Source organism: Solea senegalensis, linkage group LG14, assembly GCF_019176455.1.
Source record: "Solea senegalensis isolate Sse05_10M linkage group LG14, IFAPA_SoseM_1, whole genome shotgun sequence".
Taxonomy (NCBI): Eukaryota; Metazoa; Chordata; class Actinopteri; order Pleuronectiformes; family Soleidae; genus Solea; species Solea senegalensis.
Genome location: NC_058034.1, coordinates 6,275,811 through 6,524,663, shown reverse-complemented (window position 1 = coordinate 6,524,663; position 248,853 = coordinate 6,275,811). Strand labels below are relative to the sequence as shown.

The window sequence follows — 248,853 nt, the reverse complement described above, 5'->3', positions numbered from 1 at the left end:
CAGTATGATGCACATTCTGCACTTCAGGCTCATTTCTTATAGACTGTTATATTTGATTCAGAGATGGTTGTGCATTTTTATTTTATTTTAAATGGCATCTTTTGCCAGGTGTAGTGGTTAGTACTCTTGCATTTGCAGCAAGAAGACCCGGGTTAGAGCCCCGGTTGGAACAAGGGCCTTTCTGCATGGAGTTCACATGACCCTCCTGTATTCAATTGGGATAGGATAAAGTAGTAGGAGATGGATGGATGGATCTTTTGCTGGGTTTTTATGACACACAATATTGATTATGACTTTTTTGCATCTTACACCTGGTAAATACTATCAAGTAATACGATTAGCAGCACAAAAACTGGAGGCACGACACGACAGCAGTCTCAATTTAAACAGAAAAACACCATTTAATGCTCTTGGTTTGCAAAAAGCACTAGGCAACAAAAGAGGTCATAAGGCTACTAGTAAGTGATCTTAAATATAAACAAGGACACTTACTGGCCGGCAGACAAGACCAACTGGCGACAGACACGGGAAACACACAGGCTAAATACACAGGTGGACGGATAACGATAAACAGGTGAAACACATCAGGTAATCACAGAGGAGGTAAACTCAACAGGAAGTAGACACTGAAACGAGAGGCAATGGTGGTTATTTCAAAATAAAACAGGAAACAGAACACAAGACTACTAAGGATGTTACAAATACTCCATATTACAAAAAACTAACACTAAAACTGAACTAAAACAAAGCATTTACAAAAATAAAAACTGGCAAACCCACTCTAAAAACTAATTAAAACTCATTTTAAAAACCAAAATTCAAAACTAATGAAAAATCCAAAACTATTATAACCTTGCCGACCACATGTACAGTGTATGTGCACAGACATGCACACATGTTCATGCACCATAACCCGTGACATATTTGACTTGATTTCCCATCATCCCTGCAGCAGCTCCAGATTCCTGCTCTGCCCTTCTTGCCCTCTGGATGTGTAGAAGCGTCTTGACCCGATCATGGTCACTAACAATAGATCTGTTATAAGTGGATGTCTACAGGTAGGTGAGATGGCTGCAGGAAGCAGTGGAGCTTGAACAACACTAATTTTCTCCTTCCAGGTGCTTGCGAGACAGGAGGCAATGCAAGGCAGGTTTCGTTTAAAAAACAAAACAAGTAAATTAACAGGATTAAAATGTCAAGTACATTGAATATAAGATATTCAATGTGGTGTCATTGTCACTGTTCACCAGTGTGAACGATGCTGTTATATAAAGACGCCACACGCTGAATGGATATATAATACAGAGTCTGTTTGCACATTACTTTCATCTGTGCAAACACTTTCCACCTCAATCATCTTTAAAGTGACGTGAACAACACACGTGTGAAACAGTGAATAACCTCTGATGTGAGGGTGAGAATCTGGGAATTAAGAAAACATCAGAATTATCAGGAATGTTTGATGTGCTGTATTTTTCTTTTATAATTCCGATTGTTCAGCTGTTTGTTTTAATGTTCCTCTGTGTGAATGTGTGTGAAAGGACTTGAAGGGGTTAATTACTATGAAACTGTAGTGTACAGTGTGACTGAAGGAGAAACACTGAAGAGGTTGTTTGTATCTAAAACTAAAGACATAGAACTTTTACCATTTGCTTTATGGTAAAGGAAAAACAAGCATTAACTTGAATTGGGGTTGCATTTATCCACTAAGTCTTTAATTACTCCTCCAGGCTTTGCTCCAGGCTCCAAATTGAACAGAAAGATCAAACAAACCGTTTACACTGTAAAGAAAACAGATCTTGAAGATACAGCTTTAATGATATCATAAAGCAATGACATTTTTAACACGTAAACTAATAGATTACTGTCAAAAAGTGGCCTCGAATCCCACAATTCCTCCCACGTCATTGGTGATGTTAAGAAATTCAGTTTTAAAATCAGTGAGCTGGGAGGAAATTTAGGGATTTGGACTTCTTGACACAGTCTTGCTCTGACAAGACTGTGACTTACTTCAGAGAGCACATTCCTTCTCTTAGGGCTGCAGGACAAAAACAGAGGCTAAATTTACAGCTATGGGACTCAGCATATGTTTCTAAATTGTAATATCTGCATGCCATCTCATCTTTTTGCTCCCCTCTGACGTGCCCACATAGGAGTGTATACTGTGTGTGTTTTCCCAATCTGTTAAGAAAAAACAACAGTGTTCACCTTGAATTTCTCTCCTGCGTCAAAGTCGTGTAAAATGTGCCACTGAATAGAAGCACTGTCCCTCAGTCTCTGCTTCATATTAAGTGCAGAAGTGCTCAAACGTATCTTCTGCCACAACAAGTGGAAAGGCTTAAAGCTTCAAAGAGTCACATTCTGTCCGTGTGGAGTGTGAAACACTGAGTCGGGATGGCTTTTTGTATGAAGGGGGTGAGAGGTGCTCGATGCTGTCGTGTTCCTTCCACTGTCTGACGCATGTCCTTATTTTTTTCATTGTACCTGGTGCCAATTCTTTTGCGTAGAGAACAGTGTGTTCCCTTCAAGAACAGAGACACACATTCTCCATTATTGCCCGCAGCAGTTTGGCCCGTTTAGCTCTTTTTCTTACGCCGTGCTGTCCTAATGTCCCAGTCATCCATGCAACACACATATCATGTTCCCGAGAGCCAGTCTGAGTCCTCGGCTATGTACTTCAACCTTGAAACGTATAAGTTTTAATATCATTATCTTTATAATAGGAACTTCCGCTGATGCAGAGAATGATTCATAATTCTCACACATGCTCTTCCTTCCTCACATGCCCTCACAAACACTGAAGAGAGAGAGGGGTGACCTCGAGATTTGCCTCTGTCTGCTTCTGAATCAGACAGAGAATCAGTATCCGGCAGGATTTTTCTTTTTCTTTGTGTGATGTCAGCGAGGGTCGATGCACAACTGCAGAGCAAGCACGAGACTCTGTGTGGGTGTGTATGTGTGCGTGTGAATGCGTGTGCAAGAGGAGGATCTCTTTGCACATGTACACAGTGTAGGAAGATACCACCTCGCTGTTTATGGACATGGTCAAATTTAGCACAATGAAAAACTTGCAATATGGGGACCCCCCCTGCGACACTCATGTGGAGGATAAAGTGGTAGAAAATGGTTGGATACAAACATCACACAGATAATGTTCAGAGAAAATACTACTAAGTGAGGAGAGCTGAACCAATTAACTTCCTCCTCCATATTTTATGTTAGTTTATGTGAAAGAAAGAAGAATATTTTTCTGTTACATGAACAAAACTTCAAAGTGAAACAGAGCAGGTCAATCACAGGGCTGTGGGTGATTAACTCTGTATCTCGACATCAAAGTCCAGACTCTCGTGTTCATCAGCGAGTGGACGTGTGCAGGTTCTTCCCCAAAAGTCCCCCCCCCACCACAAAAAAAAGGCCACTAATCCAGCAAAGGATTAACGCGGCCTGAGCCTTTAGAAGAGGCACAAAAACTGAAAGAGCAAAGAAATATGACAGTTTCACACCAGGGCATCTCACTGATGAAAATGTTTTGTTGGTTTTCTCAGTTTCCAGCAGGACGAGCTGTCGTTCACCTGAATTAACACGGACTCACAGGATCGTTGTTGTTTTCTCTGCTTAAATGTTCTCGTCCATCTGTCTGCAACATGTTGATTTGTGGTCCCAGGTGTCTAATCCACCTGAGTCCAGGTTTATTCATCCAGTGAGAGGTAGTGACAGGACTAAGCCTGTTTGTCAGTTTGGGTGCAAAACTTTATTTACACATGAGGACAGCTGATTGACAGAGAGACTGCCTCAGGGGAACACCAAGGATGACACACACACATGTGGATAACTGTCAGTGATAATGTTGACAATGGTTTGTGTAAACATCATTAATATTTGGGAGCCAATTTTCTATTTATAAAGACTGTTCATCTCTTTTTTTACGGGATAAATTAGTAAACTTGCAAACTGGAATCTTTAAATAATTTCAAATGGAGGATATATCACTCTAGAACCTTTTTCTTTTCATAAGTTTTTATCCTGATTTACAGAGGTGGAAAGAGTACTGAGTACCACTGTTTTCTTCAAGACAATTAAAAGTACTGGTCAGAGTAAAAGTTGCTTGGTTTTTTAACAAGGTCTTGTGTCGTGCAAAAAGAACAAGGGGACACAAATCCCACATGAGTAGTTTTTAATTAAAGGCGAACCTTTACAAATTAAAGTGCTGACAACATATAATATGCAAACACATAATGTGTCAGTCAAAATGGGTCAAAGGTCACAAATGTCACTCACTCAGGGACCTTAATTAACGCCAATTCACCTGTCCTCGTCATTCATTCACCTGTCCTCATCATTCACTGCCAAAGTTTTTTTTACTCATCAACGTATGATTTAAAACGTAGCGAGGTACAGTACTTCCAAAGAAAACATACTTTAGTAAAAGTAAAATTACACATTTGACTTACAAAAATGACAAGGACACAAAAAAACCTACTGAATTACAGTACTGCGAGTAAATTGAATTCATTACTTTCCACCTCTGCTGATTTGTTTGAATACAATATGACTATTGTAACCAAAGCAGGAAGCTTGGAAATTATTGTTTATTAAGACGTTTAAAGGCATGTTGTAAAGGAGATTAGTTCACGCTCCTTTATTGTCTGCAGAATTGACGGAATAAAATGAATTCACTTCATCTTCATATTTTGACACATGCAGCACAACCTGGGTCAGGCTGCACATGCACAGAACTGTCGTTTTTATGGTCTGTTATTACTTGTGACTGTGATTGTGTCCCGCTGGGGAACATGTGAAGAGGCCAGAGAAACAGCTGCTGTGGTGAGAGTCACATCAGAAAAAAAACACGTCCATAACTCATGCATCATTACACAGTACACACAGTACCACAATGCATGCAAATACAACACTTTCATAATTAACAGAATGTGAAGCAGGACCTGGCAACGCCTGCATTTTAGCCGCGCATCTACAAATCCGGGCTCGGGCCAACAATGAAGCTGCCTGCTCACATTAAACCCTCACAGCTCTGCAGTTCAACCGCCCGGACTGAGAGACGTGGCCCTGGGGAAACGTCTAAATTGTTGACAGTGACCCAAACGCATGAATGTGGAGCTGTGAATCCCATCTGTCTGTGTGCCTTCATCAAATTCCCTGTGATTTGATCTCATTAAAACTCCCCGTGTGATTTTAAAATTAGAAACTACATCATGAACAAATGTTTATGTGTTTGTTGCAACAGATTCCTGATCAGTGACGATCAGGCTGAAGCCGTAATGATGTGTACGTCACTTTCAATTTGACCCTCGATGTATGTCTAATGCTTTGATGTAGTTAAATTTACATTATTGTGTTTTGGTTAGATATTTGTTTTAATCTTGCTTTTATTGGTGTCTTACGTTGTTTTTTTTCTTCCAGTATATTTTGTTGACTTAACTTCCTTCTATGCAGGTATTTTTTTATTCATTTTCATTCATTTATTATTATTATTATTATTACTGTTATTATTATTTTTATCATTATCATTATAATATCAGCTACACCTGTTTTGTTCAGTATAGTCTGTCACTCTCTGTCTTGTTTATTTCTTGTGTTCATCCATGTTCATTGTTTTGACCTTTTGTTTTTGTAGCCCATGTGTTGCTTAACACAATTTGCATTTTTCTTGAGCTGAAACAATTAATCGATTAATCGATTACTAAATTAATCGACTATTATTTTGATAATCGATTAATTGGTTTAAAGCTTTAGTTGCAGCTCTAGATTGTTCTACCTGCACTGTCTCACGAGTCATCTTCCTCCACTTAGGTCCAGCTTGACTCGAGCAACCTTTTAAAAAAAACATCCATCTCACACAAAATGCAACCTCCCAAAAATGACTATTAAACATACAATTATATTTTTTTAAAGCAACAGTGGGTTTTTATTTTCAGAACTTTTAACACTAAACAAACCCAGGGAAAACAAACAAACAAACAAACGAAATGTGCCAATCTCAGCTGACATAGGGCGATAGGCGGGGTACACCCTGGACATGTTGCCAGTCCATCACAGAGACACATAGAGACAAACAACCATTCACGCTCACACACACACACACCTACAGTCAATTCAGACTGTCCAATTTACCTAATCCCCAAATCTGCATGTTTTTGGACTGAGGGAGGAAACCAGAGAACCTGGAGAAAAACCACACACACGCAGGAAGAACATGCAAACTCAAGTTGTAACATATTGGTAATTAAAGGACCAGTGTGTAGGATTTAGTGGCATCCAGTGGTGAAGGTGTGTATTGCAACCAAGTGAATTCCTTTGCCTTGAATATGAGAAACTGCACCTGGAGCCAGTGTTTGGGTCAAGGTCATTTCAAGCTCATTTGAAGGGCTGCCGGTGATAATAATATTACAAAAACACAATATTGTGTTAAATCACACTTGATAATTGCCCTTAGATCCCACACACTGGACTGCTCATGGGTAATTTGGCCCTAATGTTCTGCGAAATACAACTATTTTCTCCATCAAAGAAAATAAACTGATCTCTCTCCCCTATTTTGTCAAAGTTGCACCATATACGTTTTTCACTCACAGGTTACTGCACGTGAGCAGCAAACACAAATTCTCAGTCAGTGAAAAGAGGATAATCCCAGAGTTTAAAGTCTTATGTCAAATACAAGTCTGTGGTCACGTGTACGTCACACTCATATCCTCTATTATGAGTGTGACACCTTCAGGCCTCCCACCCTCCTGTCTCACCACCATACCGCCATTCATGCAGAAACCAGTGGAAAGTGGAAACCGGGCTTTTTTCTTTCTCTTTTTTACACCACAGATCAGCTGTGGAATGTAAACAAGAGCATCAAGATTTTAATGTTTTACATCATGGTTGTTAAGAAGTCAGCTAACTGACTTGAAATCACTGAGGAGGAGGAGGACGACGACGACGACGAGGAGGTGTGGTGATTGGGGGCTATTGTCATTCAGAACCAGTGGCATAGCACACACAACCCCACTGACACCACCCCCCCTGCCCCGCCCCCTCCACCGCTGTTGACATTCAGAAATATGCGAATGCTTCGACATGTTAGAAGGTTCACATTTCAATGAGAAAAAAACAAGCCCTCTTTCATTGTGTGAGCTTGTGCCAGCAGGTCAATGCAATTTCCATTGGTCGCTGGAAATGCAAATGTTCTTGTGGAATATAAACAAATTGAAAGTTGAAGGGATCTATTAAAAGATGTGTGAACTGATCTGTTTTTCACCTGTTTTTTTTTTTACGCTTCTGCTTCTGTGAAATCACGCAAGCGAGACAAAAAAAAAACAAAGAAAAAAGATCGAGGGACCAAAACAGAAATGTTACTGTGTACTTTGAAGTAGACAGTTTTTCAGGTGCATTGAAACTTGCTTTGAAGAAACATAATCAAACATGATCACAAAAATCTAAGAAACAGAAACCAGTGTTAAGTGTGATTGGCCTGGAATAAACACCTTTTCAAATAATCATTACAGGCAATGACGATGATAAGCATCTGTCATGGAACTGATGAACACATGACCATAGCACAAGAGGTTTTTTGCCCCAGGGGAGGATTCTACACTGCCCCAGTTTTTCTCTGATATTCTAAATGGCCTTCCTTTGTGGGAGGAGGCCTGAGGGCTCATCTCAGCTTTACTGCAGCCACCTCGGGAAATCAACCCTCACCTCTGTGTCAAAAAGGACATCCTTCTGAGAACACACTCCTCCTCCTCCTCCTCCTCCTCCTCCTGCAGATTTCACCTGACCCTCGCTCCCCACCTCCACTCTCCTCCCTGCCAGCCCCCCAGTCAACTCCACATTCCTGTTGTTTGCATTGAATACCCCAAACTGACAATTGTCCACACCCCAGTTGAAGGATTTATCCCCTTGTTTTACCCACTATAACCATCTATTGTCACCTCTGTGTGAGTAACACTCTGATCCTGAGTCAGGCCTTGTTCTGCTCTGTTTTAGCCAAACACGTCAAAGCTATTTTAATTCACCTCCAGTTCTGCCTTAGGGGAAATAAAGGACACACAGCAGGAGTTAAGCTGACTGAAGACTGTCAGTGCATCTACAAGAAAAGATCATTATTTTGTTAGTCAAAAACTAAACTAAAGAAGAATTAAACAACAGTCAGTCAGTTCACATGCATGTTAAAAGTCTGATTTTAGTCAGACTAAGACGTCAGTCTGATTCATACTTTAGAACCACAGCAAGATCCATCTCACTGTCTGCTGTTTGATTGTCTGTGACGTTAATGGTCAACAGGAAACTGTTTCAATACACACTAGCTTATAGAGAGATACCGACAGAGGCATGGTGTCCATCGCACGTATACTCTGCATTGCCTGACTCAGTCGGACTAGAGCTTTAGCTCGATTAAACTGTGCATGTAAATATACTGAGTGAGAAAACATTCAGGCAACATTCAGGAGAGATTTTAGGCCCTGTCAGCTTAAAGAAGTGTATTTTTTTATTTTCAAATGAATGGATTCCCCTCTAGTTCTTGTATACTGAGACAAGGAAAGTAGTGCAACAGAACTGCGGATATCACGAGAAGTTTATTTACACCACCATTGTGGCAGGAAAAGCTTCTGTAAAGCTGTCAGAGTTCACAGAACACTGTCCACCCGCTTCACCTTTTAGCTGACAAAAACAAAAGGTTGCCTGATATCATTGCCTGTCATATATGTGGCTGCTTACATATGTCTATGGGTTTTAACAGTGTGTTTTGAGCTACTGGAGCTCTGTTGAGAGGCGTAGTTCTGTGCATGGGAAGGTCCTGACTATTTCAGGTATTACACATGTTGCTTTCCACATTTCTGAATCACTTAAAAAAAAAAAAAAATACTTTGACTTTAAGCACGAGTCATTCACCACTGAGTGAATACTGCATTGTGATGAACAATAAAACACCCACGCGACCCAACTCTTTTTACGCCTCATCAGTAACCTTCTCACCTCGCTGTTCAAGGAGGGAATGACGTGATGTGATGATTTTTAGATTTCTTTTTTTACAAATATGCAGCAGCGTGGGCCTGAAGAGTAATACATAACTCATCTACTTCATTGACATATTTTTTTTCATAGTTTCTGATACAAAACTCCAAATGGTTGCCTCTTGCTACACATTAGCCCCTTATCCAACATTTACAGGAACTTTTATTAAAGAGTTCCCAGTAATCTGTGTGATTTGTGTTAAAACTTCTCGTCACAATCACAGTGTTCTCAAACACTCAAATGATTGTATTTCACTGTAATAGTTTTAAAGAAACTCACAGAATCAGGGAGACGTGTCTTAGAATCAGCTACATGAAAGATAAAAAGATAAAAGGTACATACAACTATTAGATGTTACAGAATAAATTTGTGATAAGTGCAATGACACGAAGAACCAGTAGAGTGGAAATTACTGATTTATGTTCAATGAACAAATGATCTTTGTTTTACGTGTATTGTCATAAAAGCTATTGTAAAAAAAAAAAGAAGTGTTAATTGTTTTGAAAAATGTGCAGTTTTGTTGCTTAGTGTATTTAAAAGGTGACATCAACATTCTATAAACACCACTTATGAAACGGTCTCAACCACAGGGAAAACAATTAACACGTCATTAAATCTGCTCTGTATTTACTCATCTATTCTGCTGTGTGTGTACCTACAGTGTTTACTCACACAGGTCGTGTGTGTCTGCGTACACACCTAGCAACTGTCTGCTCAAGCTCCAGCACTAATTTCATATTTCAGCACAGTCGCCTGTCATCAGCGCTCTTATCAAATAAATACATACCAGACCATAATCATAATCACGGGCGACACGGCTGCCAAAATACCTCGGTGCACATGAGCACAAATGAAAGATGGAGAGAGGGAGGGAGGTGATGTGGGTGAATGTGACAGAGCAGGGAAGGAAAAAGTGGGACAGAGAAATGATGCAGGTTACGAGAGCAGCTGCAGTCACAGGCCTGGCACGTGAACGGTGAACAAACGCAGCTCGTGGATAACTGTCGGAAATATGAGGTTGTTATCTCAGATGATGATGATGATGGCTGGTGTCTCTCACAGCTCACAGCGTGAATGCTGAATGACTTCTTGTTAGGTATGTCTGTGATGGTGATACAACATCAGCCCCCCTGTGTGGCACAGAGGCATGTCTGAACAGGCCACCAGCTGCAAGTCCACAATCATAGAAACAGGTTTATTGCCAAGTAAGTGATAAACATACGAGGAATTTGTTTTGGTGCGCGAGACAACACAATATAACATGACGACAACAAAAAATATAGAGAGAAATTAAATATTCAGATAAAGAGCAAACGGAATGCATCTACAGCCCACATAATAACACACATTTTGTTTGTTTACTGTATAATTGGCCTTTTCCCTTAATAACATTAAAAGGAAAAACAACTCTAAAAACTTTTTTTTAATTATTTTATTATTTTATAAGCTTATCTATCTATCTATCTATCTATCTATCTATCTATCTATCTGTTCCATTCCAACAGAAAGCATGTCTCTTTTCCTTCCCCCTCGGTCTGAAGTCTCACCTGCTGCAGCAGCAGCTGCTGCATTTCTTTGACTTATTTATTTATATTTTTTTCCCACCGGTGTGTCCACGTGTAGGCGGAGAGAGGCGGGGTGTGGCGTGTTGGGAGCAGGAGGAGCAGGAGGAGGAGGCGGCGCTGAGTGAGATGAGCCCTCCTCTCCCGGACTATAAAGCCAGCGCACTCCTCTGAACACGAGCAGCACACTTCACTTACACACTAGTGCTGAATATATTCACATCGACGAAACCAAGGACTAAACGTGGATTAACTGCGCCGGTTTTTATCAGAATCATCTCTTTTTCTTCTTCGGACTGAATTGACAAGAAGACAGAAAATGCGTCTCATCCACAACATGACGACCATCGCGGAGTGTCCCGCACCTGAATACTCGGTCACCAATCGAAGCATCAAAATAGCTGTGATAGGAGGCAGCGGCGTTGGCAAAACCGGTAAGAAAACATCGATGCAGTTGATGAAACACGTGCTAAAAGCATTTCTTCGGTGTAATGTTGTGTGTGTGTGTCACACAGTCTAATCGTGTGTTGTTTTTATTCCAGCGCTCGTGGTGAGATTCTTGACGCGGCGGTTCATCGGAGACTATGAGAGAAATGCTGGTGAGTTCACGGACTGTGGGATATTTGAGTGAAATGGGCTCAAACACAATGTTAATATACTCTTTGAAATCTACAAGTGTTTAATATTTAGTGTTTTCCTCTGTTTGTGTTTGTAGGAAACCTCTATTCCAGAGAAGTCCAGGTGGACGGAGAGCAGGTGACCATCCAGGTTCAGGACACTCCTGGTGCAGAGGTGAGCTCCCTTCTTCTTCTTCTTCTTCTCACCACAGGTTATTCCTCTCTGACTGTAGATGATCCGGTAAAAATATAATCTCATCAAACTGTCAGGAACCGTGACCGTCACTTGTTGTATAAGTCAGACATTTTACAATGCAGTGCAATATGGCAATATTACAATACTTTAATAATCAGTTTTAGGCATTTAATACATAGTAGTGGATTACACTTCTTAGTACCAACCTATTATAAATAACATGGTATTATTGTAATATTATAATCTCCTTATTACCAGACTATGGAACTTGCATGATAAATAAGATGGTATTATTACAAAAGGATTACCACCCACTTTGTTACTGTATTGTAAAATCCCCAATCTTTAAAGTGAAGAGCCCATCAGTTTTGCCATCTAATCTCCCATTTAGGCTAATGGATGTCTGAGGCCAGAGTAAATGATACACACAGACTCCTGAATCACCCACACCTCTCTGCTCTGCAGGAGTAACTCTATCACTCTTGTCTGCCTCAGTCAGCATTCCAGTCATTACAGCATATCAGTTGCACAAAGTCAGAGAACGTTTAATCTGTTCTCAGCTCAGAAGAAAAATGTTAATCTGACTGTGTTTTAATCAGTCTTCATCTTTTCTCTCTTTTTGTCCCAGATGACAGATAATGGCATCAGTCTACCCGAACACGTGACCTGCTCTATCCAGTGGGCTGACGCCGTCGTGCTTGTATACTCGGTCACTGATCGGTGCAGCTTTGACCAGATTGAGCAGCTGCACCAGCTGGTTGCACGTGCGAGCGGTGCCAATATGCCCCCCGTGATCCTGCTGGCCAATAAGTCAGACATGGTGCACCTGAGGCGGGTCGACTCCCAGCAGGGCCCTCTGCTCGCGACCACTCTGGGCTGCTCTTTCTACGAAGTGTCAGCCAGCGAGGACTACAGCCAGGTGCATGGTGCTTTCCACAGACTGTGCTGCCAGCTATCCAAACAGCCACCTCCAGTCTCCAGCCCCTCAAACACCTCCACCAGCACCACCACGGAGAAGAGGCGCTCGCCACTCATCCCCAGACCAAAATCTCCCAATATGCAAGACCTGAAGCGGCGTTTCAAGCAAGTGCTGTCTGCAAAAGTCAGGACTGTTACGTCAGTGTGAGCTCCAGACGTTCGACGTGGCCCAGAGTGGCCACAGAAAGAAAGCTTTGAAGGGGGAAGAGAAAAGACAGCAGACAAAGTCTGTGCTTCTCCACTACTCTGTTCCAGTCTGGCAGACAAAGGCAGGGCTGAGGTTGAACAGTGGAAAGTTCTGGACAGTGACAGACGTGATCACGTCGTGGTGAGCAAGTGTTCTGCAGATACCGTGTATGAAGAGAAGCTGTGAGGAGGTTCATCGTCCACCGTGGACGAGAACATTCGAACACCGGCACAGAGCAGCTGAGCGAGGCTGACGGAAGCCCAGACTCTTTCATACTAAACCAAAAACTGTAAATCATGATCTCCTGGCAACAGCAGCTCTGAAGGACTTTACTGCTTATTTTTAGCTGCAGAATCTTTTTTCTGAATTCAGTGCCATTTCATTGTCCTGTCAATGGTGTTATACAAGCATTCACAGCTTTTTGCAGCTGTGAGTGTGTGTTTGTGGTGTGTTGTAGTGGATCAGCCAATCAAGTATGTAGCATGTCATTATCACTGAGGCACTTTAACAAAGACGGAATGGTCCAAAAGGGCTGTTATTTGTTTGTTACAAATTCACATTTTTGTTCACAATAAATGATGATGAATTTTACTTTGTCTCTGGGTTTTTATGTGTGTATACATATACAACAACCAGCCACTTTATTAGGTACACCTGTTCAACCACATGTTAACCCTTTACACGGCATCAACCTCATGCATTGAGACAACCTGCTCATATTCAAACAGAGCATCAGAAAGGTGCTTTAAATTAATTTGAACGTGGCATGGTTGATGATGCCAGACAGGCCAGTGCATTTCAGAAACTGCATCTACTGGGATTTTTACACACGACCATCTCTATTGTTTACAGAGAAAATTCCCTCCCTGTTGTCAGAGACTGACGAGATTGCTTGGAGATGACACAAAAGCAACAGCAACTTAAATAGCCACTGGTTACAACTGATCTCTGAACACAGTTTGTTGAACAGAGAAGCAGATGGACTCTCGTGCCTCTCTTGCAACTTTATGAGACGGCTGAAAAGTGTGTTTTTTTTTAATATTCATTTCTTTATAGACTTATATTTATTATGTTTTTACAAAAACTCACATCTAAAGCCTGTCCTTGGCTTTTCCTACTGCGAGGGGGATGACGCACACAGACAAAGGTTGCCTGGCCCACAAATAAAGCAATTCTGATAAAAAGCTTTGGCGACAGCAGCAGCAGTGAATATCACTGGAGACGACGGAGACGCGTCTGATTCTAAAGCCAAAATAACAGAAACCAGAAAATCAGTTTGACAGAAAAAGCTCAGAGCTGGAGGAGTTCATGTTAGTTTTCTTAGAGATGACCTTGAATTAAAAGAGACTCTTCTGAGAATTGCGAGCTCCGAGAAGACGACTTAATTACATTAAGCACTGATCTCAATTAAATCTGTATTTGAGTACGTTAGAGGTCTATTTATTTACAGTTGACAATTTAATAAGTGAGTCCCGAGTATCACGAAAGCTTTAGTGCACCACAGAAAACAAGGTTTCCTGGACAACTTTACTCCTCGCCCCCCCTGCGCTTCACAGAGCGTTGGAGAACACGAGAAGTGTTAAGACAACGCTGAGCAAATGATCAGGCTCACAGCAGACTGTGTGAAACGACTTGTCAATTACTCACCACGTCGGTGAGAGCGGACACTGACAGAGAGTGTGTATTCTCGCCACCTTCCTCTGTTCACACTTCCACCTGTAATGAGTTCACACACACACACACGTCTGCTTTTACCGCAGCCTGTTTGAAATGACAAACAACAGATACTGAAAGAAAGAAAACCCAGGTGTATTAGTCATTATTGAGTTATATTATTTATTATTCATGTATCTAAATCATAATGTTGTCATTTTACACCGGGTGCTTCGAAAGATGTGACGTTGTTCTGTCACCTACATGAACATATCATTTATTTACCATTTCCAAGAAAGATAAAGCCAACCCAGTGTTTCCCAGTCCTCCTGCCCTGCATGTTTTAAACACACCTGATTCAAATGAAGGCTCGTTATCAGGCTTTTAAGAGAGCCTGCTAACGAGCCCTTCATTTGAATCAGGTGTGTTGAAGCCGGGCAACATTTAAAACATGAACAGGATCTCTCACAGTTCTGTCTTGAATTCAAAAGGACCAGAGCGTAAAGAATTAGTGACATCAAATGGTAATTAACCAGGATTCTCCCACTCGCCTTTTCCTTTGCCAAATGCATCGAGGACCTACAATGGCCTTCATCTAATAGAAAAAGATGTTCTCTTTTGTCTGAATAGTAATCTTGCGCTTCAGAAAGCGAAACACGTGCAGTGTGAGATGGCAGCCTCTGTAAAGCAAGAGATTTGTCTAGAGTACATGGAAAAGGCTTCAAATGCCAAATGATTTTTACATTTTTAAGTGATTATAGAAACATACTGTTGGGCAGTATATTAAAATTCCTAAATGTTACACACTGGATCTTTTACTATCTTAACAAACAAAGCAGGAATGTAGCTTGTGTTCCTTGATTTCTTCCATTTACAGCCTTTGTTTGCAGTGCAGGAGTCATTTCACTGATGATTGTCCTTTATACGCCAATATCAGGCGTAAGTCTTTTGGTGGTGAAGAGCAACTCTGGAACATCTGTCGGCCTCAGCAATCTGGTCGACAGAACCAGCACCTGGAGTGAGAAACAACACGGTCATTTAGGTTGAAATTAAGGTTGGTTTAGGATTCTCATTAGCTGGTGTGGAGGAGCATCTAGGTGTAATAAGTTTTTGCTGGTGATATTCAAACAAATGTTGTGAGCATGAAGCTCTCATAGAGGACTTGGTCATGTCAGAGGACATGTTGTCTTAGTTGTCTTTCAAACCTGTTCCAATTCAGAGTTGTATGTTACAATGTTATACTTAACCTGAGTTTGATTCCTTTTCACACTGCAGTCTAGCCTCTCAACGCTACATTGTTGTAATTAGTGTTGTGAATGGTCAGAATGTTGTGGGAAATTTTCCGTTCCCTGGATGGTGATATACCAGTGAGAGAGCAACTAGGCTATGCAGAGAAAACAATGCCTTATATCTGATGATGATGATGATGATAAGAAGACGCACGGCTGCTGCATCCGGACACCTGCGAGTAGAAGACATGTGGAGGCATATAACGACCTAATCACCGGACAGATTGTATTCCGAAGACGCATCAGGTAAGCTGCTTGGTTTTATAGCCCATTTATAAGCCTAGACTCTTTTCAATGTGTAGCCTGATCTCTGTTTACCAAAGTTGTGTCTGGCAGTGGCACTGTTGCAACAGCGCTGTTGGTCGTACCGGTCTGTGGGTAAATGCAGCTGAATAAATTGTGTACACAGACTGCAATTGCTAAGCTCATATTAGAACTGAGCTCAGGGAGAATTGCCCCTGGTTTCGGAACAGCAAGGTAGGTATGAAAACACTCATTGATACCATAAACTTATCATAGATGTGGATACTGAGGAGTGAGAAGCAGGCTCACTTTTCCATAGACTTCCGTTCAAACAGCTGAGTCGCCCCCTAGTTGCTATTCAGTGTATTGCTCCTTCACTAAACACTAGGTACAAATTTGTTCTTTGAGGCTTTATTCAGGCATAATATGGATATGGATGTTATTAATTGCTTAATAACTGATGATTTGACAGTTTTTATTTTAGTCTTTAATACGTCACACATTAACACTTCAGCAGTGCGTTTAGTGTGTTTTAAGTCATGCCCTGAATTCAGAAAGGCTGCATGTGTGAATGCAAGTGTTCACTATGGAGATTGTCTCTGGTATAACAGTTAATGTCTGCGTGACTTCATGTGATAAACGTAGCAGGAGAAACTCCAGAGACTCTGTCCAGAGACTGCCCCACCTAAAATGTCTGGCTTCTGTAAAGAACGACCTACAGATGCTTATTAAGTCGCGTAAATATAACACTACAGTTACTACATGTGAGGGATTCATTGTAACAACTGGGAAGTCAAGTTGTGCAAAGAAGGAAAACAAATCCAAAGGGGGTGAAGACTGAAGCTTCAATTTTTCTTATGTGTTGATACACAGATTTTTGAACACACACACACACACACAGTATGTGGATGCAGATGCAGGTTCAGCTGCAGTTTCTGTGGTTTTATGAGGATTGTTAGCAGCAGACTGAGCTGACTTGCACACTTTTGCCGTGCTTTCTCATCAGAACTGGAACTACGGCTCTCTTGTTTTTGTATAACAGAGCAGCTCTGTTCCTCTGCTGCAGTGTTGCTTTAACTCCAGGTCAGTACCTAAAATTGGCCCCAGGCCTGTCTGTAGAGTCTGTTTCTGAGGAATTTTGTCCAAAAAATTAAAGAAGAAAAACTTTGCTGTGTTTGCAGTGGAGGGTCGCATTAAGAAGATGACACAGAACTAGATACCTAGATATCTCTTGTCCACAGTATGTTGTGTATGTGGTAAGGTGAGAGTGTGTATCTTAAGATTAGTATGTGCAGGCCAGTGGGTTATTATATAATCTCATCTGTATCTAGTTTTGCTGATTACAGATGGAAGGCTTTGTTCCTTACAAAGCCTTTCATTGCCTGCTGCCTTTTTCCCTCAAAGCCTGTTGTTAGGACAAACTCACATTATACAGCCTGATCTCCCTCGTTGCCCTCTTCTCACTCCACTGACACAGAGAAAATGCATTCATCTGCATGTGTTTAGGTGCCACAGTAGACTGCATATGTAATCAGCACTTAAACTGCTCAAACCACGGTCAGGCAAACACAACAACTCGTGGTGTATGTAATTAATATAAGTGTAGAAATGAGATCTACACCTGGTCTGACTGATATCTGATCAGTGAAAGTAGGTCACTGTGCATGTTCATTCTTTGCCAGGTAATAAATGGGTCCTCGTGTCACCTCAATGTGCCACAAACTCAGTAGAAGATATCAGTACAAATGCAGATATATATCTCTAAATGATGAGAGAGATGAGAGATATTTCTCATTGTTATTATTATGTAATTATTCAAATTTATGTATGATGTAAAAATGAGAAGAAATAAACAGAAGTTTAATGGACCTGGTTGTTAACCCTTAGTACTCATGCAGCTTCTTATATGTTGTTGAGTCAAAGTTATGATTAATTTTATATCACATTTTTAGTAGTGATATAAAGTAGCAATAGTTGTGCAGAAGCGTTTTTCTTTGGTTTTTGTCCATAAAAAAGAGCCAAATTTCACAAATTCAGTCCGATTTTAAACATGTTTAGTACTTTTTGCTCAGGTGTGTTTATATAGTGGGTGAAGATATTTTTCCCCCATCAGATTGCCTAGGTTGTGCTGAAAAAAAGGATATAAGAAACTCTATATTGCACATTCGTATACCCTCTGTATATACTGTGCGTTTAAACATAGTAATGGAAATGCTCTGTGTAAAGTGGTTCCTGCTCACCTGAGTCCCAGGCTTGAGTGCGGAGACAGTCTCTTTGATGAGACGAAGCTCAGAGGGTGTGACGCCTCCAACCACAAGGAGCAGGAGCACAGAGTTGTCGCTGGGATGTGGACGACTCACCTGGAATTAAAATGGGACATTGTGGTTGGTCAGTACTTTTTTTTAGGCCCTCTTAGGTTGCTGAAAATAACAACCATAAGGCTCACACAGTAGAAAACCTTTTTTTTTGTCCAGGGAGCACTTCACCATTTCCTCTCATTATTACTACCTGTGGTCATCTCTGTGTTTTGTTGTTGAGTCACTGCACAGCTGGACTCCTGTGATATTACCAGGACATAGGTCAACTCAGCACAATGCCTTCTCACGCTAGTGTTATGATGGCTGACACGTGGACATGTAAGCAGACACACGCCCCTCGTACGACACATGCAGACTGGCAGAACAACTCCTGCGTCGTTACCTTCACACAGACTCGGAAATTTCCTCGTGCAACACAAACAATTCTCAGCTGTCTATTGGAGATAAATTTTAACAGCAGGGTTAATGGCTTAGTGCCATTTGTTGCGAGCTGCAGACAAAACCTGTCCATGCTAAGCAAGGAAGGAAAGCTATAGGGAGGCAGACCCGAGGTGAGAGTGGCTGTACACGTGAAGCACCAGACGGCAGGGGGTAAAGCCTGCGGCAGTTCAACATGTGTTCCATGATAAAAATGTGTGAACAAATGCTTTCTAGTGTATTTACTCTTCCTTTGATTTGATTGGCATAATTTAAAGAAGATTCTCTGGCACGTGACATCACAGATATATAATCCACCATCTGTGTTTTGCTTGTATCCAATGAAGTGTCTGCACCATGTGTACTGCCATGGGTTGTGCAGGGAGGGAGGAGCTTATGGAAGTGTGTCTGCATGGGGAAGTGTGAGCTGAAATGTGCCTTCGAGTGGGAGGGGGAGGAGTAAACGTTCAGCATTATTCTATATTCATGAGGAGGAGAGGAAAAATTTTCCTCACTGAAATGTGTTTGTGTTTTGGACACACACTACACCCGCTGTTGTCAATGCAAGACATCAGACCACTTTTATTGAGCCTTTTTATTCTGCTTTTTAAAGGCTTACAACAAACATTTTGAGATTAAAAGAATTGCAACAATTGAGCACTGATTGGTGTGACAAAAAACCCTGAAACTACAGCAAATATGAGGCCGCATTCACAACGGATTGGAAGCGTTCACTTCAGACATGTAGTTGATGCAATCTGCCCGTGATCAGATCACTGAGGGCGGATGTTAATACCAGGTCTGAATGGGGTTGTAACAGCTAATTTATTTCGCCTATATAAATGTAAGGAGATGCAACTTTTTCAAATGTTTAAATGTTGACTACATACTTCTTAGCTCTTCTACGTCAGCATGGTCACTAAACAAAACACACACTAGAGGGCACTGCAGAGTTCAGAGCATGTGACAACCAAAACAGAGTTGTTGTTTTTTTGTTATTGTAGAGTTTCTTACCAGGTGCCTCCTCAAAATGTTCTGCCATTGTTGAAAATATCTTCCCAGTGTTCTAATATTGTCTCACTTAAAATTGTACATATGTCAACATATCCTACCTTTTACATAAAATCACTCAAGAGAAGGGGATGCTCTGGTTAATGGGCTTGCAAGAAGGTCACATGACTAAAGCCACTGTAACACTAAAATGAGAATTATTTGTGAACCTGAGAGGAGGCGCTAAAGACTAAAGGTAATTTGCACCATTTTGACTGTTGTTCTGCCCTATATCGTTCCCCTGTGCATAATTTATGATCAAACCTTTGTCAAAGCTGGGGAACAGGCAACTCCTGCCAGAAGATCTCCTGCAGGCATCCTGACTTCTGCGAAAGACTGACAGCTGTTGGTGGACCTCAAGCAACAGCTGAAGTTTCCCAGCCACATCACAGAGTCCACCAAACAAGCTGTGCTACTGGAGTTGACTGTTCCTTGGGAAGACAACTTGGATTAAGCCTTTAAAAGGAAGCCCTCCAATTATGCAGGACTAGTCAGCAACTGCCAGCAGGCTGGATGGATTGTGAGATGCCTCCCAGTGGAGGTCGGATGCAGAGGCTTTGCAGCCCATTCTCTGGCCAGAGCCTTCAGTATTTTAGGCATCGAGGGAGCGAGAAAGAGGAAAGCAATCCGCAGTACCACCGAAGTGGCAGAGAGGGCCTCAAGATGGCTGTGGCTTAAAAGAGGAGAGCCATGGAGCCACTGAAGTCCCAGTACAAGGTGGCAGGAGAAGAGGAACACATTGGCCTGGCCCAGTTAATGTGCATCCTCTGGAAGAAGATCATAGTTCTCTGTCGGGCAGAGTGGCACCGGAGGCGTCGGCGTGAGAGGGCACGAAAACGAGCCTTTATTGCCAACCCCATTAAGTTCACCAAGGACCTCCTGGGTCAGAAGCGCAGTGGGAAACTCGCCTGCTCGCTGGAAAACATAGACCATCATCTTAAGCAGACATACAGAGACCCCAGAAGAGAGCAAGAGTTGGGAGAGTGTAACATCCTCGTAGACCCCCCTGACCCTGGATTGCAGTTCGATATGTCGGAGCTGCAGCTCAAGGAAGTCAGAGAGGGTGTCCACAAAGCAAGGGCTAGCTCTGCTCCGGGACCAAGTGGCACTTCATACAAAGTGTACAAGAAATGTCCCAAACTCCTACTGCGTCTGTGGAAAATCCTGCAAGTGTTCTGGAGAAAGGGGAAGATCCCAGATAATTGGTGAGTGGCTGAAGGAGTCTGAATCCCAAAGGAGGAAAACTCCACTGAGTTAGATCAGTTCCGCATCATCTTCCTGCTGTGTGTTGAGGCAAAGGTCTTCTTCAGTGCCATTTCCAAACGGCTGTGTACGTACCTGATCAAGAACACCTACATCGACACATCAGTACAGAAGGGTGGCATCTCAGGAATGCCAGGCTGTGTGGAGCACATCAGTGTGGTGACACAGCTAATCGGGGAGGCCAGAGAGAATAAAGGCAACCTGTCGGTGTTATGGCTGGACCTGGCAAATGCATTTGGCTCAATCCCACACAAGCTAGTCCAGCTAACTCTGTTAAAACATCATGTTCCCAGCAGGTGTAGAGACCTCATCGTTACTACAACAATTTCAGCATGAGAGTCTCTTCAGGAGCAACTACTTCAAGCTGGCATAAGGTGGAGATCGGCATAATTACAGGGTGCACCATCTCTGTGACTCTGTTCTCCCTAACCATGAACATGCTCACCAAGTCTGTGGAGCCAGAGTGTAGAGGGACTCAAATGAAGTCTGGACATCGGCAAGCACCCATCAGGGCATTCATGGATGACCTCAGTCACGACTGATTCAGTCCCAGGCTGCTGGTGGAGAGCCTAAGCAGCATCACACTGTACGGTCGCAACAACAAGCTGCAACTGCCCTTCAAATCCTTGGAAGAGGAATTCAAGGTATCAAGGGCAAGAGAGGTGATGCAGTACAGGGACTCAAATGACCCAAAGGTGGCCAACGCTGGAATCGAGGTAAGGACTGGCAGGAAGTGGAGGGCAGAGGACGCTATCCAAGAGGCAGAGGCAAGGTTTCATCACAGGAGCCTGGTGGGTGTGGTCACACGAGGCCGAGCTGGGCTTGGATCCTTTCCAATTCCCTAATTGAACACCAAGGGGAAGGAGAGTCAGCGCCTTGTTCAAGAGGAGGTGAGAGCAGCAGTGGAGGAGTCAAGATCCTGCAAGGCAGTGGGGATGAAACAACAGGGAGCCTGTATTAGATGGGAGAACGTGGTTAGAGGAGAGTAACTTCGACCGAGCTCTGGAAAGCCGAGCCTCACCACATTAAGTTCCTCATCCAGGCAGTGTACAACGTGCTTCCTAGCCTGTCCAACCTGCACAAATGGGGCATAGCAGAAACACCGGCATGCCCCCTGTGTTCCAAGCAGGGAACCTTAGAGCACATCCTCAGCTGCTGCACTAGGGCATTTGGAGATGGTCGGTACAGATGGAAGCATGATCAAGTCCTCAAGATCATTGCTGAAGCCATCAGTGCTGGACTTGTGTGGGCAAAACAGTTCCGACCCTCCAAGAGGTCAGTCACCTTTGTCAAAGCTGGGGAACAGGCAACTCCTGCCAGAAGATCTCCTGCAGGCATCCTGACTTCTGCGAAAGACTGGCAGCTGTTGGTGGACCTTGAGCAACAGCTGAAGTTTCCCAGCCACATCGCAGTCACCACCCTGTGACCAGACATCGTCCTCGTGTCTGCGTCCACCAAAAAGCTGTGCTACTGGAGTTGACTGTTCCTTGGGAAGACAACTTGGATGAAGCCTTTGAAAGGAAGCCCTCCAAGTATGCAGGACTAGTCAGCGACTGCCAGCAGGCTGGATGGAGTGCAAGATGCCTCCCGGTGGAGGTCGGATGCAGAGGCTTTGCAGCCAGTTCTCAGACCAGAGCCTTCAGTATTTTAGGTATAGAGGGAGCGAGAAAGAGGAAAGCCATCCAGCGTACCACCAAAGCGGCAGAGAGGGTCTCAAGATGGCTGTGGCTTAAAAGGGGAGAGCCATGGAGGCATGTTTGTTGAGCCATCTGGACACAAGCTGGGGAGGGTGTATGATGCTGTAAGACCCGAAACGCCCGATGATTTCAGGAACATCACTGAAGAGGCATCAGTAGATGTATGTACACAGGAGTCAGAAGAAGAAAACAACATGTTACGTTTGTTACTAGTTTGTATCCTTTCATTAAGTCCCAATCAATCTTTCAACTGACCTGTTAACCACTGTGAAAAGGGTATAACAGAGCCTTCCATTGAACAGCTACTTGTTCTGTGTAGTTGTATGTATTCTGTTCTAGTGCCACAGGAAGAAGAAGGCACTGCTCCGAATATTAATTGCATACCAAAATAGTTTTTCATGGTTGAAGATGATTCAGATGCTCATGACCCACTCAGAGCATAACTGAGTGGGCCCGTAACCCACCAGTGGAAGCTACTGCACTCAAGTATTCATCAAGTCTTATAGAGGATCGTCAGATGGACTTTTAGAACAGATTATTTTTTCCATTCTTTTTTCCTCAAACAGCAGAGGTTATTTTTATAGATTTTCTGAGGAAAGACAGTTTTATAACAATGCAATTGCTTTAAGTCATCTGCAAAGTAATATGCAACACTGCAAAATGAGATATGCTGGGACTTTAAACACATACTTGCTGGTGTTTGTTAGATAGAGAAGATGTGATTGACTTTTGAAGGAGCTAGGGCCTGGATCTTCTGCTACTAAACTTAGCACAGCAGACACGCATTACATTTGAACACAGACAGATAAAGATGAAATGTAAAGCTACAGTGCTTTAAATGTGTCATAATTCTGACTGAGCCCAGTGAGTAGTGATGTATACATATATATGAACATAAACACTAAAGTATATGCTTGTTCTGTGGTTAAAAATACAATTTTTACTGTGTGTGTGTGTGTGTGTGTGTGTGTGTGGGGGGGCAAAAGGGTGTGTGCTGCTATAAAATGCTTCAACTTTTGGTTTATAGGTTTGTCTGACTTTGTGATTCTCGAGCCAAGTCTCTTAATTTGTGTAAACCCAGGAGACGTCCAGAGTAATGTTTTCTTCTATTTGACTAAAATATTAATACAAACCAGGAATTCTGACCCTTTCATTCCCCCATGATACATTCACAACTTTGCATGAAAGAATACGTTAAATAATTGAAAGAAAGAAACTTGGGTGGTCTTGTTAATAACAAAAGGTTCACATCCAGTGTTTCTGCTCCTGTTGAACCTGGGCTTAATCTTCAGATCCAGAATCAAACTAGGCTAATGCTGTGTCATAGTTACAGAAGAACTAACATTCTGTAAGATTAGTAATTTAGTTTTGCAAATTAGCAAATTTGAAACACCGAATCCATCCGTCCTGTTAACCATCCATTTTCTACCACTTTATCCTCCACATGAGAGTCACTGGGGGAGCTGTGCCAATCTCAGCTGACATAGGGCGATAGGCGGGGTACACTCTGGCCAGTTTGCCAGTCCCTCACAGGGCCACAAATAGAGACAAACAATCATTCACTCTCACACCTACGGCCAATTTAGGATGTCCAAAAATTGGCCATAGGGTGTCCAATTTACCTAATCCCCATATTGCATGTTTTTGGACTGTGGGAAGAAGCCAGTAAACCCGGAGAAAACCCATGCACTGTCCCTCAAACTTGATCATTTCTAATACTGTCCATTCTGGTCACTCACAACAAAAATCTCTGCATCTTCAGCTCTGCCACCTCCAGCTCTGCCTCCTGTCTTAAAACCATATATCATTGCAGGTCTCACTACAAATACTTATGCTTAGTCACATACTTAGCACAGTATATGAGTTACATTTTAATTATTTGCATAGAATATAGAACAATGATGAAATAGCTTTCTGTGCGATTTGCTAAGTGCATCGTTTCAAATTGGGGTTTTGATTTGAAACCACTTAACATTTCAGCCTTAGTCTGTGTATTTTAAGTAATTCCTTACCTTCATGAACATACTGAAGCCGGTCTTTAACAGGTCTGTAAGACCTCCGGACATATGCTCGATGTCAGGGCATTCAATTCTGTCGGGGTGAAAGACTTCCTCCAGGATTTGGCGCAGGAAAGGACGATAAGTTGCCTGCGAAACACAAAAAGCACAAAACAAACTTGAATGTAATGTTTAGTTAGTGCTCAAAATATCCGCAGGACACATCAGGACACATCAGGGAGCTGATCTGTTTTTAGATATGGAGCTTCTACAGAATAATGAATGCAAAAAGATTGTTCAGAGAGTGTTTTCCAGTAAGTGTTCTGTTCTTCTGCCTCTGCAGATACACTGGATGCATAAACAGACCAAAACAAAACACACTACTGATGAATGAGTCATTTCAGAATGAGGAGTTACAACACTACAGCAATCAGAACAAAATATGCACCGATGAATGTGGCTAAATTTAGTACTTGGTCAATTACGATCAGGTACAAAAGGGAATAAATCTAATTCAGACTCAACACCCCTCTAGTCTTTGAAAGTGTTGTTCCAGTGCTGCTAAAATTATAATCCACACTAGCCTCATGCTATATTTATATTCATTAAAAACATACCATTTATTTGTATAGCTTTTCTTATCCATATCCATGCTCAAATTTCTCTTCAATACAAACACACTGATATCATCATATGACCGTTCCCTGCGTCTTGCTTATGCCTCAAGAATCATGAGCTGACAGGCTTTCACAATCACAGCAATCTGTGATTTCTATCTGCTCAGTTTAAGCAGAAAAGTCAGTGCATGTTTAACGTCCTTGTGTGAGGTGAACTGTGAAATCTCCAACAAAGCCTCAAACATGTATTTCAATGTTGTTAATTTATGAAAGAGTGTAATCCAGCTCTTTCTCTCCTTCTACCCAGAACATAGTGTACCATTTATAGCCTTCAAAGTCAGGTCAAGGGTTCAAGACAGATTTTCTTTTTAAGGGAGTGAATTCTTCCGTCCCAGATAAGTCTTGACAGAGATTTATTTAACTTCTCTGAATAACAAAGGTCCTAAAATAGACAGGCAATATCTTCCCATACTGGAGCAATGCATATCTTTCCTCATTTTACAGCAGACACCGATTTAATAATTAGTTTGCTGGCATAGGTTACTGAAGTCATATACAAAAACATTTGCTTTGGCAAAGAACATCTGAAAACTATATCTACTAAACTCTTGATTTGAGCATTAAATATACACCTACACATTCAATGTTACCTAGATACTAATGCATCCAGGTGTCTCTGCCCACAGACGTCCTCTCACTCCATGATTGTCGGCATTACCGTGGCACAGAAAACTCACAGACTCCCGTTCCTCCCACTCTAGTCCACAAGGAAATTAGGGGGAAAATCTGCTTTACAGTTTTATAAATAGCTAATTATATAAACTAACATTTGCCTCCACCAACATGACTCTGCTATATGGGTCAGCGCTAGCAGTAAACACATTAATGATTCACTTCTAAATAACATGCTCATGCACACAAACAACACGCAGCGTTGCAGGCATGAACGACAAACACAGCCCACGGTCACGCACACGTTCCATTTTCATCTGCTTGTCAGAAAGCTTTCCAAACGCCCGCACGATACAAACAGTGCTAGAATTAGTCATATGGTAATACACTAAAAATAAAATTCAACCTCCTAATGGTTATATGATTTGAGCAAAAAAAAAACAAAACAGTCACAACCAAGAGGTAAACTAGATAGTCACAAGAGTTCTAAGGTGACCCCCAAAATGTAAAACACCTGTTAACAGGCAGTCAAGTCAGAATTAGGAACACTGTAAGCACGTAAGGGAACTACAGTAGTAATTTGCATAGCAGAGAGAATATCAGTTCTCTGCAAAAAAATGCACATTAATGTGCGCTTTCATCCACTGCTGTTAAGCACATATTATTCAGTTAGTTTCCTAGAGATAAGAAGTAAGTAGTGCAAATTTTCTGTCTTTCCATTCAGGTTTTCTGAAAACAGGCTGATGGAAAACCTTCCTATTGATGCAGTTTTCACCTTGGTGAATGAACGATGAATGAAAGATGCTTGGACAACTGCCAGTGGTTCTCATACAAGCGCCTACGCTTCACTTAGGTCAATACACTGCAACTGTAACATGCTCCATCACTCAGACTTCATTGATGGTTGTTTTTCCAAGGAAATCTTTCAGTCTTCAGTTGCTCACAGCATGACGTGCGCAGGAAATGTGAAAATTGATGGCAGCATGAGACCGTTCGGAAAAGACAACTGTGAGATGGACACAAAAAACCCACACTCAACTCACACACACTTACATGTTATTACCCCAGCATAACATGTGGTCCCATTGACCCACTGCAGTGCTGATTATTCCAGAATGTGTGTGAATCAAGAGGTCGTGAACCATGTCAAAATCTCCTCAAGACATCTTGACCGACACATATCGGCTTCTGCGGTGGAGCGGAGACGTGTTGAGACGGGCTGATGGATTTCTAATATTCCCCAAGAACAGCCAATAATTGGCAGCGATCCTGCTGTTTATCATTTTATAGGACGTCATTTTCATAATTCATCAGGAACAGGGACATTCAGTTCTGTCCGAACAGAAAATCACACTGATGCTCTCATGCACGCGCCAAAAGTCTATTGACACGTTTTGGCAAAGATGACATCATGTTGTGGGGTTAATAAAAAGCCATTCTTTGGATTACAACTATTTTATAATTATAAAAAGCCTTTATACACATGCATAAGCATATGATTTTGTAAAGAAATGTTAACAATGTCCAAGTTTTGTGTTTGCAAACCTGTAAACTATTGAAGAATTGCATGGGGAATTTGTACATGTGTAAAACATGACGTGAAGATCTCAGTGTAATGGCTTTACTGAAAGATGTTATGTAAGACATAATGTTTAAAAAGATAAAAGAAGAAGACAGACGTAGAAGATCCTTCTGTGCTATAGCTTTTCTTCAAAACCATCTGTACTGCCAAAAGCATTTTATTTACCTTATTTATATGGCAAAGAAAATCATCAATAGCAATTGCCTTGCCATCGGCTAACCTTTGTGTTTCCGGGTTCTTATTCTCTGATGAATGGGACTCAGTCTATGTGAAGGACAGTGGCCATGTATCTGCTTCTGTTGACTATCATTGAGACGCCTTTTCATAAGGACATTTCACACAGAGACGCCTTTCTTGGTTCCATAAGTTCCAATATACAGCACATACAGAGAGTTTATGCAGAGCGATTGTGGGATATATTTTTTGGGTCCCCAAACAAATTTGTAGAATTTTCCCAACCTATTAATTAAGATTTATGTCTATATGTTTGCATGTAAACAAAATGAATGGTACACACAGTAACTTGCACATGCTGAAGCAAACAGGAAGTTGATTCTTTCCTCCGCAGTCGTTTGCTTAGTTTCACAGAGAATGAGAAACAACGATGGCGCAAAGAAAGGACAAGGATTTCATTTATCGAACCGTAGATGAGGAAAGCATGGGTCAAGGAGCTTTTACTTCCACAGCTGATAGTTGAGTTGCAGCTGATGAGAACCAGTGATTGCAAGTAACAGTGTTATTGTTTCCAAAGGTCTCTGTTTTTACCCGTTCATGAAACACAGCCTGAGGTCAGCAGCGTTTTTAAACTTCTCAATTTTTGGGGCTCTGAAATGCTGGAGCAACATGAACGACGGGTGTATGAGGAGCAACAGTTACATGTTTTTAAAACATGCGGTGTAGTATGGATGTAGCCTGGTCTCACCTGGTGAACTCCATCGCTGGCCGTATAGACGGAGCGCAGCTGCTTGAGGTGATCTCTGGTGTGGCTTAAACCTTGGAGGGTCTTGAACATGTCCTCCATTGCAGAGTGGGCTCGCTCTATGGTCAGCTCCTCTGGATTTGCACAACCTGACAACACACATATACATGGACCCTGAGTGAATGGAATAAACATCCATAAAATCACATGCATGTAAAGACATAAGAGACGAAACTCTTTCAGCAGTTATTATGACCACAGTTTGCACAATACATTCACATAAAAATCCTGCCTGAGGAAGGCTATTCTTGCTGTAAATTGCACCATGTTGCATTTTGCAGGTAATTTTCTCAGCTGGGTATTCACTGAAGCCAATTATCCAGGCAAACACACAGGGGCGAGAGAAAAAGAGTGCCATTATTCGAGCAGAAACACTGCCGTCTAATGAAAAGCTAATGTTCCATCCTATCTAAAGAAGCGAGAACCTTAACAGAAGGTGGGGGCTGCAGGAAGAAAAGCATGAATATGAAAATAAGGAGGGTTATTGAAGATGAGAGTCAAACAGGCAGTTTACAGTGCTGTTGGCAAAGTAGGTCATCTGGTACCAGCACCTTTTCCCTGTGTCTCTCTTCTGTTAACAAGAAGGTCAGCCACATTAAAGCAGCTATAAAGTGAAGAACAGCATCAGCACAGCAGGGAAGGAGAACATTGATGAGCCCTTCATTAATGCGGTACAAACATCCGTCATGACCGACTTTGACATTGACTGGAACTTTAAGCTCCCACTTCCTCTCTCTCAGTCAGAGACTGTGAACTGGATGCTGGTTTAAGAAGATTAAGCTGCAGGAGCAACTTCCTGCACTTTTCTCCTTCTCAGGGTATGTCGGACTGGACTGCATCAATGAAGGGGTGATCATGATTACAATTCTTCGCCCGAATTATATATAAAACTGAGCTGAACTTCCATATTAACATGAAAATTAGAAAAACAAACAACAACAAGAAATGTGTAACAATGTAACAATCTATTCATTATCTAAGGCGTATGCTTTTGAGTGTCATGGGAAGAGCTGCTGACCTTGAGTGAACTGCATTGTACACCAAGGACAGGTTGCATAACCAACATACAAAGGCTTAGAGGCAATTTAGAGTCTCACATTAACATGATAAATAATAAACATCAAATCTACATGTCTTTGTCTGTGGGCTTAAGGCTCCTGGCCACACCAGGATCTAAACCAGGATCTGAACCAGGATCCCTCTTCATGTGAAGTAAAAACATGGTGGTCCATAATGGCTGCCTCCATAAACTAATTCTAATTCTTGGGTAATGAAAAACAACAATTCATGCAAAAGGTGCACTTGTATTATCTTCTATTTCTGCCAAATATAATAATATAATTTCACCTAGATTTTACACATGTGACCATTAAAAAAGTAAAAACCCAAAACTAAGTCCCAGTACAATCTTTCTACACTACAGACTGTGGAAAACTATACTAAAGTAGGACATTTCCACTATTAAAAGTACTAGATCCCACATTCTTAGTGCTTTGGTACAACAGAAAGGCTTACTTCAAGATTACATAACAACATATGAGCTTTTAAAAGATAAGATCTAACATTCTCAGGACATGTGGTAAAAACTATCCTTTACACACACTGTGCTTGTAACCAACCTACTGTAAAATGATGGACTCTCAGTGGGCAGTTATGTCACACAAAACACTGTCCCCTCAGGACTGTGATGACAGGGTAGGATTGAAAACCGACCCACATAAGTTTATCAGGCAAATTGTAGAAGCCAAGGTATATTTTAATGGCAGCAGTGAGTTATCATACACTGAACAACTATGACCCAGGTCTGGGTCTCTTTTATTTATTCACGTCTAGCGCTTTTTCCTTCACCTATAGATGATATCAAATCCAGCACAGCATAGCTTTGTTTTGAGTTCCTGTCTGAAGGAATGTAAAGTGTTTGGCTCAGTGGTTTTCTCTCCTGTGCTGCCTTGGCTGAGAGATAAACGCTTTCTGCAGGGTGAGCATGAAGACTCAGTCAGATGCAGGTGTTATCTTTCTCGGCAGCTGCAGAGGAGTAAGGCGTTCTATAAAACAAACTGCTGCTGATGCTTGTCTCTGTTTTTTTTTTTCTATGGAATCTATGGGACAAATAAATATAAAATACAACATGTATATGAGCAGTAAATTCAGTCAAAGGAACTGATAGTAGTTACTGGTCACATCCTTCTGCGGAGAATGCCAGGAGTAAGGTACAGAAAGATCTGTTTGACCGTTTGCGTTTCTGCCATGTGAGAGCTGGTTGATTTGTGGCCAAAGCATACAGTGAAAGTCCCCGGGTCTGGTTCTGCCGTGGCACGCTGACGGATGTGGGCCCCCGCCCTCCCTCCAGACAACGTGTGGTTTAGATGTTGATGGTAGTACTACAGATCGTGAGCAGGAGCAGCACCGGGTGGATGATGCTGATCTGGGAGTGTCTGTATCTACCTTGGCTGTGAGGATGAACACCTGTGTCTGATTTCATCTCGCGAAACGCTGCCTCGCCACCGTATTGGCACTGCACCACATTTATCACACCATCTGATAAAAGAAAATGAATGGTGACCTCAGGTATCTTCTAATCAAATGCATACAAACATGCTAACGTCACAACCACTTTGTTGTCCATATGATTATTACACCTTTCATAAAACGGATCGGAAACGCTGAGGATTTAAACAGCTCTGTATACTGAGAGCAAAAACACATTTACTTCCCTGAAACACTCTCTTCAACAGCCACCAACTTGCACAGAAAATTAGAAAGCAATACCCGAGACTGACTCAGTGCTGCGTTGCTAAGTGATAGAAAAAGGAGAGCGTAAACACACAGAAGAGAGGGAAGGTAGTTTGAACAGGAAACGGCTGATTGTAGGTTTTCTTAATTAGATCTAACAAAGCCGGAGGTGAGCAATAATTACGCGTGACGCAAAAAAATAGAGCCAACCAACCAGAGGCACAGAGTAATGCATTACTAATAAATGGAGCTGGGAAAATGAAACAATTGCAGTGAGTGAAGAGACACAATCAAAGACCAACGAAGAAACCTGTGACGTTTATGACAAAGAATTGTCAGGTTGACACTGATTTTGGGATATGGCAGCAGTATTGTAATTCACTGGTTATTATGCTGAATGAACTACTGTCCCAACCTTAATCAGGTGACAAACTAAATCTATCACGTGAGAATTAAAAGATTTAAAAGGAAAAAAAGATTGGTGGACGTTATCATTTTCATTTTCCAATATCTCTCAAACAAGAGTAATTGGGGCATCTGGTGGGGTTAAGGCAGCATGGCAGAGATGAAAGGGAGGATCTGTTTGTGACAATGACTCAAAAAAGTCCACGGTCACATGGAGAGGAAATGTGTCTTCCAAAGTTTTTAATGGAAGAGGAATATGACTCATATCATGCTGTGGCTAAACACACTATTACTGTTCATTATGTTGCTTAAATGATAACTGATGATGTATTAACATTCTGGAGCTGCAACTGTTGACAAACAAAACACAATAATATCTGTTGAGAATGCAATACTACATGCCCACACACAATCATGCAGTAAAAGTAATGTTCATTTACACAATCACTGTTCTTTGTAAAGTTAAAAACGACAACATTGTCTCATCTAAAGAACACAGTGAAATAGTGTCTGTTCCCTCAACAACCCTCACAACACTGCAACAACTCACCAGCCATGCCTGACCCCGCAATCAAAACTAATCGCTTTGTACTTATCAGTGGAATGTAGACAACAAGACTACGTATAAATATCCTGCTTATTTTGAAACCTGATCAAAATGCTATTCTGGTCTGAGAAAAGAATGAGAGTACGTGATTTTTAGAGGGAGAAGGCGGGCAGACGGTGGGACACGGAGAGAGGCGCGCAGCATCAGATGCTTTAATCCTCTGAGGAATGCCAGGGAGGAAACCGTCTTTGCGACTTCAAGATGAACCAAGACACACAGAAGCTAAATGCCTGTAATGTGTCCTCGCTCCGTCCCCATGGTGACCATATGATCTCTAGGTGGGGAGGAAGTGTACATCTGTACTGAGGAAATACATTCTGATGAGTTATAATGATTTAGCTTCAGCTCTTATGTTGAGTCTGCAGAGCCCAAAACAAACAACAACAAAACAACAAAATGAATGCGGTGTTAAGACGTTTCCTTTTAGATTAAATGCGTCAGAGCAGGATTCACTGTTACAGTTTTGGTAACAAAACCATTTGTTGGTTCAGCATTCATGTATGCCCCGCCCTCCTGAGAAGAAATGATTAGTCAGTCGTTTGTTATTATTTTTCACAGAAAAATCGCAGAACCACAAAGACCACTACAGTGCTACAGTGAATCTCATTAAATTGTAATCTTATATAACTACAGACTGAAATTAGAGTCAAGTTTCCAAGTATGAACTGTATCTGTACTCCGAAAAGAAAATCTGTCAAAGAACATTCGATTTATTTTACAATAACGTGTTAAAGGTCCAGTGCATAACATCGGCAGAAATTGAATGTCCGACACATAAGTACCCTAGATGAAGATCATAGATTCAGTATCCCCGATTGGTGTGTGTGCAAATATAAAACTAATTTCTTACACACTGGACCTTTAGTTGGGCACATCAAACTTAACAGCTGCCTTAAGCTGTTGCAGGACGTCATATAAAAGATTCAGTCTAAGCCCAAATGATGGAAACCCATGTGGGAGACATGATGGTAATGTGGCATTTCTGCTTGATTCATTACAGTATAACAAGGGTTAACTAATACTCAACGGCAGGCAGTGGTCAGTGGTCACCTTGCTGTGTCAGCGCGCTAGAAGTAGTCTGGATTGCGGTGGTAAACTTAATCCTCTTCAGTGAGGCCCAGTTGAGTGAAAACACAAGACCTGGTAATCTGGGCTGCTTCATAGTCTGTTTAGGAAGTGCTGAACAATCTTGCTAATGCCGAATTACACACACACATACACACACGTGCACGCACACACTCTTTCCTCAGTGTTATGAGACCTCACTGAGCCTCAGAAGTGCACTCAATGTGTGTGCAAGTAGATGTGTGTGTGGCTCTCCAGTGAATTACGAGAACATGTTAACTTAAAAGGCCTTTACTTGCAAACACACTCAGGCACACACGCCACAGCATGCCAGCATCCAAAGCATCAGTCCTCCACTGACTGTGATTAATGACACACTGAAGAGGGCGCGTCTCAGCTCTGCCACTGGTTACTGGAGGCCACTGGCAGCATAACTGTGGAGAACAGAGAGTTTCTCCTGACTGCTTTGATGTCAGATGGAAGAGCATATGGGCCACTCGGCGGCCTAGCAACCAAATTGTCAGATTTGATGGTGTCTGCAAACAGACGGGAGATCAAACAGAAGGTATGTAGGACTCACCCACTGAGAGGGAAACACCTTGTCACTACCAGAGGTTTCTGCCTGCGTGTGTGGGTATAATAAATGGCAAGAACGAGAGTAAACACATGTTTTGCCATGAATAGATCAGAGACCCTACATGTGCGTGTGATAAATGTGGGGACAGCGGCTTAAATCACAGGGTACAGATCTGCTCAATTAAAGTGTGGCAGCCACTAATTTACCCATCTGACTTAGGGGCTTTCAAAGCAGATTAGGCACACACACGCATTCATGCTTAATGATTTGTGAGAAACGCGCACAAACAATGAGTGCCACTGAATTGTAATACACATGCCCGATCTTACGAAATGTGATGCCATCGTCTCTGCTCAGTCTCTACTGAGCGCCCATTGACGTGTTGGATTTGAAATGAGGTGCGTGCAGGAACATTACCGGTGCCTTGCTATCTTTAGGAAGTGGAAAGCGAGTGCATGATTGAACAACAAAATACAGGACTGAAGTCAGTTTTGGGAAAGTTATCAAGATGGAGATAATAGTGTACGTACACTATTACACACAAAATGCTCTGCTTGCACGCTTTCACAATTCACAGATCTGTTTCCTCTGCGAATCATAAACCTCTGCAAGGCTCCCTGGCTTTCGATGGGAATGAGTGATGAGTTTATTGTAAGTTACATCTAAAACAGTGATTCTCAGTCCTGGGGACCCACTGCCCTGGATGTGTTATAACTTTCCTTGCTCCAACACACCTGATTCAAATGGGTTTTCCTATGAAAGTAAGTGCTCATTAAAAAGTCAAATTTGTCCCCTTTTTTTGACCCAGACAATATCTGATTCACAATCCCTTATTAACTGCCCAACGGAAAACTTTCATCAGAGTAAAAGCAGCTCAAGCGTCTCGATCCTAACTCGAGGTTCACTCTTTGATACTGTTCCTCATGATTTGTGTTCACGTAGCTGTCGCCTGATCTTAACTAGACAATCAGACTTGCTGAACTTTTAACTTTGATCCTTTGTAATTACAGTGCTGTGTGTCTGCGTGTGTCATGACCAGTGTGGTTACAGTGATTTAAGCCTGGTTTCGCAGCAGACCGGTGAAATGTGGCACAGAGCAGAAAATGCCACAGACTATAGACAAAGACAAAATTGCAACTCTGCACGCAATGCAACACGAGTCCCTTCCCTCTTAGTGTGTGTGTGTGTGTGTGTGAGAAAGAGCATGTGTTTGAAGAACAGTGTGTAGTATGGTGTGATATTAACAAACCCACGTCTCCACATCACATTAACTGAGGCTGTCTGGCTGCCTGGATGCAGAATATGTTAGGCCTCCCACCTCTAAAATGTCTCAGCGGTTACATAACAACACAGAGTGGTGCACTTTCACGTGTCTATAGAAAAAGATTGGTTGTATACAAAAACAAATCAAATGTTGCAATCACACCCAGTGGTTGCTGCTCTCCTTCAGTGGCCCAAACGTTTTGCAGTCAAAGGTGGGGTGGGAAATTATTTTCCGGGGCATCTTCCGGGATGAAGATCAGCACCTCTAAGTCTGAGGTCATGGCGCTTAGCAGGAAACCGGTGGATTGCCTTCTCTGGGTAGGGAATGACTCCTTGCCCCAGGTGAAGGAGTTCAAGTATCTCGGAGTCTTGTTCACGAGTGAGGGGACGAGGGAGCGGGAGATGGGCCGGAGAATCGGAGCGGCTGGTGCGGTCCTGCATTCGCTTTACAGCACGGTTGTGATGAAAAGAGAGCTGAGCTGGAAGGCAAAGCTCTCAACCTACCAATCAATCTTCGTTCCTACCCTCACCTATGGTCATGAAGGTTGGGTCATGATTGAAAGAACGAGATCGCGGGTACAAGCGGCTGAAATGGGAATCCTCATGAGAGTGGCTGGCTTTTCCCTCAGAGATAGGGTGAGAAGCTCGGTCGTCCGGGGGGAGCTCGGAGTAGAACCGCTGCTCCTTGAAAGGAGCCAGTTGAGGTGGTTCGGGCATCTGGTGAGGATGCCTCCTGGATGCCTCCCAAGGGAGGTGTATCAGGCATGTCCAGCTCGGAAGAGGCCTCGGGGTAGACTTAGGACAAGGTGGAGAGATTACATCTCCACTCTGGCCTGGGAACGCCTCAGGATCCCTCAGTCGGAGCTGGTCAATGTGGCTCGGGAAAGGGAAGTTTGGGGTTCCTTGATGAAACTGCTGCCCCCGCAACCCGGCTCCGGATAAGCGGAGGACGATGATGATGACCCTGATTGTAACCAATTAATTAATGTATTCACAGAAATAAAAAATCACCCGTGGAGTGGACAGGCCTATAAAAACACCATCCAATCATAATGAACAGCCCGAATTAATAAATTGGATAGTGATGCATCAATCAAACAGACACCTGCCCCCCGCTCTCCACCGTGCACATACTCTTCGTACACTGCAGAAGACAACACCAGAGCTTGTACTAGCTTGCTAAATCCAACAAGACAGTTGCAGCAACGTAAGGTGCCAACAACAGTTGGTTGTGTTGGTTGCAAAAGAAAGACGTTTTTTGGGAAAGCTACTGCCGAGGAAAAGGCTGATACAGAGTGGCGACAGAAAGGGCTGTTTCTGTTCTACTGTTCATCACGTAACCCTAACCCCAAAAAAGTTAGCGTCACCAAAACATACCGAAAGTCACTGATGCTGTGCAGTGCTCCTGAGTCTGTGTGAATCTGTGTTTGTCGCCCATTCCTGTGCTCTGGAGGCGTAGCTTCAGAGGCCTGAAGAACGGGGCTTGGACTTTTGAATTCAAAATGTAGCCTGCTCTATCTGTTCTCCAACCCTACATTTAAGTACATTGAAAATGTATGCTGGTTCACTGATTTATTCAACAGTGGTGTGTTCTATATTTTCTCCTCCAGAATCGTGATATGTCCAGTAGTTTACCGATCCTCTTGAAATACAATACTTGTAGAATCTTAATAAATCAGTATTGCGATACAAATCGTACGAAAAGTATTGTGATACAATCGAATTGTGAAAAAAGCATATCGGCCTAGCCCTAAATTGCATGTTTCTTTCTCCTTCTTTCTTCAAATCTCATCCTTTATATATTTGGACACTATGAAAATCTAATAAGTAACTCTAGAAACTTGAACATCAAGTGTGCATTCATTTCTGTTGTTTTTAGGTCACGCATGTAATGTATGTAGAAGCAAATAATCTGCAGTGGAAGACACTTCACGGTCAGTAGAACATTCCAGAACATCATAATACTGAACAAAATCTGGGTCATGCTATTTCTAGATTCCATAGCAAAACCATATGTGTCAATTCCCCAACTTGCAAAATCACATGTTGCTATCCCTGAATGTATCCCCTGGAATGTACAGTATGTTCTATTATGACTGTCCTTAAGCTCTGTATTTTATCTGCAATAACTCTTAAGGGAAAAGTTTGACCCCTTAGCTGAATGAGGCTGATGAGAGCATGGGGAGTAAGAAAAATCTTGACATTAAAAACAAACTGACGAGCTGAAAGGTGAGAAGTACAGTAGAATGGAAGTGGCAGTGTTGGCCAATTCTCTCAGCGTATTTCACTAGATGCAACTTTTTATTTGTATTTTATATGAATATTTTACCCACTGTTCGTACTAGTAATTAAACCGATGCCCATTCGAAAAACACACTGTGCCAGACGTTGTGTGGCACTGATGGGAGTAATGTCCTCTTTATTTACAAACTCAAAAGGCGCTTTCCTGTGTTAACTTTTCTACAGAACATAAGATGGTATGACATACTTTGTCTAACAGAATGTACTCTGTCTGACTGCAATGTTTGCAATATTCTCAGCACTGTCTACAGCACATGCAGCACATAACTGAACTCAGCAGACAGAGGGGAGGAGCTATGTCTTGTTGTAAGTTGTGAAGTACATGAAAAATGCATATGAAAATGTATTGTACACAGCTCAAAGAAATCCTGTATTTGTTGCACTCTAAAAACACAGATTAGTTTTTTTTTTTTTTTTATGTTTTAGCCTATTTACTATGTCATAATCAGGAAATAGCCAGCTAAAATCATAAACTGTTAAAACATGTTTCATACTTAAGGGACTTAGACTTGAAATCACACAAGTAAATCTCTGAAAAGAGAATTTTCTCCTGCAGACTTAGGGTGTCTGAGTTCGTAAAGCGTGTCACAAGGTGCTTATCTGATCAAGTCCGCGGGGGTTTATGCTGCTGTGGGTGAGAGTGTGGTTGACTTGGCAACTCAATACCTTTACCCTGCAGGCTGAAAAGGCTGCTAGTGTGCACAGTATAGTACCATGTGCGGTACCACGTGTACACGCATGTATGCAGAGGCTCATCGTAGCCTACAATGATGCAATGAGGTTGCTGCTTCAGGTTCCCAGATGGCATAGTGCCAGTCAACTGTTTGTGTCCCTGGGTGTTCCTGAATGTAAAGCTCTCCAAAGACATCTGATGTACAACTCTATGTGTTGCTTAGATGACTCAGAAAACTGCATCATAGAGGCTTTAACCAGCCCGAGGTAGAGCTGCTATCCATACTCATCCAGGCTCAGAAGGTTGTACGAATGTTGTCTAAATTCATTGCCGTGGTTGTACTATTGTATATTTTCTATGGACCTCCTGTGAGTCCGCAATGAAGATTACATTTTAGATTTCAAAGAAATCATAGTCATCTAGATGTTACGTAAAAAGAAGCAAATATAAAACTCTTATGCAAGTATGAAATGATTATGTAATGCATTTGAACATTCAATAGGCATCTTCTGTCTGAGAAATGTTTGAAGAAGTCGAAATACGTCTGTTGCCAGAGCAAGGACATTGCCATTGTGAGAGAAACAGCGCTGGGAGGGCAGACATGTTTCTTCAATGCAGCATTGTTATCTATCATTGACTATTTTTAAACTATGTAAAAATCCAAACACACACACAAATGACCACATATTCAGAAGACATAAAACTTCCATTTCCAGTGGGTCAGTCAATGGACCCAGCTGAACCCGCAGAGCGTTGCTACATATTTAGTACCTGCATGTATGTGAGGGAATGTCATTAGCACTATGATGACTGAGTGTGCATACTTTCTAAGCCAGGACAGAGGGAGAGATTTTTTAATTTGTTGAAAAATGCTGTTTTCGCACGCACACATGCGCATGATTAATTGGTGTGCACACTCGCAACACAAAAGTGAACGTGTGCGTATGCGAGTAACCGAGCTGCTAAAGAAAACTTTTCATCACTCCTCAATTCAAGGCCATTCCTGAGTCCGAGCGTCAGTGGCTGCAGACATCAGGCCATTCCACAGAAAACAAGTGCTCACAGTGCTTCCTTTTTCTGAACTCGCAGCAGGAGCTGGCAACACCTGAGCTCCTCTAGCTGCTGACAGAGACCTCCACTGTAGCCCTGTGATGAGTGGAGAGTGGACATCGCATTTAAACTATTTACTGGGTTGCAAGTGTGCCTTCAGATAATCATGCTGAGACGACCAGCTCCCTCTTCTTTACATGTGGGCCTGAACACAAGTGGAGACGGTCTAATATGAGCAAAAGTGGGACTATTCTGCCCTCTAGAGGGCTACAGTGACAGTGCAGAGAGTGAGTTACACACAGCAGAAGGCAGCTTGTTTATTGACAGGATATGGCTGAAAGTACAGAACAGTGTCTACTTTTGCTGCAGGAATGCAGCTCCTTCAAACTTTACTAGAGTATATATGTTATAGGGAAACCTTTATTAGAGTAGAGGGTATTCCTTTGAGGCTAGTAAAGGTGTTTTCCACTCACAGAGAGCCCTCTGTTGGTCATAGGCAGAACAGCACAGTTCTATAATTACCTGAGTAAAATGCAGACTTAAATGTGTGCAGGGTCCATTACTCATACGGACATGAGAAAGTAATAAATAAAGTCCACTGCTGGTGTAACAATGCCCTTTTAGAGGTTTCTTACATGAATAAGAGCTTAAATCAATTGTGTACTAATGCATCCACTGAACTCAACAACAGTGTGGAAAGAGTAGCTTGTTTTTGAGGTGATGAAGCAGCTATCATAATTTGGAGTCTGCTATTAAAATGAACCCACTCATACTTGACTAGACAATCTTCCATTCATCCATTATCAACATGCAAACTCCATGCAGAAAGGTCCTTATTCCAACCAAGGCTTGAACCCGGGTCTTCTTGCTGCAAAGAATGCTAACCACTACCATCAACCGACAATCTTAAAATACTAAATTAGAAAACTCAAACACTAAGCTTGTTATCAACCCTGGACATTTGAGGTACAAACAATAGTTGCAGCATTTCTTTGAGTTGCTGCATTTAAGCGACCAGAATCACTGCTCTCTTAGTAAATGCTATGGGATTTTCCTCACTGCTCATCTAAAGACTGATCCTACAAAACTGCATGGTGTTCTTGTTCCTAGAATTATTTACTTATCTTATCTTTTTTTTTTTTAAGGTATTACATTTGATTCTGGAGTTCATGTTTACACTTGTTAAGAAGCATATGTTAAAATACATTGACAGTATATGACAGTACATTTGGTCACCAATTCTATAGATGGGGTCGAGATGTAGGACATAAAGCGAAAGCTGCAAATTACCTGTCACTACTGGAGAAAACATCACCATGTGGCTAGTTACTACCTAAACAAATAGCAACATTCAATGCTGCAATTTTACAGTGATATTATGTTGTATAGAACGTACTTATGTGAGAGTTAGTTTAAGCATAACTGTTTAAGTTCTCTACGTAGATATACAGCTGCGTATCCCTGGCAACACACATTACTGCACGAAACAATACATAACATATACAGTCACTCATTACAAATGATTATCAGTCTATATCAGAGTTGCCGTTATATCAAACCTTTGTCCCTGGACCAGTGTGACTTGAGCAAGCCAACACATCTACAAGGTCATAAAACCTAGAGAAAAGGGAGGTTAGAAACGAGGTTAAATATGAGTAAACAAAGACTTTCTCCCTGAGGGTGAGATCTGCACCTGGACTTCTCATTACTGCTCAGCACCAAACAGCACATGTGGCCCAGAGGAAACAAACTCACAGCACTGCTGATCTCCGACACTGAAGCAAACACACACACGCACTCATGTTCTGGGAACAAAGTAATGGCTAATAAGGATTCAATGGACCACCACTGCAGTTTTCATGAGCATCCATTGTTGGATTACCTTCTGTGTTAGGTGATGAAAAAAAAAAAAAGTCTGCACACAGCTGCTCACGTTTACACACACTGACACAGAAACACACAGACTGATGGTTGTTTGGTGTGATCCCAATGCAGTGAATCAGTGCAATATCACACGGGCTCCATCTCCTCACAGGGAGGGACCAGGATTTATCTATGACTCACTAACACTTTGATCCTCTTAAGTTTCACTTCTCCTTTACTCCGACTGTCACGTTCATCTCCTGCTATCAGCACAGATATAAATGAGTTGCCTTTTGTGTTGTGGCAGTATATGCTCTCATTTCAAACGACCTATGCTATGACCATTATAAAGCCACAAGACAAATGGGATCGCACTCTTTCTGCATGCGTTTCTCTAGGTCTCCTCCATTTCAGTGCCCCTCAGGTCTTCACCTGGGGCCCAGCAAGACCGATGTAGCTCTGCCCTACACTGTTGGAAGCGAGACATTAATCAAAGGTGGACTAGAAGGAGAAGAGGGGCAGGAGGAGATGAGGGTGGCAGGTGTGTCCACCAAGATTTCTCTCACACCTCCCTTTCCTGTTCTCACAGTCTTAGACTTAGACTTCCCTTTATTGTCATTGCACAGAAAACACAGCAGTGAAAACTGGCAACGAAATTACGTTGCTTGGCAAGCAGATAAAAAACCAACACACAGCAACACAGTCTAACCCTCAACGCCTCTCCCTTGTTCTCAATAAGAATGGTACTCTAGACACATGTACAAGCATTCATAAGAGCCCAACGCCATGCCAAACATGAATTAGACAGAAAGTGTAATAAGTTGTGTATGAATAAGAGTCACTGTTGGAGTAAAGTCCGATGGGGGAGGGGAGGGGGGAGGAGTAGGTCTTATTTTGACAGGTCCCAATGTCCTGCAGGAAAATGCCCTCTGTTCTGTTTGTTTTTCGAGCAGAAACATCTGCACATCTGTGGTGTTCTTAACCCAGCAACATGCTGGGTTCGAGTTACAAGCTGCAGCGGAGCACAGGAACGCATAAACACATGTGCAGCGTCAAAGATGCACAAACACACGCACAGACACACACACACACACAGACACAGACGCACTCCAGGCAGGAAAGAAACATGAATGTAAGGATAACGCAAGTCTGAAGATGATGCATTTTTCCATTGCTTCACACATTTAGTATAAGTCGGAGGTAATAATGTAAAATGCACATGTTTTATATTCAGGTGGAAAATGAAAATTCCACAAAAACTTCAAAGGCAGCTTGTGGAATGTCGCCTAAAGTCAGGCTGTTGGGACACAACAGCGACTGTGAGTCTGCTCTTGAAGTCTCCAGCATGGATAACTCCACTGTCTTCTGTATGCGAAGAACTGTGTGCGCTGTATTACCGAACTTCATAATCCTAGCCCCAAAAAACAACTCTCCATTGTGTAAGTGCTAAAATATTTCACTTGGCAACAAGACCTGATCTTTGACAAAGGCGGAAACCAATTATTGCTCTGGGAAACGCTGCTGAAACAACAGCAGTGGGAAATGTGTTGTAATATATACTGTATTTCTTTATATCATAGATTTGTGCAGCCTATTCAGCTGCACACCATTTATACTGATGTTGTTTTCAACATGGCCACAAGGGTGCACTGTTACACTGCTCTCTGACTCGTGAAGTCTACCACACACACTCTCACAGACATAAACACACACATACATCAGCCCCCACTCTACAAAACACTGCTGCCACGACTGAGCTGTTTTCTCTTGCTCTCCTGAGGGAGATCAGCGTCACTTTTTTTTTTTTCTTCTTTTACTGCATCCAGCTTTTCCATCTCAGATAATACAGAGGGCTTGTGGTCCAGATGTGAGGCACTAACGCTAAACCTGCTAAAAACACAGTCACTTTCCCTCCTCTCTGATGTCAGTGTGTGTTTTCCTGACCATTTTAACCTCGACTACTACTACTCCTCTCTTTTTGGTGGAGCCCATTTGCCATCTTTTGAAAATAATCACAAGTATTGCAAGAACCACAAAAACAAAAATGAAACTTTCTGTGGAGCAAAGTAAAGATACTGTATGTATTTAAATTTCACATGTTTAACATTTTCCTGACAGTGTACAGCCTGCCGGAAATTATTATTATCATTAGAAGAAGAAAAGTCGGAATAGAGGAAATGTGGAAAAAGAACAGGAGAGGATTTCTGGCTCAGACCAGTCATTTCAATTCATCACAGCTAGTGTTTAACTTTGTTCTGTTCTTGAGCTGCCCAAAAACATTTCAGCTTAAGTGTAGAGCGCAGTGGCACAGTCTCCTGCTTCTTGTCCTTTATTATTCTGGACTTTTCTTTCAACTTACATTGGTCAAATACTTAGGTGTGACATGTAAGATGGATAATATACACAACCTTTTCCCAAGTCACAGCAGGGAGGCGCTTTACCTCGCACAGTAATTGTGACCTTGAGGCTGGTAATAATGGTTGAAAACAGAGGTCTGACCTGCTATGGAACAGCATGTGCAGCACTAACAGACGAGTATACTGGACACAGGCGACACAAACACGGCCCTCTAAAATAAAGACAAGGCAAAAGGATTCTTTGAAGAAAGCAATAATAAACAGAGGCTTCATGCCTCATGCTTTTGATCCAGATGCATGTTAAGCATATCTAAATATTTCAATTTTTGGTGCTTCCATTAACAACACAAGCAAGAACATAAACCTCCAATGGCCATCAGATCAGATGAAACAGAAGGGGGTCTAGTTGTCAGTATCAGAATCATAAAGTCATGTAGAGTGTAAGCATGTGATCTGAAGATGTTTTTTATTTTAACAATAAAGCCTGAATGAACCCATCTACCATGGTAATGTCTGGTTGGTTTGTAATGTTTTTTGTTATGTTGTTGTGGACAATGTCTTGTGATTGTACTTTCCCTCCAGGGACAAATAAACTGCACATATCTGTCATAGTGAATACACATTTCACCCTCTGCAGTAGAGCAGGGAAATGCTGAGAGAATGTATGCAAGTGCTCGTGTAGCACGTTTGAACAAATAAAGGATGGAACATGTATTGTGCCCAGTAGCAGGTGGTGTTATGCAAAGAAACGAATGCAACATGGAGGAAGACTGCCAGCAAGCAAACATTGACGTAAATACTGTACGATATTTTAAATATTTGCTTTGAAAATGTTTTCTTGTGAGGAATGAAATGCATTTAGCATGTTAAACAGGCTCCTGGTAGTTTCTACGCAGGCAGCTAAGGCTCAAAGAAGTAATTCATAGTCGCTTATGAAAGTGTGTATTTTCTTTTTGACCTAATACCTCCACTGCTGAGGTTACACTTTTTGTCCGTCAAAACATCTTTCTCCATGATATTTTGTGGTGCGGTGGGCATGACCCAAGGAAGAACCCATTAAATGTGGGAGTATGGATATAACTGAGGGCTAGATGTTTGTTGTCTTTATCTATAACATTATGAGATCAAAATTGAGCTGTAAGTGTTGGTGTACGTGAGCTTGAAGCATTTTTTTTCTTCTTAGTTTTTATACAAACAACAAACCAGACATAATGTTCTTTTATTACCTTTGGGAAGAGTCATTACCTTTGGCTTTTCACTCACTTCTCTTATCTAACATCATCATAATCCTAGAGATGTGATTGAAATATTGCTGCAAATTCTATAACTCAACATAAGGTTGAGCAGAGGGTTGCAGTCATTCAGAAAAGGACTGATGCCATCCCCTGGAGGAAACCAGAATTATTAGGGGCTTTATATAGTTTATGTCTGATGATACTCGTGTTAAATAGGAACCTATTAATGTCTGCATGGCGTCATTTTTAAAGATTTATTTTGTCCCCATGTAATAAAAATGTGTTTAAGCAGTTTGGTTGACATATTAAATCTGCCAACACAATAAATATTCCAATGAACTGAAGAACAATGTTAGAACAACCAGACAGACACATTATAACATAACTACCACACCGAGAGAAACATACTTGATTTATGAAACACTGCAAACCATGTAACGTCCAACGGCATAAAAAGCTCCGCAAGTGTGTGTCAGATCAGTGAGTTAAAGTGCTTTTACATGAGAGTAGATTCTCACTAACGCCAACTAGGGAAGCATGATAATGGGATAATACGCATGTCAGCACTGATGGCAGCCTTCAGTGTAGCCCTGGATGCTCTGACTCGACAGCATTATGGATGAAGCGTTGGTGGAATGGCACGGCTCCTGGCCAGCCTCACTGCTGGGCTCATCATTAATGAACTGTGACACGAGGGTGCTGTAAATCCCGGCAGAGGATGCAACTCCATCACCCAGTCAGATTGGGACAGATTAAGAATAAAGGAGAGGACAGTGGATGTAACTCCTTGGAGTTTGTGAAATGTGCATCGTCTATAGTATAGTCAGCACAGAAGCATATTATTGCTAAAAAAAGAAGAAAATGGATAAAAATAATAACTGCAATGCACTTGTTTGATTCATAAATTGCTAGAAGGGGATTGTTAAGCTACTTGGTTTCATATTCTTAACACTTCTCCACAGATAATGCATAATTAATTTTCTATTTGTTTTACATGCACGCAGCCTCGAGTGCTGTTCTAAAACAAATCTCCAGAAGGAATATTTCCAAATACCAACTCATGATGTTTGAAAATGATTATCGTGGGAGAAGTGGGGAACACAAACACACAAACCAAGATATTCACACAGTTCTTTCAGAACAGGAGGAGCTTCCAAGGGGTCACGGCTCAGATCAGATCATTTTAAAATAACATTTCTTCTCCATCCTTAAAATCACAAAGACAATACACGTGATTTGAACTGTGCAGTATTTCCACAGCCATTTTGTGGCCCATTTCTTCATTTTAAGTTGCAGGAGAAGGTTTTCTGTAAACGTACACCTCAGTGAATAAGCACTTCCTGTTTCAGTCAGAGTTGGGGTTCACGCAGGGGGGTAAGTCCCATTCTTTCTTTCTTTCTTTCTTTCTTTTTGCAGGATATTCACTTGATCTCTGACACATGCAGCAAAAATGTCACATATTTATCAAATTATAGAAAGACTCTATATTACGGACTTTATTGGAGTATGTGTCAAATGAATAGCCTATTTTACTACTACAACAAAAAGACTGGGTTACTAGTAAATCAACTAGTCTAAACAAAGGATTTTAGATTCATAGAAAGGAAAACACTCCGGAGATGGAGAAAGAAAAAGAAAACAATGTGGAAAGGAGGACAGGGCTGTATATTCATATTCACTGTGTGTGAGTATAAAAGTTTATACAAAGTATTGTGAGGATACAACGTGCACACACACACATACACACGTGTGCACACAAAAACACAACTATTAGACAGAAGACGAAAGAAGGACCGATAGAGAAGTGGGTGGTGCAAGTGATGAAAAGACATGATTAACCTTTGATTACTTGACTCTGTATTGTGTGTGTGTGTGTGTGTGTGTCTGAGCAAGTGTGTGTGATGAGAAGTAGAGAGGGAGAGAGTGTGTGTGTGTTTGTTGAATGATAACTGTGCTATGTGCTCTGCTGTTCCCACAGGAGATAGACAGATAATGTTGATGCAGCTAAGAATCTCTGATAGCAGCTGCAGGGACGGAGCGGGAGGAAGAAGAGGAAGAAGACGATGTTGGTTGGTCATGTTTTGCTGGGCGAGTGTGTGTGCATTTGTTGGCCCGCGTTAGTTAGAGGTGTTTGTGTTGCTTGTAGCACTCCTGGTCTGAGTTACACGCTGCGGATGATGTTGGACCTCCGAAACCAAGCTGATCTGGTACAAAGCATGGTGATGTATCACCCTTGTATATGAAATCCTGCACTGACTGGAATGATGCAGGGTCCCTCTTGTTGCACTTCAAAATAAATCATGAGGACGGTATGTTGGTAAGTTAGACAGCATTTCCAAATCACGTGTTAAATATTAACATATTTTTCAATCCCCAAAAATGTTAATTCATCCCATTTATCTACCGTTCTTCTTAACGCATTGCAGAATGATCATATACCGCCCCCATGCCTGACGTAAGTATGTCAAAATGCATGTGAGCGATGAAGGTAAACAAGAGAGGAAATCCATTGTGGGAAAGCAGAAAAGAGGGATTATAGTTTCCATACATGCTGGACAATGAGTTGTGTATTTGTTCACGCTCGACTGCTTATTGACTCTGCAAAGCAGAGCGAGGAAAACACACACGTGATTGTGAGAGAGAGTTGCGGGTTTCACTTGATACCTGAAGCCAAATAAACAAGTCAAACCTGCTCGATCTGAACCCAGAGTAATAAACCCCACTGTTATCTGAGATGCTCGGTGTGTTTACAGGCTCATCAGTCAACACACCACAAAGAAATACACGTACCCGCACTTTGACATCTCAACATGGCCGCTCTCGCAGTAACCTTTTCGCTCTAATAATGTCGCACGACTTCAGACTATTATGGTGCAGAGTGTTTTTTTAGACTTGCTATGGTGTAAAAGGCGAGGACACATTTGAATTCCAGTATGACACGACTTGTTTTCAATCAAGAAGATGTCTTAGATGGTCACAAGTCTTTATGAAGGGTAAAGGAGGGGTGGGACACAACACAGAGCAGAGATTGAAGCCACATGTTGAGCGCAGCACACATCTCACACACACACACGCATACTAACTCCCTCACTCACTCACTCGCGCATGTGCACACACACACACACACACAGAGTGATTGATTCATCTGGAATGTTCAAAAACACAAAACTATGCAGTAAAGCCAGAGCACATGACATACTGTATAGCACTTTTAAAAGTTTCATTTCTTTCCCTCGATCAGTTTCTTTCACTCTAACACTCAACATGACTCCAGAATTCAGACACACACCATTGTGCTGTGGGATGACTCACATCTTCTCCACACAGGAGAGTGATGAGGTGTTGAGAGGGGCTTTGCTCCCAAACTGAAGCTCAGGAGAACAAAGAGAACACGGTCTTTGTCTCTGAGTCCCAGTTCTACAAGGGCACACTGTGGCACCAGCATCAAAGCTGCATGATTTCCCCAAATGACAACTGCTTTCAGAGAGGAGCAATTTTCTGATGCTGCAGTAAAGGGACAGTAGCACACAGCAGGGCAGTTGTGTTGTGTAATTGTGAAGTTCTACAGTGATGGAGAAGAGGAGGCTGAAGAACAGTTTCCAAAACAGATCTCTTGGGTGGTGAGAGGACTCATGGAAACTACAAATTTGAGCACACTTGTAAAAAGACGAAATGTTTTCATTTCTCAGGTAGAGAAATGAAAATTGTTGAGGGACTTTTACTCACCTTGTCACAGGCTGCAATGGGCAACATGGGAACTAAAAATAAAGGGCAGTGCTGGTAAAAAGAAACTGCTGCAGAAGACTGAAAAGTTGCAATTTCTTTAGAAGAATGTAGTTCCAATAAAACTGTTGTTTTTGTCCAGTAATGTGGACACTCAGTTTACATGTGTTTACACTCAGCTCTGTGCACTGCATGTGAGCTGTATCGCAAAACATCCTGAGGCTAACAGTGGCTCGTAAATGTCCAAGTCAGACGGAAAAACCTAAAAATAAAGGACATCGGTGTTATCTTAAAAATCATGCTATTTTATTAAATGTTTTTGGCCTGCGCTTTCCTTACAAGGCATTATAGAAGCTAAAAGTAGCTCCAGGGTGTGCGAGACTCTCGAACCTGCCCACAGTCAATGAGCTGCTACAGGTAATGGGCCTCATCATGTCGACCATTTGTAAAATGTATTCAGGCGATGAACTATAAGCTATAAAGATGAAATCAGATCATTAACATGACAATAGTGCCATGGAACGCTCCACACTGTTAACCTGGAACACTAACGAAGCACTAATGAAGTTATGATTTCATGTTAATCTACGCTTATGCTGGTGGAAGTAGATTAGGGCGAAACCAAATCTACTCTTCCAAGTTAAATAGAATGCTGTAATTGGGCTTTTAAATGAATCACAAGTGAGTGTAAAATATAATGCAATAAACCGATCAGAGTTCCAATTTACCATCTGCATGTGTAACATATACAGGCGTACATTGTAGACCTGCTTGAGCAGGTAAATGTTACTACCTTGATAATGAGCCTTTGAAATACTGCAACCAAAGATTACAAACCAGGAAATGTGCTTTCAAACTACGGTAGGGTAAAGGAAGGACTTTCTTGCTTTTGACTTACAGCTTGTATTTTCAACTGGTGAAGGCTTTGCAATCAGCTTCTAATAGCAGCAGCAGCAGCAGCAGCAGAATGTATTTTCTTGCTTGTAGTGTGGCATTCTTTCAATCTTGATTTCTGCCAATTTCTCCTACACTTATAAATTATAAACGTTTTAGTTTATTCTCAGGTTTCATCAAAATACATATTAAGGATTTCAGACTAATAAAAGCTGGAGAAGATATAGATGTGTTCAAAACTAACAATAATGTTGTCGGGGTCATGTGGTGTAAAACAAAGGCCACCACCCTGCTAATTTGTCAGTCAAATTCTGTGATCTTTAGCATTTTGAATGGAATGATGTGACTGAAATCTTATACATTTGCAAGTTTCCAATGAGTTTAACTCCATTTTACTCCATGTGTATGTAATGCCGAAGAATGTCTTGAACTCGCGTTTTTTTACTGCAGCCACTTTAGACATGAAATAGGAGCATAAATACATGTGTTTTAAATTTCACTCCAGGTTCTAAAGAGCCAGAGTCCTGCTTTTGTTCGAGTATAAGAGGAGCTCACACTAAATACTGTTATTCTTATACTGCATAGATATTTTGTGCATGTTGTGGACAAAGAGAAATCATTATATTATATGAAAATGATTATAAACGGCCATTATAACATTGCTAAACAACAAATCTAATGGTGGCCTATGACATTGTGAACTAACCCTTTAGCCGTGGTCAGAATGAATGGAATACACAGCTATCATGCTCTGGCAGTAGTGAGTTAGAGGGGAGTGAAGTATAAGGGAAAGTTGTCATTGCCAGATAGAGAACGGGGGTAAGATAAGGTGGCGAGTCCCACAGACACAGAGGAAGCCTCCTATCACAGGAAGCTCCTTCTACAAAATGTCAGATCCTCCTAATCGCTGCCGGTCTTCCTGTTTCAGTCCCTCAGAACTGGACTACATCACACTAGCACTCCAAATGTTACTCACAACCAATCAGCATCATACATATACTTAACCATCCAGGCGGCCATCCTACACAAACATCCCATCCTGGTGGGGCTGAGGCTCACATCAAAGAGGATTATAGGGTGGATGAGGCCAGTGCTATGGTGACTGCCAGCAGACATACCACTTATTATTTCTGACCTCGACATGTTGACACCACCCATGGATTATGGGAACAACATCTCACAAGTATTTGTCTGCTTTTCTCTTTCACTTTCACGCGCACACAAATATGTAACCTGTTCGGTGTCCAATCACAACAGTCCGCTTGGCTTCCGAGTCGCTTATAACTGAATAATGCGTGTGTGTGTGTGTGTGTATCATGTTCATGGCCTGAGGGTGGACAGTGTACCCGCATTAACCTCTGCTGAAGAGACGTACCGCTCACAAAAGTAGGTTAGCAAAACACTAATAACACCGTGCACCCCTAATAACACACACTCTTCATACACGCCAGCCCTATACAAACACACAAACTTCATAATCCTGTCATTCTACATACACAATGGGCTAATCCTCTCCCACACATCTCAACTGGTAGCTGTCATTGGATGGATTGAGAACAGTGTCTCACAACTGAAAACACATCAAGTTTAAAATGTTGGAATAAAATGTTGGAAAAAAAATGTTTAAATGTGTGTCTGTGTGTGTGTAGCCCCAGGATGGCTGCTCCAAACTGAGAGACAGATGTTTGCATTTATGTGTGTGTGAGTCCATTATTCAGTCCAATCCGAAATGAGACGGCCAAACCTGACACAGCAATAGTATAAAATACACATCAGTGGATCAAATACAGGAATACATCTCTATAAGCCAATTTGATTTTTACGATTATTATAATATAAACAAGTTATCTACTTGAACCTTAATTCTCATGGTCTTTAATAAGAGCTATTACCTCTATCTCTCTATCTCTATCTGCTGCTTGAATCAGACATATTATACATGTTGTTAACTATTTACTGTTAATAAGTGAGTATTACATTGCTGTATGTACACTTCTATGTCCAGCAATATGCATGGAGAAAGTGGAGACATGGCAAGAGAGAACAGGAAAAGGAGAAAATTAATATCCCATACTGGATATAACACATTGCTTTCACTAGATTTTCTTAGGATTTGCTATCGCTACAAACTGGAGAAGGAAATTAAAGTGCGGTCAAAAATAGAGAGTGCTTTCAGTGTGTAGAACTGAGTTCTGTGTTGGGTCAGGGACTTAGAGAAGGAGCCGGTGTATAGAGGAGAGCATACAATAAAGGGGTGGGGGTGTTGTTTTGGCCTTTAGGCATGGGGCAACAGTTACAAGGGAGGTGTGTATGTGTGTGTGTTTGTTTTCAAGAGTTTACCCTGGTTTCACTGCAGCAATTCTCGCAAGAGACAGTCATTATCACCGCCCACACTGTGTGGATGGTGGTGATAACCGCACTGACGGTCTTCTTCTCCAAAATGTGTCTCTCCTGAGAGGCCGCAGAGAAAACGTGAACCAGTCCATTCATCCTTCCATCTTTCCATTCATGCCTGCACCATCAGAGATGCAAGAGACAAGAAGTAAAGTTGAATGTGATAGTGCTGAGCTCAGAGACACTGTGCAGAAAGCAAGCAGCCGTTTGCATCACAGAACAGGGCAGCGTGTGGATGAATGCAAGTACTGTATGAGAGGCAGCCTGAGACGCCATGAAGAAACAGACAGAACCCAGAGAAGATAAGGTGATGCAGAGGCAGACATCAGAAAAAGTGATGGAGGAATAGCTTCCATCAATGTACGACACTCTGAGTCAGAGTCAGAGTCAGTGAGTCATCTGGTAATCACTACCATGGACACCACAGCCAACGATGTGCCAAAAAAGAGCTACAAAGGAGGAGGGGGTGGCCTCATATATTACATATTTGCATGTTCATTTGCATGTCCTTTATGAAATCTTTCCATGCATACTTTTTATTTAAGCAGGAAGTGGCTTGAGATAGAGATCTCTTGTACGAGGGAGACCTGGCAAAGACAACTGTCTCGTTACAGTTCAGTTTATCAAGGTTTTTTGTGTTTTTCTATGTCTAAGGGCCCCACATTTCAACTTCATGTCTGCTAATTGTGTATTTGAAAGTGACACTAACCCGATTCTTATTCTGTTACAACAATTAGCCGTAGCAGCGAGTATTAAGAAGAAGGTTTGGCTGATGAGACAAAACAGCGTGTCAGAAGTATTAAAAGTCTGCACTGGATCCATGTTTATTTGTGCTTTGATCAGCTATTTAGAGATTTAATCATAGTTTCTTTTATGTTTAGGCAAATCCTTGTACAGCTGCTTTGTGTTAAGAAAAACTCAAACACTGAAGAGTTCAGGCGGCTTGTTTTGACAAACTTCCTCTGTTATACATAAGAGATGGTTTTGTAATAAAAAGGCACATTCATATTTCTCCAAGCTTCGTACTGAAGAAGAACTGTTTTGGCTCATGTTAATAATACACCAATATAAGAGAGACTTAACAAGGACATCTGATGATATGACAAACCTAACTGCAGTCTAAAAAGATATTTGGAGGAAGAAAATGCAAATATATTGCAAACTATTGCAAAAAAATGTATATTATGTTTTCAGGCCAAAACATACTTTTTTCTTTTTCATACTAGCTTAAGTGACTTTTCTGTAAGTGATTTAGGTTTCTACGTAAGCATCTCACCAAAACTAGGATACATGAGCTGCACACGCATGAGTCAAGAACCATCACGCATGTACGGTAAATGAATCTGCGGAAAAAAGACCGCTTAGTCAATGTTCCACCATTGAGCGCTGGAGAGGAGGCACGCAGCCTGTTTGGTGTTTAAGACAGACTCAGCAGGAACACAAGGCAGGAGGGTTGAGTCCAAACATTCTCCCTGACAGCCCCACCAGTTTGAAGGCCTGTGTCTGGTCAGTGTGGAGGTCAGCTGAGTAGGGGGAACAAGGAGATAAGCCTATCTACCCACAGAGACAACAGAAAGTGACCAGACACCAGCTCACATGTAAAGAAAGAGTCCTTTCTCCTCATTTCTTGGTATCTCCATTCCATCTACAGGCTGAACCTGCAGCTCTCCATAGGGACACTTTGATCACACAGACTGTTACTTTCTTGTGATTTAGGACCACCTAAAGATATTCAGAGTGGAGTATGACATGCATAGTGTGTAACACAAAAGAACAGAAAGGGGGGAGGGAGGGAGTGGGGGAGCAGAGCAAAAATGTGTATTTCTGAGATTCACTGCTATGAGGGGATGTAAGAGGAGAGGGACTATTAAAAAAAAGAAATGAAGGAGAAATGAAGGAGGAGGCCGGGGAGTAAGGGGGCGTTCCCACTGGCTCAGGGCTTGATTAACACCAGGCCTCCTGACAGGAAATGACCCGGCCAGCTCATAGCGCCAGGAGAGCTTCCATCTGGTGTCGAGGCCATGGAGAAATTCTCCACCCAGGAGAACTGGGAACCAAAAATGAGAACTTAGAACTGAATGAACACTTCATTTTCAGGACCCAAGGATTAGTCCCAGTGGTTTATCAGGACTCATGCCATCATTCTGTTATGAATGAGGCCAAAAGCAGTGATGAGATGCAGCATTTTCACTCCGGGCCTTGAAAATCACAACCACATCACAGACTTTTACTGATGGCTGAAGTAAGCGTAAGGTTTGAAATGGGCATTCAGTGAGGAGTGTGAAGCGAGCGTCGGTCAGAGAGGTACTCAGACTTTAGGAAATGTATCAAGCTGAGGATGGGGGGTGGAGAGCGTTTGGGGAGGGGACAGTTTGGGGAGGAAAGCGGGTACATTAGGACAGGTCATTTTTCACTGCTGACTGGAATCCTAAATGTAAACAAGGTCTTCCGCACCAAAAGATAAAACACAGATATACTGTAAAAACCAAGCGGGTCTGGTAAAAAACAGACTCACGCAAAGCACACTTTATATACACACTTATTTATGATTTTTTTTATGCGTCAGGCCATTTGTTAGTACAGTCATCAGACCCTGAGGCAAACATCTACAACAAGAATCGCTGGCAAAAACCTGCTGTTAAATTATTCTCACATGGGTGACAGGAAATTTCTTTTGGGTCACCAAAATAAAAGATTTATTAAATGACACATGCACAAAATGAAGTTTCAATTCATTAACAAAAGTGCTATCTATTTGAAAGGGCAATTTTCTCTAGTCTAAATAATATCAGATGTTACAGTCAAAATAGTCAGAAACATATGCACAGCTTTGCATGAGACAATTTTTTATTGTGAATTGGGTCACAATATTTTGTCATCTTTAAAAAGTTTGGGAAACACTGGTCTAAGTCAAACACAGACTTTAATGTAGAAACTTTCTATGCCAATAAAGGGATGTTTTCCCGAAAGGAGCCAGAGGAGTTTCCAGGGCAGAAGAAGGGAGAGGCGAGCAGGAAGTGTGTGCTGACTGGACTCCTCTGTGACCTTCTGTCAAAAGGGTCCCTGGCTGACCCGTGCCTGCATTGACGCGTGTGCAAGGGCCAGGGGCCATGGTCTCAGTCAGAGTCCCTCTGGAGCCAGCCCGTGTGTGCGTCTGGTATATATTTCTGCTTTTAGCTTTGTTGAGTGTGTATGTGTAAGTACTTGCAAGTCTGTGTGGAATCATGATAGTGTTCTTTTCATTATACAAGCTCAATTCCCAATGGAGATATAAGTGCTTACAAGCCTTTTATGATGTGCATTTCCTGTCATAAATAAGAAGCAGAGGAATTCTCTGCTGAGCGCTAACACACTCCATAAAGCAAGCAGAGGTGTAAACTACACCCTGGACCAAATGAAATCTACCCGACGAACCACTGCTACCGGTGACTGCACTGCTCTGCTTCTGAATGACAATACAACAGGTACCTTAAATGTGTTACTACATACAGTATTTCAGCGTATTTAAGTCAAGAGTCAAGAATTTACACCACATTTACAACGTAACAAAACGATAAAGTATTAAACTATCAAGTGCATTAAGTACAAAAATAGTAAGGGTTAGATTTGTGATGCACGGTAAAAATCTTGTCTACATTCAACTAAAGTGCATGTGTGGTGCAAAATGAAATAATATCCCAATTTCTGGAAATTATTTTGGATAGAACTGCATAAATCTACTTCATAAATGCACAGAGATGAGAACAAAAGGGACAAAAACAGAGGGGAAATCAGTTCAGGCAGATGTTGAGCAGAAAAATCGACCAACATTATCCTCGCCAGGCGTAGTGTTGACAGTGAGTGGAGCCTGAGATCACTTTGACCCCACCATCTGTCACTAACCAGCTTACAACAAAAGTACATTGGATGTTTGGGGCTAATAAAAGAAAATGTCAAATGTGTGTGGAAAAAAAAAGATGGAAGATGAAAGTTTGTGTTCTGTCTAAACAGAGGATCACATCTATATCATCATAGTTGTGATCCTCCAAGCCCCACGTTACACTAAAATTCAGAAACAGAAAAAAAGAATGCTTCAGTTGAAGTCTTTATCACGGCATTAACACATCTGAGATGGAGGTTTCTACCTGTACAGCTCCCCCTCACTTGTCATTCCTATCAGGGCTGTTGCTATGTTGCTATTCTATTTGTGTCTACACTCAGCAGCCATGCACACCAACTGCTTGTTAACACAAATATCTAATCAGCCAATCACATGGCAGCAACTCAAAGCATTTAGACATGAAGACATGGTCAAGACAACCTGCTGAAGATTAAGGAAGCAAAGTGATTTAAGTGAACATGGCGATTGTTGTCTGAGAATTTCAGGAACTGCTGATCACTGACAATTTTTAAACAAAACTTTTCTAGAGTTTCGAGAATCTGAAAAAAGAAAATATAAGAGAATTGTCTGGCTCATACATGCTGAGAAAGAAGACACCGATTGTCACTTAGGTGGTTTTCACACCTCGTAGTCTCTTTGCTTTCACACTTCACTTTAGTGAAACAAACCGAACCTTTTGAATAAAACATTCCCCTCCTCGCCTGAGGCAGGAGAAGACAAGACAAACAATGAACAAGAAAACTCGCTCATCTGTTGGTGCAGGGGCAACTTCTGTTTCTGCCACATAAGCACAAAACATGGTGCTGCATCAATGTTTTGGTTGTGTTGTGCCCACAATGCCCCGCGTTGTAGTCCGCTTCCTGTGTTTGGTTCACTTGAGGCGAACTGCTTCTTTGGCATCACACTGCACCCTTGCACCCTTGATTAGGTGTTCTACTAAAGCGAGGGTGTTAATACTGCCTCTGTGTTAACTGCTATAACACAGTTCATTTCATACAAATAATCACAGCCCGTAACAAAGAAGATAATGGGATAGATACAGGCAAATATTGGCAACATTTCAAGACCCAACAATCTGCAGGCAGTGAATCGGGGGGGTCTGATCGCAACTCTGTGTGTGGCCGTGGCTGTTAACCAGGGCTGTCGAGCCTGGCAGTGAGAATCTGATGAGCCCCTGTTAATTAAAGCCTGAGCTCCATGTCATCAGCTTATCTGATGTAGTGAACTGGAGAGTGCAATGCCACTGGCTGCGCTGTCCACCCAAGGGTCTATGGTGTTCACCTCATGTATGCATGTGTATGTGTCCAAGTGTATTTGTGTAACATAGGAGGAAGTAAAGAAAGAGCACCAATTAAAAATAATTGGGACTAATTTCGTCAACACAGAGCAACAGGGGAAATATATTTAATCAGGCATAATCATTAGACTAACATATGCTCCACTTCCCCCGTGCAACCAGCTCCGTGCTTAAGGGCCACAGAGAGAGAAGAAGAGGAAGGAATACAGAAAGGCAAGGCCAGAAAATGGGAAAGAGAGAGAAATGGAAAAGAACATTTAAAAAAACAAAGAGTAGAAAAAGTTGGAGAAGTCGGCTGGTGGCTAGAGTTATGTGTGATCCCTTTCATGTCCCTCATCTGGCCCGTAATGCTGTGCCAACCCAAACAATGACATTGGGGAGGTCCAACCCTCCCTCTGCTTCCCCCTCCTTGCCCCGTGCACACCCCACTGACAGGATGAATAACAAAGCCAATGTGTGTCTGAGGCAGAAAAGGAGAGAAGGACATGATATGAATGAAACCACTTCAATTCCAGTTCAAATCTTATTTTGCTAAATATTCTATGGACTTCTGACACAATCCTGTGTCATAGATGCTGGTAAATCACAAGTTTCATCACTGGGGAATTCACAATCTTACTACTGGAGCCGTACGCCCACTCACTGACAAGTACAGACAAGCTATGATCCATCATACTGAGCAAGCTAGACGTCCTAGAGTGAAGAATTAGGCATATTCTGGCTGGCCGGCTTTCTTTTTCGTGTTTCCGTACCTCAATCATGGTAGAAGAGGTGAAAAAAATTTGGAAAGGGGGAGAAAGTTTGACTCTGCAGCAGCAGAAAAAAAGAAAAGAATCCATGAAGGCGTCTGGGACACTTTCATTTTTGCTTTCTGACCAAAAACAAAGTAGATTTTCCCACAACTGAATTAGGAATTAACAGTAACTGCTTTGAGCTATTTACAACCTGCACACATAACACAAACCACCCTTTTACACCACTAACTGGCAGCTGCCAATCAGACTCCGGGTTTCAGGAGATAAGCTGGTTCCTTACCCAATCCCATTATTTGTTCTCCACCCGCTGTGTTGCTCTCAACCAATACGGTTCTTTCCACATGTGGTGTTGGCTGTGGAGCATTTGGTTTAAGAGCTCATTTCACAGTCTACAATAAGTAGAGCCATTTTCTTGGATAAATACTGTACGGGCCTTTAATCAAAGCCATACCCCGAAAACAATGCAAACACATGTACGGATATATGTTTCACAAGCAGAGACACAATGATTAAAAATGAAATAGTAACTCTTTCTTGACTCGACAATGAAAAACCGTTGAACACTTTATATTGTGAGTTTTTAAACTGCTCTGCTGTTCTTCTCCCTGGTGTGAAGGTAAAAGATGAAGACTTGGACATATCCTATTACTGTTCCGATGTAGCCTTCACTGGCAATGCATCAGCGCTACTAAAAAATATTGTCTGTGGATTAAAAGTCTGATAGATTTCTCTGTGCTGTAAAACTCTACTCATAAATATGATAAGTCACATCTTACTTTTTCCAACATAACCATGTGCCACGGCGATGCAACAAAAACGTAATACGCACCAGTATTTGCTACATATTACAGCCTGCTTTGTTGTTTGAACAAAGCACTTGTCTGAGTTCATTTATGGGAGTGTTACACTAAAGAAAACTATGGTTCACTAGACAGGAAATATGGAATAACAAATAAATTCACCATGTTAAGTCTGAGGAACACGATTTCCTGAAGGCGCTCTTTAATCAAGTTCCCATAAAAAGATACTTTTGTTTCACAGACCTGTGCGGCATCCAGCACTTAACTCATTTGTCCTCATTTCTTCTTCTTTCTGGCATGATTATTGTGTGTGTGTGTGTGTTATTGTTTTTGTAAATTTGTAAAAACGCTGTTCTCATGGCGGCCAGGTTTCATTTAACACCTGGTTTCAATTTGAGTCCTTTGACTGGCGAGAATGTCACAATCGATGTTGTGCTCTGAAAGCATACAGTGTGTGTGTGTGTGTGTGTGTGTGTGAGACAGAGAGAGAGAGAGACTACGTATCGTGTCACGTTACTCCAGTCGAGTACTTCGCTGGCTGCCATAAAAACCCTCACACAGGCAGTCGAGTGTGAACATACACACATTTAAATTTAAAAGAAAGGTGCACACACTGCTGACTGGGTAAAACACACACTCGCGCACACACTCGCGCTTACATACAGTGCACACACATAGACACACTGTTTTTGCTGTCTAAAACACACCTGGCACACAATGACAGGGTAATTTCCAATGATGTGTTTATAACAGAGAGTCGGGTTTTTAACATGATCCACATCTCTCGACCAGTGCCTGCCAAGAGGCCCCTCATATTCAAACTGCACTTAGCCAAGTAGAGCAGGAAGAGAGTGAGACAGAGTATGAGCTGGAAGAGAGAGAAAAGGGAGTAAAAAGAACAGGAGGGATCAACAACCTCTAATAGTGCTTTACATGGATTTACCAACCTCACATACAGTATACTACTGAAATGACCCTGCGCATGATAAGCACAAGTCTATTATTTCAGGGTGTGTGCTTCAGTATGGAGCGGGCAAAAACTAAAAGTAGCTCTAATTATGAACTATGTGGCAGGGGAGGAGACTGTGTGTGTAAAGGCTCAAGGTTAAAGACGCCATTACTCCTGGAGGTAAAGACAGCTGTGGTGTGGAGGTAGACGGTTCATTTATCTTAGGAGTTGGCCCTGATCTGCTCTACCACACAGCTACCAGCTCAGCTAGACCAGAGGAACCAAAGAAACCAGGAAACACACACATGCACGCACACACACACACACACGCGCGCGCGCCCGCACTGGTAGCAACGCAATACAAACAGTAAATGTTTTTCATCTCTATGGATGTCAGATATAACTGTAGAAATTAAAGTAAAGGGTCACGTCTCTCACACACTATTTTTCTCTTGCACTCATCCAGCTCAGACATTCCCACACTTGACAGTTTGAGTAGCAGTTTGCAAAACTGACCAGAAAATGAAATGTGTGTGTGGGAGGATGTGGATGAAAAGTGTGATACAAAGAGAGCAGAGAAAAGATGGGGTGTGAAGACTTTGATAAAAATCCTCCCATTAACAGCACTGGAATCAGAGAGAGGAATTAAACAATCTCCTGTTCCCACTGTTGTACTCAAATTTTTCAAGACCACCAGATTTGGCAAAGTGCGGATGCTCCTAGAAATAACCATGAAGTGATTGCACTGATTCTCTCACCGGTGAGTTTCTGAAGCAAGGGGCTGAGCTCTGTCTCTCGCGTGATGACCAGGGTAAGTGCTCCAATTAGGTCCCTTTCCAGCTTCTCGAGCTCCTCCTCCTCTGTGTTCTGGTCTGCAGACAGTGCCTCATCAGCCAGGGAGTACAGGTAAACCAAGAGGAGGATGAGCTCGTCAGGCCCACACTCATCTTTCCTGGACCTTGACCCTGAGGATGAGCTGTCGTCACCTCCATGGGGCTTCATCAAGGGCAGCAGCTGCCTCAGCACAGTGGGGAAATCAGAATCTCCAAGAGCCTGTGACACAGACACGGAACAAAACGCATCAGTATTTGCACCAGTTTGTTGGAAGACAGCACATTTATACCTTGCATAGAGCTACATGCACAGGAGTAATAATATTGATACCCTCATCATGTCTGTACAGTGCACAGCACCCAGTTAGCTTAGCATAAACACTAAAATAAGTTTACCTGATGATGGCAAACAGAATATAACATGTTACTCTTGCCTTTGCAGCAAGAAGACCTGTGTTTGTGACCCAGTTGGAATAAGGGCCTTTCTCCATGGAGTTAGCATGTTCTCCCTGTGTGTGTGTGTGTGTAGGTTTTTTTCCGGGTTCTCCGGTTTCCTCAAACATGCAGATTTGGGGATTAGGCAAATTTGTCTGTATGTGGCCCTGTGATGGACTGACACCAGGGTGTACCCCACCTTTCGCACTATGTCAGCTGGGATTGGCACCAGCAACCCTCATGTGGAGGATAAAGCGATGATGAAGATGAATGATGGATGAATGGATGTTAGTGGGTAAGATTAGCGCAAAGTTAAGCAAAGTCAGGTCAGCTTTTTACTCCTGTTTCCAGTCACCGTGATCTTCCTCTTCTCTGGTGTTTCATGGCAGTTGCTGGCACTCTCCATTTGTATTTAATCATAATTAGTCTTTAATTTGTCTTCTTCCGCTTTGGTGATTTTCAATCGACTGATCTATCTTTGGGAAGATATTTTCCAAAATAAGACATTTTTTGAAAACCACAAAAGGAAAAATGAGGTGTATGCTGCATCATGATGCAAAGCATATTAACATCATTTGATGTCACCTAATCACTAGTTTACATGCTTATTAGCTGGTTTCCTTGATTCTCTTGTAAAAATAGTGCATGAGCTTAAATTACAAGCACAGTATGGGTGAGTTCATCTTTCCATTCGCCAATTTTACAGCTTTGGAAGACGCTGAGCTAAAGCTTAATTTTGCTCCATTCTTTTGTTGGCTTTCGTATGGGTACTTAACTGTTTCTGTCCTACTTTCTCACAATCACACACAATCTCATCCAACATGCTGTGGATGACAGGGCCATTTACAGAACACTGGTCACTCTGACAAAAAGGGTGAGCTCATAGGCCAATAAAACAAGGGTGTGGAGCTGATCTGTCTGATGAACAGCATGGAAATCAAATGAAAAATACAGCTGAAATGGAGGCAACGGGGTCATGGAGGGGAGTGAGAGGGAAAAATAATGCAGGGCGAAAAAGACACAAAGATATTGCAAAGAGAATTAGGTTGACATGATAGTATAAAGGGGGTTGGCTGTTGACAATGGACGGTATGTTTGTGTCAGATGGAGCTACAAATGCCCCATGGATATATTTCATTTTAACGAGGGACTCTTCTGGAAAGAGCTTTGTGTTCCTCCCACCAAGACAAACAGGCTCTGAGAATAAGGGGCTTTGGACCTTGTGGTGGGCCCACTGGGGGGATCCTGTGTCTGACCTAGAAGATCTCTTGAGTGAGCCAATACAATCATACCCAATGATGGTGAGCCAAAGCCACAGAATTATCTCTTTGTCTTTCATATAGCGGCAAAGTAGGGGTCTGAGTTTCCCCCGTTGATTGCGCTCAGTGACTCTGCCGATATGAAGTGTGACATGAACAGAAATTGTTGAAGGCATTAATCAAACCTCCTAATGTGTTAGGTATCAGATGAACACACTATTTAGCTGCGCTGTTCACTTAAACATGGTCTCCTCCCTGCCTCAGACCCCAGCCAAACACTCATCCCCCCCGGGGGACATTCACACACAATCTCGCCACACATTTTTCTTCTTTAACATTGTGAAATCAAATACCTCTCCAAGCTGCACTCATTCACACTGCCAAACAATGTTTGGGACCACTCTCTCGCTCACGTCGTTCATGGACAACAATGAGGAGACGACAAAGACAATTACGTGTTCCTTGTTTACTATTAGTCTACTACACTTCCGTTTGTATATAAAATCCAGGAGGACGTTCACATGATCCAACACATTCTTAAAGGAGTTTGTACATGTCAACAAATGACATTTTCATTTCATTGCTGCTGCATCATAGGTTTGGCATCACCAGCTTTCAGTTCAAATAGGAGGAGCTGACATAGAAGCCAATGGCCTCCACATCATTTATCAAGAGGTACTTTATGCAAACCTGATGAAATGCTACGTGCTTCTAACCGAAGGCTTTTTGACTGCCATTCTTTAATTGGTAAAAGGTTGGCCAATATGGCTGCTGGATAGTAAAAAGTTGTAGGTTTTGAAGTATTACCATTTAAATCAGATTTAAGAGTATCCCTTATTTCAAACTTAGTTGCAAAGCAATGTCCATCTGTGATGAAGGTCATGATTTGTGAGTATTTCAAGCAAAAACACACAATAATCGTACAGAAGTTTTACAGATGTACCATATGAGGAAAAATGCAAGCCTGCAGAGAGCATGACTGATTAAAAGAGGAATGTACGTGATCTGTCGGACACGCAAAAGACAAATGACTGAAAAACATTCAGCCGAGATGTTTGCTGTCCAACATTTCACAACACAAAAGAGTCAGAAAAACAAGCAAACATATTTTGTTGCAGCATTACAGTACATGTTTTGATATCATGACCCCACAGGTTTATCTGGGGACCCCTTAGTAGAGAAGTTCAGATCCCAGGGTGGGAAAACAAAGGATTTCATAGCTATTTATTGATTGGTCGCTCAAAGCTTTGAGACAAAATGGCTGTTCAGTTTGTTTTATTATTCATCACTATTTTACTGATTTATTTATTTTGGTGTTTTTTTTCTATGTGTGGGGGATAGTAATGGTATGTACTTTTGTTTATTCAGCTGCTGAAATATTTCTGTGAACGAACTCAAGTACAATACCCGCTATGACGGATAGCTTTTTTTTTTATAGCTTTCTCAAGTTTTATTTAATTCTTTCATCCATGTACAAATGCGCTACAGTATCTCTTCTGTACTGTTAACTGTGAACTGTGTCATTTGCTGTTGTCAGCTGCATGCCATGATGGCACCAGAGGAGGAAATCTATGGTACAGACCTGCGACTGAACTGAGCGAAGCTGAGTGGGAAAATTGGCTGAAACTGTTGGCATTGGCACTGGAAAGGTAGTGGACTGTACACCTCTGGGAATGGCAAGGAGCAGAATAGAGCATGCTTTCCAGAGGCACTCTGGATAACACAATCAGAGGGTATTACACTCGGGAATTGAGACTGAGATCTGAGACTGAGATAAAAGACTTTGCCGTTTTAACTATCCAATATTATGTATGGCGGACCAATCAGATGTTTTTCCAATGGTTCTTATCAGTGTTGACACATTAACATGTAAACTGTAATCTGTATTTAAATGATATAAGAACGAGAAATAGCAATAATGCACTTCGGTAATAAACAACAACATTTTTTTTATTAAAAATTAGTTTACAACTAACTCTCATTAAATATACAAAATATTTTAATGGGATTTTACTAATGACACATCAAAAAGGATTTACAAGGACAACCTCAAACTCTCAAGTTGTCATTCATTTACACATGTGTCCCCGGCCAATCCCAGCTGACATAGGGAGAAAGGCGGGGTTCACCCTGGACAGATCCCCACTCCATCACAGGGCAATCATATAGAGATTGTGGAAGGACCCACATGCAAGCTCCACAGCAACCTCCTTGCTGCACGGCAACAATCCTAGCTAGCCACTGCAACACTGTGTGACCCCCAATTCAGTTCAATTCAATTAAATAAATTAAGTGCCACTAGGGCAATTAGTTAAGCATAGTAAAGCACAAAACAAAAACATTTTACTGTCTCCAGTAAAAAAAATTCTCTGGCTAAAAAAGGCTACTAAATTCAAGTGGCTTTCAGGGAAGGTTCTACAAACAGTGCATTTTTAGGAGCAGTGCAAGTGGCCTGAACTAGAGCATTACTGCTGTAATAACAGGAAGCTAAAGTTATTATTGCACGCCATTACTGAAGGCCCTATTCCTGCCGCCATGCTCTAATGTGACTATTACACACAATTATAGAATCACAACTGCATTACTCTGTCAAAACAATGCCAATTTTAAGGCTCGCAATTTCTCGATATAAAGCCATTACTTAAAATGACTTTGTGTTTCTTATCATTGCATACTTAATTTTGACGGAAAACTGGCGTGTGGAAAAATGTATAGAACATGAACCTCCTTTGTTCCCCCGACTAAAGACGGCAGATTGGCCTATGCTTAACCTGCAGCTGGATTATTGGTATAACATTGATGCAATGCTGGCTTATAGCTGGGGACTTTGCACCAATCATCAAATCTCTCTTGCTTTATGGTCTGCCTTGAATCCATATGCCAGTGATTGACAGATTACTGTCTGGCAATCTCAACCAATCCCAGGGTCCACAAAGGCTCAATCTCACCCAATAACAGAGTCGGGCCAAACTCCGCCTCTGCCCAGCATAGCCTGAACAGGAAACCAGCTCCAGATGCTACCCCTGGAGGAAGGTGACTGTTTCAGATGTAGCACAGCTAACCAGAACCAGGCCTTGTTTGCTTCACTCTCTGCCTGCACAATGAACCTTCTTCTGGGCCCCCGGGTGGGGGAGGGGTAGGTAGGGGTCCCTGTGGCTGCATGCACATAGCAGCCATAGGTTAGTTGTTCTAGCTGACCAAATACAAACTGGCCAGGAGTCACGTTACATGGATGACAGACACGTCATCATTACCATAGTCAAAAACAAAATTGCACACATGAGCTTCATTTGAAAATATGTAATCACATCCAATTTGTGTTCACAAATAACATGAAACACTGGAAGGGTTACAAGCAAACTTTTGGAAAAATACATAAATCTTCTAGTTATAAGGCGGCAACTAAGCTTTGACTCTAAATTATGTACAGCAAGCTTAGTCATGATTTGTCGAGGAACAGCTGGAAAACAAATAGGAATGTCTTTAGTCTCAGAGAGGCTGGCAAAATCTCGAACATATGAACAACACGGAGAGTCAGTGCAAACTCACAAATACTACAAACACAAACATTTGATAAATGACTTATCTGAGCCCGCCAGTGCACTTGTGCAAGTGCAGTATCTCAGCAGGGACACATGCTCTCTGTAAGTTGTGGTGCTGACACTGACGAATCCTAGAACAGGTTCACCGGAAAACTTCTGTTTATTAAAAGACGGAAATCTACCTAACATGAGCAGGAATGGAAAAATAAAGTTTATCTCTGGCACTCTTTGTACTATAATTATTCTGTCTTGTATGAAAGGTGTGGACAATGCTTCAGGTTTTTAACAAGGAGAGCGGAAATGTGACTTTAAACACAAAAAAGAGCAAGTCTGCACAAGGTGTCATATGGTGGGAGAAGACCAGTTAATCAAATCACTATGTTTATTCTCATATATCAGCACCTTTCTCTCTGTGTCTATTACTTTTTCTTTCCCCTTTTTGAAAACAAGAAAAGTGGATGATTTTGGAAGAAGAATCACATTTGGATTTGATGAAATACAATTCTTGACTGGTTCTTGACACAGGTTTAAACACAAATTGAGAAACTTTGAGCAGAATTAAACTAGAGACATTACATTACAGCAAAACATTCATCTGTGCCCTGACCTATGTCCCATTTTTACATCAAAAGCTTTGTTTGCATCTGAAATGTCAAGTTTTCTTTACAACAAATCTATTAATACTCAGTAAATTATGTCATGAATTGACATAACTCACCAGTCTGCTAACTTGTATATAGATAGAAAAGCTCTTTAAGTTAAAAAAGACCTCCTGGTGTTGCTCCACCAGCCTGATCCTGATATTATATGTGGAAACACCAAGACATAAATCTTTAGTTTCAAATGAGGCCTGAATTACCACACAGTCTGAGTCTGAGGTGGGTCTGTTTTGTTTCTGCCCAGCAGTGCCGCCATGGTCATAGATCTGCATGCTGGATTGCAGGGAGTCAAATCTATGGTTTCCTGCACTAGGAGGTGTAGCTGAAGGTCAGTTTGACTGGAGGACAGATGAACAGGCAGCTGCTGCCCTGTCGGTACATGCAAAAGCTTTCAATTGCTTTTTACATCGAATCACTTCACTTCTTTTTCCTTTTTTTCCTCTGTCGGCAACTGTCTCAACATGAATCTCTCCGACTTATCTGCCTTTTTTTCTCTACTGCACTGTGTGTCAAAGGTTGGCCTGGCACAGACCTTGAGGGCTATAATTTAGAGGAGACGTGGGACCCAATCACAGACACAAACATACGGTCCGTGCACTCCTCCCTGTCACCGCCAGTCAGCCACATGCTGGTCACTGTGGCTGGACTGTGTCTGCTCGGCACACGACAACCTGCCTCCTTATCACACTCGGGCTAAGATGCTGCAGCTGCTGATAGAAACTGAAGTTTTAATGTCAAACACTGCATTGATGCAGTACACGCCAAGTGTTTAGAAACATAAGGGAATTAATGAGCCTTTATTTTTTGCCACATAGGCTGCAACAGATTATGGTGTAATTCACCAGATGAGAGTTTCTGTGCAGCCACAAACCCCAGGGCCATGTAAAATCTCCTGCACTTTTCTCACACCGAGAGAAACTGAATCATACGCATTCATGAGGAGACACGTTCGCACACCGGAACACACACACACACACACACATATACACACACACACCCCTCTAATACTGCCAAGGACAGTACATTACATCCACGACTAATTGACTCAGGAGGCTCCAGCAGGGAGAAAACATCCTGAGGTAAACAGACGGTCTCTAGACAAAGCAGAATGCAACAACCGCAAGTTATCTGCTGGCAGTCAAAGCAAAACAACAGTCTGCGACATTTTACAGTTTAGTTTTTCACTCTAGTCATGTGGCATGGACTCGATTAGACAGATCACTTTTCTTTTCTTGTTCCTTTTTCGTTGTTGTTAATGAAGAAACTCGTAACGTGAAAGAGTCAAGCAGCCCATCTGATTCTAGTTTCTGTCTTACACATGGAGGAGAGGGCGCAGAGGTGGGGTAGGGGGTGATTAAGTTTAACCATCACAAAGTAGGAGATTTCAAAATAAGAGTTTGACTTGAACGGTGGACTGGAGAAACCTGCACACAAGTTTACCAGTGCTATAAAGACCCTGTTCCCTTTTTGAGTTAGATTTATTTGAGAGAAAACACATTCATACTTTTATATTATAAGTTTATAACACCACATTTTCTTAAGAGGGAGATTACAATTTTGTATTCAGTTCCAAGGCCTGTGATGTCTTTTGATCATTAGGGGGCACTGTTGCACTACCGAGGACCACTTCGTCTGTGCATGTACCAGACCTAACCGCTTCAGTCTCTTTCCCTCCAAAACTCAATCCCTCCATTCTGGAGAAAGCCACAATAGACAGGATATTGGGGTGATGTTGAAATGTTGGATATTATAACAGTGAGTTCTATCTCAAATGGGTTAAGGCTGTGCATTTGTGATTTCTGCATCACTGACCTCAGCTCTGCCCATGACGTAGTTTTTAACCTGATGAGGTGTCATCACAGACAGCTGTAGTGGATGCAGAGCTAGGAGATAGTTTCTGTCATCTATTTTTAATAAAACTGGCAAATTCCTCATGAATATACTGAGAACAGAATGTATCACTGATGAGTCTACTCTGAGTCATCACTCCTGGGTACAGCTGCTATATATATATGTACAAATACACGTACATATGTATATATATATATGTATGTATACATATATATATATACACACACACACACATACATGTACATGTGTATATAGTGTGTGTACTTCATGGAGACTATAACAAAGACCAAATGAGGCAAAACCTAATTTTGGAGAAATGGGTTAAGTTTAGGGCTAAGTTAAGAATTAGATTAAGGTTAGGGTTATGTATTAACTGGTTATGGTTAAGGTGGAATGGAAGTCAATGCAGTGTCCTAAGAAGAATAGCTGTGCAAACCTGTGTGTGTGTGTGTTAGACCTCTTGAGCCACATATGGAAAGAGGCTTCTTTGATGAACCCTACATTAGCACAGAGGTCACAGACTGACTTAACACTGCATTTATGAGTAAATGAAAAAAGATTTAAGTATATATCTATTTGAAAGCAAAGGGGTTAGTCATGCATTAACGTGGATGGGAAAGCAGCATGTTGTGTGTTTTTTTTCCCTGTCCCGATAACGTACTTCTCTATCAGAGACACAGACAAACACACCCACACACGGCTGCTCATCCCCAAACATTTATAAAAGCACTCATTACAGATTTGAGAAATGGAAAACAACTAATCTCCCTTCAGTTCCCCGTGTACACACACCTGCGAGGTTGTAGAGATGAATTATGGTGAAAATAAGAATGCACTGGAACATGTTAATGACTGGAAAACATCCCAAAAGACAAACAATACAAAAACGAGAGAGGAGGAAACATGGGAATACATTTCGGAAGAGAATGTAGTTAGACCTCCATGAAGAGATCTTGTCAGTGAAGTGATAGTGGTAGGACAGTGCTACATAATTCCCATGATGCCCTCTGATGACCGCACTTATGATGTGACTCAGAACATAACTCACTTCACCAGTTGATCAACACCCATGTTTGATGTCTGAGCCAGGAGGCAAATGTACAAAATAGCTATAGGTCAATAACAATCATAAAAGATCTGTTACACTGACACATCCATCATGCTTGCACATACACACACACACAGAAAAATAAAGCCATTACTGGGTAAAACCAATATAATAAACATTTATTGGCATATTTGTCCTGCGTCTTTTACGAGATGACCATGGTTCAGACATACAGGAGCAGGATGGCAAGGGGATTGAACCTTCAAAATAAAGGTTAAGATTGAAAAAAAAAAAAGTTTATTTGCAACTCTTTCACTATTTCATAAATTGCATTATTGCAGATTAGACCTGAAAAAAACGTGCTGAGTCTAGTCTCATAAATACAGTGATGTTGGTTACATTGGTTAATGGTTTTATTTCAACGTGGTGACTTCCACTTTGCTTAATGTATCAGGAGCGTTCAACTGTGAAGAGAGCACTATTTATGTGAGCAATCCAAGACCTGAGACAGCGTGGCATTCTGCACACACAGCGCTCCTCTGTCACACACTTATACTCCCGTGCTGCTGCTAACACAGTCAATGCACTCAGACACACACACACACACACTCTCTCTCTCAGGTAACATAAGGTATATGTGTTATACTTGTGTTTACTGAAATGTCATAGCAGACAACATGCAGCCTCGAGAGAAAGTGAGCACAGAAATACAGTGATCCTTTTGCAGTCTACATGTCTGCACACACTAACACCCATTGCCCTGTGTAGATCCATCTGTTATAACACTCTGAATAGCAGAGGATTTTAACAGGATCTCTTTTTGGCAATTTATTTGGGCATTGACCCACATTTGATGATAGGGTCAAAGACCAAAACATGCAGTAACAGAGTTAGGGGGTCAGGATGGAGACAGACAGGGTGAATGTTTTTTTTTATTTTGTGTGTGTGTGTGTGTGAGAGAGAGAGAGAGAGAGAGAAAAGAAAACACAGCTATGTTCTGCTGACACTGGTTCAACACACTGGCTGAAAGAGAACAATACAAACAACATCACCCAGGGTTTCTACTGCACAAACATTCCCAGAGCCTAAAGCCCACAGCTCAGCTAAAAACACTACCAAGTGGGGTGATTAGATTAACTCAAACCATTATATGTACATACATATAATGGTATATATGTGTGTATTTTTTTTTCTTGGACACAATGTAGCATTCATTGTATTACTGTTACCATTTTCCTTTTTACTTTTTAACCTATTCCTCTGTTTATTTATCTCTCTTGTTCTCAGCGTTTTTGATGAGACAATTCCTTATGAGAGTATCACAACTTTGAAAAATCAGAATTTACATTGGACATAAATCAAATAAAACTGCTTTAAATAGCAGGGGATGAAATCAAAAAAACAAATCAAGTCAAAAAATGACAGCATCACTCAGAAATGTGTGTATGATTGAGAAAGAAATAGTGAAATAGTGATGGACGAAGTGAAGAGACTGATGGATCATCTCTTTGGGGTCTCATGGATCACCTGCACTTCCCAGAACTCCTGGGTCATAAACTGTGAATCCTTGAACATTAAGCCTCCTCCTCAACACTGACGGCAACAGCTTGACAAGGTTTCTCTCACTATGTGAGTATTTGCATGGATCATTTCTATACGAGGGCACCTAATGTGATATTTTCAGTCTGCAGGGAGTCTCTTAAAGTTTGGCAGCTGTTACCAATGTAATTATTTCCCTCTCACCCAGGTGGGTCTTATATTATAAAGAAGACAACATCACTGACACGTCCTCACCATTATTCAAATGTAAGGGTGACAATGTGCCACAGGGTAAAGCAATGTTTGACTGGTCTGTCCGTTTTGTGATGGTTCATGTCGGGTAGTAAATCTTCAGACGCACCCCCACTCGTCTCTTTGTACACCATGAAAATGTCTCTTTTCCTCATCGTCTCCCAACATGTCTCTCCTTCCTGAACATATGGTAAACACATCGCTAATGCCTTGTCTGTCTGTTTGTCTATCCTGTGATGCAGCGCAGAGCCTCACTGCTACACAAGGACTAAACACATCGCAGTGGCAGAGGTGTCCCACGCTTTTCAAACACAACTGCGTGAGACTGTGAGAATTACAATGGCACTGCACTTGTGTCCAAAGTACACCACTTAGCTAATATAATTCATTTCTTTTATTGTTTAAGATGTAACTTGCATGCAGCTGTTGTAAACATAAGTCCAGAGTGGTCTGGCACAACAGTGGTTTCATTCCATCGTCTACCGCTTTATCCTCCACATGAGTGTCGCGTGGCCACTGGTGCCAATCCCATTCACTCTCACACTCATACCTACGGTTAATTCAGAGTTTTTGGACTGTGAGAGGAAGCCAGAGAACCTGGGAAGAACATGCAAACTCCATGCAGAAAGCTGTTGTGAACACGGGGTCTTTTTGTGGCAAAGGCAACAGTGCTAACCACTACACCAACCGTGTGGCCCCTGGTTTGGCCCCATGATGAAAAGCAGATTTGATGATGTCTTAAGGTTATACTCTCCTTGCACTGTGTGACTCTCACCAGACTTGCATCGTGCCGGGACAAAAGTTCAGTTTGCAGGGTGGGAATAAAAGAGGAAGCATTCTCCCTATTACAAGTCAGTAATAGTATAATAAGTCTCATAATAAGCTTGAAGCTGTTGTTTTGAGGATAAAATATTGTGTTCCTTTAAGTCAAACAACCACTGGATCAAGAGTGCATTTCTTGTCAGCACAATTTCCTGTCACTTTTCTTAAAGCTATATCATAAATAAAACACACTTTTACTTATAATGCATGAGATACTGGTCATTTTACTTGAGAAAAGGATTTGAATATTCTTTTTTTAATGATGGATTTCAGCATTTATTATAGACAATGAAACAGTTATAAAAGACATTTTTTGATATTTTCGATATATATGTTAGAGATGGTTAATATTGGTTGAGTGGCTTAAAGTTTTCAATGTGAAATTATACATGTAAGAGTAAAAACAGTGAAACTGGCATGACCTCTTTCACACAGTCTCAACACAAACTGAATATGATGCGCTTTATAAATGAGGGGGTTGAGTGATATGCATTACACATTTAATGAAATGCTTCTAGAAGAGGTTTTGTCTAAGAAATAAAAAGAGAGTCAGCCAACTGCACACTAAAAGGCAAACTTGCAAAAAAAAAAACGTGATTCTGCAGTTTAACCTCTGAATTTGTTTTTCGACAGGATGTGGAGCAGTGGCTGGTGCAGTGTGAATGAGGACATCTGAACTTTTGATCCTCTCACCCAGATGTGCACACGCCGTATGTTTGTATTGCACCGGTTCATTTTTTCTATAATACATTTCTATAAGCTCTCAATAACCACAATGAGCAACTGACAATTCGTTGAAAGATTATGACAACTTCAACACAACTATGGCCACCCAAAATGAACATACACTCATGAAGCCATAACTGCGGCATTATTTATTATGCCTCTCAAAGACACAATACACAACATGTGAGGGGCCGTAAACCTTATCATCGTTAATAGTGTCTGGAGTTTTGAGATGGTGTGATGTTTAGACACATGGCACTCTGAATACAGCGCTGCAAACATGAAAGAAAGAACACACAGCATCTTAAATAACTTTTAAAAGAGGGTTAGAGAAGACCCCCACGCCCCCAATACCTCCCCTAGCTCATAATTAGCGGTTCAGTTTTGGTGCTTGTTTTGGGTTACTTTCATTCCTTTTCCCATTTCCATGAAAACAGCAGCGGGACAAACAGACCCACATGTGTCTCCTCACATGCCATGCGTAGAACAATAGAAGAGAAGTGGGGCATATGAGTTCACTCCAGACAAAAGCTAGAGCGAGACAAAAAAACACAGAAATTGGTGAAGTTTTCCCTGACATGTCTGAAAAATCAAGCGTTCCGATGTTTATAGTGTAACATTGAGGGCTGGAATGGCTCAATTCTGGCTTATAATAGCATTAACTATGACAGGCAGTGGAAACTTTTCAACAAAAAAAAACCTATAATACGTAAGAAAATACACTGTTGTCTAATAATCTAGTATGTTCTAGTGACATTGACACATTCTATGCATTTCCACTGAGCTCACTAAAAAACATTTCTCTATGTGCTGAATCTATCAAACATGTGGGCAATGGATCGCTATTTGTCATAACTGCACTAAACCAATCCAGTATTTTGGCAACTGTTCTGAGGCATTGTAACGAATCCATTTACAAATATTTAGTCAATGTGTACATATTCACATCAGCTGCTCCGGTTTCAGCCTCTTCCATGTTTCTGCATATGGTTCGTACCCCTTCACACTGCTGTACCAGATACACCCTTCCGTACCAAATAAAGACAATACAGATATAACGAAGCAACTCATTTAACGCTTAGATAGGGAAAAGTTATGTGGAAAGGGATTGAGAGCAAACTAAAATTATAGAGCTAGAGGGAGAATTATATCTAAATACCTCCAGACCCAAGCAGAGAGGATGCAGGAATAATGGAGTAGTGGTGGGGGTCAATCTCTCTTTCCATATTCTCTACAGCCTGGTGTCAGTCAAGTCATATAGGGGCAGGGTAATCCAACTCCACCCCCCAAAAACACCGCAGATGATTTTCATTTGTAGCCCATACAAGATGATTCCAAGAACAACAAAAGGCAATAACCCTGCCAAACACAAAGGAGAAGGAAAGCTGTAACTATTTTCTTTCATCCATGTTGTTTCAAACAAATGCAAATCCAAACTCAAATTGAAAGCTGAGCTCAAAACCAGATACGACGAATGCTGTCACAACATAGAAACATTGATAAAAACTGTGGGTGCTCTGGTTGCACACATCTAAACCTGAGATGGTAACGGCTGCTCTGCCATGAACCTTTGATTTAATCAAATGAAGCTGCCCTTTTTAGAGTCAAAGGTCTTTACAACACCATACAGGTCAGAGGACAGCTTTGAGTTATTATTGCAAACATGACATATCCATTTGACACACCAGTTTCAGAGGTGGCACACTCACTTATCTGGCAATAGAGACGACACTGACCCTGTCACAGATACACATATGCGACAGTTGGTGTGTTTCACCTGATCATACAATCTATTTGTCTGGATCCGGGTTGTTAAGCTATGCAGTTGCACATGGAGCAGTGCCCCAGGGAAGTATGGGTAATTAATGACAGAGCAAGGGTGGCAAACGTCTGTGTCAGATTGACCCAGTTTGACCCCTCACTGCTTAGTTGCCATAGTGATTGGTCAGTCTTGTTCCCTATGGATGACTGGTTGAATCCCTCAGGCAACGAGGTGGTCTGAAGGGTGGGCATGAGTGAACAGGGGGTGGAGAAGGAGCTGCAGACTGGGGATTTCAGATGGGTACAATTACAGCAAAGAGAAGTCCTTGTCTTACCTTTGCTTCACGTTCACGACCTAAGGGGGTCACTCCTACTCCCCCCCCACCCCCACCTAATCACATTCATCTCTACAGAATAAATCCATTCCTATCCTTGGCTGTAGGGGGCACTACCACTCTGTCCCTAATTGGAAAGGCCAGCAAGAAAAGGGATGGCTCGATAGCGCTTTTCGTTGTCCGATACTGACAGTGATATCACCAACCTGAGTATATATACTAATACTGATATCATCATTTTTGTGAAACTGGGATTTGGATTGTAACAGATTTTGTCTTCTTTTCCCTGATATCCTATCCAGTGATTTTGACTAGTATCAGACCGATACTGAATCTCATATAAGCTCATCAATACTCATAATAAACATACTAAATCTACAACAGAGCAGATTTTCTCTCACATTACTGCTTGCTTGAGCAGTTGTCATCACTTAATTGTTAGATGATGATGAAAAGTATTTAATCTTGCTCTAAAAGGACCGTCATTATTCAATAGGATACTTAAAAGGCCCAGGAATATGTCCTTCTTCTCTATTTAAGATCAGACACATAGACACAAAGCCTCATGTCCTGTGGGCAGTGACCTTCTCTGGCCTGTGTTCAGCAGGTAGTAACAAATGACCTGATAGTTAATCTATACTGAAGTGGAGCTTTTCTACGGGGGAACAGAGGGCCTGTTTGTGACAACAGAAAGTTGAGACACTGTGACTAGAATGACAGGATGCACATGCATGAATGCATGCACACATGATTGGACACACTCATTAGCAAGAACATCTGGCCATGGTTTCAGAAGGACATCATCTTGGAAAAATGGAAAATATACAGTGAGCAGTGACATGTCAAACTCATGTGCCAGTCAGAGGAATATTAAGGTATGAAGTAGCTTGTTGGCCAAATCTGTGTAGGGACACTGGGTCATTGTTGCGTCTCTTGCAAACCCCCGCCATCTTTCCAAATGGTCAGCTTTTTCTACGGTCTTTCCTTGTTAACAGTCCCAAAAGTGAATGCTGGGCATTGTGGGATTTTCCCCAGTCTGTGGTGTCTTACTGGAGTATGCTCAAATGAAGTCTGACGCCACAAGGCCAAGTCAGCAGACCACACTGACCTGACTCACCAGTGTCAATGGAAGCTCCATAGCCCCCCTGATCACCTCAACCAAACGTGGCAGGATGACAATGCAGCTCATTACAACAGACATCTGATGTGCCAAACGTGTGCTCAAGTGGACAGAGCAGTGTGGACGATCTCCAAGATAGATCAGCCAATGCATTCTGCAACTTTAGCCTGAGAAAGTGTGAGAAAGACATTTGGCTGAAGCTGAGAAAAACATTCACTTTATATCCCGCAAAACCCACAAAAGCACACATTCATCAGAAAAAAAATCTCCAGGCCACATGAAAAAATCTCTTGATGTGAAGGGTTATAACTCCGCAGTTAAACAGCCACAGAAAACAATGGAGACCAGAAGAAAAAAAAATCTGCAGATGCACATACGCCACAAATGCAACTTTGACATAACAGAGATGCCAAAATTAAATAAAACAGAAAATACTTTGTGTATCACACATTTATATACATACCCTACTCATTTGGCCTTAGGATTCAGAGAGCTGCAGCTATATAACTCCACAGCTATTAACACCAAAGCAATTCCATTAAAGTCTCAGCTCAGTGGACTGAGACATAGAGGTAGTAGAAAAATGCTTAATAGAACATTTGAAAAGCAGCACATGCAAATTACTATTGAGCTCAGAAGTGAAGTCAATATGTTAATATGAGTCAATTTGATAGAGCCTTCTTGTATTCCTTGGTTTTGCAAAGGAAACAGGTCAAGAACAATCATTGCCGACAGGAGGGTGAGGTGATTAAGGTAAAGTACTGCAGAAAACAGAGCGAGTCAAGTACCTATCTGTCTGAGAGAAGAGAGGTAATGATAACAGGAAGTAAAATGAGTTGGCGTTGCCCTCTGGCCCACTAACCCATCACCTCTGTTAAAAAGGTCCCTCTCAATAAACAAGCCTCTCTCTGCCTATTAAACAGATAGTACATTAGGCCTCAGCTGCGTAGAACAATATAAACACAGCCATCTCAGACACAGAGAAAGGATTGGGGGTTCTATTCCTGTGTCGTCCTGGGAGTGAACTCCATCACTGCTCTTCCCTCCCACTGTAATCCTTCTCCAACTAAACACAGGAAGGAAAAGATAGGTAAATAACTCGCTTCTCTGATAAACCCATCTGTTTTCTAACTCTGCATATTCCTTCAGTTTTAGAAGGCTTGTTATGCTTCCAAGTACAAAGACATGGAATTGATGTTGTACAGAATGCACATATACAGTACATTATAATAAGGCATATGTTGAACAGAGAATGCTAAACAGTGATATAGTCAAACGTGGCATATTTAAAGTACAATAAAGATACAAGATGAGAGCGAGACTGAGAGGCTGCTTTGTCAAGAGATAGACAGGAGTTGATCCTGAACCTTCTGCAGTTCATTCTATGAGTGTATCTGTGTCGCCCCAGGCTTAAGGAGACTACAGAGAGGAATCACAGTGGCAGCATGAGAGAGAGTGTGGCTCAGAAAGCGGATGGATGAGGAGACAGTCAGTCCAGGTCAGTCCAGATGTGAGGCTGTTAAACAGTGGGGAAGTGTAGGAGGTCAGTGCTGGACATCTAAGGGCAGTGCCCCAGAGTCATTCACACCCCTTTGTTACAATTGGCAAAACACAGCACAATCCCCCCCTGTGGGAGCAACAGGGACACGGTAGAGATGAAGAATAAGGGGGAATGTATGGGAAGTGGGGACAGACCAAATACCCCGGGGAAAGACCAATTACAGGCTTAAAGCCCCCTGTCTGTCTGTGGCATGCAGCTCAGATAAGATGAGGCTACATGGGATGAATATCAACATTTCCCTCTCTGTCGCCATGACATGGGTTTTATCATCAAGATCCTGACATACTACAGATCAGCATGTTTGAACCTTTACAGGTCAGTTTATGTCAAGGAGGGGGGTGAAGGACAGAGGTGAAAGGTCATGAGTCATTATCCAAGGGGTCAACAAACCAAACAAAGGTCTGATAAACCCATACACACACATATATATATATATATATGTGTATATAGATATGAAGCCAACCCAGATATATATGCTGTATACTATACACACACGTATAGTATACAGCATATATATCTGGGTTGGCTTCATATCTGTATTTTAACTTATAAACTATACAGAGAATTAGACTAATATACAGTAGTGTAGAGTTATTCAGGCTTAAAGAAACGTGATCAGTGAGACCCATATAGGAGGCAGTGACAAACAGACTATAGTGCAATTTCTTGTCTGAGTTGTGCTGTGACCAGTAATAACTTGAAGCTAGAATGTTTGCAGAGGCATGCCCTGGTAATCCCAGTGGAGAAAAGCAACATGCCGGGGTGAGAGAGGTTAGCTCCTCTCTACTGCACGGCTGTCATCACTTCTCTATTTAGTGATGTGACATGAAAAAGAGAATACTGGTCTTTTTTTTTTACATCAGTCTCATTTGTAAAAATGTAGCTGCGACTTGTCCCGTCAGGGATGTTTAGTAGTAGTGCACATGCTTGCTTTGGTGAGGTAGAGACTCTGGCTGGGCCATTGATGAGAGGGTAGTGCAGTGTGCCTGTGATGTTCTGGGAAGTGGTGAAAGAGAGAGTCTGTTGAGTATTGCCTCGGCCACACTGACCATGTCTAGCACAAACACTCTGTAACTGCGGGCTGGAGCTGGACCAAACTACTCAATCTGTCCCTTTCAGACCAAGACCCTATTACATGCCAGCCAGGGTGGTAGCGCCAGCCAAGAAGATATGTAGCCATTTCAGACAAGTGCAAGTAGTATACTGAAGTAGCAATAAATCTAACTGCAGTTTCCCACTATACACATTTATATCATAATCAAATTAACATGTCAATCTGCATTTACCACATCTGTGCTCTAATCCCTTACTAACCTCCCAGGTATATCGCCTGAATGCCAAGCGTTACGATTCTGCAAACGAACAGTTTTCACGGGTTGCAGCATAATAAAGCATTACCTCATGAGTAAGACACTACATTACAGCTCAGTGAAAAGTTGTTGTAGGTCACAACGCTAATAGGCACTATTTTATACAGACAAAGCACTGGAAATGTCACAGACTAGGCCGGCCCCTGAACTAAATGGCCCTTTGCTTCAGTAGAGCCTCTGCCCAATGTGAACCCAATGATGGAGTGTCCAGCTCTGGCCAGTCATACCCACAGCAGCCCTCACACACTCAGGCAGAGCAAACACAGCCTTGACCACCAGGCAAAGCTGAGAGGAATTTTACCCCACCATTTTGTAATGTAATTAACTTCTCTCTGTCCATGTTGTCCTTAAGCAAAAAAAAAAAAAAAACCAAAACAAACCTCACATTGAGATTAAATAAACACAGGGGGGTACAGAGGACAGACAACTCATTTCCTATGATACCTCAATAAAACTCAGGACCGTTATGACTGTAAACACCAGCTCTCACACTGCTCAAGGCCTGATTATGAGATTTGATTCTTGAATAATGCCACTTTGAATCCAGGCCAAGTGTAATATACACGATCCTACACTTGCAACTGTACATCCAGTGTCAGGCTGCTCACACCAGAATCTATGGCATGTTCAAAACAGTTTTGCGGCCCAATGTCCCCACATCTGAATTCTTAAAACTCTGCATGCACTGCACATGCAATGGAGGCTTTCAAAGGAAAACTGGACAAGCAGATTTGTCTTTATAAGCAGCTCTAAGGCAAGGGAGACAATCACATGGTTGTGGAGAGGAGTTGTTATGGCGTAATTAACAGAGCAACACAGGGAAGCATGTAAGCTGCATAAAACACTGTTTGAAACACCGAGACTTCTTTGGTCTACCACTTTTACTGCTTTAATGTATTTTAAAGCCTCAGTGTGTAACTTCTGTCACTAGAACACTGCTAGTCTCATTACCCCCTCAGAGTTACCCCACACCTCAGGTAAGTCTGCGGAATTTGTTTTTAACCACTATATACACCAGCAGATGTTTTCTTGTTGACTTCCTGTTTATCCAGACTACTTTCTTTGTATGCCACCTTGCTGTCTGCAGCATATTGACCAATGTCATCAGCCAACCATAAACACCTCTGTGGCTCCTCCTATTGACCGTGCTGTCTGTGGAGATCCGTGCAGCAGTGCCTTGCAAGATGATGAAAGCTTAACACCTTGTCGTCCTGAGACTAAAACTAAAAAAAAAACAAGTTCTACATTGATTTATCCAGATATAGTGTATAATCAAGGCAGAGTGAATGTAGGTTTAGTCAGGAAGACATTACAAACTGAAACTCTAAGCCCCAAAGTCTTCTTACTTTATTTAATAAACCAGCAATGGCCCCAGCTGAGGTCCAAGGTTTATGGAGTTGTTTTCAAATTCCAATTAAGCACGGGGCACTGCTGCAAGCTTGTTTCGTTTCTCTGTGTTTTAGCTTAATAAGCTCCTAAATACTCTGCTGTCCTACTGCTTGCTTTACAGCTTCGGGAGTATGAAAATACTTAATGAAAACAAAAGGAAAGGGACAAGAGAAAATGTGTTTTTGCTAGCTCATAGAGAATTGCATAGCTCATAGCTTGGTAATGTGGCGGTATGGTTTTTAGAACACAAAATAATCTTCTTGATTCTTAGAATCCAACTCTCCCTCATCTGCTTTCTCTGTCTCTCCCAGCAGTCCTGTCCTTTAACCTCCCAAAAGTCAAACACACGCGTACATCCGCCTATCTGCCCCCGTAACCTAGACCCCTTCTTACTCCAAATATCAGGATGGAAATCTGGCATGTTCTGCAGTGTTTACTGGATCTGAATGTTTTCCTTACAAACACAACTGACCTTGTTTTTGAAGGAGAGGAATCTGCATTTTTTCCCGTCTCTGTCAGTTTAACACAACATTCTGACGACCATTTAGTCGACCGCAAGTGCTCAATTACCTGCAGAGCATTGGCAATGAAATATTTACCAAAGGAAAAGATGTGAAAGAATACTCAAGTTACCTGAAAGTTGCCAGTAACTGTACTGTTTACCTGGTTGACTGTTGTCAGTGTGTCATTGTTTGAGATATAGTTTGAAGAAGCAGTGCTTTCTTCTCAATATTTGAACTTCATACCTTCAAGGTCCACTGTGCAACATTCAGGAAGGTTGATTAGCAGAAATTCAGTATGTTTTTATAAGTGTATAATTGCTTTAAAATTAAAAATACTTGCTTCTCCAGCCTTAGAACAAGCATTGTATACGTATTTTAATAGTAGAATAGGTACGTGCATGCATGTGAAATATTATTTTCTAGTTAAAAAATAGTCATCACTTTTTTAAGTCGTGGAGACTTATACATTTTTCATATGGATAATAGGTTTGCATGAAATGTGTACCGACCTGCAGCAGGAGCCGCTCAAAGGCCAGGCAGCAATCCCAGTGGGGCAGGCTGGGATGGCGGAGTGTCTGGGCTGTGGCCAATCCCAGCTGGAGCACCCCACAGTGACTCTCTATTGCCCCCCAACTGCTCCGGAACAACTGCATGTAGGTGCACAGCTGCTCAGGAGTCACACGGCCTATGAGGAGAAAATAAGACACTTTGGATATTTTGAAATTCAACAAATAGTCATTAATCAGTAGCAGTCAAAGCACATAATGCATTAGCTACAACTTTGCACACACACACACAGGCACAATGCATATTATTTCTCCTGATGCGGATGATGAACAACCTTTTCCAAGCATTACAGCAAATTAATTTATTCCAATAAAGAAATAGTTTATTTCATAACAGGCAAAAACTCCACAGGTTGACAGTGTATGCGATGCATGTGCTGTTGACCCAATCAGGAGGAGAGTTACTGTCAACAGTGAAATGTATACATTTGTGTGTGTTATTATACAACATGTGACAGAGACGCAGCAACATGGATAACTGTTCATGAGAGTCTGAAGTGTGATGAAGACTGAGCGTAAATCAGAAACACTTATTACTTATAGATGCATTAGAAAGATACTGGTCCGCTTCCACCGATCAGGAAACCCGCCACCTGGCCCCGCCCTTTCCATGAACATTCACAGAGACACGGGAAAAGCAGAGTCAAGAGCATAAGACCTGGGGGGGGGTATGCATGGCAGCCTGGGGGTACATGGGGCTGTGTCAGGGGTTAGGATAGAGAGGGGGCACATTAACTCCTCATAAAGCCTACTTCTTCATGTTGATGTTCTGAACCAGCACCAGATGTGGGAGTATTTCCTGTTGGACTACATGGCCAGTGTTTTCTTTGAGTGAGGCCAAACATATGACTACAAGAGAAACAGACGGGCAGGATACAAAAATGAGGCAGAGCTTCAGAGTATTAATAGGACAGTGAGACACTTCAAATGTTAAAACAACACACTTTGTTAAGTGGTTGACAGAATCTGCATATGTGAAATAGTTTGCGAGGGAATCATCCAAGGAAACTAGTAACAGCACTCACAGCCGCTGATAAGTAAACCTGACAGCAACACCGATTCCTGCGTGTCCCGCCTGTTGGGAAAAATACTTTCCAAAGTGAACTGAAAGAATCAGTGTGTCTTGTGGAATTTTTGGACAAAACAGAAGAAAGATTTCTACAAAGGGGAATCAGGTTTCTTACTAAAATGAATGTATTTTTAAGAAAAAGCTTCAGCTTTATTGCGAACATATCCAGCCATAAAAACTCCAGGCAGTATAACCATGGTTCACCGAGCTTGATTTGCCAACCATAATTTAGCACAGAACAAGGAAATACGTCCAAAGCAAGGGCCAAGCATAAGTTTGCCCCGAGAAAAGGCAATGAGACTATAATCAGACCTTATAGTTCAGCCAGGCTGGACAACAGTGAGCGAGGATGAAAAGGAGGAACATTTAGGACAAGAAAGCCACACAAAACCTGTTTTCCATTACACAATCAAACAGCCCTGGTCAAGCCTTAGCTCTTATCTATGTCACAAAACTTCTCTCAAAAACGCTCTGTGATTCCTCAAGCATCTTGGTGCCAGATGCAAAATGAATCTCAGACAGAAGATCTGTCGACTGAGCTCTGGTTTCAAACTGGAGGAAAAAAGCAGGACTGAAAGGCTGTAACTCTCAAACTCTAATAAATATGAGAACACATGTAATGGGAACCTGCACTTCAACTATATATTTCTACATGTCAATTTATTGTGACTTGACTCAAAAATACTACTAGTAAGAATACATTAGTACTAACGACAGTTTGTGTCTGTCTTCTCTTGCCACCTGAAATGGTGAAGAAACATGAACTATTCGGCCATGTTAATGCTTTTCTGAGTGTGTTTACTGCCAAGACCAGTAATAATACGTATTAACAGTAAGAGCCTTTCTGCCCATTTCAGCCTGATGTGCATAAGTGGCAATTGAGGGTTGGTCGTGATCAAAGTGTTGAACAATGCAAGAAAGTGCAGGGGCCAAAAATGATTTAGTCTTGTTACTGGAAGATGTCTCGCATTCTAGGTGCACAGGGTTACTCAGAGGCTAAGTGATGTCTGCCGTCAGTAGTGTAGAGCTGAGTGGTGGCCTGGCTCAGCAGCTGGACAACCTCATAAGTAAATCTACATGGATGGGGGACACAGGAAGGCTGACAGACTTATTTATGCAGTCCAAGGAGGAAACTCCTGGAACTTTTATTTGTGGATGCATGTTGGGGCCTCTTTCAAGAGTAAACTGTGGAGCTGGGAGAAACTCTAGATCATGTCGAAATATTTTTACCTGCAGATCCTCAGAAGTTATGTAAAAGACCTGCAATGATTATACTATTGAGGATTTTGTCTTCAGTCACTCACTACACAAAGTTTAGATGATCACAACTGTTCTTGTTTTCATGCTTTTTAAATGTTTACATTTGTGTCTACAGCCATGCCATCAGTAATGTCCTACATACAGTTTTGTACTACACGTAAATGACAATGCCACCATGCTAACATGCTCACAAGAATACATGTACAATAGTTAACATATTCATGATGGCATTTGAGGCAGAGTACAGCCTGGAAACTTGATAATGACGACATTTAATGAAGAGTCAGAAGTTCAGCAAAACTTATTTAACTTCACCCTAAGGACAACATGTTGCCATATTTCATGGTAACATATCCAAAAGTCCTTGAGACCTTTTAGTCAAATCCCCAAATGCAAATCTCATGGTGAAGCTAGAGGAAAAGTCATGGGCTCACCAAAGTCACAAGCATACATCCTCTGTGAAACAAGGATGTTTCTACCATATTTATAGTAATCTGTCTAATAGCTGTCCTGGTATTTCAGTCTGGAACAAAACAACTTTACCATTCTATATTCTAATGATACAATGATACAATTCATAATGAAACAACAGCAAAACCTTTGAGGATCCCACATGATGTCTGATGTAATCAGAGAGCTGTTTGTTTATTCATACTTGTCATATGATTTGTATAGCAAATTTAGAATACGAGATTTCCTACCGAAACATTTCATAATATTTTACTGACTGATGGCTATGACTAAATGTGTCAGATAAAAAGAAAATGTGATAAAATGTGCCATCAATGACACATTTAAACTCTTTTATGTTGACAAAAAAATTGCAAAAACATCATTTTCACATACACAACCTACATGTATGAATGCATAATTTAATATATTGTAAAACGACTTTATTGTTGTAAATCTCACTGTGAAATAATAAAATTATGCTTGAGTTTGACTGCTGTTAAAAGAAAACCACTGGAAAAAAGGCACTGACAACACATTTACACAGCTGTGTCAGTGCATACATATATATATATCTATACGTATAGATATATATATATAGATATGTACATATGTATACATATCTATATATATATACATACATACATACATATAAATATAAATAAAACGTATATAACATTGTGATAAACATATGTATAAGTACATAATATGCACATGCATAGTTGGGACAAATAAATGCATATTCATGGACAATAAAACCAAAGGTGCAACATTAAATGCACACACATTCACACAAGTAATCGCACACTCTCTCACATAAGTACACACACTCATACAGTATACGCACACACAGCGGGGGGATTTCATCATCCCATTGTGCTAATAGAAAGCTAACAGGTCACTCTCAGGCTCTGAGAAAATGATTATTTTTCTGTCTCTCCCTGGATGATTTTATCCTGTTGAGATGAAAAGGAGCCAAGTTGGATCAGTGTGTATGTGAAACTGCAACGGCCTCCGATCTGAATAAACTTACCACAGAGAGAGTGTGCTGTGGAAAATATTACTCTCCAAGAGTGCCCTGAAGGGGCACCAAAATCAGGCAAGCCTTATTATTACTAAGCGTTTTGTGTTGCTGGGTTTAGCTCAGTTTCAAATGAGCAGGGCGTGATGCATTGACAACTCGGCTGGTGGTACTGGTGGGTAGGATGGGAGTGTGCGGGGGGTGCATTGAAAACTCAGAGGACTTTGTGGAGTCTGGGCCACTGCCAGTGGGGTATAATGGTTCAGTGTGAGAAGGGTTTGACAATGACCCCCCCCCCCACACACACACACCTTTCTCTTTTTCTCTCTCTCAGCAAAGATAACAGACTGTCAGTCATCAGGAGGGGAGCAGCTTTAAAACATCTTCTATATACTTTTTTTACTGTTTATTTACTGTCTCTTCATTTTTCTCTGTGTCTGTGACCTCTGGTTGTGCATGTTGTCCCATGTCATCCAGATTTCAGACAGCTGCTTGGTAGAGTGTGTGGTGTGTGTGTATGTGACCACCAACATATTACAACCTGCTTGTTAAGAGAAGCAAGACCTCTTTACCTCTTTTAGATTATAGGAGCTATGGGACCAAAAGGCCCCTCCCTTATAACATCGCCTTTCTGGCAGACGCTAACCTGCACATTAGCCGTGCGTGTGCGTGTGTGTGTGTGCACTTATGCAAGTGTAATACATTCATTACTTCATTACTGAGTCATTGGGTATCACAGAGGTGCGTGCATGAGGGCACTGTATACTTGTGCGTGTAATGACTTTATTTTTGCGTGCCTACACATATTTTTATCCCTCGCTGCAGCCCCCTGCCTCATTAACAGACAACAAAAGTTTTCATAAGCAGCATGTGTGCACGAGGAGCATGTGTATATGTGCGTGTGTATGGGAGTGTGTCAAAGAGCCAACATGTGGTTCAGATTTCCTCTGTGGCCACATGGGCAAATACACAGCAGAGCCTGTGGATCTCAGTAGGAGGCGCTATGGGTATCCTCGAAAACACTTCAGCAATCTCACACACTTCTCTCCAAAAACAACACTCATGATACTTTCACTTGTTGTGAATACTTCGAGAAGTAATATGTGCACTTTTCTGCATCTCACCCATGCTCATCTTGATTGGCAGCTTCTCCTTACTGGCAGCTTCCACCAACTGCCGTCGGACCTCCATCACCCCCTCTTTATGTTTACTGGTCAGCATGGCTTCCCACAGTGACTGTGCCACTAGTGACCTGATAGGTAGAACAGTAAAAATGGTGAGTATGAGGGAAAACTGCAAAAATGATCAGTAAAACTTATGTGATTTATTTTTCAGCTCTGCCAAGCAAAATAAATACTGCTATTCTTGGTCTTTGCTTCAGGCATGTAGGCCTCTAAATGTAATTAACACAAAAGGACAACACGGACGTGATCGAGTGCTCATCTCAGTGATTGAGAGCGTGCTGGTCAGGGAGTGGCGACTCCCCTATGGGACCCCTAACAGGAAAAAGCTGAAATTAGTGGAGGGAAAATTAGGAATGTTCTCAATCCACCTTAAACGTTTGTGTGCCACTGCCAACATTCCTCTGGGCTTCTCAAAGCTGTCCTTACATCAGTGACACGTAAAGACAGTCTGCAGACCAGGGCTCCTCCTGATACCATCTCAGTCCCTTGTCTCATTATCCACTACGTTATGAAACACTTGTGATCCCCATCTCTAAAGGGTGACTGAAGACAAGGCATGTGTGTGAGAATATTGCCAAGTCCTCCAAGTCTTTTCATGATAGCATCAAGTGTCACTGAGGACCTTCCTTCACCCTCATTAATGTAACAGAGGTTTTTTTTGTTATAAAATGTGTGAATTCAAATTATGATTGGATTACATTTCTCTGTCGCTTTTGGTCTAATCTTGAAATGTTGGTCCTGTTGAAGACATTGGCACTTTATTGGTTTGGATAAAAAGGGCATCAGCAGGCAAGAGGTGTGTCTCTGGTTTTGACAGTTGCACTGACCAGTGGGCATGATATTAAATCACACACACAGGAGTGACCAGAAACTAAAAAGAGAAGGACACAAAGAGAGAAAAAGGGTCAGGGACAGAGGAAGGGTAAGAAAGAGATCGTTGACAAATCCACTTTGTTTTTCTTTCTTTCGTTTAAACTTTTTTCTTCTCTCGCCTTTTCTGCTTTCTAACTGCTGCCATGTGTTTAATATCAGATGTAATCTGTTCCAGACCTTGGGCTGGGGCTAGATGGGGAGGAGAGGGGCTCACACTGGGACGCCCGCCATCTTTGCACTAGAACCAGACACAAAGACCGACAAACACGACTTACCACTACACAAGAGACTAATGTAGAGAATGGTACAGTCCTTTTTCTTTCTTTCTTTTTTTTTTTTTCAATCTGTCTGTTTATTTTAACTGTGATTAGGACATGAACATGTGCTGCAGCTATTGCTCAACAGCTGAAACATGGGTGTCAGTTTTGGAAAATCCTTCATAACATCACCTCCCATGCACTTGAAATGTTTCGGTAATTATGCAAAATTGTAAAGTCCCCACATTGTTGTCATGGCTGAAATACCAATGGCGTGTGATGATCAGCTCATATTAGAGCAGCCATGTGCGTGTGTTTGTGACTGAGGATGTGTATATACATATAACTACGTTTGCACACGACCCTGGGCATCCGTGTGTGTTCTTGGAAGACGGAGGCCCACAGTAGAGTGCAGATGAAATATGGATCTCATTTGGCTCTTTGCCCACACAGCCTCCCTGACGGCCCATTCCCCTGATGCTTTCCCGGGCCATTTGGTCAGACAAAAGTGGGGGTTGAGGGGGTGAGGGCTGAGGTTTATACTGGCAGGGTGTGAGACAGGGTCCATAACCAGTCAGGAACCTTGCTGAGTAACTTTCCTGCTATGACAGGGGGAGGGGCTAGGATTGTGGGGTACATGTGCTTAGCCATCTGCAAGTGTTAAGTGCAGTGTGGCGCTCTGTTGGAAAGGCTTCTCAACTGCAGCCTGAAGGGGGCACTGTTGCACCAAAGTCAGTGTCCTCTCTGTCACGCTTGGACAGACTGATGTTTGGACATTTCCACCATTTGTAGACAAATTAAACTTTACAAGATATGTAATGAGTGTTGTACCATTAAAACACAGCTCAGCATCAAATAATGTGACTTACACGTAAAGATGTACTTAAAGTACTACATGAAAGAATGCACACATATGTGCCCGATTAAGGAATGAAATAAGTCTGGCCCGGTCATTAATGGATGAAGGTTTGAGGAGGGGGGCAGTGTTCCTGGAAGTGTATGATGCAGCATACAAGAATGAAACAGACGGTTCTGACTCAGGAGTTTGAACATTTACTCTGTATTTAGTGGCCCCTTCCTCACTCCCTTCACGCGTACACACATCTTAGTATTTATTTTTTTAGCCCAACTCCCACTGCAAAAGTCACCATTCATGACATGATTCACATCCGAGTCATAATAAATATGTATGACTGTTGAAGCCCCCATGAAGAGTGGAAAAAGACTTTAAAGGCTCACATCTTTTAACTCACTTTTTAGTTACCTCTACCTGTGTCTACCTATGCACAGATTTTGATATATTTATTTAAGTTTTGGGATGAATTCTATTGTAATTTTGTAACAAGTACAGCAGCAACAGCATCTCGGTCCAGAAAGTGTCCCAGTTTGTCTATATAATCCACTTAACACGCTGTCAACAGCTGTCTGCTGAAGGAAAGTAGCTACAATAAAACTTTAAGATGACACAGAGGATGTATGTTGCTATATGAAATCTTTGAACTCAAAGCAAATAATATGAAATATGAAACTGCACTGAGGCTAAACACAAAAGATTAATTACCATGAGATGGTGGATCATAGATCATAGTATATTCTTAATATTGTAAAACTTCAATATAAAAAACACTGGTGTGGCAACTGGGTATTATTATACTGTATGAAGAAATTTCAAAAATAAAGAGTGGACCACTGGTTAGCAGGTACAGACACTTTTAACAATCTTATTATTGTACCCTCAACTTTTGCAGCTTCACATTGCTTTTTGTATTAAATATTTAGAGCATGATCTACAATAGAATAGTCAGGACATGATTAAAGTGTTAAGTTCATTAAATATTCCAACGTTTAATTGACTTTGGCTTTTTATCTCACATTTATATTTTATTTATGTCCTCAATCTGGAACCAAGTCGACACCCAGCTTATCTGGCTGCTGTCATCTTTACATATCCAAATACTTATAGACAATTACTACAGATCAGAGCTCATTATTATTTGACACCACTTCTTGGGGGTTTGTCAGCATCTGTAGAACATCCTCAAACTACAGAACACTCCAGTGCACGTTTGTGAGTGTCAAAGCGTCACATTCAGCTAATTGAAAATCCAGCCTGTAATTTACTTCCCAGTGGAGATGATTAACATGAGCCTTTTTCCAACAGGCATACAGTACATGCAACAGATAAAGACAACTTTAGGTCGGCCCCATTCCTCTGCAACTTAATTTATGGAGTGTGTTTAATGGGGGGGAAAACACAGTTAGTTTCCTGTAAACATCCCAATCTTGCACAGGACATGACAGGAGAGGGAAGGAGAGGAGTGGACTAAAACCAGACTTGGCCTTGAGTGTCTGTTATGTCCTGGCAGGAGGGACAAATGACCCAATGGATTTATGGAGAAAAAAATGGGAGAGGAGTTCTGCAGGAAGTGGAGAGCAGAGGGGAGAAATCAAACACACAACACAGATATAACAGGAACTTTCCTGGGCCAACTTTATTTAGTGATGACTAAATGCATCCATGCATCCTTCTGGAATATCTGCAATTTCAAATGAATTCCAAGCAGGGGTTCTTTTAAAGGAGTCCGGCTTTGAGGTGTAAAGTGCAGTCATTAGGGGTGTTTCATCAGTGCATATAACTACTGACAAACTCGTGAGCAAGTCTGTGTAAAAATCAGATCAGAAGACAGCATTCTGGTCAAATGTCCCAGTGGGACGTGGAGTACAGGCGCAAGTGTATAGTCTGAATGATTGATGTACTTGAGGCTTCAAGAGATAAGTTTGAGGAGAAAACAGAATTAGGCTGAGAAAGAAAGGAAGAGGATATCAGAGATGGACCAGGGGACTCGAGGGAAATCTAAAACATTTGTGGCTGTCCTGCACTTTCTTTGAGAAACAAACTGATAATAACAACCACCCCTTTGCAAACAACTTAAGCTTCCACTGACCTTTCAGGGGAGGCTGATAGAAATTACTGTGACAAATTATAAGATGGAAATTTGGGCTGAAATAGTCGCACTTAACTGGAAACATTTTGTGGCATTCGTATCTTCACTCTGTACTGCAATAAAAAAAAAACACATTGATTCTTCAGTAAAGGCAAGACAGGGCTTTGTTCTTAAAATGAAAAAGCATGACAACCACAATTTATTTACACACACACACACAAACACACTTATCCTGACCCAACCTTTTCCCTCAACTAGGGACACAATCTTTTTTCCTTTTGTTGTCTTTACTGTGAAATGTGTCCTCAAAGCTTAAGACAGACAGAAACACATACTGATGTATCATCAGCTGCAGCTTCAACTGTAGTGATAGGGAAATATGACCCTCAGTTATAGTAAGAATTTATTTTTAGTAGCATATTTTGTCAGAAACACAGTGTTTGACTAGAACTAATATCCTGTGTGCCCCTGTTCAAACAAACCCTCCACTCCTGAATTACAGATAGACCTGTATGGAAGATCATACTATACTGGTTTCACTGGACTCACACGTATGCAGTGGAGACGTCAAATGAAACACTTGTCATTCACTTCAACACGACGCATAAGCGCGAGTACAACAATAGCAATGCTGAATTTTGTTTTAGCCAATAAATCATTTAAATACTGTATTCATTCGACTGTTTATGCTTCTTCTTCTCACCAAGTATAAAGCTGCAAGACAATCTCTACCGTATCAAGAACCACCACAGACAGTTTTCATTCCCAGGGTTAGTGGTTTACAGCTGTCTGTCATTTGCTTTCTCCTTTGCACACTATGCTATCTCTGCCTTTCTTTGTTGCTTTAAGGCCTGAACTCAAATTCAAGTGTGCATTGCTTTTTATTCATGCTCATGTTTCCCAGCTGGGACCGAAATAGGCGTTGTCCCTCCCTGGTGGTACATATGCAAGATCAGCTGGCCAGATCTGAGGAGATGGCAGCCTTGCAGTGTTTTCTCATGGCAGGGTGCGGTGAGTTACTCTGCCTGGCTCAAGCTCGGCAGCTCCTGAGGCAGACCCAGGGCACCTTGGCCACCCGTACTCAGTTCTGCCCACATGCATACACTCCAGGCCACAGGATCACGATCCAAGGCAGCCAGACGATGGTGGGGCAGGAGGGTGGTGTCAGTCTGAGACTGAGGGAAACTTCATGGCATCTGCCAATGGGGTCCACAAGTCCTACTCGGGATCAAAAGGGCTGTGCAGCCAAGCACAGCAAATTACCCAGTCTGAGCGGGAAAGAACCTGACCACAAACACATAGGCACACAAAACAACACTGCCGCTGCCACTTTCACTCAACATCCTACATATAGATACTGTGCATCCTGGCTGATTGTAAAAAAGATGGTACAAGACAAAGTGTGTGTGTGTGTGTGTGTGGAGAAATTCTTTCTGTCTGGAACAATTTCCAAAACCACCGAGTCACATTCAGGTTGTAGGATAAGGAAAATTCACACCAGGTTATGAAAGACAATACGACAGTAATTGCAAAGTAAGTGTGAGGTCTTGCCAGGAGAGCTAGAATCAACAACCACCCACGGAATGTTTAAGACACAGTAATCTATAAAAATATCCTGGAATTACTTAAGGAAATATCATACAAAAGGGCCAAATTAGGTCTGTAGGTAATATTTAAAGGCTTGAGCTGCTCTACAGAACGAGACCTAAGAAAACACAGTGTGGGTTTGCACTAAAAATAGCTCAACAAAGTCATAGGTGTATAAACATTTAGTAGGAGGGGAGTTATTACATGAACAGTCAAACCACATGGAGCCTGATGTTTTGTACAGTTCACATCATGCAGGAAAAACAGTCCTTTTTGGAAACATGTGCTTCAGTATAGTTTGTAGAATAAATGAGAGATTTATGCATTAGAAAAGTACACCTCTTACAATATGCACTTACAGAGCGCTGTCTTGAACACATTGGTGTGACTGACATAAACTCATCTGAAGGCATTTAAATGAAGTGGGAACCCTTGGTTCCTTTCTTGCTGTGCCTCAGCAGCACTTCAATCTCCAAAACATCTGTGATAAGGCTCAGCTTGGCCATCTGCTCAGAGATAGCACAGGCAATAACACTCCTACTGATCCCGCTGGCCCTGATTAGACATGTACTCCATACAAAAGCAGCACCCACTGCATTATTTCTTATACTTCTCCATCTATCTGTTTGTATCCTAGCCGCTGATAGAACCTGCTTGATGGTTTATAGCTGACGTGGTTTATATGTTGTATTTGGTGAAAAGCTCTGCATCAGAGATTGCAAACATGGCTGCTGAAATACTTCATGAAGAGACAAACCAAGATATTCACCTATGCTGAGATATACAGTGGATTTGGTTGATGTTCCCCATACTTGAGCCCTGTATACCAAGGCCAGCATAACCTACCACCTGCTGTGCCCACATCTGCAACCACTGTATGTACAGTATAGGCCTGATAATTACACTCACAGTGGTCAGACATGCAGCATGACAGCTCCAGCCACAAAACTCTACTTCTCAGTCAAAGTCTCTTCCTCCTGCAACCACATGTAGCAGCAGAGCAGCAATGAAACACATGATGAAGAACTAATCCCTGCCTTGTACAACAGCCCCACCACAGGCGCTTAACATGTGCATCTGCACAGACAGGAGTAGAGGCGCGCTTTACCCAACCACTGGCACCTACTGCTGGTGTGTCCTTGCGCATGAATTTATGTGGCTGTATGGCAAAAGTAAAAACATTATATTATGTTGTGAACGGTTTTTATTATGGGCCTGAACATAAGTTGACTTGTGTGAGGAAAAAAGATAAAAGTACATGTTTTAAAGAGAAATATTGTAAATACAAGGAATGATTTGGATGTAACAAGACTGGAGTCATATTTGGTCTCATTGCTAATCAATGAAAAATAATCAACCCCATATGGATTGGATAAATATTCCAGAATTATCATCATTATGCATAGCTTTAACCATCACTCATACAAACAACAATAGGACTGGGCATAAATATATTCACTAATTTGTTAACGTGACCACAAGTATTTAAAAAAAAAAAAAAAAAATTTAGAGAGTGATAATTCTATTCTATCTCACTATCTCTTTATCCTCCTCGTCACACGGTGTAGCTTTGCTTAGGATTTCCTCTGTGACGGCTCAGACAGGTCCAGGTGACATTTGCATTAAAACACCAGGACGTGCAGTGATTCAGCAGCATTCCAGGGCTGCAGTCACAGCTCTTTTGCCAGATTCATAATGCATGGCAAATTGACTACGAATAATCGCTGGATCATACCCAGCAACTGCAGATTAGCATTTTTGTTGAAATACCCTTCCCTACTACAGTATAAACTGACTTGCACACCTAAAGGGAATTCTCTAGTTACTAAACTTGTCTGCCTGGCAATCTTCTGGGAAGTTTTTGGGAGAACATGCAGTGATAACACAAACAAGGTGGTACATTTAAAACTAGGACCTTCTTGATAATTGTTTTTTCCTTTTGACTTTAACCATCTGCTTATTTGGTAATAAGGAACTGCTGCACACATTATCCCACTAAAATGTCTACTACACATACAAACCACTTTTGCAAGACAGACTTTCTTACATATACTTATCTGTAGCAGAGACTGCAGGAGTTTTAATAAGCAAGCGGCTGAGACTTAAAATGTGTAGAGAGACACATTTTGCAGTTGACATTAAAGTCACTGATCGTAAACTTAATTTTGCATGCTGTGATGACAATAAATTTAATAACATTTTCAATCTGGTATCGTAAAGTGAGCTGACCTATCCAAACTGATATAATCATTACACCCATTGACAAAATACTGTATTTAAAACTTAAGAGATATACGTAGAGAGGGCGATAACATACATCAATCTAGCTACAGTGTGTGCATATTTAAAATCATAATGGTGGCTATTGCTGTGACTGAATATGCTGAAACTGTAGTTGGATTAGATTCACTCACTGGTTTTGTGCAAGGCAGCCGGGAGCTAGGGTGTTCTGGGAGTGAGCGGTGCGCTGTAGACTGGTGAGCTCCAGCATGTCCACCTGTACGTCTGTCACATGACCAGGTAAGGGTTTGAGCACAGTCAGAATCTTCTCTGCCAGGTTGTCACCATGGTGTCCAACAGCTCCTGATAAAAAGGGGAATTACAAAGACCTGAGATACTGAGTTGAAAGTAGTAAATACAGACCTCAGTTGTAGGGATGCATGATTGATTCAAATGTATTATTAGATATCAGCAAACAAAAATGAGAACGAGAAAAACTGTGATAAAGAAGTTAGAGCTGTGAAGGGCAGCATTACACCTCTCAGTAAACAGCCTGACATACATTATTATTAGAAGAACTTGTATATCTTCTGCAAGACGAGTATGGAAAATATTATGAACATAATACCCATGTAATTGTTTAAGTGTTTAATTACATTGAAATGAAAATAATTTGAGTTTTAGGAGGCTTAGAATTAACTTTATATAACTACTTTAGATAAGAGCCCTGCTTTATGGAGTTGTTTTATGGAGACAGAGTTTTGATTGTAATGTGTAATTATAAAGGTTTTCAGCATAATGCAGAATGATGTGACAAGACTTTACCTGTAAGATCCATTGTTCGGTCCACAAAGATGATCGATGCTTTATTAGTGGCTGTTTTTCTTCTGTTTTTAGCCTGAGGGTGGCTGGCCAGTTCACCGGCTAAGATTCGACTCATGGGCCCTACAGCAAAGCTCTCCTCCCTGGTACCTGTGGCTTCAAACATTGCATTCAAAGCTGAGGTCAAGGATTTGATTTCAAGCTGCAGTTCAAGAGGGAGAGAGTGCATGTCTACATCTGTCAGGCTTCCAAATCTCTTCTTCTCTGGTCGTTTTGCATTTATCGCCTCCAGGTCAGTGGGCAGAAGGGGAAACAGGTGAGCAAATGTGGGTGTGAGAAGTAACTGTTGTGACACTTGGGTGAAAACCACGGGGACGTGCATGACTTCCGCCGTGTAGTTCATGTTCCCCATCCACTCGCAGAGCTTTTCTTCAAACTGCTCAAACACGGGCTTCCCGTCCATTTCTGCTGTGACACTATTGGCGAGCAGGTGGACAGAGTGAGCAACTGTCGTGAAGACGACACAATACTGGAAGTGACTGAGGGAAATGATGTCCTTGATGATGTCGACTGTTCTCCCCTTTAGCAAAGTGCTCACAACGAACACAGCTTTAGGCTCATTCACGCCACAGGCTTCGAAGCTTGAGAACTGCTTCATGTTTCTAGCTCCTGCCTCCAGTAAAGCAGCAGCTCCTCCGCTCCAGTGCAGAGCTTCCGCGCAACTGTCATCCATGAAAACAACAGCTTTCTTTACCTTAGACAACACTTTTCCCCACATTAGGAGCGGGAAGCGAGTAAAGTCCTCCGTCGTCAGCATGTTGTCTGTGATCGGCGTTTGCTTAAATGCTACGAGAAAGTCAAAGACGAGTCGGGAAGATCGTCAACATCAGACTAGCACCTCCAACAAAACAAACACACGAGTCTCTCAAAGGTGACGTGGCAATCACGCGTCGCAGCATAAAGACGTCACCCAAGCGTTTACTCGTTGCTGTGGCAATAAACAGGAACCAGAGAACAAGAGCACGAAGCCAGATATGGCTGGATTATATTGTTGTCGACGTCTAAATTCATACATTTATTGTGTTTTACATTAAGAGGACTACAAAAATCTAACTCCTGTAACAGAAAAGCAATAAAAAAAATCACTTAATTTAAGTTGTTATGTTTTTATTATTTATATCAATTTGATGTTTCTGCTACTTCTTTATTTTTTTTCATATTATTATTAATGCACAGAGTGATGGAACACAGTCAAAAGGAACTGTAAGCATGTTCATTTCTGGATAGCAGTAATCAAGCATTCAGACAAAATAGACTTTTCACAGTACAATAATGACAGTGATTATTATAGCTGCACACTGTATGTGAGTGTGTGTGTGTGTGTGTGTGTGTGCGCACGCCTGTGACAGCACCCTGTGAGCTGCCTGAAGTGTGCAGCCAGTCATGTGGAACCTTACAAAGTATTCTGATTCTCGTTAAATGTGCTTCCAGGCAGGCAGTGTTTATTTGCGAGCTGCGAAATGTGGATGTAATCACCCAAGTGGAGCGCCAACAATATCTGTGGCCTCAGAATAAATGTAGCATAACCTGCCCACATTACAGTCATTTAGTGTAACGTACACAAAAGCTTCAATAATAGTCATGTTCTTTTGTAAGTTTATTGGGGCTTTTTGTGATTTAAATTCAATGTTCAAGTTCAAGGATAACGGTTCAAGTGTCTTTGTTGTTGGCTTGTTTTGTGTGGTGATATTGATGATGTTGGATATTTCAGTTATTTCTGTGTAACGTGACAGCATGAGAGCGTAAACTATGTATCATCTCACAATTGTGCATTTTCCCACTGTTTTATTGCCTATTGTTTGTCTGTTGCACATTGATAAGTGAGCAGCACTAAAGCAAAATAGCAGTTTTACTCTTGATGATACCAGTGATGATCATTACATTACGTGCCAGGTGTTTTCTTGCAGCAGTAAGATCACACCTCTCAAAATCTCACAAGTGCCAATTGAAATCCGCTGGAGTAAGGGGAAAAACATGAGACAAAAAAGACACTTATCTCTTTCATTTGAGACTAAATGATTTTTGAGTAGATTACAGAGCAGATGAATGAGATCTTGTTATTCCCCTCAGGTCCAGAGGGGGAACACTAGACAGAGAGAAAATGAGCCTCAATTTGCTCCTGTTTACTCAACAATTGCTGCTTCCAGGTTGGTCACATAGTGTTTTGTACCCTTTGTTATTGTAAGTATCCTTACTGCTCTGCCCTGTGTTCCGTTCTCTGTTGTAACCCTGAGATCTGAGGGCAAGAGAGCAGCTGCTTGTTTTAGTTTGTTTGTGACACATCAGCTATCAGGCTGATGCCATCTGTTTTCTGTGATCCTAATATGGGCTTAACATATTAGGGTTGTATTGGCAAGGCATCCCAAAGTGTGGATGGCTGTTATAGGCTGCAGTTAAAATTCATAGAAGACATGCAGAGTACTGTGTAAGGATTTATTTCAAATATTTCATATGGACAGTAGATGATGTATTGAATTGAAAATTGAAAAAAATGTATTTTTGAGGTATTTGAATTTGAACTTTGTCTGTTAGTGTTTTGTACCCCATAACTGATGTCAAGTATTTAGAATTGTATGATGCTTAACCCCGGGCAGTCAATAAAATACTATTTGCAGAGTGTCTTTGCAGGGTACTACAAGACTTTTATTTACTTTTGTGATTTTTTAAAAAATAATCATGTAAAATGGAATATCAAGATCAATGAATTTAAGAAAAACACATATAAACTTAAAGGAAGATTTATTTATTTTTAGTCCCCTACCCCACTTCTGATATATATATATATATATATATATATATATATATATATATATATATATATATATATATATATATATATATGTATATATATATATGTATATATATATATATATATATATACAGTATATATATATATATATATATATATATATATACAGTATATATATATTTATATATACATATATATATTTGTATTCACATAAATAAATATATATATGTATATATATATATATTTATTTGAATACAAATTTTCATAGTTCCTCAGTACAATCAAAATTACATTTAATTACATTAAAGATCTGTTGATGTTCGGAAATAAATGCTGCGTAGATTGTAAAAGCTACATTAATACAAAGTGATTGGCATAAAACATGGTTTTAAAAAACAAATCCTAAATGTAAATGGGTCAGCTCTGGTTGTCAAACTGCTGCTCTTCCAGTCTGTTTACATGATCACTAAAGCTTTTATGGGGAAGCTTTAAGCAGCAGAGCAGGCTGGAGCCCGAGGGAGACAGAGCAGTTAGACTGGGCTCATGGTGCTTTACAGCCTAGTTACGTTCTCCCTTCATTGATGTATATGTTCATGAACAGCATATGCTTGTCATGTTAGTAAACAGCATCCAGCTACCAGCATGCTTTCTTCTTCTTTTTTCATTTATGGACCAGGTGGTATAGGCCTTTGAATGCTTTTCGCCATGCAAAACTACATCTTAGCCCCATTGCCCTCTCCTTTATTTGAATGGTTGATGAGGATGTTTGCTGTTGGTGCTGTCTGTCAGCCTGGGAGAAAAAGCTTCACTTAATTAAAGATTCTACCCCAGTGATGCCCTGCATCTCTCAACCAGTTTGTCCTTCTCTGAGGTCACGTAGATCTAGGGACAATATGACGTCGCGCTGCACAACAGAAGGGTTGGATTTGAACCAGAGACAAATATGAACACAGTATATGATGTCTTAAATTAGTATTAATAACATTGATGTATTATTTGCTTCCTGAACTGTAGTGTGGTTTTGTCCACTGGTGTACCATGCAACAGTTTTAACTGACCTTACAGGGATACAAGTGAGATTCAGCCAAAAACCTTTATTCCTGATTTATTTAGATGTTTTTTCAGAAAAGTTTCGATTGTTTTCTGTGTTAAAAGTTGAACTTGTTTTGTATTTCAAAGCTGAAGTGAGCAAAAGAGACATTAAGAAGCTCGCAGCACTCCCCTGTTGAGTTGCCTTTAGATGTTGTTGCTATTCCTCTTCTCTGTATGCTTTGATTAAATCCTAGTGACAGAAAGGGGTTAGTGTCCCATCTCCGTGTGTGCATGTGTGTATGGACAATGAGTGGTGGGGGTGCTTAGGCCTGTAAATTGCTGTTTTGTGAAGAAGGCGAGATGACCCACATAAAGGAGGTTTAATGCATTAATGGACCTGCAGGGGGTTGTAGTAGGGACATGGGAAGTGAGATTAGGACAATCTAATGTCCTGTTTTTAAAATTGTTGTATAAGTGCACTTCTTAAGTGCATGGAGGCAGTTTTTTTTTTTTGTTTTTTTTCATGAAGATAAAATGAACTTATCTCCAAGAAAGGCTCATGTGTTTTTTGGCCCTGTACCCATATTTTGCATGTGTGTATTTGAAGACAGTTATGTATGTGTGTACATATATGTGATATACACACATCTACATATATATACACATGTATACATATTCGTATTTGCTACCTCTTAAGGACCTTTTCTGGCATAAAAACTGACCTTGTCAGGACCTCATGGAGACTAACACCTGGTCCTAAGATTGGGTTTATAGCTAGAAATTGAAGTGTGACTTAGTTAAGGTCAAGGTTAGGCACTGACTGGTTATGGTTAAGGTTAGGGATAATGCTGGGGTTTAGGCAAATTGGACACCCTAAATCAGGGGTGTCAAACTCATTTTTGTTCAGGGGCCACATACAGCACAATTTGATCTCAAGTGGGCTGTACCAGTAAAAATAGTAAAATAATAGCATAATAACCTATGAACAACAAGAACGCCTTTGTTTTTTCTCCTTTGTTTCACATTTAATGAAGCATATTTTTACAAAACATGAAATTTCTTGAGAAATATAAGTGCAATTTCAACAATATCATGCCTAAACTTATTATTTACACATCACATCTGGATCTATAAAGGCACAAACATTTAGTCACTGGTATCTGGAAGTGAAAAATATTGTATTTGACATTACGTTTAGATTGTAATCGTTGTGTGAAATTTTAACAAATTCATCCTATGGGCCGGATTGGACCCTCTGGCGGGCCGGTTCTGGCCCCCGGGCCGTATGTTTGAAATCCCCTGCCCTAAATTGACCGTAGCTGTGAACGTGACAGTGAATGGTTGTTGTCTCTATGTGGCCCTGCGATGGACAGGCGAACTGTCCAGGGTGTACCCCGCATGTCCCCCCCCCCGCGACCCTCATCGAGGATAAAGCGGTAGAAAGTGGATGGATGGATGGTTAAGGTTAGGGATAATGCTGCGGTTTAGGCTGCTCTTATTAAAGGAAGTCTGCAGTGCTTGGAGAAGAATAGCTGTATGTGTGTCTATTTTTGTGTGCATGTGTGTGCCTGTAGCTATTAATACTTAAGTTTACTGTGCAGGTGGCAACCAAGATGTCCCCCGAGGAGGATAGAAATGTTTCTTATGTGAGCCTACTGCGTAATTGCAATTCTCTCGTCACATAATACTTTCCACCAGGTAAGTCACCACATGAAACAAACCAAAAATAAACACACACACTTGAACTTCTGACATACAAGCACCTTCACCGTGTCTCCCTCTCATATGATGCTATGATTATTAGCAGATGATTTGTCTTTTAAGTGTTTCTGAGGATTCAGGTGGATCGTACCCCCAGGACACCCCCTTCTTGTGTGCCACACCAGGACTCATGCAGCTGCACAAATGACAAATAGCAATCTGACCGTGTGTGTTTGGAGAAGCTGCAGCACGTGCGATAATAAATAATCCTGTGGGGTTGAAGGACAGAGGGCAGTGTGTCGGCGTGTGCGTGTGTGTGTGTGTGTGTGCTCTTCAAGGATTTGAAGACAGTGTATGGATATGTGTCTTCCTGTAGTGGCATCCAGGTGTGAGTGCATCCTGTTGATCTTAGTAGAGAGTCAGAAAGAAATCCAGGGAGGCTCCATCATATCTTCATCTTCAAAGGCTCTAAAATAAAAATTCAAGTTCAGGCCCCCTTCTTACACCCCCTCTGAGCCACATACTGCCCAGCGAACTCATGCCAAAGCTGCTAATACAGCCAAAATATCAAACATCACGGTGATTGCAGCTTTGAACTGTTAAATCCAGCTTTGAAGTGTATTTGTGTAACTTCTATCCAAGCCACTCCCCCTTCTTTAAGTTATAGGGCCTGCCTCCCTTTGTGATGCAAATGTGCAGCATGATAAAAATAGCCCATGGTGAAAGAAAAGGTGCTGGGCCAGCAGATTGTGGCACAAGAAATGTGCTGAACAGTCCAACCTTAGGGAATGGAGCAGTGGTAAAAAGAAAAAAGAAAAAAAGGAGCTGCTTAAGTTCACGTTTGTTTTTTAGTGACGTCATATTCGATGTTAAGTGTGGAGTGGGACTGCGTTATTGCAGGGTTGTACTTGTGCCATCTATCAGTGCAACACAGCGCGTACTGTATATAGCCAAGGTGAGGCTGTGTGCGGCTGTGCGCTGGAGCTAATGCCTTCTGCAGCTGGTTAGTAGGTCAGTACAGTAACTGCAGCAACACAGCTTGTATGTGACTGTCCTTTCATTTGACATTGATACGTTTAGAGAAGATCTTAGCAGAGCAGATGTTAAGAACTATTGATCTCAGCAGCTCTTATTATTGCAGGGCTCATTTAAAAACTAGAAACTAGTAATAACAGGACTCACACATCTCAAAAATAATGACGCTTTAAATGCAGCAATATTCATTTGTTTTTGATATCGTACTGCAAAATCAGCACCCGGTATTGATTCTGCACTTTGGAGCTTTTTTTGTTACAGGAAGCAGCAAATGGTTATCCTTGAAAGCAAAGAAAACTCCGACTTGTACTGCAATGCCAAACGGCATCCAGTAGCCTGATGTGACATTTTATCGACTTCATCTGAACCCCTCCAGGCCCAAACTCCATGAGCATGAGAGCGAGAGCCACGCAAGCACAATCAGCGGCCATTAGCTCTCGGCCATTAGCTCTCTCATATGCTGCCAAGCATGAAACTCCAGCCCTCATCAAACACTCACTCCAGGTCACCACAGGTAGAAGCAATTACTCACTCACGCTAACGTTGATGACTTGCATGTCGACGAGCTGGCATTTGTTGCGCGTCTAGTGTTGTTGTTTGTGTATATGCAGTACACTACACATTCTTGACCGCACTTACCTTTTCCTCACTCCTTAAAGTTGCAGTGCATATCTTTTGTTGACAACATTTCGGGTGTGCTACATGTTTTTAGTCATATTCCACCATGTTTACAGCCGTCTCCCGTGACTAACGCAATGTGTTGACTCTTGTGTGACATGAGATTTAAATACTGCGATACTGAGTTGTGTGGAACTGATTAATGAATCAGCATTGTGTGAAAATATAACAGACATTTGTTAAGGATTAAAAGTTCCACACTATCATCATGGTGTTTGGTCCTCTGTGTTGTTATTTTTGTTGTGATTAATCAATGTCTCGGTTGATCACATTTTTATTACACTTGATGAATCCCACTATAGTTTTATGTCATTTTCAAAGGAAATGTTGCCCGCAGGTTTTCAGGACTACACTTTAGGCTTTGCTCTCTCACACTGTTGGACATGTACGTGGTCACATGTGTGTCTTCCCTTGGGTGTCCAGGTGTCTGAGGTATCAAAGGCCTTGCTGGGTCAGTCCTCTACAGTCAGCACAGTTCAGCTTCCTTCAACTCTATGGGGCTTGTCTTTGAAAGGGAAAGAGGATGTTCTCCATTTCACTTCGAGAACAGGGGAGACTGATTCTCTTTTTTAATATTCAAGCTTGAACTTTCAGTTGCTCTTATTATTCTTCCTCCAGTTTCAACCATTTTTTTTTGTTCTTCATGTTGGTGAAAAGTGCTCCAAGCCCTTTCTCTAGGTTTAGGGGTCTTTGTGGGGAAAAGGAAGGGAATTGTATCCAGATGTGAATATTCCTCTACTCCAAAGACAGTGTGTATGTGTGTGTGTGTGCACTATTTTTCTACCTCTTAATTCCTTTTCTGGCATAAACACTGACCTTGCCTGGTAACTGACCTAATTGGTTATGTTTAAGTTTATGAATAATGCTTTGTTTAGGCTTGTTTAAGAAGAATAGCTGCACTAACCTATGGGTGTGTGTGTGTGTCTAAGTGTTCACGTGTATACTGAGTGCAGTGTGATTTAGAGCAGATATTATTGTTTTTAGTGGCTCTGTGTGTCACTTGCTAACCTGACCAACGGAGTTAGACAGAGACTTGTTGCGTGAATGACGTGTGCTCATGTCACATCATTAGCTTTGCACCCGAGTGTTTGACTCGTTCATATTTATTGATGCAGGGAAAGGAAAGCATCAATGGCTATTTTGTGTTGCTGGGACATTTTGAGGATAATCCATTTTCTCTACCTTAGACGTGGCCGTAGCATCAATTATTGGGCTGTGCTGTTGGTAACGGTGGATGCTTGTGAATTTCTGGCTTGCACTCCTGTTATTTGTTCCACATAGTGATGCTAACACATTGATCATCCCATATTTAATGTGCCTTCATAATATTTGTATATCCATCCAAGTGAAACATTTCTCTCTTTGAGTTGGACATGGTCCACTGGACCACAGAGGGCAGATGGAGCCTGTGATGAGAAGGCTCCATCTGAGAGTTATATCCATTATTTATTGACGATGTTACTTTACAAATACTACACCAAACATAAATGATATAATGGAATCATATATATTGACTTCTCCACCTAAGGCTGACTTTAATGTGTTACCTACATTATGCAGCACAAATCTTGAGGACATTAAGAGTTCCTCTGTTGCAACTGGCAACAGTGGAGTTTGCTGCTGTGAATAGATCCCAAACTGTGGAGAAAACACACAATGCAAGGGGAAAAAAAGACATTATGGAGGAAAATAATGGACATCCACTCCGTAATTGTATTCTCATTGCAGTACAAGCACATTTCTAAAGGTGATGTAGGGATCAGAGCTTCAGAGTATTTAGTCATCTAACATTAGTTAGTCCATCCAATAAAAAATCCTCACAGATGTTCCTGGTTATACAGTAGATGTTTGGCAAGTTTGCGCATAGAGAAGAAGTGATTTAATCACGTTTGGATACGTATATGAATTGTAGGCACAGATGTATCACTCGTTGAAGAGTTTCACTTTCCAAAGGTTTACATTTTAATTTCTTTTTAATCCTTTAAGACATTCTTTTATCAAAAAGCCTCCCCTGAACTGTCACTTCTCCATCTCTACCCTTGAACACGTAATATTGTTTTAAGTACCAACAAAAAATATTTGAAACCTGTTTTTGACTTGTCCAGTTATCTGTTGATGTGAAGCACTTTGAAATCTAATAGGATTGCATATGAAATCGAGTAAACCAGTACCCTCTCCTGTTTCCCTCTTCCTCCCACTGCAGTTTTGGGAAAAAAAAGCCTATGATTTTGAACCACAGACCAGTGTGCTACCAGTGTGTCGTGGCAGAGATTGTGCAAGTAGGAGAAACTGCAGGTGGCATGGACACCTTTCTTTTTATAGTGAGGCCTGAATCAGGTGCACACATGAGTAAGGACAGCAATAAAATGTGGAAAGCCCATTAATAAAATTCTACATTAGTGATGATTTTTTAAAACAAAATAACTGCTGCTGGAGCAGTTGCCTAATCTCCATGACAGACTCAAAGACTCTCATTCGACATCAAAGGACAACCTGTACTGTATTTAGTGTTTTTTTGGGACATTTCTGCTTTCCATTCTCAGCTGGATCAGTTTTATCACGGACACAGTGTTCTCTGTTTGCTGATCTCACAAATGTACCAATGTCCAAATAAGGTAGAGTGCAAGGCAGCAACCTTGTTTGTGCATCCATTCTCCTGTTTATCAGTATCCAAGCCATCTTCTACTCCCTTCCTCTGATGTATGTTACAAACTCCCACATTTCACCTCTAATTTATACCACTTAGATCACAGATGGGCCACGTTGTACCCCACGCTCTCCTACATTTTCTTACATAGGCCTGAATTCCACTTCACTTCAGATGTGTTTGGTTTTATGCTTGTTTCTCTTGGATGTTGTCTGTATCCAGCCTGCCTCAATCCATCTCTCTGTTTGTCTGTCTCTTCAGCTTCCTGCCCTTTATCTTTTTTCTCTTTTCTCAATCCTGCTCTTTTCCTCTCTCTTAATTTTCTCTCTACGTGTGACTGAATTTGCTCTGTGCTCTGTCTTAAAAGAGGTTTTTTTTTCCTCACATCTCCGTCCATCTGCCAAATCCTCACATCCTTCAGGGACTTATTGTTCCTAAGAACTCTGCCAACCATCTCCCGTATGCTTTATAAATCATTTCCTTTCTAACTTTTCTAACATACACATGTGCAGTGTCCACACACACATCCATTTTGGTGCTGTGCAGCCTTTGCCTTAGGTTATCTCTTGCCTGATCTGGGGCCTAGGTTCATGAGCTGCGTGGTTCCCAACACCCATATTTCGTATTTAGCACAAAAGTTGTATTAACTGTCCAAGTGATAGGTCTTTAGTGAAAGAACATCTTGTTGCAGCTGGACTTTCGTGGTTTCCAGTCTTGCACAATCACCACAATAAAAAAACAAAAAACAAAAAAACACTGTTGAACAAGTCAAATCAGAGAAAAGTGTTTGCAGGCTGTGTAATCAAAAACTGATATAACTGTACCTGGTTTTCGTTGTAAAAACCTTCCAGTGAAAAGAAAGTGATGAAGTTTTGAGTGATTATTTATGGCAGATTTTGGAGGGGATTCAGACGTTTCAGGCAGTTTTAAAACATGTTCACCACAGTGCGGCTGAGTATCTGTAGAGCTCCAGACTCTTATTGTAAGTGGAGCAGTTCAGTTTTGGTGACAACAAAAGACAAGTCAATAGGAACTATTTCTTTTCAAACTTATTTCCAACTTGTAATGACTAAAGACATGTCGCTTAGTTTGTCCAAGACATATTCCCATTGTTCTGCTTGTCTTACAGTACGCTGTAAAGTAGAATGTGGTTGCTCTTTTTGTGGCACGACCTGAAATCAGAAGTTACATCGTGCCAATGCAGACAAGGTTGCTTCAAAAAGCTTGAGCTAATCTTCTTTGGTCCCAAATAAGATCTCTGTGTTACACCATCAGTGCATTCATGTCAACAGTGTCCAGCTTACACTCTCACATCACAGTTGGCAATATACAGACGGATTAAGATAATGTATCGTGAAAACATTACATCACCTCACTGTTAATGTGACATCACAAATAAATGCTTTTGCATATTTCATTCTCCAGTGTAGCAGCAAAGAGATGTGCGTTCATAACCCTTTGATGAACCATTACAGTTATTATTATCTCTGTAAGGGCTTTGCTCACTCACCCAAACTCACTCTGCATTCACTCGATCATTCACAAACAAGCTGCTCTCCAGCTCTGTTACACTACAATTAAAGAAAGAAAACTGGCTGGACCCGGTGCTAATATAATAAAGGGAGCGATAGACTCGCTTACTACAGGATTTATAGTGAGTGTTTGGACTCACATCTGGTGGGAAGCAGCGCCTTTGGATGTGCTTCACACACATCCAGTCAGTCCACCTTCAGCCTACTCGGAAGTTTTCAACTGGAAGCTGGTGCACGTCCAGGCCACGTGGATGAGTGGAAGATCCAGATAGTATCAGTAATATGCCCTCCATCCGTTCCTCGTGGCTATGTGAGAGCCCGCGCTGCACCTTGACAATGAGCCAGTCACTTCAAACACTTGGAAAACACAGCTGTGCATTTGGAAAAGTGCTTTGATCATGTTGTAGTCCAGTCCATTTGTTTCAAATTCATTGATTCATCTGTAAACTTGTCTGATCACCTCATTCCTGTTTGAATTGCTTAAAATAAATGACTTTGAAGTTGAATGACAGCTGGCAACACGATCTGCCGGGGAGAGTTGGCCAATACTACACATTTATACAGAAGAATAAAACAATACCTCTTCAGTTATGATATACATTTTTAGATATCCACACACAGATGCATAACACAGTTGTCCTCGTAGAATAAATCCTGCATTGATTATTTATATGGTTTGATTTCACACGCGCTGCACATGCATGTGGTCTTTGTTTACAATCACAATAAACTTTCCTTTTTTCTTTTATGATCTCCCAACTTAAGGATACCCATTCATGATGTGCCGTAAAACAGCTTCGGTCTGAGAACCTGGATCAGGATCAGTAGTCCTAATGGAGACCAAAACCTGGTCCTAATATTGCAGAACCTCATTTCTGAGGTTTCATTGTGTAAGGTTAGGCATTAACTGGTTATGGTTAAGGTTAAGGATATGGCCTTGGGTAGGCTGTCCAAATGAATGGAAGTCAGTGCAAGTCTTATGGATAGAAATACGAGAACGTGTGAGTGCATGTTGTAAATCATACTCTTGAATTGAAATAATACCCTTATAAGCTTCATCAGTGACTGACTGCATTTATTTACATTACAACAGTATAAATAAAGAATAAATAAAGACAAGCGTAAAGGAATGTTAAGCATTTGCAGCTTCGTAACTAAATAAAGAGATCTTAACTAAACAGAAACAAATAACATAACAACTCCATTGCTTAGTGTAGAGTAGGAAACATGTGACTAATATTTCAGAAACAAATATTCTGAATATCTTCGCTTCGATTACCATATTCATATCAACTGCTCAAACCAATCAGTCTGAACACAATGGTTAATTCTTTGCTTTTCATACAAAGTAAGTGCACGAGTGTGGTGTCAGCCCAGCTGCTGCTTGCTGTTTATGGTCCTCCCCAGTCATGTGTCTGGCATGACTGCTTTTTTCTTTGGGGTATCATCTTTAATCCAACAGAGTGTGGCCTCCAGCACTGGAGTGATTAACACAGTCACGGCATTGCTGAATGCTACATGTGGCAGGAAAAGTGTGACAGATCCAGCGGGCTTGGCCACGATCAAGAGAGGACAATCATTTCTTCAGAAGAAGAAGATGAGGAGGGGGAAGAATGTCTTATGTTGCATATTGAATGTCCTCTGCATCACATTTATTGTGTTAAATAAATGGGATCAGCTTGGGATCAGCAGGTCCAGACACCTGAAGCAGTGGACAGCTGTGCTGCAGTGCTGAGGAAGTAGAGGGAGGGAAAAGAACTGTTCATTTAATCCCATCGTTCTTCTTGCCAGGTCATACTGCCAGTCCTGGGACTTAAACCAGCAAACCTTTGGTCCCGGGCCCATCTCCCTGAGCTCAAGCTCACAGCTTCCCCACAGGTGACACGTAAAGTTATATATACTCACGATCAGTCCTCAGTTCAGTTCATACGATGCTTTAAATTCTCAAATATGTTTCCCCTTTTCTGTAAAATTCTGATCAAGCTTCCTCCACGTCGTTCCCCTCTGCGGTGGATGCATGTAAATATCTGCTGAACAGCTGTGGCCCTCACGATTGTGCAACAGAGTGTATATTGTATTGGTTCATGTCCAGGCATCCATCCTGTTTTGAGTATTTCAGTATGTGTGCCTTCCACAGCCCGCTTGCTTTCGCACACGTGCATTTTGCACACTCTTACTGTACAGTATCAAGATAACAAGCTAAATGTGTTACGGGATGATTGAAAATATCTGAGGAAAGAGAACAACAGACATGGTTACATAACAGTCTGTGAGCTTGAGTCAATCCCAGGTGAGTTAAGGTGAGGGTTCATCATGCACACGGGGAGAACACAACAAAGTCCCTGATAAAAACAGGATTCCAGCAAGTAAGCGTATATGTTGTGAAGCGACTGTGCTTTAAATACAATCCTGCATTATTATACCTTCTTGCAGCCCAGGTCTTTTAATACCTTATTACTCAGCAAGAACTCAGCACTGCTCAGGTCTGCAGATGCTGGGTATTTTTTTTCCCACCCAAATTAGCCCAAAGTCTCTTTTAGCTTCTATGCACCAAAATTGTTGAATACCTTGTTCAGCTATAATATAGACATGCAAGCTGTGTTGATATAAAAAAAAAATAGCTTAAACGTTTTTATTCAGTCATGTATTTCAGTGACTTTGCCCTTCTTTTTTCTGCCCTTTGCACAGGATGTTTCATGATGTGTTATTATTATTATTGTTATTATAATACACTGTTATGTCCCTGGCCTTGGGAAACCAGTGGGTAGCATGTGTGTGTGACTTCCAACTCCTCTTTCCAAAGGAATCCAAAAGTCTGTTTGACAGAGTTAAGCAGTTTTATTGACTTCAGAGAAGAGCAATGCCAACATAACAAACACAAACTTCTCTAATAAAGCTAATCTTAAAATAAATGCAAACATTTACAATGTAGTTACACAACAGCAAGTATTATTTACCTTTGACTAATGAACAAAAGCAAAAACAACTTATGTTTCAAAGTTCACTTTAAAACCTCACACGAAAACAACTCACTTAGCTTACCACATGAAACCTATAACTAACTACTGTCAACAACAGCTTCAATTACTCAGACAAACGATTCACTTGGGAAGAGTGAAGAGGAAGCCCAAAGTGCAGGTTGAGGAGGGTTTATATAGGCCGGGCCCCCATCACTTCATCCACGGTGAGCCAATCTTCTTTAAATGAGCCACCTGGTTGCTGTCATCCACCTGAGTGACTGACAGTCACAAAGCCACACCCACACCACACTCACACACACCCAACAGAGGAGAGAACAAACAAACCCAAAACACACGACTCAGGGTCATCACAAACTCACACATACACACTCACTTTTAGTGTTGCTAAAAGATCAAGTGTCTAAGTGATGTCTCTCTCTGACATTTATACTACACACTGCTTTGACTGTAATGAGAAAATGAAATGTCCAGCCACTGCAAAAGAACATTAGGACGACTGTGTCAGAAATAAACACTATTGCATGGGCAGGAGAAATTTACTGCCAGCATATGCAGAACTATTTCAGGTGTTGTGGTGCAGTGAGGGGTGGGGGTGGGCGGTGGGGAGTGGGTAGGATGCAGACCACATGAGGAAATAACTCATTCGATTTGCCAGCCACTTCCAGGAAATCATTTCATGTGCACCTTCTCCTCATGTAGTTTAGGCCTTTCCTGCTGCCGCGAGTGCCTCACTGATTACCCGAACCCAAGATCCACTCCAAATATCTCTCCGTGCCCTACTACCCTATAATGTGACTGCCAGAGTGCTGTCATATGTGTCGTCAGCCATGCTCACATGCATGCACAGGACAAACCCTGCCCTACATTTCCTCTGCACACTCAGCGCTGACCAGTGGCCAGTTGTCTATTTAATTATTAACACAGGCAGCTGCCAGCTATAATACACATTGTCACATGTTTCTTGACTTGGAATAGTTGACCTGAGGCTTATGCGGGATGATGGAATGTGACATGTCACTGTGGCATTCCTCACTGTTGTACATGGAAAGTGTTGGGAATACTCGTGTCATTGCCCTTGACCAAGGAGCTCGCCTGCAGATAAAGAGTGGGATTCATTTATTATCAGTTAAGCTGCAATTTTGACTTGGCTAATACAATACTATCTTTGGTTGCAAAGGCTGTAATGCCTTTTGATAGCTGCAAATCCCTGTGTCGGCTCACGTTGGAGCCGCACTGTTAATTAACGTGCATGGAAATAAGTGCAAAATGGCAAAAATGACAAACTGAAATATCTCTTACTGCACTCTGCCCTGGTGAAATATCATCTAACAACTCTAGCACTTCTCCAACTTAAAGTTGTGAGCTTAGATGCTTCTGTATTAGATGCCTGGATTTTACTGTGTGTGGCGCGCCGGACAGTCTTGTGGGTTCACGGAGGTGGGACGTGGGGACAAGTGCAAAAGATGGGAAGTACAGGCGTCACATGTGTGTGACAGACACAGGAGGTTTGGTTATCCCACCATAAAATGACTCAAATGTCACAGTCATGGAGGCAGTTATATCCCTTTGCTGCTCACACCTTCCGAGCTGTGATGCATTTGTCCTACATTCTGACATCCTGGTCACATGACCACAGTCCCATCACACTATATATACAGTATATGTGTATGCACACACACACACACACGCACACTCATATGTGCAGGTTTTATTTTCTCTCTCTTACGTTGATTTATGACTGCACTCGAGAGTATTTTTAGACACAACCAGAGGGATTCATTGTTCTTGTGTGTGTGTGTGTGTGTGTGTGCATGCATGTGGGTGGTGTTCAGAGAGAAACAGATGGAGCCTTCCACAGCTTTTTGCTTATTGTTCATCAATAAAGCGGCTGATAGCGTTAGTGCGCACTTGTGCTACTGATGTCTGAGCTGTGCTCGGTAGCCCACATGTCCCGTGCTGAGTCACACACACACACACACCCACACACGCACACGCACACACACACTGATGAAAAGGTCACACACACGTGAAGTGTGGCAGGGAAGCCTTCTGGGCATCGGTTGCATGGTCCTTTTGGTTGTGACTGCATGTCACTGCTAATGGATTCCACAAACTTGACACTCAGAGCTTTCTTGCCCTGCCCAGATCTTTGTTGATGAATATCAACATTCTATTTTGACTCTGTCATGTGCACGAATCAACACACTTTGATCATGGCTGGTCGTGGTTGCACATTTGGAGACGTGACAAGGAAATAAAATGTATTTTTAATTGCACTTAACTTTGCACTCACGTCATCAATAGGGAACACAGTGCGAGGCTTATTTTAATGTTCAGACCAGATGGAATATTTCACTGAAACTAAATGAGGACTAATTCAGAACAGCAAAGAGAATGACAATAACATTTTACAGCATCAAACTCATTTGCACCAGTCAATAATAACATCCTCATCCAATTTGCATTAACGCACATCTGAATGAGTTTCTTTCTTGGATGAGACATTTTGATAAGTGAACTTTACAACTTTGTGATTTTAAAGCACAACACTGGCTCCTTTCCAAGGTTTGTTTTAGATTTAGAAGGCTTTGCATGATCCAAACTGCCACGCGACTTCTACCACTGGCACACAGTGTTACAGTAAAAATGTGCCTTTCACTTGATTTTCCTCCTGCTTCTGTGCCAGGTGCCACTTTTATTCTGGCTTCAGGGTCTATCTTGAGCCTGTACATTCTTCATCTGCTTTTAACTTTTCCTCTACTAGAGATTTGAAGTACTTAATGTTAAAAATGTGCTGTGTATTCAACACTAATTTTGGTATTATTAAACAGCTTTACAAACATACAGTAGCACATTCATGGCCACGTTTTCCACAGAGCGCTTGCAACATTTGCTCCCTTGCTTGCTTTATATCCAGAGAAGGTTATACCCGTCCAGCAGCAATGTGAATTGGTTACCTTTTACAAAACATGTTTGAATCTCACATCAAGCTGCAGGTTCCACTTTGGTTATTTATTTGGTGTAATTTTGCATGCACGCTCCGGTGGAAATAATGGCTTCTTAGAGTATCTCTGTTCTATCTGAAACAAACTGATTGGCAACGGCGTCTTTGCATATTCACGGCTTCAGTCGAAACAATTCACCAGGATAACTCTGACCACTTGGCCAAATCAAACAAGAAAACAAGGAGCGTAGTGCTGAGATACAGGCTTATTTGTGATACTTAGTAGAGTCGCAGTCACGTTTCTTTTGGCAAACACAGTCGAGCTGAAATAAAAACAGCTTCATAACTATGATTCATTAGATGTTATATTCTCTCCCTCCACCCACAGCTGTTATTTATTTTTTGTGAATATGACTTTCATTTTAATTGTGTTAGTTAGAAGTTCATATCCGTGGTGAGACTCTGTGATTCAGCCGGGCCTCTGGTTAAATGAGTGAACAACATTACACCACGGCAGGCTCAAGTATCTATAATGAAATCTGTTCTACTGCCTGCCCTGACAGGCTTGGCCACTGCTGACGAATACAATTATAAAAGGTGAAAACAAAAAACTAAAAGTGCCTGATGCTATTATTCACTGTTACTAACATGGCCTCCTTGGGAACAGTTTGACTGTCATCTTAGTGTTATGTGAGGTGGCTGTTTCTGTCTTAAAGCTTTAAGCAAGAACAAATGTGAGCCTTGGGTCCCAAATTCCTGCTGTTAATACAAGAGCTGTCTCCAAATATTGAATATATTTTGCTTTGTTCTTGCAACAACTCTGCCCCTGAAGGCTTTCTCTTTTTTTTTTTTGCGTTGAGCGAGGGACTGGTAATAATTACCCCAACTATGTGTAAGCCACAAATCAACCTCTACTTTTCCTATAGTCTTTTTAAAACTGGATGACACAAGGGAAGAGGCAGGGATGATGATGGTTGAAGGTTAGGCTCGTTATCCGAAAACTGCTGTTTTGTGCAGCATAAAGGAGGCATGTGAAGTTGTTTTTTTTCATACATTACAAACATTTCGAAATGTACCAAAGGTTGCTCATAAAAGGGACCACCGACTTTGTTGTTTTTATGTCTGTCAGATACTCTGATCGTTGGAATTTGGATTGGAATGACACGACTAAAAGTTGGTGTTATATACCAGCAGGCTGTCAATGACTTTAACTCATACAACATGTACGCGATGCTCACGCATGTCTTGAATAAACCTGGTGGAATAGATCTTTTTTAATGGCAGATATTGTTTTTCAGTTTGGGGGGTTACAGCCCTGGTTCCTCAACAGCAACGAATAATAGATTCTTTTTTTAGCTTAAAGGATACAGCAGCATGCTTGCATGACTTTAATGTAGGGCATGCTGTGACACTAGTGTTGGGCTCTTTGTTGCTCAAAGTCACAGCCGGGGGGGGAGTCTACAAAAGCTCAGGCACTGTGGTTAAGGTTTTGGTCCTTTGAGTTCTGACTTATCTCTCTCCCAGTGGAGAAAAATGGCCAGCAGACTAACTCCTGTGGCCAATATGCGTTTTCCTCCATTGTGTTATTTCCCATTGCCTTCAGTTGCATCAATAGTAAACGTAAAAAAAAGAAAAAAGAAAGTAAATGAAAAATGAGTCAAAGCGACACAAAGGAGGATTGGCACAAAAAAATATCACTATTTTGAAAGAGTAAGTGGGGAAAAAGATACTGACGATGGCTAAAAGAGTGAAAGACGTGATGGTTTGCAGAGGATGGGGAGCTGATGTGGAGGAAAGGGAAAAGTTAGAGAACAAAATGAAACCAAAACAAACAAAAATAACAAGGAGAAAAAAATACTAAAGTCCCTGGTTGAGCTTCATGATATTGAAATGCAATCAAATTGACACATTCTTGTTATTATTACTTTTACTTTGAAGCTCCAGTGTGTAAGAAATAGTAACATCTGTAAGTGAGACTGTGGACTGGAATAAATTTAGGACTCCTCTGCATCCCCCTCCCTCTTCAAAGTGCATCAGCACCAGAAAGGATGTCATTCGACTTGGTTTGCATAATAAGCTTTCACTCCTAAATGCAAAATGCACACTCCAGCTGCTTTGTCTGTTTGGGTTGTTGTAGAAACATGTTTTAATGCTACAAAAAGCAAAAAAGGTTCATTTTGAAGTGATTGTACACTTATAAAAACATACCTATGTGCAATGTATTCAATTTACGTCATTAAACTGAAAGAAAATGTCTGAAATAAACTGAAACACATCTTTGCATGTGTTCATTATTTGAGGGCAGAGTGTTGACGGGTGGATGGGATTTGGAAAACTGAAATAATGGTGAAATGTTTTATTCATGATCTTATGTATCAAAGTATGAAAATGTATAAAAGAAGGACAAGTAAATGATCACAAGAGCGAATCAAATCTGACTTTGACTAAGCTCTACTTGACAAAAGAAACAGCTCTATATAGCATTGTATACACATTTCATTTTGCTGTGTGTATTAAATGTATTGGGTAAAGTTAATATAATATATATGTATTATATATACACAATAGATATATATATATATATATATATATATATATATATATATATATATATATATATATATAGTTTCTATGGGGTTGAGGTCTGGAGACTGGCTAGGCCACTCCAGGACTGTGAAATGCTTCTGACGGAGCCACTCCTTCGTTGCCCGGGAGGTGTGTTTGGGGTCATTGTCATGCAGGAAGACCCAGCCACGTTTCATCTTCAATGCTCTCACTGATGGAAGGAGGTCTCACTTTCGAATCTCACTTTCCTTAACACGGATCAGTCGTCCTGTCCCCTTTGCAGAAAAGCAGCCCCAAAGCATGATGTTTCCACCCCCATGCTTCACAGTAGGTATGGTGTTCTTGGGATGCAACTCATCATTCTTCTTCCTCCAAACAAGTTGAGTTTGTACCAAAAAGTTCTATTTTGGTTTCATCTGACCACATGACATTCTTCCAATCCTCTTCTGGATCATGCAGATGCTCTCTGGCAAACTTCAGACGGGCCTGGACATGTACTGGCTTAAGCAGGGGGACACGTCTGGACCTGCAGGATTTGATTCCCTGTCGGTGTAGTGTGTTACTCATGGTAACCTTCGTTACTTTGGTCCCAGCTCTCTGCAGGTCCTTCACCAGGTCCCCCCGTGTAGTTCTGGGATTTTTGCACACCGTTCTCATCATCATTTTGACCCCACGGGATGAGATCTTGTGTGGAGCCCCAGATCGAGGGAGATTATCAATGTCTTCCATTTTCTAATAATTGCTCCCACAGTTGATTTATTCACACCAAGCTGCATGCCTACTGTAGATTCCCTATTCCCAGCCTGGTGCAGGTCTACAATTTTGTTCCTGGTGTCCTTCGACAGCTCTTTGGTCTTGGCCGTGGTGACTGTTTGAGGCTGTGGACAGGTGTCTTTTATACAGATAACGAGTTCAAACAGGTGCCATTAATACAGGTAACGAGTGGAGAAGAAGAAGTTACAGAAGAAGTTACAGGTCTGTGAGAGCCAGAGATCTTGCTGGTTTGTAGGTGACCAAATACTTATTTTCCACCATAATTTACAAATAAATTCTTTAAAAATCCTACAACGTGATTTAAGTGGGAGAACTGCGACACTGATAAGTATATATTGTATGCAAATGCATCTGTTCTGTATTAGCTTTTAATATATAAAGTCCAAAACAAGGCTGTTTCCTCACAGATCTTTTTAAATGACTTTATTGATCATTTAACCAAATATACCATCAGATATATTACACAGGCCAAAGTGTGACAGACACAACCACAGTAGACGGCCCCCAGACCATCCACTGATACACAGAAACCAAGTCAGCTTTTATTTGTTTTTCTTCAAAGTAAGAAAATTAGTAAGGCCTCCACAATGTCATTATTTTTTTTAACTTGTTATGAGCACATTGATCCATATTTATATATATATATATATATATTTTTTAAATATATTTTCCTTGCCAGTGGTTTGATCATTTAGCCATAGCTTTTGAAAGAAAAGAAAAAACCTCAACACAGACTACTACTTGGCAACGTGTCGTTAGGTCAACACATGAAGATGACAACCACTGTCAGTACAAACAGAATGGAGCCTATATTTAAAAGGCCATACCACAAACAAACAAAAGAAATGTATTACAAGTGCTTGGATCAGTACTTTTTTTTAGACACCCAACATTTACATTAAAGAAATGTGAGTCCAACTTAACGCATACCCTAATATATAACTACTGGAATTGGCAACATGTAGTGCGTCCTCGTGATCCACCCACTCCACACTGTTTCAGAGAATGACCACATCTCCTAAACAGATAACACAATCCTCCTGGTTAAAGGCAGCCGATCAGGCCTGGATTTCCCTGGTTTGGCATTCTCAGAGGGGCAAGTTAACCTCTGGTTACACTCCAGTCTTTTTGTGTGTCCCTCTTCCGACTCCTGGCAATGTCTCAGCTGTCTATCAGAAGTGAGGAATCCATACAGCTACAGTACTATTCTAAGCTTCTCCCACGCTGCAAGCTTAAGAAACGTCAACCAGTCTTAAGTTCCACATTCCTTGGTCCGTGCTGCTGAAGCAGCAATGTGTTTGGCTTGGTGCACTGCACTTGCTGCACTACAGCAGGCTGCCTGGCCAGGAGACGATGGTCAGGGTAATTCTTCCTCGCAGCTCCTTCAGGAGACGCACCAGCGCAGTGTGGGTCATGCCCCATGTGCTCTTCCCATTCACCTCGAGTAAGATGTCGCCGCACCTGAACAGAGACACGTGGCCATTAACAGATGCTGGTGCCTCGAAACAGAGCAAAACTTGAGAAGAGAGCTATTAACTCTACTGCTCCACTTTCCTGGAATATTTAACAACAGGAGCATAAAGTGTCACAATTGATTACTTTTTGTTGGAGTTTATTTTTTAAGTGTTTTAAAGAGAGGGCGGGAGATCACTTTCTAGATCATTTTTTACTGTATTGCTTAAAAACCTCTTAACAACCCGATTGTAACCAATTCATTCATGCATTGCCACAAAAATGAAAAATGTCAGTCAGCTGTGGAACAGACAGGCCTGTAAAAACCATGCAATCATGTGGAATGGCTCGTAAAAGAGATTTTAGTTTCAACAAGAATTTAAAGTATAATTATATACGTATAAAAGGAAAAATATTTAATAGAAATCATCAAAAATCTGAAAGTTTTTTAATGGTCTATATCATTTTGCTCACAGGACATAAGAAAATATAAAAGCTGTATACCTTATCCTGCCATCATTGTAGGCTGGTGTCCCCTCCACGATAGAGCGGATAAAAAAGGATTGATTGCAGTTGACCTCCTCCTGACCTCCCACGATGCTAAAGCCCAGGCTGCCTGACGTGCTCCGCCGCAGGACGATGTCTTTGCAGCAGTAGAGATGCCTGCATAAGCCAAGAGGGAGCTTAAGAACACTAATCTCTCAACTTCATCTTTAAATTATACATACTGTATATCCATGCTGCCTATGTGTGCTGCAGCTAGACTGATACAACCAGCACTGCTGAGGAGATAAAAGGTTGTAGTTCTTTGAATCACAGTGTGACTTTTCCTCCCAGAAGATGATGGTGGGATTTGGAAATCTGCCTCATAGAAAAAGCCCAGGGATGAATAAAATTTACATTCAAAGGCTTTCAGCTGCACCTCTGGTCGAGACTTCATTACCATGACTTATGGGACCTGTTCCTTTGACTGACAATTGACTCCTAATCAATTCACTCTTCTGTCACTTTTAACTGTAGTTAAATCATATGCTAAAAGTTCTGAGAGGAAGTTCTACTCATAAAATAACTATGAATATTTAAGCTGAAAAGTTCGCTCTGTCAATATTTTGAGTTGGCACCTGGTGGCAGAGGTCAGAAGGACCACTGTGGGGGTGTAGATTATTCTGGCAATGGAAAAAGTCAAAGAAAAAGGATAAAAAATGAATATGGAGTGGATCAAGGGGTGCTCACCTGGGTAACTGCAGCCATGACACCCACTGTGGGGAGTAGTCATCATTAGGAAGCGGACTCTTGGTGCTATCTGTGGGTGAGGGGGTGAGACAAGGCGGCAGCGGGCACTCTTGCAGGCTTTCTTCAGGGGGACGCATTTCCAAGACCTTGAGCACAACAGGAGAGGTGGTGTTTTTCAAGTTGGCCACAGCCTCGCCTCGTGTCACCCCCGTCAAATCCACCCCGTTCACATTTAGCAAGATGTCACCTGCGGGGAGAAAGTGGACAGCACAGCTTGTCATCCAACCAGGTTTGCTGACTTGATAATAGGTTTTCAAAAGACCTCGCAGGACAGGGACTTATCATCTACCTATTTAATATTCAAAAGCATCCCTGCTGGAACACAAAGGGTATGGAAAACCAAGCACCACCTGTGATTTAAAAAGCCTCCTAGTGATGAAAGTGGTGCAAGAAAAACTGACAGCACGGTCCAGCTTGTGAATAAGCAACTCAAAGGGCACATTTGCCCTGCGTGGATATGTTAATGCAAAATAACAGTCTATTATAATACTCAAACAGGTTTCATCACCACACAAACAGAGACAGCTGCTGCAGCAGTGGGGGCACAATGACAGGCTTTAATATGGTCATGTTTGAAGATGGATATGCTGGTATAAGCAGCCGAGGCTCCAATCTCTCACTTCCCTGGTTTAAACTATATTATTAGACAGGAAGATTATTGCTATCACATGGAGTTATTTGTGCGCCGCTCTGTCATTTGATCCATTTTAGAGCTGACTGATTTCATATCATGAAATAATTAAGTCCTCGACAATTTGTTTGGAGCACAGCGAGTCGTGCGCACTGCTCTGCCAATGTTTGTATGTGTTTTTGTTTTCGGCACATTAGAGCCCATTTGTAGAGCTCTGAGTTTTCTGCTGGATGAACAGCCTTCCTAATGAAACACAAGTGTTCATCAACCATTCCTGTTTCCAAAGTCAACTTTATGACAGTGGCAACCATGTAAACAAATTTAATAATGAATAATTATTATTAGCACAAAAGAGCTGAACATGATATTCCTTGCAATAGGGATTATATAATATTCTAGAGTCTAGTAAGCCAGTGATAATGACCAAGTGTGCCGGTATTTTCGAAAAGACAACATATGGATTACACTAACAAATTTAAAGGTGGTCAAAATTATTATTATTTTTTTTTTCTTTAAATACTTTGCTGTTTGCCATTTCAGTCAAGTACAAGTAGATATATTCCTCATCTACACTATGATTTGACGGTTTTCCAGTTGTTATAACTCATATGAAATGCATTTGTAGCAGAACAAGGTTAGCGTGGTGGTGTCAGTGAAACATTTACACATGTAATAGGGTTATCATATCTTACAGTGCATTAGTCATTCATTTTACCTTTGCGGATAGAGCCTTCCTGCCCCACCACACCATCAGGGTCCACGTTTGTGACATAGATGGGGAGATCCCACCCTCGGCTGGACATGCCCCCGGCCACCGTCATACCGAGAGAGTCGTACGGTTCCTTAGTCAAAGTAACTGTCTTCTCATAGCATGCGGGCTTCTGACACGAGTCCTTCACAGAGAATAAGAGTCAATTAATGACTGTCTGCTGGTACCAATTTATCCTCCACATTAGGGGCACAAAGCTGTAGGGGGAAATGTGGGGTATAACCTGGACAGGTGTTTTATAGGTGAATATTGTAATATCTTGAAGTTCTTTGATTTGATGCTACTGTATAAACCATATATAAATCTACCATTATTGTATTGATGTCCCTCCATGATGCTAACATGAAAAATACATCCGTGTTTTTGTTGGAGTGTTCGTATTTCGTTAAAAAAAACCCCACCCGAACCAAAACCCAAACCAAAGCTGTGACACCAAGGGCACTTGTATAGACTCCACACACTGATTAGATTGTGCAGCGGCACATTTGCATATTAATGAAGACTGTGACGTGCGATAGCTTCTGAATGCTCAGAAAATTAATATGCGAACCATCCATGTTACGCTATCGGAGTCCAACAACATAGACATATGCGCTAATTAATAAATGACCTCATTAGCATAACTGGTAGTGGATATTAGGGTGGGTGGGGTGGGCAGCTCAAGTGTCTTTTTGTTCTGTGATCAGGGCCAGGGAGAGTAGAGTAGTAATGAATAACACATGGACACATCGAGGTCGATGGGATGTAGTTGCATTCACACATTTCTGCATCACTTGCAGGTGGAGCCCAGGCCATGACGGTGGTGGGTATGATCCTGAGTGAATACAGTCTGCCTTCCCATGCAACGTCATTAAAGATGTGTGCTGTGTTCTACTGTGTGGGCTGTTGTGAGTAGTTTGACACGTACCGACGTGCCGGGTTCACGAAACCTGACATGGAAAGGTTAAGCAGAGGGAAATAGCCGTGCTCCACCCAAAACTAACAACATTGGCCTACTAGCTCCTGTAAAGCTCCCTAATTACTGTAGAACATATGTACATAATTTGTTCATGTATACGTAAACCAAAGTTTAAATGACAGGTTGTACACAGGACACAATATATTTTTTTAGTTATGAAGGTATTACAAGGTGAGCTCTAGCAATTCTGGTAGAATAGCTGAATAGCTAAGCTAAATTAACCAGTTACTGCCCGTGGTGTCATATTGAGCATTCATTTCACTCTCTGCAAGACAAAAAAACAACTATTTGTCATAATGTCATCCTGTTTTTCAAAAGGGATATTGAGGCAAATATGTAGCTGGCAGTGTTTTTGACTCGACACAGAATGAATTTTCAGTGACAGCGATGTACAGAAGCCGACTTTACTGTCTGGATAAAAGCTTTGGTGAGGGTTTGGCAGAAGGTACTCTAAATCCTGCTGGATGACAGGATGTTTTTGTCTGTCGAGTGAAAATAAAATGGCTGATACAAGTGCAGCAGCTCTGAGGGGGAGAAGACTGTCTGTGGTGGTGTTTGAATGACACGTTCAGCTTTGAAGGGAGAAAAATAGGTTGAATCATTTTGTACCTGAAAGGGAATATTTATCAAGGGAAGGGGAGACTGTACTCCCTCGTGTACAGGTACTCTTCCTGTCTCTTGTGCACTGCATGCATGCGTGTGTGTGTCTGCTCACCAGTAGTGTTTGTTCTATATCCACGGGAGAGTATGGTGGGGGACCATCCATGCCCCACGGAGCTTCTTGTAAGATGTCTGGGGTTGGTAGGCAGATCTGACGAGACACTATGAAGTGGACACCCTCCTCACTTGCCTAGAGACCATGAAGAGTTAACACACAATGTTAAGACATGACTGACACTGAAGAAACACATGTTTCCAGACTTTATAATAAGGCGGGTTAACTGGATGACGGCTAAAGCCCAGTACTTATATCGTCACCTTAAAAAGCTCATTACATTACAAATGTTATTCTACGCCATCAAAAGCCTTGTTGAAATCTTGTTTCTCTAAATCAGCGCAGAGAAAGCCCAAAAAATGTGCTCTCTGTGCTAGACACTCAAACCAAGCTCCACTGAATCACTTTTAGTGATTTTTGTTGTTGATGGTGTTATTCTTCTTCATCAGACTGAGGGAGTGTTTGTGTGTATACACCAGCAGCACAGTCAGACCCTGGCAGACTGCTCTCATCCTGTCTGACTGACTTCTCAAATGTTCTGTGGACACCGTGTGTGCTTTTAGAACTATTCAAACCTGTTTGCAACCCGCTGGTTTTACAATAACAGTGTTGCTGTTGACCAAGACGGTCGCCATCAAATGGGAATGTTATTGGGCAACATGCTATACTGAGAAACACAAGAGATTAGCTTAATCAACATTCAAGATTCAATGATGATTTGAATGTGATGTCTAGCACTTGTATGCCTTTTTGTATCTCGGTGAAACGGCCTTTTAAGAAGAACTTAACAGCAAATCTATCAACCATAGATTTAATTCACTGTCACCATTTTTGCTGAACCTACCACAGTGAAATGCCAGTCCAGCCTTCATTACACATTCACATGAAAGTCATCCAACAGACACACAGACTGGCTGGCCGCTTGCCTCTTCCCCCCTGCTCTCGTTCCTCTGAGGTTTCCCCTGAACTCAGTTACACAGAGCTGACTCCTGAATTAGCTGGTCCTGCCCATTATTGCCTTAGTTGGACTAATTTAATTTCTTCCTTCCCAGTTCTTAATCTCTGACAGAACGTGTCTACTCTCAGGGGCTATCCTGGTTCCACAGAGACACAGAAGAGCCGGTCAGACTGCCTAGACAGGAACTCCGGGCTCAGAGACCCGGCACAGTCAGCCACTAACATGTTGCAATTAACCATGATTAACAACAAACACCACCATTGACTGGCATCAACCAGGAACCAGAGGCAGTTGCATGTCCTGGTCCATCAGGGAATCGCCACAATTAAATACTATTAAGTGCGGTCTGTGCAGACACAACAGCAGAGAACAACACAATTAGCCTGAATCACCGCAATTATCTTTAATACCTCAGAGACCCTGAGTAAGAACAGAGTCCAGTTGTTTACAGACCTGTAACAACATGTGGACTCATATGAGTGTCACGACTATGAACTTCCTACAAATTGCTAGGACCTGCTCTCTGAGCTACATCCATTCCTTTCGAAGAAAAACCAACACACTATCTTGTGCTTGTAAACCCTTGTTAACTCACCTGAATAAGCAGAGCAGCGTGTTCTGGTGCCCCATAACGTAGATCGTGCCCATTGATGGCGAGCACACGGTCACCCACACACAGCTGTCCGTCACGTGCAGCCAGGCCGCCCTCCAACAGGTGAAAGACAAACACTCCGTGCTCCTCTGGCCGCCTCACGAGCTTAATGCCAAGCTGTTCGTCTGGAGTGCTCTTACTCAGGACCACGTGGATGCTGTCATCCCTCAAGGGAAGGTGTGGTAGAACGTGAGAGGGGTGGCCCCCGGCACCGTCATGGCTGTGTCCATGGCCATGTTGGTGGCTATGCGAGCGGTAGCGATGGCGCTGTTCTCTGAGCACGGTGAGTCGGAGGAGTTGACAGGGCTGTTTGAGGGTTGCCACAGCATAGCAGTGGGGTACATTGCTGATGTCAATGCCATTTACCTGAGAGGGCATCATTAACGTTAGAACTTTGACTGCTTCTACTCGATATGGGATACTGCTGTGTTTGTTTCTGTGATACCTTCAGAATCATGTCCCCAGGAAGTAAGCGTCCATCCCGTGCAATGACACCCTCTCTGTAGATATCCTGGATGAGGATGCGAACCAAGGGGGTCTCGTTGCCCCCGACAACGCTGATGGCCAGAGGTTCTGAGGGATCCACCCGTGTGATCTTAATACTGGTAAGCTCACCATCAGGGATCAGGTGATGGAGCTGAGGAAGAGCCAGCACTAAAGAGGAAGATGAAGGAGAAGGAAACGGCTCATTTTAATAAAATGCACAAGAAAATCCAAATTGGATTGGAGCAGCCAAGTAAAATAGGAGAGGAAATGGGAGATGAAGAGAATGAAAATGAGACTCACAGAGGGAAAAAAAAAGGTAGATTATGTTAGAGAGGATCAACAGTGGAACCAGCTGTCCCTACTCCCCCAGGTTAGTAAAACAAACTTGCTCAACTCAAGAGGGAAAATGTTCTTGGCTGATTAACCAACTTGATGTTTTTGCCATTAGTCACATACATCTGTAGCAAGTATTCTAGGGAAAATCCGCAATTTTACATTTCCATAGTTATTACTTGGGTGGGGAACAGCAACATCACACGCACTTTTGCATAGTTTTATAATGTGCATTTCCTGCTTGTTATTGAAGCCTACTGTGTAAAGTCCATGCAATGCATTCAATTATATTACTAAAGACTGACATAAGTTTGTATTTTCATCCCAACACTTGATCAGCTCAAGCAATACACAAGATTAAGCCATGTAAACAAATTCTGAGAAATGTCTTCATTTTGCCACTTCTCTGATATTGTGTTGTTATTGTGTTGATCAGTGGTCAAATCCACAAACCAGCAGACTAACACGCCATAGACTGGACAGAGAGGAAGTGGGTGGGGCTCACTCATCTTGGCCAGCAGCCTTAATGAATAAATGACAGAAAAGATGCATTTCTTGTATTTCTTTTTCTTTGGTTATGAAAAATGTCTCCCTCCCCCTATTCCTCAGTGGGCTGTCTCCCTCTGGTCTCCACAGGCACTGCTACTCACGCTGCACTTTCTTCATTCCAAAGTCAATATTTTGTCTTTATTGCGGCATATTGCTCCAAGGAGGGAGATCACATTAACACGGGGATCTGCAGCTATTATGCAACCATTCCATTTAACACCTTCATCTTACTTCATCCATAAATATTTTCATTTAAGTATCTTTTCATTTCATTCATGAGGGCATTGCGTTACCTTTTTTGTTTCCTTTATACTACTGTCTTTTTTTTTTTAACCACTACTATAGCTTCTCTTTTTAAACAGCTAATGTTATGGCTAATTGGTGGTACATATACAGTTTATATACTGTACAAACTGTTAAGAATGTTACCGCTGTTAAATTATACTTCTTTCTCCATCCTCTCCATCTATCTTGTTCTCTTCAGCAGCAGGCGAGGCAATGAATATTTAATCTATTCTCAGCCTCCACAGTGATGGCCACAGAGAATAATCCAAGTAACTGATCATTCGTCATCCTTCATTCTTACGTAATAACACATTTCTTCTCCTCCTGTCATCATACGGCAGTTCTTCTTCCAACATTACGCTCTTTTATACTTGCTTCCCTCCTCTGCATTACCATAACACAAGGGGCATTAGATACATTACATTTTATTTATTTTACCACGGCAAGAACACTGCTCTCCCTGGTGACTACTCCATCAACCTAGTGAGCACCTGATGACCCTGAGTGTGCTGCAGGGAGAGTGAGATAACAAGGGAGAAAGAGGTGGAGAAAGAGATGAAAGAGGAGAAGAACATGTTGTCACCAGCCACCTCCAGTGACCTCCTGCTCATCATCTCTGTCCAGAGTGCCTCAGGCGACCACTCTCCCTCCCTCCCGATCTGTCTTCTAGCGATGCATCAGCAGACTTTTGCAATCTGTAGCTGAATAATTAAGGAAACATATGCTATTGCCACACTGTTGGCTCCTGACCATGTCACCCTCATTGTACAGCCAAGCCAACAATGCAAAGACAAGTGAACCTCCCAAGGAGCATATACTGCCTATACTGTATAATAGCATGATCCTTACCTTCCTGTGGAATAGTGGAGTTCCTGACATTGTCCCGCTCCTCAGATGTTTCATTGCTCACTGCGTTGCCACTCTTGGTTCTTCGTAGGACACTGAATGCCCGGTTCAACCTCCTGAAGGAACGACTCCTCACTGAGGAGCGGTCAAAATTTCGAACTGCAAAGGAGACAGGGGGAAACAGAGAGGCACTTTATAATAGATTACCTCACCCTTTAACATGCCCGGACATGTCTGAGGGCCAGGGCCTCCACACAGCCAATCAAATGTATTTTCAGTCTTTAGCAGCCAGTTACTGCCTATAAAAACATGTTGTGTCAGTGTTGCTGTAGCTATAGGTAAGACAATAGTATAATGGAGTTTACCTGATGCCAAAATTTGTAGTTAAGATTTTTGAATCTCTTATTTTCTGATCATTACTAAAAGTGGGTCCTTGTTTGTTTGTATTCTGTAAATGCAGATTGTGATGCTGTTCTCCTGGCAAACTAAAATAAAATTTGATGAAGGAAATGAAAAACAAGACTTGTATCAAGGATATATTAAGGATGCACCAAGCTGACTCAAGTGATAGTTATTGCTGTTACCCAAACACAAATACCCACTTTCAATCCGCATGTTTTTCAGTTTTTTTTTTTACAGATTTTAAACATGTTTACCACAGTGTCTGGAAGCTATTGAAATTCCTTTTATTTGTGGTATGAGTCAGCAGCCTAAATGGATGTGACAGAAGAAAGAAACTATGAATTTCATAAAGACACTATCAAAGAAACTCTATTGTGTGCAAATGAACTTTTTTTGTTTACAGGAAAACAAGGAATCTACAATGAAAACGTTGAGCCTGCTTCAGCTTTTGTTTTTGCCAGTTTTTGGATGTAGTCCTCTGCATCAAAATCTGCGGTCTCACTGAAATCAATGGGAGTTTAATCGCCTCCAGTCCAGCCATTTATTCCAAGAATTAGTTAGTGACGTGTTCAAATAATGCATCTTTTAGTTATGTAGTTGCATAACCTCAGCAGTGATGTAACATACATGTTTTAGTGACCATGTCCAAAAAAGAACATCCCAGAGAGACTCTCGTCTGGTACTTTGCTTCTCTCAGAAAAAGGCAGACAGGCAACAAGAGGTTGCAGTGGAGTGGAGAGGCAGCAGCCCAGCTGCACCGAGCTCAGGACAGCGAGTCTCTGCAGCGCCCCTCCCTCTCTCTGCGGGCTCGAGGAGATGCAAGGGCTCCTGACAGCCACATTATTCTTTAAAGCCCCAGCCGCTTCTGGAGCTGACAGCTTGTTCAGCAGTAGTGGTGCTCGTGGTGGTGGTGGTGGTGGTGGTGCTGCTCACTCAGCCGGCCAAGCCAAAAGTGCTGATGCAGCATCATTTGGTGTCCCCACTGCTTGTGTGTTGATGTTAGAGGATGGGTAGAGGGATGAAGGGGCAGAGAAGAACCCCTGTAACTGTTCTGCTTTCGGCAGGGTGGGAGAAATGGTGGGAGGGACATTTGCGACCACATCATTAGGTATTAAGATACCTGTCCTTCCTTTTTTTATTTCCCTTGAATGAATAATGTTGCTGCCCTCTCGGTGACTTTCCCTCTGGGTTTCTCTTCTGTTTTCCATGGAGAGAATTTATGGATTGGCGGAAAAAAAAAAAGCTAATTGGCTAATAGGATTTCTATCAGAGATCATTAGGGAAAACAAAGACTGTTTTCGAGGTTGAACAAGTTCCTGGGTTATATATCATGAGTGTGCAGATGTAAACGTATGTCTGTACACACATCGGGTTTTGACTGGGAGACTATGTTACAGTGACTAGAAGGTTCTCTACACTCTATTGATTTTCAATCTGTCAATCTGGCTAAACACAAATGCCCTTTAGCATTCTCTCTCTCTCTGTTTCCACAGATAACTTCACGATAGCATCATGCCACACTGAACCTGGCCTCACATGAGCACGAACATCCATTTGCCCACTCACACTCACTCTTCTTTGAGCTGCTGCGGGCGGCCAGGCTGGTTGTGCTGCCTGACTGGCTGTTGTCCTCCATGCTGGGGTCAAAAGCGGGGTTGACCAGACCTTGCTCATCTGACAGGAGCGCCACAGCAGCGGAGGTCGGCCCATCATTAGGTAGTGTAGCAATGGTGAGCTCTGATGTGCTGTCAGTGCATTCGCCTTCCTGCGAGCGTCGCTTCCTGTCTGCGGAGAGCCCATAGTGGGAGGCCCCTTTACACCTGCACACAGGAGTTAGACGGTCAGTTACAAACTCAACTACTTTTGTAGTATGATTTGGGTATCAGCTATTAATACGTTAATATGATGCATGCCGATGAAATAGTGACACGTGCTGACATTCTGTCGTGAGCTACACGTTGATATCATGGCAGTGTGAGTGAAAGTCAACACATTCATGTTAACGTTCAAGGAAAAGGTCAAATTCAGCATCTCCTGCGGCCTGAGGGCGTTCTATATATTTCTATACTGACCTCTGTCTTCTACCTTTGGTCAGCTTTACACAAATACTGCTAATGTGACCTCAACAAGGCCACAACAACTTTATACTGACAATATTAAATTGGGAATGTCTGTTTGTAAATTAAATGTGTCCCTACAGAGCAGGGTAGTGCTCTATCGAAGAAAGCCATGCAGGCTTTGAGCTGACGCTTCATCATAGGCAGGAATAACACTGGCTTGTCTCTCCCTCTGTCTCCACGGGGCCATCAAGACAAACATTAACTGGGTTTTAATGAGCTGGATTAAAGCCAGGCTCTGCTTTGACAGTAGTGCAGAAAATCAAGAGGCGCAGCATCCATTCTCCTGGGCTGTGGGATGTAAGATGGGCTGGGTACCACTGAATGTAACATGTGACTGTTATTAAGAGATGGAGAGTTTAAGTAAAATGGTGGCCATCTTTGTAGAACTATAAAAGAAACAAGATCACATTACATGTCATTTAGCAGACACCACTTTACCACATTTCATTCAGCAGCAGAGGAGAAGGGCCGAGCTGCAGAAACTCTCCTCAACGTAAGCTCCTTTAATACTGGTGCTCACACAACGCAGCTTCAAAAGTGTAACGCACACGTGTTCAAGTCCCGTCGTGGATAAACACGCGTTCCCGCTCACACACATGCACCTTTAATAGGCACTCGTACAGTCGTCCACTGACTGTATGGAATTGAAAACTAAGACAACATTGCCCTGTTTCACCCAGAGTAGTGGAAAATGTAAAACCACAGTCAGTTAGTGGGGATGGGCAAACACTGTTGAATACAGGTTCATTCAGTTACATAAATCTTACAGACCACCCAAACTTTTCAGGAAATAAAGTCTGCCCGAGTATTAATGAATGCACACTACACACATCATTTCAGACAGAGTGACTTTCTAACGATGAAGCTCTTAAGGTCTTTATTTCTGCAAATCTAGAGTTTTGGGCAGAAATAATGAAAACCGACGGAAGATTGTATTACAAGCTGTAAAACAAGGAGATTTAAATGATACAAGTTGTAATTTTTGATGCGTCACGTCAACAAGCCATTACTAAACAGACGCAGCTGCAGCACAGCTATTGGTTTGTGTTTGACTGTTTTATTAGAGGCTTTGTCCTCCTTTAATTAAAACTTCCTTCCTCCAGGGCAATGAGCGATGCCTCCGACCTGTAGCCATATCTCCGCTTCTTAGACTTTCAATGTTTGAGAATCAGTGTTTAAGGGCAGAGTCTGTGCTGTCTGAGGTCACAGGCAGACTTGACAGAAAAACCTTGTCTTTCTGCACAGGGTGGTCTCAGAGCTTCAGGGCCAAGGTAAGAGAGTCAATTACCTCTGCACACCAGAGAGGTGAAGTGCTTACAAAGACGTCCACATACATAATAATTATAACAACATCATTATTTTTACCCTCTCGTTTTTAATCCCACAGACAAACTAACACCCCTTTGTGTTTATCGATGGAAGTTTGACCGTTGATGCAGAACTCCTTTTCTTGTGAAGCACCATCATCATCAAGGGATGATCAGTGAACTCAGAGGATGCTCGTTAGCCGTTAGCGCTGCCGTATCCTTGTCTCAGTCAGCACAGCCTCCGTTATCACATCATGTCTCTAAACCAACGGATTTGTGGCGAGATAAGACGCAAAGACACCAAAACGTGCTCGGCGCTCTTCCCCTCTCCCTCCCTCCTCCTTCCTGCCACTATCTTCAAAGCAACACCGTCTACCCATGATGCTCTCAGTGACATGGCAGTGGAGCTGACGTGCCCTCGCTGTGACACCAACAGCCTTGTTCTTGTGATGTGAAATAAACACCAGCTCACAAGTCACCAAAGCCTGTGAGATTCTCCAATCCTCTTTATGGGTGTGTGGATTATCCATGCTAACCCAAATGCTCTCTCTGCTCATGAACAATTGTTTTGGGCCACACTCCGCACACTGCCCAATTTCCCTCTGCTGAGGCGACTATTCCTGGTCAGACAGTCAAATTTAGAAACTGTGCACTGTCTGGGTGCAGCATTTTCCCATGCCATGGGTATGTACAGTAACACACTGAAATCTTTTAAGCAGCTTGGAGTCTAAAGCACTGCTTTTAGGCACAGTGTCAACCTGTGAGGTACAGCCAGCTGATCCACAGTTTGAGTGACTTCCTTCTCTTCAACCTACTTCCTTATTAAGCACTCAGCTTTTAGATGCTCTTGAAAATACACCAGCAACACCTGACATGTAAGAACCTGAGACAAAACTGAGAATAATTTACACCACTGTGAGCCTGGTGGTAGCTGACACTTTTTTTTTTTTTTCCTTCTTCACAGAAGCGTGTTTGTATATAGGAGGTTTCCACGTGTGACAAAGAGTGTGGCAGGATCTGACAGAATGAGTCTATTCTCAGAGCACCAGCGTACGTGGGAATGCACAGACTCAGTAGGTGCAATATTACCTTTGTCCTTGACATACTTTTCAGCTGAAAATGTAAAAACATAATCCTGCCTCACAACACATACAGTAAACATCAAGATGAAGCTTACTCCGCACCAGAAACAATGCTGTGACTCATTACTCGTGCCCCACGACACACTCACACCATGTAGAAGATAAATAACACCGCCGGTACAGTGTTCATTAAAGAAAAACATTCAAAACAGAAATCAGTCTATACTATATACGATACTATACTATATGTGTGAGTAGAATGAGAGAGAGACAGAGGATTGAGCGACATAAAGACAGACAGAGTAATCCAGTTAATGATGAACTAGAGGAGTGTTAATCAAAGGACGTGTTGGTGTGTGGATTGAATCCACCTGCTGTGAACTGTAATCCCATGTGCTGCATGAGGAGCAAGAGGGGAATCATTCTGCTGTGGGAAGAAACTTTTAGCTATAAGCTTGTTTCCAAAATTGAAGTCAGAGGTGAGGCTTAGTTGGGTGTGACTTCTTACAAGCCTTTAAAAACCAATGTGCACACACAAACCAAAAGTGAATGTGCACAGCTGCCTACATAGCACATAAATCCTGGCTTTGTGTTTGAACTTTCCTTTGTGCTCCTGTGCAATGGCAGGCTCAACAAGTTCTGCATGCTCGATGTGTCTGCATGTTTTATGAGCGCGCTGAGAGGACGCCGTCCTCCCAGCACGGTGTCCGCCGACTCCAAACTCTGAGTCATGGTTTTTCAGCCAATCAATACGTACAATCATCAGTTGAGGCCTGACCCCATGATCAGGCTGAAAGAAACATTTCTGCAGCATTTACTGTTTGTACAGTATGTCAGTGTCTGGTTTCAACACAGAGGCCAATCTCACACTACATCTGTCAACAAAGAATAGAACAGGAAGTAATAAAGCTGCTCTTTGGCCAAGGTATTAGAATAACATTCTCTGATATGCTAGTTTTACTCCTTTGTTCCAGTCTCTTCACGTCCTCCCCATGTTTGAACTCAATTATGGAGTTAAAATTCTTTACCATTCTGTGTTCTTTTTTTCCTTCACTGGAGTGCAGACAACCCTAACTGTAATCCTCACTACCCTACAGTACATGATCATAGAGAATTCCCCCAAGGCTACCGTCCCACATTGCTCTTGGCTCCTTTTAGCCTATATTTCTCACTAGCCCTTGGCAGTATCCTGATTTCTCCACCTCCATGTGCCATGGTACAAATGCCTGAATCACAGCTCTGACACTGACTGGGGCACCGCTCACGTGCGAGACTAACTCCACACTGTTCGCCTCTCTCTGTGCTGTCAGTTACACACCGCTGGGTCCCTGCTCTGTGGGCTGTTCAGAAGGAACCCCCTTCTGCAGAGTCGCTTGCTGGAGACAGAAGGAAATATTCCACGATTTACACGTCATGCCTCAAAAAACCCCTTAACGGTAGACTGTGAAGCTGACTGTAACGCAGTCAAAAAGTTAATCGACACCTGTTTTCACAACGTCAACCCATCTTCAGTGATATGTCTCAGAAAGTAGGACATTTGACGGTTCAGCACGGACAGAAAAGTGCACTACAGGAGCAAATGCAATATATTTAGGGTATAGTATACAATTCATTTACTATAAAAGACAACATATAAAAAGTAAAAATCTCCGTTTAAACCATCTCTGCATGCATAAGGTCACTAACACCTGTTCACCATGCCCGTGTGCTGTCACATCTGAGAGGAAGGCTCTGCTCGAGTAGACACCTTGACCTGCTGTTCACTTCTCTCCTGAATAAATTAATACACATACATTATTCATCTGTTCTTTTGTGACCATGTATTCATACATGCACCATACACACTTCAGTCATACATATTAAATGCTGTTCTGTTTTCAGTTGTAATCTGTTTAGTGTAATGTGTAATACAATAGTATGCATTTGTTTGCTTGTAAATCCTTTTTCTGTATGTGCATCCTTGCCCCATGTTTCCTTTCAAGCTTGATTATGCATGCATTGCACTCTGTTTCACACTGTTGTTTCTTGTTGACTTTGTCTACCCATGCATGTAAATGCTCCCAAGATGGAGCAGCTCAAAGTGCCCCATAGTGTAAATCCCATAATCAAATAATTAAGCTGATACTGTCTCCATTAAAGGGCTGTGTGAGTTTTTTTTTTTCAGGGTTAGGGTAGAAATAGGCGGTTGTCTTTTATCTCTCAGCCACTTTTCCCCCTTGGCCGTGTCTGTATTTCTGGCCTGCTGGATACAATGAAACAAGGAAAGCTGCCAGGCTACAGAACAGGGTTTAATATTTAATCCAAACAAACCTCTAATTAGTGAAGCCTTCCACGCACTTGTAGTGGGCTATACACGGATCAAGAGGTCATGGCATGGCGAGTTGTCTTTCACTTGATCTGGACCCCGGCATAAACTAATGACCGCTATTGTTCAGATTCAGTGAATGTGTGGCAGGCGGCAGGGCTAATCCTGTTAGGATGCGTCCATGCTGAAGATGTCCGGAGCAGTGGGAGCGCGCAGCGATTCTCGGTGATCAAACACCCCTGAGATGAGGGTTGAAAGATCGGAAGTTAAGCTAATCATAGTGTTTAAGACGTCTCAGCCCAGCCCCAGAAATGAACATAGATTAATCATTAATGCTCTACAGCACTGTACTGTTATTATCAGGGGAGGACACGTGAGTTGGGGGAGGGAACTCACAAGATCTTATGATGTGTGTGTGTGTGTGTGTGTGTTAGGAAGAAACAAGTAAAACATTGCAGTCTCTCATTGTGCTCTATCTGTCTCTCTATCTATCTGTCTATCTATAAGATAGATAGATGCAAGCATGTGTATCCATGCATCTGTGAGCGAGACAGACTTTCATGTTTCCCACACACTTGAAAGACTTTAGCCGACAGACAGAGCTGATGGAGAAAGGTGAATGAGCAGGGAGAATAGCAGTAAGCAGAGTCTGTGGTCGCACAGACGGAGAGCTGGAGGCTTCTCCTGTCAACAGAATGGATGGAGACAAATGGCGTACCACTGCTCTCCAGTCAGGCAGAAAAGCACCACGTCCGTTTTTGTCTGCTCCTGGTTTTTCTCTCGGTCATGTCATAATCAGCCAAAAAAAACAAACAAACGCTCCCACCCAGACTATCAATATCTCTTTATCAACATTTAAAATGCCCCACATATTCTGATGGTTGTCGTCACCATGGCAGCCATATGAATGGCCAGATTGGAGGCACGTACAGGAAGTGACCTCCTGTCTGAGGTACTGCTCATTCACGTTACTTCCACTCTTACTGCTTCCCTTCACCTCCTGCTGCTCTTGGGGTCTGTTTTAGTGAGAGGTGTATAAAATGAGAGGCTCTCCACTGTTGCCTGCGTTCATACAGCATGAGACAGGAGCGGTAGCCCAACTTCGGGATCACAGGGCCCCAGCTTCACGTGGAGCTGCTGTTTACAGTCATTACCTCCACTCTGGGTGCTAATACAAAGCAGGAGATGCAATTCAGAGGAAGCGGGGCCACGGACAAAGACAGCGTTATGATTTTGTTGATTCCGGCTGAAACAACTTATCAAATCCTCATCAAATTACATTTTTGATAATCAATTTTTAAATTGCACTAAAAGGTATACCAAATGTTAGTTTTAGGTAAATGTATGATTCAAAGAAGTTGATGTGAAAAATATTGGTTGATTCCCAGATCACTCAGTAGTGAAATGAATCTTTAGTTGCAGACGCAGCAGTGACACAAACAGAAGATTAGAGGCTTGTTTCCATGGAGCCTAAAAACAACACTGAACATGCTGTCCATTTCTGTGTTGTTGGGTGATTAAATATTCAACAAAAATAGAAGTTTTTGCGTCTTAACGTTGTGTGTGATCTCATGTAACGGCGACGATGTTGTTGTTGACATAAATATGAATAAAGTTGTGTGTGCACAACGGATCGTACACTGTGTATGTAACAGATGCGAGTGGAGAGAAGCCAGCTTTAAATTCTTAATGCTGAGGTGAAAGCCTTTTACACAAACTAATGCTCGCTGACATTTCACTTCATCAGTACAGAAACACACATGCAGCTGTAGAGAGGGAGAGGGAGAGAGAGAGAGAGAGAGAGAGGGGGAGAGAGAGAGCGAGAGAGAGAGTGATGCCATGCTGCAGTACTGTTCCGTAAAATACCAGCTGTCCTGAACGGCACAAAGCTTTCCCTGCTGAACCACACAGTGCTACAGCATCCAGGAACTACAGCATTCTTCCAACTTAGAGGCACAATTTATCTTCACTCTCGCAGTGATGATGAAAATGTAAACATAAGCAGTTACACATCAATATGCATGGAAGTAGCACATGGGCGCACAAACAAATGGCTGTCCAGAGTGAACCTTGTGCAAAACAACTCATTAAAAGCTGCATGCGGTGAGGATGGAGGGGAGCGATGGATGTGGTGTTGATGGAAGGATGCAGGTGGAGGCTGAGTGTTGTACTCACAGCTCAGAATAGAGGATGTGCAGGTTGCCCAAATTGTCTGTGTAGTTGGCTGGGCTGAGCCAGGGCAGGACCAACAGCAACAGAGCCTTCATGGTCAACACTCACTCAGCTCTTTTCCTTTTCTTTTGCCTCTTTAACTCCTCTCTGCACCCAAGCTCTGTCCTCTTCTATGCCCCCCTCCAACTATCCTCCTCCTCACCTGTTTTTCTTCTCCAGATGTGCTCTCAGATCAGAATGAATTCCTACCTTTTCACCCCCTTCCTTGCCTTCCCCTTGTTCTCCCACCCCTCTCTCAGGCTCTGTGAGTTGCTTCCTTTCCCCCTAGGCTGGCTGCCTGATCATCTCAGCTGCAGAGGCAAGCGGGCCAGTTGCCAGAGGTTGAAGACGAAGCGCAGGAAGAAGAAGCAGCAGAAGCTGGTGCAGAGGAGAAGTCCCGGTGTGGCACAGGAGGAAGAGGAGAGAGTGCAAGAAGAAGAGAAAGGAGACCCATGCAAAGGTGGCACATTTGGAATACAATTTGAGATGTGCCTTAATCTGCTCTGGACACTGGCGAATTGTAAGAGGATTTACGCTCGTATGCTTGTGTGTGCATGTCTGTTTTGCTCAGAGTGTGTGTGTGTGTGTGTGTGTGCGTGCGCCTGTGTCTATGTCAGAGAGAACAGCGCAGGCTGTGACTTATACTGCAGCAGAAACCACTGAGGGGGGAGATGGAGCAGACCAAACAAAGACATGGGGGGGAAGGTACCTGGTGTTGCTCTGATTGGCTCTGGCCCTGTCCCACACATACACACACACACACACACACACACAGACTCATTCACACACATACACACACGTCACACACGTACAACCTCTACATTCACCTCCCACTGCCTGACCATACGCTGGTCTGTGAAGGGGGGAGGAAGAGAATATGTTGCCTCCAAACCCTCACCCCTCCTCTTCAATGATGGATGATTCCCTGTGCTGCAGATTGGTCTGATCGCTCAAAAGAATCTTCCTACATGTGTAAAAAAAACCAAAAAAAACAAAACAAAAACAAAACAGAGCATGACCAAATCGATATTCTTTGCAGGGATGGAGGCTTGTTATTCTGACTGACGTGAAAGGAAATGACAGGTAAAAAAATAAATAAATAGAGATTTGGAGAAAGTCTGCTCTGAACTGAATAGATTGTATTCATTCTCTTTGTCCACTAGACACACGGTTAGATCACATTCATAACTACACGTGTCTTAAATCTGACTTTCATGTCCTCTGGAATGGGTCATCGACAACAACAACAACAACAACAACAACAACAACCAGATAAAACGTCATATTTGTGAGGCCACTTGATATTGGAGTGGAAGTGGAAGCTATTGCAGCAAATATGTGGGTGAGATTTAGCTCTTGAGGATTGTACACTATAGATGTTTGGCTTTGCTGTGGTGTCAGAGCAGCTCAATAATGACTCCTTGCATGTCTATAGGCAAAAAGCGCACGAGGCTATGTCCAGATTATTGAAATCTGATTAAAATCCGATGCATTAAAGATCACATTTGATGATTCACATTCTTAAAGTGTGTCTGAACATGGCTGCCCTTTCAAACAGCACGCACACACAAATACTTTATTGAATAGGTCATCAACAACAACAGAAGACGTCTGAGACCATCTGCTAGTGAAACGGGAGATTATGCATTGTGCTGCCATCAGCGGTGTCAAACTCAAATGACCTGGGGGCCAATGCGCATCTAGTCTGGTCAAGAGGTGGCCGGTGCTTGTTTTGCTGTGTTTAAAAAAGATTTTTTTATTATAACATGATAATAACTGGTGGGCCGCCAGTTTGACACTAGCTTATAGGTATCCCATCAATTGACATGTTGGGACAAAACATTTCCTATTCCACTAGGACAAAAGCCTGCCTCTTATTTATAAATGTTTATAAAAATAAGAGAAACATAAATGAAGGATGCTTTAATTCAGAGGGAAGCTGGGGAGTGACTGGAAGAGAGTGATGTGTTGGCAGACCATGTTATTTATTGTGTTGGTGACTGACATTGCCCTGACGGTAGTTTGAAGGGATTTAAATTTTAAAAGCAATGATGTACAATAATTTAGTTAATCCTTCCTCACTGATCTGTCTCTACACTGCCACATTGCTCTGTCAAGTTGTATGATAGACATAAGGCTTGTTGACAAACACCTTTAAATATGAACCACTGCATAATTTATTTTACGCAGTTTTATTTATACATAAACCAAAAATTTGTTCTTGTAATGTGTATTTCTATATTTTTTACCTATTGTTATCCGGACTTATTTTCCTCTACTTTACTTTTTTTATTATCTGATGGACTTTCTATAGAAAGGAGCTGTCTGCTACCTTTGTGAAAGACATTTAGCTGGTGTAAATACCCCGACTGAATAAATATTGTCAAGACTGGCTCAGATGACGAGGTACAAGAGAGATGCCGGCAATTTAACATTTATTCATAATCTAAATAATAATCTAAACCAAATATAACCTTTATCTGTAATCAGGTGAATCAGTTGTAAATGCAGGTGCTCGGATGGAAACTAAGAATAAACAATGTGAGCTGCAGGACGACAGGCCGGGAATGGTGAGAGAGAGCGAGAGCACGGCTGGACTGCTGGGCTTTAAAGGCACAGCCCCGCCTCCTTGGAAACTGCACACACCTGCGGCGCATAGGCTTGATTGCATGCCTGTGTAAAACACAGAGAAAGGGAAAGAGACACACCTACACAACCCCGCCCACTCTGGGTCGTCACAATATTCAATGGATGGGGGTAGTGTGGTTTGGTCACAGGCTGATTTTGTATGTATGTGTGCGCATGTGTACGCTGTGTGAATTAATGCTATCGTGTGTGCATACTGAGGCATGAGCTATCCTGTGGTATTTGAACAGTATGCACAGCAACAAGACCACAGGGCACGCAGGAAATGGAAATGTAATTGGATTGTGACAGGATGCAGTTTGTGCACAGAAGCCAGTCTGCCCCACAGGAGTCATTTCATACACTGGCGTGTTAACTCACACTCACAAGAACACCATCATAACATACTGTTCTCAAATATTTACTCCAATACTCTCAGCCCACACTGTGCGCAGGTGGAGGAGGCGGGTCTGAACACTGACAGATAATTGGAAAACTGAGAATGCTTAATGATGGAAGGGAAAGGTCAGTTGAAAGGGAAAGTCTGAGGGTGAGGCCAAGTTTCAACCAGTTGTGACGTCATGCCCTAAAAATTAAAAAAACCTCACCTGCAACCTGACTCCTCTTGATGTCACACTCATATGCTTTCATGCTTTATCATCTATTTTCTTCTCAATGGTAACATCATTTACTAAACTGACATCATGTTCTATTGAAGAGGACCCTTAAACCCACGTTATAAAGTGAGAAGTTAGGCTTATTTTTCCATAGACTTCCATTCAAATTGGTTCCTTTTGCAACCAGTGGAGTTGCCCCCTGGTGGCTATTCAGTATATTCTTACTTCCCGGTTGGTGTCAGTGAGCAAACTGGAAGCCACTTTTTATATATAGTCTATGGGGCTGATGGGTAACAAGATAGTGAACCATCTTAGATTGTTCTACCCAATTTCAGTGACCTCCAACCTAAATGACCTATGTGGACATATCTACAGCTGAATTTGACCTATAGGAGTACAGAAGCAGCAGGTGTAATGGCCTTCCATCTTCACAGTAACATTGTGCTGTAGGGTGGGAAGTTTTTATGGTTTGGTAAACATCAGACCCAATGAATCACTGTTAAGGTAGTGGAAAGGTCAGAGAAGTGATAAATAAAAGAAACACTGACTACTGGTTTGTGGTTTAAAGTGTGAAAGTCTTTTGTGTTTTGATGGTTGTGCTCAGCTGGCAGTTTATTGGTTACATCTATTTGAAACTGAAAATGTAATCCAATAAACTCTCCTGCAAAAATTCCTCCTATATGAAGGCTATAATGCACATGTTTTATTGAAGTTTCAGCAAAGTGCTCATTTGAATATGTAATAAATGTTGTATTAGTGTAATATACAGATTTCAAATATCCACACAAGCAGCAAGAGCTCACACAAAAAAAGCATCTCATACAAATGTATTTGCTTGAAATATTCACACTATCTTTGAAAACAAGTGCATGTTCACAAAAATATGAGAAGCAGAAAAACAGAAACCACATTATGCTCCAGACTGAACATCAGTTGCATATCTACATGAAACTCCAACGTTAGTCAGGCAAAAATGAAAAGACAGGGAGGCAAAACCAGTTTACTGGGCTCTGCGTGTAGCTACATGTATATGGAATGAAAAGGAAAACACAAGAGGCTCCTTCTGACTGAATTCTACACAGGCCCTTACAGGACAGAGCAACAGAGCCAATAATGCATACAGATAGCAGCAAATGTGTTCAGAATTACAAATTCCCCATCCAGAGGCCAAGAAAAGGTCATGAGTCATTGAACGGGTATGAAATTAGCTCTGCCCAGATGGATGCCTGTCACAGCCATGACAACTCCTGCGCCAGTGCCAGATTCTCGCCACCAAAATGCAACCAAAGAAAGATATGATCAGACGAGAGCCATGTCACTTACATGACTCCCAACAGATGAGATACTTGCCCTGCTGGCTTGTTAGTCATTTTCTATCACCATGGTTTTTACGACAGTGTACTTAAAGGCCACCATACAAACAGTATATGATTCTAAAACCAAGACCAAACCTGTGATCCAAAAATCCACAGTCTCATATTGAGATTGAGAAGGGAACTGTGACTCCCCATCGTCAAGTTCAGAAAATCATTAGTCTGTGTAGAGTTAGGACAAGTATAATACAAATATTATTACACTTCCAACTGCATGTGACGTGATTGAGTGATGCTGTAAAGTTAGGCAAGTTTACTTAGCTCAAGATGGATGACAGACCCCCAAGCAGTGTGGGAAAAGGTTTTGGATATTCTTCATTCTCAAAAAAACAACAACACAGTTCTTAACTTTTTAAATAGAAATAGATGTTTGACACATTCGAGCCATGAGTTTATGCAATGCTGATTTAGCATTGTTGTGTTTTCCTGTCTGTGGTGACATTGCCGTGCTGCGCACAGCGTTTACATCGTGACTGATGGAGGGGAGGCGGAAGCATAACAGCTGCGCGAGTAGGGCAAGACAGTGAGATGATCGCGAACAGTCGGAGTGTCGTCGTCCTCCGCAGGCTCACGTGATTAAAAGTTTCCTCCTCATCCTCATAGTCCTGACTCTTGCAGACAAACTGTATTGGTAAACATTGGTCATAAAACTGCAGCAGGAGAAGACGTGTCTTCTTCACGGCAACATCTCTGTCACTCGAGCAGATTGTTTTCGAGCTTTAGATCTTCAGCGTCTTTGATTCACTACTCTACTCGCTTCTGTGTGCGTGTGAGAGAAAGAGAAGGCTGGGGTGGGGGAGGGCAGAGTCTGTTGACTTCTGTTATGACAGTTCTCAAGCCACTTGAACACCTTAGGAAGATTGTCAGTTAACAAGTAGACTATGATTGAAAGGTATTCTCTTAATTTGTTGCCTATAATACAACAAATAGTTGACCAACAACAAGATCCGGCATCTTAAGCCTTCACCACTGTGGCAACAGCATCAACATCAGTCCAGTTTTCTCAAAACCTTTCATATCCCTGCACACACTGTGTAGCACTGTCTCTCTCGACGTGCCCTCTAACCTTCACAGACAACACCTCCTAACAATAGGAGGGCAGTGAAATTCTTCAGGTAGTCTGCCTCGAAGCTCCACACTCTTAATTAGAACACTCACACGACATGAACGACAAGACTGTGGAAACTATGAAGCAATGCAGAGAACACTGGGGGAGTGTCCAGGTATTACTAATATTGTGAGGACCTAAACCTGTTTACACAGTCACATTATGGGGACTTGTCTTCCTTGTGGGGACAAAAAGCAAGTCCCCATAACGTAAATTACTACATTTTAAGGTGAAGGTATGTTTTAAGGTTAGGCTGAGATTGAGATTAGGGTTAGGGTTAGGGTTAGGATTAGGATTAGGCCAGTAGTAATTGTGGTTATGGTTAGAGTAAGTCTCCAGGAAATGAATGTAAGTCAATGCAATGTCCCCTCATGTCATGAATGTCGAACATCTGTGTGTGTGTGTGTGTGACATGGGGCAGAAAACAAGTTGAATTTGAATATTACTGTATCTTCAGTTTCTACAAAGTGCAAATGATTATCAAACACTTCGCACTAATTATTCAAGTGGTCTGTGGGCTGGGGTAGTGTTAATGGACCAACTGTGAGAGTAGGTAGAATACTGTCTTTTAATGACCGAAGAGCTGAGCTGAGTTTAAATGAAAGCCTGGTTAGAGGAGGAAGTCTCCCATTTGAGACTGGAGCTATGTTAATATAATGTCAATGGGCAGAAGTAGACAGGAAAATATGTTGTCCGATGTTAAGGACAAATAGGAGAGACGGATATTAGCACAAGTCATTGTTTACTTATAAGAGCACAGATTTCTTTGATGGAAAATATACAGTTAAAGTTCTATAAATGTTTCAATCTGCCTTTATTACAACATAGTCCTCCGACTGAAACATAACTGTGAGTCGTTTTGGACAACCCCTGAATATGACCCATAGGCACCGGTATTTTTCAACTCAACTATGCACAAGTGTTAGTGAGGTTAGGGTTAGGGCCCACAGAAGGAGTGAGGTTAGGGTTCGGGGTAAGAAAGACAGGGCGAGACAGTAAGTTACAGACAATGACAAAGTGTAATGTAGAAGTTGAACCTGTGTCGATCACACCAAAGTACAATGCTTTAACCACTAAGTGAACTGCTGGTGAATACCTAATTAAAGCTACGACTATGATGACACACCCAAGGTACCAGATTGCTGTTATTTATACCACTGCTAGGGGGCGCCTATTTTAAAAACATACCTATGGGTTGTATGCAGGAATTATGACCCATATTCACGTTTCGTTGGAGGACAGTCTGTATTATTACGGTAGTGTTGTGACGATATCAAACAGTGCTTTTACTGTCCTACCTGCTCTTGATGTGGTCGGCCATGTCACCACGGGCCAGTACTTCAGTGCAATGGTCAGTGAAAGGGCAAGCCACGGTCAGCTTATCCAGCAGCTTGTGCACCAGCAGGCTGGGCTTCCTGCAGCTCTGCAGCATGAGGGGTGCACGGCACACAGGGCAGAAGTCACTCTCCAGCAGAAAACTGGTGAGACACTCCTGGCAGTAGGTATGGCCACATGGTGTGTCCAGCGGCCTGATGAGTGGCTGCAGGCAGATATGGCAGATGAGGTCGTCATCCACCTCATCTTTGTAGAGATATTCGTGGTTCTCCTCCAGCTGGTGACTGTGGCCACATGCCTCACAGAGGTCAGGAGGTGGGGACAACAGTCCAAAGTCTGATGGAGAAAGAGGTGGAGCAGATGCCTCAGCCATCGCAGTAGCGCCTTCTGGCTCTACACTCTCCTCCTGGATACTCATATGATCTAAGGATGTAGGTCAATGGCGGAACCTGTGGGGATTATGGGAGAGAATGAAATATAGACAGCATAAAACGTCTTAATTCAAAGTTCTCAAAAGGGGCAACAGTCAGCCCTTGAGTCATTCATGCTTCCTGTTTGGTCATTGTTGAGACACAGGTGCTTTTCCTCAGAGCTGGTGTTGTGTTGTGTCATAATAAGCACCCCTGTGTGAACAGGTAAACAGCATTTTCCTCATTCTTTTGGACACTGATACTGCATTTCAGTATCAGTACATTCAGTCATGCATTTTCCTGGTGACCAAGAAAGAGAGCACCAAAGTCAAAGCAAGGGGTCAATATAAACCTGAATGCTCACATTCTTGATTCTTCTATTCCTATTACACTTGGCAAACAGTTTTATACATACTGACATGAAGTTCTCCACAAATTATAATAGAAATACTTATAAAGACAAACACTAGTTACCAACAGTTTGAATAATTAACATAAGCATATTTGTTGGTATCATCTCTTTCATGTTTGCAGGTCTCTGAACTTTATTTTCTCACTCAGTTTGATCTTGATTTTCTCCACTGGCACTAAAGGGAGATATCAGACCGGCGAGATTCTCTCCAGTGAGTGATGTGACGTGGTTTCAAACATGTCAAGGTATATTTCTTTTTCTGTAACACACTTTTGCCCAACAGTGTGAGCTTGCCAGTGTTCACGTCATACTCCTCGAGCACATGGACATGAACAGATGGGCTCAGTCAGACATGTAACCTTGGCAATGGCTATCTTGTTGGCCCTAATCTAGCTTCATTCCTAGACCTACTACTGATTCTTGCTGTTTAATTAGACACTAGATCTTATTACAAATACCATCTCCTTAAAAACAAAAGAAAAATACAAACACTGTCATCAAAGCGCCAGTTGTATTTTAAGCGGGCACACTTCCCTGCTCTAAAAAAACAACAGACTTCGATGAGCATCCCAATATGCCAGTGCATACAAATACAGCCTTGTGCACATACAAGTATATCAAATCCAGAGTACCCACCAACACGTCAAAACAGACTCTCCAATTTGTTTTACATACACAGTGTGAAGACCGAGCATAGCGAGTTATGTCAGCCATAAAAGCTTATTGTGTCTTTGGCTCGTCTAGGAGGGGAAGGCAAATAACAGGAGGCTGAACAGTCTTAACAGAGATGAACTTTCCCTCTAAGAGCTTATGGTAACATGGCTGATTCATCTCACACTGTGGCATCTGCTGCTCCTGAGGTCTGGTATGATCTGTGAAGCAAAGCACATTCATCTCCATGTACGGAAGAACTAAGGAGCAATGACCTGGTAGCAGGGACAGAAAATGGTTTGGTATTCTTACCAACTTCTCATAGAAATAATAATGAAAAGAAAATTATTTGTAGAGCACCCAATCACAACATAATATTATCGTGAGGCATTTTTCATAGTACGACAGAGACGGTGACCTTAAAATAGTGCGCAGAGAACGAGAAACTTAACAGTTCGAGAAACGGCCTGTTCTAATCTGACCAGGATAATAATCTCCTTTAAGTTTGCTATCATTTTACTGAGAAACTTTGGGGTTAAAATAAATGTATCTTCAAACAAACAGTAAAAAGAAATGAATCATATTGTCTGTTTAGCCAGCTCCAAGATTCAGTAGTTGTGATATTCTTCATAATAATGTGTGCTTGGAATGAATATTGCACATTGCATTCCTGCACACAAATACAGTACATCTACCTACATGCTGCGACATGCGCTCAATAACATGCACACACACACACACACACACACACACACACACACACACACACACAGGCGGGCGGGAAGATTCAGAGGACACACCCGTGCCTGAGGATCATCACCTGCCTCGTTCCTCACTCTTGAAGTGATCGCAGCACTGCCACCACAGTCCTGGTGGTTCCTCATTCCCAAACAAGCATGAGGAAGGTGAGGCTTTGATTTTGACATCATTCTCTTCACGTGTCTACTTCAGGTTTGTCACAAAGCGAAAGAGAAAGCAGTGTTTGGACTCCAAACATCACGCAGAGTTGAAGTGTTTTGTTTTTTTGTCACAAGTCATGTCACATCTGGGCTCAACAGGCCGTCCCTCGTGCTTTTCAACTATTGAGAGCAACGTGAGTTGTTTGTTTAAGCCTATGCCTTCGTCTCCACACATTTTATGTAAACATTGAGTCACTCTTGGGTTACTCTGCCCCGATCTGAGATGACTTTGGCAAGTTAATTATGATACAAGTCCGTGCCAAGTCAGCCCCTTCAAATGAGTGAGGGGCTGACAACCCAATAACAAGGGAACTGTGTCAGCACTATCAGTGTCCACGCTGATCTAGCATGTTGCTATGTACTGCAGTATCCACTCCCTGTATTTAGTATATTAAGTGTCTCAATCAAACAAACACACCCTCAGAGGAGAAGTCAGTAGAGTTTGTGTATGTGTGCTGGATAATATGTTAGCGCAGCTTTCTCATGCATAACTAGTTTGTTAATCATTAAAGATTCCATTTTATGTGCTGCAAGATACTGATTTCTCGACTCCGCCGTGTGATTGTAGGTCATGCAGGTGTGGCCTCGCAGAGATATAGCATTCACGATAAACCTCTCTGTGATTCATGTCAGAAAATGTGTCCGTGACGTACGGTCACAGCGCCCACACTCGCCTGTGCAATTACACAACAGAATGGGAACAATAAAACACTCAGGAACATTTGTGGTCATCAGATTAAAATAGTCATACGGCTCACTATGGACCCCCTGAACACAATCTGAATGAATAAAATATACCCAGGAGTTATGGACAGAATGTACAAATCAATCCAACATACTCTGTTGTGTTCAGACATGTTCCCAAAGCACAAACACAAGATTCCAGTACCCAGTGTTGTTTTTTCCCTCTTTGCGGTGACTTCTTTGTCAGCACATGAGGAAAACAGGTATATTACTAAGAAAGTCTACGTAAAAAGAAAGAGAGATTCTCTCCTTGGTGCTTGTCGTGTGTCTATTTCAATTCATTGTCGTAAAATCATTGCTGAATACACATTTATTGTAAATGAACAGTGAGTTCAGCTCAAGTACACCTTGCTTCATTTCAAATTAACTTATGGGATGTGAAGCAGCAGGCTAGCATAATTCTTGCCCTCTCAATAACCTCTTTATTAAAAATGTAGCTATGTATCTGTGTGTGTGTGTGTGTGTGTGTTTGTGCATGCCAGTCCCTCTCTGAGTTCATCGCAATCTCCACAGTGAGTCTGAACAAGACCTGATGACCCAGTCTGGGATAACAGCTGCAGGCACATGTGAAGCTCTGTGAAGTGTCTCTAATATTAGAATGGCTGACTGGTTTAGCGCAACACACACAGACACACACACACACACACATGGAAAAGCAACATTGTTATACTTGTCATTTGTGTCACAGAGTGACGTGCGCGTGTGCTAACACACAGAGATTCAATGCAAATGAACGCCATGCAAATACAACAGAGCGGCAACAGGTACTAGAACCAGTTTTACGACAGCCAAAGTTGAGTTCTTTCACCAAAAATAACAAACTGACAAACCTTTCCCACAAAAAAGTAGAAGTGGATTCTGGAAAGTGTACTTACATAAGCGGCGTTCACTTTCAACAGTGCTCTTCACCTGGACAGGTAAAACCTAGCCGAGGCTGTAACGTTAAACCATCCAGAGAAGCGGTGGAGGGGAAGGACAGGAGAGTTAAATGTCTCAGTGAAGAGGACTTTGTCCCAGTCATAGAGCCCGCCGATTGGCTACCAGAGGGGAAATTCTATCTGGTTACCGGTCTTAAGGGAATTCTCTAACCCATAGGAGGGAAAGCTGCTCCTTGTGTGAGCTCTGAGCCAGCTCACCTTTAACAGGCCAAGGTGATCAGGAAGTAAGCTGCGGGGCGGGGGCCAGAGTAAAGGTAAACAAGAGATCTGCCCAAACCTGCTCTGGGACTCCAGGATAAGATGGAATTCCCTCTAAAGTGGAATGAACATTTAGTAGGAAACAAAATAATGGGAAGGAAAATGAAGAAAAAGAAAGAAAAAAGAATGTAATCTTTTCAAAAATCCTTTAAAGAAAATGTTGACATATTGACATGTCTTGCAAAAGGGCACCAACTTCTTGAGCTCCACATTCTGACAGAACCTGAACCTGTAATGCAATAAAAATGTAATAACAAAAACAGACCATTCCATCAAAGAACTGTTCTCTATACCCATAATCTAAGTAAATGCCAACATGTCTGAGGCTTAGTATTAGGATGTACAGCAGGTGTTTTAAACCTGTGTACAATACAGACTCTATTATACCTGTTGCTTGTATACGGTGCCTTCTTTATTGTTGTGGTTTTGCTTCTCTTTGACAATAGCTACTTTTGTAAAGCTGTGCATGTGATTCTGAATCTGCACAAAAACAGTTGTTATCCCTGTTTTCAGATGTGGTTTTCCTCCTGGCTTTTCATGCCACATGTAGCTCTTTAAACCCAGACTCTGGGAGCCACAGGTGCTGCAGGAGAACACAAGTGCAGACACAAAATGACGCCTCTTCTTATGAGTCACCCTGAAAGTAGAGGTGAGTCATTACTTACCAAATGCAGAGAGAACAGTCACAAAGAACTTGTGCGTGCCTAGTTCTCCACTAATATGTATTTGATTTCTTTTTAATTTTCATTGTCATGTCTTGGCAATTGGAGTGGGCAGGTGATGGGTTCCTCTGCAACACAATGACACTGACTGACACTGTGATTCCCTTAATTAATATTGCATAATCACCATCGTCATCATGTACTATAAGTGTAATGCTAAGGATGGATGGATGGATGAATCCTTCCAGACCCACATAGTCTGCAAATTGAACAATCAGATTGAATTATCAAAAATAAAAGATCCAGGCTTCAGTTTTAGGATTCATTACATTCTGTTAGTGATTAAGCTTATGTTATCTGTAGGATTAGAATGTTTATGATTTGGCCTTCATGGTCTAGAACCCTAGGTGTCTTGTTGGCACACTTGTTGTTGTACGTAACATATAAGAATTACTTGGTAACACATATAATGTGATCTAGTTTGGTCAGAATAGGTATTTCTGATCCAGAGCCAGTGTTACCATGGCTATTGTCTACGTGTCTGCAGAAGATACTTCTTCCCCAGACTATCATTCTCGCTGACCTGTGCAGCTGCCATCCTTCCTTCCACATGATCCCGTGTGATCCTCCACATCCATTTGGTTCCTCTCTCCTCTGTTTGAGTTTGTTCAAACCTTGAGTTCACTTTGAAACACTGAGTTGAACCTGCAGCCTGTTTCATTCCTGCTGAGTCCTCAGTTCCCTGCTGCTGGAGTTTATCTAAACACTGTGGTGCAGGTGAAACCGATCCGCCCGCCCCCGCCCCCCGCCCAATCTCACTAGGACACTTTCTGTTTTTCTTTTTCACTTTTTCTTTCATTCACATTGATACACATTTCCCTCTCTCCCCAGTAATGATTTGAAATCATGTGGTCATCAGTTTTCACTCATCCATCCATCCATCCATCCATCTTTGTATCAATGCAAATGCTCTTCATAGCATGAATACTGAAGAGGGAAAACAGCCCAAGGAAGGTCATCAAAGAGACACAACCATGACAGCATGGTGACCATCACCATGGTGATGCATTTCCTTCTGTCCTTCTAATGTGATCATTGAGTCAGTGGAGATGTGTGCAGGTATCGGGAATGTACATTGTGGGGTCAGTTCAGGTAAAAACAACAACCCAACATGCTAGTTTTCCACCTTTGTTTACTCCAGGGTTCTCATCTACACAACATGCTCTCAACACAGAAAGCACTACCTTGAGACTCTATGGAATGGGTAATAAATGGTACCAGGTAAATAAAGAATTTAAAGTAAATCATTCGGAAACTATATTTTTGTAGTATAATGAATTATTCTGAATGAGGAAGGCTGTAAGGTTGGTGCAGTGAAAAAACACCAGAATGAATGGATTTAGACTTGAATCATATTCATTGGAATTATTCAACATGACTGAAAAATACTCATGTTTCATCCTCTGTGCACTGCAGGCAAATGACGCACATTCATACTTGACTGAAAAAAAACAATCCTCTCTCCTTCAGTCCCTCTTTGTCATTCATCTGGTAGTCTACCCTCAGACCACATCTAATCCTATTTTCTTCTCCTGTCTGCTGTAGCACTTGTCGATTTTGTTTACTATCAGAAAAGCGTGGTGTTGTCTCACCGTAGCTGTGGATGAATTAATTCACTTTTCTGAATGAAATGCACTCCATTTCTCTTGGTAATCATCTGCCACCTTAAACCTGACTTAAGGTGGCAGCTGAAATATACGAGTCTCCACTTCAACTTATTTATACACAAAGAAACTAAGAAATGAAACAAAAGATCAGTCTCCGCCTCTACAATGACTGGTCAAACACGCTTCAGTCTGAAGCCACGCGCTCAGACAAGACTTCAGAATCGATAGTTTCCAGATTATTCTTGTGAATATGTCGTGCCTTTCTTTTATAGCTGCTGTTCCCACTTGCACAAAGAGCCGTGGTGATGAAGTAGGGCTGTCGATTTTAATTTTCCCAGCTCTAACAAAATAATTTGTGGAAATAATGAAGTATTCAATAAGCCATTAGTCTAGTGTCAAAGGGGGCTCCACATTTGACACAGAGAAAAGTGTCTCATAAGAGTGTGGGTGCAGAACATGTGTATTCATGTGCAGGTCCGACAGCTGCTCTATGAGCAGTAATCACTGGTGTGAATGTCATCATTCAGAGTGCAAACGATGGATAGTGCAATTTGTCATGCTATTTGTCAAATGTCACAGTGACACCAAGCCAGATTGTAACCAAAGACGGGGACATTTGTACAAGCGGGACAAGAGGGACAGGCGCTGAACAGAATACACAATCAGAAGGCAGGAAGAGACAAATGAAAGAGGGCAACAGTGAGAGTAAGAGAGAGGGAGGGAGTGCCAAGGAGAGAGAGGGGGAGAGAGGAACAGGGAGGTATGTCTTGGTGTCAGACTGGTGGTCTAAATCTCACGGGGGGGAAACAGAGCATTTCTGTTCCAGCAGGTAACACAGCCAGCCAATAAATGAAGATGAATGCACTTCATCTCTCTCCTGCCAAAACTACACCTCAGCACTGAGACTCACAAACAGACGCCTAAACACAGCTAAAATGTTTATGTTGTGGGTCTTTCAAATGTTTCTGTCACTGAGTCAATTCAATTTGGGACTTTATATAAAATCCTGTATGTGTGTGTGTGTGTGCATGCACCAAAGGGTGTATTGAAGGAAAAGTACAACAGGGACACAGATGCTTGACAGGGGGACAGTCTCATTATCCTCGTCCTATGTGAGAGGCTTTCAGTGACCTCTGCCAGCCCTGTATGTCACTCACTCACAAGTTTGTCCTTGTGTGAGAAATAAAGGATTACAAATGTTTTTTTTTGTGCCACTACCATATATTTTCTCTACCGATTATATGTAACTCATATGTGCAAAGTTGCACCACCTCATTTGGCACAGACTGTATTCAAGATAGAAGAAAGACGAACAAAAGGAGGACGAACTGAAGACAAATCACCTCCTGCCAGCAGCAAAGTGGACGAACATCCTACCAACTACTGCTTTCCTGCTCTCATTCTAACACACCATCATCCATCCTGCTCCTGTTTACTTAACAAGGCAATCTTCTTGACGTAAACATTACCCTTTTATTTGTTAAAGCATTATAGTGACTGTTTTTAGGGAAATGGCACCACTGCACATTACAGTTACACTCTCCTTTCATCTGCCAAGGGGGCAAAGTTATTGTCTCCATTGAATCTCACCAATTTAGTTGAATATCTATCAGGTCTATAAATAAAATGAAAATAAAAATAAAAATGATGATTTGTTGTAAACTCTCTATAAAAGGACTGCCCATATTTTTCTCACTTTGTATTCGTCACTTGCTCCTTGTCTTTGATGTTTTTAAAGCCTCAACCGATTCATTAAATATCATTTTAAACACTGTGGGCTAACTGCAGAAATCCAGTCCATTTGGTAGACTCCAGTATACCCCAGTCCTTGACACGAGACCTCCACGCCTCTAGAGAGACATTTGACCCACTGAGAATAGATTGCAAACAGAGTCACGCCCTAATATTCCATGACATTAACAGTGGGGTCTGTGTGAAGATTGCTTCACAGTATTACCCTAATATCTCCCCCTAGCACCCCAGAGTGTCACCGGAGAATATCAATTCATCCTCTCAAGTTCCCATTATGCTCATCTTTCATAATATTAGCGATTAGCAGTTATGTAAAATTCTGGTTAGAATGTGGCATACAATTAAAAAACTAAAGCGGGGGCTGTTCATTTCGAAGTATTCTGGAGTGATTAAATTGGGCTTATGATTCAACAGTCCAGATGACCAGGACTTACAAGTATGTGAACAGACGGCGTCATTCATCACAGCCGTAATCCTCTCATCCTTTTATTAGACAGTCACTCTACTCTGCTGCCATGCAGCCTTGCGTCCTCGTGCATGAACACATCACACAATCATTTATGAAATAAACTAAAAATACAAATACAGAAATGCATAAACACTTAGCTGTGTGCCTAAAATGACTTTTTTCCCCCCAGGCGTTAATTTCCAAAGGGGCTCTAAACATGAATTAATACAGTGAATCACAACATGTTCATGTTTTCAGAATGAGACATGAAGCCTTGCTGGGAACATGCCGCACCAAATCTCATTAATCGAAACTCGGTGTTATGAGATACGTTATGAGAAGTGTTATTGTTCCGTCTACGTGCTCTGGCATGCAATTGGGACGGTCATTATTCCTGTCTGTCTGTTGCCATGGAAATCGTTTCCTCATTTCATGCTTCTTGACACAGTCTACATCCTCACTCTTAATACCCTTTGACACCTTTTCGCAGGTTTGTTTTCTCCTCTCGTCGTGTGTTCTGATTATTTCTGTGAAGTACAGGTTTCCACTGTACTCTGCTTGTCTACGTGTGCTGCCCCCCCCGTGCCTCTCTGGTCGCAGCAGCTGCTCTGCTGTTAAAGATGACCACCGGTGAGATAATTAAGTCTTTGATGTGAAGCATCTTAATGGCTTTCATTTATTTAGCCTCAGGCATAGCTTTACATCTTCTCAATGACCGGGACAACAACCGCGTCAAAGAAATAATGCAGAGACAATGACGTCATAACTGTGCAAGGACGTGCATTGTGGCATGTACACCTGAAATACTTCAGCTGCTGCAACACCGTGTAATAACTGATACGCAGATGTTAAGATATTTATATTAAGTATTTATTATACTCACTTAATTTTTTTAATGAAATATTTTGACATTTTCAGAAATACATATATTTTTATATCTTATCTTCACATTTGTCTAGTTATATATGGCTAGGGTCAGCAGGGGATAAGTTTAGCCTGAAAAAAGCGGAAAACTTAACCTTGCTCCATGCATTGAAGTTTCTAAATATCTGCACAAAAGGTGTGTGTGAAACTGGACTCTTTCTTGGTTTCTAGCTGAAACTGAATTTTCCCAGTTCTTCTTACTCACTGTATGGCTGCTGTTTCCTAAAACCCTAAAACAAGTGAGAGCTTCAAAAAGAAAGTAAATAAACATATTTCCTAAAATATCAAACTATTCCCTTCAGAGTAGAACAATCTACACGCTTTGTTATGGTTTTCCATTACTATAGTACCTCCTAAATGTGGGAGGAGTCATCATAGCACGGTTTTGAAGTCTTTTTTAACTGATCTACAATTCGGCTGAGTTGATTCTTTCGTCTGAAGTCACGCTCATGACTCTTCCAGAATCCAGTGCCGACACGTTGAATCCAAACCAATCTGTGGTCAGCAGTCTGTCGACGTCACACATATTGGCTCAGCTCGCTTGGAGTCACGTCAGAGGAGACACTAAAAAAAGTACCAGATACCAGGTACTTTCACTAATGGAAAAGCAAAAAAAAACTTGCTGGAAGTGGCTAGTGGAAAAGCGCCATAATTGATGGTAAGGAGTCTTGAAGTCTTTCTAAATTTGATCAGTTTCATGTTTGAAAAATCTTTTGTGTGAAAGTCCTTCACCCTTTTGTATTCCTTGTCGAGTGCCTGTATGTTTTCCATTCAGTACAGTGTGCACAGTGTGACACACTTGGTGGATATGGCTTCCATAACCTAAGGGTGGCACAAGTTGTTCAAGCATTGCTGTCAAAAACAGGGTCACAATCAAATAAATCAAATGTACTGCGTTGAAATCTTACATTATTATGATGAGACTGAGCAGGAGGGAGCTGCTGTTTAAAACTTAAAAGGAGCTTTCACATCACAAAGCAAAGTGCACAAGCCGACATGACTAATGACGGCAGGCGGAGAGAACTGCGGGAGCAGAGTGAAACAAAAGGCTTTTAAGGCAAATGACAGTTTCATGCAAAAGACGGAGGAGAACGGAAATAGTCAGGAGAACGTGCAGATCCAGGGATTTAATGGATAAGTCGTAGAATAAGACTTAACCAGCAAGAGAAGGCCAGGAGTGACACTGAGGTCACACTTGGAGCCGTGCCTTTCGCCATCCTCTCCTTCATCCCTCTCTTTCTCATCCATTTCCCATGGTCCCCTCCCCTACAGCTGTCCTGAGATGTCGTGCTGACGTGGAGGTTAGCGTCACAGAGAGGGTGGAGGGGTTGGCGCGAGTAAAAGCTGAAGGAAATAGAAACCGATCATAAACACACACGTATATTAATGAGATAATAATGCACATGGCTCATGTAATTCAACACAAACACATATGCATTTCTATATTTATCAAACGATAAATGATGAATTAACATATTCTCTTTTCCGTGTATTTGTTTTCAGGTGGATTCAAATACCAGCCACTGTAAGATAAGCAGAGTATGATGTTCCGGATGATTCAGGAAACTGATTAGACTGCTTACACTTCCTAAGTATAAGCATAATCAGTCTGCTCAGGTTTGCCTGCACGATGTCTCTGCACTCAATTTCATCTGCTAACAGTCGTGTGCTGCAAAGTGACAGAGTGAGGTTGGCACCCCGCAAAATCATTTAACCATGTCACAAGATAGGAGAGGACACACACTCACACGTAAGAGACTGCATGTAAAGGACAGATGAGGAAGTGCATTAGGTTTTCAACTGTTTTGCATGTTTTAAAGCCAGTCTGTACTGAATAAGAATTTAAAGTGGTCTATTAATCTAAGCGTGGGTGAAAGAGTGAATAACAAAGGGTTCTAGGATGGGTGGTAATCCCATTTAGTTGGTTCCTAATCTTGTGGTATGGATGGCCTGAGCTGGGGAGACTGTACTGGATGCTAATTATGAAGCATATTGACTGTGGCAGAGGCCTATTTTTAAACTGAAATTGTTACATAATTAAGAGTGGATCAATAAGTCGATTGAAGGAGAAAGAACAGTGACATAGCCCACATATAAATGTGCTAACAACCCCACAGGGAACAGTGTACATGTACTCTCTTTTTATCACATTGAACACATTGCTTTTCCCTCTCTCTCTCTTTCTCACATGCAGAGTATGTGTATGTATCAAGAACCACTATGTATTATGTACTGAGAAGCCGGAAATGAAAGGGAACATTAATGTGTGCATCAAAACACTAACTGGCTGCTCGTACAGTAACACAAGGAGCAGTGAAGTGGCCTCACACCACTAAAGGGAAACAAGAAACTGGTGAGGTGGGAAATTAGGAGCAGATGGAAGTAATTTAATTCTCTTTTGTCATTTCCATTACAACAAAAAAGCTTGTCTGAAATTAGTTATGATATTGAAAATTATTCAAACGAAAGCAATGAGCCGAAAAAGCTTTGCTGGGGTTTCGGGTGCTTCATGTAGACAGTATCCAATGAGTTAATATGTTATATGACCACATGCATTTTGGGTTTAAGCATGTATTGGCCTTGTTTTGCTTAAAGGTGACATAGAATGCTTGTATCACACATATATGTTAGTTATGAAGGTCTACTTACATATAATAACTTGTTTTCATGATTAAAAACCTCCTAATCGCTGCAAACGAGCCGATCAAAATATCTCCTCACTGACGCTCTCGTCAGCCGCGCTGTTTCAGACCAAAACCACACCCCTAGAATGTGGACTGTGTTGTGATTGGCCAGCCAACGAGAGCTTTCCCACTGTCCTGTGATTGGCTAGGTACCTGGAAGTGACGTAATAGATAGGCCAGCTCTCAGATACACAGCTCCCCCTCTGGCACGGTGGATGCTCTGCATCTCAGCAGCTACAACGAGAGTAGTTCTTCTTCTTCTGCGGTTGAATGTACGCACCAGGAGGCGCTACGGTGCTGAGAGGAGTGGTGAGGATTTTTGATGACGACATCAAATTAAGGAAGTGCCGATCCGCTTCGCAGAGCTCAGGAAAACAATACAACACTATTTTCTCAGCAGTGGCTGAACTGTTTGTTCAGAAACTTTAGGGTTTCATAAACGAGGTGATGACGCAGATACACACACACAAACGCAGCGTTAATTGGAGCTTCCGGTCTATGTGGGCTTTAAAGTCTCCGCTGGTTGCATGGCAAATGCTCAGGATCAAGAAATAACCCATGGCACAATTCCTTTTAAAATGGCTGATTGTTATGATTGCACAACTAACAGCAGTTTTTACAAGCAAACTCGCCAGTGTAATGCCCCATCTCAAGTCTTTTTGCTACACAGACAGCTGACAAAACAAAATCCCCAAAATGTAAACCTGCTCCTTTGTATCTAACATACAAGAAACACATTATTAGCATCGTGAAGCAGTATGTCCCAACCCTTGTCCCCGGGGACCCCCTGCCCTGCATGTTTAGTTACTCTTCTCCAACACACCTGATTCAAATGATCGTCAACAAGCTCTGCAAAAGCCTGATAACGACCCATTCATTCGAATCAGGTGTGTTGGCGCAACATCTAAAACATTTGATATCTCAGACCTTATAAAGCCTTACAAGCATCAGTCAAGTAGCTGCCATTGCATCAAACGTGATGGAGTCAGGATGGAATTGCAGTGTTCTTGAAGAAGTCATCCAGATGCAACTGCAGGCAGCATGCGGTGTTTAGCTCTAATGAGCCTCTGACTTTGAGGCACATCAGTGAGGTGCCTCATTCATAATGAAAAGCCTCCGTCCCGTGGGCAGCAGCTAAATGAACTGGGACTGAATGCAGGCAAATTGTTTAGACTTCTCCCTCAGCTTTGTGTAATTAACCACACAGCTTAAATCCAGAGAGGTCCAATCATAACGTAGGTAGCAGGCACCGGATATACGCATGTGAGCGTCCAAGGCAGGAGAATCAGGATAGGAGATGACAATTATGTGAAACATTGCCCATGAGTCACTGGCGTCTGAAAGTTACAAATAAACAAAAACATCTTCCCTTCCCGTTAAGCCTATGAGTAAGAAACAACTGATTAAATCTCACCAAAGTCCTCAAGAAACAGAAGATTTGTAGGCGATAAAGGCATAAGGTCAGCATTCATTAAACGTGGAGCAATATCAAAATTGATCATACACAAACAGTGCCCTGTGATCACAGAATAAACACAGTGTTTTGTTACACACACTCTAAATCCCTGGAGGAATGAACATTGGATCAACTCTGCAATTCTAATACCCAGAACAATGCACACTGGGGGATTAGCGGTGTTTACAATCATTATCCTGATAGTTTTCATCTAAATGGAACTCATTCAGGCCTTCCAGAAGGAGCCATCACAAATTGTGCAATTGTGATGGACGGTGTCGCACAGGTCAGTGCTGATTGATCGGTCACTGAAGCCAATGTGGAAGTGATGATAGGATCTGGTCTGTGAGGGCCCCCGTAGTTTTGTTTTCATCACACAACAGTCTTAAATCTCAGGCTGTAACTGGATTTTTGGGTGGTTTGGTCAACACGCTTAATCAAATGTTGCTACATGACTGCAATTAAGATGAAGATTAACGTAACACATACAAAGTTCGGTATGATAGACTTCTCCTTGCCCTTTGTTTAAGTACACTGCAATATTAAGATGAGTTTTACCTCTATTGTAGGTTGACCTATTAAGGACACATTTTATAGGGTCTATGAAAGTTCAGCACACATTGTACTGCTCCAGGGCTGCACTGCTGCTTTTTAAAACTCCCATCAAATGTTTCTCTGCCAAAGTCACCAAGTTGCAGAAACAGGCACAAGTTGCTTCTATAAATGTGAGTGCTTATGGTAGCAATTAACCAGTATAGGGAAACATATTGTCAGCATGCAGCCTTGATATCTGTTGTCATGTAAGGAAATTGATATCGAGTAATAATGTCTTTTAGATCATACTTTAGGAACATTTTCTTTGTTTTGCGTTTATAATGTGTAATTGCCTTTCAATGTAGTAGTTTTATTACACTACTTTGTTCCAGTTTACGGAATACAACAACTACTACCTTCAATATTTTGTTTATTTTGCATGTAGTTATTGAGAGATCTGAGCATTTTCTTAAGTAGGACAAAGGATAGTTGACCAAAAATCTGAAGATGCATCAGATACATCCAGTCTCTTGAGTTTCGCAATCCATCGCTTCATCTGTGAACACTGACAACTTTATACCAGCACTGTTGCTATTCCTTTTTTTGCCAAATGGCGATGTAAACACGATGCCCAGAGCTCTATATGTATTTGTTGAGATGATGTCTTCGACTGGTATTGTCTTACCGTTTATTTTATTTTGCTGTGTTGTGGACATTTCTGGGCAAGGGTGTGTAGCTCCCTCCCAATCAGATTTCCTCGCTGGCTAAAACTTTTCCCCACTCTTCATTCCTCCTCCCCTGAGCTATTTAGTGTTGTGACAAAGAACCTGAAAATCTCTGCCAACCATGACTCATGCTGTGTCCTATTCTGATATTTTCATTTATTGCCAGATTTCCCATTTCTTTGCAAATATACCAGCAAACCATTTGTCCAGTGAGTTGTTTGATTTGATGGCCTTCAGTTGTGTAATTCTCTGATTAATCATCTCATGTTGTACATGAGCGCAAAGTAAAATTGCTCTATTAGCACTCATTCACTGTGAGTAATCCATGAATCAGAATGTATCTTTGTTCTTCATGTATTAACAGCTGAGTACATGCGCTCCCTAAAAGCCCCCTCTGCCTATGCATGAAAGGATACAAATGTAACGAGACGGTGGAGGGTAAGCTTAAATCAACATGCCTGTAGTTCTTAAAAAAAATGTGTCCAAATGAATGTATTGTTTGATAAGGCTCACATAGCTGGAGGAGAATTCAACACAAGTGAACTGAATTACAAGTGGTTTTGAGGTTGTTTGAAGGATGTAATACGTTGTCATTTTACTGGATTGCCCTGTCTGATAAAGAAAAGGTAACGACTGAAAATACATAGATCATATTTCAACATTTCAACGGGATAATGTGTCGACATTAGGAAATGTCAGATTTAAAAGAGAAGTGAATGCAACTACTCACAGCCACATCATACAACGAGTGAAAAGCAAGATATTTAACACCCCTCACCTCCTTGGTCCGTGTTAGTTTGATTATAATATGATTGAAAAGCATCTATTTAAGGATGCACTCACACCTAATATTTCGCTTCACTGGTCCACACTGGAGGGTGCATGTTTGATTTTCAGACAAACTATAAACTACAAATTGGAAACAAAATCCATAAATGCCGTTCACTCATTGGTCAAACATGTAGACAAATCCTTTGCAATTTCTACATCATGGAGCAGTGGCAGGTTCATATTCCTTCACCCAGTGAATGTAGTTATCCACATCGCCCAGTGTGGAGCTGAGAGAACTGGGCAGAGGGAAGGACGGCGCTGAGCACGCAGGTGAGAACCGCACCTCTGTGGCCTTGTGCCCCTATTGTGCCCTCCTCCCTGCGGCTGAGAAACCGGCAGCAACACCTTTGCGGCATTCCACGGTGACGACACTCGGTTCGGTTACTTGCAGAGGAGGAAATATTGGAACTTCCCAGACACATAGGACGGACATGCTGTTCTCAGGTCAGAATCTGGGGGACGTACAGTAGATGTGAGCACTGAGGCTGTAGGACGAGGTTCACACCAGTGATCAACCGCACCAGAGTTCACTTATAAGTGGTTTAAGACCGCTGTTTTCAAACAAACCAGAGTGTGGTTTCTTGGTTCACATCAGAGGTCTCACATTAAGGTCACACTGACCAAAGTGAACTGCACCATAAAAGTTCCAGATCTCGATTCAGTTGGAGTAACCAAGGGTGTTGTGAATGCACCCCATGAATATCAAACACAACACAACAGGTGGCAAAAGTAAAAACAATAAAACCACATTTCAGCACAAGACCCTTCAGAATAAGTAATTTAATTATTTATAGCAATGTTGGCGCCTCTGGTAGACAGATAAAAACTGAAGTGCAAGTTCATTGTTTCTCTTGTGAAAAGCACAACACAATGTGGCCTTTTTGGGGCTCTGGTCTAGTAAATTGATGACACCTGCTAACATATATAGAGTTAACCTATAAAGAGAGCTTCTGCCTAAGGAATTTAACAGTACTTTGTCATTTCTCTCAGATTAGTGAGAAGAGCACAGACATACATGTGTTCTGGTTGTGCACACATAAACACACGGGAGTTTATGACCCAGCTGCTGTGACCTGGTACACTCCTGTTCTGGTACTGTAAACTTCCTCTGTCAGGGTGATCTGGAACATTCAGGGACAACTGTTTTAGGCAAAGAGATTCAGGTCAGGTCTGCAGACCGGATAGGGAGGTCTGAGTCTGGAACACATTGGCCCGAGGAGAAACAAGATGTTTATTGTCACACAGAGAGTGTAAACCTGTTGCCAGAAAGCTCCATTAGCAGTAAATATATAGATATATTTTTTTTAAATGATGATATTATAACTATTATTATACAATAATATGATAAGCTACACATTGACACAACTGCCAGGTGTTATAAATGCTATAAAGTGAGAAGGTGGTCAATTCTATAGTTTATTTTTTAATCAATTTACACAGTGAGCAATTAGAAAGAAAATAATCAAATCAATATTTGTATTGTATTGTATTTATACTTGTGAAGACATTCTTACTTCACCTTTCCAGCTAATGTCCTGCATTGATTTCATTTAAACAGATTATAAACCCACTAATATCATATACCTGATAAAGCGCTGTGCATGCACTGTTTATGTAACATGTGCACATATGGACTCCTCCCACTCCCGCTTCTTGACTGGACCAGCAATCCATTATGATTTAATTAGAGTGATATTTAAGCTGAAGCACAAAAGGTCTCTCGCCGCTACAGTGTAATAAATAACAGCTTAACATATGACTGTGATAACTTGATGGACAAATCGGATTGCCTCCAAGAACGTCCCTCCCACTCTTTCTCTTTGTCCTTTACACAGACACTCAAAGGTGTTTGATTCACTTGATGGACCCTGAGCAGAGAACACTGCCTTCACAAGGCGCAGGTCAAATAAATGTGGACTTATTGAAGGAGAAAACGACAGTTACAGCCAGGACTTTGTGGCCACTTAGGCCTGAAATAGCATGAGCCAGGCAGCAGCAGTGGGAGATTACTGCAGCCTGGAGTCCTCACCTTCCTCCAGAACAACTCGCAGTCACTGATGACGCTCACAGACCCAAGGGACCAATACACTTCAACAGGAAAATATCGAACAACAATATTTCAATTAGGCCATAGGAAGTTGTTATTACATATTTTTAGCAGTGTATCTAATGCAACATCAACCTCCATCAAGGGAGCAACTCGCATGGGAACTGGATAAAGAGCACATTTGCACATTTGTCCCCAGAGCTATATTTTCCCAGTTTGTGGGCTACTTTGCTATCTTTTTTAAAATAAAGTTTGTACTCCCCCTCTAGATGTGACAGAATGAATAATTCTTTTTCAGTTTATTCATCTAGCCTTTATCTCAGTGAGACATGTGAGTCACCCTGGGCTCGTGTCCTAGAGCACGTTTTTTTTATTTTTATTTTTTTTATCAGCCTGTTGTTCGAACTTTTTCTGAAATGACTCCCTGTCTTCAGTGGTCTGTAATCTGTCTCATCTGTGATCTCACTCTCTTTCTCCCTCCCAATCATAGCCATTCCTTTTACACTGAAGCACTGCTGGTAGCAACGGGTATTTCAGCGTTGTCTCCACCGTTCCCTCCCTTCTTAAAATGTCATCCTCTCATATGGTCACGTGGCATTTGGAGTGAGTCCTTTGGGGCTGGGCTGTTTGAAGTATTGATTGAAGTGCCCTCGTCCCTTGCGCACCATTATGTAAGAGAGCTGCAAAAATTCACAAAGTCACTGAGAGGGAGGGACAGGGAGTGTGGAGTGTGGAGAAGGAAGCAGGGAAGGAAGCAGGGAAGGAAGCAGAACATGTAAGCTACAACACAATAACAGTGGATGCAGGAGAATGACATTGAAGGATTGAGAGGGTCGCCACTGAAGACGGGGACAGAAGTGTCAACTGTGGGTGAGGGGAAGGCAATCACTGAATCTGTGGATCATCAGTCAGGAAATGGTGGAAATCTAGACACTTGCACGAGTGTCATAGATCAAGCATAAAATAAGCAAGTGAAGAAAAGAAAGCCATCTTTACGCCATGTCTCATGTGATGATCATGGTGATTCTTGTTCTACATGATGAAGACACAATCAATCTGCACATTTTCTTACAGCAAAAAAAAAGTTAAGGAAATACAAAATGGGCTAAAGCAATAAAACAGAACAAAAATGCTGATTTGACAGTTTAGAGTTATTGTTCAAAGAAAACTATTTCATGATGTCTCACCAGTCACCACTTTCCCATGAAAGTGAGACAGCTCTGAAATGTGATACTGTGCAGCCTGTGGATCGAGCACAGTATAGTAATATCTTTTTTTGCACCAGTCACAACAATCATGGTTGCAGTGCATTTATCTGAAGACAAATCCTAAAACCCTGAATCACATTGACATTTTTGTATGTCTAATGTTTTGAAATGAAATCAATTGTGTTGCATTACGCTTATTTTCCTTCCTGGCATCAGAAGATGAACGTTGTCACTATTCATGACTGTCCAATATTTTTGGCGTATGATGTATGAAACAATTTCTCCCAGTAATTCATTTTAAGAATGCCTCTTGTGATGTCTTGCCATTGAACAGCTGGTTAGGTTGATACCCCTTTAGTCAGTTTGGTGAGGAAAGATAAATGGCTACGAAAGGGTTGATAAGAAAATGGTTATGGTGAAGCAAAAATATTTGACTTATTTTCATTTCTGATTAAGGTGAATCTAAACACATGAATACAGTCTTTCATGATGTAGCTTTTAAGGACTGCTAATGTGAGTGAAGAAAGACAAGCAGATACACAAACAAACATTGCATGAATAAGGATATTAGATATTATTCGAAATAATTATTTAAAACAACTATATAATCCAGTATGTGGGAAGAGCGCTTAATTAAGACCAGTAATGGTGATATCCACCCCTGCATGCCCCTCAGTGCACATGCATACATGCGCACACAGGAAGGATGGGCCATGTTACACAAGGTCTTGGTTTGACACGCAGGACTCCCCACCATGATAAACGACCCTTCTTCAAAGCTGTGAGAGATGAACGTCGCTGCGAGGACAGACTCAATATGTGACCTTTGATCCAAATCAGACCCTTGAACCGCATGTTATTCTCCTGGTGCTTTGGGACGCTCGTACATGTGTGTGAGCATGTGGGAGATCTTACATGTGTGCTGCTGACGCCTGTCTAACGCTATGTGTAGGTGCTTCTATGGTAGAGAAAAACACTATACTATAGTGCACTTGTTACCACGGTAACCGCATGCATCATTGATTATAATAACTGGGATAATTAGCTGTTGGCCAAAGAAGCTTTGCTGTTGAAACAACACTGACCATTAGAGACTCATGATTGGTTATGCTGGACTCATATGTTCATGGTGCAGGCGTCAGCTCAAATCAAATCCCTTTTGACTAATCTTCCAGCACAGGTTCTAGCCGATTACATTTAATGTTTACCTCAAACACTACACAGTCCAAATGGAGATCTCAGACAACGACTTCCTCCCATTTGCCAATGTTATTTGTGAAACTAAATTTCTCCACCCTACACGTTTGTCTTTATATCCTTACACTTACACTTACTTCAATTCTTAATTGTTGTCTCAGTCTCACGACTATCTTTCACTTCTGTCTCCATTTACTGCAGGCTGGAGAGAGGAAACATCTCTGTCTTGTCTGTCTCTGGTTTGTCTCTTTTTTTTTTCTTTGCCTGGTCTTTCCCTCAAGCTTTTATCTTAACAATGTCTTGTTGGCCTGCTGTCTCTCCTCACAGACAACAGAGCTTGTTCATACTTAACTCAAGTGACTTTTTCCTACCTAGACCCACGAACCAGCAGTGCACAAAGACTGTGTTTTGACTTTATGCCCTAAGAAAGTTATTTGTCAGACAAAATGAAACCAGAATGCCTCACTTTAGAAAACCTAATATCAGTGAAGTTAAATAGTAGGAGCCCCTGTATAATGGCTGCCTGATGGGAAGCCATCGTTGGGATTTTGTTAAAGGGCGCCTTCCACAGCGAAACACATTCATCTGTGCCTTGTTTGACTGCTTTACTCTCTGGTGGAAGAACAAAAGGACTACTTCCATTTATAGGGCTTTTAGTACACGGTCTAATTTTACCTCTGGAAATATCAGTTATTTCCTAAATGCCCTTCATGATGAAAGCTTCTCCCTGTTTTCGTGGCTTTCACTTACAGCAGAGTTGCCGTGCAGCAGTACTGTGACAGCAGCGGCCACCTGCAGCGACGTTGTTGATGAAGGGTTTTAAAATGGATTTCGCTTCATAACTGTGTCATTAATGACGCATGTCGGTGAAAATCATGCGTCTCCTTACCAAGAAGGTGTTAACCATTTCTCTTGAATATAGGTTTCAGCTTTGAAAGCGTATTTTTTTACAGAAAATGTACTTTATAAAATGGTCGCTCTAATGATGTTCACCTTGGTTATTACTGCTCATCATTACCGTCTCCATATAAACGTGTCTTTAAGTCACCACTGGCTGATCTCTGAGGATGTGCTGCTCAGCTAACACCCCCTCCCCATCTATCATGGAACACTTATGTAACATCCAATATGTGTGTGTCTGCATCCACACCTACCTGTGGTGGACCTGTGGGGGTGTGTTGGGCTGACTCAGAGGAGCGCACTTAAGAGTGTCAGTAGTCATTTTGAAGATTAAGAAGGAGGATGTCATTATGACACCGTGCACAGAGGAGAGCAGGGACGCTGCAGTGCATAGCTGCAGGCTGATCTTAACGCCATCAGCTGAAAACACAGAGAGACACACATGAAAGACGCAGCGAGTAACTTTTCGTGAGTTTGTTGTTGGTATTATTATTCTGTCACTGCGTGGTCTTTGTCAGCTGCTTCCTTCATCTGCAAAAGGTCTGTCTAGCAATACTATCAGACCTGACTAAGAGAGTGTTGTGTAGTATGTGTATGCAGCAGCAGTATGTGGGTCAAGTTATAACACATTTATCCTGTTAAACTGAACGTCTTTGTGTTTTAAGTCACATTACAACCTGTTTGCATAAGTCTCGCTTTACGAGCTGTTGCCAGGGGACACAGAACCGAATCACCACTATACTGAGAAATAGAGAGATAGTTTGTTTGGAGCTGATAGGCTCAATCAGCATTGTCTGAACTACAGTTTTTTGTAGGTTTTGAGTGAAATTTGAAATCCATTCCATGATCTTAATAAAAGATATCCCTTAAAAACAGTGTGCAGTCTCTGCCAAGCAATCTCTCCCCTGACACATTTGTATCCCAAACCATGTCAGTCCGTGTTTAGTTTTTCTAACTCTCCGCAGCCAATGCAAACCTGCAAGAGGCTTATTTAAAATCAGGAATGATTGAATAAGTTACTAAGATGCACATCCACATAAACACCCCTCTGTGAGGTCAGCTGGTCAACACCATGTGGGGCAAACTCTGGCTGACCTCATGGTTCACAGGGTACCATCCATCACAGCCTATCATGCCCAAGGTGAGTGTTTGTGATCGGGCGGCCCGGAGAGCTCGAGAGACAGCCAACCATAGAGAGCCTCGGCACTGAGGTCAGGGTTCAGAGGTTGTGCCTGTTCCCACAGTGGCAGAGGGTGCTTGTCTCTGTTCACTGTCACCTCATCAACACACCCATGATGTTTAACCCTCATGAATTACAGAGACGTGGTGACAGAGACTTGATTCTGGAAAACAAACAAACAATGGAAGTAACCGTTTTAAACACAATATTCTGGGCAGATTCATTGAATAAAAATGTTATTTCACGTGTTGCAGTAGCTCTGATGTAGCTACTGAAGAGAAGGCCAAGTCATTTGGAGTGCAAACATTATTTTTAGTACGTGGATGACACAATTTCAATCTCTAGCACCGTTCAGTTTAATAAGTCACTGTAATGACTCAGTGGGTAATTAGACTCCTAATTGGCTGTCTCAACTTCCAAACTTTGTGTTACTGAGCTGAGAAGATGGTGTCACTCTATCAGGCTGCACTGTCTTTTTGGTCCAACTCTGTTTCAGGACGATAGCACGGGGAATTGTGATGTGAGCATGATAAGAGTCTGATGCGTTTGCAGAGAATTACTCTAGAAGAGGATACGCTCATGTCCCCTCATGGGATAACACTGTCTCTTTCTCAGAAACCACTCATTCTGGACCACTGAGCTTTTACACCGTGGTACTTGGAGAAAGTATGCTCTCTCCATTTATTACCCATTACTCCTATCTTTACTGTCACACATTTGCAACTAGTGCTTTAGTGTTTCAAGGCTTAGAAAACATTGTGGTGTTGTCATTGCGTTCAGAATTTGCAATGACAATGAAAGAAGATGCTTATTCAATATGTCTGATTGTATAAGCTAACAGACATGAGCAACGTGCTGCTGTAGAGGGAACTTTAGAGGGAGTATGAATCTTTACAAACAGACCTGGAATCACATGGAAGATACCATTTAAAACAATTTCACCACAGACGTTTTGACATGTTTTGGCTAGAAGAGCCGCATGTGTTACTGGTCACATTGACAATGGCTCTGGTTCAATTCATGTAAAACAGGACAGTGTGACACCCTTTCACTAAAAAAGCTAACTTGACCATATAGTCTTCATTTAGTTCATTATTATTATCTATATTATATTATTATTACACTGCACTGTGACCTGTCAACATGTGTGACTTAAGAAGGCCCATTAGAGAAAAGCTATGACTGCACCAAGTAACAGAACACAGTCATGGTAAAGACATTAGTTTAACCAAATTTACAATAACAAGTATTTATTCCAAGTTTTGAACATCTAGTACAGTGTTTCCCAACCCTGGTCCTCAAGGAACACTGACCTGCATGTTTGAGATGTTGCCCTGCTCGTCACACACCTGATTCAGATCAGGTGTGTGACGAGCTTGGTGACGAGCTGACCATTTGAATCAGGTGTGTTGGGCAGTGAGGACCAGGGTTGGGAAACAATGATCTAGTAGCATGTTATATAGCAGACGTCTGAGTATGGATGGTTAATCCCAGGACCTGGTGTCACCTTTCAAAAAGGCTGAAATGTTGCACTGTGTTATGTCACTGTAGTAGCATGGCTACATGCTTTAAAATCCTATTTCACATTATCAGGCAGTTCCCAAACAGGATTTAGTGCTATTTTGTTTCGCATCAGTTACAGGTTTGATGTAACGGAAATCTGTGATAAAGACGCAATTGCTAGGTAGGCTATACATTGGCACATAGATGTAAGGACATTGGGTTCAGCTCCCTTGTGACACAGGCTAGACACGATTTCAGATCATCATGATAAGTGACAGGTGTTGGTTTACAACCCAGATCACCTCAGCCAGAGAGGGCACAGTCTCACGACTATCTAACAATACACTCCAGGTTCCAGAAGAAAAGCTTCCCTTTGTCCATTTGATTATTTCTTTCAGATGTCCATTTATTTCTTTGTCCTGCTCTACATGCCCCACCTCTACCTTCACCCTCTTTTCCACAGTCAAACTCTCTCTGTTTGCAGACTCACAGGTGCCGTTAAGGGCAGAGAATCTATCACTGACATCAGTTGAGAGAACTCCAGGAGTGTTATTACTTTGAGCCAAGCCATTAGGCTTTTACTACAGAGCAATCGATGGCAGATGCTGGAGGGGTTGTTTATCTTTTGTCTTCTTATCGGAGCGGCAAGAGGTGGTGGGGGCCCCAGGAGTAGGAGAGAGGGGCTGAGGGAGCGATAGAAAAGAAAAAGAGTCAGAGTGACAGAAGATGGAAAGGGAGGTGAGAACACCTTGTTCTAGTAGAAGCACAAACCTTTACTTTTAATTCAAAGCACAGTGTGTATGCTGCCCTTTGATTTGCCAGAATCCATGTGAGGAGCCTGACACTTCTGATGTGGGAGATCATGGATTAGACAAGGCTATGTGAAAGGCTCACAGCCTACAGGGGAATGACTCAATATAATAATCAGATGATTTGAAATGCCTGCTCTGTAGCATCAAGCTCAGTGTTATAACAGGTTGGTTACATAATACCACACTGCATCTATGGTGTGGGTTTAGATGTTGTCTGACTCAAACGATTCATTAATGTACTGTGCTGATTTTTGGTCTGAATAATAGCAACCAGTGCAAAGTCAGCAACTGCTGCAATGTGACTAATGAAGGAGACCCCCACACACACAACAGGCACTCTGAGATGTGTGAGTTGTCACTAATGAGGAAGATGGACCAAGCATGACGCAGAATGATGAGAAACAGCTGTCTGAGGGAGATACTTCCCTTCTTTTCATGCTCCCTCATTCTCTCTCTCTGTCTCTTGTCTTGTAAACACACTCGGACACACATGTAGCAAAACTTTATCTAACCCCACCCCCCTTTTGTTTCACCACAACCAACTTCAAAAACCTCCCCCTGGAATATCTTAATTTTGCCTCATAAAAACACAACAAATAGGTTATTTTTAGCAAATTAATCTTCATGATTATGTTTCCTGTATGTGCATATTTTACTGCTACCCCCATTAGTACAGGTCAACAATACACACTGCCTCTTTTTCCCATAGACTGCATTTAAAAATATATGTTGTCTTCTGGTTTGAAAAGGGAAGCCCAGGAAATAGGAGTAGCAGTTATCCACCATGTAGTGTTTCCCAATGTTCAACTGCTACACACCTTAATCAAATGAATCGGTTGTTATCAGGCTTTTGCAGAGCTTGCTGACGAGCTGACCATTTGAATCAGGCGCGTTGGAGGAGGGCAACATCTAAAACAGAGAGTGAGAGTCATGGTCCTGGGGACCCATTGCCCTGCATGTTTAAATGTTTCCCTGCCCCAACACACCTGAGTCAAATGATCAGCTCGTCAGCAAGCTCTGCAAAAGCCCGATAACAACCATCTATTTGAATCGGGTGTGCTGGAGCAAGGAAACAATGAGCTATGGAAAAAAAACGTTTTATAACATGAATGAACATTTATCTGAGGGGGAAATTGACTTCTTCAATGGCACGTGATTTTGGTTTGAGAAAATATGTTCTCAGTTAGAGAAAAAAAAGATAATGAACTGGACACCAGTGTGATAATTAATCCAATTGACCAATTCAATTGAATGATAACCACCTGCATGTGATGTCTTTACATCATGGTTTTCTTTGTGAGCATTATTTAAATGGTAACAGAATTGCAGTTTTGTTTTTGTATTCTGCACCAAGTAAATGTACAATGTATGCGTACATGTCTGCTGCATACTGTATTAGAAGACTCAGACTCTGCTATGGTGTTATCCAGGAGCATGAGGTGTGACTCTCATTCTGTTTACCCGGCCTGAACAGGGCTGATGTGTTCCTGTTGAAAGGACCCATTGATAGGCCTGAAGCCTGGGCATTTCCTGTTGAGCAACTGCTGACAGTGCTAACTGTGCTCAGGGGAGCTCTCTGTCATCAGCTTCCACTCTCCATGAAACTGCACGTACAGGCAGCACAACTATCACCAGCTTGTGGAGGCGGTCAGGGGTCAGTGTGATGATGGGGTGGCCCGGTGTCATTCACTGGAGCGCGCACACTTTCTCAAGTATTATTCCTTTCTGCAGTCTGAGTTTCAGTCAGACCTTGTATGACAACCTTCACAATATGCTCCAGTAGCTGTAATGCCGCACAAATCAGAGCAGGTATTGCCATGGTAACATGCAGTTCTGTAACCTTTCTGCACATGTTCGTGTGTGTGGTTTGTAATGGGGTTGTGACGGCCAGTCAATACGAATATCCCAAGTATTAAATATAAGGCTATAGGGGTGGGACTGATTGGGTCAATAAATATGTCAACATGTGTCAAATTATAGAACTGATATGGAAAATATACAGATTATATAAGTGGAAAATGTGTCTGAAAAATTAACTGAGCTCACTAATTCAATTGACTTGGATTAGGCTGTCAGTGTGGTCATCTGTCTTGCTGTTTGTTAGTTTAAAGGCCAGTCAGCAGTGTTCTCTCAATTTAAGCAAAATAAGACTCCTCCTTTGCAAGGGCTCAACAACAATGTGATGTTTTCCAAGAAAAAAACAAACATCTAAAGATTTATCTTCTAATCTGTGACAGAGACACTTTGCATTTTATCTTTCAGTCAGACTCAGTCATGCCATTCCTGCCCAGTAGGCATCTTCTAATCGTTCCTGCCTCGGTTCAGTCATCTGACTGTTCTTGTGATCAAACACCTGTCTGCACAGCTGCTGCTCATTTGCTCATTAGCTCCTCAAGACACATAGATGGCAGTTAGCATTGTGCTCTGGATGATTGTTTTGTTAGCTCTCTGTATGGTCTGACCTATTCTTCCATTGCTGTACCTGCTGCCTATGAATGACAAGCATGTGTTCATTCAGGTGTCTGAGGCCTTTGCCTGATCCAGCTGCAGGTCTGACATTATAGAAAATAAACAGCATCACACACACACACACACACCTGCATGTTGCCCTTTAGTCCAGCCTTTGGGTCTAGGCTCAGTATTTTGTGGTTTCGTTTTGTTGTATGATGGTAAGAAACAAGCTGTGTGCCAGCATTTACCGGTGATGGCATCACAATGACCTGGCTGAATGAGACACTGTGACAAGTAGCTTAGCGTGTAGCTTAGTGTGTAGCTTAGCGTGTAGCTTAGCCTGTAGCCAGCTATCGCTAATGCTAAACGATAACACAAGCACACAAATACAGTTTTACAGTTTGTAAACATTGTAATATACTTATGGTTGGCACTGCTCCTTCCTTTAGGTGAAGTTTGGTGTTGTGTCCTGCTTTATATTGCTACTTTCAACCATAGAAGAAGAAGAAGTGCTCTCGTTGTAGCTGCTGAGCGTATCGGTTGTACGGAACTCAGCAGCTACAACAAGGGTAGTTCTTCTTTTCTACAGTTGAAAGTACGTCACCGGATGTGCCCGGACTCTAGTGCCCGGACGAGGAGGCGCTGCTGTTTAGAGGAGTGGTGAAATTCGCCAGTGACTTAACTAGGTTCTGTTTCGTAGAGCTCAGAAAAACAATCAAACCCTGCGCTCAGCAGTGGTTGAACTGATTGTTATGGACTTCTAGGGCTTCATAAACGAGGTAATGACGCAGATACACACACAACGCAGCATTAATTGGCACTTCCAGGCTATGTCCTGTTTAAAAGAGTTTTTAAAACCCTGACCATGAGCATGACCTTGGCCTATCACTTCCAAAAGTTACTCATCTTGAGATGTCCTCCCAAGTAGTAACTCCACCAAGTTTATAGTGGAAGTCCACTGTTGTGTTGTTGACTTATTTGTACACAGACACACACACACACACGGGGGGCAAACGGTGCGCTTGCACAGCTATGCCAATGTGCAGGGTAATTAAGGTCTTTATCTCCAACCTTCAGTGGAGAGTGGTGAAGGGAGTCACAGAGCAGGAGGAGAGGTCATTGTGCAACTGAGCCTTGTCCTCATAATAATATAATAACCTGCAGTATGTGAAGGCCGTTATTATCTCTCTGTGTTTAGATGATTAAATCCAGTTGAAAATGCTGAGCCTTTATAAAATGAGCTAAATATAGGACACACGCACACACAGGCAGACACACAGCATGCACTTCAAAAGCTACATGCATCAAGCCAGCTATGACGGTTTATGCAAATGCATTATTACATATTTGTGGATAATACGTAGTAGTCCTGGTACTCAGGCCCCCTTCATTGTCCAAACACAAGCAGGTTGGGGTATTTAAATTGAAAACTGTAGGAGTAGATGGTCATATGTTTCTGTATCCTGACTCGAGGCTGCTGACCTGTCCAGGTGAACCCTGACTCTCACCCAATATCCACTGGAATTGGTTCCATCTGCCTCTTAAATGACAAATACTTGGATGATTGAATTTTTAGTTTCCTTATCCCTGCTTCTTAATACCACAGTGGCATCAAGTCCAAACAACCTATTGATCACTGCTTTAATGTGAGCTGGATAGAAGAAATTGTAAATTATTACAAACTGTGCTGTATTCCCTATGCAAATGCTCCCCAGACTTTCTATGGAGAACCACGTTTTAAAGATGGCAAAACTGTTGTGACCCAAATCACAACATAGCAACAAGCACATTTGCACATCATTTTAAAAGTAAACTATCTTTATAAGATATAATAGGCAAATGAATTAAAACTTAATTTTATGCAATAATCTCCCATGACCCATCTGTGGGTTCTGACCCAGTTCTATCACACACTGTTAACTGCATCACATGCTCGGGCTCAGATGAACAGGTGAACGTACTCAGTGAAGATAGGGAATGATGCAATTGGAGTGTAACACAAGTGTGGGATTTTTTAAAAAGAATGAGGAATGATACTAATGCATAGTAATATTGCATTTGTAAAGCCAAATAGGAATATTTATATATTTTAGATTTATGAGTGAGGGAGTAGTTCCACTTGCATCATCACTCTCAGTTCTGTAAACATGAGGCTAGAGTCAAAGTGTCAGTGTAGTTTAGAGGAGAAGCAGCTAGCCTGGCTCAGTGCGGTAATGAAATTTGCCTATTAGCACCTTCAGAGGTTACTAATTATTTGTTTTTGTAAACTTGACAAGGACACATGCATGCTAATGTTCTAAAAACATCAGGTAGTTTGTTGTAGTTTTCAGATTTCAGTGTTTCTCATGGAGTTTCCCAAGAAACTCAGTTACAAGTTGGAGTTGTTGTGTTCGCTGTAAAGTAAAAGAATAACTTTTGGTCCCATTTGCTGCAGGTTGTGTGTGTGTGTGTGTGTGTGTGTGTGTGTGTCAAATCTGAAACCATAGGAATAACAAGCATGTATTAAAATGAACACTGAGGACATCATCATCACTGATGGTCATCATGAATACTTTTTAGGCAAAGTGAAATATAATAAAATACAATTAAATATTTTGCCCTTAAAAAAGGGGGGATAAATTATCCATTTGAATGCAAATGATATAATTGAATAAAAAGTAATAAAGCGTCATAAAAAGAGAAATGATCTGATTCCATAAAAGCCTGTGGCAGAGAGGAAAGTAATCATCATTGATTCAAAAGAACTCACAGTTGCAGCAGACCTGCAGTTTCCTGGGAGCTGGTTCCAGATAATTGGAGCGTTAAAAGTGAACACTCCTTCTCCATGTTTAGGTTTGACTCTGGGGATAGAAAGCAGACGTGTTCCAGACGACCTGCGGGAACGGGATGGGTGAGTTTTGCAGCAGATCAGAAATGTTCAAGAAAAAATATACTATACTATCTAGTCTAACGAGAAACTTAGTGTAATGCATAAAATAACTGCTTGTAGCTTATTAGCAAAATGGTAATTGTAAGTAGCTCATTGTCTTGGCACAACAAGAATATTAGAGTCGTTCCCAAAATGTCACAAGAAAACAATTCTCATACTCATTCAGTCACACGTTCAACAGCACATGAGTGCTTTTTCTATCAAATGACTCACTCTACCACTCTACCACTCAGCCACAGTTGCCCTATACCTACCCATCTCTGCAGTGGTCTGTGGTCTGAGTGGGACCACATTAAAGATGGCGGTCTGCTGCAGTTTTCAGGGTATTACCACAGCCTGCCACAGTCCGTGCTGAAATCCCTGTCGGATAACACAGAGTTCACGCTGCCCAACCACTGACACATTCCTGTGGGCTGGCCACCTTGTCACTCTCCATGACCATGACTCTTATCACTGATCACAGGTCTTGTTCAGGCATATACACATGGAAACACATAAACATTTCCAAAAGACACAGATGGCCGTGCAGAAGACCACATCCCTGTATAAACTCAAAGTCTCGTTCTCTCTGTCTCTCTCTCACACACACACACATTTTGTACAGCCTCCTTCAAAGACATCATTTCTAACCTCACCTGTAAATGAATGACCTAGCCTCAACCCTAACCCTAACCCTAACTTAAAACCATTCTAACCCTGAACCTAAAGCCAGGTCTTAACCCCACAAAAAGCCCTTTAAAGATGTGAGGAGCAACCAAAATGTCCTCACTCCATGTGGTTTATACTACAATTCTTGGTCCTCACAAAGCCACAAATGCAACACACACATCCACTCATAGATCATGTTGACTGATGCCCTTTGATCACACTGGTGTTTACCGAACCGTCCAAAATCTCCAAATCCAAAATGTTACCAGTGATGGCTACAGATGCATTTCCTGACTTAATCCCTCAGAATGTGCAGGTGAATACATTGAAGTGATTAGTGTTAATACACGATTGTCTGCTAATGGGATAACTACATTCAGAGCATCTCATCTCTAAAGACTGTGACCCATCCGTGGCAGAACCACAGTGTGCGCATTAGCTCATTATACCATGCAGGGTGGTGGAGGATATTTATTTATGGCAAAGTTTGTATCAATGTACTTGCACAGCCAGCAGCCACCTCATTGATAAAATCCACTGACGTAAGAGATGTGTTCCATATGCACATGAAAGCTGGGAGTGTTCCACACTCAGAAAGCCCATCACAAAAACAGTTCAAGTCAGAGGAATACATTTCAATACATGTTCACCAATTAATACAGTTGATGCATCTTTTTATTCTTTGGGAGTTGAAGTCATGATGAGAACTATTAGACGTTAATAATACCTACCTTGTACTTGTTTTTGACCTTTTCTTTCCCCTCCTGACATTAACATCTTACATTTACCATCACTTCACTTTCTCTGTTACTCCTGTTATTCTACCACTGCTAGTGGGCTTTGTCACTTGGAAATAAACAGTATTTTTTAATAGTATACCAGAGAAAATAACAGAGAAAATCCTGGTCACTGGTGTGATGTTTGTATGAAGCTGACCGTGCATGTTTAAATTCAGTGTCTTTTTTTGGTTTGCGATATACTGTATATTTGTCCACCTGATGACACACTAATCCTGCCAAGAGTGGTGGTGAGATTTAGATAAGAATATCTGAAGTAATCTCAGCTCTTGTTATCATGCTGGGACAATAGCATGACCTTAATCCTACACTGCAGTAAATGTGTTCTTTAATACATATATTTGAATTGCAGACTTTCTTGGTTTTTGTGAAGGAAAGGAAACGTTATCGCTGTGTGATCCTCTGCAACTTCAGAGGTCAGTGAGAAGTTTAGTTCTTCGGGTCAAACTCATGTCTCTTTTGATTAGAAATGTGTCTGGACCTCTGTGTTCTTTTGGATGAGCGATGAATGAAAGCAAAAAAAAACAATAAACTAAACGTTTCCAGTAAGTCGCTTGGGCCACCATGTGCTACCACAGCAGCGTCAGTCCAGTTTGGCTTTGATTCTTCAAATTTTGGCCGAGCATGACAAAACATATTCAGTCATTTGGTGTTTTGATGATGGTGGTGGAAAGAGCTGCCCCACATGTTTGCCCAAACACAGGTCTGCAGTTGGTTTTAGATGTAGTGACTCTGATTATGATTCACCTCAAATTCATATTCATCAAACTATCCAGAAACCACCTTCATTGCTTTTTCTAATTACTTGGGTTTTTCCTTTAAAGTGTCAGTTTGTTTGCGTGATGCTGGAAGGATTCCTGGCAGCAAGTTACCTCACAGTAGAGCTGTTCTGCATTTGAAAGTTGACCCAGTGTCTGGTCAGTTATACCGCAGCACTATAAGGGCTTCCTACTCTGTTGTGTCCCTTCTTTACTTGCTCTTTTCCTCTCTCCTTCCTCCTCCTTTCCTTTCTCAGATGTGTACTTCAAAGTGCGTCACAGATCCGGCTGTTTATTCCCAGCCTTCCTCCAGGCGTCTCTCCTCCTGAGCATCACTTTCATTTGCCACAGCTGCAATGAAGGCCTGTCAACTCTGCCACACATGCTCTGGCACATTCCATTTACACACACATGCAAAAACAACAAGCATACTTAAGTAAGGGATGTGCAATTCACCTTCTGTATTCATCCCAACACACACAAACACAGGCAGAATGGGTCAAGCAGCAGAGAGGGGCTGTGACAGGGGAAAAACTGCACACACAATAAAACATGCTCACATCTGCAGCTCTTATCCGAGCTATAAAGCAGTCTTTGCATCTTGCTTGTTCTGCTCAGCAGAATGCCCTGGGCACTGCTGAATGCATTAATTACATATGCACTGCTATAGATCCACTGTCTAACCCTGCTGATGCCTTTGCCCACCACATGTCAAGCCTAATTGCAATTGTTAACCTTAAAGTTGCTCCCATAAATGAAATTGACAATGTGTCACCTTCAATTAGCTTAGGTAATAGAATGGATTGTGTAATGCATGTCATATCTTCCTGGAGACTGTCCACTGTCCACTGTCCATAACCTGCGTGGCACAGCTGTGTTTCATGTTTCGCTGGGTGCAAAACTGAGAGAGCAAAGTGTAAAGGTCTTGGTTTTGAGCACATGTCAAATATTCATCAGCCATTTCCCCCCCCTGAGTGAGGTCTTGTGACCAGCAGCTGAATATAGCACCAGTGATCTTGGGATTCTATGTTGCGTAAAAAACGTCCAGAGTATGATCACGTTCAGATTTAATCATTTATGAAGAATGTTACATAACGTGCATGGGTTTTATTCCTGCGTCACAGATAGTTGTGGAGATTTAATATTTTAGAAAGTGCTTTCCAAACTTGCGCTCATTTTCCCGAGGAAAAGCAGCAGGGTACAGGGGAGATTTTTGTGCCCTCCACATGAGCCATGACGTGTGTGAGAAAGTTGCAGGATTGATGGAACTCTCTGTGTTCTGCAGTTTCTCACGTCCTGGCCCTCTGCACTCAATGAATAATGTAAAAATGAATGCAACAACATGGTTCAATATGCAGATCAATTATAGTGAAACTTGAAGGCAATTCATTTCAATCACTGGAGGAAAAAGAGAATATAGCTCAGCATACGCCAGTAATTTGTCACAAAAAATGGCTTCACGCACTGACTCACTGAGTCTGGGCTCAAACGGGGGGATGGAGATATTGAGGCTTGTGGGTTTAGAAAGGCTCAGTGTTAAAAAATGTAATCAAAGGAAAGAACCCCCTTAGGGCACTAAAGACAGACAACAGCAGCCATCTTAGTCATAGGCCCAGCCAGACCTATTTAGTATTATAGCTGGATGATGTACAGTACAGGGAAAAAAGGACTAAAGAGTGATGTGAAATATAACGGTTTGGGTGGCACACCAGAAGTTACTGCTGCAGTTCTATATTCACACGAGTGATGGTGTGTTTGAGGAAGTTCATCATGAGCTATAGTGCATGTTTTATAGGCCCAGTAAAGGTGTTAATAATGGAGATCATCATCCTGAGACTCCTATACCACCTACTACCATCCTTGTAAGTGAAAGGCCCTGTGTGCAGAGCTTTGGGCTCATCCATTTTTCTCAGCTACTCTAAATTAAAAAGGTAATTAGATTTGTGGACTTTAACTATTCTTTTTTCTCTTCACTTTTAAAGCACAACATTAATGGCAGTGAACCAAGCTTGACATTAACCGTTGTTCAGCTCACACACACACACACACACACACACAATAAAAAGGCATGATAGTGATAATAAAATATGATGACATATTTTTGGCTGGATTAATCTTTTGTGTGAGCTAACTTTCATTCCTTTTTAAGGGTGTCGGGTATCTGGCAATAACCAAGGTGTGACATAATGAGACGATGATTGAAACTCAACCCAACTTATATTAAGAAATAATAACAAAAGGGACAAACCTTACAGTCACATTCACAACGGGGGCTGAAGAATTTGATTTATTATGGGCGTGCTCTAAGAGCATGTTATAATTTATCAATCCACCAAATTATTTTGTATGTATTGCAAATAATATTTGGGATAAATAGTTTTTAAGCTAATACATTAAAAGTATATGTGCTTTTTTTTAGACAGTACTACAGTGCACTCTTCCCACAGCTCCTATAATGAGCTGTGGAAATTGTTTCACAAAATCAGGATGTGCTTGTTGAAGTAAAATGACAGCTCACAGTGTAAATTCTTACCCGTTCACTCCTCTCGGCAACATTTTAATGGGTTCTTCCTCGGGTCATGCCTCAGCCCTCCACATAATTTCATGGAGATTGTTTTCAAGACAAACAGATGCAATTCACCGAGCATATGATGGGTTATATTTTTTTTTTTACCAATCAGATTAGGAATTATAATTCCTTTAAACTTCTTGTTAACTGAAAAGACAACAATATTACAGTTACATTTTACTCCATACCAGTGGCATTGTGCGCAAAATATCGTATTTGAAATGGTCATTGTAATGGCAACATGCATCCTGCTCTTTGTCTGATATGTCATATGTTGGTCGTGTAGAGCTGATCATCTAAACTCATCCGACAAACAAACATTTGTTTATATTTGAAGGTTCCACACAACAGTTTTAACTAAAACAAAAGAAAATAAAGATAGTGTCCACAAGTATAACAGGCAACTCACGTAGACTTTGTGTATTAGTCAGGTGCACAAATCTAATGAGGATGATAAATAAGTGATGATAACCACTGGATTAATGATTAGTCAATCCTTCTGTTATTGGAGACACATCTGAGAGAACATTGATATTAATGAGCCAGCCAGCCCAGTTAGTTCCTAATGCATATCACATGGACCATACTGCAGCAGGCTTCCTGAGCTAATGGCTAACAGGGCTCTTTTATCTCAGCTATAGCTGCAATCCAGATGATGTAAGAGCCCAATTGATACATCATCAAAAACCAAGCATCAAAAACACAAGGAGTGTCATCCACAAAACTAACCTGAATGATTAATTCAGTGTTGCCGCTTACGTAAGACGTGTGCCTGAGAAGAGCAGGAAACATTTGATTTTACAAGTTCAGTTATATAAAACAGCTCTCGCCTGTTCATCCTTGTGTCTTTCTCCCAGCCCTGGTCATTACGTGTATTTTAAATGCAGAAATGTCCTTCAGCAGCGTGAAAGATTTTCTTTCAGATACAAAGTTTCAGTGACAACAACCACAAATGAATTGGGGAAGGTGAGGCACAATTATTATCGCAGGAAACAGTTAATCTTTCCAAAGACAGAAGGTTACCCAGGATCTGCAGATGTCCCAAATATTTACATGAGGTGTACATAGACATTCAATCTCTCTTTACGCCTTGCTTCCTCTTTTTTTTTTACAATGTGAAATAGTTTACATCCTTCCTCAGAGGTGAAACACCCAGGGAATATTCTAAACTGTTTTATTAGACGTATCAGGGGAATCTAAATATTTGTGTAAGGGGATGGGTCAGAGGCTGAGGTATTATTTGACAAAGAAGCCTGCAGAGGGCACAAAAGTGGAATTTACTATACCAACATTTTGCTTTTTAGTCTTTCCTTAAAGATAGTTTATGCTATTTGAAACAGTTGTGATAACAGTATGTTTGATTGTGTTAGCAGCATGGCTCCAAAATGTACCACTAAATCTATACTCATATGTCAACGAGATGGACTGACCTGGAATTGAAAGGACAACACACATGCAAGATACAGGATAGAAACATTAAGTGAATCTCACTTAAATCAAAATATGACCAAATACCTGCAAAACTATAAGTCTCCATTTGCATTTACGTTGACAAATAACTCAACTAGTAAACATGGTGCCTTTAACAGTATAACATGATAAGACAAACACTAATAGGTCCAGCATCAAAGAAAATAAAATGTGTTTAGTTCCCTGCACTAAATTAATCAATTCACTCAAACTCAAAATCAAATACTATTTGATTTTGTTCAAATTAAAAATGAGAAGTTATTAATCAAAGTTATCATTTCATGTAACACTATATATCCAAACTTCATTCAGGAAAATTGGAGCCGCATGGTTGCAGAAACAGCAGCAGCTGTGTTCGGCACACATAGGCAATTGTTTACGGGAGCACTTGATTTGCTTTGTGCCCAATCCAGGTTTATTTTTAGGTGTAGAACCCACTTCTGAAAGTTTTCATGGGTGCATCCTTGTGTGTTTTCAGCCATAACTGACCTGTCTCGCTTTACTAACACCATGTGCTTCTTCCACCCACTTCTGCCTATCTCCTCAGTCGTGACATAAAATGCGTCAGTTGGTGAGTGGTGTCCACAGACACAAAAACAAAACACTGCTGTACTGAGAAACACAGAGAAAGGGCTGTGTGGAGCTGATAGGCTTAATCAGCATTGTGTGAATTCACCTGACAATACTTTAAATGTAGCGTACAATTTGTTGCACATATGAAACTAGCATGGTGTAGGAATTTGTTTCTCTGATTTTTGGAAACAAAATGCAGAAAGTCTTCAATAACTGTAGTTGTGTTTACTGTATGTTATAACATTGATTAGCATGCTGAGCTCTATGTGAAGCAAAGAGAAATAAACTGGGATACTAAAGATAACTACAGGGCGCATGTGCTTATCAGTTGAGCAGTAGTAATGGATACACTGTCATGTGCACCTCGGGGATAATTGGATTTGCCCTGGCATGGCAAATTACTGCCTGTCCATGTTGTTTGCTAATTCAATCCGGTGTCACTTAACACCCAGAGTCCTGGTATCGACGGGGCCCCAGAGGCACACTGAGGCTGGTTTGCTGCATTGTGGTTCCTCCCACGGGCTGGTGTGCACTGGTGACCAGAGATGACCAGAGCGTGTTGAGGTGGCCCACCCTCTGAACTTCCCAACACAGCATGACATTGACATGATGGGGATAGTTCTTCTTCAGCAGCACACATTGATGCTGACTTCACATGTGGTGTCACGTACAGCTGAACTGGGCTGGCAACAGCTCCTAACCTCACACTTGAACACACAAGAGCACACAGGCATTTATTAGCTATGCATGTTTGTGGTTAAAGAGGTGAAAGTTCTTTTGCTGCCACACCCTCCTCTTTCAGTTGTGTCTGGAATAATTGCTTTATGGCATGAAAGGTGTTTATAGTATCACACCTCTATCATTTTGCTTTTTGGCATAGGTAACCTCGGAGCAGTGATCTGAGATAACTCTAGTGATATACTTTCCATGTGTTTGATTAAAGTAAATAACTTATGTCAGTAACTGAACTTGATTTCTACATGCAAACCACAAATTATACTTTTTGAATACGTCATTCTTTTTTCTCTGTAAACACCTACTCTGATTTTGGTTCTTACAGTTTGACCAAACAATCTCAACCAAATGACTAAGATGTTCCAACCAAAAGTTTCTTTTTTACTCAAATGCCCAAGCACTTTCCTCTCCTCTTCTCCCAAAGTTTTTACACTCTTTCTTTCCTTGTTGATGTTTTCCAACCCAAAGTCTATTCCTCTGAGCTTTCCTGTGGACTAATATTTGTCTTGCTACCTCCTCCCTGTCCATGAACATCTGGGCTGGAGCTGTGCAGCAACACAAAGTTCCTTGGCAAGCTTTTGTAACGTTTGATGATTGCGTATATAACCATCAATAGTTTACCATGACCATAAACATTCCCCTCTGGCCACCAACACACAGCTGCACAGCTGCCGTGGGATTTCGGCCATTTAGAATATTTATCTAAGGAAGATGTAGTGCTAACCAATATTATGGCAGAGTGATGCAGTCTGGTCATATGACCGATGTGACAGGTTTAGTGATTTTAGCAGTGTAAGGTCTGAGTGCGTGTACAGTAATTGCTCATTATCAGTTACATCAGTAAATCCACAAAGGCTCCCTGGGGAGTAAAACAAATAAATAAAATGTTTTCTTTGCTGCTGGAATGTTTATCCCTTAATTTTGATAGGAAGTGCTGCAGGGGGCTGATGTGTCTGTGGCCCTTTGGAGTAATAAGATTGGTCTGAGCCCTGCAGAGGAAATGAAAAACAAGCCCAGTCCTTTATTTTGTTGGGTCTTCTTGCTTTAGTGATTCTAAGGCTGAAATACTGATAGGAGAAATGAAAAGTCAAATGAAAATGACTGTGAACTGGTTGGGAACTCTGTGTGTGTGTGTGTGTGTGTGTGTGTGCAAGCGCGTGCACAGGTCCATACATTTTGGTGAATTTCTACATGTCACCAAGTCAAGCAGCACTGGGTTTGGTCCAATTTCCCCCATGTGATGGAAGTCATTACAGCTCCAGCTCACTTCTCTGATTGAAGCCTTTTAGTCACAATGGACCAATGTGACTTTGCCTGAAACAGGGTCAGCACAAGTCAGCTCAGTAATCAGGGGTTTAGGAGAGAAGAGATGTTCAATCAGACACCTCCCAGCTACACCCTGCTGCAGGTCATCAGACTGGGAATTTTCAGAGCAGCTTAACGTTTGGATGCTGCCGTCAATTACATATAGTATACTGTACGATATGCATATATAAACGTAAACTGTAAAATATCAGTGCAGAATTTTGTTTGTTATTTGTCTCTTATGTCTGTAACATTAACATAAGGGATTCAGGATTTCCTGTACAGTTTTTTTTTAAGGCTTAATTAACCTCAATGGTAATTACTTAAAGTAATGAAGGTTAATCAAAGTCACTATGCTTATCTTGGAGATAATACAATCAAAAATAAACCATATACGCTTTGTCCTAACATTAAAATACAGAGGGTACAAGTATCAAGTTGATGATGTTTATTCATCATACACTCGTGGTTTATAACTGGTTAAAGTTATAAACCTTTAACCAGTTTATAACTCCTCTAACGACACTTTTGTGATTATATAACAGAGTTATATAATCTCAGAGTGATTCTGCATCATTTGCCATCGACCTTAAATTTAAAGCTCGCTTCCTTATTCCCTTTTTATTTCAGTCAACTTCTCTCAAGTCACATTTTCAATCCAACATATGTTTCTAAGCCTGAACTGGTGTAAATGATGAAGACATGCATATACAGTGTGATGCTGGGAGTAGGTGTTTGTCTCCATAGGTGGCAGTGTTGCACAGATTTCCTGCAGCTCTATCTCCCTCTGCATGTTTGTCCAATTCCAAGCCTGTGATAACCAACCACCAAAATACTTTTAATGAACAATCCTTCTAAAATGGCATCACTCCATATTACCAATTAAGTTTATATACAATCGCAGAACATTCATAGAAATAAATCATTTTACCTGCCCCTGCAAAATGAATCTTAAGTTAAAAGCTTGGATGCAGATACTGCACAAGTGAAGGAACATTTTAGCAGAAGATCATCAATGGAAACTGTAGATTCCTGCTCATCTGCTTCATGGGGCTGACAGGAAAACAAGCCAGCTCTTTGAGCAAGAATAAACTGAGTCCTGCATTCATTTGCATTCATGTTTCCAGTAAATATAATCCTCTGTACTTCACAGACAAAGGAATCACTGTAAATCACAGTAAAGCACACTCAAGAGTGGCCACAAGCAGAGAAATGAGAGCAGGAAAAGGGATGAAGCATAGAATAAATGACCAGATTAGGACAGCATTGGCAATGGAAATAGTACATTTAGCAGATATAGGAGAGGAGGGTAGATGTGAGAAATACTGCCAGGAAGGGCTTTGGCATATATCAAGGTGTTTGTGAAGAGAGAGGGGGAACCAGAGGGGAATGACTTTATGTTGAAAGAAGTAGATGGATGTGACCCTGTAGTTAGTCAGTTTCCCTGTGGGGCCCTCAGGGGCCAGTGGCATCTCTCTCTCTCCTTCTCTCTCTCTTGCTCTCTCTCCCTTTCACTGTCAATCGTATTGCACTCCTCTTGTCCTCTGCTCTCCTTCAACATCTGGAGTCTGTTTAACATCATGACCACCAGACCCCTGCCATGACACCTCTTGCAAAAATGCCTCAGACCAGACTGTTCAGAGGGTGAGTGGGATAAACAGCACAACAACAGTGCCAATGTGCAATTGTTTTCAGCCAGTGCGATGCGTTTAAAGTCCTGTCTCCCTGTGGTTGCTCACAATATACAATTAAAATGTGTCTTCATTGTGTTCACGCTATTACTCAGTGCTGATCACATCACATCACACTGCACATCAGCAGACCTCTGTGCTCTAACTTCAAACATGTTTGACTCGAGACTTTCACATTTTTTCACAGGAAACAAATCTGTTGCTTTAATGGAAAACACTTCCAGTCCAGCATGTATCAGCCTCAGATGCTTTGATTCTCTCCGGTCAATTAATTGTCTTACACATTGTTTGTTCTAGGTTGTCTTGCTGTTGGAAAACATTGTAAATGAGTCACGTTTAATTAGTCGTTTTTACTGAAGCGACACCAGATATGTGTGTTTACACATTCCCCCGACACACACACACACACACATGCACGCACTGTGGCCTGTGAAAGCGTTTAACATCGGGGCTAGAATGACAGACTTTCTTGCTGATCAGTCAGCAAATGAGCACCACCATCCATTTTCTCTTGTCAGACAGACAACCTCTGTGTCCTCATCTGAGCCACCCCCCCTCCCCCCCATGTGCTGGCTTGTGGAAGGTCTAGGGGGTCTAGAAAGTGAGTTGTGGTCAACAGCACGAAGCAGAGTCGCTGTAAAAACAGGGGTGTAGGGATGAGACATATGCAGCTTGGCTTGCTTAGCTTTTAGTTTTTGGCACATTGACAACTGTGAAATGTATTATTGGGTTCATATGAGGCATACGTGTGCCATGTGTGTGCTGAAATACCTGATGCGTTATGGTTTGAGTTGAGGTGTGAGTTTTGTGTCAGCTTGTGCAATGAAAAGAATGGGTGTGCAGCCCCCTAAGGGTTCTGTCAGAGTAGATTTTGTGCATCCAGCTGCAGTTTGTGTGTATGAGTGTAGAAACTGAGTTTTGGCAGTGGGGGTCCACATGGGAGCAGGCGGGACTTCTTGGGCACCGTGCCTTTAACAGTAAAACATTTCAGAGCCTGTCCGTCACAAACCTAATGACTTCAGCAGACAGAGCCTGGATTTTTGGCTTTTTCCCACCACCACCAACACCAACAACCATAAAACACTGCATGTTTGGAATGCAGAACATGAGTCCTGCGGACATGACCAGCAATGCATAGATCACACACTAACCAGGAAACACGGCGGCTAACACAACAAAGTGCTCAGAGCTATTTTAACATATGTGCTTTTATTTTTATTCACATGTACTAAGAACACGCCCACAACCGCATGCCCATGTGCAATTGTGCATGTATTTATTTTATGTTACTTCTGTTTTATGTATTGTGTTATGTTCTGTACTTTAGTTGCTTTTATTATTTCATTTTATTTTTATTGTCAAGCACTTTGTGATTTTATTTCTGTGAACGCTGCTATATCAATAAAATGTACTTAATTCACTTACATACTTACTTACATCTGTGAGTGTTTTCAGAAGAGTTATACCAGCAGACCAGTCCCCCTCACCTTTAACCCCTAACCTACAGAAGCTAAAGAAAGGGTTTGTTTTGGCAGACAGAAAACAACCCAAGGACATGGACAATGAGGAGGAGTTTGCGTGACAAAAAGGCACAAGAAAGTGAGGTAGACTTTAAGGTAGAGCAGTGTCTGTCAATCTTGGTCCTCGGGAAACACTGCCCTGCATGTGTTAGATGTTTCCCTGCTCCAACACACCTGATTCAAATAGTCAGCTAATTAACGAGCTCTGCAAAAGCCTGGTAACGAGCCATTTATTTTAATCAGGTGTGTTGGAGCAGGGAAACATCTAAAACACGCAAGGCAGTGGGTCCCGAGGACCTGGATTTATAGTATGCAGCATTTTTCTGAATAGTATTAATCCAAAAATATCCCCTGTCAATCATCCTGCTGTTTTTTATCTGCCAGTATTTACCATTTGTTTATCCTCCAGCCAATGACAGCAAGGGGGGGTGGGATCAGTTCAATCAGGCTACAGCCTGGCAGCTATCAGAAGCTGCAGTAATGGCAGATACAGAGCGTAGGAAATGCTAACTCTAATGAGGCTGAACGCCATGCAGCCAAATCCCGTTCAAGCACCACTGTGAATCTGGGGTTGGCCTTTTTGCACTGGCGAGCCCAAAGGAAGAGGACGGGGATGAAGTGGCCTCTTTGCTGTTAGACAAGTAAGTGCTAGCGGTTAACATAAGTAGCAATAATAGCTGTAGGTTCTGATAAACTAACCATGGAGGTCTGTAACACTGAGTTTGAGCTTTGAATCATGCAAGCCACCACTCACAGCTAATGCAAGCTACTGCAATCTCGGTCTGAGGCAGTTTGACTAATTCATTTACAAGCCCACATATGAAAATCCATTCCAGGCATAGTTCCACAATGTACCTGCAGCCAATGTGGCCCAAGTGTTAAGTAAGTAAGTTTATTATCAGAGAATTTGTGCTGCTGGTCGTGAGCAGGGGAGGAGGGGCCAACTGTCTCTGCTATGTTCACAAACACCAGTCCACAACTCCTGCATTCTTGGCCTTTAAGACAGTCCAAAAATGAAGTGATCATTAAACTACGAGAAAGTGGAAACAAGCTGATTAGCTTTCTGTGAATGAAGACAGACAACACTGTAGTGTCAAAGAATCATGTCAAATTCCCTAGCATGTGTCCATTAAAGTTCTTTATCCCGACTCCCCTCCGTCACACAGGGTAAAGATGGAGTTGGGTTACTATCCTGACCTCCCATGTGGCTTCAAGAGAGCGAAGGAGGTGCTTTAATTGCGTTGAACTGTAAGAAACGGTACATGTGAATCCCTGGATTTGCTCCTTCAAAATGTAGACAGGATTGAAGAAACTGTGCAAATATGCTGGCAAATTTATGCATGAAGGTAAAAGAATTTAAATGAAAACGAAGACAGTTTTTCCCTCTTCAGTTTATTAGAAAAAATAAACCTGCAGAATATAACAGCAGGTGAAATGAGAGGTGAAGCCAATCAAATTCTGAGTTACACAGGGATTGCTGTCATTAGTTTGTGGTCCCCATCCATTGTAACAGGTCACCACCTTAGAGCCAGCTCATCCACACAATGTTACTATGGAAACCAGGAGGAGGAGATTCACATACTTCATTCTTCTTCAGGGTAACTGTTTCTAATAGATAGCAATAGTGTAATAGTGTAATAGACACTTTTAGTTGGATTACATTTGTTTGTATCGTGCCAAACCACATCATACATTATCTCAAGACACTTTACATCTTAAGGCAGAGACCTTACAATGTTACAGAAAGAAGAGAAGAGTAACACCATGAGAAAGCCCTCAAACATAATGATGAATCAGAGAGAGAGAGAGCTCAGTGCACCATGGGAGTTTCCTCAGCATAACTAAAATAATTCAAGTTCCCCTGAGCCAGCCCTAACTATAGGCTTTTTAAAAAAGGACAGTTTAGGTCTAATTTTATATGCAGCGAGGACGTCCGCCTCCGACACTGAGAGCTGGTTCCACAGGAGACGAGTCTGGTAACTGAAGGCTCTGCCTCCCAGTCTAGGGTTACAGGCTCAGAACCACAAGGCGGCCTGCATTCTGGGAGCAAAGTGATCTATTGGGATGGTAAGGTACAATCATCATGAAGTGCTTTGTATGTGAGGAGGAGAATTGTTTAATTAAATTTGGGAGGCAGTGGAGAGAAGCTGACACTGAAGTTGTGTCGTCTCTCCTTCATTTTTAGATTTTAACAGACTTATTGGAACATCCCAGTAGTCAAATATGAATGTAATAAATGCTTGGCCTACTTTTTTTTTAGTGTCCAATTTTACTTATGAATAAAATAAAAGAAGAATAAAAAGTTTTTTACTGTGGAACTTAAACCCAATGTCATCCAAAGGGACAATATGGTCAGATAATATATATCTCCAACATGTTTTAAGTGGAATAAATTGTAAGGCTTGTTAGTACATTCCGAAGTCAGAAAAAGGAAATAATGTCATATGAATTCATTTTCATTTCCCTTTTAAGTTATCCCTCCATTCGTACTTTACACTATGACATGCTTTATTTCACCTGTTTTTGGAACTTAAAATCATCCTCATTTATTTCATGCGACTAATATCCTTCCTCTGTTTGCCTTGCGGCTATGTCAAATGCTTTGTCTCCAGATGAACTCGTTTGAGTTGCTTACAAAAACCTAATAACTCAGTGTGAGAGAGCGGCACTGTGCTGACATGCAGATCACACTGATAATGTCACAATGGCTGTTTTTATAGTGGGGCTCTGTGAATGAAGGGCCCCCCGAGGTACATCCCAGGTTAAAAAACACACATTGTCATTGGACTGGTAAATGAAATCATATTGGTTCTCTCAAAGAAACAATTTAACGATTCAGTGACCGCAATCTTCACCGAGTCAACAAAGCACCACAGCTCGAGTCTCTCACCCATATACAACAAAAATAAACTGCAATTCTTGGCCAAACATATAATTGCTATTACTTTCGGGCCATCGGCAACAGTTTGGGGGAGGTTTTCATAACAGCAAACAATAATGCATCATATCCATGTATTTCCACAGGGTAAAGATAGAGGGCAGTGTTTGTCTTTTCATGTGGAGGAGCAGAGATGAGAGCCAGAAATAAAGAATCATTTTTACAGCATCAGATTAAAATAAAAAGGGATTTTTTTTTGAAGTGTGCCCATAACTGTGCTCACTTTAATATTCAAAAAGGAGAATGCACAATTAAACAAATAAAAAAAAGGCCTCTCTGTCACCACACACTGCTGGGTGGAGTATCTCTCTCTCTGACGCTCTTATTATGGTTTGTATCGCTACAGTACTTTGTTGACCCTAAGAATACTCGCTTACCTTAATGATGGCTCTTGTACATTTGTTTCCTTTGAAGAGAAACACTGAGAGCATCTTAAGAACTGTCTCGAGTGCATGTGTCTCTCTTGAGGAGTTAAGAGTGCTATGGGTTTTGAGTGCTGCCTCATTAACCCTGTGTGTGTGTGTGTGTGTATGTGTGTGTGTGTGTGTGTCCAGCACGCTCTCTTTCTATGCTCAGGAGTATTGAGAACAACAAATACAAATCCCTTGACTCTAAAATGGAAACAACAGAAATGTGATTTGACACAGATTCACATCAACAGAAAGACAAATACTTGTTGTTCAGATGTGGGCTCGGTGTGACTGTCAATGTTGGAGCCAGATCAGATGTGGTTTTTATTTGCTAAAACAATTCTTTGTTTATGTGACGTCTCTGATCCATGGTTTCGGGAATACTGACACTGCTTACATGGTTTAGGTGAGTTCAAACCAATGCTTCCTTACAGTTTAACACTTTGAATATAACATTGTGTTGTAAAGCCACTCAGTGTTAGTTCACCTACAAGTGACCTTAACTGACATCCACATCCTCTCACTGCATCCCTGCAAACAGATAATCAAATCCCCCTTTGTGTGTCATCGCCCTTCTTTCTCTGATGTGACAAATGTGTGTTGCTGACAGCCATTTGACATAATGAGGTTTTGCATCTGTCTCAGCTCAAGTATATAAAGTCACTGTGCTTGTTTAAGCCCCGTTTTTCCTGCTGTAGGTGGATAAAATCACAGCTTGTTTCTTGATTGGACAGTTAACCTTTTGATGTGTCTGCCAGACATTCCAGTGGAACCTCTCTGAGTGATTTATGGAGGTGCTGGAACACACTCACAAGCGCATACAGTATACACACACACTGATTGCCTCCCCGCAGAGAGGCACAGTACTAGACGGGACACAGGCCTGGTCTGTGCTGCAGGATGGCGCAGACTAAACAGTAAACAGACACATCCAAGGACAGAGTTTACAGAATTGCACGGCTGAGTTCCTCGAGCCTCAAAGAAAACAAGCGAAACAAACAAAATCTCATGTTTTCCAAATGCAAAATGTTCATAATCCTTCATATTTCTTTTGAAACTGAAAACCCCCTTTGACATACGTGTTTGGACTGTGTCAATCAATGAGCACTATATGTGCAGTTGTATTCTGTGAATCTGTGTGATTCTTGTGTTGTGTTGTCTCCTCAGCGGAGTCTCTGTGGTGCAGCCTGTTTAATAGAAAGATCTGTCTTTATAATGGGAACCCTCTCTAAGGGCCCTGGCTTGCTGCCAGCAACCCCAAATGCCTCTCACTGGCTGTTGGTTTAGCCGTTGATCCCTGGAAGTGGCAGTGGAGGATCATGGCTGCATTGGAGCTCTTATAAATCACAGGATATGGTTAGTTTTACTGTGGTTGATTTTCTTACATCTCCACAATGGACTCGGCCGCTCTAACAAAGCCGGGATGCTTTTTACCCATGCTTAAAATAGTCCCCTGTCTTCAGCTGGGCCTGTAAACCAGCAGGCCACAACGCAGATCTGCATCTTTAAAGTTTCTTTAGCCTCTTTAACGTTCGTTAGTCTCAGTCTCACAGTATAGACAACAGAACCCCTAAACAAAATCCCCTCCACTATTCCTCTTATCCATTCATGTGCTAACCTCCTACACACAGTCGCAGACAGAAAGGCGGGTACACAGAGAAGCTGAGATTACAACTGTCGCGGCTCATGCTCTCTAATCAAAAGCAGAAGTTGAGACGTCAGTTACAGCCAAAGAAAATGAATGTGACACTCGCTGGTACACAGTGTAATGTCTGCGTTTTTCTAGTTTTGGAGACTTTGAGCTATTTGTGACTTTTGGGGTTCATCGTCGTGACTGCTGCATTCAGTGGGATGATACACATCTATTCTGTGGAGTGTTTGAAAAATTGTGTCATTATCAGTATTACATGGTATTGCTTTACTCAGTAATATATAACTGCAATATCATTACTTTACACTGTAACAAGTTATGTATATCGCTATTATATTATAAATGTGTTACTTGATCACATATATATATAGGATAAGATGATGTGTACATTCCGCAGGTCATATGGAAGTAATATGCAGTTCACTTTGCAATTCCTACTTTTTAAAGTGGCTTCAGTTCCAAAATATACTTGTTTTACATTACTTATTTACAAATATCATATAGTAATATATTATATAATACAAAATCATTACTTCTAAAATTCATACCGCATGAGAAGTAACTTATTACTGTTCCCGGAGTAACTCACTTAATACTGGTCATCATTTAAAAGAGTTTTCCTGAAGAATACATTTAAAACTATTGGTGGACTTGCAACCAAATAAATGAATGTATGGATATTTATTAATGTTCATTTCCATATTGTGAAAAAGCATTAAACAAAAAAGCATTGTTTAATGTTCACATATTAAATAAAGTATATCATCCCATCTCCTCACATCAGGCCCTCAGCTAATCTTGCTCGTCAGGCTGTTTCACTGTGTGAGGGCGGCAGCTTTGCCACCCACAGCCCCTCCCTCTCTGCAATGAAAAGTGTTATGAATGTATGTGTCTTAATTCTCTTCTACTAATGTCTGTGGGTGGCAAATTTAGGGTGGGCTGTACTGGGGCCACTTAAATAGCAAAACCGTGTCCAGTTTAACTGAGCTGCTCTAAGCCGATTTTTTAAGGTCACATTGGCACCAATGGGGGATTAGTTTGGTTCAGATCAATGTCTGATTGGGATCTTTCTCTCTGCCATTGCCTCCCTCTGTCCTGTGAGAATGCAGCCAAAGTCTTGCGATTTGTACTTGGGGAGAAGAAAGGCTCTCCCCTCCCATGGAGGACAAAGGCACACATTAGCTCAGTTTTGCTGTTTTTTTCTCCTGCAGCACTAAAGCTTGAAGCCTAAAGGATCAAACGTATGAAGACATGACCACTGATGGCACCCCACTGCAGCTGCTCTAGCTACTGTTGCACTGTGGACATGTCACATGCTTGGTTTGCATGTGTGTGTGTGTGTCACTGTGTCCCAAAAACCTTGTCCTTGTGAAGCAGAACCTTATTTCTGAAGAACCAGTTAAGTTTAGGACTAGATGTGAGTAATGGTGAAGGTGGAAGTCAATGTGAGTGCTTCAAGGGAACGCTGCATGAACAGCAAGTGCACACAAATGTAGCGAATGTCTGGCTGTAAACATTTTTTAGGTTGTGAATTTGTGCCTCTGGACAAGTGCCGTCCACATTGGTGGAATGATAATCATTCCCTACAGGACTTCAACATGATGTTTCCATTGAATTATAACCTCCTGTCCACACAAATGAAAACCAGCACGATGTAATGATTTTCAGTGGAAGTAATTCTTCTCTTACATAATGGTTGTCTTAGTAATGTAATATTCAGAAAAAGTGATTAAAAATATTCCTTATAAGTTTGTGGTTAAATCACAGTCAAAGCAAAAATTTGCCTTGGGCCTTGAGCTGAGAAAGAGCCTCCGAGGACAGGTGGTTATGTGAGTCCACAATTTTGTGACACCACCCTTAAATTTTAGGATCAGCTATGAACAGGAGAATGCAATGACACCATGGTTGGAAACCTTCTAACTAAGCCTGATGTCACCAGCTTGCTCTGATTCTGTACCTTTAAATGTTTGATTATGCTGCCTAAAAAGTCCCTTCAATGGCCTTGATGGACAGAATATTCAAACATTTAAAGATATTGATATTATTAATAAAATAAATATGTTAATATAGGAATTTGAGAGAGAGTCCAAGAGTTCTGTGCCTCCTTAACCCTAACTCATAACCTGTTCACAGCCTTACACCTGTAGTTTGATGGTCACATGGCGGCACAGAGTTGGACAACGAATGCAATACAATGTGTTTTGCATTTTTAGAGATGGTGATATAGACTTTGGTGTCAAGTATGAAACTACTGTCTGTCCTTTCGCATCCGATGAGAGGAGTTTAGAACAGAGAACTACAAACTGCAGCTTAGATTCCTCAAGTTTTATTATACGTCACATTATATGTTCAGTACTTATAAAGGAAAACTAAACTTAAAACTGAGAGCAAGAGATCGAGAGAGAGAGAGGGAGAGAGAGACATGACATTCTGTGTCATGCATCATCAGTTGTGTTAGTTAGTTTTAGTTCAGTCTCACTTCCTGTTTTATGTTGTGTTAGTCAGTTTTAGTTCAATGTCACTTCCTGTTTTATGTTAGTTAGTTTTAGTTCAATGTCTCTTCCTGTTTTATTTTGGTAAGGGGTTTCTCTACTTCCTGTGAGCACCTTGTCTGTCTTGTTCTGTGTCTCGTCTGATTGACGGATTGTGTTCACCTGGTGCTCATTACCCTCGCTCCCTTCTTATTCTCCCTCGTCCCGCTTTCGTCTGCCAGTGTGTCTTACGTGTGTCATCAGCGTCCGTGCCTCGTGAAGTCAGAGATCTTGTCGTTGTGAAAGTTTAGCTTACGTTTTGTTTGTTTTCTCAGTCTTTACCAGTCTAGTTTTTAGCTTAGCATTTAGCTATTTCCTGCTTACCTTTTGTTTGTTGGTTAAAGGAGATAATAAATCTCATTAAAACCACCTTCTGTTTCTGGTCTTGTGCATTTGGGTCCAAGCCTTATACAACATTCTGTGCAGTAGCTTCTCAGTGCATTGTGTGTAGAGCCAGGTATTGAACCCCCAACCTCCTTTAGAATACAACAAAAATACAAGGGAAATCGAAACTCAAATCTTTCATTACCATCATTTTGACCCAACTTCCTATCAGGGGAGAAAGCTGAATGCACGTGTCAGTGGATGGGCTGGACTCGTAGAATCATATTCATAATCAGTGATTTATTCACGGTGAAGATGCTGAAAAACTTCATGTTAAAATCAGATCGGAGCAGAACTATCATCGAGTTCTCACGTTTCTTTGTTGAGAAGAAAGGTCACAGTTCATCCAGGGCCTTAAAGCATGGAGAGATAATTGCCGGTGTACATGGAGAGTGAAATGTTTTCTTTGTTCATACAATCACAGCTCAGCGTATCATTATCCAATCAAAGAGGAGACCAACTAAACAAATAAGGCAGACCATAATGACAATGGAGATGCAGAGTATAATCTGTAATTTCACTCCAAGGCCAGAGGCGTTATTCAAATAAAAGAGCAGATCAGAAATTTGTCAGGTAATTTGTCTTCTTCTCTGTGTGAACACATTATGTGATTTATGCTGCCACAACACACAGTGCATAAATAAACGAGTTTACACAGTGAGGTTCCCAGCAAAGACTGAAAATAAACACAGAGGGAAGCACAAAACCAAGACTCAGTGAATTCCACAGCAACAACAATAATATTCTTAACATTGTAATTATTCTAAAAGTATGATTTAAGTTGTGGAAGTCTTTGTCCATGTACATTTGAATCGTGGCTGTTTGCTGATGCGACACTCTCAAGTGACTTCAAGTGACAAACAAACTACTCTAGAGCGTACGACGGCTCTTGCGTCCATAATGGACTCTCCTCCCCTTCAGTTAAAGACCATTGAGAGCCTCAGCAACTGGGAGTGTTTGTCTCCTTGTAGTAAACTGGTGAGGGTTAGTTAAATTAGGGTCACAGGTCACAGGTCAGCCGCAGCCCCAGTGGAGAATAGGTTTAATTGACGATCAACTACCTCGGGCAATATTAGTTTTGAGAATCAAAATGTGGTGAACACAATGTGTGACGTCTGCATTAACACTTTACAAATGATATTTACTGCTACGCCTAAAGTTATCAGGCAGACTTCCAGAACTAATCACTTAAAATCTTGTATTTAAAAAAGCTGAGAATTGGCCTTTTTCGAGGGCAGTGCATGCAGAGAGAAGTTATGAACTTAACACTTTTATGACAAACCCTTAAAGGGATAGTTCTTTTTTTTTTTTCTTCAAGTGTGTTTGTGTGAGGTATCGACATATTATCAACACCGACGGCCACACTCACCATCACACATGCTGCTGTTTCTAAGGACTTGACTCAGAGAGAGACCCAGACACTTAGCAGGGACAGATGGATTAGATTTAATGAATTTGACCACTTAACAAAAGGCTCATTAAATACACCTGCTCAAGTCTACAACATCTTCAGAATAAGGTTGCCACATTATCTCAGCTGTAGACTTTGCCAGTTGCAAACAGAAACTGCTCACTCTCCCCCCAAAAAAGTCCCAGTGTAGAAGTTGTTAATCCACTGCTGACTCCATCATCAACCGTGGCTTCATCCACATCTACCTTCAGATTTGACACAGAGTATGGTGAGCTTGAGCCAAAAGCAAAACACTGAGTTTAACAATTCTATAAAGCTCTGTAGAGGAAAGGAACTGCCTTTTCACACAAATACAGTTGTTCATAAAATTATAATGCTTGTATTTGATTTAAATAACACACTATCTTCCCAAAAACACTAACATCAACAAATGAAATGCTCAATTAATTCATTAATCAATTAATTAATTAGTGACAATTCCTTGTTTACAAAGACAAGAGACACAGCAACCCTCTGTGTTTTTAGGTAAAACTCCATGGGAGTAGATGGGATGTAATTGGTGTCAAATGTTGTAGTTTCCTCTGGAAACTCTGTGTTTGCTTCTGTTGTGTTGCAGTAAGTCTCCAAGGAAACAGCTGCAAGAAGTCAGAGCTTTTCTAAAACGCCTCTGCCACAGGCAAATCTCTGATTGACTGAGTGCGTTCAGTGCCATAACATGAAATGGTGTGAGAAGTTGTAATGCAGTGATACTTCACACAGAGCTACAGGCCAAATATGAGTTTGAGTATTTTGTTAGGATGCTCAACATGGTACATATGTTCATGTCACGATCCCTGGTCGATCTTAGGTGAACATTTATTCATTTTGGAGTTTTTAGTTCTACTTTTCTTTGCTTCCTGTTTCATGTTGAAGTTGTGCTGTCTGTCCTGTCTTCCCTGATTGTCTGCCACGCCCTCATGTGTCACACCTGTGTTTGATTGCCCCTGCCGCTCTGTGCTCCCCTGTGTCTGTGCTGGGTCATTTAGTTAGATTTGTTGGTTAGTCTTTGGTTACGATTCAGTCCTCAGTATTTTGCATGTGTTCCTGGTCATCCCATGTTTCTGCATCATGTTGTTTTTTTGGCTTATGTTTCACTGACAGTTCATAGCAGAACTAAAGGGGGAAAATACATGTTTGTCCATACTATTATGTGTAATAAAAAAAATGTAAAGATTAAAATGTGAAACCATTACTGCATGTCACATCACAAGGACCATCCTTCATGTAATCTTCAGTGTAAGAGGCGTCTCTGTCTGCTTTTTCATAATCGAAGGTCAAACCCAGACACCATTTACTGACAAATGTCTGTTTCCACATTTTTATTTCTTATTTATGTATTTGTTTTATTCTGTCAATCATTATATACCATCACTAGCTTTGATCACTTCAGTTGACTGATCCCTGACTTGTTTCACAGACTGAATGGAATGCAGTGTTGTCTTCAGTCCTTTCTGCTTCCATCACAACAGCATCCTTCTCACTTCTTCCATCTCCATTTTTGTCCAATCCCATTTCTATAATATTAAAAACTCTCCTAAAGAGCACAGTTTGTGGTATTGGGAAATTCACCTCTCATCTCACAGGGCAATATCTTGCAGATATAAAAACAATTACATCTCAAGCGATAAATCAGCTTATATGTCCCTGTCACTGTCCTGTCCTTTGCTGCTGGGATCTCGTCAACAGTCCTGCCTAATGCACTGCAAATTTTTGTTTGGTCTGACAGTGATGGAAAGTGACCTTGTACATTCCCCTTGCTGTCCTTGATGCTCGCTGGCACTGTACCAGTACGTGAGGAGGAGAGATGGGCTACAGGCCACCAGATGATCTGGAGGATTGCACAGCAAAAAGACCCAAGTCTGCATACTAAGTTCAAAAGGATGCAAACAATTGTCTCTGATGACGCAAGTCACTAAATTATTTAGTGTTACAAAGAGCAACCAAGCAAAACTATTGGTTTTGGACAATTTTGCAAAACACAGAATTACATCTATTGACTTTTGCTATTACTTAATTATCTATAACTGAGTTGTTTGATTTCTTGATGTATCAAAAATCTATTGAACTATGACCCCAAACATACTGTTTCCCGCAAGCTTGCTGTGCAGGCTGATGGACACCTTGCTTCCCACTTTCTTACTAAAGGAATAAATGTGTTTGTTTTACCCATGGATTAGTTTTCCGGGTATGAAAAGGAAAGATTGACAGTGCACCTGTGGGCTGCCAGTGAAGAAATGACCCTGATAAAAAAGGGAGGGGGAGTGGCCGCGCAAGAGGTTCCTCAGCTCTGCAAACCACTTCAGTTCTCACTTGAGTGCCTCTCTTTGGGCCTTAACCCACATGGACCCCCACCCCACAGCTTCAGATTGAAATTCCTCCACTCTGCAAGACCCTGTGCTCCCCCCTTCCCCCAGTACTCGGCACACACCAAGGGGCATTCAAAACGCATTAATGGGAAACAGTGAAGAAAAACAAAAAACAAAAAAAGGAGAAAAATCTCCTTAGCAACATAATCTAGACGGCCGGACAAGAGGAGAAGTGAAAGGAAAAGAAAAAGAGAAGGGTGGTGGTGCCATTTAGAGAGGGAAGAAGAATTGGACACAAAGGCTCAGCACACAGACGGCAACAAAATTGAAAATTAACACAGAAGAAACTGTTCCTTTTTTCATGGGAGCACAATCAGCTACATTAAACCTGAGCCCAGCCCCGCCTCCTCCTCCTCCTCCTCCTCTTTGCCTAGCCCTCCCTCACTTGTGGTAGGAGGCTAGTCTGGGACTCTGCCTTGTTTCAGAGAACTTTGGATGAGAGTAGCAATAGAAAACGCTTGATTTCAAGTTTCACACACTGGACGGAGAACATTGTTAGAAATAAAGCAAACTTGCATTTCCAAAGCATTTGCATTGCTTTTTGGAGATTGGTTGCTTTTACCCATTTGCCAAAATCTAAAAATTGTCCCACAATTACTGCAAAAGCACTTGGGAGCAATTAGAGCTTAGACTAAACCTTGTTACCTGCAAATCCTCCTGTAAATGTTTGGAGATCTTATCTGCATGTCCACAAACACTTGTTGGGGATTAAAGTTGCCTCGTCTAGCCTTTAGACAAACACAGTCCGGCTTAATGAACTCAGGGTCTGCAGCAGGACAATGCAAATGTCCTTTAGAGAGACGGACAGTCTCATAGCTTGGAGAGCAGTGGAAGAAAAAAAACAATAACAAGAAAAACACCCGGTCCCAGTGATTCCACAAAGATGCCAATGTACTTTTACATTACCTGTCAGAACGATCACGTTGTGTTAATTTGTGTATATTGGAGAGCAATTAGCATGAATCAGGAACTCTGGCCACCAGCACCTCTGTAAATGACCTCTGACCTTGACTACATGATCAGCCCATTGAGACCAGGGCCTGCTTTAATTAGGAGGTCATTAAGAGCCAACCTCAACACACCATGGGACCACATAAAGCCGGCACTCACTCCCACCTGCAGCCACAGGATCTGCAATTCTCATTCAAATATAACTGACAGCTTCAGAAAACTATATACACTATGTCTGGTTGTATTTATTCAAATTCAAGTCCATGCCAGGTTTGTGCTCTTGTGAAAATAAGATGGAACATGACTGACCTCATCAGTATGAAGTCTATTTATTTGTCTACAAATCGAAATATTAGTCAAAACTGAAGATGAAGGAATAAACCAGACATAAGAGGTATTTGTTCGTTTTCCACGTTTACTCAGCACTGGGTACAACATTGTTGCTTAAAGGTAAAATGGAGGTTAAACTCTGAATATCATTCATAGGATGAATTATAGAGGAAATTAAAAGAAAAAAAAAACTTTGAAAGGTGGGTTAGTATAAAGGTGGAGAAAATAGATGACAAGGGAAAGAGTGATTCCAGAGCCCTTTTATTCAAGCCTCTGATTTCACACTTGCACAAAGAGCTTTGGGGACGTTTCATCCTTTTCACATTTCTTCTGCATTTATTCAGTGTTATTCTGCAGTGCAGTGTCTCCTATATGGGAGAGGGAGCGCTGCCCGGTGAGGAGTCAGCTCCATTCACAGCTTTATAAATCACCTCAGCATGTGGAGACCATGGCCAATCGGCCAATTACGCCCCCCTGACACACCGGGGCTGATAAAGAAGGCCCAGGACAATGGGATCACAGGCCAGATAAACGACCCTTTAATGAAGTCGCCCACAAAACAGGCCAAAACCGCGCGCCCCACTTACGTATTCCATCATGCCGTTGCCCTCACATTTCCTCTTGCTCAGCCGCCACGGCAGGCACAGCTGGGGAGAGGGAGACACAGAGAAAGAGAGGCAGAGTGGGAGAAAAAGGAGAGAAAAATGACTCTGTGCTCTGACACTGCTAAGCCCCCTACCCAAGGCCCCTTTCAGACTTTTGGCCGAACAAAAGCATCTGTTGCCATACTGTGCCGCTCAGACCCCCCTTCACACACATATACTCCACTCGGGTGAGGAGCCTCACAGGAGCTAAAAAAGGCAGCACTGGGCCGTATGCAGCTGAGGCTGCTCACCTTGTGGCACAACCTATTGTGCGCCCCATCCCAGGAGCTTCTCCATCCATCTTTGTGTCTCAGGGACAAATAGAGAAAGAGGGAGAGAGAGAGCGCAAGAGAGAGCAAGAGAGAGAGAAACTTTGTATGACAGAGTGAGAGTTAGAGAGAGGGGCACAAGACTGCAGCTGCAGAATGAATAGGAGAGGGAATGAAGGGATGAGGTGGGAGTGAGAGAGAGAGAAGGGGGCAGCTGCAGGGTGGTCCCACCCCTCCATCCGTCCGTCCACCTCGAGAGTGTTGTTTGGCTTTTCCTCAGACTCAGAACACAAACAACGTGCTCTGAGCTACACGCTCAGGTTATAACTGTAACACCACAGAGGGAACAGAGTAATAAAAGAGCAAATGTGTTTGTCTAACATGTTTCAAAATAATCTGAGACAGAGATACATTATTGACCTTTTTGCATCCCATTTTCCTCTCTTCCACCTTTAGCAGCATTAACGCTGCAACCTTTGGTGATTTTTGTTGATGTTATGCTTCAACCTCCTTTTAGTCTTCATGAACAGAAATGATGTAACATGTATGATGCATTCTTCTTCTTCAAAAATCAATCAATACTAGACCAGACTGAGGGAGTATACTTGTGTATACAGCAGCAGCAGCAGCAGCAGCGCAGAGGGGACAAGACGCTTTCATGCAGTCATGAAAAACGACCTGCTTTTTTTTTGAGCAACAATTCACTTCTGAAACACTGGGCACTTCTTTGTGTTTTCAATCAATCAATTCAAATCTTCCTTTCTGACAGAACGATAGAACAAGCTGTATGAGCTGCATCCTCAATTAAGCTATGTGACGTTAACACTCAATGAAACATCCGGACCACTGAGTTTACATACCTAATTGCATAGGTGCTTCCCCAAGTGGAAATAATCTGGAATCTGGAAAAAAGTAAAAGAGATTAATAATGTTCTTCCTCATGTTCTCAAAGCATCACAGGAGGAGGTGAGATCTCAGCTCTGGGCAAAAGGCCGGTCAATAATATCTGCTGGTGTTTTTAATTTACTAAACCAAGCTGGATTACAATGCCTCTTATATAATAAATAATATTTAGCACAGTAAATTAACTTGTGACTTGTAAAATTCAATTAGCTAAGGATATGCTGCATTTAACCTGCATTTAAATGTGTAACATGTTACTATGAATAGGAGTGTGTTTCAATAAATGGTGAAACGAAAATAGCAAAGTTTTATTGAAGAATGTTTTGGCTGGTGTAGAGAAAGAGGAATTTGGGCTCTTTACGTTGTTTTTTACACAATTGACATGAAGTGGTGAGAATAATAGAGTCTCTCTGCATCCACAGACATTTCAGGGGGCATCCCCTCATAGTTATTAAGACATGATTCAAATATTAAACATCAACATGATAGAAAATAGAATCATATATAAAATGTAATTAATATGTCACATTATGGGAAAAAATGTTGCCATTTATTACATTGCACATTTAACTGTTTTAATAACTGAACATACACTGAAAATACAACTTTTGTCCTCTATTAAGGAGTATTTTATAAAAATGTTACAGTAGGAAATTACAGCTATCAGTACTGAACATTGACTTGATTGAGGACATTAATTAACCTTTAATTTTCTTCATGTTTAATTAAGAATTAATGCTATGGGCCACATAAAAAAAATCATCAGGCCAAGTTGCTGTATTGCAGTTGATGTTGATATGTGTTGTTTTTACCTGATGATCTGGAGAACGACTGGTCATTCTCTGGAATGGAAGGGTCGCCAGAGGTGGATTGGCAGTTGCTTGTCGTCGGTGGCGTTCCTTACACCGCGCCACAGGCCGCAGCAGGGATCGTTTTCATTGAAAATGTTCTCAATGCATTGTTTGTACTCCCACTTTGCCAGTGTGATGCCCATCGGACCTCCTGTGCCTCTCCCTGTCTCCCAATCTCAATCTCAATACCGTGTCCAGGCTCTGAGAGGATTTTAAAAAAAATATAATTACATTTTTGATATTGCAATACCCATGCAGAAGTTGGTGTAAGACAGGACTGTAGTGGTGGAGTGCTCATTGAATGGATGTTCAAAAAGCTCCAACCCAGTGTCTATAAAGCAGTCCTGCAGGTGTGAGGAACCTTTTTTGGTCCAAATCTGCACTGTTTTGGTTTGTGGTTTTGTTCTGCTGATGAGGGGTTTATAGGTTGGGGTCAGGAATAAAGACAGTCGTCTGACAGTGTGATCTTTATAGGTGCACATCAGAAGCAAAGGTTCCTTAGACGTTAGGCTGCACGAGGACTAGGCGCGCCACCATTCGGCGTCTTGCATGGACCATATAATGAAGCTAAAAACTTTTTTTTGAGAAAATCCAAGGTTGAAGTTTGTTTGTTTTTCTGATTTAAACGTAGATCAAGTCTTACCCAAATGTGCTCTTACGGTATCATCACTGTAGAGTTATCTTTCCCCTGGCCACACAAACTTTTCTCACTCACACTTAAACCAAATTTGCTCTGTTGAGCATTGTCATGCTTCAGAATGAGACTTTTAAGAGTGTATTTAGCATTCAGGTTTGTTCATTCATTCCTTTGTCTCAGCCAGGATATCTTTGTTTGGCTGCTCCTCTTCAAACCATGGAGTGTCAGGAGGGGCGGAGGGATCGATTTGATTCTAATCGGACCATGAAAAGAACATGATCTAACTACTTTCAGGCCGGAGTATATTTGGGCTCACTCTTCTTTACACTCTCCCACTCTCCATCCCCCCACTTTAGTGTGGGCACAATGAAGCTGGCCAATTTAAAAAGCTTTGAATGTGTCTTCAATGACTTTGTGAATACAGCGGAGAGAGATCTGGAGAGGAAAAGAGGGAGAGACGGAGTGAAAAAGTGGGGAAAAAAACACAAGGAAATGGAGGAAAAAAGGGCCAGGGAGCAGGCATAAAAATTCCAAGAGTTGTTTAAGTGTGGGTGGGTTCATTTGCATGACAGCCCTATGTGAATAAGACTGACCTCTTGGACCGCCCCAGTGTTAGGCCGAGCTGCAGCCTGACGTGCAGGCTTTGACCCAGCTCATTGACTCTGAATGGATACTCTGTCAAAGGGAGGGACCTTCTAACTCTCAGTCGAACAGGCATCTGCAGACCTCCTGTTTGACACCCAGCTACCTCCATTTCTATCCCTACGGGCCTTGCGTGCACACACACACACACACACACGATTATTATACAGACACAACATTAGGCAGATCGCCAAATCTCTTATTACCGACCCCCAGTCCTGTAAGAATAATCATACAGACAGAAGATGTGAATACATAACCACAAGAAACATTTGCAAAGACTCAAACACCCACACACCCACACACACACACACACACACACACACACACATACACACACATGCGACAGGTGCAGCAAAGCCCTTGCACGTGCAGGCCCATCAACACGCTTCACTTGATGGGTCTATGATTTAGTGCAGCCGGCAGGTGAGAGGACACACAGTGGACCGGGGGGAAGCTGTGCGATGTAGTCTGCATACAAATCTCAGTAGCTCCCCCTCGACCCCATACAAAGTTGTGACTCTGAGCAAACACAAAGCTCAGACAGCCCACAAACACTTTCTCCATTTATCTGCCTGAAACAGAACTGGGACGATGCAGACAGGAGCCCTTGGCCCTGACCTCGACTGACTAGATGCACTGAAAAGGAAGCGCTCCGCACTTGGAGATGCAAACAAAATGAAGCCAAAACACTTGTTAGAAGTATAAAGTGCAGAACTCTGTAACACAACCCTTTTTGTCTTTTGTAAAAAAGTATCTCAACATGAATATTTAATTACACTAATCAGGTTATTGTGGATTCAGCAAAGCAACACAGCTGCTGATTAGTTCAATGCATAAAAGGTATAAAGCCTGGTTCAGTGTTAAAGTGTGATGTGCAGATGGCCGAGTCTATAAGCAGCAACTCTCTGCACTTTGTAAATACAGATTTTAGATCATTTTTGTCTGTTGTTTTTAAATATATATGTTAAAATAATCTTTAAGTTTATTTGTATTGTATGTATCTCCTATGTTAATCTTCACAATATATATGCACATATAAAATACAGAAATTGGTTGTAGTTGGAATTGTAAAAGAAATTCCAACTTTAAATTCTGAAATTATGTTACTTTAATAATACCACCCCTCACTTTGAGGCTTTTCCAAAAATATTCAGTGGACAATGTTAAAAATGCCATTTGTTAATTAATATTAAATAAAAAAAATAATGATTAAAGTTTTTTTTACGTTTGTTAGAATAAAATTGAAAAGGCTTTTTACCTTCTCACATATTTGCTCCATGTTATTTGTGTCAACACCATTTAATTACATTGCATTCGTAAAAATGATGTATAATGTAGATTTATCATGATGGAAATTACAAATCTGATATCCAACTCACTTTGATGGCAATTATATAATAATATTTTTACTTCTGACAATCTTAGCAATAAATATTAGGTGAAAAATGTAATTATCAAAAATGATCACAAAGAAAACGTTGTCTTCCGCAAGAACATCAGCACATAAAAGCCTCACGTTATCATTTTTGATGTATTTCCGCGTCAAAAATGATAACGTGAGTACACAAATGTATTTTTGTGTACTGCAGTGTTTGGAGTTGTTTTGTCTGAAAACCCGGGAAAGTGCTATTCCTGTGCAGATAAGGCCTTCACTCTTGATCTTAAGACATGGTTGGGTTTTTTCATGAATATACAAACAACTGTGGCTGACTCCTCCCCCGTTAACATTCATTTTAAACATGCAACCTTGTTTAAGGCAGAGAAAAAGGATCAGATGCCCTGTGAAATGTGCGAGTGGGGATTTCACTTACATTGGCTTGCATTTATAGAACTGGAATGATTATAAATGAACGTGGAAATGCCAACAACTGTTAACAATGTTGAAGACAAATAAACGGGGAAATAAGATCGATGGGTTCTTCATTGTCTAAACGAGCAGAATAAGGTTCACAGTAACAGAGCAGCGTGACACATACTCCACCTATCTTTAACCTTCTACCCATCCTCCAATACATGCATAACAATCAGGCAAATGTGGACATCATTTCAATTAAGACACAAGTTTGCCGATTAGTGTGTAAGTCTCTATTTGGCCTGAGACGCAGGGAAATGCTGGAATGAGGCTGAAGAGACAAGCTGCCCGAGAGACACTAACAGGCAATAATGAAAATCAACATAATGACAGAGACGACTCAGTGTGACATATTCCTCAATCATTATTTAATCTGGGGACACAGCACAGAGAAAAAATAAATCAGGGTTACAATTCATCTTAAGGAGCAAGTCTGTGTTTATTCAGTCAGGATCTGTGGGAAGTGCAGCTCGGTCCGCTGTGGCTAAATCTGGCACGAGTTTGGGGCAAACAAGATGCTTAAAAAACCTAAGAATATGCAGGCTCATCAGATGGGAAAAAAGGTATTGGGTAAAAGGTGCAAAAAAAGTGGATGAAACAGTTTCATTTGCTTGCTTCTTCATAGTCTGATAAACAGAGAACAGAGAGATTGTGGCTCACGTCTATTCAAGGCTCTGGCCGGTGACAAAAGACACTGCCCGGACACACATTCCAGTCGGGTTCCGCTCCAGCACACAATCTCAATCCCAGGGATTTTCCTTTTCAAGGAGCGAAAAAGAGGCTACAGTATCACCTCCTTTTAGACCAAGGGATGGGCTGATTGGAGGATGGAAGGACTCCAGTCATTCACTCTTATAGGAACATTTCCTGATTTGGGGTTTGACAGGAAGTGTTGTAAGCAGAGGGGTGAGAAACCTGGCTGATCACAGAGCTAATCCACCACCATCCATGTATACAGCTGCGTTTAATTTGGAAGAATGTGTGAGAACATTTGTCCATGGAGAACATTTTCTGTTGTGAGGTGAAAGTGGTTTTCAGACAAACCCTAAAGACAGCAGTCCGAAGCCAGATCATTTTGCTAAAAGGCCGCTCATTATTGAAGGTAAAACAACATCTTAATCTTCTTGGAAACCAGCGAGGATCACAAAATTGAGTCCTTGTACTGCTCATAACTTCTGCAGTGTGGACATGCACCACAAAGTGACCAACAATGAAACACAACAAGGACTGGAACGCTGGAGAGCATTTGACAAGTCAAGCAAGATAAGATTGAAATAACTGTGCTGCCTCTGTAATGGCATGTGCTTAGTCTTTTGGAAACAACAGACGAGGCAGAGGGACAAATCCGGGTTTGAACAATACGCTTTAATAAAGACATTTATCTGGGAAGTTAACCGTGATCGGCGTCACTATCAGTCGGTGTTTATCTCATTTTCGAGACTCGTTAATTGTGCGTGCCACAAAAAACGCAGACACATACACACATGCTGTGTTGAGTGTGGAAACGCAGACACACTCATTGGTGCAGGGGCACACTTGAGTCTGGAGGGTCTGCTCTGAACAGCTCTGTGAGACTGAGAAGCGTCTCCCTAATTAGAGGGAGCCTGGTGCAGGACATCTCTATAGGCCATCAACAAGGCCCTCGCTGGCTTTGTTCAGCAGCCTCCTCTTACACTGAGGCTGTCACTTTACTTTTCTATAGGACTGAGGGCCGTGCTCCTAAACTGTCTTGTCTGTTCCCAATCACAGAAACAGACATATCCATGAATAAACCGTGCACGCAGCACAACACTTTCTCTGTGAAACTTAAACGTATATGTTGCTTATCGATTGTGAAGACTAAATTAAAAAAATAACGCTCGTGGACTCCTGGTGAGAGACAGTAAAGAGAACACCGCTTCTCTTTGTTTTTTTTCTGGCAAAGTCACGGTATTTTAGGATGTAATTATTTCCAACTCATTTTTGCATAGAAACCTAATTATTCACTGAGATATAAATTAAAGTCCACATTCATGGAGACCATGGACCCCCTAAACTCCTGCAGATACTATTCACTGGCAAGTCTCTTTCTCTCCCCTGCTCCCCTTTTCTCTGCAAACCATGAGATGGAGAGAAGCCACTGCAGCTGCTATTCACATCAACCAGATAATTGTTAATGAAAAGTCATTGCGTGGCATTATGTTGTTCACAGCATCATTGTTCATTTTCCCCCATCGCCATTGAAATCTATATGGAGGACCAGAGTGTTTCCTTTGAGTTTTGGTATTCAGGATCTGTTGCCTGGTAACTAATAAAGGGGCAAATCATCCACTGTATTGGCCAAGATGGGCCGCAGACTGGCCCTGCACAACAATGCAAGGTTTGTAAAAAGGCGTTGATACAAGTTAATGACGCTTGTTCAACAAAACATTAATGGACTTCTTCACGGTATAATATGGCATGGGATGCACCATGAATGAAAGGGGGAAAGTTTAGCAGTGCACTTTAAAAAGTTTGTGTGTTTTTACTGCTGGGAGGAGCTGAGCGTGCATGCACACACACACACACACACATGCACATGCACATGCACTCTCATCACATACTACTACCGCTTTGTTTTTCTTCCAAGCTGATAAACTGTTTTTTGTTTTTGTAAAATCCCAATTTAAATGTAGTTTTCGTGTCATTGAATAGGCCAGTGATTGATTACCCTTCAACATGATGTGAAAGGGGATTGAATGGTGAAGGGTAAACACTGCAATATATAAAATAAAGAAAGAAAGCACACATAAGAAGTGGGGCCCTGAGAGATTTGTAGTTTAATAATGTTAAGACAGTCGCTGATGTTTTAACCGAAGCAGACAAAAAAAAAACTGCAGCCTGTCACCTCGAGCAGAATAAATGGAATCAAAGGATTTTTCCCTTAAATGGACTAATTTTCTACTTGAATTATGAAAGTAATGACTACGTAACAGCCTGTGCTCAGTACCTGATCGCCTAATGCTTTTTAAACCCTTCCACGTGGCTCCACTAGTCCTGGCAATTAGGCCTCATTATAGCCTCATAAAGGGTCTCATTTGTAGGATTACTTAATGGACAATGAATTTTTATCGTGCAAAATTATGGCAAAATAATATTGCGGCTCGTATGGTGTGATGAGGGCGCACGCCACGCGTCATTCCGCTTGGTTTGCTCTCTCTCTCTCCCTCTCTCTCTGTGTCTCTCTCTCCCATTGTGTCTGTACCATAACAATCCTGTTCGTAATCGCAGGATTCACGTTGTTACAGCAATTACTGTCACTGTGACAGACATGTTCATTTTCCTCCTCATCGTGGCTGAAATTTAAAGACTTTCTAAAAATTCTTCAGCGCTTGATTTGAACTTGAATAAGCGCATTTTAGATTATGTAGTAAAATCAGCAAAACATGACCTAAATATATTAGATGAGGGATCAAACACCAACAGGCCCTCACTCATTTACGCCGGTGTTTGTGGGATCCATGTGAGTGTGCTGAGGTCAGAGGAAAAACAACACATGTTGTACTGGACCTGGACCGTCTCGCCTCTGTCTCGGGGTCCGAGGCGTTGGTTGGCAGATGAAAGCAGAAGCTAAACCTGCCGGTGACCCGCGCCTGGGGATCTAACTCACTAATTATCGTCACAAGATGAGGGATTAACGCATTTCTGAAATAGCTGCCTGTTTACCCACGCACAGGCCCACCATTATAAACGCTTTCTAATTGAATCCTAATCGCCATCAAATAACCGCAGCTCAGATTTCTCATCACTTCATAATTCTTAAATTGCTGGAAGTGAAACCTGGACCAAATGGATCCAGAATTATGATTAGACTGCAAAGCTGTTCCACAGTCGCGTGCACAAATAATACAATGGGGGGAAAAGACAATAATAACAATAACAACAACATCTTTGTTTTTCTTCCAGCACTTTCTTTTTTTATAAATGTTTAATATATTTATGAATGTAACGTCATGATGTGACAGACAATTGCACAATACAAATGTGTAATGACATTTTAACAACATAAATAAGTCTGAATTAAATCTGATTAACTTGACATATTTTGCAGCATTAAAAGATCTGATAAAATGTCAACTCCAGTGCACACTTTTGTGAATTATTTTAAAATGAATATTGAAACAAGAACACGATATTGTCTAATTAGTGTCTGAGACTTTTTCAACATTCAAGTTTAAAAAAAAAGAAAAAAAAAAAGGAAATATGCAGGTTGTGATTGGAGCGCCCGAGGAGACGTCACGTGGTTTGGGTCGCTGACAGCATAAACCCTTACCGCCGGGTGCGCACGTGGGTGACGCTGCAGGGCCAACCCTCCTCGGGTCTCTTTTGTTGAACCATCAAACATAAGCACCTTTGGAGATCCCGAGGGGTTCAGATGAGAAACAGCTATCATCCCGCGCACGACACGCTCCCTTATCAGCGACGCAATCATGTCGAGGTCTTTTTACGTTGATTCTTTAATAATCAAGGATACTGTGCGACCGGGACCAACTGAGCATCCGGGACAGGATTTCCTTATACCCATTAGCATGCACTCTCCGAGCGTAATGACGGTCACTGCTCCGGTATGTCCGTCCAGGAAAAATGGGACTTTCTGTGTTTGTCCGCTGTGCGTTACGTCCCACATTCACTCTTCCCGCAGCGGCATCCCCATGCTGAAGACTCAGTTTCCAGGAGTGGAGGCGCAGTACTGTCACAGAATAGCGCATCAGCCGTCTCCAGCACTGGCTCACCCGGGACACACACCTGTCTGCACGCCCACCTTCAGCGTCACAGATCCCAGGAGATACCACTGCCTTTCTATTGGTAAGCACCTGTTACCTACAACACTCTGCTCAACACCTGTTTCACTGCCCTTTACATCTCTTCACTCTAGATGCACTCTATGAATGAACCCACTCGTCTTTTACGCACGTTGATTTAAGCGCGCTGCTTTGTGCCATTTACATTTTTTGACTGAGCTTCGACTCGCAGTGATCATAAGACGGTCCACGTCTGACAAAAATGTATTTCTCTCTCCCCCTTCCTCTCTCTTTCTCTCTCCAACAGGTTCTTCAGAGAGCAGCCACATTCAGAATGGCAAGAGGATGCGCACGGCGTTTACCAGCACACAACTCCTCGAACTTGAAAGGGAGTTTTCCACGAACATGTATCTTTCGAGACTCAGAAGAATCGAAATCGCCACGTATTTGAACCTGTCGGAGAAACAGGTGAAGATCTGGTTTCAGAACCGCAGGGTGAAGCACAAGAAGGAGGGCAAAGCCACACAGAGGAGCGCACACAGCGGGTGCAAGTGCACAAGTGGTCACACAGACTATTCAAGATCAGAGGACGAGGAGTCTCTATCTCCCGCCTCTGCTACGGAAGAGAAAGACATGTCAACAATCTAAAAGACTCTGGAGTGAAGATTCCCCTATCATTCCCACTGCTGATACTCTGAGTGTCCTGCTGCAGTCATGAGTTATGGCATCACGCATCACCTGAGCCGAAAAACTTCCTGCATGGAGTGCTGCAAATATCACCTCATGTTTACCCCGTTGTTCAATCAAAGGAATAATGTGTTGTTTTTGAAATATTTGGAAACGTGACTGTTTGTGCTGTAACAGACTGATGTAGGCCTATAATTAATTATCCTCAGTGAGTGTTTTCAAATATTATCCATTTACCGCCAGTGAGGCTGTATGTTACTTACATAAATGTGTATGGAACATATACACATCAATTTGTAAACTATGTTTATCTGTATTTATTGTAATAAAAATGATGACTTGACCGTGGATGCAGTTTGTCGACCTCTTGATTTACGTTAGTCAGTGTAACAATGAAAACATGCACATGTTTGTCTGGTGGATTAGAAGAAAACAAAATAGTACATATATTACTCAATCATGTTTTACATTAAAAATGTATGCAGTATATATTATGTCCATTACTGGTCCTGGAATATAGGGCGCACATACAGTGTTATACGGACAGAAATCACATGTATAACAGCATGAATATATATAATTTTGACGTATCAGTTTACAGAGGTCAAATAGGTATGAGTGGAAATCCTCCAGTGTGGTGTAACACATTGAAAACGAACAAATTAACAACAATTCTAATTAAATTCTAACAAAAAATTAAATAACATATTTTTGCTTATAACGCTGCCTAAAGCTGAATCATGTACATCCAATGTGAGTGCAACAGGTTTTACAACATCAGCCAGTTTCTGACATTTGAAAGCTATCCTTCTTCTTCTTCTGTTTATTATTATTATTATTACTATTAGTACTATTATTATTATTATTATTATTATTATTATTATTATTATTATCATCATCAGTATATTATTATTATTATTATTATTTTGATTATCATTAAGCTGCCATAGTGCGCTCTGTGTTACGTTTAATAGTCTGAGTTGTTGTGTTTTAGAATATTAGGATATAATTGATACGTGTGACACAAGTTCGTATGATATAATTTAGATTATATTACATATATATAGCAGAGCTCCATTTACATGATACAAGCTGTGTAAAACTAAAATGGATGGGGCGAGTTTATATGAAAGTGTAGCTGTAATTTCTCCTTAGATCTGGCCACAAAAGGGTACCCGATAACGCCCCATGGGGAGCAGCCAATGGTCCATTAATGGTCGCTTTTGAAAAGATTTCTGGTTGTCCAAAGCGAGTTTAATTGCGTTTTTGGTCCCACGTTGGTTGATTATGCTGCTATTGCGTGAAACCCCAGAACAAGGATATATAGAAGTGGGCAAAGGCTTTGACAGGTTAGATTGTCCTGTCTTGGGACTCGCATTTAGCCCCAGACCCCCGACGGCTGTGTGCTCAGAGAGCTTTGAGAGACAGCTACAGGGTTCCTCCAAGGGAAAGAGAACGATTTAGTCACTGTTTCATTAGGCACTATTTGAACCTTTCAACTTATGGTGAATTAAAGGGGGCATGCTCAAATGGAGGGACTCTAAGGAGGGATTACGTAGGAGGAGCCACTGGAAATTAGCTGACGCCTAATTTAACTCGTTTCGGTCAGAGTTTGGGATACATTCCTAATTGAGAGGGGAAGCAGGTGAAGTCTCGGTCCCACACAGACTCATTCAAAGCGGGAATAAATGACCCCCTTTCACAACCCGCTGGTGATCATATATTATCGGGGGAAAGCCATCTAATGAATATATACTGAAGCTCTTATTAATTGAATTAGAGTTCTCCTGCAGGTGCGAAACACCAATGCAGCATTAAAAGTGATTCACGACAGAATACACCACAGCGTTGAGACAGACGCATTATTCCCCCAGGCTCAGAGGAACCTAATCACCGACTAAAAGAGGTGGACCCGTTTGTTCAGGTCGATTGCCTTGCTATAAATAAAATACCTAAAAATGCCAAACAGAGACTGCTGAATATACATATTATAGAAGAAGGACACTATATCTACTAATGTAGAGAAAAACGAGTCCACTCCAAAGACATCAGGCCTCGGCCACTATTGAAAATGTGGCAATTACGCATGACAAAAGACAATTAATAAGAGGCTTTTCAGCCGTTTGCAGCTGCTGTCTCATGCGGAGAGATAGAGGCTATAAGAAGCTGAAGTGCCAGTGTGGAAAGAGAGGAGAGCAGCGTTGTCTTTTACTGAAGAGACGTTCACTCTTCAACAGTCAGAGGTGCAAAAAATAATTCACCATACACGTGGGTCGCGTTGCATTCTGAATAATAAATGAGAGTACAGAGGAATATATAATAATAATAATAATAATAATAAGGCATCTTATTACATATAAGATACTTTTGGAGAGTTAAATAAGCGCCCCCTCTCTGTTTCTGTCTGTTTTTCCTTGTATTTGTGTCCTCTTTTGGACATTTTGTGGCATAGACAGATAGTTCTCATGGAGATCAGAACCTATAGTCCTAAAGAGTCAGAACCTAATTTCTGGTTAAGTTTCAGGCTAAGATGTGAATTGTGGTTCTAGGTTAAGTTTAGTCAGTCATTATGGTTAAAGTGAGGGATAACACTTTGTTTTAATACTTGTATGTCCTTATATAAGCCAAGACATTAGCTGTATGAAGATAGATAGATAGATAGATAGATAGATAGATAGATAGATAGATAGATAGATAGATAGATAGATAGATAGATAGCGGACACTGCCACTTGGCAGTGGGAGAGGTTTCAGCACGCTGGACAGCTCCCACAGTGACCACCGCCCCACCACCGTGAGTGTGTGAGTCATCTTCAAAGACAAACATTACTTATACATTTAAATCTGATTCAAATCGCAACGCCAATTTATTAATATCATAGATTATTATTCTAGGAGCCAGTGTTGAGTTAATTTAGTTTAGTTAGTTTAAGTGGTTGGTGCAGGATTACTTGTTACAGTGTAACTTGTGAACGGTTAAAGTAGTTAAACTGTTGGCCTTAAGCCTTTGGTTGAATATTCTTGCAAGGAAAGGAACGTGGCTTCTTGGCCCTTTTGTTTTTTGTTCATTAGACAAAGGGTACCGTGCACACTTTGATATCTTTGGCGTTCGTCATTCACAACGTACGGCAAGTGGAAATAAATGTGCAAACCCTTCACACAAGTCTTTCTTGCCTTGGTGATTGATGAATTAAAACAGTACCTGAGTCAAGCCTATAGTGTTATTAATCTCGGGTTTAACACCGGATGGATAAACCGGTATCTAAATTACATTATATGCTATGATTGATTTAAGGCAAACGTATCACGATCCCAATTTCAACCAACTTGCCTCTATACAGTTAAAATTTTCCCACAAAGCCCCCTGGTGGACAGTTGGAGGTAGGACAAGGCAGCTGCAAAGAGTCGACTCCGTCCTGCCTCTCCATCTGGAAACCGATTGTCATGCTGTATATGGGCTCATAGTTTAATTTTATTATTAAAAACACGTTTTCTACTGGGGACGTAATAATTTATAAAATAAATGTTGGTTTATAAAAAGTTTTAAAAAACGGTGTTAATGAATTTGCTATGCATCATTTACGACAGAAAGAAAAACGTTTTTTTTCCTGCATGTTCTCCAGATGAAAAGCAGTTGATTAGTTGACAGTTTGCTGTGCCTTATTCCCTGTGGGTCTTAAGGTGAGAGGAGGAAAATCCCTAAACACAGAGAACCTCACACCGATCCGAGGTAAGCTCGGTCTTACGAGGTTGAGATCCTTTGTTTAGAGAACAAGGACACAGTTCTTTTCGGCAACATGTGGAAGTAATTGCGCCAAGCTACTGCACAGAGGTGGGAGAGGAGAGGAGGGGGGTGGGGGTCGGTGAGCATCGGCCTCAGGGCTTTGAGACACCGGTCTGATGCCTCACTTCTCCTCTGCGCACTGTGTGAGGGGCCCATTATTCTTCTATTGCCCTCCACGAGAGCCCCCGGGGAAAAGGAGCTGAGGTGCGTTAGGACTCGGTAAACAGCTGACGCACACCTGTGCCATAAAAGAAGTCCGTTTAGTTACAGAAAAGGAAAAATAAAGCTTAAGTGGTGAATTATGTTTGATATTAATACCTCCACCCCAAGTCTGTTGCGCAATTCAGCTATATGAAGTGTTTCTTAATTTGTATTTGCAAATGTTTTCATGTTACTTTTTATGTAAATATGTAATTAAGGTGTTTTTGAGAGGCAGAGAGAGAGCGCGCGAGTGTGTGTGTGTGTGTGTGTGTGTGAGAGAGAGAGAGAGCGCGAGTGTGTGTGTGTGTGTGTGTGAGAGAGAGAGAGACAGACAGAGGGAGAGAGAGATGTGATTCGTGATATGATGGTGTTAGAGCGCCCTCTATGAGATCACTGCTCCACTGTTCCAGCGCTTTTTGACTGACGGAGAACTGTCATTCCCACTTAAATGCATTATGCAAAGAAACAAAAACTGTGAAGAGAACTTACATTTTTAACAACTGTGAGAATAAGTGTAAACGAAATGCAATTAGATGCAGCAAAGGTCCCTAAAATAAATCAAAAAATACCTTGCTCGTTTCGCCTGCATGTTATCCCCCAAAAGACTCTTACTTTGAAAAAGGGGTCCGGCGCAAACAGGGAGGAGAGAGAGAGAGAGAGACAGAGGGAGGGGGGTGTAATTTCCTGAGAGTTATTTACTTTGAGCCAGATGATTACTTTTTTTGGAGGGGGTGGAGGAGAGGAGGAGGGTGGACTGTAACATTGAATCAGTTACAGGTCGCTGTAGCTGGAGTGCAGTTGCGAGGGCGGTCGTGGATGTGGACAGAGGGTCGCGCATTTGCTCGCACAGCGCAGGACCTCTGAGGATTACAGCCGCTGCAAAAGACCCTCACTGCGCCTTTTGGAGAGACCAATTCACTGTGGATATACTGACACGAAGGGAATATAAAGAGGGGATTATTCAAAGGTAATTGAAAGGTTGTGTTGGAATCAAAGGCATGACTGAAACAATTGTTCAGTCTTAAAAAAATAAAAAGTTTTCGTTGCTTTTGTTGGGGAAGCTGGATGCATTATGTCCTTTAGGTTAAGCAGGAGTTTAATCGCGTCTCTAATTAACCAATTATCAAATTATAATCCCGCCTTTTTCATTTATATTAAGGTTTTTGGAAAGTTTATTGAAAACTTTCATTCACTAAATGGTTGTGCCCCGTGAGTTCTGTGAAACTTCAGTGGTTGGCAATGCATGACATTTTTTTTTAGATAAGTTCCCCTGTGCACCATATGGTTTCTCCGCTGGACGCCGAGCAGGAAGATGCCGCAGACTCTGCTGGATAAAAGCGCTCAGAGCTCCGGCCTCACAGCTGGAGGTGTCACCTCGATCACTAAAAGGACCATTGTGGGATGCTGCCTCCAATCTAATGGGAAACACATTGGAAATTGTACATCACATTGTTTTCTCGTCTGTCCGTGGAATGTGGGGAATGAAAATTGAAAATCGGCACCAGGGACACTGGAGTGAATCCTTCAGAGCAGAGTTTCAGAGCTGTGGCTCAATGGATTCAACAAGAAGTGGAGTAACGACACATTCCTCATTACCCATCTCCCCTGCTGGGTCTCGGAGGAAATCCATTGAATTTTCCTTTAATATTGGGGGAAAAAACGTCCTCACAACTTTTTTCTTTCTTTTTTTTTTACATTGAATTGACGCAATTGTCCTTTTGGCGCAGTCCAAGTCTCATCAGCTGTTGCTCAGATGTGTCCAGCAGAGCGATGCGTTTGGTATCTGCCACATTTGTTAAGTCGCTTGGCAGGAGAGCGAGGGGAATAATAGGAGAGGAGGACATTCAAAATGTCTTGACTGCCACTTTACAGGCTTAGTAAGATTTACTCGCAGTGGCTGGAGGATCTTCGCCAAGCCAAAGCAGCAAAAAAGAAAAATAGTTTCAGTGTGCGCAAACGCGTCAAAGCGGATTAGGCATTTTGTCAGATGATTCCCACGCGAATATAAAGTTTTGTGTGGAGTGGGTGCACTAATTATAGAGTTAGCAAGACCAGGTTGCCCACGGGTCGTTTTGTGAGATTGTTGTGTTGTTTTTTTGATGGACACAAATAAATCCACAGTGGGTCCTCAATTTGAAACCACAATTGTGGATTTAAAACTTTGATTTAAAACTATTTTCTAAGTGAGTCTTGTAACTGGGCAGATTTATGAGTGTGTGTGTTTTTTTTTTTTTTTTAAACTTACAAATTATATTTGTGAGCTAAAATTTGTTTACGATGAACTGGATGAAAACCCAGATTCACCAGAGGGACAGTTATGCAGATTCTGCAAATCTACGCTGCAAATTACCTGGGATTAGTGTGGACTAAATGTCTTACACTTCTTTTTTATAATGACAAAACATGATTTCACAAGTTAAAAGTATTGATTCTAAAGCCTAAGTGTTGTTAGTCATTAGATTAAAAAGTGGTTCACTTTACCTTCAGTCTCACGAAAAACGTCACAAAATCGAGTTGGCAAGTTGGACATTATGAAAGCCGATGAGGCTTGCTGCCCTCAACAAGATGGACTGTGTCGCCCTCTACCGGTCATCCTCATGTTCAGCCCAGAGGAGTGCAGCTTGTCTTCTGTATTCTGTCCAAAACCTACTTGGGTTCTTTAAAGCGCAGGGGAATTAGCAGCCATGTAGTCTAACCTTAATTTTACTAAAAACAACTGATGTAATCCTGTGACGGATTTCAAACCGATACTGTAATGATGTGGGAGACCACAAGCCATTTGAATAAGATCCTTCTTTACTGGAGTCTTGGATCATTATTCTGTAACCTAAATGACCAGAGACAGTGTAACAGGCTTTGACATCACATTAAAAATCAATGAGACATAGATTTTGGTTAAACACTAATGTTTAAGAGCTGCAGACAGTGATGTCATATTAGGAAGCGTTTACTTGCCTGCTGACTAAATAACTTGCCTTTTTGTGTCTCTGTAGGTGAGAACATCCATAATCATGGATGGGGTGAAGATGTATGTCATCTTTGGAGGTGTTCTGGTGCTGTTGGTTACAGGTAAGAAAATGATTATTCACTTAAAATTCAATATTTTTTGTTCATATTTCAAAATATCTCTCTTCTAACGGTTTTCAAATCTCTCCTGTAGCTACCAGTGGACTCTCCCCACCAAAGATTGAGTCAGAAGAAGACGAGTTCATCCTTCAGCCCAACTCCACGTTCAACATAAGCTGCACCGGTAAAAGAAACGTGGTTTGGGCCGAACCCCTGCCGGAAAACACCTTTGTTTATCCTGGATACTACACAGCAACGCTCTTCATTTACAACGTCACGGTTGAAAACACCGGCTATTACATGTGTGTGTATGAAAACCTGGACGGTGAACTGGAGACTGAGTCAGAAGAGGACACCGAGGCAGGAATATATGTCTTTGCGCCAGGTGAATATGGTTTTTATTCATATCCTCATGGAGCCAAAGGGAATTTCAAGTTGGACACTTACTTTTTTTGCACAGCTGTCTGTGGCTTAAATGATCTGACATCATCCTCCATGTTAGAAAAACAGAGGCTGATTCTGCAGAAATAATTCTTTGAGCAGGGGTGTTGTATACATATAAATATATATAAAAAAGGGTGACACCATTGCCTTTTTGATCAAACCAAATCCAGGGACATATTGTGACGTAATTTCTCTGCTTTCACACGTAGATCCCCTGGTTCCATTTGTTCCCGAGTCCACAAGTAACTTGGTTGTCCCTGTGGGCTCGGCTGGAGTCCACATCTCCTGCCTTGTGTCCGACCCTCACTCTGATGTCATCCTGAGGAGCCTCCTCACGGGAGAAGAGATGCCCGCATTCTACGACAACAAGATAGGCTTTTTTGGGAATCTGTCTCCTGGACTGTACCAGTGTGAAACTACTGTGAACGGCCGGACAGTTGGAAGTGCAGTTTATACTGTGAACGATGAGAGTAAGTCCAGACATGCGCTTGATTTGTTCCAACATTGTTTCTTACACCATAGGAGCATGAGAAAAATGACTGACTCCATATGGATTTTGTCTCTGCATGTAATGTGTATTCATCTTGAAAAAGCCTGGAAGTGACAGGGTAACAATGCAATAACTGCAACAATGGAAACAATCCCAAAGTCTGTTTACCATGAGAAGATTGCAGTGTGATTTCACTGCATGAGAGGCATTATATGACATCATTATCACAGAGGGAGATGACTTAACATGCCTGTTTTCACTCTGTATATGTTCGTGTGTGTGCGAGTAAATAATGACAACCAGCTGAGCCACCATGATGAATGAGCTCATAGTAATGAATGTGTCACTGCCTTTGGACCTTTGGGACGATTGTGCTGATATCTGCTCTCTCTCTCTCTCTCTCTCTCTCTCTCTCTGCAGCCCCTGAAGAGATGGATGATTTCAATGTGGAAGTAAAAGCCAGTGAGGAAACTGTGAGAGCTGGGCAACCTTTCAACATCACCTGCATGGCTCCTACTGGGCTGGGTTTTCAGCAGCAGTGGCTCCATCCTAAAAAACAGGCAAGAATGCCGTCCTTTTCCTTTCTGTGTTGTTTAGGCTCCACCACAGCTTCACCCACTCGTTCTGTCTGTCTGGCAGTATTTGCTTCAAGCCCTTGTCATGTTTCCATGTCATTTCCTACCCAGCAGCTCTGAGCCTGAAATTAGCAAATAATGGTTTTGGGGTTGAACCAAGCAGGAGCAGGAGCAAGTGGAATATAATTCTGAGAACGGCCCTCTGTGGTTTCAAAGTATGTGTTTGGAAAGCAGTAACTGGATTTTGAAGGACAGTCCCCAAACAGCTTCTGCCACAGTTAACCCCATGCAAAATGTGCTGATGTGGAAGTTAAAGTTGAGCACAAATGGCTTGAGGGAAAGAGGCATTTCAAAAGAGGGGGGAAAGGATACTAAATCTTTTGACCTTGGTGACCTTGAGACATGCAGGACAGATGTTGTCAGCACATGACAGCCAGCTAAACATGTCATACCTTTGAAGCATTGCCTACAAAGATCTGAAAGGGTCTCATGTGCATTTTTATGTTTGTTTATATTTATTTTCAGTTTCTTAATGTATGGAACACATTGTCTTGTTTTCTGTGCGTGGAATTCCTCTAACCCCTTTTCCAGAGACAGTAGGGGTAAGAACGTAGGACTCTTGTCTCCTGGTTTTGGTCTTAACTGCAATTATAGGCCTTTAAAGGGCTCTGTGATCCTGATTTATCTGCTGTGGCCTCGCAAGTGTTTTAACCATCTGCCTTCGGCTGCACAACACACCAACTCCGATACATAAAAAATGGAGCTGTAAAATGGAAAATAACAAATAGTTAAAATATTTAAATGTCCAAAACCTTTTTTTTTCTACTCTGGTGAGTAGGATGTTTTACCCATACTGTTCCTCTGTACTTACAGGCTGTGGACGCAGTTCAGATGAAACAGACCTTTCCCGATCGGGTCATCTACACCCTCAGTGTCCCACACGCCACCTCTCAGGACAGCGGCACCTACGAGTGCTCAATCACTCATGAAATCAGCGGAAAAGTCAGAGTCAGCAGCGTGACCGTCGCTGTGTTTGGTGAGTTTTTCTCCAGAATTCCAAATTTCCACATACCTTTAATGAGATTTCAGCACAATTATATACTGTATATAGTGAACTGCAGTTGCACGATTAGTCACGATTAGTCATATTTTATTTAATTATCACCATTCAGTTAAAGTGGTCATGGTTTCACATATGAAAGCAAAGTGCTTTTAGTGGTGTGTGTAAGTCATTGTCTACCGTCCAACTGTAAAGCTTCACCTCTGCTTTCAACATCAGCTACTGTGTTTTATGGGATGGCTTCAGCAGATGCATGTGTGTGTGTGTGTGTGTGAGGTCCCCTCAACCCTCTCTGTCACTCTGCCTTCATCTCAGTTCTCGTCTTTCTCTGCTGACGCTCTGATTCTACTCTCTGAATCACAATCACAAACTGCTCTCATTCTATTTCTTCAGACGAGAATTCCTTTGTGGCACTGGACCACAGTGGGATTCTAGCCATGGAGCTTGTCAGCCTTTTGGAGGAGACTGAGTTCACTATTCTCATCAGTGCTTACCCTCCCCCGAAAGTGATGTGGCTGAAAGACGGCAAAGACTTATCAGCAAACTACTACACCCTCACTAAAACCAGCCACGTTGAAGGAAATAGGTGAGAAGACGTTTCATGTTTCTCTTGTATATGAGGGACAGTGGTGTATGCACGTATTCTACCTCTATTATGACATGAATTAAGATTTTTCCTGATTAAGGTGTTAATACGTGCTTAATAATTACTGATAAAGGTCTGGTATGCTACTTATATGCATGTTAGTAAGCACCTAATCTAAAGTGTTACCGGATGTTAACACTTTAGAACAGACACATTTCTCTTTGTTTCGTAGTTATGTGCTGCTATACTGTCCCCTGTAAAACAAAACATGTTATCCTATTAAACTTTAAATAACAATAGTATTTGCTCATTTTCCTCTCACAGGTATCAAAGCATTCTGATATTACGGCAGCCTCTAGAGAAAGACAGTGGGAATTACACCATCACAGCTCAAAGTGGCACCCGCACCGCTCACTTCTCATTTAACCTCAAAGTGAAAGGTAAGACAGGCAGACAGACCTACACACACACAGACTACAGAACAGACAGACGGGTAGACAGACAGACTGAGCCTTGTACTTGTGTCTCTTTCAGCCCCCACCTCCATACTATTCCCACCATCCTCAGCCCCGGTGCTGCTGCCACCGACTGATGAGATGGTCGTGACCCTCCACACTCCTTTCACCTTGACCTGCAGAGGAGAGGCCCCACTGGTGTGGGAGACGCCGCTCGAGGTGTTCGAGCAAACACAGGAGGACAACAGTGGTCTGTTTGTGTCCACCATCACTGTGGATAGTGCAACTGCAATGCACACAGGCTATTACTCATGCTTCTACAGCAAAAATGCCACAGGCGAGCTTGAGGACAGCAGCATTTACATCTATGTGCCAGGTAAGTGAGATTCTGGAGGTCTTATGCTTGTGTCTTTGTATCGCTTCTCTTTTGTTATCTTGTCTGACCCACTGGTTTTACTCCAACTCAGATCCAGATGTTGCCTTTGTGCCATGGCTGGGGGCTTTCAGTAACCATGTCCTGTCTGACCACGAGGAGATGGAGATCCAGTGTCGAGTGTCTGATCCTAGTGCTAATGTGACCTTGATTAACGTTGACACCCAGCAACCTGTGCCAAGTGTTTATGACAGCAAGAGGGGTGCATTGGGGATATTCACGGCTGGAACTTATATTTGTAAGGCCCTCATAAACGGAGAAGAACACTACAGTGGGGAATACATTGTCCACGGCTGGACAGGTGCGTGTGTTTATATGTTTGTGAATGTGTTTGTAGATACTTAACTCATTTGATCTGTCTTCGGTGGATTTCTACCCTGAAAAATGTATTCATCTTGTAAACTTTCATATCGCAGGTGAGTTACATGTTGAGCTGACAGCCAAGCGCACTGCTCTGCTGGTGGGAGAGTCCATCACTGTCACCTGTGTAGCTCGGGGATCAGAAATTCTTGAAGATCACTGGAAATTCCCTGGCAAACTGGTGAGAGCACAATCTCCTTCTAACATACTGACCTTCTGTACCTTGTGTGTGTAAGTACGTGGAAACCCAAAGTATCCGTCATCCCTTTTTTTGACAGGCTAATCGTGGTGTCAAAACTGTGCATGAAAATAAGAGGACTCAAGAGATCCTTTACACCCTGACAATACCGCAAGCTACAACCAAAGACAGCGGCATCTACTCATGCTCCATCACTGATATTATTAGTAATGACAGCCAGACAAAGGAACAAGCGATTAAAGTTTTTGGTAAGAAAGCTGTTATTTGTGTACTTCAAAAATGAATTGGTGTTATATCTTATTTTTCCATTTAGTGTCAAATGATTGCTGAATGTCTGTTGGCCTCTTCTGTTTCAGCAAGTGAGTTTACGGCCGTCCGGCCACAGTTTGGAGAATATGAATCAGCAGAATTGGATGAAGTCAGAGAGTTCAGGGCAGAAATCACTTCCTTCCCCACTGCCCGTGTCACATGGTTCAAAAATGGAATCCCACTCAGCAATGTGACAGCGGAGATCTCCACCAGCCTCCGGCAACTCAGTGAGACCAGGTGAGGCTCTCATTCAGGGTCATCTAATGACAAGCTGAACATAACATTCCCATACGCTCCAGGGTCTGTTATTAGTGCTTAAGGAAACGTGAACGTCTGTGACTTCTGTGTGTTATAACTGCACTTTATGCTTTTGTTGCTCTGTTAAGCTACATAAGTGTCCTCACACTAATCCGTGCCAAAGAGGAGGACAGTGGAAACTACACTATGCGAGTGGAGAACGGAAACCAAAGGCAGGACGTTGGCTTAATTCTGGAAGTCAAAGGTCAGAAAGAGGGATGCCTCAAGCCTTTTTACTACAATTATTGTCTTGGATACTGAAAGTACCAAGTTGCAGCTAATTGTTTTCCTATTTTTTAAATTCACTCACACTGCCTTGTGGTTTAATTGTGTCACAGTGCCTGCAGTCATTGTGGAACTAATGGACATCCACCATGGCTCAGCCACAGGCCAGTCTGCGGTGTGTGTTACTCGGGGTCAGCCCACTCCTGTGGTTGAATGGTTCGTCTGCAAGAACATTAAACAGTAGGTTCAGTCTTATTCAGTGTAACATTCACCTGCTACCTACAGTCCATGTAGTCCCTCCACAGTAAAACTAAATCTCTTGCTTCGATCCCATCCAGTTGTGCCAATGACTCGTCCTTGTGGGCCCCCCTCGCCACCAACTCCACAAAGATCACAGTGGACTCCCACCTCGATGAGGATAACAACCTGGAGAGCCAGGTCATGTTTGGTCATCTGGAAAACACTCTTGCGGTGCGCTGCCTGGCCAAGAACGAAATGGCTGCCGTCAGCAGGGAGATCAAACTGGTGTCCAATGGTGAGAAGGCACACGTGTTTCATCACTTGTAACCTTAAGCCACTTTCCTTTCCCCGGCTTTGAATTGACATTTGATGTTGTTGTTTCCACTTAACTTACTTCCACTTGTGACACTCGCAGTGTGGGCGACTGTGGTTATTGCTGTCAATGTTGCAGCAGCTGTCAGATGTGTTTGTGGTGAGACAGCTGATAGTGGCTATAAGGAAGGGACTCTTTACTCTGACAGTACAGATAAGCAAGCTATTACCCAGCCATTTGGTCCATCTAAAGCTTTACACCCCTCACCCCAATTCTCACTGTCACACATACCCCTCCCAAGCCTTTGCTGGGTGTCATTTTATCTCCAAAGCATACCTGCTAATCTGGACACCCTATGTATTTTATTATCTCCCTTATACAGATTTTCAGTGCACTTATTCCATTTGTCATCTCAGAAAACACATGTTGCATCTGTGTGATTAGTTGAAATTTCATCTAACACGTGTGACCACTGGCTCTCCTCCTGAACAGGCCCTCACCCAGAGCTGACTGTAGCTGCTGCTGTGCTGGTGCTCCTGGTCATTGTCATCATCTCACTCATTGTCTTGGTTGTTATCTGGAAACAGGTACTGTTGCCATCCTTCCGCATTAGTTTTCACTTCTCATGTGCTCACCCATTTACTCACTCATTCCTCCTTTTTTGGCATTCAGGTCCAAATTAGACTCAACATCAGGCTTCTAAAAATACAATATTTTTGTGTGAAATATTAGTCTGAACATGACATTTGCAGTGATCTATTTAAACATGTTAACATACTTTATGTTGAGTCCTGTGCAAATGCTTTCCAAGTCAATAAATCATATTATATTTAAATGCGGTCTGGAAAATCGGCCAAGGTTTATTAATCTTGCTCTTCCTGTGTCCCGCCTCTTTCAGAAACCACGATATGAGATCCGCTGGCGCGTGATAGAGTCTGTGAGCCCTGATGGCCATGAATACATCTATGTGGATCCTATGCAACTTCCCTACGACTCTAGATGGGAGTTCCCCCGTGACAGACTTGTGCTAGGTGAGCTGACTTTCATTTTCTCTGTGATATTACATTAGTCTGAAGTCTGATGGTGTAAGCTCTGTAGCCTCCCTGCAGAGATGATCCAATCAGGATGCCTCACTCACTGTCTTTGATGTGAGTTTGTGATAAACTAATCCAGCCAGGGCAGCAGGGGTTTGGTAGCTGCTGATGGGTTTCACCCAGCGATCAAAGGAACATTCAGCCACTGAAGCAGATGGGAAAGCAGAGGCATCCAAAAGTGCACATGTGTTTGCATGCCTGTGTTTGCGTGGCTCTTTCTTCCCTGATAACTAACTAGATGTGTCCTTGTCTTTCTTAGGTCGTATCCTGGGCTCTGGAGCCTTTGGGAAGGTAGTAGAGGGCACCGCCTATGGACTCAGCCGCTCCCAGCCGGTCATGAAGGTGGCAGTGAAGATGTTGAAACGTGAGCCTAACACATAAAAATTGACAAGACGATGTGACGTTGCTGTGATTGAATGGCCAGGTTTATACGGGGGAAGCTCTCGAGTTAAAACAAGTGGTTTGGTGCAGGCAGCTATTTTACCTGCTGTAGAATAGAGGTCAGTTCAGATCAGATGTGTGCCACACCTCAACAGTAGGAGACTCGCAGAAGAGGAGATGTTAGGCAAAGACACTGCGTGAGGTGAAAGAGATAGATGTATCTCTATATCAAGTTATCCAAAAACAGATAGATCACGGAGTGAATTTCCCTTTGGAACAAATAAAGTTGAGTAATTCCGATTACATTCATTTAACTGCATTATAACATTGTAACAGCTCGTCAAATCATAATGTGGTCAAACTAACACAGATGTAAACCATTGTCCCTGACATCCATCATAAATAAACAGTAAGCTCCTATTTTTTTGATAGTTGTTAGAATGACCGTCCAGTTTGTCCGTATAAACCCCAAAAACACACAAGTTGGCTGGTTGGCACAGGAAAAAAAGAAAACAATGTACAACTTGAAAAGCTGCTAATACAACTTTGGCATAGATGATGTTAAGAGGCATTGTAAAAAAAAGCCCTGCCATTGCTTGATGAATCTCTGTCATACTTCATTAAATCTTACTGCAGAATTCATATAAAGGAGCTGGTTTGGGCTGGAGCTGTGGTTGCTGGCGGTTAAACTAAGTTTGATAATAATCTTGATTACTACACCTTCTTCCAGCCACAGCACGCTCCAGCGAGAAACAAGCCCTGATGTCTGAGCTGAAGATCATGACTCATCTTGGACCTCACCTCAACATTGTTAACCTCCTGGGCGCATGCACCAAGTCAGGTGAGAAATACACACGTCTTCTCGTTATAAAGACACACAGTCAATCACATGCAAACACAGGACTGCGTAATGGTAGCTTAGTTTAACCAGTGTTATCTTTGCTTTGCAATGTAGTCACCACTTTACAGAGACACATACACTGAACACCCACACTGACGCTGCCAAAAAAACACACACGCACACACACACACTCTAATTTAGATTTGGCAACAGCACTCCCAAAAAAAGATTGACAGTCTTGTCTCCTCTCTTGGTGGGTGTGGTATTTTTAATAGCCTTTTATGGGAAAGTGGATGCTTACCCTCTTGACTGTGCTTTTAGTCTTTATGAGTCTCTGATAAGATTAGCCTGCAGACTGACGCCGATGTGTTCCTTTGTTGTGTTTGTTCCCAGGCCCTATCAACATTATCACAGAGTACTGCTTCTACGGGGACCTGGTTAACTACCTGCACAAAAACCGGGAGAACTTCCTGAGCCTCAGCCCAGAGAAAAATAAAAAAGAGCTGGATATCTTTGGGATCAACCCTGCAGACGAGAGCAGCAGGAGGTAACGCAAGCTTGCAGTACATTTGCATTTACATTTAAAATGTAGGTTTATTTTGACTCATCCTTGTGGTTGGAAAATGTTATGCAGAGGACAAAGACATACTCATTGACATGAAACATCCTTTACACCACTACACTTCGCCTATACACCACAACCATTGGCAATGTAATATGCACCGTTGACTCACACCCACTCACATGCTCGTCGACCCCCAATCAGTGTCTGTATCACCATTTTCTCCATGCTTAAGGAGATTGTCTAGTCTTCACCTAATCAAATCACAGACTGAAGTGGTCTCAGCTTTCAACCTAATTGCATTGTCTTGGAGATACCTGTTAATTCCGTCTGCCCAGATCTTTAGAACGAACCCCCTCCCTTCCCCCGTTCCCCCTCCTCCACCCAAGGCTCATCTGTGATGATGGATGACTCACAAAGACCACACCTTAAAATGACCATAACATGATTTATTCCCGGTGACCATGTTTGCCTCCACCACATCTCAATTTAACCTCAGCCAGAATGAGTGACATGACTTAAGGACATAAAAAACTGCATTATCACCAAACCGGTGTATAAATGACTCATAAATGACGTTTTCTTGCTTCATCGCATCCTTGACTTAAAAGTATCCCTCTCTTTTGTTTGCAAGCAGTTACGTGATCCTGTCCTTCGAAAGCAAAGCAGACTACATGGATATGAAGCAGGCTGACAACACTCAGTACGTGCCCATGCTCGAGATGAGCAATGCCTCCAAATACTCAGACATCCAGACATCCAGCTATGACCACCCACCTTCCCAGAAAGGATCGAGTGGTACGTACTGCAGCTCTTTCTCTTCCCTCTATTCCCTCTCTGGGTTGTTGGTGTGTGCTGTTTTGGCCGTAGTGCTGTGTTTGAGTCAGTGTTGGTTGAGGGGCTACACCCTTGTCAGAATTTAGGACTGGTGCAGCCCTGTAATTACATCGAGAGGATAATTGTAGCACATTCATAATAATGCCCAGTTTCTCCCTGCCATTAGTAAAAGCCAGGTTTGAGCAGCCAGTACTATATTTACAATGTATAATGAGCATCCATATACTCATGGACCACCTCATGGTGTTTTCTAAACCAGAGGGTGAGCTGGACAACCTGTTGTCGGACGATATGAACGAGGGCCTCAGCACCACCGATCTGCTCAGCTTTACCTACCAAGTGGCCAAAGGCATGGAGTTCCTGGCTTCCAAAAATGTAAGTAATGCTTATGCACTGCTTGGGTTTGCATACCATGGCAATTCTTTGCAGTTTCACACCCCCCTGCTTCCCACTGCTCCGATGGACTGTGTCCCACATGCAGGCCAAAGGGGGTGGACCAAGGAAATCAGTGGTTGTGTGATAAGCAGTCCCATGAAGGCTGCAGAGCCCACGGCGGAGAAAGGCCAGGGGCTGAATATAGCAGCAGCACAGCCGTGGCTAGAATTACCAGGCAGGCATATACGCTGCAAGCAGAAGCTATTCATTCAGCTTCATAGTTATTATCCCTAAATATCCAGTGGCCACAGCCGTCCCTCCAACTGTGATGTTTACACAAAGACCATGCTTTATTCAGCAGCATGAAACAGCATTAAAAATGAACTTAGTTGAAATGGAATACATGCAAAAATAGCTGCAGTCAGTGGCTGTGGGCGCAGAATATGTTGTTTTTGGAAATGGATGGAACAATTGTGCTTAATGTAATGACCCGTCAAAAACTTTCGCTTGCCCTTTCATTTTGTGCAGTGTGTGCATCGGGACCTCGCTGCCAGGAATGTCCTCCTCTCTCAGGGCAAGATCGTGAAGATCTGTGACTTTGGACTGGCCAGAGACATTATGCATGACAACAACTATGTCTCCAAAGGAAGCGTAAGTCTCTTCTTTGAGTAAACACTTTGGTATTATAGCACATTTACATTTTTCACTACCAATGTTATAAAATGTGTTATTACGTAAGGACATTGATACCACAAAAGAGGTTGATACCCACCCTGAAGTTTTACTAAACCTTTTTTTTAAGTATGATATATGTACATTTTCCTCTGTCATCACACAGACTTTTCTGCCAGTGAAGTGGATGGCCCCAGAAAGTATTTTTGACAACCTCTACACGACTCTCAGCGACGTTTGGTCCTACGGCATCCTCCTCTGGGAGATATTCTCACTAGGTGAGCCCCTGCACTTGTCCGTTCAAGAAACGATAAACACAAGACTGTTATTATGTGGTCATAATAACTCAACGTGTTCTTGTTTTGGTCTGCAGGTGGCACCCCATACCCAGGGATGGTTGTGGATTCCAGCTTTTACAATAAAATCAAGAGTGGTTTCAGGATGTCCAAGCCCGAACATGCGCCTCTTGACGTGTGAGTGCTCACTCACAAAAAGATTGTGTTGTTGCTGTGTATGACTCTAACGTTTCCTTGCATCCGGTCAGATGAGGAATGCAGGATTGCCGTTAGCTCAGAACACTTTGTTACTAATCATTATTTTTTATGGTGTCTGACATGAGTAAATGAAAAATCACAAGGTGCAGGACACGTTGTACTGTTCTCCATGCTAATGTCAGCTGTTTTTGCCTCTGTAGTTATGAAATGATGATGAAGTGCTGGAACAGTGAGCCAGAGAAGAGGCCCTCTTTCTTGGGTTTGAGTGATACTGTTGCGTCCTTGCTGCCCTCCAGCTACAAGAGGGTGAGTCTCTTTGTGACCTTGAACTCTCTTTTAAACACTTTTGTTGTTGTAACACCTGCTGTCTAACGTACCACCGCTCATTCTTGACCTAATGGTTGGACCTATACATTCTGTTCCTCTTCTCTTCTTTTTTTGAAATGGCCTCTCTACTGCTTTCTCAATCACGTTGGCCTACTAAGTAGAGGTTAAAAATGATTTTAACACTTTCGGAAAGTGTTTAGCTTACCCTTCACTTCCTCTGTGAGTGCAATAGGAGTGTTTCGTGTACTAGCTGAGCCTCCGTAAAACACAAACCTACACGTAATTAGAGAGCAAGTGCAGCAGCTGGATTTCAGATTGGCTGGCCTAATGACGCAGCTCCAGTTCTCGCCTCCACCACCCAACCTTAATTACCCCCATTAAACTCCCCACCACACATGGCAGCTCAAAACAGCTTCACCTCTTCCTCCTTTACACAGTCTTAATAGCTAGGGGTAAAGGAGGAACCCGCTCTTGTTTTAGCACCTCTGGCTGGAATGGGAGTTGTAATTTGTTGTTTGTATCACATCATTCGAGTTGTTGTCACATATCACCATTCTCCTGTTGATAAAGTTTTCATTATTTAAATGTAATGTCTATCTGGCTTGTGCAGCATTACGAGAGGGTAAACCACGAGTTCCTGAAGAGCGATCACCCCGCTGTGACTCGGGTGTGCCTGGAAAATGACGACGCCTACATTGGCATCACTTACAAGAACCCGGGCAAGATGAAGGACAGGGAGAGCGGCTTCGATGAGCAGCGGCTGAGCTCAGACAGTGGCTACATTATTCCTCTACCTGACCTCGACCCTATATCTGACGATGAATATGGAAAGAGGAACAGACACAGGTGAGCGCTTGTACTTGTACTACATACACTGTCTGTATTTGAACCATAGATGGCACTAACTGGTGTTATTCATGCCTCCTGCAGCTCTCAGACATCTGAGGAGAGCGCCATTGAGACAGGCTCCAGCACCTCCACTTTTGCTAAGCGAGAGGGTGAGACCTTGGAGGACATCACGCTGCTGGACGAGATGTGTCTGGACTGTAGTGACCTGGTAGAAGACAGCTTTCTGTGACAACTGCTCCAGTCTGCAGGGAGGGAGCAGCAAGGCAAAGGGATGTAAGGACACAAGGAACAAAAGAAAGACTTGTAAATCCACCAAAGACTCTGCCTTGGGCCCTGCCATTCCTTCTCCTCGGTTGCCCTTTCAGAGGACAGAATACAAACACAAAACCATCTGGATGAGTCTGTGATGATAGTCCTGACTGCCCTTTACTTCTCCCTGGACATTGCCCCTTCTGGGTTGGAGGAGCGAGTGAGCGTTGACAAACTCATGACATCAAGAACTCAAAAGAACCATAGCTGCTGAGCCTGTGAGCTGTACGTTTCTAGATAAAGCAGATAAAAAAGACTGTCCTTTTGATTTGCAGGGCATTTTTTAACAGCAAAATAAGCAAGAAGGGACAAATCAAATGTGTCTGTCAACAACTCTAAATGAACAAACACCACGCGATATCATTCACACGATATATATTTAACCACTACAGATGCACTATTTAAACTAGATGAGTCCAATACTAGCAACAGCGTTGGCAGGTAAACTCACCCCACACTTACCTGCTGCAAGAGGAGCACCTGATGCTGGTACAATCAGTAGCAATACTTGGATTTAAAAGCACAACAATCTGAACTATGTGCATTTTTTTTGTTTATGACCAAATACTGTTTTCAGTGGGTAAATAGTTGCAGTATTTCAAATTTATTTTTTTACTTCATTATGATGTAAACATGTATTATTTGTGAATACTGAGTAGATGTTGACCGTAGCTGTTGGAATGGTTATGAAAATAGAGCCTTTAAATTGCATGTATCTTTGCAGTGTCTCTCAACTTTTACCCAAATCCAATCCAGTGTTCACTCTGTACAAGTCGTATTTGTCATATGGGCTTTGATAAACAAAGGGAATGAATGATTGTATTGTAAATAGCTCCAGAGTTGTTTTATAAGAGAGAATTATTGGGATAACACAAGTATGTATTATACTGTATAAGCACGTAATAAGCTTCTGGAACCTTATTTGCCCTGATGAAGCCAATGTTTTTAATGAATACATTATAACAAAGATAATGTAACAAACTTTAACTCACTTTCAGACAGTATTTTTGGATTAGAAATATTCATATTTAGTCATGTATGCAACACAAGGAGTCACTAGTATAGTCAGATTAACCATGACAAATATCTGTAACATAAGAAAAACTCAGTTCATGTAAGGAAACATGATAGTATGACCCAATACTTATTAAGAATCTGTAATCGTAGTCCTTGGAACACACTGCTCTGCAGACTGCAGATGATTCCTCACACCTGACTCAAATGAATGGTCGTTTGAATCAGGTGTGTTGGAGCAAGGAACCATGTAAAACAAGCAGGGCAGTGTGTCCCCAGCACCAGGACAGAGAAACACTGCTTTACCACCAGGTGTTGTCCTCCTGTCTCCTTATGTTGTATATTAGCAGGTTCTAGTTATGCAAAGACACAAGATGAACTAGAGATTCATGTTGAGCTGATGTCATACATCAGTTACCAGTTGACTCTTTGTAATCCTCTGTTTCTTTCGGCTACTGTACCCAGCTATGCCACTGCCTCCCTTTGTTGACTGTGATATAATCTGCAATTGTTCTTGCACTTTTCCTTTTTCTGTATCCTTCTGTTTGGTTTTTGGATGTTGCAGACAAGTTAACCGGGCTGAAAAACAAAGAGAAAAGTCTGGTTTCGGCTTTATATGTTTAAAGCAGCGTGGATGTGAATGTTTGTGCTGCAGGTGACCGATGTTTTGTTTTTTATGGTGCAGTTTCTGTAATTATACCCAATATGATTCAGTACTATGTTTCATTATTTTACATTCATGTACATTCAGATGATTTATATTTCAATAAATGATTTATAATGTTACAAAAGTGTGCTGTATTAAAGTCTTGCACAAGTAAACCTATACGTGATTTATGAAGTACTTCATTCACATTTTCACGAGGCTGTAAAAAGCAGTAGCCAGGGCAATCCTGTTCCTCCCCTTTGCTGTCTGTCTGTCTTGTCCCTGTTTTGCCTGTGTGTGTGTGTGTGTCAATCAGCTGCTCACCTGGTCATCACCCTCCACACACCTGGCTCCAATCTCATCAGGCTCCCAATATCTACACCAGCTCTCCTCCCACTCGAGGCCAGATTGTTGTTTCGTTCATGTGGTAATACCGCCAGGCTGCTTCACTATTTTTGAAGACTCTTGTTAAAGCTTCACTAACTCTCGTTCTCCTCTGCTCGGTGTTCCTGACCTGCCATCTGCCTGCCTGCTCTCCATCAGCTCACCTGCCTCACCACCCAGCCCCCTCTGCCTGTTCAGCTACCAGCCATCGCCATTTCCTCCCCGGCTTTATTCACAGCCAGTTGCTTCCACGCCATGCTATCCTGATCTGTTGACCAAATAAATCCTTTAACTTCATTCAACTCTGTGTTCTGCTCTTGGGTCCACCTTAACACTTGACCACAACAGTAGATGCTGGAGACAAGAATAATGGTGATCATTTTAGATATGTGCAAACATAACATAATGGTAAACAACGTATGGTTTGTGTGTGTGTATATGTATATATAATATAAGAGTACTGAACAATATTATTATGAGAGTGTATTTCAAATCAAACAATCTGATGAGTCATAATATATGGAAATAAACTGCTAATTGTTTACTAAATACGCATATTAAAAGAGCACCGAGTAAGAGTATGAAGTACAATGAAATGGAAAATACTCAGCTACAAGTAGAGCACAGTACACAACAATACAATGCTTGAACATAATAACAATAATAATATATTTAAAAAAAATTATGGAAATGATATCAATTCACCACAAACCTTGAGTGTGAAACTGTTTCAAATGCAATCTGAAAGGCTGCCAGCAGAGGGCAATAATCTCACCTCACCACCAGTTTACAATAACTGACTCATTTGGACAATTATTAAGATGCAAACATGTTCTCCTATGATCTCAGTATTTGTGGGTTATGCGGTTGAAGTTTGAGACTATATGGTTTCAAATCTGGAGATCAAACAGAAAGCTTCACTTTAGTTGACACTAAAATTGAGAGCAGCCTGCCACTACCATTTATCTCCACTTGAGGGAGCTAGTAAATAGATTATGCTTTGTGCCTTCAGGGTGGAAGATTAAGTGGAAGAAGAGGAAAAGGTCAAATTGCAGGAGTGCAACCGATGATTTGGGCTCGAAGACAACCGCTAACAAAGACACACCTTCCTTTGCTTTAACCCAGACTAAAACAACAGAGACTTCAAAGGATGTGAGCTACTGGAAAAACTGCTGCACCAGATTCTACAACTTAATTATACAACTTCCAGTTACTACACAAGAGCTGCTTTTTGATGCACTGTTCCAAGCACAACTTCTCATGAAGCAGTAGAGTATTTCGTGTAAATTGAACAAATATTGAAGCTTAGTGTTTGTCTAGTCTTATTGCATCATCAGCAGCACAGCCACACAACTTTAATGATGATACATGTTCTCCTATTTATCGCAAAAGTCAGTCTTGTTCAACCGGTTTTCATTTAGTGTCTTCTTCTTCTTTTTATTTAAATTGCTGAACCCTGAGGGGAGACCCGAGCAATAACAAAGTATGGTTAATATCTGGTCCAAAACACAGCTGCAACAATTACAATTCCTTGAAAAGGGAACTGGATAGTCAAGAAGTGATAGACAGGAGAGCGCTTGAGGCTATAATGGAAAAAAAATATCTCTGTGCAAAGGATCATCTGAAGAGTGACATGCAGGGTTCCTTGCAGCGAAGTGGTGTGTTTTGGAACTGGGGGTTATCTTTTATTTAAATATTTGTCATGAAAAGTATTTCCACCGGGGCCAAAAGAAGCGAAACATACATATCTGAGCCAGAGTAAAGTAATTTAGAAAGTTTGAAAAAGACTTAAGCTTAAGCCCCTGGGTGGAAAATGTTTATTAAAACACACTGCTTCTTAATAAAACAAACAGCTGCAGTGACCATAAAGGTCCAGTGTGTCAAAATGTGTCGCATGCAATGGTGAAACTTAACCACAATTCAAATCTTACCCATAAAATGCTTCATTAGGACCAGGTTTTGGTCTCCATGAGGACTGCTGGTCCTGAAAAGGTCAGCGTTTCTACCAGAAAAGATACAAGCATACTCACACATGCAGTTAATTGAAAACAAATAACCTTAAATGAGAACAACCTAACCTTACAAATGTGCTAATGTGAAGATAATGATCTCGCTAAGGGGAGCAGAGGGCAAAGACAAAGATGCACATTATTGACTCCGTCAACACTTGTTTTGTTTATGAAGTGATTTGGTCTGCTGCTGATACACTTCACACTGTTTACTTCATTTCTCAGGCTAATTCGCCAAGTCGCTCAGGACAGTTAGTGCCCTGCAGTCTTTGGATCTCCATCGAAATAAAAGAGGTGGACTCCAGGATTCTCTGCACGTTAAATCGTGTTACGTGCAGAGAATCCACCGCTGCAAGGAACCCTTTGTTAGGTTAGGTTGTTCAGCAGAAACATGCAACGTATCATATACGAGCTGATCCTTTGCCTGAAAGAACCGCTCATTTCTTTGAGCTGCCGTCGAACAGCACACGTTGGAACCAACACAAGACACAAGCCATGTAACATGATTTAACGCGTGGAGAATCAAGCTGAGGCAATTTGATTAAGGACAAGTAGAGATATAAACCATAGTGAGACCTGACCAGATCAAGTCATGAAAAAGAGTTGGGAGAGATTTGATTGTATCATGTTTTACTTTGGCCGAGTGAGAGGGAATTGAATTTTGATATATTTGGCTGCATGAGTGAGTGTGAGACAATTAGATTTCCAATCTCTTTGCTTTGTTTGATATGTAACATCAGTCTCCTTCGTGAAACTTGATGCCTCGTTGTGGTCTCTAACCTCCGCTCCTTTGGGAGAGCAGATCCAGAAGCGGTCTGGGATTTGGACAGGTCTGCTGCAAAACACATTTGTCTCTTGGCTGCTATGTGTCCTGGTGGCCAGTGTCCTATTTCAGGCTTGTTTTCTCTGCGGGGTACATTCTGTATGCTTCCTAAACCGGGGGGCATCATTTCCAGATTAAAACACCATCACTGTGACCATTACTGTCATCAATTTGTTACACCAGGGTGAGAAAATCAACAGCAGGCGTGTCAATTGCAGATGTTCCTAATCTTCTAAAAGATACATAAACACTTACACATCATATACACAATATGTTTGATGAACAGCAAAATCCCATAGTTTTTGACAATGGTAAATGGATTCACATAGGGCCCCGTTGTTGTGAACTCCCTGCAAGCCAAGAAAACATGCTAACTCATGACTGTGGAGAGAGTTCCACAAATCATGTGAGACGGCTCCAGGCTGGGACAGTACAGACGTCCAAACAGCAGTATTGAGACTTTTGTTTTTTCACGTTACCAAGCCAATGACTGTTTGGTTCAACTCGCTTCTTGAGTGTGTCGTGCAAAAAAAACAACATTTCAAAGAAATAATCAGCTATGTTTAAGTTGGTGTCTGTCAGTCTGTTTATACGCAGCACAGTTGGATTTTGGTGACATTCTCTGCAGATGTCAGTTACGGCCAAAGGCAATTATTCAGTTCTGGTGGTGGTCCAAATACGGATCACCTCTCAAGAGCTTTGACACTTGAGGTCAACTGAAAAGGCATTAGCAAACTTGAGTGCTTTTTGTTTTCAGTTGCATTTAATTGGTTTAATAAGTATAATAACAATAATGTTTGAACATATTTACAGACCGGAATTCCACAGATATTCAGCTATCAAACAACATCATTTGTTTTGAGTTTGAACAGTTAGGAAGGTTTGAACAAATTTGGACTTTCTCCAATAATCGGCAATCAAACATTGTGATTATTTTATAAAATCTTATCTGTTCTTATTTGTGCTACACAGAAATAATGTTTCTCCATTATTACAATGTACTGCAAAATGTAAAGAAAGACACAAATAAACTGTTTTTAATTGTTCCCTTATCTATTTCTAGGTAAAAATCAGCAACAAATGTCCTACTTCACCTGAGTATTTGTAATTTGCATGCTAAATGTCTTTTTGTATGCAATGTATGCAAAATAGTTGTAATCTCACACTTTTTCAGCCTTATAAACATATGTTTTCTAAACGTAAATTTAAACAAAAATGCTCATCTCATTAAACCACAGCATGTATTCATGTGGATTTCATCGCAAAGTGAATTATCTATGAGAGGAAGTAAGTTTGAAAAGAAAAGTCTTTGACAGTTCAGGTTTGACAAGCACCACTTGGTCTTGGACTATAGAGGTGACTATTGAGGACACAGGACACCGAGCTATTCATTTCCACTGCTGCCTGCACAGCTCTAGTCACATAGTACACTTAAACATTAATGTACCTCGACTGCATCTTATTACAGCATTTCCTCCACAACAAGTATCTGTTGGTGCTCGATGGAGAGCAATTCTTATATTTTTTTGCTCCCTCTTAATCCTAATGTATGAAAACAGCTGATCACTAAAACTTCCATCAAACAACCATAAGGCATCTGCACCACCCTCCCCACCCCATTCCCCTTACTCTCCTTTAAAAACACACAGGCATCTTGCAATTCTTGACAGAGTGATGATTGTTTTCCTCCCCCCCCTCCCCCTCCCTCTTTTGCATAAAAGTGTTTTTTTGGGAGATCTTCTGCGTGTGGGTCTCTATTTGCTCTGGTGTCTGGCCTGTGTGAATACTGGAGTACTTGCGTGCTACTGTGTTAGTGTAGTAGTCATGTGCCTTTTGACTTGTGGCCTTGGCCTGGGGATGACTCCCTTCCATGCATGTGATCAGTGACAGAAGGCTGTGTTGGTTCGCTGTGAGAGTCTCAGACTTAAGAGAGAATGACACACTATTTTCATTAGCCGGACCGACAGGCACTAAATCTCAAAGCAAAGTGTGAAGTGTATCTGTCTCCCTGTTTCAACAAAAAGCCATGATGTGCCCTCCATGAGGTGTGAAGTAAACATATTCAACCGCACTTACAGCAATACACACATTTGCCCTGTGTGCAGTAGGTTTTAATCCCGCGGTTCAGCAGAGCCAATAAAGCTGCGGCATTCATGATCCAGTACAAGCATCACTCTCACACGCTCACTGAAACGGTCTATTCTGAGTAGAAAGTAGAGTCATCACATAGCACTTGACTTACCGTCAGCTGCTAGTCTTTTTATATCCTGATGATTGTGAGTAGACACTATCTTCATTGTGGTTAGTCCCACTGATGTTTTAATTGCATTAAATCAATGAATTTTATCCCTTTTTATTTTGCAAAATTTAAAAGAGATAGAGAAAATATGCATATTTCCTGTCCCTGTCTTATCTCTCACACACTCCCCTCAGGTAACTGCTCTTGTGAGTGTTTTTTTTATCAGGTTGCTGTCACTTTGCTTTAGGGCTGTCGTAAGGAGTTTGGCATTTTTCTGAGTGTCTGATCACTGATGTTTTATTATTTTTTTCCTTGATTTGGTTTGGCTGAACAGAGTTCAACCATGTGAGTCGAGCAGAACCATAAAAAAAAAAGATTACTGGGTTGTCGAGTTCTCTGTCATGCTTGCGACACAGTTAAGTCGACTGCTCTGACTGTGTCCACATATCATAAATGTGTCATTGTCCACATGAGCAGCAATCCACACAAAATGACAGCTATGGTAAATGATCAGCTACAGTTCACATCCACTCCACAGAATCAGTCAGACCTCCATGTTATGAGTTTAATTTACCAGGATGTGTGGCTTGTCAGGCATGTAATGGAAGAGGGTTTTATTATTATTATTTTTACTTCACCATTTAATTGTGACTGATTACATGTCTGACAAACTAAAAAAATAAAATAATATTCAACTATATTCACAATTCTATTTTGACTAAAATTCTTGATTTGAATTGTCATTTTTAAATTGAAATTATGAAATATTTTAGATCCATGTTGCATTTAAAAACCTTTAATACTACATGAATTACAAAATTAATATCTTACATGAGGGGCAAAAAACCTGGGTAGGAACATGATGATCCATCAGTTACAAAGCACACAGACACACCTTTTGTATGTACTCAGCTGTACATTTTAAATAACCACATTGCACATACTACATCAAAGCTATTGGTCCATAGTATTTGCTAGATCACGGAAACTATGGGTGTATCTATCTATCATATTTTAGAGTGGAAAACATTATTGACTTTGCCGCCTGTAATAAAAAAAATGATGGCAGATCATGGCAGATGAATAATAACGAATAGTGTGTGAAGCACATACTGTATAAAAAGGCCACAGGGGTAATTGCAGGGTTGTCTGTGTGTTATTCATTTACAATTTTCTTGAGGAAAGTATGAAATCAGCCTTAACGGAGTAAATCTAACATCATTATCATGTCTCTTCAGGCAGTCTCCATTTATGTCAACATTATAAATGTTTCTGAACTCAACCAACACCCACACTCTCTGGGAAAAAGGACTTTTTTTAATGTTTACAGGGTGATGTATAACTGACTGCTGGGAGTCCACAAGGTACAATGTGGACATGGGACTAGAGACAACATTACATTTGCCTATAGCTGTGTGCGACCCACTATTTCCTCTCTTGTGATCCTCAGAGGTTCATCTGAGACTGCTAGTATTAGGCTGATAGGTTTATGGCTCATAACAAACAAAGCATTATATTTTACAGAGACAACAACACGTTCATGTGATATCTGTAAAACAAGGGGAAGTGCAAAACAGACCCCAATTCACCCCAAGTATGCATATACCTGCTGCCTTCACATACATGCTGGCTGTAAAGATAATATACAACGTGGGTGGTGGATCTTCCTAAATGTTCTGGTTTTTGCCACCAAGAAGGAGCCTATATTGGGAGTACAGAGGCAGAAGAGACTGAAATGACCTCAGTGAACTGCTGGAAAACTGGGTGTCGCCGCATTGTTCCCACTTTTCTTTTTCTGCAATATGGGAATTATACTGCACTCATCTTCTACTGCTTTATCCTCCACATGAGGGTCACAGGGGGCGCTGGTGCCAATCCCAGCTGACATAGGGCTTGAGGCGGGATACATCCTGGACAGATCCCCAGTCCAACACATCTACGGTCAATTTAGAGTGTCCAATTTGCCTAATCCCCAAATCTGCATGTTTTTTAGACAGTGGGAGGAAATCGTAGAACCTGGAGACAACACACACACACACACACAGAGAACATGCACTACATGCAGAAAGGATACTGCATACTACATACTCAAAAAACATTTTGAATAACAGCTTTTTAAAGTGACACTTGATAATAACAACGCTAACTTTGCCTTGAGTGCTGCTAGCACGAGAATTTTAGTAACAATATTGTGAGAGGGTAAAAAAAGTGCAATGTTGACTTTTGGTAAACCTCCAGTCCTTTCTTTGTAATTAGCGTTCTCCCTCCTTTTCCTACATGACCTCACTAACACATCTGGTGAAGGGGGCATTTATTTACAGACTAACAGCAAAGAAGATCCTGATCCTGATTGGCTAATGTGTTGCGGGATAGTCAAAATCTTTTCCCTGGATTTGAAACATCCATGCTGGTGAATATAGCTGTCCAAATTAATAAGTTCACTCTATCATAGCGATGATTTCATTACAGTAAAATGTCAACATGCACAGCTCATGACATTCAGTTCTCTGTTCCTGATGCTAATAAGGCAGATCAGTACTGTTCTAATACATGCAGTATTGGATCCATGAAACAAAAATAAATAAATGGACCTCATGGTTTGTGCAGGTCAAAGTTATTGAGACATTTCATGTCATACAAAGGTGTTGGACCACCCACCTGATAGACCAGCAGTTCAATGCCTGAAGCTGTTAGCATGCCGAAGAAAAGAGTTTAAATAAAGCTTGACTCAGTCAACATTTGGCAGGAAGGTCAGTTAATAAAGTAAACCTAATAAAGTATTCAATAGATACTGGGAGGATCTTGGTTCTCTGGATGTTTCCCAAGTTGTATTGTTTAATTCCTTCATTTTTTACCCCTGAAGAAAAATATTGGAGTAAACTCACTGCACTCACTTTACTACATATTCATACTGAAAGTAAAACTAAACATCCAAGATATTTAGAATATCATTAACATTGCCTCCAACGAGAGCCTTGGTTTTTTTAAAAACTGTATCGCCCATTCAGGATTTTCTTTAGGCGTGTCTAAAAATATGGCTCGATGACACAACGGTGCCATTGTTGTCATAACTCCTCATCAAACACTATAACAAGGTCAAAAAAATAAGCGATTTATCCATTCATTTGCCACTAATTGCACCTGTTCTTACACTAGTGACTTTAGTTTGAGAGCTAGTTGAGAATTCTTTGTGCAGAAAATGTGTCTTAGCTCAACGTCCCCAATGTCTCAGAGCCAAGAATGTCACTGAAATTTACATGATGTGAAACTTTTTGACTTTCAAATTTGGTCAAGGGTGGTTGTTGGTAACACCTTTTCCTGTGGGGTGACAAAATAAGAAAAGATGTTCTTATCTGTCTTTCAAACAAAAAGGCGGTTAGATAACAAGTACAATGTAAAGTGTAAAGTGCCTGAAGATATTGTATTGAGTATTTAAAAAGAGACTTCACATATTTGATAAACAGACTAAGTCTACAAAAATAACATTCCACTCAGGTATGAATATATATTTGTTTACATTTTAGTATTTATCTGCAATTACCAGCTTATTGTGAGTAATGTAGCACGAACAATGTTGAACTTTAATTGCTTTGGTTTTGAATTTTGTTTTTTTAACTTGTGTGTGTGTGTGTGTGTGTGTGTGTGTGTGCCAGAGCTTTTGCTCTAAATGCCAGGCTGTCCCTTTTGTTAACCAGGATTTTCCTGTGCCCTCACGCTACACTTCCACGCTTTATGTTTGCCCTGTGGTCAAACTTCGATCACCTCAGCAGCCAAAATGTCCGCAAAGTGACCTTCCGCCCAGCTGCCACGGTGTTGGCTTTTACCGTTCAAGAACAATGACACATAAATCGAACTATAATACAGTTTCTTTTCTTGCCCCTTGGGGAGTCTGTGCACCTCTCCTGCTATGCTGACACTTTGACCGCTGCTGGCTTGCACACAAGTCAGAAATCACTCTTCTTTACCCCCACTCTTTGGTGCCCATGATGACCGTGGGAGCATTTTTAGCATACCCTTCTCAATTCAACATCATACTGGATACAAAAATGACCAGATTACTAAAGTATATGAAGACATTACTGCCTCCAATACACCACATGTGTGAAATAAACTAAATACACATATTATTTCATTAATTGAGCAAACACATCATGTTTATGGAGGAGTACTATGCATTATCCATCAGTTGTTGCACTGTAATTAAGATGGTGATGTTGCTGTTATCCGTCACAACATTTTAACTTGCTCTTCTGCTTCTTTTTGGTATTTCTTCGCACATTGAGTTTGTGGACAATATTCAACCTTTTTAGTAGCATGTGTGACCTACAATCATACTCTGGACATTTACCTGTTGTCTTTAATATCAGTCTCTTTTAGAATCAGTTGGTCCTAGCATATGATTTAGCTCTCTAGCCGCAGGTAAAGTCAGGTACATACTGTAACTGTCCGTTTCCACAATAAGAAGTCTGGTCTTAACTCAGCTGCTGCAAATAAATATAGGCCAATAAATACACTTTTTTTTCTTATCTTGGCATTTAGAGATGTCTGTTTTTCATCAGATGCTTTCATTTTTAATATACCAAATAGATATTTTTTAAAGAAATTGCAGTCTGGGATTCTGTGAGCGACATTGCACAGAGACTCAGAGAGACTCTCCAGAAAGTAACAAATGACCTCCTCTGTGCAGATGACCACGCAATTCTCCTGACACACGGGGTCTGCATTTTAAAATGTAACCTTCTTCAGTGACATCACCCACATCTGCAAACATTCTACCACATTTTAATGTGTAACTGCTACAACTGTAACTAGATCTACATCCTGTCTGTAGTTTCACAAAGATATTAAGACTGGTTTCAACAGATTTTCCTCAGTTCAACAATAACAAAACACACTTTTCATCACATTACATTACATTACATGTCATTTTCCCCCAACATGTGTCAACAACAAATTAAATACAGAGAACACAGGGTGCTATATTTTAAGTTTAAGAAACTTGTTCTCAGGCATCAGAGACACCCATGCAACGATATCATCAACATCATCCATCAAGTCGGCATGACCTTAAATCATCTGTGTCATCATGGTTAGACCCTATGTTACCCCAGTGTCACTTAACACCACCACACCCCTAAATGCCACATGAGGACAAAAAAAAGCTTGGAAATTGCATTTTCTGTCATTGCTCCTTGGCTTATAGGCTGCTTAAGGCCCTTAGACCAGCTGTTTAAAAATGCACCATAAACCAACTTTACACACACATCTATTAATGTTTTATTTCAAATTTTATTTTAGCTTTGACTCCTCCGAAACAATGCAAGTCGTGTCTTCTTAACAATACTCCTCCCAGTCCCAAGAAAAGATGTTTGGGATATTAAAAATAGTGTTTCCCTCTTCCAGTTGTGCATCTTTATTGAGACACTCTAATTTTAGGGCCTCAACAAATTGAACAGGTGCTGTTTTTCCATTTTCCCGTCTCTTTCTTGTGTTTATGACACCCAAACCCAAACCAAAAAAAATGTTAAAATCCTCCGCACTTTTTGAATGTTGTCCTTTTTTCAGAAACTCAACAAAAATGCGTTCATATTGTTGTTAAAGCACTGACACACTTGCACTTTCATGGAAAATGAGACAAACCCAAAGTGCCAAGCTTCGGGGCAGCAATGAATCAGTTTGTAGACTTTTATAAGAAGAGGCGGTGGGCATGTGATGTACATGTAAGTGTTGATTTAGCCACAGGTTTAACAGAAAGCTTGACAAAAGTCGGTCCCAATCTGCACAAAACTATTTCTGCTGTGTGTATTATTGCTAAAACATAACACAATTTCACATCAGTGCATTACGAGACACCTAACTTCCTGTCACCTATTCTTTGTTTAAATATTGAGTCACTCAAAACTTGCAATGTCATCTCCACTTTACATTACTGCAGCTGTATTTACTGTTAGAGAATCAAAAAACACAAAGAGAGTGTTTGTACTTTAACCATCACGCTGTTGCGTGACAAACGCAATACAAACAGATATAAAGTACACACGTGTGTGTCCACTTATCAGTACACAAAAAAATGTCGCAGTACAATTACAGAACGCAGGTGACAGTGTGGGAGACTGATAAACTCCTCATTCATGATGGTGAAAAGAAGTCAGTGCATTCTTCACAGTGGCACACCATAATAACACTGTAATTTACTGACCTCTGCCTGATATTATGGGGTGCTTCTGTGAGCTAACGACACACCTGCATGTCACACACACTGCTGTGTCAGACATGGGACAAAAACAAAGATTTTTAAAAAAGCGCAAACCGAAATGTGTGTATTTTATCAGAGGGTGAACAAATTAGTGGCAGTAGCTTTTTGAATGTTTCATTTTTTTTCTGTGACATGAGCCCACAAACAAAGAACTCTTGTTTTGAGTGTCAACGTCTCTGCTACTGAACTGAAAGCTCCTGAGGGGTTGTTGACAAAATCACATGCACAAGTTTTAACAAGCGTCAGTTCCTAACTCCATCTTTACATCTCTGTGTTTTGAATGTTTATTTTTAGGCTATTTTGATTCCACAACAAGTCTTCATTCAGACAAGTGGGGGAAAAAAAAGAAATGAGTTGTTTGCATGCGGAAGTTTTATATGCAAAGCATTTCTTATGGACCAACATTTAGGTCGTTAAAAGAGGAAGAAGAAGATTTGGGTGTCATCGCATACATTTACTATACAATGATGCTATGGTCAAATTGTCCTTGTTTTCTTTTATCATATAGCACATTACAACAGTGCTTCTTTAAGCTCTTGGCCCAGACCCGACCTCCCAAAGATTATGGACTACTCTCATTGGTGAGCTGGTCATCTTTTCTCATTGATCCACAATGCAAACATTGCTGTAACCACAGTAGCAATGCTGTGCTGTACCAACTCAAATAGCCAGCGGGCAAGGAGGTAACTTGTTACTTTTTGATGCAGGTCTGTCAAAGACTATTATGAAGACATTTTTGGGGTTTTAATTTAGCAGACTTTATAAGCTCATAAAAGTCTTAAGATAAATTAAGGCAAAGAATAAAAAACTAATTTGAGAACAACTTCACCTAAATGATTTTTTTTCCCCTTGTACTCTTCTTAAAGGCCCTTTGTTCATAAACTAATTCTGTTCTGCGTTAACATTTTGTTCTCAAAATTCATGGCTGTCTTTCGATTAGTGTCGAATTAGAGGTATCCACAACCCCCTCTGTAAACATGACGGCAAAATCAAACAAGAAATTTAACTTTTCTGTTCTGAAAACATATGCAAATGACCTCATATTTAGATAATATGATGTCTTATTCACATATTCAAACAGACGTCGGTCTTCAGAGAACTTGCACCTACAAAATGTGCAGTGAACTGCCTAATTTTCCTGCAAACGCGTATGGTAATATCTGCCGATAACATATACAGTATATACTGTATATCATATTATATGTTATTATATCCAAAACACACAGTTGTAGATGAATGAGAATCTACACAGGCAGATATATATTCTTCAATTCAAACACTTCAGAAACGTTGTTTGTTGCTTAAACACACCTGGAGACATAAAAGCAATGAATGCTTTACCTCAGAAATGTGAAATAAGCATTTATTGTTTCCTCCCCATCAAAAACACATACAACACATACAATTAATGCTGTTCTATGACTTTTTTAAGGAACCGAAATTAGTCTTTTACTATCTGACATTTACCACCATAATCTTTATTGATTCATTTTGTCAGTATCCGTGTGCCTTCCCATACAATTCCCCACTACAGGAAGTGTTTCAGACTCACACACAGTAAAATAATATAATAATAATATAATCATTTGGTAGTTAAGTAGGTGGAGTGATCATTCTGAGCAAAGAGCAAAAGACATTATGTTTTTAATTTGGTTTTGCCACTAAATTGTGAATAATTAGATGTAGTCTTTTTCCTCATACGATATCTGTGCTGATGGATACACACTCATTGTTCAGCTGGAACTGGCAAATTGAGGCCTTCTCAAAAGCACAACAACAATAAATACTGAAATGAAATGTCACAAAATTCTCTCATTGGTGGATTCGGGAGCATACTGTTTTCACACGTTGATCAGACGGAAATCATTTTTCTGTGATTCCAAAAGTCATTTCTGTAAATGGAAAAATCAATGTGTTATAATTGACAGGGGTTTTGTTTTTTTTACAGGAGTTAATGCTTCGAGAGAGTTAAATTAGAGATTCGGTTTCAGTGTGTAAGCCACTTGATCCTTCCAGAGCAGCCTGATGAGAAATGGTTCTGGAGGATATAGTCCAACAGAAGGAATCTATTAAGGCTCGGAGTTATGCTTCATACCTTTTGTGCATGTTATTGTGACAGCGTTCTTTAAACAAATACTGCGTACAGGTCAACGAGAGTGTTATCCTGGATTCAGGGCTGCACACAGACTATCAACAATGGCATGCAGGGCCGTGACCCAGTCAGATTTCTCTATATCAGTTAAAACACTGTATATATAGAGAGATGTCTTCTCTGAGGAGCCATGCTAGACAACAGGAGAAAGTTATCACCTGTTCAAGATGACTAAACCCATAACTGTTTTATATATGTATATGTATATATACATATATATGTGTATATATATATATATATATATATACACACATGTATATATTACAAATAATGCAATAAATAGCATTTAACTGTTGAAGAAGAATCATATAAAAATATATTAAATGTATTACCTGTTTCTCATGTGTATCAGACTTCATGGTGTTTGTATAAATTGGCTCATAGTGACGTTTATAGCCTCAGGTTAAAAATGCCACAGCAGATGGCTTGTTGTTGAATGTTGACCCAGTTTCACGTTGACATTTTGAATTATCTGTGTTTTTCTTTTGGGCGGTTTTGTTTCATAAGATCATTTGGTAGTTTTGGCATGCGGCAATGTCAAACTCTCACAATTCCCTGAACTTTATGGAAGTCCAAAGCGACATTTCCGCACTGACCCTGGACCTTTAAGAGCCTTTATCCTTCAGTAAAAGCCAGAGGTGGTTTTTAGTTTCCACTGCTGTCAGGTTCAACAATTTAACCTCTATCAAATGAACAACTCTGAATGCCATGTAGTAATCACATGTGTACTCAACCGTTGCCTTGGCTACACTGAGAATTGATCTGCCCAAATGAATTACACCACAAATTGTCTTCACCACGTGTAACACCGCTTTATCTGAGATGAGGTTAATTAAAGGAGCTCAATAGCCCCCACAGAAATAGGCGTCGGAGTTCCTGCTAGTATTAATCTTAAACAGAAAACAATCACTATTCCATACATGTGTCTGATAGCCACACACATGGGAATGTGTGAATGCAAACCATTGCTCCAAAACTGTCATGTGCATGCTCAGGAGAAACAAGCACACAAAAGGGCTGTTGTGGTCTTCTCAACGTGATCATCAATAAAAAAAATGTTGGTATTATTCTACAAATGTTGAATTATGAAGAGTTTGTCAATTTGATTCAGTTAACGTCTAATGTTGCTGAAAATTAAAACATCTCTTGAGGAGGTTTGGGTCTTCTCCATTTTTATTTTTCGGAAAAGTGACAATGTGATGTATGCTTTTTTTTGAGGATAAAATAAGGATAATTGGGCTGCGTTCAAATAGTCAACATGTATCACTCACTTTGAAACAAATGTCTGTTACATTCAAACACATTGTGAAATGTGTTTCTTGTAGTTCCTGTGTCGCCAGGTGACATTCCCGTGCTGCACACACGATGTCATGACAGAGAAAGGCAAAACTAACATTGCGTTATTAAAGTGAGAAACCTGCAAACAGAGCCTGTTTACAGACATAATAATATATTATTACATTATGTTTCTGTTTACAGAGACTAAACCGAGTCAGAATAATAACATTAACAACAACATTAATCACCAAAACCTACACACATACACACTTGTGTTGTTTTCACATGTGTGGAGGAAAGAAAATGTGTTGGCACTGAAAACTGCAGGTGTTCTACGTTTCTTTATAAAAACCCATCAAATAAACAGAATTGGACTGTATTGAAATATCTGAAATGACTATAACAAGGATTCGTTTCCCTGGAATGTTACAGGTTTGTTTGATCAGCCAGTCGGTCTCTGAGCTTTTGGGACGAGCAGGCAACAGTTCCCAAACACCTCCCCCTCCCTCCCTTCCACCCTCTCTGTGCTGGTAACATGTGAGTAATAGGCTCCACCACATCACTGGCTGCTATAGGCTGAACATGTTGTTGACAGCACAGTCGCTCTCAGGTACCTGGTCGCCCCGCATTGTCCCTCTGGCGCGCTCCAGGAGAAGAGCATGTTTGCAGATCGACAGCGGCTGCAGTTGCGAGCTGTACTGAGCATCTGTGCCTTTAAAGACTTGTAAGTGCGCGTCTTGCAGAGAGCCCGCTGCCAACTTGCCACAACTCTGACACGCTCGGCGAGTCGAGCAGAGCAACGTTAACCAGAAAGGCACTGGCTCACCCTTCACACCTAGACCCATGGAATAATAACAATGGAATACCACTGGATACTGCTCTCTGTCTTTATGTACTTAATCTTCCGTCCAGGTAAGACTGCGCTCTTGATGCGCCACTTTACACAGAACTTGTTGCTGCTCACTCATGATGAAAAACTAAAGGTTTGACTGTGTTTTACTCGCCGAGGTATAATTTTCCCTTTAGAGCCCTTAAGATAATCCACATCAAAGTGCAATGAATTGCCCCACTTGCCCCGCATCGCGCTCATGGTGCGTTTCTCCACACTTTTCTTTGTTCTGGGAAGTGGTGCACTCAGCTCGAAAGGCTGCTAATAAGACAACCTGAACTCACTGAAACCTAATGAGGGAAGTGGATACTGTGATGTGGACGTCAAGTGCGCCACTTTAATTATTGATGCTTTCTACAAAGAACAGTGCGCCATTAACAAAAAAGTAATCAAAGAGCGAAAAAAAAAGCAGGTTGCTGATTTAATATGCACGAGCCGTGTTTTGCTCGTTGAAGGTGACGTCCTCGTGCAGGTTTCCCTGATAACCGTCTTTATGGAAATGTTTGTCCTGCTCCTTATCCCGAGGAAGTATGCAAACAAGAAACGGCGGCACAAGCAACTGCTATGTTTCATGTTTGGATTAAAATGGCACGCGCGTACTTGATCAACACATATAGGCTACTTTGTATTTTTTTAAATTTACCTGTCAGAATATAATAGATATTTATAGTCATTGCAGCACACACATTTTGTGCAGGTTTTAGATGCTCACTTATAAATAAAATGGATGAAATGACTCGTTTCCAAACTTTACAGCACTGTTGGTTCTTTGTCTAACGAGGAAATTGAGTCTGGATTTTCCCTTAGAGATAAGTCGCAAATGTATGCAAAGTTGCTTGGAAAGCTATCATTCCTGAGAATCGGAGAGAAGCAGCGAACCCTAATGTGTCGTACTGTGTCGTGCGTGTGCGGTCCCGTGGCCGATCACACCGGCATCAGCTGTCTACTGCCGCTGCCCTGCTGCTGACATCTTAATGATGAAGCGTGTGACCTGCTCAGAGGCTGATGTTGTTGATGCTCACGTCGTGTTGATGGGACATGTGAATGACCGTCACTGTGTTTATCCTATACACCACCCATGCCATGCAATATAGAGGTTTGGCTCAATGAACCTTAACTACGTTTTCTACACCACTATGGTGATTTACTATCACAAATGCAAACACATTATGTAAATAAGTAAAATGCTGCAAAACATGTATCATGTTTTTGTTTTCTCTCTCTCCTGCCAGGCTGATAACCAAATATAAACATTACAGCCACAGTTGTTTGTCACCTACACCGCTTAGACAAAGAGGATCTTTAAACGTCATTTGCATTAACAGTCGATAAACAAACCCACACCTCTGTAAGGATTCTGCTGTTTGCTGTTCTCTGATTATATAGGATAAATCATGCCTCCATGCCATTTCTGTGTATCACTTAAGTCTCGTAAGGGAGCAGAAATGATGTATGAAATGCATTTTATCACTTGGAATGGAGGCAGCATTTTAATCCGCAGCATCGCTCCACAGTTCCACATTAGTCCCGTGAAGCTGCAGCCACAGTCCTGGTGCTGTTCATCACAACTGGCTTCAGTAAAGAAAGCGTCAGTTGAATTAACTCCTAGGTGGGGCCATTTTCTTTGAACAAATATAGTGCTCTTGTGTTTCCACACCTGTTTTCAGTTGGTGAAGCAGATTTGTTCGATTAGATCCCTTCAAGAAATCATCCACTCGACCTTCTATGCCTGGCTCTTGCTACACACATTTGCTTTATGTTACAGCATGACCACTGTCATGCAAAAGAGTTCATGCCTACAGTAATGCAATATGTAATATAATAATATAATACAATAATGCAATAATATTGGGTTGTCTCTACATGTCTGGAGAGTAAAGGTTCAACCTCCTCCCTCTGTTGTAATCAAACTCATTGATGTGGATGAAAAATAGCAAGTGTTGTATCTATCGATGCTGGTGCCAAACCTTTGAAACACTTCACTGAAATTGTTCCCCAAGATACATCTAAGGTATCACATGCCATATATTTATCAAAAGACGCTCAACTTCATGTGTTTAAATCTCTAAGCATCCTTTTAACTAAACAGTCTGAGAATAATATCTGGCCATTTAATCACATTGATGGATCACAGTTGGACTTTTTCAAAGAAGTCACATACAAGTGAAGCTACGATGTTAAAGTGGACTGCTTGAGATGGTGCAAATCCAGTGTTTTGAAGTTTGGGGGGTACGGTTATCCTATTGTTTACATGTGGCTCACGCAGGGTTTATGTGTACTATCTAAGCCGCTCTTATGCACACGGATCCTGTTGGATTGCATGTGTTGACATAATTTTGACTCCACTGTGGTGTGTAAATCTTTTTTTTTTTTTCCGATGCAAGCTACGTAACTCACTTATCTATAAATTATTATAAATAAACTACATTACCTTTAAAATTCTGAAAGATTACAATCCAAGGAAGACTTCACATCAGTGTTTCAAAGCACTCAACCTAATTCACGTCAACATGAGGCTTTTCCCACTCAAAATCAAATGTGGTAAAACATTGGAATATGTATATCCTGATATTTTAAATCCGCTTTAATATTTTTTGTATAGGCAACACCAAGCCTACAATTACCCCCATTGACCAGGATCACCTAGTCATTGATCTCAACCAGCGTTTTGAACTGCTCTGTCGGGGTGAGAGGGAGATTCAGTGGATGCGAGAGGATCGGCCGAATGTAAAGCTGCGGGAGGAGAAAAAGACGAATGGCATGTCCACGCTGCAGATCGCCAAAGCTCATCCTGGACACATGGGTCGCTACATCTGCCTGGAGAAGAGCTCTGGGGAGCAAGCCTCCATCTATGTCTACATCAGAGGTAGTTGGACGGAACTGTCTATGTCTTTGCTGACTACATATGTGTGTGATACCATGAAGAAAGAGAAAATACAAAAGCTGTTGGGAATAGACTGTGGTGTAGAGCGGAGTAAATCTTTTAGTGTTGTTTTTTTTTTTGCTGTGGTGATATGGAGCAGTGTGTGTGGGTGCGTTTGCTGAACACAGTTTATAAATTTGCCCCTGACAGGTACAGTACAGTAGATACTGTAGCTATTTATTGAGTACAAGACTGAGTTATACTGTATTTCTTCATCCGTGTGACTCCACATTCCCTTGGCCCACAGCCATTACTGCAGGTTTCATGACTGTACACTCCACAAACTATGTGTCTATATCGGAAAACTACTTTTTAGACGAGAGGCTCC

At 41.6% G+C, this 248,853-nt stretch overlaps 6 protein-coding genes across 11 annotated transcripts in view; 4 read left to right on the top strand and 2 right to left on the bottom strand.

Moving 5' to 3' along the window:
- Positions 1-10,736: 10,736 nt before the first annotated feature.
- rasl11b (RAS-like, family 11, member B) lies at positions 10,737-13,140 on the top strand. Its single transcript, XM_044043409.1, has 4 exons — positions 10,737-11,017; positions 11,126-11,182; positions 11,299-11,375; positions 12,025-13,140. Exons 1-4 carry the CDS (start codon positions 10,903-10,905, stop codon positions 12,520-12,522), a joined length of 747 nt encoding a protein of 248 aa, XP_043899344.1. The 5' UTR covers positions 10,737-10,902; the 3' UTR covers positions 12,523-13,140.
- A 1,249-nt stretch (positions 13,141-14,389) lies between these two features.
- Positions 14,390-95,368, bottom strand: scfd2 (sec1 family domain containing 2). The gene is made up of 9 exons (XM_044044852.1): positions 94,422-95,368; positions 93,791-93,959; positions 85,655-85,782; positions 80,674-80,849; positions 59,918-60,212; positions 28,282-28,427; positions 24,504-24,638; positions 17,987-18,106; positions 14,390-15,227 (listed from the first exon to the last, which is right to left on the bottom strand). The coding sequence occupies exons 1-9, from the start codon at positions 95,233-95,235 to the stop codon at positions 15,135-15,137; spliced, it is 2,076 nt and encodes a 691-aa protein (XP_043900787.1). The 5' UTR covers positions 95,236-95,368; the 3' UTR covers positions 14,390-15,134.
- Positions 95,369-115,524: 20,156 nt separating this feature from the next.
- On the bottom strand, positions 115,525-145,848 carry lnx1 (ligand of numb-protein X 1). Of its 4 annotated transcripts, none has more exons than XM_044044000.1 (11): positions 145,580-145,848; positions 141,492-141,977; positions 127,012-127,265; positions 125,047-125,202; positions 122,990-123,198; positions 122,488-122,910; positions 120,935-121,069; positions 119,208-119,385; positions 117,802-118,048; positions 117,073-117,231; positions 115,525-116,577 (listed from the first exon to the last, which is right to left on the bottom strand). In XM_044044000.1, exons 2-11 carry the CDS (start codon positions 141,944-141,946, stop codon positions 116,442-116,444), a joined length of 2,352 nt encoding a protein of 783 aa, XP_043899935.1. In that variant the 5' UTR covers positions 141,947-141,977; positions 145,580-145,848; the 3' UTR covers positions 115,525-116,441. The 4 variants fall into 4 exon arrangements, with proteins under 4 accessions (XP_043899935.1, XP_043899936.1, XP_043899937.1 ...); XM_044044001.1 differs by having other exon boundaries at positions 127,018-127,265; XM_044044002.1 differs by lacking the exons at positions 141,492-141,977; positions 145,580-145,848 and adding an exon at positions 134,435-135,059.
- Positions 145,849-206,926: 61,078 nt separating this feature from the next.
- Positions 206,927-208,483, top strand: gsx2 (GS homeobox 2). Its single transcript, XM_044043172.1, has 2 exons — positions 206,927-207,512; positions 207,756-208,483. Exons 1-2 carry the CDS (start codon positions 207,137-207,139, stop codon positions 208,094-208,096), a joined length of 717 nt encoding a protein of 238 aa, XP_043899107.1. The 5' UTR covers positions 206,927-207,136; the 3' UTR covers positions 208,097-208,483.
- A 4,368-nt stretch (positions 208,484-212,851) lies between these two features.
- pdgfra (platelet-derived growth factor receptor, alpha polypeptide) lies at positions 212,852-229,752 on the top strand. Of its 2 annotated transcripts, none has more exons than XM_044043169.1 (29): positions 212,852-213,086; positions 215,113-215,188; positions 215,280-215,570; positions 215,839-216,099; positions 216,540-216,679; positions 217,568-217,730; positions 218,148-218,340; positions 218,665-218,780; positions 218,875-219,171; positions 219,263-219,529; positions 219,645-219,769; positions 219,867-220,035; positions 220,144-220,333; positions 220,483-220,598; positions 220,732-220,858; positions 220,957-221,153; positions 221,664-221,758; positions 222,070-222,202; positions 222,525-222,629; positions 223,377-223,487; positions 223,881-224,034; positions 224,687-224,847; positions 225,146-225,261; positions 225,790-225,912; positions 226,100-226,211; positions 226,307-226,406; positions 226,628-226,733; positions 227,365-227,600; positions 227,685-229,752. In XM_044043169.1, the coding sequence occupies exons 2-29, from the start codon at positions 215,131-215,133 to the stop codon at positions 227,830-227,832; spliced, it is 4,410 nt and encodes a 1,469-aa protein (XP_043899104.1). In that variant the 5' UTR covers positions 212,852-213,086; positions 215,113-215,130; the 3' UTR covers positions 227,833-229,752. The 2 variants fall into 2 exon arrangements, with proteins under 2 accessions (XP_043899104.1, XP_043899103.1); XM_044043168.1 differs by having other exon boundaries at positions 224,684-224,847.
- A 15,535-nt stretch (positions 229,753-245,287) lies between these two features.
- kita (KIT proto-oncogene, receptor tyrosine kinase a) overlaps positions 245,288-248,853 on the top strand; it is a 19,478-nt gene continuing 15,912 nt past the window's right edge. For both annotated transcript variants that reach the window (XM_044043171.1, XM_044043170.1), the window contains exons 1-2: positions 245,288-245,625; positions 248,205-248,468. In XM_044043171.1, coding sequence (XP_043899106.1) covers positions 245,571-245,625; positions 248,205-248,468 — 319 coding nt within the window. In that variant the 5' untranslated portion in view covers positions 245,288-245,570. The remainder of the gene's footprint in view (positions 245,626-248,204; positions 248,469-248,853) is intronic.

What these genes read in the sequence shown, in the direction of transcription:
- pdgfra (XM_044043168.1), top strand. Translation starts at nt 215,131, where the DNA reads ATGGATGGGGTGAAGATGTATGTCATCTTTGGAGGTGTTCTGGTGCTG. An exon ending in AGCCACGTTGAAGGAAATAG is followed by an intron (nt 218,341 to 218,664) that starts GTGAGAAGACGT and finishes TTCCTCTCACAG; the next exon opens with GTATCAAAGCATTCTGATAT. An exon ending in AGTTCCTGGCTTCCAAAAAT is followed by an intron (nt 225,262 to 225,789) that starts GTAAGTAATGCT and finishes CATTTTGTGCAG; the next exon opens with TGTGTGCATCGGGACCTCGC.
- lnx1 (XM_044044000.1), bottom strand. Translation starts at nt 141,946, where the DNA reads ATGAGTATCCAGGAGGAGAGTGTAGAGCCAGAAGGCGCTACTGCGATG. An exon ending in CAGCTCAAAGAAGAGTGAGT is followed by an intron (nt 125,203 to 127,011) that starts GTGAGTGGGCAA and finishes TCTCCTTTGCAG; the next exon opens with TTCGAAATTTTGACCGCTCC. An exon ending in ATATAGAACAAACACTACTG is followed by an intron (nt 119,386 to 120,934) that starts GTGAGCAGACAC and finishes TTCTCTGTGAAG; the next exon opens with GACTCGTGTCAGAAGCCCGC.
- gsx2 (XM_044043172.1), top strand. Translation starts at nt 207,137, where the DNA reads ATGTCGAGGTCTTTTTACGTTGATTCTTTAATAATCAAGGATACTGTG. An exon ending in ATACCACTGCCTTTCTATTG is followed by an intron (nt 207,513 to 207,755) that starts GTAAGCACCTGT and finishes TCTCTCCAACAG; the next exon opens with GTTCTTCAGAGAGCAGCCAC.
- scfd2 (XM_044044852.1), bottom strand. Translation starts at nt 95,235, where the DNA reads ATGCTGACGACGGAGGACTTTACTCGCTTCCCGCTCCTAATGTGGGGA. An exon ending in GGCTGCCTTGCACAAAACCA is followed by an intron (nt 85,783 to 93,790) that starts GTGAGTGAATCT and finishes TCTACCTATCAG; the next exon opens with GTCACTAGTGGCACAGTCAC. An exon ending in CACTCAAGCCTGGGACTCAG is followed by an intron (nt 15,228 to 17,986) that starts GTGAGCAGGAAC and finishes TTCTCACTCCAG; the next exon opens with GTGCTGGTTCTGTCGACCAG.
- rasl11b (XM_044043409.1), top strand. Translation starts at nt 10,903, where the DNA reads ATGCGTCTCATCCACAACATGACGACCATCGCGGAGTGTCCCGCACCT. An exon ending in CAGCGGCGTTGGCAAAACCG is followed by an intron (nt 11,018 to 11,125) that starts GTAAGAAAACAT and finishes TTTTTATTCCAG; the next exon opens with CGCTCGTGGTGAGATTCTTG. An exon ending in AGACTATGAGAGAAATGCTG is followed by an intron (nt 11,183 to 11,298) that starts GTGAGTTCACGG and finishes TTGTGTTTGTAG; the next exon opens with GAAACCTCTATTCCAGAGAA.